Source organism: Hoplias malabaricus, chromosome 11, assembly GCF_029633855.1.
Source record: "Hoplias malabaricus isolate fHopMal1 chromosome 11, fHopMal1.hap1, whole genome shotgun sequence".
NCBI classification, from domain to species: Eukaryota; Metazoa; Chordata; class Actinopteri; order Characiformes; family Erythrinidae; genus Hoplias; species Hoplias malabaricus.
In genome coordinates, this window is record NC_089810.1 from 31,439,865 (window position 1) to 31,728,222 (window position 288,358).

The window sequence follows — 288,358 nt, forward strand, 5'->3', positions numbered from 1 at the left end:
TGCTATATGATGATGTGTTTTCCTCTTTATGCACTGAAGCTGGAAAGTTCCCTGAGTTTTTCCAGCAAGATGGTGCACCACCACATTATGGGTGTCAGGTCTGAGCATTCCTAGATGAACAGTTTCCTGAAAAGTAGATTGGTTGTCGTGGGCCAGTTGAATGGCCCCCAAGGTCTCCAGATCTGACCCCTTAGACTTTTATCTTTGTGGTCATCTGAAGGCAATAGTCTATGTGTGAAGATACTAGATGTGCAACACCTGAAACTAAGGATACTGGAAGCCTGTGCTAGCATTTCTCCTGCGGTGTTGCTATCAGTGTGTGAAAAGTGGGAGAAGAGGGTTGCATTGACAATCCAACACAATGGGCAGCACTTTGAACACATTTTGGAAGTGGTCAGAAACTTGTAAATAGCTCATGAAAGAATAAAGTTATGTTAAAACCAAGCACACCATTGTTTTCCTTGTGAAATTCCCAATTAGTTTGATGTGTCACGTGAGCCTCTTCCCATTGAAAAAATAAAAATGGGATCCAAAATTGCCAACTTCAAAATGGCCACCATGGTCACCACCCATCTAGAAAAGTTTGTAAATTTGTAAAAATACAAATATTTTGCAAAATGTGCTGAAAAGTCAAAATGCACAAAGAAAGGCTAATGTTAAACTAACAACAATTAGTTTTTTGATGGTTCATACCTCCTAAAATATGAAAAGTGGCCAGGCCATGCACTCTGCTGTCTGGTGTATTTGCCCACACAAATTTATGGTGGATGTTGTCCCTGTCAGGGGGAAAATGTTTGTCCTGCCCATCATGTGTAAACATCATCACAACCATAGACATTACAAACTCAAATCTCTCGGTCTCATTTGTTGCAATGTCACGCTTGTCATGACCCCAGCCTATGTCATGAATTTTGTTGCATATGCCAAATTTTTTCATTATTTCGCATTTCCAATTTTTTGGGAATGAAAATTTGGCTTTGGAGATTGTAATGGTTGTGCTTTTCTATGGAGAACCTACAAACTGTGTGTGCATAGACACAAACCTTTTTTTTCAGCAATGGGTGCACCATAAATTAGCAAAAAACAACTCATTAAAAAGAATGATTACACCTTGTATAGGCATATCTCACTCACACTGTAGAAAGAGAGCTCTAGAAGTGAGCATCCTTGCATTGTTTATGTACTCATGTATTTATTTTGATTCACACATTTATTTAACCTCAGTTCATCTTACCAGGCGATCAAGAACAGATTGTGTTGCGACATATCAGCTCCTCTGAGGGCTATTTTCTTCTTCAAGCGTGGATCGAATCAGAACATAACCCAACTGACAACAGTGCAGCATCCAAAACAATAGCATTATTGAATCAAGTAATGGAAAACAGACTCAGCACGTTCCTACTCAATGTGTGTGTTTATGTGCAAGGAATACTGGAAATGACAGTGGTTCCAGAAAAAGAACAATAAAATACCATACAATACTGGCCTTTCCAAAGTCCAATCACCAAACCTGCTCTGCTTCAGGTCCAGACATAAGTGGCAACAGGCAGTGACTCAGCGACAGGTCATCTGGCATGACCATTTGCTAGCACATTTGGTGGCGCCAAAGTGTCTCTCCAGGTTTATAGCCCTCTAGCCAACATTTGAAAGATAGGCTGTGATGAGCTTAGATTAATGTGCAGCTGCACCCAAATATCCAATGTCTTTTCAGGCTTCTCTGTGGGGATTTTACAAATCATGGATGCACAATATAAGTGAATGTACCTTATAGTATACTTGGAGACATGTGTTAGTGATAATAGGCTATGAACTGCTTGATTTTGCCCAGCCTGTTGGGGGTACTAAAGTGTCTTTTTTAGCCACAAAAAGCAGTAGGGTAATTCTTTAGTATCTTGAAAGGTGCGGCAAACCACACGTTGTACCCTGTACCTCAGCCTCAACGGCACAGTTGATGGTATCCAGCCTCACAAATATTAATTATGTCAAGCCTTGATAATGATAAAATTAGTTCTAGATTAAAAAAAAAAAGGTGAACTTATCTCATGTGCAGCTGCTCCAGAACACTGTAAATATTATACAAGCTGTAAATTACCTGAATTCATTAATTAGTAGGGGTGTCCGAAAATTTCTGGACAGTGCATCATGACACTCAGAATTAGGTCACTAGGATTGATAGATACAATGGCAGCAGTGGCAAATATGGCACTTTCTCTTTGCAATGCACCTAACAATTTCTGTTGATCGTTCAGGCAAATTTGACTTGGAACTGGGTCCGTTTTTGCCTTTTTCCACCAATAAGAGACCAGTCCAGTTCCCATTTGAAAACCTAATTTTGAAACTTTCAGTGACTTGGTTTGCACGGATTGTGTATTCATGGGCATGTGGTGCTAAAGAAGATCCAGGAATTAGACAGGGCCTCAAATAAAGTGTTATTGTTCAGTGTAGCTGGACGGGTTATTTTCCTTGATGATGTATAGGAAAACGTAGTGTCTATATGTTTTCCGTGGCTGGTGTCAGAGTGATTTGAGGAGCATTGGATGGCTCAGTACTCAGTTTGACAAAATGCAGACATCCATCACAAACTAGCCATCTGTAAAATCTCCACATCTGTAAAATCTACAGCATACGCAACATTTGTTTTAATCCAACTCACAACAGCAGCTCGTAAAATTATGCCCTGGCCTCTTCATAAACGAACATGTACCAGATACCAAAAAGCAAGTATAGTTGTGTCAAGTATGTACCATGCAATGGATAATCACCAGTAGCTTCCTTAGTGCCATCTAAAAGACTCCAATGTGGCAGGTGTGATGGGTGAATGCTGAGAAACTCATCTCCAGTTTAATTTGCCAGAGATTCCCAGAGATGAAAGGGAAAAACTCTTAGAGTGGCTTTTAAGAAGCTCATCAATCTTAGATGGTATCAGGCAGCCAGGCTGGCGACTCCACTGATAAGGCTCTCACCCTTGCACTCCACCCACAGTTCCAGTGTTTCCAGGACCATCAGGCATGACTTCCTTTGAGATAGGGAAAGTAAACAAATTTGGCAACTTCAATCTGCACCCACAGGGTGTGGAGTTGAGACCTGGCTTTGTGTAATCCTTGCATCAGCGTCTTCAGTGACGAAAAGCTCCTCTTTAATCTGTTTTAACAGATCAAAATCTGATACTAAAACACTGAAGTTGACACCCTTGACACAAACTAGCTGCAGTCTTTGAGCAGACACTTTGTTCTACTCATCACTCGAATGCACTTGTAAAATGTGCAACAAGTAATACTTTGAACCTCAAGTCACCATCAAGTCAACGTCTGGCTTCTGTGGAAAAATGGAAGTCGACTGTAGATATTCTCTTCAAATCTAGAGAAACTAATTTAAACTGTCCACCATGTTTTCAAATTTGTAACCAAAGTCTGTGCATTAAAGACCCGAGGCTGAGATCAGGCTGAGACAGACATGTCTCCATACTTGTGTAAACAAAAACCCTCCTCAGAGAGTCACAAACAACCATCTCTGTAGTGCAGGAACACAGCATATTTTTTTAACTGCAAACAACATTTATTTCCTTGTTTCCTCTTACCAGATAACAACTCTTCTGTCCACCTTAAAGCCCACTTTATACTTCTCCATCGACCCTATGCCATAGGCTATGTGTAGACGCACACCCTATACCATAACCTACAGCGAAATCTGGTGTGCACCTCTCCTGATATGTAACTACACGTCATGTCAACGCAAACTGGCACCTTGTGTAAACTTGTCTCTGTCCCAAACAATGACCTACTCCCTAAATATTGCACTTTAAGGATTTATAAAAGTAATTATACTGCACCACTACATTGTGTTCAATGTAGTGCAGAGGAAGGTGTTTGAGATTCAGCCCTAGTGTTCTAGGGGTGCAGTTGCAGAGTGACGCAGAAGTATAAATGGCCACAATGGCGTAGGGATCTTGCGTAGCCTACAGCATAGGTTAGGGATCTTATGTAGCCTACAGCGTAGGTTAGGGATCTTGCGTAGCCTAGAGCATAGGCTGTGCGTCGAGTCAACACAGAAGTATTCATTGGCTTTAAGAAGTACAGCAGTTACTGGCATTTACAAACATTTCATTCCAACATAAAAGATGCAGCAATGACATTCTGGCAACTACTGAACTTTCCAGTCCACCTTAAATGCAGCTGAAATTATTTTGGCCACACTCAAACTTTCCATTCCAACTTAAACAGTGTATTTAAAGTGAAATGGATAATTCCACCAGAGCAGCATTATAATCTGCTCCTTTTTAAACTGGAAAGAAAAGTTCTGCAGGTAAGGGGTGGCAGTTGTGTGATTTTAGATGGAATGACACCATTATACACAGCTGAATGATGTTTTAAATTCTGCTTTCCGTGGAGAATAAAAAATGAGGCAAAATTAGCACAATGTAAACTGGTGGTATTAGACAATGGAGACTGAAATGTAATTAAGAGAAGGAAAACAAGATTGAAAATGGGCTGATTTGCCCTGGAACACATGGGGGAAGGCAGAGCTAAACATCATACCGCCACCAGCCAGCATAGGCACAAGACCTGTTCTGGCTTCACATTTGAGAGACATCTCTGTGTTTTCTACAAACATTGGTTTTAAATTAATATGTACAAATGAAAAATGTTCTTTGTAGTTCAGTTCAGTTGCTTTATCATATTAATTATCTGTGAAATGTTGTTAATCTATGTTCAGTTCCTATGAAGAAATGAGGAGTATATCGGAAAGATAAGAACAACTCGCATCTCTTTCCAAATATTCACTAGATGAGCAGCTGATGCCAACATTTGACGTTATAAAACATTGTGTTACCGATCTGCCAACCCTTTGCTAATGTTTTACATTGGATATTGGAACATTCCTGTAGATATTTGATGGCATTCAGCCACCTAAACATGAATGAGGTATGGTACTGATTTAGGATGATTAGTTCTTGATTGCAAAATCCACTACAATTTATTCTAAAAGAATTAGATCATGCTCCCCTGCACTATAACCCAGTGTTAAGCTATACACCCCTCCAACCAGTGCTTAGCATTGAGCATGTACAAATGCCACAATGGAAAAAATTATGTTGGCTATTTATTCCCATCCTAGAAATATATTCTGTCAATATTATTGAAGAAATAAATCTCTAGGGACTTCCAAATTGCCTTTTATGGTCACTGTGGAAAGAGGATAAGCTTCGCTGCAATAGCTCTCATCACAGCCATATGTCGAGTGTGGGGCAAAACACATTTTCCTGGAACCATAGTGCTACATTTCACACAAAGCAGCAGCAGACAAAAGGATCAGGTGAAAAAAGTCAATAAATACATCCAATACAAACAGTCAAGTATTCAATACAGCACACCGTATTTTTCCATAAATTCTCAATAGATGGAGCACATTTTTTTGAGATCTGAATGCAAATGATCTCCACATAGTTAAATAGTTTTTATACTAGGTAAAGTTTCTTCTTAGAATCGTGTACCCAAGCACATTTGAGTTATGCAAAATTCTATGTTTTAAGTCATTTAAACTGGTTTGATGTGAAATTCATTAGAGAGAGATCTATACACAGTGATTTCTTAATAGGGTTGGGAAATTTAGCCAGTTCATGTACTTTAAAAAATGACAAGTGAGCCTACAGTTTCTGTACATTTAAATTGATTGGGAAGATAGTGGGAAAAAAGTTATTGGGTTTCTATTACTTGTAAATAATGTGCCATGGTCCTATCTGCCACAAATGCATATACATATGACTACATTTATAATGATTTATAAATGATTTAAATTTTTGTTTATTAATGGTTATTAGATATGTTTTTAATGAAATTCATTAATGAAAGTCATTAATAACCAGTTATAGTACATAGACAGAAAGGGCCACAGTGACCTGTTGTTTGCCAAATAGTGAACCCACATCCATCTACACTCTTAAAGCTTAGATCACTTCAAACGTAGCTGGTGATGTTGCTAAACACAGTCACTAATGGGAATGGCAAGCTTCAAATCAAAACACATCACGCATGTTTGTTGTTTCTTGGCACTGAACACATCTCAGTGTATTGGATCACACAGATCAGCAGAGCTTTATGTTACTTGTTGCACTGTCCAACTATTGCTGGATTCTTTCATCGGCCACCAATCCAAAGAGCGTTTGAACCTCTTCTGTAGACCACAGCATAATTTTATAAGCTGCTGTTGTGAGTTGGATAAAAGCAAATGTGATCTCTACTGTAGCTTGGAGATTTGATAGTTGCCTAGTTTGTGCTGAATGTCTAACCAATCAGCACCAGATTCCAGGAATCAAATTTGGCAAATGGAAAAGCACAAGAGACAAATAGAGCCACGTAGAGAAGTGTAGGTACCATGCAGTGGAAAAGCACATTAATATGCCTCCTTTGGCATCACTGAGTGATGAGATGACTTTTATTATAAAGTTATGCAGAAATTTTGAGATTTTAGTGACGTCCCCTTTAAGTACAGGGTTTTATTAATTAATGGCATCAGAGATGATAATTTATTTCAGCATGATTGGCAGTAAAACACATTCAATTTCACTCTTCAGTAGAGTTGAGGACAAAAACAAAGATAGACATAACTCTCTCTCTCTCTCTCTCTCTCTCTCTCTTTCTCTCTCTCTCTCTCTCTCTCTCTCTGTACAACGCTTACAGAGAGCAGTTTTTAGCAGCAATAACTATTTACAGTTATGTATTGTTCATTGGAGCAAACTGTATAGACATAATCCTAAGCAGATATTCCACACAAACCTCAACCGTGAGCACTGCACATATCTCCTGTACTGGATTTATGGTGCAAACCTGGCTTGCACATCTCTTATTTACTCTGAGCTGCACTCCATGTGTCTTTTTTCCTCTTAAGCATGAGCCAAGTTTGATGACTGTGAATTTGAATGTTGCTATTCAAACCTTTGTCTATATCTGTCTGGGTTAATGCAGTTATGCAACAAAAGATGAAGAATTGCACTCCACCTCCACTCCATCAGCCAGCGCTGCTTCCTGCAAATGCTGTAAAGGAAGCGTATAGGACCTTTTAAAATGTATACTTAGCATCATTGTCAATGCTGCCGCAACAAAGGTTTCTCCCTAACGATAAAAGCTGGCAAAATGATGGCAAAGAAATGCAATCAGACACACATTCTTGCCAGTGGAGACACAAGGATCCACATGTAACCAAAAAGAACAGCTGTCTGGGGGTGTTAAACCATTGGGTTCGGGGGTTTTGGCAGAGGAGTTAGGAGATAGTGTTCTGAACATTGCAAGCAGCTGTTGTCGACTTTGCGACGACTTTCCAGTTCATACAGCACATATTGGCAATAACTGAGCAGATGAAAACCAATTCACTTATATAACACTTTTAGATTTTTTTTTTTTTTTTTAAATATAGCCATAGGTTGCAGGTGACCCGACTTTTTGTATAGTAGCTGCCATTTTGAGTACCTACTCAATACTCAAACACAAATAAAAACTGTAAAGTTTAAATTTTTTTGTTGTTTTCAACACATTTTTTTTTCTTGGCATACATCGTAAGTTCTAAACATTGTGGTTTTATAACCTACACTGTGGCCTAAAGAGGGTGTAGATTGATATTTGGAATTCTTCTTTGGTTTTGCTGGGTCAAGGATATATTACTATATTACATAAATCATATTTTCAGACAAGGACAACTACTTTACTAAATTTTTAGCCAAATCAGAGAAATAATTTAGGTAGACAGTCACGATAAAACATTATCCTCCAAGATTCTGTTCCACTCTGAACACAGGGAAAGTGGGATCAGATCATTTACCGTATAGTGAGGGGGGAAAGGATTGTGTCTGTATTCTCTTACATATTAAAACAAAACAGAAGTGAAATAACATGATTCCTGAAGCTCATACATGACCTGTGCATCATAAGTCATAAGAGTAGAGAATTGCACTGGAGTCTAAAATGCTAGCAGTTTTCCATTAGATCCTATGACAAAAATGCTAAAATGACTAACAGAGGATAGCAGCCTTTTACTCCTCATTATGCAGCCTCCATGACACAAAGAGGCTTTGGGCTTAATACTTTCAGACTCTCGCCAGCGCAGTGAGAAGAGCTGTCTGTAAAAAAAAAAAAAAAAAAAAGTCCCATCTGTTTATATTAGGGTTGTACTGTGAAAGCAGAGGATCAGTACCCAATGTAGCACCCACATTAAAAAAATAAAATAAAAATCACAAACCCATGGATATATGAAACAAATGACTGCAGTTCCTCTAGCCTCTTCTAGAGGGAGGGCAAGTTCAGTATGGCACAGAGGGAGCCAAAAATGGCTCCAGCTCAAACAAGACCTGTAAATTGTGTACACAGTGTGAACCTAGACTTTAATAAACCCTAGGTAGCCTAACATGCAAGACTTCTAAGGGTGTCAGGAAAAGACAGACCCTTTGACCACCTCATTTAAACAAGCCCTCCGCCTATGATCTATTTTAAATGCTTGCTCTACACAGTTGAGCTTCAGTCTGAGCAGAGATTCCTCTGTCCACTGTCTGGCATATTGTCTAAATCCTCAGGTTAGCACATTGATTGATGTTCCCTTTTATGTTCATGCATTTAGCTATTACAGTCCAGCCGTGCTGCTTCTGACACTCATTTCTATCAAATGAAAGACAACAGTGGAAGTGGATTTTTTCAGAGACTGTCTGGTGGCTAATTCCTCTTTAAGAATGTTGGAGCAGACTGGGGAGGGCGCCAGAAAGGACATTTTGAGCTAATATAATAAGAATGAAGAATAAGGAAAGTTTTGAAGGCCTTTTCCGACGAGTAATTAGAATGGAGAATAAATGGCAGAAAAGTTAAATTGCATAAAACGTCCTTAAAAAAAGATTGCCACATGAATTATGGATTCCCTCTGAGGATGTTTTAAGGGAGATATCACTATCACTGCTTTGTCTCCAAGGATTCATCCAGAATGACTAATGACACTGATCTGTATTGTATCATAAAGAACAGGACACACCGTCTTGTGGAATGTTAAAAAAAATGCTGAACATTAGCTCATTCATTAATGGTTAGGACTCCTGTGAGACCACCACTGAGAATAAATAATGTAGATAATGCATCGTTCTCAGTTCTGCAGTTATACAGACATGGTGGTGACATGTAAATGGTCAGGACCCTCCCACGAGATCACCACAGAGTATGATTTGGGTGGTGGGTTATTCTCAGTGACACTGATGGGGTGGTACTGTGCTAGTGTGTGCTGTGCTTTTGCGAGCGGATCAGGCACAGCAGCGCTTCTAGTTTGTCATTCTATTAGACACACCTACCTTGTTGGTTCATCTTGTTGTTGTTGTATGATGGTCCTGACATTTGAAGTGTCAATGTCTAACCTATAATGCAGAGCAATAGATAGACTTGCAGCGCAACTACATGGTCAAGGAGGTCACTTTAGAGGTGAATTTAGAGTTTCACCCCTCCAGGGTGTGTTCCCGGCTCGAGCCCAGTAATTCTGGGAAGGCTCCAGACCCATCTAGACCCTGAACTGGATAAAAGGTTACAGACAATGAACAAATTAATGAACTTAGGGTGTCATTTAGTGGGGTAATGTCCAACCAATCAAACATTTATGCTATGATATGTCTGCTAATTTCTATGCCAACAAGCAGGAAGAAGAATATACTATAACTTCATATGATGTGAGATCTTTGGTTAGAAGATATTTTATTTAGCACAGCCCCTGAGATATTTTTAAAGATCTTCACACTCGCACACAAAAATGTTTTTAAAGACCCAGCCATGGAAATCTCTTTTCTGAACCCATCCTCATTTTTCAATGGGATCCATCCCCAAAAACACTTTCATGTTTAAGGCTGTAGATCTAGCACAAAGCTAAAAAAAAAAAAAAAAATCTACACTCTTATTAATTATTAAGCACCACCAAGTCGTGTGGAGTTCAAGAAAGGTCCACGCGAAGTTATGGTGAGTGTCTTCTCGACATTAGGATTCCATAGACAGAGTGAGGCTGCCAGGCTCTATAAGACAAACCTGGGGCAGAATCAATGGCTGCTCCTCATAGTGTGCGGTGAATCTCTAAACACCTCTCAGTTTCCAGGAGCCTATCTACGGGCCCCCATGATGACTTCATTATTATTTGGCCATGCCTGGAGGTAGTGACAGGACGAGGCCTCGGTCCCAGGGGTGTGTTTTTTTATTTTTTTATTTTTTTTTTTTTTCCTTCTTCCAACAGCCTCTGTCTTGCTTGGCTGATTCTTCCCAACAGAATGATGGATACACCTAGGACTGCTTCACATAACGCCTCACAATAGCAACACAGCAGACACACACACACACACACATTCTCCATACCTCACGCACTTTGTACTTGTCGTGCCGCACCCGGCCCGTGTAAGCGATTAGGTGTCACTTCAAGCCGATTGCTTTTTGAGCTCACCGTCTCCTCACTGTTCCCCTCCGGCCCCAAGGTAAACCCACTCTAAACCATGTTACTCAACCTTCTTCACCCAAAGCCAATAAATTATTGATCTGAACAGATAATACATTCCAAACAGATACAATTCAGATCATGTTGAAAAAACTGAAGAACAGATGTACCATTTCCTGGCTTTGGACCTACATTTTAAGACCAAAAACTTCACAAAGTACACAACTCAAGCTCTGATTGAACATGTGTACCCTTCGGTATGTTATCCTTTTCTTTGTCAATCCAGCTAACATAGCATTATTATTACCAGCTGTCATCTTTCATTCATTTTACATAACCAATTCATCCTGATTAGGGTTATAGTAGGTCCAAGTTGGGTGCAAGGCAGCCCAGACACAGCTGGAGAAGGCGCCAGTCCATCACAGTGCATCACACACTCACCCAGTCATTGACCAGAGATGAGGACAAAACACAGGAGCTCAGGACCCCACTTCCTGTCTCACCCTATTAGACATACCTACACTGTTGGTCCAGCATGTAAATGTAAAATCTGATACAATCTTCTAATACTTCATCATACTTGGCTGATTGATGGACCATTCTCAGTCCAGCAGTGACACTGAGGTAAATATAAACTTGAGCAGTACTGATGTGTCTGATCCGCTTGTACCAGCACATTATGCACTAACGAAGGCCTGAAGTCCATGTTGTCTTTAATAAGAAAGGAATCTGTTCATGCAAATCATTGACAAACTGTTGACTGAATTACGACTGAATAGACTGAATAGCAAAGCCATTAAAGGAACACTAGGTAAGATTTTTTTTTTGCTCTTGGGGCTCCCCCTAGTGTAATTCATATTTACAGCACTGTACTGAAATCAGTGGGGAGGGAGAGGGATGGTTTCCTACCCTCCTCCTAAAGTTACACAGTGCAGCTTATGCTGTTCTGAGCCCAGAGTAGCGATGACAGAGGTGCTAATCTCCCTATTACAGGTCCATGAAGCATTAGAGTGATTCTAAAGCTGCAGTTTTCAAATAAAAAAATTACATAGTGTTCCTTTAATAAAAGGCCCCAGTGTCAATACCCCATCCATATAGGCAACATGTCCCTTTTGGGGCCATATGTGTAAAACAGATGCAGATAGAGATAGAGAGTGGAACTGTGTTGCATTGTACTACAGACAAAAAAAAAATCTTCAGTAGTTAACCATCTGTGACGCATTTTTGGTTTCTTTGCTTAAGGAAGGTTCATTATATCCACAGAGATAAAGTCGTTTCATGGGGGACATTACAAAGCAATGGATAGGGGTAAGAGATATCATCTGGTGGTTGCATGGTGAAGAGATAAGGGGTGGGGTGGTGTGCGGGTCCTTTACCAAACATGCAGAGCACCCATGGGCTTTTTCAGGGTCTTAATTCAGGAGCCTGACACAATAGTCTGTTGTGTAGCACTAACGCACAGGAACAGGGGCACGCTTCACATGCAATTTTCCTGTTTCAGGGGTGATCAGAGGGATTGGGATTTTGTGCATCTCTCTACTCCAAGCAGTGGGAGAGCCTGGCCATCTGCTAGCCAATCAAATCTTGGTGTTATTACCTATAAAGCATGCAGTAGTAAAGTAGGACATCCTTCTCTCAGATAAACGAGACCCTAACATTGCCAGAATAAAGCAAAATCTTTCTTTCTCTCTCTCACACTCTGTCCATCTGCCTTTCTCTTCCTCTGTGTGTTATATAGAAGCAATTTAAAGAAATGGTAAAGAATAACGATGCCTGCAATTCACTCCTCATAAAAATACAAATGACCTGCCTGATCATATCCACTGGGCTAAAAAAAGCATTAATTAATGCTGATTTGTTCGGCATGGTGGCACAACAGGTAGTGTCACAGTCACTCAGCTCCAGGGTCCTAGAGTTGTGGGTTTGAGCCCAGCTCCGGGGGACCATCTGTGAGGCGTTTGGTTTGTTATCCCCGTGTCCATGTGGGTTTCCTCTGGGTACTCCGATTTCCTTTCACTCACCACACGTTTGTAGATGGATTGGCTACTCGAGTGTGTCTACAGGTGTGAGGGAATGTGCAGTGTTGTGCCAGTTCACATTTAAAATGAGCTAGTACTCAACATTCAGTTCATACTTATTTAAATTAACTAGTTCATTTTTTCCCCCTCAAAAACTAGGCTGCTATACTTTTTCAGTAGAAACCATTTCTACACATCCATTACACACCCAAAATCATTGCTACTCACAAAATAAATATATCATCATATACCATGCTCATTAACAATGGTGTATATGTTGAGATTGAGAATAAGTTTTAACACTTAAACAATGTATCATAGTATGCTGACAGCGACAACTATACTGTATATGAAAATTTTATTTAGACAGCAGCAGTTCAATACCACAACATGGATGTATTATAATGAATGGGGAAATCTGTACTTCCATTACTGTGACTCCAGCAAAAACTGTAATATAAACAAAGGTACCAGTATTCTGATAAGCTAAATGTATTCATTGAACACGTTCATACACAACACTGTGACTGTGTCTCGCCCCGTGAAGACTGGTGCCCCCTTCAGCGTGTGTTCCCACCTAGCGCTCAGTGAATCCACGTAGGCTCCGGACATAGCGACACTGAGCTGGATAAGCAGTTACAGACTGAGAAGAATAAGGCTAATTTATGCTTCTGCACTGGATCAGTGTGGAGTCTACACTGTAAAATTAACAAATGACCTACATCATTGCGAGCATTTATACTTGTGTGTTGATGTGTCTGTGGACCTCTGCAATTGCACCTCCAAAACACTAGAGCTGAATCTCAGATTTCTTACTCCATCCTATATAGTACACAATGTAGATCATAAAATAACAGTCTCTGCATTAAAAAAAGTGCATCATATGTTGGATAATAAGTCATGTCTCCTTTAATAACATGTGCTGCATTGTCTGGGTGTAGTAGTATTAATTTTATAATCCGTGAGGGGCATTATGTAGGCAGTAGAGTGCTGTTTGGCTGTTTGGTACAGAGTATATATATATATATATATATATATATATATATATATATTAATTTCTCCTCAACTTAAGTCCATGTTCTTCCAACTGTGGAACAATCACTGCTGCTGTTGTAGGCAGATGCTATAAGGCTATGGCACTGTGTACAGTCTAGGGTAGATGGCGGTACTTGCATTGTTTATGGCTTAGATTTGATGCAGACACTTAAATTAGACTTTAGAAGGAGCAACAAATTTGGACTTGTTACGCACCTTTTCAATCAGAGATATGGGATTACATTAGGAAAGGTATGTCAGGTGGCAGTAAAGTTAGACAGGTGGCTATAATAGATAACTAAACACTCATGCATCTTTAACATCCATCAATATTGTCGTGCTTTCACAGCAGAAGTTTCACACATATCCCCCTCCACAACATACTGCTCACTAGCAGCTCAACAAAGAGTCACATACAGTCCTAGTGTGTCTTATGTATGAATCTATTAATTGAATATATCTGAGGCAATATCTCTGGAGTAATGCTCACTAGGGGGTCTGTGTAGAAATGCTGTGGTTTGGTGGATGAATTTGATGTAATTTTCATTGTAAACAATCCTGAAATACATGCCCCTTTAGCTAACAAACTTCAAACAGATGAAAGAAATATACTAGCGAGTATTCTTAAGCTGTGGCGGCACGGTGGCGCAGCAGGTAGTGTCGCAGTCACACAGCTCCAGGGGCCTGGAGGTTGGGGGTTCGATTCCCGCTCCGGGTGACTGTCTGTGAGGAGTTGGTGTGTTCTCCCCGTGTCAGCGTGGGTTTCCTCCGGGTGCTCCGGTTTCCTCCCACAGTCCAAAAACACACGTTGCAGGTGGATTGGCGACTCGAAAGTGTCCGTAGGTATGAGTGTGTGAGTGAATGTGTGTGTGTCTGTGTTGCCCTGTGAAGGACTGGCGTCCCCTCCAGGGTGTATTCCCGCCTTGCGCCCAATGATTCCAGGTAGGCTCTGGACCCCCCGCGACCCTAAATTGGATAAGCGGTACAGATAATGGATGGATGGATGGATGGTATTCTTAAGCTTTTAAAGTTTGTAGGAGGCTCATGAGACTCAGGAGGAAGTATGAAAACTTTATACTTGTCAAAAAAATGACCAAAACATCTTGACCAATAAAAAAATCATTAGAAAAAAATTCAATCTAGCAAAGCAAGTTGTGAAGCCGTGCTCTGCAAAGTTGAATCAGCTTTGTCACAGTGGTAGGAAAGGAAAAGTGAGAGAGAGTGCAAGCAATCCTAGGCATGTACCAGTGGTTCTTATTAATCACTGAGATCAGGATCCACAAGAAGAGGTGAAGATCAATAGGCCCCAACACGTATAGGCGAGTGCAAAGCAGCAAATTCAATTAGCCAAGGCTAGCCTGTGTTACATTTGCCAGGCCATTTGGACTGGATGCTTCAATTTAACCTGGGAGAAGGCAGCAAGAAATGAAACACTTATAACTTAGAGATCTATTATTATGTCTTTGAAAGTCAACATTTATTTCCCCAGTAAAGTAATATGGCTAGTCTGGGGGCCTAATCTTTGATTATTCTGCTTCCAATTTGCTTTGCTCTGAGCCGAACCACTGAAAATGTCCATAGGGATGAAATCACTGGGGGGTCTAATTTCTCTCAGGTCTCTTACAGGCCCCTGCTGGAGTTGGGAGATACGAGTACAGTGCATTGGACTTGAAATCTCCTTAGTCTTAGCCTAGGGCTTAAATCATTAGTGCCAACAGCCCAACAGGGTGTAAAAAGAAGTCGACTGAGGCAGGACTGGCAGCCTAATGACTCCCTGACAAATAAGAGAGTGAAACTTTTAATACTCTGTACATCTGAGCTTAGGGAGGGGGGTAAACCTGCAGCTGAAACTATAATTTCTATTGCTATGATGGCATGCAGTGAAGCTCTGTTGAATTGTCCAGGGGATGTATTGGGCTATCATTCCAATTTCATAGCAACTGGGTTGCCTATGGCAATTTAGTGAGTCCCTGTGATCAATTGCTTTATAATGGACTGTAAACTTCCAAAAGGCAGCAGCACAGAGGAATCTAATACATTTGGCAGAATCACAAGGTCAGACGTATCATATGGTTAACCTATGTCCAATGGCCAGAGACACTCCATGTCCAGGAGGCACCAAATGTTTGCTCCAGAATATGTTCAGTTTTTCTGTCTGCTTTAATCTGTTTAGTGTACAATATAATCTGTTTCTTCTGATATTAAACAAATAATAATAATGAGGAATTTTCCCTTCATAGCCTAACATTTAGCAGTAGTAATGGTGACTTTAGGCTTATGTGCAACTGCTCCTGGAGCTGCCATTGCATGGGTGCACCTTAAAGTAACTAAATTAACTAATCTTAAGGCAGGTTGACCTCATCAGTCTCCAGCTGAATGATTAAAATTGTTTTATTACAACCAGTAAATACAGAGTAGTCTATAGGAAGGTTTTTAAAAAAGGCTACATTTGACGACCTTTGTGTCATAACGTCACATCTAAAGGCAAATGGTCAGCAAAACAAATTTCGGATTCTCTATGTTGTGACATTTGCGATCAGTACAGCACATTGGCAAATTCATCTGTGCTGGATTACTACTGACTGGAAGAGGATTAAGCAAACTTTCCTGACATTTAGTTGGAAAAGCTGAAGATGTTAAAGACAGGTTTCAGGACCAGTTTCCTATGAGTAGAGATATATGTGTGCCAGTTCTCTGTAGTATAATTTAAGTTGAAATATGCACTATATGGCCAAAAGCATTGGGACACCTACACATTACAGCTACAGGAGATTTTATGACATCCCATGCTGAATCCATTGGCATTTCTATGGAGTTGGTTCCCTCTTTGCAGTTATAACTGCAGGTTTGAAATACTACAGTTATTGAGACAGCAGAACGTTGCTGACATTTACATGCTGTGTGCCTCAGCACTTGATAAACCCTTTCTTTAATGGTACATGGACTGCCATTTTGTGGCTGAGTTGCTGTGGTTCCTAAATGTTTCCACTTTTTAATAATATGACTCATAGTCAATCATGGAATATCTAGGAGGGAAGGAAACTCTTACTTGTTGCAACTGTGGCATCCTACTACAACTGAATGAAACACAGGAAACCCATGAATGCAATGTTTGGTGGTCTGCCCCAATACTTTTGTCAATATAGAGTATATGGAACACAGCATATATGGAATATATGCGAAGGCTGGCATCGTCTCTTCCCGTGTTTTGTTGATTTCTTTATTGGGGATACACAAATAATTCCACATCCTTGAAAAAAGTTGCCATGTTCCCTCCAGGTAAAGGCCAAAAATCTACCACAGTATCTAGGGTTGTTGTTCAGGGATTTTGGCAATGGGCATTGACCAGACTGTAGTGGGGAAAATGGAGTTAAGCTATAAAGCAGAGCTCTGAATTCACCAATCATTATACATCCAGACCTTCACATATGGTCAAGAGCATTGAGGAATGTCTCAAAGACAGATTGCAAATACAACTGGCAGGAATTAGATTTCCTTGGCAGGTTGCTGGGCATACTCTCCATGACCAGGTGGAGCTTGGAATACAGCTGCCGCTCCTTTGCATTTAGAGGGTCCATTGAGGGTTTGCAGGCATCTAATAAGGGTACCCCCTGGAACCTTCCCATTATAAGGTATACCAGGCACAGCCAACTGTCAGGGGACCATGAAGTAGACTCAGGGCTTGCTGGAGGGATTATATCTCCAGGCTGGCCTGGGAAAGCCTAGGGATCTAGGGAGCTACAAGATGCTGTAGAGGACAAAGATGCCTGGGCTTCTTTGCTAGTCTTGTTGCGACTACCCAGAAATGGACTATGGAAAGATGATTTTTCACATTTTTCTATTTTTTTCTGCTCAATTTCTGTTTATTAATATTGAATTAGATATTTGATAAACAAGTACATTATTTTCTGAATGGTATTATATTTCATTACTGATATCTTTAATTTTTTCACCAAAAATTCAATTATCTTTTTTAAGAAAAATTTTGACAATCAACAAAACATGTTACTTGACCAAGTCTGTACACACTTTCACATTTGGAATGAAGCTGCAGCAACAGCTGCCTAAATTACTCTGTTTTTCCATGACATGTTTATGGAGGACTTTTGCAGTCCACGGGATTTTCAGTCAGTTTAATATCACAGGATTAAGGGAAGGAAGAAGTGTCCTGATGTATCTTGTTGCTGGCTGAGAAAAATTGCTATTGATTTTCAATGAGAGCGAGGTGTCCACCCACGCCTGGACCCATGGTGTCCCTGTCAGCGCTGTGATGGCCTGGCCCTTCCTGCTGACCTTGGTTATTGGTCCTGCCTCCTCCCTAGGTGGCCGACACCTCCATCACCTGTCAGATCTAGTGCTGAGAAAAAGTCTCGGAGCTACAGCACGGCTCTGTCTGACCTACTGCACTTAAAGGAACAAGCCACAGTCTTTGCCCCAGAGCACACTTTTCTGCCCTTTCTCACAGTTTCTAAGGGAGCTTGGTCATTTGTAAGTGCTTTGAGTCATTTGAGAGTGGCACCTTCAGAGATTTAGTAGACACTGAGGACCACTTTGAATGGAGAAGAAAAAAAAGTGGATATAGTAACTTTTGGCAAGGAGTTTAAAAGCTCAGCTTGTAAAGTCCCCATTCAAAAGCAGTGCAAATATAATGGGACCCTCTGTAGCAGCTGCAAATGAAATTTAGATCACTTTGGCCAATGACAGTCATAGGTAAGATGGGTATAAATCCCCAAGGACTGTCCTGTGAAGTAATGTTACTGCATTTTGTACTTTTAAAATCACTTGGAGTGGCATTGATCCATAATAAATTAATATCTGTTTCACAACAGTTTCTTGCAGTTGAATGCAATGAAATCATAACAGAAATGACCCAACATCTAGTGTAAATTCCCACAGGAGCAGTAGCTGCTATTAAAGCAATGTGTGGACAATGTCAATGGACTAGTCAGATAGTAACCTATGCTAATAATGAATACACAATAGTTTTTTTTATATAAATTTTTAAGAGTGATCTACATATTCAAAGTAATATTTAACAGCCATTGTGTTATTTGTTAATTTTGTAAAAAAAATTACACACATTTTTGTTGTTCTTTTTTTTCCAGAGGTGTTTTGTGTCTTCTTAAGAACTATCGGTTTCAGTGCTGGTTCAGTTGACACAGACAACCAGTTTTCATTCACTCAGGAGTTCACTCAAACACACCTTACTCTGAGGTTTTAGAATTGTAAGTCACTCTGGGTCAGCATCTGCCAAATGCCATGAATATAAAAGATTTATTTTTCCTGAGAAATTAAAAAGCTAACCAACTAGCCTGCTCACTTTGTAAACAGTGAATACAAAGAAACATATTAAGAGGAGCCCTTTTCACACACTGTTATTACAGCAATCTGAGGATATCCAGCCATCATTATGTCTGTTCCAAAGTGCACAAATCCAATTTTTCAAGCACTTTCTGGGTCATGTTGACCATTTGTAAGTGCTGTATGCCATTTTGGAATGAACTGCGATGCCGAAATGCACCTTAAAAATGAGAGAGGAATTTAATGTCCTTGAGTGGCTGGAAAGCACAATAATTTTAGTTTTAGCAAGAAATAAAATGGTAGAATTGTACAGTAGAGGTTGAGCAGGCTTCACGTCGTTTCTATGGGGTTTGCTGTTTTTTGTTTTTTGTTTTCCTCTTTCTTTCCCCTGATTATAACACAAAATATTCCCTATAACCTTCCATAGAACAGATGAACAGATTTGCAAAAAAGGAAAATTTATTTTCTGGAAACTAGTGCAACCAAGCTGCTGCTAAATTTTCTTTTTTATAAAGTGTCTTCACAAACAGCTCATAAATAATTTGTTAATATTATTTTTAATCTTGTATGAAATTATCTAATATAATTTTTATGTATAAAGAATTACTTTGGTTCTTAAAATCAATCCAGTTTATTGTCATCACAAATGTGTTGAGGGAGAAATGAAATGTAGTTTCTTCAAGACACTGCGCTAAAATAAGCTATATATTTTTAAGTGCTGACCTGATTCTCTCAGCGCCACAGCAAAACAAACCCCTGTAGGCGGGACTGTGACACCATTGGCTGCAGCCCTAAATGATGGAAAGGTAACCCTGGCTGCTAATTGGCTTAAATAAAAGTGACAAACAAGCACATTCTGGTCTGAACAGTCTCATCTCAATTGTACAAGAAAAAACGTGACTCCAAAACACAAAGCGGCTTTTAATGTCCAACTACAGGACAGTTGGTGACTAATCCCACTCCAACTTTGAATAAGACTCTCTGAAATGTGCATTTATGAGGAACACAGAAAGAAGTGTGACCGCTACGGTGGCCAGCAGAGTCAGATCACAAGAACATTTACAGAGCTTGCTACAGGAGGAGCAGGAAATGTGAAGTTGCCATCTAGAGGAAAGGGAGAATCGGACTAAAGATCAACCTCAAAAAAGCTGATACAAATCAGTAAAATAATGCTGTGATCGACCCCATGCTGATCTTTGAGATCAGATTGGGACACCTCTACTGGAAACTACTTTTAACAGCTCTAACTGAGTAGTTTTTATATATTTGAATTGTTTGGGAAATAGGTCTATTGTTAATTCCTGTATACTGTTAATTTTGTTTTCATATTCCTATTACCCATTAAAATTTGTCACTCAGTCAGCTAGTAAATTAAAATGATATAGTCCTCTGGATCTATATTAAAAGTGCCTAATTTCATGGGAGTTCCCATAATGTGTACAGTATTTCCACTGTTTTCCAGGTGAGTGCTAGTTTTTTAGCTTTTTTGTATCAATGCAGGAATTTTCTGCTAAAATTTCACACACATAAGCACAAATATAGCCGCACTCCAAAACACGCACACAGAGACACAAATTTGGATTTCTATGCAATACAGGGCAAATCACACAGTCATAGCACAAGCACAAACTCTGCATTCATCTGTTTTATTCTCTGTTCACACTGGGCAGAATCACATTGTGTGCTGCTCTATTGGCAAAGCAAAGGGCTTTGTTTATGCTGGAATTTCTCAGCAGGCCATGTCCACTCTAACCCTGCTCAGATGATAGATCTGCTCAGATCTCAGAAGGGGCTAGGTCTCCTTGCCTCTGCTAATAATTCATTCATTCTTCTCTATCATTCTGCCCCCTTAACCTCCACCCTTTTCTCAGCAAAGACATGCTAAAACGCTCCATATTTGCAATACTTTTTGTAGATAGATTAGATGAACTTTCATTTTTTTTTTTTTTTTGGTCTTTGTACATGAAAGTCACATTTCAGGAGTTCTGTGTGGTTTCAACTAACTTCTGTCTCTATATAAAAGCTTGAAATTAAATGAGCTTAAGGTCATAACTCGCAATGCCAGGTGTCAGCAAGATGGGTATACAACCCTTCAGTATCAGGTAATAATGCAGTGGAAATGCATTCTCTGAACTGATGGAGCACCAGTCAATACATCTACGATGAGCAGGAGACAGTTTTGTGTTCATTACATTAACTAATTTTCCTTTGGACTAATGCCATCAAGTCTGCACACAAATGTTCTAAAATCTAGCCTAAAGCTTCCCTCGAGTGGTTATCTCTGTTCTGATTGGTTGCCATGTGCTGTGCCCCATTCAAAAAGCAATCCAGACTGCAACATTACATATAACTTCCATTTAATTGGGTGGAGCACAACTGGTATAGGCTGAATGTGTGGCAGTATTCTGTTATGTTAATGGGAATGCATGCTTTGCATTGTACAGGCTCTGTAAGGACAACACATCCCCTTATAAGTTTTTATTTGACAGGTCAAAACTGGGTTATTCACATACTTTGTGAAGATTCCTTAACATTATCTGAGGTGTTTTTTTTTTTTTTTTTGGATTCTTTATTCTGAAAACAAAAATGTTCTATCTCCAAAGTCAAACTCCAACTCAGTTCTATAAATATCTTTGAGCCAATGAGCACTTCAATACAAAAAATATTAAATGTAATAAATATCAAATCTGTGTCGTAAACTTACGAATTTTAATTAAAACTTCTGATACATCTAAATAATCTGCTATGACACTAAGTTCATGTTTTAAAATAAATTGAGTAGATTGTTTCCCTTGTAAATCATTGTTTTTTATTTATTCATCTATTGCCAGATAAGACCTAATAAGAGGAAGTGACCAATGTAAGAGGACTCTGATATTGTACATTGCGAAAACAATTAGTGTCTTTCATTTCCATGTATGAAACAGACTTGTTCCATGTATCAGTTTTACTATATGTAATGTAAAATCTTTGAAACAGAATATCTCAAACCTGCACAGAACCCAGACAGAACATTGAATCTCCACGGGAATGAAATCTTTATGGCAGTAGTAAATTAGTACACACTCTTCAGTTCACCATGATGAAACATATCAGTATTGAATATATTAAGTGTATAAACAGTTCTGAGCTGAATAAAGAAAAGTATAGCACATGTACAGAGTAATGGAAATGCCATACAAACTATTGTTTGTGGTAAGACTAATAAGGCTTCCCCACAGCACCTCTGTTCTATCTTCAAACACTGTTAAACACATTTTCAGTGATTTCTAAAGGAGGAAAGTGGACCATTCTTCACAAACGGACTGAGTTCAGAGCTAGCAAAGCATGTAAAAAGCTTTTATGAGTTTTGCCAAAGAAAAACCCATTCAGCTGTACTAAAAAGAATGAAAGGCAACTCATAAGTGCTTCCCTTCAATGCAAAAAGTTCTGGAGCTTTGAGCTTCACACAGAATTGTGTGTTTTTTGAAAACAGACTCTAGTCATGAGTTTGGTACCCTATAATGAATGTTTTGCCTCCATGGCCTGGTGTTTAGGGAACTGCACTTGTAACCAAAAGGTTGCCAGTTCAATCCCCAGACCCGGCAGGTTATGACTGACGGGCCCTTGAGCAAGGCACCTAACCCCCAACTGCTTCCCGGATGCCGTGGCTAGGGCTGCCCACTGCACTGGGCATGTGTGTTCACTAGGGTCTGTGTAAATGTGAGTTTCACTACATGGATTGTGTTAAATGCAGAGAACACTCCTCTGTGTGTAAGAGCAGTGGCCAATAAAGTTATTCTGATTTAAACTGTATACTATGGAGGATATGCACATGATCAAGTCTGTCTCCAAGTGTTGGCTGGAGGGTTTTAAGGTTCCTCAGCATGGGACTGCCCTCTCTGTTGTGATGGAGTACCATCAACCTACATTCTGGAATGAGATGTTGTCTAAAGCGTATTATCCAACACATCTATCTGGCCTCACTATTATTTTATGGCACAATGTCATCAGTTTAAATCTTTATAATGAGAGTGTAATCTGTTTTTGAAGTTAATAATGAATAAAATAGTGTTTCTGTGAGTGACATACCCACTGTTTGGCCATTACATTTTTTTTCTCAGGTTGGGAGTCAGACCTGTCATAGTTGTTTTTCAAGGTATTGGGAATTTAGAGCTTTGAAAATTGATTCCACACAGTGCTATATTTAAGTTTTCACACACTGTAAGTATCAGATGTTCTGCTGTCAACATGTAGACAATCTATTTTCTATACAAATAATTTGAAAAATTTCCCCAAAAAACTCACACCCATATAGAAGTCCATGGGCAAAAGCCTGAGTGGAACAATTGTCCACCACTGGAACAGAATTGAAAATTGCCCTGGATAATCTTATCTGCCACAGATAAGGCCATAGATTTAAATGTGTCAAAGAGTGCTTAGCCAGAGAGGAGCACTACAGAGACTGTTAATGTCATTTTGACTGTGTTATAATTTGGTTATAGACATTATAATATTATAAATATATTTTTGTTTTTGTTTTTGAACAATATTCTGCATTTCATTATTTGTAAAAAAAATAAAATAAATAAAAGTCTACCATTTCAGAGAATGCCATTTTATTGCTTAGAGATCTGGGGCATGTATACCCCTCTAAAAGATGCTTGGCATTGAGCAGGGTGAATTTAGAATAAACTAAGGCTGCTCTAGGGAATCTCATGCTATATTTCAACGTTTTTCTATGGAGATTATACAAGATGTGTGTGTTTGTGTGTGTGAAAACTGTCTACCTGTATTTAACATATAATTTTACTATTACGATCACTGTGTATCTTGCAATTCACATGGACAAATATAACCCAAACCAAACAGTGTGAACAGGGTGCGGCACGGTCATTTTGGAAAAATCCATTCAATACCAGGATGAGAAAAACAGCCTAGAGCCCTATTCCTAATAAATATGAGCTCAGCAGCAATGATGCACAGAGTCAATTGTCTTTAACTTTGTAAGAGAGTTTTAGTGATGTCTACATATGCCACACTTTGTCTCACAAGGTTTTCTATATCAACGCTCTCAGGTCTAGTGTGATCTTTAAACACGTCACATCTTTGAACAATGTAGCACGTATGTCATTTTCACAGCTTCGTATGTGTAGCATCTATCCGGCATCCTTTGAGGAAATGTGCCACCAGACTTGAAAATTGGTCTTTAGTTTGTAATAGGAAGCAGGGGTTCTACCTGCAGCTGGACATTGCCCAGCCTCCCTCCTTTCCTTCACCTGCTGGACCCTTGAAAACTTCAAAGTAGCTTGGCTCTGCTGCAACATATTAGTCACACATGACAAAGTGGGTTTTACATTAAGATGGAGGTCAAGGGTGTCAGCTCAGACTCATTGGACCAGGTTTCCTTCTCTCCAGTAGCCGCACACCCTCACAGTTACTGGGTCTTAAATGATAACAGGCTTCCCAGATTGCTGGCAAACATTAGTATGCAGAAGCTATGAATAATTTTGGTTAACTGGCATGATTTGTGATATCCACTAAATGATCACAGGCAGGGATATTACTAGGGAAGTTTGCCACACCTTAACTCTGGAAGTAGCCTAGGAAGGCTTTACAGTTGATACCTGAACATTGATGTTTTACCCTTTTAGCGGATGTTTGACACTGGACAAGTTTTTTTTTTTTACAATGCAGCCCTTGAACTGACAGATGTGCTGGGGAAGGTGATGTGTAAGAACTGTGTATCACTGTTTATTGATTTTCCCAATTTTTTGCCAGTCACAAAATGTCAGTCTGGGATGTTAAGGACTAACACATGCTTCGTCCTATTGCAAAACCATCAAACAATCCAACACACTTGCGGGAAAACCTAACTGCCCAATTCTGTTGTCTTAACTAATAGAAATCCATGCTGGCTAGCATCAAGCTAAATAGCTCTTCTAAGGCATTTCTCATGGAACAACTTGTTGCATCTTTATTTATTTCAAGGATTGAAGCCAAGAACCAAATTGGAACTGTTGCTCTTTAGAGAGAGTGCTCTCCAGAACACCATGGCCTTTGCTGATATGTGGTAAATGTTCAAGCTCCATTCACATCACAACCTAAGGGGCAAGGTTGGTGCTTAGCTCTGTCTCTCCTCAGAAAACTATTAACAGATCTCCGCTCTGCAGTTGCTACAGTTCACTCCCCTGTGCTCTTGGGGAGTTTTCAAATGGACAGCTTGTGAGCTTGGTCAGTTGGCCGTGGCAGAGTATGGGCAGAGCCCATGCCAGAAACCACCTGTCTGCAGGCGACAGGGATGGGTATGATGTTACTTTCCACACTAAGAGCCAAGCAATTGAGAAAACCAAACTGCTTTAGAGTTCAAAAAATAGGAGAAGGAAAAAAATGAACAGAGGTGGATCTGCAAGCAATTTATGCAGAGTAGCATTCACCGCTCTTGTTTTTTTCCACATGAGCCAAATACCGCAGGCTCCAATAAAGGAACAGCAATGCGGTTTAATGAAGATCATAAATCTGTTATATGCTGCCAGATTTGAATGCCTTTTGGTATATGTCCTGCCTTTGCTCCCAACCAGGGCTGCCCCTTGTCTCCCACACTAGTTAAAGTTATGCATTTCCAGGCCTGCATCCCACCATGCCATGAGGTATTGGTGCCATTTTTTTTCCCCACAGTAGTCCCCCCAACCCCTGTATGTTTTGTAAGGGGAGGGGCAGATGGGTCTGATGGATTCCTTTCCTCCCGTCTCTTTCCTCATGTCGCCTGTCATCCCGCTGCCGTCTTGTTTTTTTTTCTTTTCTTGTTCCTGTTCTTTACCTCATTCAGAGAACCTCCCAGGAGGCCTCCAGTGATTGTGTCTGATTGTTGTTCTACACCACTCTGCAGAGGGCAGCACTTCATTAAGGACAAATTGCTAACACCTGGTGTGTGTTTATTAAGATAAAACCAAGCCCATTACTGCCCTTTCTTTCCTCTGGAAAGCCAGGAAAGAAAGAGAGAGACACCTGCGGCTATACCGCAACCCTGAGCCTCATAAAGACATGATACCAAATGAAAACCACCCAGCTACTGCTCCTGTTTTACAGGACACTGGGGCTTGTTATAGTATCGGAAATTTCCCTTCTCTTTTATGAGCCCTCTCAGGCTCAAGTATTTATACGCTGTTCATTTAGCCCCCTACCATAGAGCAAGTTTGCCAAACACATAATGTATCAGCTTCAGCACACTATATAATAGATGTTTACGAATGGTAACTTCCTTTGAGTCTAAGAAAACACACAGCCGCTCTCATTCAGCTCAGGAAATTGGTGTAATTGATAACTATGGCCTGACTACTTCATGACGAGCATAACAGTGAAAATAGCCTATTATGTCCATCATACTTTGCCGGCCTGTGTCAGTCCAGTAGAGATCGGCGAGAAAGAAAAACCGGCTACAGGTAATTATGCTCCTGATATAACAGGTCATTAAAATACCACAAACTGGGCAACCTACAGCTTTCCAACAGCCTGAGCTCTACTAACTAGCTCAAGATGAGGCTCCTGGCCCAACCTTAGCTTGACGTCTATATGAAGAATGTCAAGCACGAGGGTATGACGATGTTCATCTACTGATCAACCAGCAGGATCTTGTAGCCCGCTGGGACTTGGTGGCCAGATGAGCTGGCCGTAAGCAGATCCTGCCTTTGTCAGCACATCTGAAATATCCCTCTGTCAATTTTGAGATAGCAGGCCACATATCTTTCCTTTGACAAGTACCGCCACATAATCCACACTGTAATTAGAAAGTCGGATGTGAGGAGAATACCACCATTCTTTCCTACTGCCAGGAGAAAGGGCACCTAAAGCATCCAGACAACAAGTGAAGCAAGCTTGTAGAACATTTTCAGCCTGTATAGGGGCAGATGTCAGGACTTAATGGTGCATTTTCAAGATGGTACCTTTCCATCCTACTGTCCCTCATGGGCAAATGGCTAAAACTATCACCACACAAGACTGCCCACTACTTTAGTGTCAAACCCTAACTTTATTAGTGTCTTTTAGCCTCAAGTGCCATACTGATGTATTTGCACTTCACTTTCAACTAAAGCAACCAAAAGTTTAAGATCCATAGTATTTTAACCATATGCGAGGTGTGATTTTACTGACAGCACTGTCAACAGGGGCCAAGAGCATTGTAGGCCATGTCTAATTGAGAACACAGCTCATGCTGTCTACTTTAATGAATAGAACCAGTATGTTTAATTGAATTTGTGGTATGTACCATCTGCCTTTCATTTGCTTTGCTCAAGTAAGAGTCATTATGAAGCCCATATCAGAGCCAAAAATTCAAATTGCAACATTTCCGCATTTCCTGCAAGCAGTGTTTGTGTAGTTACCTAAATAAGTTACCCATTACACATTATTTATTACATCAGATACTGCAATGGCATTACTTTACATATGGCTTCCTATCAGCCAAAACCTTCAAATTACCTTCTAGATTCTACACTCAGTATCCATTCTTTCAGCTCCACTGACCCTATGTATAGATGCACTGTGTAGACCAGGGGTTGGCAACCCGCGGCTCCAGAGCCGCATGCGGCTCTTTGATCCCTATGATGTGGCTCAGCTTTTAAAAACAATTAATGAGTATTTAATTAAAATATATTTTATTTTGGTTTGTTCATTTTCAAAATGTAATTCTATGAAGATTATGGCAATTTTGTAACATCTGAAATATTTTAATATTTAATATTTAAAATATTTTTTCGCTTTTAATACACGTCAACTTAATACAACTTCCAATGTGCGACACCCGTCAGTGTGCGGTTTCTTGAACTTTTCGACAGCTGACTGCACGCCACCAGTAAAATAATGACGGCAAGCAAAGAGAGGACAGCATTTTTGTTTGCTGCCAGTGGATAATTAAAGTTCGGCGTTTTTTTTCCCATTACTACAAAGACTCAATTAGACATTGAGTATTTTACTTAACCATCAACCCAACGTCTTTTTTTCTGAGTTAAAAATATTTTGTTGCATGCAGAAATGTTATTTAATTTTCTCTGCAGTCATTCATTGATTTCATAAATGTAACACAGTACAGTTTGTTAATACATAGCACAAAGGTAAAAAACCCTGTTATGCGCAGTGTTATTTCATTTAAAATTTCAAAAGGGTTTTGTGGCTCCCAGTGTTTTCTTTACTGTGTGAAATGGGTCCAAATGGCTCTTTGAGTGGTAAAGGTTGCCGACCCCTGGTGTAGACATACAATTACATACTGTAATCACCCTTTGCTCTGCATACTTTTAGACCCCTGGCACTCTGTTCTTAAATGGTGAAGACCCCTACTGAAGAATGACTCACCACCCAAGTACTACCTACTCTGTGGTGGTCATGCAGGGTTCTTGACCTATTGAAGACCAGGGTGAACGTGGGCTACAATTTATGCAGAGCAACAGCAGGAATACATTGTGTAATTGTAGAACCACAGTGCATGTATGACCTGTGGAGCTGATCAAAAGAACAATGGAACCAAGGAGGTGGATGTAATGATATGTTTGATCTGTGTGAATCATTGGTAAAGTCCTTTATGTGCTTAAAATGTTGCCTGTCTATCTGTGATTTTTATTATTATATTATTATTATGGCTGCACTAGATGCCCCTCTTACTTCAGTTATAATTTTCATAGTTTGATTTTCAAAAGAATATCTACCCTGTGGCATCAGGGGGAAAGTAAAGTGATAATCTACCTACATCATCATAACAGCAGGGTAACAAAGAAGAATAAAGCAGGCACATGCAGCAGTTTAAACAGCTGTTAGCCTTAGCTAGCTTACCAAGCCATCTGTTTACAGTAACATTAGCTTCAAGAACTTTGTTGGTTTTACATATTCGGGTTCAGGAAATGAGCAAAATGAGTTTTAGAACGCCTGGATATTATAACATGCTAACCAAGTGCTATTATAACCAACCACCAGTGCTAGGCAGGTTTGGGCCTGGCCAGGGCTTGGATAGCAGACCTCCTTGGTCTGGGTGGTTCCTAGCGGTAGTGTTGCTGGGGTCCTACAGGAGGTGCTGTCTCAGTGCTGCCTGTGTATCCCAATGTCCAAGTACCATTGGTACATAGCACTGAATAAATGGGGTGGTTCCAGTGATTCCCTAATGCTATCAACAATATAAAAGCACTTTGTGTGTCTAGAAATGTAATCTCCCCCTATCAGAGAGAGACATATTGTTAGATTTGCTTATGTGTTTCTTGATACTATATTATATACTGTTATAATATGACACAGTTATGCCACATGGTTAACAATATGTATAGCAGCTTTAAATCTGGAATCTGCCCATAGATAAGAGTATGTAATTTTGTCAGATTAGTGGGACATCACAGAACATGGGCAGTGAGCCAGGGGAAAACCTTACACTATCCTAAGGACTGTTCTGAGGTCAGACCCAACACCCGCACTTATGGAGCCCTGTCCTGTGGTCAGTTTAGTGGTTGATGTAGTATGACTGAAGTGCAGAAGACTAGGATTTGATTCTCTACTTGTGTAAGCATGCCATATTATACCAGTAAGAGTCCTTGGGGAAGACTCCTAACTGTACTATCCCTTAGGTATTTACCATGATTAATCATAATTAAGAGCATCTGCCAAATGCCATTAGTATAAATGTTAGCATGCGTGTGATTTCAACTCAACCATTAAAGAGCAACAGGCTTTAGCCAAGACTTGGCTTAGCTCATTGTTAATGCGATGGTATCTTTTGATTTGCCTCTGGTTAGTTCTTAGTCAGATTGTTTACCTTATATTTCCACCCTATTTTGCCTTTCTCTGCCATACTGTAAGCAAAATGACTCTTGTGCCAAGAGTCTCTATGCCTGACATCAAGAGGTCAGCACTGTAATTTCCTTCTCCAGTTAACAACAGACCCAGGTGGCAAGGATATGTCAGAGAACAGGTTTCCAATTTCACAACACTATGGGCACGCAAGTTGGTTTTCTCTTCTGGAGTGCACTGACCACCACCTCATGCCTCTCTACCACAGATTTACACATACATAATGCCAGCAAATCATTGGGCAATAGAATATCAGCAAACAGCCTGCATTCACGATAAAAGATAATTTTACACTTTGATTTTCATTACATTACATAACGTTTATTGGTGCCTTAACATTATTGTGGTCATGCATTGATATATAATAATTTTTTTTGGATCACATACCCCACTACAACTCTTCCTGAAGATACTGAATGCCACTCAATAAGAATGTAGTTCCACATCTCCACAGACCATTGTGGGGGGGTGGCTATGTGATAACTTTTTTGACTAATTCACCTCACATCATGTAAAATTGCTCACTGCAATTCATTACCAATTCAAATCGCAGTGCATTTTCAAGTGTGAGTTCTGCATCGTGTCCTCTTTCACTGTGTATGCATGTGCTTCTTAATACCAGTATGTGATAGATGTGATCAGAACTCAGTTTGGGAGAGACAGCATGATGTATTGGATTTTGAAAAGTGGGTAGAATATGTCTCTTAATATACAATCATTCATTAATTCATTTTCTGTAACTGCTTATCCATTTCAGGGTGTGTCCAAAGCATACCTTGAACCACTTGGCACAAGGCAGGAGCACATAGTGCATGGGGCACCCATACATCGCTGGGCATTACACACTCACACATATATTTCTCAACAGAAATTACAGTAATTAAAGTGATCATCTACACCCTATAGTCAAAGCCTATGGGCATAGTGACATTGGGCTTATGTGCAATTCCAGAACATCCTTTTCTATATGTAATGATTTTTTTTATGGGGAGATTTCTGTGTGCACAGTTAGATTCCTGTGAAAGCCTTGTGTGCAGTAGTTGAGATCACTAAAAATTGCAATAAAATTTGAATAAGAAGGCAATGATATATTCCTTTCTCTAAATTCCATAATGCCTTGCTTTAGCTAATTCACTGTCTCCTGCAATGTACAAATGCTCACTGCAATTCATTACGTCCTAAAAATTACAATGAATCTTTGAGGTTGATTTCAGCATCTGGAGAATTCCTAATTTGTTCTCTTTCAGAGCAGCTTGTCAGTAGATCTAAGAAACAACAAGAACATCAACAGTTTTTTTCCTTTCCTGTGAGGCTCCTCTTGCCTCTAACAAGACCATGTAATTCGACATACTAATTTTCAAAGACAAACTAGTCAATACGGATGTGGATGTGTAATTTTCTCAAAACATGCAGGAAGTAGGCATCATTCTCTGGACTGCTTTAGTAAGCACTGCTGATGTTATGGTGTTCTATCGATCTACTACTTTGGTGAACAAACCACGTAGGATCATATCTAGGGCTAACATGCTTGGCTTTCTTTAAAGTGCATTTGTTAACTTTCAAATGCAGCCATATTTTTCCCAAGGTCAGGTCATCGTGTTTCAGTAAAGCCAGGTCAAAATGTGAATTCTTGAGCCTGTTTACCCTTACCAGTATTTCACATGCTGGGCTGACTTCTTTTCTCCACAATTCAACTCAAATCATTCACTGCATTGCAGAGATGTTTTTCAAGAGTCAGCCAAACCCAGGGTAAGATCCCCACTGGCTGAGGGGAAAATATGGATGCTCTTAACGGGCAGTAAAGTGTGGCTGATTGTGGTTTATGGAAAGGCCATTTGCTCTCAGAACTCTGTGGCTGGCAAGTTTATAAATTAGGTCTCAGACAGAGGATGCCTGCAAAGTATGGTTTGAGTGGTGGAGATAGTGTCAGGGGGTGGGGTGTTTGGGGGGTGTCTGAGGGCTTTCATCTGTGCCTGCTGGTTCTGAGGACATACCACAAAGCAAAAAAAAAAAAAAAAAAAAAACCCACACTCCATCCCCCTCTCTAGTAACTCTCTTGCAGTACTCCATTCCCCAAGCCTCCACAGCCCAACAGGACACACCTACTGAAATTGCAAAAGAAACACAGAAGAGCAGTCTCCAATTTGCTATGCATTTCTCCTGAGGCTGTCCCTCCACCACGGCCAAAAAAGACTGAACTCGAGCAAGGAGAAAAGGCGAAAATAATGGAAATTAAACTGGAGCAGGCGAGACTCGTACTGGCTTGGTTTCAAGAAGCAGAAACAACATAGTAGAGCTGAGTCTGAGGGCAAGACCAAAGACAAAGAGCAATTGTGTCATAAAGAACACATGGAATACTGTCACTGCACCAATTGTCCGTATCATCTGCTATGCCACTTTGGCTTTTTCCATGGATGAAGCTGGATCTGTCTTTGAGCTTGTCTAAGCACCCTGATCACAACATGCTACTAAATGAACTAAGTGTGCATTGTAGCTGGTTTCAGGTTCTGTGTTTGTAGTGTGGTACAACAGGACTTTTGCCAAAAGACAGACTCACTAATACACTCCCCCAGCACACCAGGAGTAAATATGTTGTGAGGAAGTAGCACATGCCTGCAGACCACATACCCAGTGCCTGCCATTTAAGCAATGGGGGGGGGCAAAGTTCATGTTCAAGCGATTACATCTGGAAGGCCTGGGCTATCAATTTTGGCACATCCCCAGCAAATTGGCCTGAAGATTCGAAAGCAATCAACAACAGGAGGCTCTTGTGCGCGTTGGTGAAGTGAAAATAGCCACTTTCTTTTAGAAGAGCAATGAACGACAAGGGTTATCAGTGGGCTTTTTCCACAGCCGTCACTTATGATGTCACCTCTGAGGTCTTTGGCTGGACCACTGACTCTTTGGGCTGACAAAAATGTAGCAATTTACAGCCCATCCCGGTCATTCCTCCTGGACCTCTTTGTCTTTGAAGTGACAATGTAAATGTAATGAGAGAAGTTCACAAAAAGAAACCAAAGTGGCTCTTATAACCCAGAGTTCATATGTTGGTATTTATTTGTTGCTCATCAGTGCCAAGTGCTTGTGGCCTTGCACTCTTGACATTCAATGACCAAGCAAGCTTACTAAAAGTCCACAAGTTCGGAGATTGGTCATATTTTCAGTCCTAGCCTAAATATCAAGAAAAATAATTGCATTAAAGTGCATGAAGGTTTTCATTAATTAAATCATAAGGAGGGGATTTATGAACACCCTTCTGGACACCTAAAGGAGGAAAAGGCCATTTTCTACACACATTACACATAAATGTACTTGATATACACCTGCAGGATTGTACAAAATTTATGCAATTTTGAAGACTATGAAACTAATGTTCACAAGTCCAGACAATTGTGAATTGTCGTATGATCTGTCCTCCTCTATACCACAATAAATTTTAGGAAGAGTTTGCATTAAGTTGGGCCTTGCTGAAGGCTGCATTAAAGGGCACTTTGAAGGCACCTATGAACTCCCCTTTGAACAGCAAAATGAGAATTGGGACCTTGTGGGCATGTGCAAATGAAAACTTGCAAGACTTGCAGGTCCCAAATTGACGACAGGGTCAAAGCCGTTTTATCTGGCTGCCGACTTATGCCACAAAGTAATACTGAAATTCCGAATGCTTTTGTAGAAGCTCCCTTGAAGACGGGCAACTAGTGAAGAAGGTTATCAGTGGGCAAGAGCCCTACTTTCTACACCCGTCACTTATGAAGTCACCCCTGTGGAATTCAGCTGCTCTTAGGGCAGGCAAGAAATGAGGCAATTTAATGCCCATCCTCTCTGTCCCTCCCAGGCCACTGTCTCGCTGAGCTGGCTTTAAAGTGGAGGAGGTGAGGTGGGTCAGCCTCCGACATGGAAAGGGAAATCTCAGTTGTCAGTCCGGGAAGCCACCTTGCCTCAGATCCTCCGGGAATGGCTGTAATAAGGGTGACAAGCACGATTCTGCACGCATACCAGCACCTCCAGCATGCAGAATCAAGGAAAGCCCTTTTCTAAAGGTGCATACCATTTAAACACACATATGGCAGTTTCAAAGGGGCCTGTCTTTAAAGGTGCCCTAAGCCCTACAGTCTTCAGAAATTCCAAGACATAGGCTGCGACATATGTTGGGAATGTCCTCAAGGATGCAAGGTTTGCATACATGCTATGCATATGCACAAGCTATATGCATAGACCTACATAGTGTCTTTTCAAACTTGTTACAAGCATAGTCTGATATTGAATTTTACTTAGAAGGCTGCTGCTGTGTCAGTGTTTGCCTTGCCAAAGGCTGCACTAAAGGGCACACAGAGGGCAATCTTGAGCACCACTTTATACATAAAAATAAAAAATGAGGCATGTGCAAATAAAGACTTGCAAAATATGTGAATCCCCCAGTTGGGACAGAGCCAAAGCTGTTTTATTGGCTGCTCACATTCACCAAAAAAATCTCCTAGAATTGTAAGGCCAACTTATGTATTTCTATGTGCCCAAAAGGAATGGCCCTCAGATAAAAAGCCAGGCTTTCTCTTAAGCCTTGAGGTAGGAGTCAAGCTGAGAAAAATGGCACACACTTTTTCAGATGCTTTTAAATTTTATAGTGGAGGGGAAATGTGGAAAGCCAATTAGAGACCAATAATACCAGAGCTGGACCCGACAAGAACAATAAGAACTGGGCCCATATGTGAATGTTTAAAACACATGAGACACAAGGCATTTGGTGGGGGGTGGGAGGTTTATTGTTGTTTGAAGGGGAAGTTATGGCACATTGAAAACGATGCCATGCATAAATCAGCTCTGTAAATACACAGTGCTCTGACCTTGCCCAAGAGTTTTGTGTAAACCAATACAAACTAAGGTGAGAACACCTCACTCAAATAAACAGTCGAGCCAGAGCATGGTAAGTTTAATTTAGAGCTGCTGGCTGTACTCATGGAAATGGAGAGGACGTCCTAGAGGACACGAATCTGCTACTTTTACACAAAGCAGCTTTTAAGGAACACAGTGGTGCACAGTACAGTACAATTTCAGGGGCCAGCTTTTCAAGTATTTCATTTCCAGTCAAAACAGACATTAGGTATAAATTCAGTCATGAAATCAATGTCTCCAGCAGTATGTTTAACAATATACTATGGTGTGTAATTACTAAATGTATTAAATATTTCCATTATTATATACAAATACTACAACATAAATAATTAAAATGTATATAGCATCATTCCAGAAGAGTTTACTGGACTAGAGTTTATAGTGAAGAGACTAGATTTGTAAGTGGGTTGCAGATGAAATTACATGGATTATGAAAAATGAGAATTGCAACTAAATTCTGTGACTGAACTTTGAAAAAGTATAGTTATTTTTTTAACTCCTTGGAGAAATTAAGACTCAGAATTTAACCCCTACATGGTAGTGAACACAAACACATCAATGAGCAGTTTTTGCTATCAGTTTTTGCTCTCGGTTTTTACATCTAAAGTAGCTTGGAGATTTTACAAATGACTAGTTTGTGCTGATGTCTGCAATTACCCTTCTCCAGGTACTGGGTGCTAGATTTGCCTAATTGAAAATTAAAAAGTAGAGTAGAGTACCATGCAGTGGAAAAGCACCATTGCATAAGGGTACTTCCGCCCAGGAATGGTGAGGGATAAAATCACTGTCTGTTCTCTCCTACCATACACAATTTTCCTGCTGGTATTACACCAGTGACCTTCAGTGTCCTCCCTGTGCTTAGCACACTTGTCTAAATTTAGGTTGCCCCATAATAATGGAGAAAATGTCCTCTTATGAGAATGCAAGCTTACATCGAGGAAGATGAGGAACACTGCTGAAAATATTACACCATATTAGTTATTGGGATTCTGTGTAGCTTTCTGATTTTTGCTTTTTTTTTTTTTATTCTTCCTGAGGTGGAAAAATGAACAGCTTGTACTTAATGAACATTTTGACTGGAAGTGAAATCAATGAAAGAATAGCGTCTGACTTTTGCACAGGACTTTACATGTTTAAGCCTTTTTAGTCATTAAATGAAAAGGAAAAGTGGACGAGATGTGGGTAATTACAGTCTCATTATCGTCATCAGTGACAACCAGTGCAATATTTGCACTGCCGAGTGACATTTTAAGATCAGATTTCCAGCAGAATGGGACAAATACCCTTCGAGAGTAAAAACATGCCGATTAAAGCAAACACGGGCATCTCGATTTGTTAGCAAGGCATCTGTGCTGTCCAAACAAATCGACATTTCCATCACCATGCCAGCTCCATCGCATGTAGGAGCACACAAACTATTACAGTCTCTCACACACACACACACACGCACGCATGCGCACACACAAACACATTCTCACATGCAAGGAAGGCCAAAGAAAACAATCTCTCCTCAGGCATGGATGGAGAGTGCTACAGTTCAGCTGAGTCCAATGCTGTGGTTTTTGTCCTCTGCCTTTGGTGTGTTGTGTAAGACATCCAAACACAACAGTGCACCGTGCACCTCACATTCTCCTCCAGACCCTGGGAGCTGGAAAAAAACCCTTCCAATGTGCCGAAAACCACTGAGTGGCAAGCTACTGCCTCTGTATTCCATTCCTTGCCTCTTACAAATGCATCAATTTACATATTCCATTAGTCCTGTCCAGGTACGCCACTCAAATGCCACGTGTCATGACATCAGTAATGACTCAGATCCATTTATATTTCTGTACTTTTCCAAGCATAGGGTTCATAGTCATGAATCAAAAAAAAAAAAAAAGAATAAAAGAGAGAGAACTAACAATATAAAAGGCCCCCGCTCAGACAGGGACAAAATAGCTTTGGCTGCAAATGTAATTATGCACAATTCTCTGAGTCATTAGCAGTGGAAACAAATGACATGGTTTTGTCTATAGACCCACTTGACCTGCGCAGTTTCCCTTGAATATCATGAAGCACCAAACAGGTTTAAGGTGATATAGAGCAGATATACACTGTAGATGCAGAGAACATGGAAATGTTAACAAATACGGAAGTCCAAGTTGACCAAAAATTGTCTCTTCAGATAATATGTCTAAACTCAAGCTCCACAGTTGTTTCAGGTCTGAAAATATCAGTTTTTTTTTTAGTTTTTTTTTTGTTCATTGTTTCACTGTGAGAACCCACCACTATGTAGCCCAGTGAGCTTTCAGTTCACTTGCTTATATTGCCTAACCACTTCCGCCAGCTTCTTTCTCTGTATATGCAGTATAGTATTAGTGTGTAATACACAATCGGAAAGCAGTCATTTTTTGCTTATGGACAGGCCAGCCCAGTAATGAATATTATTGGCATTTCTGCATCATCCGTTCTTAGTGAAAGCAAGCAGTTAATGAGATAAGTAATTAAACAAAAAAGAAGAACAACAATTAGGACTGGACATGGGTTTGTAGTCATGTATTAAAGAAAAATATGTATTTTTAATATTGGCCTCTGCTCTTAAATGGCCAGAACGCTGATGACTGCAAATGCAATTACATGCAATCCTCATTCTCATGATTCATTAGCAGCTGAAACAAACAACTCTAATTTGTCAAACCAAACAATTGTTGAATCTGCCCTGAATGTCATGAGGCAAAAGCTCTCTGAGTGAGTGTCATTTTTGGCAGGGCATACTGTAAAAGAGGAGCCATGAGTAATCCTTCTCAACAATGTGATGTATTTGTTAAGTTCCGGACGCATGAGGCTTACCCTTGACTGTCTGCTTCTCACTGTCGAAACTGAATGCTAGGCCGGGATAATCTGTTTTGTGTGTGTGTGTGTGTGTGTGAGTGTGAGTGTATAAGCACCCGTGCCTGTGTGTGTGTGTGTGTGTTTTAATTAAAGTTACGAGTGGACTGGGAAAAGCTTAATTTCGAGGAGGCAGGGTGAAAAATTGTCTCGTTTTTTCTTGTCTTCATTTTGGCACTGTTTCTTATCTCCCTTTAAGCTCGGCCACTGTGCAGGTTATCTCCCAAATTACTCGGCGAACTCATTTATTCTTCAATTGAATTAGGTTCTCTGGAGAAGGCCTCTGTCACTGTTCCTCTCCCTTTCGAACAAACGCAACGGCGGCCGGTCCCTTTCCACAGGCAGACGAGCGATTATGCAGCGACACGACTTCAATGCTTCAAATCACGCCTGCTGCAAACACACACATGCTCTGAAACAGCCACATTCAGCTCCTCGCAAACACACACCCGTTGTGCCGCGCTCTAGCTTAATTCGCTGCCAATTATTTCTATATTCTCTCGCAGACGCCTGCACACACGCCCACTATAAGCATGTACACACACACACACTTGCCCAAACTCATTATTGGCCAGGGTTTGAGGGAAATCAAACTACTATTTAAACTAATCATTTCAAACTTGTTGTGCCAAGGCTTTTGACAGAACTTTGCAAAGAGATTCAGTATCTATTCTGCATTTTATGAATATATTATAAATGTAATCATTTTGTATTTTTAGGTAAAAAAAAAAAAAAAAAACAGGACCAACCATTACACTATATGTATATAAATATAAATAAAAAATCAACAGAACCACCACAGAGCATGTAATTTCGGTGGTGGATCATTTTCAGTACTACAGTTACACTGACATTTAAGTTACTGAGTCTTGTGCTGGAACAAGTGGATCAGCCACAGCAGTTGCTGCTGGAGTTTATAAAGCCCTCAGTGTCACTGCAAGACTGAGTATTGTTCACCAAGGCAACACAAACATTGCAGTGATGGATGAGCTTTTGTCTCTGACGTTTACAAGGCGGGCCAACGAGGTCAATCAGGCCATCTCTATTTATGTATGTTGAGAATTAAAATATGTTACATTGATTGCAACATTTTTGCGGAAGGCAGCTTTGCAAGTTCTACTCTTAAAACTGATTTAGTCATGACAAAGTTGAGGGGTTAGTTTCTAAAGCGGCACAAGATCCTGCTTCCAAGAACAAGGGCAATGTTTGAAAAGACATTTTGCAGACATTTGGACTGTACACACACACACACACACAAAAGCCAAGGACAGCTGAACTGAAACAGCCTTCACAGATCAGCAACACAGTCGCTAAAAAAGAAGACCGGCAAATTCCCAGCAACTGGAGCGGCAAGCCAAAAGTGCTTTCATGGCAAAGTTAGCAGGGATATTACACTGATAAGTTCAGAGCCTGTGGAGACCATTGAGTTCTGAGCCAAGGTCACTGTACCCAAACGTGACAAATGTCCAGAAAAGGTCAACATCCGATTAGTTGAAGTTGTGTCTCTTGTAATGACGCAAGGCTATAGGTTGACTGCCCGCTAAGCTAGAGAGAGCAGAAGCCCCTCGTTTGGCACACGTCTGCTTGTTTTCCCTCTGCTCTCCTTCATCCTTCATTCTCTTGCTCACTCTCCCTCCCTCATATCCCCATCTGTTTTCAGTTTTCATGGCATGTGTGACAAACAGCGAAGAAATTCCACACTCAAGTCTTCTAAACTTTCTCTCTCTCTCTCTCTCTCTCTCTCTCTCTCTCTGCAACGTGGTTTGTGTCTTACATTTAATCATGATGGCTTTGCCAGGCCGCAAAACCCACTGGGGATTGAGAGAGAGGGGGGAAGTAGGAGCTCAAAGTGAGGGGCAAGCAGAAGGGGGACTAGGGAGAAATGGAGAAGGTGGGGGGGAACGTGAGGAAGAAAAGGAAGCATAGGGGGGCTTCTCTTAGACTTGGGACTGTAGCTATTATACCAGCAGTATGCTGAAAACAGCAAAACAGCAGCCAGCTTCAATTGTCACCACTGTGGCCAGAGATGGCCTCTGTCCATTCTGGTAGCCATTTGTTGACACATTGATGGCAGATGAGATTTTGCATAGAGTTGGGATTTCTGAGGCCAAACCTGGCTCCACTGGCCATTTCAAGTAAATAAACAATGACATTAACAAGTTCAACCTTTAAAGGGTGGCACGGTGGTCCAGCAGGTAGTGTCGCAGTCACACAGCTTCAGGGGCCTGGAGGTTGTGGGTTCGATTCCCGCTCCGGGTGACTGTCTGTGAGGACTTGGTGTGTTCTCCCCGTGTTCCGTGGGTTTCCTCCGGGTGCTCCGGTTTCCTCCCACAGTCCAAAATCACACATTGGTAGGTGGATTGGTGACTCAAAAGTGTCCGTAGGTATGAATGTGTGTGTGTTTCCCTGTGAAGGATGGGCGCATCCTCCAGGGTGTATTCCCACCTTGTGCCCAATAATTCCAATGATTCAACTTTGGAATTACAGCTTCAAAATCATTGTGATGCTTCACTGACCTGTAATAGGGAAAATAGAATCTCTGACATTGCCACTCTGGGCTCGGCACTGCAGAAAATGCACTATGTAACCTCTGAGGTGGGGGTAGGAAAATCCCCCTCCAAATCCCTATGAGAACTGACTACCCATTTTGTACAAATGTGTTGTACAAAGATGAACTTTTTCATGGGATGCCATGGACCAGTTGCATATTCAGCCAATAAGTTCAATGCTAAGTAATGTCCAGAGATGTACAAGGTCCCCACCTGTTCTCTATACTGAGAGCAACGTCTTCCCCATCAATATCTTTGGGATATTTTGATCCACACCTAATCTGCAACTGTGCTAAATTTTCTCACTGAAAACAGCTGCAAACCTATGACATTACTTCAGAGGCCCATGTAAAGGTATAGACACATTTGCCAGAGGGTATACACCAGAAAAAGATGTAATTTCCATTGAGCGACTGCTCTGTATTGTGTATATTCCAGCACACATTTGGTTAAGCAGTTCCCATAATTTTGCAACTTCAAAGACCGTGGGAAGGCCGCCTTATGCATTATACATACTCCCTACAATCGAATATCTGGAGCATGAGCATTTAATGTCCCACTCAAATCTTCCTCAGGTCTCCAAAATGGAGTGAATAAAGAACACAACAGGTGACAATATGGTAAAGACTTTGACCTGATCATAGACAGATGGGGATGAAGGTGTTGGGTGGGTGCTGGCTGGAAGATGATGAGGGAAAACTGAAGCTGAATATTGTTTCCAGAGATAAAGGAGCTCTATGTCACCTGCCAGGGCTATTGATGTTGGCTGCTGCTGCTGGATGTTTTATGAGAAATGTGCCAGCCTTTTAAAGGTCAGCTCAACAGGGGAAGCCTTCTTTAGGACCACCTAATTCCTCATTTCCATCCCAGAGATGTGTGGGGATTGCTGTTTTGTGAGGGGCAGGCTGTCCACATATGTGTTTGGCCTCTTGCAAATGTAGCCAAATATTAGATCATCACAGTTTCAGGGATTTGTTTCAAGTGAGGTATGGCTCTCCAACTATAAACATGTAACTTTTACATGGATGGCATTTTGATCACCACCATTAGATAGTATGCCAGCTGACATTTCATTACCCACTTAAGTGATGGGCTGCTGACAAAGCTCTTACAGTTGAGGTAAAATAAAAAATGCGGAAGCGGCTAAAGAAGACACCCAGTGGGAGTGTGCAAGAAACCCTCCATTACGGCCAAAATGGAGCAGGCATAGAAGAGAAAGCCCTGCTCATCTGCTCATTATAAGGCAGTAGACAGCTTGTTCTATGACTTGAGGTGAAGTTAAAGTAAGACCATCTTCACAGTAGATCTTGCGCAGAATTTTAATGGGAGAGAAAAATCAAGCAAGAAAGATAGAGGCACAGAAAAAGAGCCTGGATTTATAGACACCCAGCCCTGCCAAATTTGAAATGGGATTTCCTCCTATCGTTGGCGACGCAGCTCATAATTACGGTGTTCTGAAACAGCAGACACAAAACCTAATAAGACTTGATGAAAGCATTCCCCTCCCAGGGACTGTCAAGTGTAAACATTATCAAACTATTACAAGCCCTATTAGTATGCGTAATAGCGCCATGCCGTGCTACAATCGATTAAACTTCCGCGACTATGACCGAACGAGGCTCATCTCTTTGAACTGTGCCCAAAAATGGTGGTTGCCATTTGTGACTTTTCTGCAGGTAGCCGTGTGCAGTAATGCGAACTCTGCATGCGCTAATCTGAACGAAAGCAGATGGCTCAGAGGCCTGAGGTTTTCACACAGCTGTTCAGCCCTTTAGCGCGCACCTTCACAAATGCGGCACGGCGATATCCACACTACAGAGTTTTTACCACACCCGGAATGGAATCTGGATGCAACAAACTACGCAGGAGGTCCAAAGCAGCAGCATCCTACTGCAGAAACCACAGCTAAGTACAAGCAGCTGAGCTGAGTTACTCTAAAGGAATTAAAAAAATGTAAAGTGATAACCAAATAAAAGGGGGGAAAATACAGGCTCGCTGACACATTTAAAACATATAAACCGCATTTCCAACTCCAATTAATCACGTCCTGCACCCGCTTCCTGAGAAAATAAATCTGTCTCCATACATGGCTCGGCACCTTCACATGGTGACGTCATCCCTCACTGAAAATCCTCATCTAGTGTCGGCTTATTTAAACACAAGAGGCAATCGAAATGGGCAGATTGTTTTGGTTTGACTACTCGTTCCTTGCCACCTTGGGGAATGTAAATAAGGACTCCATAAGTCATAAGCAGCCTGAATTCCTTGTTTCTCCACTGTCAAGGGGAAAAAAGTCACTCCACAGCTGGAGGTGCTTGCTGACTGACACCAGAAGAGAATTAAGAGTTAGGAGAGTCTTGTTACACTACAGGTCTTCAGGAAATTGAGGAGAAAAGGCAGTCACCTGGCCTGAAATCACAACTTGGATTGGCACAAGGTCATTATTTTGACATGTGTTGTAATACCACAGCTTGATGCCAACCACATGCCAATCAATATCCAATGAAACAGAGCAAACAAACAAACAAATATATATGGCCAGAAGACACCTGGTTGCCTGATGTTTCTTCTGAAATCAAGGAAGCTGTTCTCTTCTGGGAAGTCTTTACACTAGGTGATGGAATTTGCTGTCAAGATTTGATTGCAGTTTTTATTTTATTTATTTATTTATATATTTATAAATGCCACTGATCATTGCACAAGTGTCGAAACAACCCACAAACAGTATTATTTCTTTATATAAAAACAATGATAAACATTGAAACTACATTAAACTAATGTAATACACTGTATTATGTCCCTTTTCTTCATAACAATGTAAAACGATGCTAGTAGTATACTGATGTCTTAGTTGTTTCTTGAAGTAATTGCATTCTGGTACCTGACCCTACTCAAACAGTTAAGGTGGAACTGGACGGTTCAAACAAAAATCTGTGGAATAAGAATCTAAATTCAAGAGGAGTAAAGAGTGGGTGATTATATATGATTGTGGAACATTACTGAAGATATATAATGCCATACTGGATTTTTGCAGCATTCTTCTGGTGTTCTTGGGCATTGTTCTTGAAGCACTGTTCTTGTTTGTGTTCTGATGATGTATCACACAAAACAGGGGTAGGTGTAGAAAGAAAAATAAATTACTGGCTTAAATATTTGATCTATTAAAATCTATGGCTTCACAATATGGTACTAAAAACTTTTGAGAAGCTGAGAATTTCTTAGCTGACAACATCATCCAAGCCATAATCGGCATCAGAATGAGCTAGCATACCTTCTGCCTCATCCCTTTCCCCACATAATGAAACTAATGCAATCCAGACACTGATGGCCAGCCTGATTCACTCCCCAGTTCAAATTAAGCCGCCTATCAGCATAAGTCTTTTCTTTAAATTATTTATTTTTTGCAGTAGAAATTGTGGAAAGGGCACATGATAACAGCGTGGAGGAGTAATAACTTCATTAAAGGAGACAGAGGTGGCCTAATCATGGTGCTCATTTAAGGGAACTAGCTTTTTGTGCTCAATTGTCGCAGATTGGAGAAATGTCACAATCATTGGCCGTTGTTGAAGGGACAGGGTTTATCTGTAATGTACTCAAGCCACTTTTGTTGTCCGAGAAGCTGATTTCACAGGGGCTTGGAGGCTTGGGAAGTAAAATTATGTTAGTACGGATGAATGTGGCCAATGTTTTTCCTGGCAAGTACATCTAGGAGCGGAATGTAGGTTTTTATATTTGTGTAATCAACCATAGTAAAGGCAATCCCTGTTGTGCGGCTAATATGATTATAAATGTTCGTATATTTGTAATCCCATGTTTCCGCCAAATCTTTGCATAACCTCAATGTTTATCCAGCGATTAAATTCCTCATAGGAATATTGGCCCACATCCTAATGTGGGGCTGTGGTATACTGTACCAAGATATGCATCATATTTACATATTATTATTATCTAATCCCAGTGATATTCCTAACCACCCACTGTACATGAATGATTTTATTATTATTATTATTGGAGCATTTTAAAGCCCCTAGAATTATGGAAAGCTACAGCTCTGAACATTCTTATTGGTCAGAAGTTTCCATCCGTCATTTCTTCTGAAATTAATGGTATGAATTTGTATTTTGCCTTAATTCCACTGCTATGCTGGAACATTGTTGTGAGGATTTGATAGCATTCAGATGATCACGTCTGGTATTGATGTTAGAGGTTAGTTATGATTCACAAACATTCCAGTTTATTCCATTTCATTCCAGCTCACCTCAGCTGTAATGGAAGTGTTACATGGACCTCCATCATTCCAAAGAGCACAGTTCCACAGCACTACATCCCAGTGAAACGAGTATTAGTCCCCTCTAACTGACTGAATAAGCTGCAGGTGGGTGTTTATGTTAAATTAGCTGGACTTCCTAATTAGAAGTGTATCTATAAGCTCATCTGTCAATGTTGATATTCAAAATCCAATTCCAATTCTCCAAGGCTTCAGAAGTATTAAGTTCACAGCTGAAACTTCCTCAGCACCACTATACAATACACCTGTCCGTCTGCAAGGCTAATCATAAGCAAATGATGTCTCTAATCCTCCGTTTCCAAGATGCTCTCCTCCACACCATCCATCAAGGAGCCGAGATTGCGTTGACCTCTTCGCATTTCAAAAAAGTTTCAATATCTGTATTTTACCCACTTTAAGCAGTCCGTGCCCAATGCAATACAGAGCGGCTCCTTTCAGCAGCACAATGGCTCGGCTGATTGATGGCGACTCCTGAAAGAACTGCCAGAACAAAACAGGACCCTCCATTTCAATTCCCCACAGGAGATGAATTTTGTCAGTTGTCAAAATGGAGGGTGGGGGGTGGGGGGTTAGGAGAGAGAGAGAATAAAAAAGAGGGGCTGATTTAGTCTCATAGAGTCTTTCATGCAGACAAGAGGAAGAGCGACCCTCAGATAATATATTAGAGACTAATGGTACAAATCAGTGCAATTACCTAGGTGATACCCCTCCAAAATCTTTCACGGCAATCCATCTTTAGTCGTGATTACATTCAGTCAAATTCAAAGGCCACATCATCAAAAGACTTGATAAGATTCTGCCGCTCTCTATGCAACTTGTTTAATAATGGGATCGGGGTTATTAATGTTAACTCCAGCCCAAAAGGGGGTTGTTTCTTCAAAAGTCAAAATTCATGAGTTCGCTGGCTAAATGGCTTCTCAATCCACCCCACCTTTTAAAAGCTTTACCTGTCAGTCCGGGTGGATTATTGCACACCATTGCCCTGATATGTCCAGCTCATTTATAGATGGAATGTCACATTCCTTCATTGGCCACTTCATGCAGAAACCCCAGTCATAAAGCTCCAAATAGATATGGAAATGGCTTTTTATTTCCATCCGAGTGCTAAATAAAAATGCACATAAATAACATTACATTAACAATAATACATTATAATGCAATTAGCCCTGTGCACACCCACCTTCCCATACTGTCATTCCCAGTGATGGGGGTAATGTTGTACGAAATAATGCATTATAGTGATACTATAAAGCCGTGTAGCACATTCGATTTCAAAGTCATGTAATCACATTACAAGTACTTGCTACCTTAATGAGAATTTAATTACTTGCACTTCTCTGGCTTTCATTTCTCACATTATGAACCTCGAGCAATGTTAATTTTGCATGATGCATTTAAGTGGACTTTCTTTCCCATCACTCAACATGATGCTAGCCAACATGCTAGCCAAGTGAGTTTGTGCAGTTAGGGCTGCCCTCGAAGTGTATTGATTTGATCATTGATGTGTTGGCAACAGAGAAAGCATGCACTAGCTCACACTCTCCGAAAAGAAAATGGTACCGTACATGTATATTTTAGTCACTAAAGATACAAAGACTGTACATGCACCTTTAAATGTACAGACATGCTTTGTTTTAAAGCCCAGATGTATTCTGAAACATAATTACACTATATTCTATAAAAATTGTACATTTATAAAGGTACAACAGTGGTTTTAGAGTCCCGTTGTGTTCTTTGAAGGTACATTACATTCTCTTCTCCAAAAGGAGAGGTGAATATTTGTAATCTGTCATTTTAGAACTGTGTGTATAAAATAAACTAAAATTAAGTCCTGGAAATGCAATGGGGTGTATAAAATCAACACATCTTTAAAAATACATTTACACTGTTTGTACCTTTATTGACCAAAAATGTATCTTTACCATACCTTTTTTCTCCTACGTATATTACCACAGTGACAAATTTTCTGAGTGTGTATACTTTTCTATGCTACATTTACAGCTTTATTTAGAGATAAGAAAATGAGCAAGAAAGAGTCAGTCAAACAGGCACCAAGCAGCTAAACCACTAAAGAAACCAGATCCAAAGATGAGGCTGCCACCTTTCACCTTTACTCTTGATGTTTACTCTGCCTTTGTGTTAACATTCCTTTCTCAAGAGCCAGATTGCTTAATGTTGCCAAAGTGGAGCGGTTAATGCATCACCATTATTGTAAAAAAAAATATCTATGTAAGTATGTTCATCCATAATGCACAACTTCACATCACGCCCTTCCACTATTTCAATCTCTTGGAATCAATTAGTGTACATCTCAACTATTAAAAAAGGTTGTAATTGAAGTACTCGGCTTCTTCATTTGGTGGGAGTTGTTTCATATAAGTTACCAATAATACTAAAGAAATAAGGATGACAACACAAGGGCCATAGCATCTAAAAGTATGGTCTTTAGTCTCTGTAGTATTGATGAATTTCACAGATCCATTTTAGCCATGTAAATGTACCTAAACAGTGCAATATTTGACACCGTTTATCTGTTTTAGCACCACTGACCATACAGCTGTTGCTCTGCATACCATGTTAGCCCCCATTTTACCCCAGTCCATTCCCCAGCATTCCCAATTCTGCAGTGAGACTAATACAGTGGAAGTTAGGGTGTGTTGTGTTGGTATGAGTGGATCACAACTTTTGACACATGTCATTGTATGGAAATCATACCCAAGGCAGCTGTAGAATGTTTAGTCAGTAAATGATGACACCAGCTTCTGCTATGTGTAATTGCTGTCTGTGTATTAGCTTCTGCACCTTAATATATAAGATATATCATCTTCTATATTCATAGCACCAAAGAAATGGGAACAATTTTGAGTTCTTTTTTGAGAGAAGCAGAGGTTCATTCCAATAGAATAGTTCAGGTTCTTTCACTGAGGCGGCCAAATGCAAATGATGTGCCACAGAAACGACAGCCTGGACGTATCGCCAATACCCAGGCTGCCACCTTTGCTTTGCAGAGTCAAATGGTTTGGCTAATAGCTCTGCTAGGGAAATATTTGAGGAAAGAATGTTAGAGAGTGAGGCTAAACATGGTGGATTTGTGCAGGTTTTTTGCTTGTTTGTTTGTTCTATTTATTTTATTTGTTTTCCTCCACATTTTTGCATAACACTGTTGGTTTGAATCAATTTCCTTCATGCTCACTTCCACAGACAAATCACACTTAATCCATCCACACCCAACTGGAATCCTGACTAAATGTATGAGATCTCAGCTCCAATCTCTTTGGAGATTGCTACGCACTCACCGCTGACACAGGTGTTCAACTGGGCACATGTTGCTTTGCCAAAAGAGAGGGATGCTCTGGTGCCTAATGCTTAGTGCCAAGTTTTGGTTAGAGGCTTATAAAGCAACACAGATCTGAAACCGTGAAACTGCAATCTCTAGAGTACTGAATGCAATATCTTTGGGATGAGTCAGAGTGGTGTTTGTCATCCTGAACTAATCATTCAACATGGTTGAATGTTCCAAGAACTAATCAAATCTAAATCATTCCTAGAAGAGTACAGGCCAATATGGCAACAAAAATGGGACAAACCCCCTTTAAAAAGCCTTGATTTCAGAAGAAATACTGGGAAACACATCATATAATGCTGTTCTTCATTGGGAGTTACAGCAAGGGTGGCCTCGGCACATAGATGTAAATGCGTCGAGACATGCAGAGTGTACTTTGAGCTCACAGAATTCATGCAGAGTTGTCTCCCATCTATTAGGAGTTGTAGTACCAGTGCTAGCATGTCAGCACATGTGTCAGCAGTAATCTAGTGCCAGCATTCTGCAAAAGTGCACACTGGCCCAGCCATCCAGAGCAAGTGTTTGTTGTGTATATGACTATAGAGACATTGCCAACAATAATAATAATAATAATAATAATCATAAAAAGAAATCTCTCAGCAACAAGGTCTTGGATCATACAATAGCATTTCATCATTCTTAATCCCCCAAAATCTTGACAAATGTTGTAGGTATTTCAGTATAATCTTTTAAGATAGCATGAATGGGGGTGAGACAGCGCTCTGAGATGAGCGAGAGAGATAAACAGAGAGTCAAAGTGAGAGAGAGAGAGAGAAAAAGGGAGAGACAGCCAAAACAAGACATCAAGCAGGTAGCATCAGCGTAACCTGATCCAAAGATGAGGTCCTGAGACCTCTCACCTCTAAACCTATTGTTTACCCAACCTAAGCCTCAAGAGTTATATTGTTCTGCTTTATTTATGGATCAGACCAACACAATCCAGACTCCGGATGTTAAGTCTTGCAAAAAAAAAAAAAGAAGACTTCCATGTAAATAGAGATATAATAGAGACCTTTCTACTCTGGGGCTTTGAAAGTAATACAGCTGTAGTGTCAACATTGGCCAATCAGTTTCCCTGTGTTGTTTCCATAACAGGTAAAAAAAAAAAAAGGAGGCCAACATGTCTTCATCAACTCTCTATAAGAAATACTTTCCCTCTCTAGAACTCTGGTGGAGTTCACTTAGCCCTGATCTGCGAGTAGGTAGCATCCACACTTTTGTGTTGCTATTCAGCGCACGCTTTGGCATACTCCATTTAGAGGTTGACTCTCTGGCTCATGTTTGAGTGACACGTCCTGGAAAATTGCAATCCTGGCCAAGGCTGTGATTGGACTGTGTCAAACTCAATGTGATCTTCATCCACAAAGTAAAAATTTCCTCTAAATGGCCAAAGCACCATGACTCAGGAAAGTGCCTTTGTTCATTAATACTAAAAAAAAAAAAAGACAGCACATTTTCAGTCACGATGTCATGCAGATACAGTGACGGAACACATGGAGTAATTACCTTCCATTAAATGGCAACCCATGTTCAAACACAGTTGGAATTAAAAGTCTAGAGATAGAATAATTGATAGCAGGGAGGAGAGCTCACATAATGTCTAAGGACTTCACTTTTCATTATGACACGTAGGGTTATAATATTATACACATTGTACATGTGAGGCAGAGTGGTGCTGCCAGTAGGGTCATTGCTACACTGCTCCAGGGTCCTGGATTCAATCCTCACCTTAGTTCAAAGTCTGTGATGAATTTTTGTGTTCTCCCTCTGTATGTGTGGGTTTCCTCCGTGCATTCTAGTTTCCTCCCACAACCCTAAACCTGGTTCATGGATTGGTTGTGTGAACCTGTGGTACCCTGTGGTGTGGTGTATATATGTATGTATGTATGTATGTATGTATGTATGTATGTATATATATATATATATACACAATGTGGCTTGGAGTAGAATTAGAGACAAATTCAATGCCTTACACATTCCCAACTCTGAAAAACAATGCTTTACCATAAGAGTCCTTGGGCAAGACTCCTAACATTGCATTGGCCTCTTTCTGTATTGTGACTAATTGTATACCATAAATGTTAATGAAATGTAAAAGTGCAGTATGTTCAGTGATGGTTATCTAGTGTTTGACAGGCCACCATTGTTGCTACTCCAGGCTCGACACTGCAGAAACTGCACTATGTATCTTATGGAGGAGGGTAGGAAACCACAACTATTCCTTCTTACTCCTGCTTGAATTCAGGACAGTACTGCAACTGTAGGGGGAGCCCAGGATCAACAGTACCAAATCTCACCTAGTGGTCCTGACAAGGACATTTACTGTGGCCATGTACACATTAGAATAGATTGAACAGAACATGAAAACAGCTAAGGAAGGGTCACTCACACTCTGCTGTCTGTTCTTCTGAAAGTGTAAGGATGCAGGGTTGGTGTGTTTACATTTTGCAGTGATCAGCTTGTAGCTGAGGGCTGTTGGGTGGTGCATGGTTGCTTGTAACTTAATCAATAGGCTGGAGCTGTTGACTCTGCAAGTGACAAGGAGAGGTTAGGGACTGTCAGCATTAATACAGCTCCCTTCAAACAGACACCAGAGAAGGGCCACTTGAAAATAAAAACTCGGATGGCCAATGCCTGGACATCAGCGGACTGTTTCATGTATGAAGTAGCATCATTCTCCTTTTGTTTGCAACATGGGCACATGCTGACAGATAAAAAGGTGCTACAAGGATGAATTGAGGCTTTGCACCTTTAACAGGAATCACACACATGGTCTACATCATGTTCCAGGGGTAATTTTCTGGTTAATATACATTACAGTCTCAAGGCCATGTCCAACATGCCATAACATAGTTCCCTGCCTTTCATTTACAGAGTCTGGAAAGGCAATAGAACCAAACCTTTAGGAAAAGGTTGTCTAGGCAGCACAGAAGGTTTCAGAAGTCTGCAGTAAAGTGTTTTGCACTCTGGCCACAAGACATGCATGAAAAAGCAATACTCAAGCTGGGTTTGTTTTATGTTGGGAGGCTTGGTAATGTTGTTTGACTGGTGAATTTATTCAGTGTCCATGCAATTTTTCAAAAAGTATTGAAATGTCCTGGTTTGTACACATTTTTTTTTTTTGGCTTGAGATCTACCTTTTCCAGGGAACAAATAATTGTGATCGTGACCTAACAGATCCTTAACCTACAGGCACATCACTATAACTTGAATTTATAGAAACCTGTAATTTTAGTGAGTTATTTTTTAAAGGCACCACATCTTTCATTAATATGTAAGTTGCTATCTCAATATTTCGAGATAGTATCTCATTATTTTTGAGATAATGAGTCAAAAGAATTAGTCAGTATCTCAGTATAATAACTAAAATATCTCAAACTAATGTCTTTCTATCTTAATATTGTGTCAGTCTATTTTAGTAAACCGTTATTGATTTAATCCTACTCATCAGTTTTTAGTCATTGTCAATTTAACCCAAGCTAGGTCTCCCAAACACTTGACACTACATAGTATGTAGACAGGTCAACACACTTGGAGGAGAATGCTAACTGCCCATCTCTGTTATGTTAAATAATATATGCACTGTGCTGAGATATGGGGGACCTAGCAAGTCTGTAGATAGATATTGCCATTCTGTTTGTCTTGAGTAGTACAGTTAATATCGACCTAAACGTTCTAATCCCAGTTCATAGTTGAATCAGGCACTTAAGTTAATTAAAATTTCTACCTTAGATTACAATGAAACCACTGGAGTGCTTGCAAATATCAATAACAAGATGGTGCTTGTCTGTTACCACTGTGGATTAGGTTCAAGCAGCTAAGGGAGATCTGAGGCAAATAGTAGAAGGATAATTGCTCTGAAATTGTCATCTACATTATCTGAAGTAAGTACTGTACAGCTGCATTTGCTTTCACTGTAGGTATTATGAATTTAAATGTGCTCTCAAATGTACGACATAGTCCTTTAAAAGTCCAGTTATTGGTATGAAAGTCTATATTTCATGCCCCTTCCCTGGAAGAAAGACACACTTTTGTTCATTTAATCATCTTCTGTAACCGCTTCATCCAATTCATGGTCATTCCTGGTCAAGGTTGCTGTGGCCAGAATCACTGGACTGTAAGAACATGCACACAGGACAGAGCAGTTCACAGTTCACATTTGTAATGTGATATAAAGAAAGTTTGAGAGTGTGTCAATACTTTCATAGGCAAAACAGCTCTGAGATTACACAGGTCTCAAGACAAATCCCAGATCTCAACCTCTGCAGAAGGTACAACTTTCATTTTCCAGCGACGACGGAAACACATTCCGCGCTTGGAAATTTCACCAAAGATAGCAGTTATTTTCGGGTGGACCTCATTGTTTTGAATGTAATATAGAATTTCATTTTACTGAGGGATAGCAGTAATCCGTCCTCCCAGAGGCACTGAGGAATTCTTATTACTCACGGCCAAGACTTAGCGGCTCAGTGGAGCGGCGCCAACAAGTGGCCCTACTGTACACAATCCTCTCCTGCAGCCACAAACCCAATCCGATATGGACACGGAACCTAGTGCACTTTGGTTGCTCCCTGTACTTGTGGTTTCTCATTTAATGCTGCTGGGAGTTTTTTTTTTCTCCCCTCCCCGAGCTCTAACTTTCATACCTATACAGAAGATTGTGGCTTGATGCCAAACACGGAGAGCATTCATGAGATGGAGTAGATCTCCTTTGTTGTAGTGCATCCTCAAAGGGCTGCTGCTTATTTAACCAGTCCTGTAGGACCAGCCTTAGTAAGGATGAGCAAAATGTGCTCCTCCTTCAAATAATAATGGTGATGGGCCTTTATAAAGTAATATCTTATACTTTATATATTCATTCATTCATTCATTATCTGTAACCGCTTATCCAATTCAGGGTCACGGTGGGTCCAGAGCCTACTTGGAATCATTGGGCGCAAGGCGGGAATACACCCTGGAGGGGGCGGCAGTCCTTCACAGGTCAACACAGACACACACACACACACATTCACTCACACACTCACACCTACGGACACTTTTTGAGTCGCCAATCCACCTACCAACGTGTGGTTTTGGACTGTGGGAGGAAACTGGAGCACCCGGAGGAAACCCACGCGGACACGGGGAGAACACACCAACTCCTCACAGACAGTCACCCGGAGCGGGAATCGAACCCACAAACTCCAGGTCCCTACCTTAAGTCTAAATGATGGTGAGAAGTAGGAGTAAGTTCATGACAAGTGAATAATAATATTTTGGACGTAACATACAGATCACAGCAACCCTGAAATGGATTAAGCCGCCAATCCATATCTGGGCGCACACACATTCACTCACAAATACAGACATTCATTCACATACACACTAATTCACTCACACCACGACAGTTATTACAGAAGCCAATTCACCTAACCTCAATGTTTGTTTATTTGTTTTTTTGTTGTTGTTGTTTTTTTTAACTGTGGGAGGAAACCGGAGACCCCCTGAGGAAACCCACTCAGACACTTGGTGAACATGGAAACTCCACCCAGATACTGGGACTTGAACCCAAGATTCACTGGAAAGTGAACATGCTAACCACCAAGCCGCCTCATGTTTAAGAGTGTACTCGATTAGCATGAATTAACCCAATGGTTTCCAAACTGCTGCAGCACCTGGGTGCATATGGCTATTGCAGAGGGGGTGCAGTGAGGTAATGATGAGATACCTAATGCATGTCAACTGTTATTATTTCACTATGTGATTTGTGTTTTTATTCAGTTTTCTTCCAAAAGGTGTTGCAGATTTGTATGAATTACAATGTTTAAAGTCCTGTGGAGTCTGGAAGCAAAATACATATACAAGTGTGTCAGAGTGTGGGTGGGGTGTATGATATTGGGTAGCCACTGAACTAACCTTTGCTCAGGAGAAAATCTGTACACTTGAGATTGAAAGAGCGGGTTGGAAAGTGGCCTGCTAAAACAGTCTGAGGAGTTTTGCATGTCTGCGTGGGTGTCCACTCTTTGGGTCTTAAGGTCGTGGTGCAATTAACCAGGCAGTATCCACCAGACCTGCACTTTGACATGACTAATCGGAAGATATGTGAATTGTAACCACATGGGTACGCTTGGCCTTTTTTCCTATTCAGTCTACTTGCTTTTCAAAGCTTGGGTTTGCTGTGTGGCTTTATGTACTTTTGGACATAAGAAAGAATAAGCATCACACACTCATGCACAAGTACCCTTATAAATGCATCCATTCTTTGTGTCTGAAAAAATAATCCACTGTGGGCTGTTTTGATGTTTTCAGTGCAAAGACATATAAGTGCTAAGGGTTTGAAAGGGTGTGGAGCCAGAAAGCACATAACTCACTACAAACCAATTTCTTGTACTGAATTTTTATCCTCAAAAATGGGTTTATTTCTGAAATAAAGGGAATTTCAGAAGGCATTCAGTCATAATTGCATGAGTGAGGCCAGTTACTGATGTTGGGCTGATCAATTGCTTATTGCACAAACTATCTCTGCACAAAACAACACATATATCCCTAGACTTCCTGATAGCAAGAAGACAAAGGACCAATTTGTCTACTGAGGGCAAATTATTAAAGTATTTTAATCCAGCATAGTATTAACATTCAACATTCATTCATTCACTGGGTGAAAGGTGGGAACACTCCCTAGAGAGGGAGACAGTCCTTTGCAGGGCAACACACACTCATGTCTAGGGACGTTTTTGAGTCACCAATCCACCTGTCAATGTGTGTTTTTGGGCCATTGGAGGAAACCGGAGCACCCGGAAGAAACACACTCTGACATGAGGAGAACACACCAAATTCCTCAGAGACAGTCACCCAGAGCGGGACACCAGTTTTCATCATATTCATTTTATTTTGGGCCTACACATTATCTCATATTTGTTGGTAATATTTGTATTAGTTGATTTTCGAGAATACAAGTCTCTGTGAAATTACCATCAGTTTGAGGAGATTAAAAACTAGTTCGATCTTGTACATAGTACAGTAGTCTGAGTGGCCCCATAGTGGACGAGCAGTGGGACAACAGCAACAGCTGACATTTTTAAGCTGTCTGGGTTTCCCAGAATGCAACATCTAGACCAGAGGTGTCAGGTTTCTCTGAGGAATTGGATCTTTAGTTCCCCTCCCTTGGTTGGCTGAGTCTAATTGAAGAATGTTATTGCCCAGCTGTGTATGTGCGCACTTGTGTTTGTGTGTGTGTGTCTGTTAGCATGTGTGTGTGCGAGCCATGCTTCACTACTTAATGGGAGGGCACACACCCTCTGATTGTGTTGTGCACACTCGCTCATTTTCATTTCCAAGATGTCAAGTAATTAATCCGAGGGACTTGATCCATTTGTTTGCTCATTTACAGAATCAAAGGCAGCCAGTAAATAAAGATACAAACCAAGGGGTGGCCTTCAGAAGATAGCACTAATAATGCTAACGGATACCACAAACGCAGGCCTTGTTAATTTCCTGCTTTGAAGACCATGGTTTGAAAGAAGCTGGAGGGATAAGCAGAATCAAAGCGGTTTATATAAATGTGAACGCAACCTTTTTATTTACTCGTCTTATTACAGCCATTGCAATTACTCCATTCAGAATTACCTCTCAATGATTTGTCAAATTGTGGCAAAGTGTTTTTATGGTTTTATATATATATATATATATATATATATTTATTTAAAAGGCTTTATCTTTTTTAATGGTGGGTTCAATTCTCGCTCCAGGTGACTGTCTGTGAGGAGTTGGTGTGTTCTCCCCATGTAAGCGTGGGTTTCCTCCGGGTGCTCCGGTTTCCTCCCACAGTCCAAAAACACACATTGGTAGGTGGATTCGGCGACTCAAAAGTGTCCGTAGGTGTGAGTGTGAATGAATGAGTGTGTGTGTGTCTTTGTTGCCCTGTGAAGGACTGGCGCCCCCTCCAGGGTGTATTCCCGCCTTGCGCCCAATGATTCCAGGTAAGCTCTGGACCCACTGTGACCCTGAATTGGATAAGTGGTTACAGATAATGAATGAATGAATGAATGAATCTTTTTCAATGATAAATTTTGGGTTTTTTAAAGAGGCATAATTTCTAAAATGAAAAATTCAATCATGCCCACATCTGCTGTAAACAAGCTTAGTCCCTTTCTTGGCTACACTGTAGAGCCATTTATCCCCATTCAAAGACATGTCTCCCTTCTGATGAAACATACTGAAGGATGAATGAACAGTTTGAAAACTATAATTATTACAAGATGTGGATTTTGGGAGGTGAGAAGATTTCATAGTATTTATAGGACTAATTGCTTTACAGCAGGGATAATTGATTACAATTCATTAATGTCCAGTTAGAGAATATATTGTCCAGCAAAATTCCAGAACATAACATATAACCTGTATTATGATCAGTGCCATAACCTGCATACTGAAGTAGCCTTGTAGTTATAGCAACATTTTATGTAGTTAAGAATGGAATAAAATCTCCTTTTTTAATTTCAAGAACAATTTACAAAAAAACAAAACAAAAAAAAACAATGACTTTTGTATCTGCAGTTGACTTACTGCTTTACACAACCAGCAATCTGACTGGTTCATGTTGCTGGAGGGCAGGACTTTATCCATTAACAGCAAGCTGATCCCAGCGCTCATCATAATGGAAAGATCTGATTGGTTGAGTAGCCACACGTGAGATATGAAGGAATGCATATGATTAGTCTGGTAATTTCCTGGAGTGCTAAGCCTGAATCGTAATGACTAGAAGAGTCACAAAATTTAAAACAAACACACTGTTCAAAATTAAACAGCTCTTAATTCTTTATCAGTTACAGGTCCAGGTCTGGATAGTACAACGTCTTGGATAGTACTCTGACATTGGGCCACCTATTCATGACCCCTGCCTTATGGACAAAAAAAAAAAAGACACATGCTTATGAATTGCATCTTCATACCGTGTGAAACTGATGGACTGTGATGCTGAGTCAAATTTTGAATTTGAAACTTGAATTTTGAAACTTGTTATATATTATGTCTTTTACAGCTCCATTAAAATCAGGCTGACCAATTAGGGTTCCGCTGTCATGTTTGCAAACCAAACCAAACAAATGAACAGGAAGTCAGTTTGTCTTGTTCGAAGCAGAACACAAAATTTTAAAGAAAGAGCAACACACTGATTAATAAAATGCAATGGTTAAAGGAAATATATTTTTTTTAATGAAAGAGAACACACAAAAGCAGAGCCTCAAACCTCACCAGTGACCTACAGAAACACTGCTGAACTGCCTGTGTTGTTCTGCACACTGGGATAAATTCAGCATATGTTGTTTAGTTGCAGTGCTTGCAGTAAAATGATCAATTCATTATCGCTCCTACTCAATGAATCCATATTTGCTTCCAGTGGTTTCCCATGATTTTGGCGTGTTGTGACTGGTCTGATATAAAGAATGTGCAAAAAATGTCCTTGGTGTGAATAGGCTTGGTTGCCATGACAGTGATTACTAGTACAATGTATTTGCGCATTGTTGCTGGTTTTCATAGCAGAGCACTGACAAAAACATGAAGATAATATACTATGTATTCTGTCAAACCTGTGGATAAGGGGTTACAATCCTGTGCTAGAAAACACAGTTAATAGTATATTAAACTCTATGCACTTTTTACATGTTGTTTACATGCTTTACTAGGGTGCATTATTGTCAAGAACGCAGATTACTTGATTAAACATTGATATATAGAATGCAGGGTTGCCACCTTTTCAACAGGCCAAAACCAGACACCCTTATTCTCCAAACACATTTAAAAACTCCACCTTTATATATAACAATTTTGGTAAATAAGCAAATATAATGATATAAGTATTTAATAATAATAATATATATGAAAAACAGGTTTATGTGTGGTAGGTTTATTTTTTAGTTAATAAAGCTTCTCTTGCTGTCCCTCTTTATTTATTATTTTGTTTAATTTGTATGTATTAACATGACTGATCTCACTGTAATCTGATTGGCTAGTTGATGATGATGGGTGGCATTTGATGATGTGACCAAGAAATGTCACCACTTTCTAGGTATTGAGAAACACCACTACTTCTAGGTATTGAGAAAGTAAACAGACACAAAAAAAAATAAAAAATAAAAAAAATAAAAAAAAGCAAATTACAGATTAAACAGAACAGCTGCTGGTGTTCTCGGAATAATCGCCTGACCCCAAAGCCCAGCCCTCAACATCTGAAAACTGTAGAAGCTGTATTAAAGAAAGAGGTTTGAAAGCATTTATTATTAAAGCTTGGTTTCCTATGTGACCGATATTTTTTAAAACAACATGGTTGTAGTCAACAGCCATTTTGTCTTTAAAATAAATTAAATTAGCTTCATCACCTTCACCATACTGTATATGTAATGTTTCATTATGCTGAAATATTTTACAGCCATTGAAATCTGAAACTGTCCCACACTGTACTACTTTAAACTGTTTAGAGTGGAAGCACTCACATTTGCAGCCATAACACGTGATGGCCAAAGCCACCCATTCTTCTTGATGACAAAACTGCAGCAGTTAATCAAGTAAACCATTAGCATTAAGAGAAGCATTAACACGAGGAGACGGCAGTTGTGTACATGATAAATTGCTGCTGTCATATTGTGTTGTAATGCCTAACGTACTTCAAAAGGCTGGGTAATCTCGACATAGAGGTTTTATTTGGATTTGTCGTAAACAGAATCACCAAAGAAAACAGTCTAATGAATGGAAAACTGTACGGAACAGTAAAAATATCAGGCTTAAGTGAAAAGAAAACAGCAAGCTGTTGAAAATGCTAATGCAGGGACTAATATTTGATAAGCTAAAATAAGCACTAAAAGCTAGTGATACTTTGAGTCATATTTTACCGTTTTAAGATAAGTAAACACACTTTGTGTTGAGATATATTTAAGGTGGAAGGACTGCTAAGGGTGGCTTTTTGGAGACTAGTAGGTTTTTGTAGGTTAGTAGGTTAGCGGTCAGGGCTTATTGACCCAGTAGTTGTACAGTGTATTAATGCATCCCTGTGGGGTTAGGTAATCCTAGTGAATAGGCTAGCAATGGATTCATAATGTTTGCAGAATCTAATTGTATATTGCATCCTATGTGTTATTGTAAGAACATCCTAACCAAAAAATACAAGCTAGTAAATGGAAATTATGTAGCTGCTACAGCCAGGCGTCTTTGGTTTCCAATACTTAACCTAACGTGAGTGCAAGTGAGAAGAGAATCAGCCAGCGGGATATAATTGTTTGTATGCACTGGGCAGTTGGGCCAAATAGGTTTGAGTGACATGTCATTTCATTAGGAATCCCTAGCGAATGGGAAGAAATGTGAGAGCAGCCGAAGTAAAGTCGGCTCTATTCTCTGGGCACATATAGTTTTCGTTTTATTCCGCTCACCCCAGCTCACGCTGTTCTTCTCTCGCTTGCAGCGGCCCTTCTTTCTCTCAGTTCATAAATGATCAAGGCACTCTCGTGGCTCCTTCATATCTCAGCCGTTTGCTTGTTATCGGCGTTCCTTTCCCAGCTTGTTTACACTAAATATCAGAGAAGTGGGGGATCTGTTGCAGGGATATTTTTTGCAAAAAGAAAAAGCCAGTGCCCCCAACGCTGAGGGGGAGAAAAGCATAAATATTGTACCGCTTTGTGCCAAACAAACGTGGGCCTCTTTTTAACATTTAATTGTGTCGGAACAAAGCACCATATGTACCGCACTGCCTGTGCCCGTGGGTGGGGATGCATAAACGTGACACAACAACAACAACAACCATTTTCTCATATAGTTATTAAGTTATATAATAACCCTTCACTGCTCTCTACTTTAACTGTGCTGCCACCCATCTTATAGACCGCTATACACTCACAGTTGACCTTCCCCTGCTGTGCCCACAAACAGTTTTTTCATAGCAACTGTTGTGAGGTTGAATAAGTGTCGGTAGATGCTGGTAGACCTCCTGTGGAACCTTCTATCCACCATTTCATAACATTACCATAGAACAGTGGCGGATGCTGGTCTTTCAAGGAGGGGAAGCTCAATTTCGGCCTACATCATAAAATGGGTCGGTTTATTTATACGTAAATTCTACCCTCCGTTCCTTTTCAAGAAAATGATCTGTGACCCTGTCGTACCAACAAGGCGTCTTTTCCAGGGACTTGACTAGTGTCCTCTCAATGGCCAGCAGAGCTAGGCTGCTTAAACGGCCTTGGCCCATGTGAAGTGTGTCCGCCTGTGAGTGCTTTGTGACGGTGGAGGGGCTCAGAAGCACCCGCTGGACAGAAACTGCGATAGAAGTCAGAAAGAGTGATAGAAGTCAGTCTCCAAACACAAGCAGCTACAAAAAACCCCACCAGAAATAGAAGCTTGATTTGTCACAAGTCGTTTTTAACAAAGAAAATGCCACTAAGAGGATTAAGAAAGTCTGGTTCAACTCAGAACAGAATGAAAATGTAATGCTTCCACGGATCTTTACACCAAAGGATCGCTGATTCGCTCATTTCGCTGTCAATCAAAAAGGGATTCCGCCTCAGACAGATCTTCCAATCATCATGCAGAAGCTGAGCGTCCGGGCCAGCCGAGGCCAGCCCACTGCCCCATAGACCCCCAGAGACGCTGAGCGTCCGATGGGCGGGACAAAGCCCAGCATTTATCCAATGACTCGTCTCGTTTTGCTGCTTTGCTATTGAACTCAGCGTCCACACCGTGAAGCTGTGGGAAAGACACGTCTTTACTAGTGATAAGAAGCTGATTCTGAACAAAAGTTGAGCGAATTGTAGTGCATATTTGTTCACTGACATGTACACACAACAGAATATATTTGATCACTTACTTTTGGAAATTTTAGGGGAAGATGAGCTTCCCTAAGAGCAATTGCCTCTGCCATAGAAGCTTAAAACACTCATCATGGGCATAGACTGGAGGCATACTCACTTTTGTGTGTACTGATCCATACATTGTTAAACTTTCATATTATTATATTTTTTAATTCCATGGAAAAAAAAAATGTTGGTCCTTGTTTCTGGTTGCTTCTTGTGCATATGAACATACCATCACTCTATGCTCCTTAGAAATAAACAATATGCTACTGTTCCTTAAATAATGCATTTTATAAATGACCTCCTTTCTGATTGGCTGTTTTGTATTACGCTTTGAACAAAAAAATTAAACACTCTCTGGGATAAGCTCCAAATAAAACATGACATGAAATAGGACTACTCCACCATCACCTTTCACCTGGAAAATCAGACGAAAGAAGGTGATGATGATCATGAAATGGTACATGAACTTAGCATACCATGCCCAATGACAAGAAGGATATAAAGCCCTATTATTGTGCTGTGGAGCAATGATGTTACTGAAGTGATGTTATTTTTTATCCAAAGTTATTTAGTTTTAATAATTCCTATTTGCTGTGTGTGAAGGCTGTATGGAACAGATTTACAAGCATGGATTATTTTGCTGTTTAACACAAGATTCCCCAGCTTTGAATTAACACCTGGAATGTTTATCTACATCTAGCTGTAAAACAAATGAGCACTGTACATGTAAATTCAACACTAGGGTTTGCTGTATATATTAGCGTCTTGCATTTCTGCAACATTTCTTTCACACCTCTGAATGTGCTGATGGAGCTGAGGTAGGGTGGTAAGTGGAAATGTAAAGCTATATGACACAACACTACCATGTGATGAGTTGAGTTAATTTCTTCTGTCCTCTTTTACAGAATTTATTGTAAATAGTGCACCAATCCAGGTCCTTATTTGGTCCTTACAGAATTTGAATGCATTGTAAATTTGGCAGGTTATTTTGAATGAATTAAGCCTTAGTCTTGTGATTGTATTGTGCATTAGTTTTTGTCTCATTTTAGTCAATATAATATATTGTTAGCTTAGTCTAGTTTAAGTCAATTAAAAATAGCTTATAAATAAATAAATACAATTCAATAATTTATTATATTTTTTTCTAAATTAGCAATGCTTAATTGTTGGTATTTTTGTTTCCATAATGGTTAATCAACTTATTTTTTTAAATAAATTAAAAGTAAAAATTCAGATGTTCAGATGACAACAGAAAAACTAAAATCCATCAAAATAAAAGTCCAAACATTTGTAGTTCTGTTAATTTAAGATCTCATTTTCAACACAGATATTCAGTTGGCACTGAAGAAAACACCATGCTCTTGGCAGCTTCAACTCACTACAGTCAATACCAAATATTAGCTAGAGGGGCATAAACCCCCCAGTATTGTGCTGTGGACTGTTAGAACTGCATTCTCCGGTTTGATATAGCACTGTCTGTTACCTTTGGGATGAACTGAAGTGATGTCTGTGATTTAGGACTAGCCTTCTAACATCAGAACCTGACTTTGCTAATGTTCTCTTGTTTAATGTCATCAACATGTCACAGAATCTTTCTATGTGTAAAGCCTTCACAATACAGCAGTTCCCTATTAATACCCTTGATTTTAGGAGAGACAAGTTATTGAGTAGTGTATAGAGGATAAGTGATAGACGTGACCGGAAATACTCAGAGGTTTTGTTATTGTACATCCGAGGAACATTGCTTGTTAAGCTGCAGTGACAAACTGGATGTCCTCTTTATCAGGCCACTCTAGAAATCCTTAGCCAACAAATATGACTAGTTACTCTGCTTTGTCTCCTGCTTCCACGTCTGCTACGGTGTCATTATGGCCTAATTTCCAGACGTGTTGTTTTCTGTCTGAAACGGTACATAAACGTCAACAAACTGGAGCTTTGGAGCTCGTCTCCAGGCAGACGTGACCCCCTCGGTATAAGCTTCTATTTAAAACTGGGAGGAAGCTGAGCACATCCACTGGCCTGTTTGCACAATGAGAAGCGGCAGAAATGAAATTCATAAGTAAGGTAGCTAACCGCATTCAGCCGGATCCTCAAAGGAAATCCAACGCTGCTGTATGGCCAAAATAAAAATAAATAAATAAATCGATAGATAGAAGAGGTGCTTTATTATTCTGAATCTTAGTCTGCATTTTAGCTTATGGCTACATCACATGCTACACTGTGACAAATAGCTTTCTGAAATGGAGGGTAATAAAAGGTGACCTCTACTCTTCTGTGATGGCTTTAAACTGGGTGTTGGGACATTTGCTATTAGCATCTGATGACATAGATCATGTAAACATTAGTGAGGTCAGGCACTAATATTGGACATTTAGATTATTAGAGAGAAGCTCAATCACTCCTGTGTTCATTTTGGCAGCTGATTTTGATTTAGTATTTGCCTTAGTCTTTTCACTGTGTGTATTAGTTTTACTGTAAGTTTCATCATTTAATTATTGTTACTTTTAGTTTAATCAACCTAGAAACAGTGTTAGTCTAGGTTTGGTCATTGAAAAAGTCAGCGTAATCACGTATTTTCAAAGGTTTTACTAATTTCAAAATATTATTTAGAACAACATTTCATAAATAGCTTAAAATTTGTTCTAATTAAAAGCACATTAAAATCAGAATGCTTGAACAAACGATTAACTGGAAGCCAGTTCCTATTCACTGTTCCACCCAGCTGTTCTCGTTGCCCTGACAACAGTAAAAAGACTGAGCATTTTCCTGTTTTTCAGATTTTTTTGTTTTTTTTGTGATTTTCAGATTCCATATCAGAAAAAATGGGTCGTATATAAAAAAAAAATCACAGATTTGTTTACTTTTTAGTAGCTGACAAAAAGTGCAAATTATTTTTGTCATATTTCTCATCGTCTAATGATTATTTTCCTACTATTTGTAAAAGAATGTTCATCAATGCATATTTCTCATGACAGTTCTCATTAATAAAATTATCACTCCAGAGAAGACCCCTCAGCTCCAATGTCTGGGAGGCATTTATACTCTAGCTGACACATGGCTTTAAGCATGACATTATACTCATATTCTCCTATTAAACTGACATTGAGTTTCTATGGTGCTTATGCAAGCTGTGTGCGCACAACTGAATGCTTTTATCCACAATGGGTGCATCTGGAAGAAGCTCAAATGTACAGAATATCAGTTTATGTAATTTACATGATAAGCATAAGATATTTTTTGCGTTCCTTGTTGTTCCTCTGTGCATTTCCACACCATCATCATTCTCAATGCACAATCTCATATCTCCATGTTTGCTGAACCCATTTGAGTTAGGCGGTCCTTCCTGGAGGCTACATTTTACCCAAGCACGAATACACCACCTGTTTGAGAAATTTAAAGCATTCTACTGTTCTCAAATTGGCCCACACCAATGGTTTCACAATGCTTTATTAAAAACAGAAGTAGATTTGATTCAACATTATATAACATTTGCACTGTTATCATCTGGATACAGGGCAAATTCGATTTAAAAACATTGCTTGTTTTTTGCATTTTAACTGTGTTAAAATTGATGAAATTGGGCTTAAAGCCGTCTCTGGCATCAATCAGCACAATGCAGTAGCGCCACATTATGTTATGTTCCACACCATATTGTCACGAAAAAGGCGACTGCAGCTGGTGTCCTCACAGCGGTCACTTCTGTAATGTTCATAAACACATTCGGAGTTCTCACGTCCTGCTGAGAGCAATAACAGTACGGTCGTGTCTGGGAGGGACGAGGTCTGATTCCGGATCGTTTAGGCTTATCACGCCTCAGTGTGCCTTCAAAGGCCAGTGACGGTACAAAGAGGCCTTTGAGTGGAGGGATGGAGACAGCTGCTGTGGAGGAACCCTGGCTCCAGAGTAATGAGGCCTGAACCGGACAGCTACTAACTGAGCCCTGATCTGTGGGCTATTCAGAGGTTTTTAAGGAGTTTGAACTGATCCTAAATGGATTCCCAAAGGTGTTAAATAGGTGTTGGTGCACATTGTGGTGCTTAATTACATCATATGGATGGAGTACTATGCGTTTCTTGCAAAGTTATCTGCCAGTGTAATGTATATTAATATAATATAATTAATATAATCACATATATAGTGCATCACATATAGAGTTTGCCCATGAGTAAAATCTAAAAACAGGTTTGGAACAAGTTTCGAACACAATTGTTTAATAACATAAAGACTGCATTTTATCACATTTAGTGTGTCAATAACTAAAATTAAATAGACGGATCTATAAAAACTTGATTACAAAAAATAGTGGGCAACATATTTATGTTGGTTAGTTGGTTTGTAGTTTTTTTTTTCCCCAAAGTAACCCAGATGAATGCTCTATCCCAGTGTCAATACAGATTAAAAAAAAAAAAAAAAGGAAGCCAGTCTAGATGTGTATCGTTAATATTTTCGCACTGTAATGAAAACACCTGTAACAATATGAATGGGTGTGTTGTGCTTTTAATTATTCCTTATTTCATTTCTTCTTATTATTATTATTATTTATAATAAAATAATAATTTTATAATAATTATATAAATATTATTTATAAAATTAGTTTTTGTTTAAGTATTGTGTATTTTATATATGTTTTCAAATAAACCAACTAATCAAAACAATAATCAACTGATTATTCCATTATTAAAAATAACTGTAAGACCAACCCTCCTTTTAATGCATGAATTCAGCCATTGTAAGGTGTATCCAGTGTGACCACACATTCAGCTGTGCACACATGGCTTATATAATCTCCACAGAACATCATGGAACAAATGCTTTGGAGCAGCCGCCCAAAAAAAATGAATCTTCGGTGAGAGTAGTATAAAGGCCCCTATTATTGAGCAGTCGAGGAGTGGAACGGCACTTTATATGGAGCAATGGTGCACTATCCAATACCTTTGGGATTACATGGAGTGGCTTTTATGATCCAGAACTAATCATCCAACATCACAACCCCACTAAGGCGCTCAAGACTAAATGCCATCAAATGCTTAGAGCAATGTTTGGCGTGGCACCAATGTCCACCCACTTTTGGTGATCACTGTGCAACCAGTTTGTGATTAAGTGCCTTGCTTAAAGGAAGTTAGTTTAGTTGTTGATGTTGAGGGAGGAGGAAGTGCTGTTCCTTGACTCCCTATACCCCCTTTTTTTGTTTTTCTGTCAGCAGATTGAACACTTTTGGTCTCCAGCCCACTGTTTTAGGCCCCCTGGTAGTGTCAAAGTGCAAGCGATTCCATTAAGTATTTAAAATGCAGTTTATGACCTGACATGGGCAAATGTCAAACACAGGCTATTTGGAGTGCAATTTTGAAATTTCACATCATTGCCTGATGTCTGTCTTGAATTTTGGAATGGAAGCCCAGTGCATTATTTACCAGACCCTCTGTGAGACCACATGGAAGAAAACTCCTGTACTGTCAGTAATTCAGGTAATAAAATACACTACTGTTTTGTAACCAGATATAATAACTCTGCCTATAAGTATGATTGACGCTGTTGTTTTTCATCCATGTGAGTGGGGATCTGCTCAAGGCAAACACATGTTGAGGCAAAGACAGTAAAAGCAGTCATTAGCGCCTTGACACTGAAAGCTTAAAGGTGCTGAGGGAGTTAGGAAAGCCCCTCCAAACAGTATACAGACATTATTTAAATCGCACCATGTTGCCAAAACACAGCCTTTCCCCAGCCTTTCTTTTCCAGTCAGTCTTTCTCATGCAGATTAAGTAATTGGCCTTTTGTTTCCAGAGACCACCTCTGTTGTTAACAAACCCCAGCTGAAAACAGATGGACATGTCCTAGCTTTAGGTATGGGAACAATATGAAAACAAAATGGGTTATAAACAGAAATGAAGAGGTAGGAACTTATGATTCTGTTGTTCACTTCTTTTATTAGGATCCACCATGTCAGTAATAACATTGCTATAACAAGGCTTCTATATACACTTCTTATCCAAAAGTCTGTTGACACTCCTTCATGACACTTATTACAAAAGCATCAACTAAAATATGATTAGGGAGCTCTGGATTGATGGCACATGAGCTTAAGGTCATAATGCTCCATGCCTAGAAGGCTATATATATTTAAAAAAACAAACAAACAAACAAACAAACAAACAAAAAAAACACAGCAATGGGTTGAGGAGCATTAAGACAGCGTTTTCAGGAGGGATGGAGCAAGAGTTAGAACGGCACTCACAATCCAGAACTAAGAAGTAAGAGAACTGAGACAAACGGTCATTCATCATTGAAATCTTTTAATGTTGTTTTTCTTTTTAAAGCAAATACATTTTACTTCACTGGGTCAACACATGTGAACAATATTTTTTTATTATTTTTTTTTCATAATCAACCTCGGCAAACATACATTCACACGGCTGCATGTAGACTAGATCATTCTTTTTGTGTTAATGTTGCAGTTATGTACAAAGTGTTGGATATGCATTGATGCCTGAACCCTACATGGGACCCACTGGCATATCCCAACTCATTGAAGTCAAGAAGAAAGTAGAATTATGGCAACAAGCTGTACAGCATCCAGCCGATATCAAGCCTCTGTTTGGACTTTTTCTTGAGATTCGCTTCAAACTTGAAAGGTGTGCAGGAATGGTGTTCCCTACTTCAGTTCGCCAAACGGAAACCCAGCTTAGGGTCTTCATGGTTACGTACAGTATTTACAATGGAATGTCAAGCTTTTGAAGTGGGCAGTTAGATGTTGGAATGGAGAGGCGAGATTGGTTACAGAATGGGAATCAATGACCACATTCCTAGTTTATCCCCATTTCAAACAAATACACAGATGAAAATGAATAAAAAAGACAGTTGCCACAGAAATGGCTGTTCACCATCTTTGGCAATAACGGCCAAAGAACACTCGACGTGGGACGTGAATGCGGCTTGATTAAACTCGTTTTGTGTCCCTCTTCTGACATTTAAAACCCATTATAAACCACTCGCTGCTTCAGGAACTTGTGCTTAACTGGGGTAAAAAAAAAAGAGAAAGACAGTGAAATGAACATAATTAATATGAACCCCTGTAGGTACCCGGGTCAGCGCCATGTGAATGACGGAAAGGGAGAAACATCTTAATTGTTAATTAACTGCTTTGGAACAAAAGCGCCATGATTTAGCACAAAGAAAAGCACGTCCCTCTATTCTCCCACCAGGATTATCCCTCAGCCTTGCCCATTCTAGTGCAGAAAACAAAGTGCTGAAGGTCGACTGAAGAGGTCAGTGGCGTGGTTTTCATTTTCCTCTTCTGTTGCAAGAAAGAGGCTTTTGAAATTATTTAGGTTGAAATCTCAAACTACAAGGCAAAAACTAATAGGATTCCCCTCATCGCCAGCCTGAATGTAAACATATAGGTATACAGTACTCCACAAAACCTGGACACCACCCATTTTTAATCTATTCCCACACAAATTTTTATTTGAATTTTACAGGAATAAATCTGTCACAACTGAATATATCATCAACCAGTTTCGGTTTCATTAACACTTGCGTTCTTTCTGGGAGGTTTCACTTGAGCTGTTGAAAAATATCTCCAAGGCAATTGCTCCACAACTCCTAAGTTCAGGCTTATGGCACTTTTCCAGTGCATGATGACTACTATACTCAACTCAGCTCTACTTGCTTTTTTGGCCCATGTTACCTGGTAGATTTTCCAGTACCTTGGCTCTCCCTCCAGAACATCACAGAACCCAATAGAAGCTATGGGCTTTGGAAATCACAACAACAGTGGTGTTACATTTACACCCTGTTTAATTGTTGTGTATTCACTTTTGGGTCCTCTGTGCATCAGTTCAGAGAGATCAGTAGCATTTCTTAGTTCCTTGTTGCATTGTCCAGCTCTTGCTGGAGTCTTATCTCAGCCACCAATCCAGGGAATATTTGAACCTCTTCAAAAGACCAATTTCAGAAACTGCCATTGTGAGTCTGATTAAAAAAAAAAAAGTGTCTACTGTAGCTTGGAGATTGTAGTTGGATTTCTGCATTGTGTCAGGATTGACGGTCCTCTCTAGCCAATCAATGTTCTTCAAGGTTTACACATCACATTTAGTCCCCACTTAGATCCATTGGAACAATGAATGAGCAGGGACTATAAATATGTACCAGGTACCAAATTGGGTAAAAGCAAAAAGCAGAGTAGAGCCAAGTGTAGTCAAGTAGTGTTGATGCTGTGTAAAATCATCATTAGAATCATTAGTTGTTTGCATTCCCTGCTTCTCAAGAAACACCAGACACATTCAGTCAAACCTGACAGCTCCACATTGAGATGTAGAAATTGCTTACATAAAAGGGCGTGGTCTCTGAGTTTGGCAGAGTACCTTGTATGTGTTGATCCTGCAACTTGAACTGATCTTGACTAAATACACTTTTAAAAACAAAGCATTCTTCATAGGGACACTGTTCGATAACCACATGTGCTTCCCTACAGAGAACCTCCACATAATGCCAAGGTTCTATATGAACTAAAGTGGAGTTTTAAGCAGTTTCACCTATATAGCATTATAGCATTTGTAAAAATTAACCTACATTATACACAGGTTTGAGACGACAAACATTTTCAGAGCATTCTGTACATTGTATAGACTTAAAAAAAATACCTTACATCTCACATACGTCATAGGCACTGCCATATTTTAGTTGCACCATTAAGCTAAAACAATATATTGAACTAACAAACAAACAAAAGAACAGTTGTTGTTATAACTGTGTGGTTGATTCATTGTATTTTTCTTAAGTTTTGCCCAAACAAGCATTATTACTTATTTATATTTTTTACTAATGTTTGCACAAATTTGCTCTTTTCCTGTCAGCGAAACCTTAAGTGGCAATCATTTGGGGCTCCATTATCTTACAAGAACCCATGGATTGTCTATGAGATTTCATATTTCAGAAGGCGAGTGGAGTTAAGCATTTCACTGACAGGCAGTGATCATTTCAAAAGCGTTCTTTGAGGGGGTTTTGGAGAGGAATGAATATGTTGTTTGAAACATTATTGTCTGTGGAAATAAAATTGCGTTAGCGAGTGGGCTCGCTGCCTGCCAATTCAGCAACAGCAAAATCCCAACGTCCCATCATGCTGGCAAACCTTCCAATGTGAAGAGCCAACATAAGAGAATTACAGAAAGGACCACAGCTCTGGCTAAATGCAAAAAAAAAAAGGAGTCCAAAACCTAAAAAAAAAAACAAAAAAAAAACAAAACACATACACAGAAATAAGGCTTACACATCTGTATCTTCTCCGTCAACCCAGGTATGAAGTGTGAGGTCCATTAATGAGCTTGATGACTCTCCAGCTTTTATTCTGTAGCGCCAGCAACAATTGGACAGGCACAAAATAGCACTGCGAACCACAGTAACTGGCAGCAGAGAGGGAGAGTGTGGTTAGGATAATCTTGTGGCACAAGGCCTGGTGGTTTTCTACCCATCTGTGGTGGTGGCAGTGTGTTGTGGAACAAGATGAGTTGATCTTTGCCTCTTTCTGATGATTTTTGCAATAACAAAACCAAAGTAATGGCAGACAAGAAGGATGGACATTCTTGAACAGTTTGATTTGCAGATAAGCAGTGTTTTGTTTCAGTATGCCACTTGGATATGTCCGTCCGAAGCATCTGAACAGGTCTCCATGTGGTCCAGGATGTATATGCAAGTGACAAAATATTACCATATTGAGCCATACAGTTAATATTTACAACGTCAAACATTTCCCCTTCTCTAGAGCATCAGTTACCTCACAGACCGTTTTTCCACATCATCCAAATGACTCAATCGAGTTTCAATCGAGAGACACTTCTAATTTACACAGGTTTGTATGTGCTGGGCTTTTTAAAACACTGGTCATCCTGTCAGCAAGGACGAGTGATGTGTTGAAGAATGAACTGGCCTTTCTCCATCAGTATTAGTGCCAGGACGAGCTTCATAGCCAGGAGGCCGGCCCTGTACATCGGTCTATGCCTTTTCTGCCTGAGTACAGTGTGCATATGGCTAAATCTGGAGCTCCGTCCCTCAGCTTTCAGCTCTGATCCAAGCAAACCTAAGCTTGGGGGAACTGACTGGAATCAATACTGTCACAGACATGCTTCGCAGATTAGTCAGGGACTTGTGTGCTTCTGTTTCTTTTTTTTTTTTATTATTATTATTATTTTTTTTTTTTTTTCATTTTACCTTCTTCCCTAACCTCCCTCTGTTTTAGCCCAGGTTCATTCCACATCAGGCCACATATACAGCATCTATCTTTAAGGCCCTGTCCACTCCGGCAGGCCCCCAGACTCTGGCTCCACGCCCTGTAGGCTGAGGAGGGAGAAAGATGTGGGCTGGACTATGAGATCAAACCTCTAGAACGAAACAGCTCTCTAATTTCACTCTGAAACAACTGACCACATTTCTCATAACTATCCACTTATATAAGAGGAGGTCTAATATATATTTATATATATTTCTTATAACCTCCACAGTTTCAGATAACCGACACCCCATTTATAAAACATATGCGAGATATTACAAAAAGAAAAAAAAGCAGTTGTGAAAGTAAACATATGGTAATGAGATAAAAAAAAACAGACAACAAAAACAAAGTATCATACATCCAGTGTAGGACTTTCACAAGATGAGACATACCCCCATCCTAAAACAATTACAAAGTCTCTTTTATACATTTAATACATTTATAATAACTTCAAAACAAAATGAGACCAAAAAAGGAATAATAATAATAATACACCATAAAATTTTCAAGCAACCAGCCTTTGTGGCTTTTAAGAGTCAATGGCAATTGGCGTCAGTCAATGATGGCGCCTCTTTTTCGCTGACGTAGCGCAGGTTAACCTAGTAGCATGTTGGGCTTCATTGTGACGTTGATGTGTTTTTTTACAAAGCCTGTTTTGTGTTTTATTTCTCTCTAATGTTCTTTTTGATGTGTTCTGATGGGGGCGGGTGGTGGGAGTGGGGGAGGTGGAGTGGACGGACAAACGAATGGATGGAGGGAAGTGTGAGGGAGGTAGGGAAGGGTCTTTCTAGCAGTGAAGGAAATGTGCTGTGATCTGTGATGGGGGGTGTGGTCAGATGCAGGAAGGAGCGCAAGATTTGTTGATTTCTTTTCTCGTGTTTGATTTGTTGTCGTCGCCGCTGTGGTGGCACATGACGTGCTACACGTACCACTCTTTCTTTGAAATGACGGAGCCGTCGGTCTGGGACACCATGTCGTCTGCGATCTCAGCCTCGGGCTCATACTGGAAAGCGAGAGTCCGTTCATCGTAGTCGCGGCTCTCACCCTCGTCCACCGTGAAGTAGGGCCGCTTCAGGTCCTCAGAGTTCCCGTCGAAATCTCGCTCTCTGGCCTCGAAGCTGCCAGGACCTCCCCCGATCTGGGCCGGCTTCTTCTCGTCGTCCGAGTCGTCGGGGTACTGCAGGCTCTTGGGCGCAGGCGGGTGAGCGGGCAGGCCGCCGGCCTTGCTGTAGCCATTGCCGAAAACGTGCTTCTTGGTGCTGTAGTCGCCCTTGAAGGTGCGCTGGCGGCGCCGCAGGAAGAAGAAGAGCAGGGCGGCTCCACCCACCAGTAGGGCCACGCCCCCAACTGCGCCTCCTATGGCGGCACCCGAGCTGTGTGGCTCCGGCGGGATCAAGGTGCCGTCTGGAGATGGGTGGATAGGGAATTCTGGGTAGGAAAAGACAATATGGAAGGGGAGAGTGTGTCAGTGCTCTGGTAGGGAAAGGAGGTGCATAAGTGCAGGTGCTCTTTTTTTGATGAGGGAAAAAAGGACATGGGGAAGGAGAAGCAAAGGAAAAAAGGTGCCCCCGCCCCCACCACATAATCCCCACCCACACACATTATCCTAAATTAGCCATGCAAATTAGACCCAGGAAACAATGTTTATATAGGAGTCAGAAAATATATTCTTGCCCCTACTATCCATAATTGGACAAAGCCCCACCCACAAATCCAATGCAACTCATGCAACCCAAAGGCATGAGAATTTATAATATTAATAATAGTATTAACAAAAATACAGACCCCACCCACATATAACACACCCATGCAAACTAGTGCATATTTTTCATATAGGATGTGTCCTCTAAGTTCCCCACAAAGTCTTAAAAGTCACTCATGCAACCCAGAGTCAACAGAAGTAACACAAGCTCTTTCTGAAATCATCCAAGCCCCACCCACATTAGCACAAAATTTATGCATGCAACAAAGAGCTCAAAGAGATTCTCTTTATATAGCAAAATAAACTCATGCACATTCATTCAAGAGACAGAAAAGACATCAAAATATAAGCAGAACAAACAACATTTCAACTTTTAAACCCAACACTCTCAACCTATAGGATCAAACCTAGCACCATCTGCTGATACGCAGCTTCTAAAGAACCGTCCCACTGACCAAAGCAAAGCAGCAGGTTTTACACTGTGACATCCATTAACGCAGCAGCACAGCAGCCGTGCCTCACACAGCGCTCAGCACCCGCGCCGCTCCTCGCATTTATCATTCTCCTCTCGATTATTCATCTATGCATTCTGGTATCAAAGTTAAATTTAACCTTGCAAAACTGATCGCAAAGCTCAGCCGTGCGAGTTAAACAGAAATCGCTCCCAGATTCACACCTGCGTTTGAAAATAGAACCCGGCGTTTCTGACAACTCGTAAACACACGAATGTTCTGTCATGAACCAGTGATCTGCATTGTGCTGCCAATGTAGAAAAACGGATCATCAAATGAGGCCACAATTTTATAACAAGACGACAAGTGAAGCACCGCCTATAAATAACATCACTTTCATTCTATTCCTAAGGCATGGCAAACATATACTCTCTTTCTAGTGTGAATTTTTAAATTAACATTTCTAAAGGCTGCTTTCTAGTGCAAATTTAAGATATATAGACATACACACACACACACACAAATACACAAAAGCAGAACATGCCATGTGAATACATATAACTGCTTCCTTTCTTTCACATAATTCAGTGAATTCAGCCACTAAAAGTGTGCCCAAACATTCAAGTATGCACATAGTTTACAGTATCCACAGAAAAACCATTGGCCAATAGAATTAGATCATTTGAAAAACACAACATCCAATGCCATACATCAGCTTCAGGGGTGTAACTTCCCACAACACTAAGCTACTTTGCAGTGGATCTGTTTTCCCTGGAATTGTCTTAAGAACAACACAGATAGCAAAAAAAAAAAAAAAGGACCTAATCTGTGCCACTTCTGGCACTTACGAATCGCTTATGTCACAGACAAGAATTGTGTGGCCAGGTGTGGGCCAAATGGCCTGAGCTGGGCTTGATTTGGGTTACAGCACTTATTCATTTTGATCCGTAACACACCAGACATCAGGCCCATATAAGGTGGATCTTTGGCTGAGTTGAGTCAAATCTGTCATTCTGTGACAGGGCCAGACATTCATTTCTATCTGGGAAATTGGACTGCCGTGTATGATCCAGAACTAGCCCAGATAGCAATGATGACTTGGCCTAAATTTGTCCCAAATATGGCATATCTGCAGCTCTACTATGGCCCATAATTGGTCTTCAATGACATAGTGAGAGAATTGACTCAGCTGACCTCAGTTCAGCCACAAGGCCACCTTATAGGTGCCAGATGTTAGGTGTGTTGTAGACTACTTCTAGGCCAAATCGGCAGTTAGCCCATATCTGGCCCACAAAACATTTACCTGACTTGTAACTGAGACATAAGTGCCAAAAGTGGCACAGATAATACCCAAATCTATCTGCTATCTGGGACTCATCCAACACCATTTTTCCAATGCTCTAATCAGATTCTCAAAGCAATGTTTACACATCTGTGTCCCAATTGCACAATGCACACTTAATACTAATTCTAACTTGTGTTTAAGTATGTAGTATATTGCATACATAGAACCAGTTGCACAGTGCATATAGAATCTGTTGATTTTTGAATATAGTAGTAATGGATTCTCTTGTACCACAGTACATGTCTGAAAATGTTGGCTATGCCCCTAAAAGTGCACTTCACAAATTATAAAACTAACACTACACAGTACACTGAATGTTACACAGAGGGGTATAAATTTGATACAGTATATAAATATTTTATTATAATGATAAACCATGCAACTTTTTCCTGACCTACACTGTGCACTATGTAGTTTGGAGGGAGATTTGAGTTTCATTCATTCATTCATTGTCTGTAACCGCTTATCCAGTTCAGGGTCACGGTGGGCCCAGAGCCTACCCAGAATCACTGGGCGCAAGGCGGGAACACAACCTGGAAGTGGTGCAAGTCACACACTCACACCTATGGACACTTTTGAGTCGCCAATCCACCTACCAATGTGTGTTTTTGGACAGTGGGAGGAAACTGGAGCACCCGGAGGAAACCCACGCAGACACAGGGAGAACACACCAAACCCCTCACAGACAGTCACCTGGAACAGGACTTAATTTGAGTTTCAGCTTTTGAAAAAAGAAAAAGATAAAGAAAAATGTGGCCGACTTTGTAGCTGCGACTTGGTATAATGTGGGTTGCCATAGCAACAGTTCATCACATGCTTTTAGTAAGAAACGTTGTACTATATTAATATTTTACGTTCCTGCCTGCCAAACTCACACTTTTAATGTTAGTATACACTGTATAGACATTATTATTAGTTTGTAGTGCAAAATTGGGACACAGCTCATATCTAAAGTCCATAGAAGAAATTGCATTTCTTACTGGAGCAATCTGGGAGCACTTACTAACTCTTGATTTCAAAGACTTTTGGCTATGTAGTGTACAAGGCCTCAACACAAAATCACAGGAGCATTTTGTGTGCCTGATATTTCTCTGGTTTTCCAACAGGACATTTGTTTTTCTCCAAAAAACTCCCCAAAACAAGTTGCACACATACAAAAGAAGGCCTATAAACCAGCCCAGCAGAAAATCACATTTGCCTTTAGTGAGACTCCCCTGTGGAAAGAATGAGGGAAGTCTACAAAACAGTGGGGATGCCGTCATTAAGGATTCAGCAGAGCACAGGCGGTTTGTGCCTTGAGGGCAGAAAAATGCTACACGTTGTCCACCAGCACCAAAATTCCAGCGCACCACTATATTAGCCAGTACATTGGTGAAATGGCATTCCTGGGGCCACTTTGTCACTTCTCCTGATTGGAGCCAGAGCCATTTGCATATGTTAATGGAACACGGCTGTGAATAGGTCAGCCCACATATCTGTACTGAGCTGCAAGGGTGCCTCATGTGACGGAGGCATTATTGAATACGGTGTGTAATGAGGCTGTCAGGGTGAACGGCTCTTGACATATTCCGGCCGTAACAGGCGGCTTAATGAGGTCCCTGTTCTGGATCTCTCCATGAGAAAGTCACCAGAACACTACTAGCGCGCTGATCCGCTAAGATATCTCTTGCTTGTGAAGCATCACGGTGTATATATATATAAATATAAACTGAAACACCTGGTTTTAGACCACAATCATTTATTAGTACGGTGTAGGGCCGCCTTTTGTGGCCAATACAGCGTCAATTCGTCTTGGGAATGACATATAAAAGTCCTGCACAGTGGTCAGAGGGAGTTTAAGCCATTCTTCTTGCAGGATAGTGGCCAGGTCACTACGTGATGCTGGTGGAGGAAAACGTTTCCTGACTCGCTCCTCCAAAACACCCCAAAGTGGCTCAATAATATTGGTAAATTCGTAGGCACAAATTTCCTTTCTGACACCTGTTTCAAGGATACTAACATGGAGTCCCCTTCTTTCTGCTCTATTAAGGCTAAACTTTAAATCATGACAGATTGCTGTGAGGATCTGATTCAGATTCATAAACATAAGTAAGATCAGGTACTGATGCCATATCACCCAGTCTCGGCTGCTCTACAGTACACCATTCCGTTTCTCGTGCTTATTTATGAATTCATGTTTCAGTTCTGAGTCTAAAAAGCTTTTTTTCTCTTTTTTCTTCATTAGAATAGGTCTCTTTAAACTTTTGGACACCGTGGATGTTCATGCCCACAAACCAAGAATCTTGTTACAAATGAGAGTGCCGTTTTTAATTAGCGGTTATGACAAGGACGCAAGATAGAGACTACAGAAAAAGATAACCATGACGCAGGGCTAATAATGGGCTTTGGTATGATTGCGTTTTTACTCTTAACTCTATTAAGCCATTATACCCAATTACAGTAGCTTTCTCATTAGTGAAATGATAAATGTTTGGCAAGAAAGGGTGGCTAGTGCTAACCAGCGCTAAGGGCCAGGGGAACAGTTAGCCTTTGGAAGTCCTGCCTAATTCCTTAAGCTTAATTACTGAAAGAGTCCATCTCTCAGTGGTCAGGCCAACTCAATCACAGGAGCATGGGCTTTGTTTATCATGGGTTTCTTGCTTGCCTCTTCCCACTATGAGGTGTGTGTGTGTGTGTGTTTGTGGAAAGGTTTTCTCAGGGCAGCGCTGCTGGCCAGTCTCTCAGATATCAGCTCTCAGGTTTTAATCTGGACCCTAATGGGATTAGAAGAGACTGAGGGGCTTCATTACCTACATGACTGAGAGAGCAGGCAGGGTCACCTTTAGAGAGAGAGAGGATGACTGAGACATTTAAAGGAAAGTAGCCTTCCTCGTTTAATCCTGTCTTCCTCCCTTCATTGCACCCCCTCCATCAGCATCTGTGCACTTTCTCTACATTCCTCTCTATCATTCTAATTGCTTTTTCCCCTTCTCACACTCTCACTCTCTTTGTGAGTATATGTGTGTGTCCGTGCTGTACTTGTGGCTACTGGCAGTGAATAAGAGACCCAGACCACACCTCAAATGTGTAAACCAAAAGCTATGAAAAGAACTTGAAAGCTCCTTTCAAAAAGAAGACGTGGCCGCCTCAATGTGCATTAAAAGAGATGAAGTGTCTCTATAAACTTAAACATGTAAGCAGATTTAAGAAAAGCTTCTGATCCGGATCAGTTAGCTAAGAGGCCAGAGATGAGAGGAGACAATCCGTAAAATACAGCATCTAAAGGTCACAAGTCTCCTTATATATCCTCCAATACACAAACGTGGACTTCACACTTCAACATAACATTACTATGTACAATAGAGGGCAGCGTTTCCACAAGTCAGCTTGCATAGAAAACATAGAAGAAATGCCAATCTGTTTTGAATTGTAGTTCTGAGAGTTTGGACAGAAGTAAAGTATTGAATGCAGTAAAGATAAAGGATCTGAACTAACAGCAAGCCAGACATTTGTTAACAAGTCTGGTACTGAATATTAAATCTGACCAATACTTTGTTCTTTCACGCTCTATTAATCTCATAGCTGTAGCAGTCCCAAATATGCATGTTATCCCTAAACTGCAAGAGTGAGTTACCTTTTTAGTAGGTATAGGGAATGTAGCTGATTCTGGGGATCTACTGTTCTCACAGCAAAACATACTCCTCACTGTTTGTGTTCAATCAGAAGCTCTACTACAGAAACTAATTAGCAGCTTGAGCTACTTAGATTTGTAGCACTTTCGGTCTACCTTAATTAATGTAACTGTAAGAGCACAGATATGTCAGTATTACGCAAATATGGACCAGGAATAGCTTAACATCCTCAGCCATTTTCATGCTTTTCAATATTCGGGGGGCTTCACAGCTGTCCAGATGCATCCAGATTCCTTTTCTCAGATATGGCTCAGTCAGAAATTCACAGAGAAAAACAGCCTGAGCCACACCAGACCCCCTTTTTTTTTTCTTTTTGTTTTTTAAAAGTCTGCAGTATGGAGCAATGTTTTACCTGTGGCCGATCTAGCTGCTTCCCCTCTTACACTCCCACAGTGCCTTGTGCTCTAAAATGACAGGTTAAATCTGTGAAGGGAGCTCTGTTTAACTGGCAGGGGGGGTTACCTCTTCTGGTCTCAAAGTCGAAAAGAAGCTACAGTACTTGTTCTGTGAGAGTTGCTTAGAAAAACAAGTCTACTTGGCAACGTGTCTGCATAGCAAAGGCATTACAGTGAAAATGCTAATTTCTACAGTAGCAGAAAAGCCAGTAGTGAATTTACTGATAGCGGTAGGAGTGCCTGCCATATCGCAGAATAAGGTTACATTTTCAGCTTAGAAATGGACACCAAGCTATTCTAGTAACACTGCATTGGACTACAGCTGGAGAAAGAGATCAGTCACACTTAATAATAGGAAATATCTGCTGAATTATATGATTTAATTACATAACAACATACAAATATACTCAGATATAAATGGGCCCATACGGAACGTCGGCAAAGTCTGAGTACACTGTACGACACCAATAGATTGAGGAAAAAAAATCACACATAACAGCCCATGTTTTTGAATATGAATTGTGATAAACCTCCCTCTCCCCAAATACATCTCTGTGCTTGTCCCAAAACGTATAAATCAGCTTTAATAATGCTTTGATAGACACTGCCACCCACTATTTCACAACCCTGAGCATACAAAGGAGGTCCTTGAAATTCACAGCGTCTGAATCAATCAGCGACAAGTGTCTACGTCAAGCAAGGCAGTTATTTTGAAGTCGTGGGCCTAAGAACGAGAGCTTCGGAACTTGTATGAACATGCTGTCGGACGTGAGATGGAACATCTCCTCACAGCTGAAATTAAAGTGAGGATTGAAAGATGGGCACAGAAACAAAACCCTCACAGCGGGGCTTCTAGCCACTCCTCTCATCAGAGACAGACAGAAGGGTGATTCTTTTCTAAGCATCTCACAAACGTTTGTTTTTGAGCTGTATTTTATTTTATTTTATTTTAATTCCGCATGCTGAGAACTGAAAGTGTGTCCCACCCTGCTTGGCTTGTCTTGACTTGACTAACCCATGAGTGTTGTACGGCAGCAATGTCATATTCTGTATATATATATTGGGTGAGAATCATATTCAGCCTTGGGTGTTAGTACTGGGAACAGGAACACTGCTGCATTCTTTCCCCCTGTGGAGTCTCGGAACATTTGCTCGGAAAATGGGCACTCCTGCTTTCCTAAGAAATGCGTGGGCCTGCTCACAACTGTGGTGGTTATGTCATGAGTTAATCATTTTAGCAAGACGCCGCTAATAAAACATTGGATCGGGTTTCTAATGAAGGCAGTGGATTGGAGATGGTGGTGGTGGGGGAGAGCTTAGCCCTTACCGTAGCTGAAAGAAGCAAAGCCAGGCAAGGGTAGGTAGGTAGGAGTTGGAGGGGGTGTATGGTGGGCTAGGGGGGAGTGTTCAACGCCTTGTCGCTAACGGCAACACCTGCCAGCAGGCAGATAAAGCACGGCTCAAAGCTCCTTGCCAGCTGCCCCCGGTGCCGTTCCGCAAAAACAAAAGATACCGCCTATTAACAAGCCTCTGGGAATATGCAGATAGGGAGGTTACCTTGAGTTGCGACAGCCGCGCAGGACCCATTGAGATTAATAGGTGGCAACACGCACTATAATTCAATCCCGTGGCATGATAGATTTATAATATGTGGCAGGCCGACTCGCAGCCTGTGTGTACGCCTGCCAAGATGCTTTCTGTTTTTACTAATCATTTTGTTTTATATTTTTTCTCCCACATTTAAAGTCAACTTTATGGTGCATGCATGATTTATTATTATTATTATTTTTTTAAAAAGAGCATAGCCTGCTCTCTCAAGAGCAGATCTAATACAGCGTATGTCTTTCGGCAGTGTATAATGTCAGGTCTAATATCTTCCTCACAAGTACTAACAATGAGATAAGGACGTGTGACTAATATCTTGCCTTACAGGAATAGCCTCAAACGGCACGTAGGACACATCTCAATCTATCACAGCCTGGCTTTTTTCCCCTCTTTTCCTAGCATTTTTATGACTTTGGCAAGATAAAGGCAATGGGTTAGAGCTTCTGAAAAGCTGCTTTGGCCAGAATGATGAGTGCTGTAGTGATAAATGTCAGTCAGTTCTGCTCATCGTAATGATTCCAAATGATTTCCTATGACCACATAATGCGTCCTGACCATAATAAACCCCTCCATCCTGTACCTTGAACTCTGCCACTGACAGCAATTAACATAAACTGCCTTTTATGTCAGCCAACAAAATAAAGCCTCTCTGCATCCGTCAGCTGTCATGATAGTGCCATTGGAGTCATAAATCCAAATATTGTGTTTCTCTTCTGTGTGTTGTTGGGTTTTATGACACTGTTTATTTCTTTGGGAAATACAAGGTAGTGTCATCTCTGGCTTTATCCACCATTAATAATAAGTGAACCATCATGAAGTAAATGCAAACATGATTTCAGGTGCATGTGACAGTGTGTGCCTGTTTGAAAGACATAGGCGCATAGCTTTAGTGTGGACTTAACCCTCTTTACCTGGGAGGCAAGCTCTGGAACATTTTCAACTGCTCCAAAACGTCCCGATTGTCCTGTGGTTGACAGTACATACTAAACTGAGGCCCCTTTCACACATGCAAGGTAACTCAAAAATTTACTTGACATTGCCTGGAGGAGATGTATGTGTGAACGCAGTTGTATTGGACATTAACCGGGACTCATCCTGTCGGCTCTATAGTACAAAGTCTGGAGGAACCTCATTCATCTGACAAGAAAAAAAGCAACTGTGTCTGGACCTGATTCTCCAAACTTTCTCCAGAGTTCATTTGTGAAAACAGTTTGAGCGTTGAAATCAGAACTGGTCAGCGATATGAAATTTTTCGCATAATAATAGTAATTATGCACATATCAAACCGTAACCAGGACTTAAATGATCAGAAAATTCTAACTGGAGCATCAATGTTTGATTCATTAGAAAATTGGAAAAAACCCTTGGCCCTATCATGAGACCCCAGGTAGTACTTTACCCTTCATGTGGTAGGGATTCCAAGAGACCATAACTGTCCTTGCTCACCTTGAGCCGGTAGGATGACCAGTTAAAGGCAATGCTCATGTTTTTAATAAAAAATAAAAATAAAAAAAACCTCAGAAGACATTTCCTCACTATTGCTACTCCATAGCCTGTTTGCATATTGGAAACAGGTCTAATGTGTTTAGAAAACCCTAGTGTCAGTAAATGGGTAAGAAAAAAAAAAAGTGGTTCAGTCCAATATGCTAGGCTTTCTCACTCAGTCTGCTTGCTGCAGAGAACCTGCATATGGAGGTGTTTAGACAGTGGAGAAAAACATAAAACATGAGGAAATTGCTTTCTTCTTGCTCTGCACATGGGTAATAGACTTATCTTTGTTGTTTCAGATTATTTAAGGTGGAACTGACTCTAAATGTATGAGAATAACTGCATGGAAGTAAACACAGACTGAAAGTGGTCCAAAACTAATTAACACAAGTCTCCAATGAGTTTCTGTGGTAATTCAAACAGTGAATAAAAACGTACTGGTGCGTTAAACAAGCTACAATCATTTATATCCTCTCAAACATACACTTCCACCTTAAAGACCCGGAGCTTCTGAACATAATCCAGAGAGAGCAGCAAAATATGCATATAATGCTTTGTTGAGCTCTGATGATTTATTGGCAGAAAAATAAGTGCTATGTTCACATATCTCAGGTGAAAGTAGCTCTTAAATTAGTGACTGGTCAGACCTAATAAGTGGGTGGAACTGGCAATGACTACAAATGAGGGGAAAGTTTAAGCCACTAATATTTACAAAAGCAGCAACATGATTATTGATTCTTAGCTGATCCTTCCAAGATGTAACCAGGCCCTATTAAAATGTAATTCTGGTTACTCCACTGGAATGCCTATGTTGCAACAGGCCCTCAAATTAAAGACTTGGGAGTATGTGACATGCCTCTGTCAGTATGAGTCCATGTCCATGTGACTTGTGTATGCATGTGTGTATATGTAATAACACTCTGTGGGTGACTGGTTTGAGGGTGAGGCTGGGTCGTAGGTAAGACCTCTGGGAGCAGAACTTGCCCGCACAGGCTGCGTAGTCACAAGCCAAACCTTACACATTCCTATCATCTAACGGCATCGCTCTGTAAAATCTCTGAACACTGCGGCACAGAGAGGCCTTCAGAAGAGGAGTAAAATACCTCGACAGAACCGAATGAAACAGAGAGACAAAACCCTCTCTCTGAAAAAAAAAAAAAGGCTCGGAAACAAAGAGAGTTAAAACACCTCTTGTGTTTGAGAGAGGGAGAAAAAAGACGAGAAGAAAAAATGACAGGAAGTGAAAAACGACATCACAAGAGTGCTAGAACAGGAACAAAGAGAGAAGCTGCATTCAATGATTCCAGAGAGAGAAAGGGAGAGAGATGCACACAGTCTCTCGTTCTCCGGGATTTGCCGGGGGTTCAGAAACTCACAGAAGTGCAATGCTGCCACAAAGAATAAAACCTAATCAGCAACTGCAACTTAGCGAGCGGCAGAGTGTCCTTCTCTACCAAAAGGCTCGCTTCTCTCTCCTTCTCTCTCTCTCTCTCTACCAACTTGCCTTTCTTCTTCTATCAGGATTTTACCGACTCTTTAAGCTGCTATCGCACAGTTTCCCTTGCCTCTACCTATGGCTTTAAGCTTCAAGTAAATAGGAGTAAAATGTCACTGCCACCACTACAACCTTTAGACCTGAAATGTGAATGGGAATTAGTGTGAAAAGCGGCGTGTGGTCTGCTCTGGGGGAGATATGTGCCAAACGATGGGGAAATCATGACATCAAGCACGGATGACATATTCCAAGCTTTGCCTGTTCTTGTGATGGTAGTGCAGTTCTCTCTCTCTCTCTCTCTCTCTCAAAGGTAAGGCTGGGATGAATTTTTAGCAGTCTGGCCTAATCGTATTTCTCTGGCCATGGCTAAAGATTTCTCCCGCTGATGGATGGCTGGAGTTGCTGGAAGTGGTAATGACACTCGCGTGCCACTCTTGCCGAACACAATGCAGGAAGAGTTTTTGCGTCTCTAAGCCGACACGCTTCAGAGCTTGAGCCAAATAATGAAAGAGCGGATACTTGGCCTGGCAGATGAGAAAGCTTCTCTGGGAAATACAAAGAAAGCTTGTGACTAGATGACGAGGGGAGATGGGAAGTGAGGAGAGGACAGAAGTTGAGACGAGAGGAGACAGGGTAGTAAAGAAATGAATAAAATAATCCAGAAAGAGAGACAGAGGTGATGAGAGAAGATGAGAGCAAGTGAGACAAGATGAGAGAAGAGTTGACATTAAATGAGAGGAGAGGAGAGGAAATGAGACACGATGTTGGAGAGGTAGGTGGGGGGAGGGGAAGGAAAAAAACAGAAAATAAAAGAAAAAAAACAATGTGATAGAATGGTGGATGCAGATAGTAGAAGAGAAGGAAATGTGAAGATAGGATGGGTGGTAAAGTAATGAGAGATGATGAGAGGAATGGAGACAAATTGAGGATGCTTTAGGTGGGGGAAACAAGCAAAGGGGAAGAAAGAAATAGAAAAAAAATAAGGAAAGACCAAATGTGAGAGAATAGAATAGCAGACGGTAGAAGAGAAGGAAAGTGTAGGAACAGACAGAATGAAAGCGGTATCTTGTTTACCCCCAGCTCTCTGCTTGTTTTGGGCTGCTTTCCTCTCGTCTGATGATTATTTTTCGTCCTGCCGTGCGTAATGAGTGAATCATCACTGCAGCACTGACCCTGGGTTACTGTCTGACCCAATTACACGCCCTCCCCGAAGCGGCTGCTTGCAGCAGGGACACGCGGTACCCGGGGACTGGAGGGTGGACTCCTGCTGAAATCATGGCCACTTCGCTGTTTGAACTGTGCTGACTGTATATACTGAACAATCACTGGATTAGGATCAACAACCTTGTATCTGCATTCACTGTACATTTCAACAGCTCCACTGACCACCAGTTCCTCTGGATACTTTATCATACCTATTGATTGACTAGTAAATCGACTAGTAGTCCATTGATGCATTATGCCATATACATTTTCTTGTCATTTAATCACAGGCATCATTCATTATACTTGTGTGGGATTCAGCAAGATGACAGCCCCCTGTGTTTCCTGTTGTGTACAGCAGTTTGTCACTGCAATGCACAAGTGGTCAAATCCACTTGGTGTCATCAGACTGTAGGGATGTGCATGGGAAAGTGGGAAGGCAAAGAAGGCTTGGCTTAGTTTGTTCATTCTAGTCCCATTACAACACATGCTACCTATCCACTAGCCCTTAATACATCTATTCCATTCAGTCCACCAGAGACCAGTGCTTGGCTTGCAAAAAGGCATTTGCAGGGAAGGCTGAGTTGTCTACACTCCCCTACCCATGGCTACTCTCTCCCTGCAGTGACCTCGTCCTGCTCTCGGTGGGATAAAAACAGACAAGCTGTCAGTGCGGCACGCTGCTCAGATCAGCTCCTTCTATGCTGCAATCCTTCTTTCTTTCTCTCTAGAGGCACTTCTCTCAGTCCAACAGAAGGAGAAATGAAGAGAGGAAGCTAGAAAGATAAATAAATGTGATCTGTAGTTTTAGATGCAGTATGTTCATTCATCCTGTCGATTTTAAATATTCTGAAAAAGCATGTGATTAATAACAAATAGGAGAGAGGAGGGGGTGGGGTTATGAATATACTAATACCCATGATAAGGTCTCATTTGGATAATGAGGCAGTAGCTTAGCAGGAGTCCGCTGTGTTCCTGAGGAACTCGCAAGCCTGGCTTCTCGTTTTATCAGCCTCTTGTGGCCCGAATCCTCACCCAGGAGTTTCGCCCACTAAGCCTTATGGAACACAGCTGTGTACACCACGGGAGTCCGCCCAGACCCCGGACCCCGTACTGTGCATCTTTGATGTAGGCAGTCTGCAGGGACCTGTAAGGTGCCATCTTCATGGAGAGAGAGTCTAATGATACATACAACTCTCACATGGCCTACAGAGGCATGAATAATGCAGCAGGCACTCAATGGTGAAGGGGAGGCTTATGGGTGGGCTGGATTTGGATGGCTTCAGCTCAATGTGCCACAGCAGTCAGATCGAGACTAGCGTCCGTATGACAGGCAAGACAAACACATCTCATGCGGCTGAGAGGAGCTCGTAGAGAGCTGACATTAAAATGTCTCATCAAGATGGCACAGCTTGTGAGAGAGGAAGAGGAGGAGGGATGGGCAGTTTCTATGGTTTCTTCTAAGTTCATGTTACTCATTCGCCATTTTATCAGAAACGCCTGCTTTCTTGCTCCACCCTCTTTGCTGGAGGACGTCATCTGTTGCCTTGCATAATCAGGACTAGCCATCTTTTAGTTTCTAGTGACTATGTAGCCACTCTTGGGTGGATTAGAGGTTTAACCAGTCATAGCTGAATAAAAAAAAAAAAAAAACGTTAAATCGTCATAGGTCTGATGTACACCTAGTGTAGAGTGCATTTCCAGTGCATTGTATCTACACAGCTCAACTCAACTATTTGAAGCCTGCGGTTTCCATTAGAGACATGGTTTTGTGACATCACTAACTCCATTTCACGGGGGAGCTGTGCTAGTGGAAAAGCGAGTTGAGCCGTGTTGAGCCGATCCCATGCAGTGTCATTTGATTTTTGGTACCTGGAACCTTATTCATTGTCCAACACCATGTGTTATTATTGTTGTTTTTTGGGACTGAAAAACAGCTCCACACATAACCTCAAAAAAGATCTGTGTATTTGATTAATTATTATTTGCACTAATCTGGTCACGCTGGATTATTTTGTCAGCCAAGGAGCATTTGACCCTCTTCAAAGGACCACTGAATAATTTTATGAGCTGCCATTAGGTGTCAGTACATATGCTATAGCTTCTTAAGCTTGGAGGTCTTACAAAAGGCTAGATCAACACTCTGCAAAGTTTACAGGTCATAAAGTTTAGCAGGTAATAAAAACGTATCCTGTTCCAGATAACAGGTAGCAAATTTGCATGAAGGAACAGAACAAAGCAGAGTAGAGTTAAGTAGAGTGGTGTAGGTACTATGTAGTGGAAAAGGTACACTTGGACCACTATAGGGACACAAGGCTTAAGGTAGTTCAAGGTAGGTGGTTCAAATGAAGTGGATGCTAGGTGCATTTCTTGTAACTGTTGACAGTATTACAGTATAGTAAGGCAGAATTTGTAGTCATGGTAACTCTGAAGTTGATTAGCAATTGACAAGTTGTTAAGATCCATATTGGAACAAAAGTATCCAGTCCCTGCGCACACCTTCCCTGCTTTGCATGCCGTCACAGCTTTGCAAGAGTGACGACCGAAACTCAGCGGAAGTAATGAATACATTAAAAGTGCTAATGTTTTATGCAAATGAAAAATCACTTCCTATTATGGAAACTCTTTTCTGCCCCCCCCCCCCCCCCCCCCCCCACACACACACACCTCTCCCTTTCTTCTCCACTACCCATCTCTTCTCCACCTGAGCTCCACTGTCTATCTCTATCTCTCTCTCTCTCTCTCTCTCTCTCTCTCTCTCTCTCTTTCTGTCTATCTTTCTCTCTGTGTCTATCTCTCTCTCTCTCTCTTTCATCAGGTCTGAAAAGAAAGGATATGTGACAAGAGAGTGAGCCCAGACAGGGTTTGGACTCAGATGCTTACATAAATGCCAGTAAACAGCATCTCTCTCTCTCTCTCTCCCTTTCTTTCTCTCTCTCTCACTCTCTCTCTCTCATTCTCTCATTCCCTTTTCCCCTCGTGGGCTATTTTTGGCTCCCATTTTATTCTATCGCTTCAAATGAATCCCAATATCAGATTCACTCAGGCATTCTTTCCAGTCACACAGATTCCTTTATTTATTTATATTTTTCATCCGTGATGCTATGTTTTATTCATCTCATTTTCACCTTGTGGTTGACATTTTCCCCCTTCTTCCTCTTTCTTTCTAACTCTCTCTCTCTTTCTCTCTCTCTCAACTTCATTTTCTCACAGCGAAGCGAGCAATTGCTTGTTCAGGAGAGCGTGAACAGATGTCTGCCACGCTAGCCGGCCAGGCGGCTCAGCCTCTCTCTCACTCTCTCTCTCTCTCTCTCTCTCACACACACACACACACACACACACACACACACACAGACACACAGTGTCTTTCTCCTTCTTTCTTGCTAAATTGAGGGGAGTGAAGTCACTCCTGCCACGTTAAGCCATTGTGCGTGAGCCCCTGTCGTAATGGATGACATCACACGCACTCTCTCTTACACACACACACACACACACACACACACACACACAAATACTCTAAGCAGTCCTGTCACACAGACAGCTGTGCAAGCCAGGGCCGCTAACTCTGCTAACAGTTGTACTGGCCTTGTCTGCACAAGGCTGCCACACTGACTGTGTTGCATCCTCTCACTGATCAAACTCGGAGACGGTGCCGTGTGCACAGAGCCGAGGCTGTGTGCTGGGAACCGTGGAATATCTGTGAGCCGTGTTACACCACCTCCTGACCGCCAGACCACTTCATTAAAACGTAAGGGTCTAAAAATGCCCTGCAGTATCTACGCTGTAAAAAGAACCCCCAAAATCATACTTCCTGTGGTAACAAGCAATTTAACCAGGTTTATTCAAAGCCAGTATATACTCTGCAAGAAATTGGTTGAAACAATGGGTATCAAGGCCATTTTTTATGCATAAGATTAGATTTTGTTCTGAATCTGTATAAACACAGCTCTCTATTTCTATAAGAGTCATTGGGCAAGACTCTTAATGCTCAACCACACCTGTAACATGACTATTTAATGATATATTACTTTGGATAGGTGTGTCAGACAAATCCAGTCAAAATTTTATTCATGTACATGAAACGGTACAAAAGAAAATGCTTCTTTAAATGAAGAAAACAACATTTACATCAGTCGAAACCGTAAATATACTTCATATCCACATGTCATTGTGACTACAATTGGCCTGTTTGCGCTGCTGAAGCTCCAACCCCCTGAAACTCAGGTACCGAAAAGGTGGGGAGCTCTGATGAGAGAAAATTCTAACCTGGAGGAACAGGGCAGCCTTGCCCTTAAGAATGGGAATGACAGGTGCGACAGGTGAAGCTGTCTTCAAAAGTGATATCTGAACAAAGGGAACACAGGAGTCAATTCTGTCACAGCAATGCAAATCGAGCTGTCTGGACTAATACAAATCGTTTGGGGAGGTCAAATAGAAAAATGTTTCAAGGTTCTTAATGGTGGTGTTAATATCATACACAAAGGTGAAGTTATAAAAGGAGGCAAAGAGCTTCAAGTGTGGTCCTCATTCCAACTTTAAGCCATTTCATAACTCCATTTTTGTGTTTAAAGCAATAGTCAAAATTACTATTTTGTCAGATTACATTTCAAATAACCACCAGGTGGGTATTTTGCAAAGCAGGAGTTCTGTTAGCTCAATACCTTAAGGAGAAGCAAACCCTCTTTACCACACTGGGCTTAAATGAGCTGCTTTGTGAAATGCCCCATTGTGCAGTTTGGTTAAGGGTAATGATATGAAACATTAACTGTGGAAGAAACGATATTATAAACAATATGACATTACAGTTGGCAGTGTGGAACTATTCTGAGCACAGTACAGCACAGTGCCTCTTTCTCAGGGTGCTAATGATATAATTGCGGGAGGATCTAACAAAATCCTTTTCATTTTGTTACTCATGACCAATGAATCCTACAGATCCAATGTTTTTCCCACACGCAAATGAAGCGTGCGGTTTGGAGAAACGAAAGGAACCCAGTCGATAAATCTCACCCTTCATCTTTTTAATTACAGCTCTTCTTGGACTAGCTGATGAAGGAATCCACTTCAAGGGTTAACCACGTTTTCTACAACTTTTCCCCAAACAACCACAGATCCAATACGTCACCCTCCGCTTGGAAAACCCACTCCGTGGCACAATTCCCAAAAGCGTGGGGGGAGAATGAATGAAAAAGTCAAACGTGGCTGCACGTATGTGTGCTGTAATTGTGTCTATTCTTTAAGCCAGCCTCCCTGATCCCATAGTAATTAGCTGATTAAACTGTTCAGCTGGACTTGGGTCAAACAGTTCCCAAGGGGCCGTTTCACAGAAGAGGCAATTTATTAAAGGCACACAGAGAACACCGGAGAGAACATGCCTGCAAGATGCTGTAGACCAAAGTGGGACCCTATCCTCCTTTCATCTTCTCCTCTTCTCTCCTTCCTTCTCCCCTCCTATTTTGTCCCCATTTTTTTCTCCTCTCCTGCCTTGAAACATCTCTGCTTCACATTCCCCTTCCTTCTCTCATTTAATCTCCAGTTTCTACTATTCAGTTCATTCTCTATACTTCTATTTCTTCCTCATCGTCACACTCCACACATCTCCTCGTTGTTCTACAGTCCTCTCCTCTGCGCTCTCTTTTTGCCCAATCCTCTATTTAGTCCCTTACTTCTCAAAGAGTCTTCAGCATAGACCTACTAATGGTGCGGCTTGGCACGGCTGTACACATTTGTCAGCCCTGGTTCCATTAGCACAGCTCCCCCACAAAATGTAGCTGGTGAATGCAGAAATCCCCATCTCTAATGGGAACTGCAAGCATTGAAAACCACAACAATGGCAGCGCCATTTATTTGTAGTGTATTCGTATGGTGGTGGTGTTGTTTGGTACTGAACACAACACCATGCCCCGGTTATTATAGATCAGCTGAGTTTTATTGTTCCTTGTTGCGCATCGGCCTCTCGCTACAGATTTTTATTGGCCACCAATCCAAGGAGAGTTTGAACCTCTTCACAAAAGCTGCTGTTGTGAGTCAGATAAAAACAAAAGTGATCACTGCTGTAAACTGGAGATTTTACAGATGGCTAATTTGAGCTTGATGTCTGAATTTTATGGTGATTTGCAAGTCTTTCTAGTTTATCTAGGGTTTACATGTCATGATTGGTCCTCACTCTGCTCTCTTGGAACCATACCGACTAAATGCATGGACTAAAATAAGGTTTCCCTGTAATAGGTACAAGATATGCATAGTGGAAAAGCAAAAAAAAAAAAAAAAATGCATAAGCAACATGTGTGTGATTAATCCACAGGTCATAGTGATGTACAGTTGAACGGTCAGTACAAGGATTTTTTAAAATGTGGACTGTAGCGAGAAAAGCAAGAGAAGAGCTGTGTTAGCAAACACACTCCTCCTCATGGAGCAGGAAGGTGCATGCCCTCAAGATGAACTCAGAACAGGTTCGGGTTACACCTTAAATACATGCTCCCAGATGCTCTACCTTCCACGCTCTCTGTGCCCTGTCAGTTCCAGAACGAGCCGTGCTTATCAAAGCATGTGAAAAGCAGGGCGTTTGATATGAAAGCTACCACGCAGCATCAGGCCTGGTGTCAAAGCTGCACAGCTAATGGAGAATAATGAGACAAGTGTGTGAACTCTGTCTGGGAAGGACTGCTTGGCAGATTTTTAATTAAGAGGTTCTCAGGTAGGTTGAAGCCTTTGTTTTGGGGGCTCCCCTTTGTGGAAGCCTGACCACTGTAATGGACATTTGACAGATCAGTGCCTCCTCCTCTGTATCGATCCCAGACTATGGATTTGCATTCTCTCTTGCAAGCTTTAACCACATTTGACAGTGTGCTTGGAAATAAAGCCAGATGTTAAGTAGTGTGTTAGTCTGGGTCATGGCAGGTTGTTCTATATGTTCAGGGTCGGAGTCACAGAGCGAGACAGCAGACGTAGAGGTCATTTAAGATTCCCCCTACGTCCTGGACTACAGCATCAGTCCACTCTTTGTGGAGTATTTTCCACCCCTTTGTTCAGGACAGCTCATTTGGCATTCCTGGCCTCTTTTATTGAAAGTATAATATGGCTGGCAGTGAGGCTTAAAAATCTGACAAGTCTCAGCCAGGTCTGTCCAATGCTGTTTGGGGGAACAAAGATGCCGTTTGAAGTTAATGAAGCATAAGCACGCGTCTCTACCTGCGTTGGGCCAGGGACGGTGTCAATGTGCTTCACCACGACAGCGATAGACATGAGAGGGATGGAAAGAGCATGGAAAGAATTGTGTGGAGCAAGGGAGATTTGAGAGAAAAAAAAGTAATAAATTGAAATAGAATACAAGAATGCATCACAGACTTTTGAAACTGTGTCGTCATTTTGCAGTCATAAGGAATCTGCGACTGGGTCAGTGTTAATTTCACTACGATGAAACATATTCAGTGACAACCTATTTTTCCACAACAAAATTTAGATGAGTACTAAACATAATCATTTGAAAAAGAGAACTGTCATGAAATGTTTTCTGCTTTTTCTCAACGGATAAAAACTAAATGATAACGTGAAATCACAAGGAAATTAAAACAGGAAAATGCTCAGTCTGTTTATTGCTGTCAGGGCAAATACACTCGTGAAGACAAATCCAAACCCAAATGATTATTTCTTTGAACTTTTGGGAGTCATATAAACTGCTGGTGATTCATAGATTTGAAACTCCTGGAGTTGACTCAGTCTTGGTTTTATCTTAAAAATGTTATGTTAAATAAATGTAAATAAATCTATCTGAAGAAAAAAAAAACACTGGCAATTTTCCTTCCATAACCTTGAATGTTAGCATGATTTGAAATGTAATATACATTTTAAATTATTGTTTATGAACATTAGTAATAACTGTGGCCTGTGGCCGATGGCAACTGTTAAAATAACAAAACTAACAAACAAAACAAACAAACAAAAAACACAATTCATTTTCTCATATTGAAATGCTGCCTAGACCTAGAGTTCTTAATATGAACAGGATGCTGGCTACGGAATGATGCATAACATTGGAGGTCTACTGGCTGCAGCTGTTGGGAGAGTTAAGTTTCATCATTGCATTGAGTAACCCTGCAACTCCAGCTTCACAATGTTATCATGGTTCCCACACAGAAGGGCAGCTGCTACCCTGACTGGAGTCTGGCCGCCCTGGGTCCTTCTCGTGCCTACTGCACACAATGCCTTTTTTTATTTACCTCTCGGTGTGAGGAGGGGCAGGTAGGTACGCCAAGCTTGGAGACGCTTTTTATGCTGACAGTTTGCAAGTAGCTCAGGGCAGGGTTTTGTATCCACCCCTGCATCAGCCAGCTTCGACAAGTATAGCACTTCCCCAAACTTCATTCATTTGTCACTGTTACCATGGGAACATGCTGCTCCTGTGGGAATCTTTGCGATGTGAAAGTGTGTGTGTGCAGGAGGGAAAACTTGTTGAATTAAGGCAGTCTATATTATAAGTGTCACCTTATAAAATAGATGTGACCAGGGGTGAATTTGGGTCATAGACAGTTTGGACCACTGCACACACATACACACCTATTCCAGTGTCTGCTCACTCCTCTGTACTGTATATCTGGGACTTCCAGTGGGCTGAGAATACTGTTTGTTCCTTACAGAATTGGTCCCCACCCATATAAATCAAACATGACTGACATTCTGACATATCAATCTCTCTGCCCACTTCTTGACGACTTCAACCAAACATTAAATGGTTAAATTATACTTTTTTAATCTTAATAATTGTGGTTTAAAAACCCCACATACAGTGCCTTACTGGATCAACCAAGTTAGAAACAGTCTCCCAGACTCAGCTCCGCCTGCCCAGCACATAACATGTGTTTGTTTTGTGCCTCTTAAAAAGGGACCTCAGTGGCATCTTTGTAGCAAACATATTTCCACAAGAACAATAATACAATATATATAGAGTTATGATTACTGATTACCTGTAGAATACAAAAAACCCTCTTAATCATGTTCATTTACATCTTGTTTTGTTTGCATTTCATTTAAATGAGTATAAATATAGTAATGTTAATTCATATTGTTCAATTTAAAACATGGTGAAATGGTTTATGCATCAGCACTTTTTTTTCCTAAAACATTTTAACAATACTGTGATAATAATGATAATTTTGATATTAAATTTTCATACAAAAGGAATGTTCCTTGTGTGAGGCTGTGATAGCATGCCCCTTGCTGGAGTTATCTGTCCTGCTCTAGCTATGAAGAATTAGCCTGAAATAGGCCATATGTGTTTATTCATGGCAAGACCCACTTCTGCCATGGAGAGTGGCAGATGGAAGAGCCTCATTAACATCTCATTTCGTCATGCCGGTCCTGTCATTGAGCTGTGGCCACTAGACTCCTGTCACAGACACAAACCATGAGGTCTTACCAGGCATGTATAGCCTTCACAGCAAACAGATTCGACCATATGTCTAACTGTAGAACAAAATACACATAGATACAATGTCTCAATACCTATTTATCAATTATTCCTTTCCACCGATTATCCCTTTTTCACTAATTATCCATTTCCCACTCATAAACCTAATTTGGAAGCGTCCGGCGTGTTTCCACCAACTTAAGCTGAGACGATGATGGATCCAGCTGGAAGCAAAGCATAGTAGACCCCCAGAGCCTCAAAAACTGGTGGGAAATGTGGAGGGAGTTAGCACTACGTTTCCATAAACTCTGAATGGAACTGGTTTAAAAACCAGAGTTCCTATGGTGGAAAAGGGCCAAATGGGACATGTTACTAACTTGTGATTCCAGATATAAACAAAGCTTTAAAAGTTAGACAAGCCTGGGCATCTCGTTTTTTGAAGAGGTTCCAATTATGGAAGATAAACAGACCCCTTAAAATTCAAAGACTTCACTACAGCTTACGGTAGTTACCAAAAAAATATTTACAAGCTACTGAATAATGTCATAAGAGCACTGTGGTTCAAGAGGTCAAGATACAAAGTGGATTTTGGATATGAAAATTAAAGGATGCATGCTCAGGTCAGCATGTCCAACAAATCTGGCATACGAAGCCTTCCTGTTCACTCTGGATCTGCATAGCGTACTAAAATAAAGAAAGCTTGAGCTGACCAATGATGAGAGAAGCAATAGCTCAGTGATCTCTCCACGGAACGATCCATCACAGAGTGGATACTGCCATAGCTGGAGTTACACAAACTCAGCGGGACTAGTCCATGTACACTGTGAAAAAGAAGCCAGGGAGAAAAGAAGTAGTGCTGGGATCACGCTGCATCAATGACCTTCAGCCAGCAACACAAAAAAAATAATTTGGAGGTGCCTCCTCCTGACTTTGTTTCAGATCCTAGCAGCATTAAAACAGCATAAGGTCCCAGTTTACAAAATCAATAGCTACCCATGAAATCTGCTTACTTATCAAATTGACAGCATGTTAACACAGAACCAAACGACACCCCCACAGACTGCCCACCCCACCCCCCTCCCAACAACAAACAACTGCTGAATACACTTCCAGCATTCACTGACAATTTCCTCACTCGCCATCTTTCCAATGGCTGCCTTTCAAACCTCCATTAACACCCTGCTAATGTTGGCTATGCATGCCATCAGGACCTGACAATGTACCAGACGACATCACTGTAGTCCTAGGGAAAATTTTAGCTTACAGTCAGCTGCCACACACAAATAAGCCAATTCCGCGAGCATAGAACAACAGAGGACATGCAAAGCGATGCAATTTTCGAGAACATCCCTAGACCAACAATGAAGCAAAGAAACCGAGAAAGACGACACAGGCATCATCAGAGCAAAACTCAAGCAATCTCTACACAATTGATTTAGCATTTCTAGACCTAGATTAGGGCTGCACAATGTGGAAAATATACTCGAATTATGATTATAGCACTCTGTATTGTCATGTGCCTTGGATTATATTAGGCATGCAGTGGTGAATCTATAATGTAACATGTTTAAAAGTAGGGCGGTTCAATCATAGTTCTAAGAATATATATATATGTATTTTTTTTTGTATATATATATATATATATATATATATATATATATATATATATATATATATATATATATATATATATATATATATATATATATATAGTATTTAAGCAAAGAAAACTGTAAATGTGGATGAAAATTAACATAGACAGGCATTTTAGGCAACAAAGAGAATGTTTTTAGCTGTCCTTCATGGTGTGTTTTGAAATGCTCCAAAATGGCTTGGAATAGAATCTTTTTATATTGCCTTCCACTGAAGGATAAGAAGGTTTTTCCCTTCTGCTATAAAGTTACTATTTTGGAGATAAATGGTTTTTTCTTTGGACGGTGACAACCAAAATCACATTTTTTGGTGTTGGGTGAGTTACAGAGGATGTCACTTTTTATTATCAACCTTTATTAAGTTATCCCTAGAGTTAACTGATACAACATTGAAAGCTGAGGATACTAACTCTTGTACATTGATTTTCCACATGTCTTCAGATTTCCTCATACTTGCACTGTTTTTAGTGTGTATACTTCCTTCATATTTTTTTCCATGATGAAATAAACTGAATACCAATATACTGACCCTGGCATCTTTAACACTTAACCATGCACATCCTTAAAATGCCTTCATTTTCATCAAAACAGACCTCTCCAACAGGAACCATGACTGGCCAGGGTGGTTATGGATTACCTTTCTGTGATACTGAGTTTGCAAACACTATTGACACTGATGTATATTAACAAAGGATATACAGTGCAGCCCTACACAAGTGCCCATAACACTTTCAGTACTGGTCTGATTTTCATTGTGTTCCTTTATACAATAAACACTAAAACATAGCAGGATTTAGGGGCAGAGATGCTGCTCTAGTTTTGCTCTGCTCATCTGAAGCTTTTATTTTTTCTTTTTAGGATTAAGGGGGAGATGTTCCCCTGCATTGGAAAAATTAGCTGAGAGGAATGTGAATGGAGAAACCCAGTGATGGATACAAAGTACTCCCACAGGGATGTGAATTTATACATGAGGATAGATGACAAGATATTTTATTCTGTCACTAACAGTCTGTAAGTGTTTGTGTGTGTTTATATGTATATGTGTGTACAGTTGTGTGTTTCGGTACTGAAATTTGGAATGACTGTTTGCAACAATATGAAACACTGTTGCCACAGTATATGTCACTACATTTATTATAAGAATGCAACAGTAGATTAGCAGGTGGTCCACAAATGTTTGGCCATACTGTGTGATCCAATCTGACAATGTCATTGAACATGACAAGTAGTTACTATAAACTAAGACTTCAAACTGAGCAACATAATATATTATTGTTAATTCCTTTTGTTTTGTGTAGTTTATCATAATCATTCAAATTATTGGCTGAGCTCAGACTAAAGAATTACTTGTGTATGGGTGAAAAACATAAAAACCTCATCGGGTTATTTATGATGTCCAGTAATGCAAAATAATTCAATCATTTTATTTTCAACTATTTGATTTCCATTAGTAGTAGCGGCTGTATGCTCCAATCAATGGGTGCATATATCATACATATCACATTATGTACTATATACCTATTTTCTAATTCGGATTCTTGTTACAGCGGATGCTGGAAGAGAAGTGTATCTTTCCACTTTGGCGCAGCTATTGTTAGTTTTCAGCTCTGAGATTTATACACAATGAGCACTGCCTGTGTGTATGTGTGTGTGTGTGTGAGCGCACTTGGTGAAGCAGAGCCAGCAGGTGGGCAGACCTCCTGCCTGTCCACATAATTCACCTGTACTACTGCAACATGCTAGCATCAGCATGAGAGGTAGATATGAGTGTGTGTATGTGTGTGTGTGTCAGCAAAAGTGTTTAGAATGTGTGTGGCTGCTTACATGTGCGTTCAAGCTTGATTGAGCATGTTATAATATGTTAGGCTAAGCCTAAGAGCATTCCATTTTTATCTCCCTCTCCTTTAGCGGGATATTAATATGCAGCATGAGGCCAATCAGGAAAATAAAGACTCTGTTATTTGAAATAACTCTAATAGCTTAGTATTATGCCTCCAGTCACTTTTCAGCCACTTACATTTCTTCAGCCATGATTGCTTGAGTGCGGGTAGAATTCCTTCTCAATTCACACACACACACACACACACACACACACACACACACGTACACAGATCTCCACCTACCTGTCACATTAACCTCCACCAGGCCAGAGCGTGTGCCGATGCTGTTGGTGGCGTCACACACGTATGTGCCTCCTAGCTCATATGTCACAGGACCCTTAAAGAAAAGCGTGTTGTTTTTGATCTCCACGTTCTTGGGCAGTGATCCATTCAACCTGAGAGAGAGAGACAGAGATTTTAGGAGTTTATCTCCAGGCACTGAGTTCATACCCAACACCTCAGATAAGGTACACGCTTGGCAAAAAAAGTGTCCTATATACCCTTTCACAAGATTATATCTTTCACAAATTTGGACCCTTTCTGATATTAACCTTTCTGGCTAAGTGTGTATAAAACAATGGAATACATTTATATTATTTGCTTGTTACTAAACAAGTATGTGAACATAAGAATATGAGATATCTACTGATAATTTCTGCTGCATGCTATTTTGTATGGGGTAGTGTTGCTATTGATTGTGGTTGTGTGAGTTGTCTGTAGAGTGTTTTTGTTGTTATTATTGATTGTATGTAACAATTTTGAACTGTTTTATGATTTTAGGTTGCCTTTTTAAGAGGTGGCCAGGGACTACACATGAAAATTAGCCTTTTTGTCTAACTCTGGCTTATTTACATAACTTCTCTGTTCATTAATGAGCATTGTCCCTGTCAAATAAATAAATAAAGAAAGACAGATTATAGAACAGCTACTCTGTGGGAGCAAGAACTCTCGCTTGTGGCCGAAATCCAACCATGAGCAACAAAACACACAGCAGTCGCATCACAACAGACACTTTCATATGAGCTGCATCAGTATCTTTAGGAAAATGGCTAACAAAGGTATGAGCAGGGGAGCTCTGCAGGTCTTTACAGGCCCACAGAGCCTGGGGACACTAAGTGGGGGATGCAGAAACAGCTGATAGAGTGTGAGTTAAAAGGATGGGAGGGTAGAGGGTGAGACAGCAAAACAATAGAAAAGGTTACAGTCTAGCTGTAAGAGCTCTACTTGTCTTATTCTGAAGCATGAAAAACAGTCTACTGTGCAAAGCTGATATTTCAAATATGCACACAGTTTGTACAATCTCCTGATTCAAAATAATGGAAGGAAATGGAATACACTTGAGCAGCTGTACACAGGCCTAAGGTCACCATTCTCGGTACCAAGTGTTGACTACATGGGTGTCAACTTCCATGTATTGGACTTTAGGGCAACTTAACATAAGGGCTGCCTGCAACCAGAGAGGGGCAGCAGTGGCGCTTCCCTAAAGTAGACTAAACCAAAGACTCCAACTCCCAGAATGCCTCTGGGTAATTGCAAAATTAGATTCAGCTGGAGATAGCTATTTAAACCTGTGAGACCTACAAAGAAAATGCTGTACCTTTGTAGGGTGACTGGTAAAAAAAAAAAATAATAATAATAATAATAAAAAAAAACGCTCTAAACTAAAGTTAAAGAGTATAGTAAATTAAAAAAAAACCCATTTGTTTGATAATGCTATTTGTTTGTTGTTTCTTGTTTTATTCCCCGTCACTAAGAACGATCCTCCCCGGTGGTCATCCTACTGTCTTTAGTGGCTGAGGTTGGTGGTTAAAACCTCAACTTTACCAAGTGCTCCCACTCACCAAGCACTCATACTTTTTATGATTATATATCATCTTTCAGCATATTTCTTGACAGACTACTTGAATCCCTCACTTTCAAAATAAATACTAGAAGGCCAGATAGTGCCAGAAAGTTGCTACCATGTAAAAGTATTGTAGTCAAGCAAACTTTAGTATGAAACAACTGTAACCAAATGTTCAGAGAATCCAGTTTGTTCCTTAAGGAAAGAGGTTGAGGTGGTGGCTCAAAATGTGATGGAAACCACATAATAAAATAAGTCTGGTTTTGAAAGAGATGTGTTGATTTCCCTGCTTTCACCTGCCTGTGGGGAATCTCAGGAGAGCTTCCCGAGCAGCAGCTGATCAGGTGAGAAACACAGGATATACCCCATGCTAAGCTCACACTCAGAGCTTGACCACACAGCCATGTCAAAATATGAGAATTGTGTTGTCTGCTGCTTGGTTCGGTCACAGTTCAGTGGACCACCATGTCTAGACCTGCCTGGATCTCTAACTCCCCCAAGCCTGAGGAGGGGGTAATACTTTCTGGCATTCCAGAGACAGATGCTACATCCTCCCCAGGCTGTCCTTATCCTACCCATCAATAACAACGTTTGCTGAGGGCCTGGATTTCTTTGCGGGCATCTCGATCTATCTAGCCCAGCACTGACCTTGTCCACACCTTGTATTTTCACCCAGTTGTCTGCCAGCCTAGACGGTCTATGAGAGAAAGCTTTCAACCTAAGCCTGGAAGGTTAGGTGAGAATGCTAGGCTTGCAATCTGATTGAAGAAGAAAAAGACTCCCTGACTTGTGCACTTGCCCTAAGGGAATCCCTGGCTCTATTTTAAAGGGCATTCTGGTTGTCGTATGTTTTGAGGGAAGTTCCTGCAGGCTGTCCCTCAAAAAATTTAACTGAGAATACAAAACTGTAGACTTTAGGCTGTAACAGTATTCAGAGATGAATCTAGATATTCCTTCACAACCTTAAGCCAGAAACTACCCCTTCAACTACACAAGATGCATTGCTTCTTACCATATCTGGCACTGATTATCTGTGCATGCTGATTGCAAATGGTTCCAGTAAGCTGCAATATCTTAAAACAAAAGTACCCTGCAAGAAAAATTTCCTATGATAACAGAATATAGCCAGGAGTATCTTACTAACAGTTCGTTCTGACTCCACACTTGCAAGTGTGGGACCTTTTGATTCCATACAAAATAGGACAAGTTTTAGACTACTCCTAATACAGAAAGAGTGCTACATATTAGTTATGTGGTGAGGGGGAGAAGAAAAAAAAAATAATATAGATTAGCAAGCATGATGTGCTCCCTGGTCCAAACTATCCTCCACCACAGACTCTCGTAATCATTAGTCATGTCCTACTGGATAAACAAAGCCTGGCCTTTGGAAGCACTCCCCTCTCCTGTTCTCAACGCAGAAGCAGGCAGTATGCCGTGGCGGCCCACAAGAACACCTCACTGTTAAAAGCTACGGAATGCATCATTTATCAGAGCCGTGAGAGGATAGAAGCGGTAGTAACGAGCACTGAGCCAAAATTAGGCCGGGCTGCAGAGGGCCCAGCAAAGAGGTCTCTTTAGGTTCAGTCACAGGGGTTTGACACAACAACCTTCAGCCTCTCTGTCCCAAATGGGGCCCATACATCATTTATAAGGAGTGAAGGATCTTTTATGAAAGTGATTCATCCTTAGTAATAACTCACCTTCCATAAGTTCTTTGACAAAGTGCGAAGAATTTGACTTCATATGGTCAGATGTGTTAATGTCTGTTTCATCTTTCATTATGACCTTATAGTGCATTAGGAGGTGTGCAAGGAAGGGAATTAGCAGGTTATAAAGCTAATACATTAAAAAAAAGAATCACTGATCTGGTAATGAGACCAAGAATGAGAAGTTCTTAAGGTGGAAACATACAGAAATTGAAATTTCAAACCAATTGAATTATTTAAGAAGCTGTCATTTACAGAGCATTTTTTGACTAACCAAACTTGTTGAAAGGCCATAAATGTAAGATTTTATCATGGCTGAACAATGAGCGGCAACATTGCTTGAATTCAGCATGTAGATGTGTTTAACATGGGCAGTGAGAACACAAGGAAATGAAAATTAATTATTGAAAGACATTGGTATGAGTTTGTTTGGCTTGAGTAATGATCTGGATCTAGATGTTTACAAAGTATGACTTTGATAGCAAGTTTTACAAGGGTGTACCAGAGCAGTAATCTGGCACTGAAAGGTTAACACGTTGTCCTTTCACATATGCTCTTATTTTGAGATCATGTCTGGTCCCATAGCACTAATAGGTAATAGTCTCAGGAACCTGTTCCATTTCACTGGGCAGATGGTCGCCTATAGAATGACATACAGTTCAATAATGCTGCAGATGTAGGTGAATATAATTATGCAGCATAGTGTGCTTCGAGGAATTAAACCTCACTTTGTAACAGTTCGTAAGCTGTAGGTTCATTCATTGTTTGAAGAAGTATTTGGTAGCATTTATATCTTCAAAATCATGGTGATGCTCCACTGACCTGTAATAGGGAGACTAGAGCCTCTGTCAATGCTACTCAAGGCTCACAAACCACACTTTGGTACTTCAAAAGAAGTGTAGGAAGCCACACCTCCTCCCCAACCCCCTTGATTTCAGGACAGTGCTGTAAAAGTCTACAGCACTCAACAAATGTACAACAAATGTAGGGAAGCCCAGGACCAAAAATTCCAAATCTTACTTAGTGTTCCTTTAAATTACTGATGTATTGTGGACTTTTAGAGAAGAAGGCACTGATATTTGTAGATCGTTGCATACGTCTAATGCTCAGATATTCAGAAGTCAACAGCCAGGTGATAAATAGTGTATCAAAGTGAAAGAATGACTGAATGAACACAAATCACCATGATTCACCACTGTTTGTCCATTTGCTTCTAATATGAAGGCGTCTCAAATGAGTCCATTGTGTGTCCTAAGTGCACATATGTGTGGGTCGTGGCTGTGTGTTTAGGCCTGAGCGCATGCATGCAAAAAAACTCACGTGTTTGCGTGTTCTCGCACTCACGTGAGGCCAAATATGTTGTATTGCACATGCATGTTTGCTCACGTGGGCTTGCATGTACTCATGAATGCTCTCGTGTCCACGTGCGTGTGGGCCTGGCTGCCTGTGTGTGAACGCTGAGCGTACATGGCAGTGCTCTCCAGCAGGCCGCTGATGACCTCCAGAAAGCAGCTCCGGGGAACCTTCACAACACATTTAGCGATAGCAGCGCACTGTAGCCGTGGCCGTCCCCTCCGATCTGTCAGAGCCACTGCACTGTCTCTCCCTATCACTGTCTCACTTCTCCTATATGTCTCTCTCTCTCTCTCTCTTTCTCTCTCTCTCTCTGTATGCATATAGTGTGTATTGTCCAGTGACACTATTCATTTGAATGTGTGCCTATATATACAGTGTAGGTAACCCAAAGACAATGCCATTTAATTTGTATTTGAAAGAGAGAACTATGGAAAATAGGAAACATGTGAAAATTATGAAAATAACTTCTGTAGAGAAGTTAGGCTATTTCTGCATTACCATGGAATGCAAAAATTGCACGTGATTCTCTTCACTTCACTCTTCTGGTTTCATCAACCTCTTTCCTCCCTTCACCACATTTCCGTGTCTGCCTTTCATTCTCCCTCTGCATCTCTCTCTCTCTCTCTCTCTCTCTCTCTCTCTCTCTCTCTCTCTCTCTCTCTCTCTCTCTCTCATGACTGCTACCATGATGCAGTTCTTAAAAAAAAAAAAAAAAAAAAAAAACCAGCTTCCTCTCATCCCCCCATAGAATGGACTATTGTTTTTGTGGCCCATTGCTACCTAATCCAGCCAAGTGTGCGCCTGTTCTCCCTCTCACTTATTAAAACCTAACCCAGTCCACGGAGTCACAGCACCCTGGGCGCTAGCAGCCATTAATCCACCCCCACTCAAGCCCAGTGACACATTTTCCCTTCCCTGTTCTCTCCCAGCAATTACAGGACAAATTGCCACATTTATCTCTCAATTTCACTGCATAATTCCCCCATTTTTAACAGCACCTTGCCACCAATCCCCTCCATTGTGGCCTTGCTGTTGGCCTGCCTGGTTTTTTTGGTATTTATGTACAGGAGGAATTAACTATAGGACAAATAATGGCTTGCCAATTCCCATGCTAAATCCTTAATGAGGAGAGCACATGAGAATTTATTACACTACCAGGAAAACCAAGCTCTTCGGGTCTTGCATTATTTTTATGTCTGTCTTTCAACTGTGAGAAAACAACAGCCCTATGGGTTTGAACGAATGTGAAACCTCTATTGAGAAAATGACACAGGCAAGTTACAAGTTACTAGGACATTGGTAACCTTTACAAAAAGTACATGGGTGGAATTGAATCAGATGTACCCAGTTTTATTAACCAACACATAAATTAATATATCATTTTCTGGCTGATTTCCAAGGTTTAAGGAACATGATTTCATGTCTAAAACATGACCTATTAAAATACCATACATTTTAAAACGTTGTCATTTGTATGTTGAGGGCACTTCATCATTATTTGTAGTTATTCTACATTCACCAAATGAGCCCCCATCCAGTGGTGGCGCTGTTTCACTACATACACCCGAAGTCTCAGTTATTTACCCCAAAAAGTGCTAAAAGTTTTCTTGTTTCTGTAATAGAATTACACAAAACACTGCTTTTCTAACTTTCTGGACTCTGCGATTAAATTTTCAGCTTAGGTTTAGTGTTAGGTATAGGCAAAGTTTTAATTAATTTTTTTTCTTTTTTCTTTACTAAGGGTTGCCAGATTATCATGTCTTTCATGGTCTTTTAGGGCGTTTTCACACCTGAAAGTCTGTACCAAGGTTTGTGTTTTTGTTACACTGTATATATTTGATCCAGTAAGTTTTGTTTTCACACTGCAGTTTAACGAGCAAACTAAAGAACTCTGCAGGATATACACACGTCCTGTCGTCATCGCATACATGGACTGCATCTCCCCACACTTGATTTTGATTGGTTTGTAGGAAAAAAAACTGTCTTTGAAAGGAAAACTGTCATTCTCATTAGTGGACACACCGCTTTTCCGGATGGCATCACTCGCCTTTATATATTGCTGCCACAGTTTCTTTATCTTTAAGTGGCATTGTTTGCCTGTGCTGTCATCTCCTCTCTCTCTCATCCTCTCAGAAAATAAGGCAAACATTTCAGCAGTTTTTTTTCACAAAGTCTGAAAGTCTGGACCAAACAAGGTAGGTGTGAAAACGTCCTTAGTAAAATGTTTTCCACAAGACACCAGGTTGGGTTGAGAGTAATTTCACATTATAAGCCATAATTATAGCTAGTAAAGTATACATATATATTAGTCTACTTGAACTGCAGTAAAACCTAAAACTTCTGCTTACATTTACAAACTAAAAATGTTTATAAAAAAATATAAACTTGTACTTGGAGGCCACTTTGACTGGAAATGCTACTTAATATAGTTGTCTTTGATTTTCACAGAATACCAATAGTAAACCTGTGGAAATATCTGGGTCCTTTCTCCCTGTGTAAATATTTGCATTGTGCACTGTGCCATCTGTAAAAACAGCAACATGAGGCAGCATTTACAGCATTCGTTTGTTAGTCAAAGCAACAGTGATTCTATCTAAAGGGAGCTATGGCTCACATTGCTTCTCACAGCTACAAACCTCTGATCTGTAATGCTGATTTAACCTCCCTTTCTCTCTCTCTCTCTCCCCCAGCACAGGCTCCTTATTACTTTTTTTTTTCTTCTACCTCCTCCTGTTTGATCTTGTGCTTATCGCCCGGCATCTTTGGAGGGCCACTGCTTCACTGTGAGTCTAACGAACCCTATTGTAGACCACTATGGGTCTTATCTCAGTTCCATGTAAACAACCTGAGATTGCTGCGGAGATCCAGCAAAACAGAGGAAATGATATCACACATCAGCAATCTTATTAGGCCTCGGTCCTTTTTTTATCCTTGGTTCTTCTTTTGAAAGGCGTGATATGTTTGCTGGGTCATCAACTGGTGTGGGTGCGAATCACTATATTGCTGCCGTATTACTTTTAATGGACATGCACCAAGTGGTCTTTTCACTTTTTTTCAAAATCAAACACACAGCATATGCTCCTTCAGCAAAAACATAACATAAACAAATAGTCTTTAAAAGGTTCTAGCCGAAATTAAAGGAGCCATAGGAATTAAACCAGGGGGTAAACCAAGAAAGAGCTCTCTTCAATTTTCTCCTTTAAATAATGAGACCAGATTGGAGACTTTAGTTGAAGTCTCCTGCTGCTCAGATATTTCTCCTGAGAAAAAGAACAAAGAGCCCTGGAACTCTTCTGGAGTTTCAGTGGAGACCTCAGTAAATGTTCACACTGGGCTCAGATGTGCTGAGATAATTCCGCTAATGTATATCGACAGCTGGGTTTAGGACAGAATTCCGCTATTTCTCACCTTTAATTTTTAATGCTGTAAATAACTACTATCATTTTGATCTGGGTCAGAAATATCACCTGAAAAATTGTAGACACCTTAAATTCAGAACAGTAACATTAGGAACATAAGGAAACTAAAAGTCAGACTCACAGTTTCCACTGGTAGACAGTGACAGCTGGGTTTGCATCAGCAATGCAGGTGAGTTTCACATCCTGTCGGTTGAGGTACCAGTTGCCATCGAAACCTTCAATATTTACCTCAGGTTCATCTGTAAAGAAACAGAAAAATATAACAATTAAATAAAATATAAAAATTTGCACCATTTCAACACTTACACATGGCTGTTTGGTTGCTTTTTATTGGTCAGCTTGATTATTGGGTTAAATTATTCCAAATACAAGCATAGTATGACATCATTCTTGATGATGTAAGTCATAATATATTTTCCACTTCACACGCTTGCAGTATAAAAACGGTACAACCCAGCTATAAAACACATCAATAGCTTTAAACTTAGAATAAACATTTTCTAAGTGCAACTGCTTTGAGTAAATACTGTGCTCAGTTAAAGAGGACCCAAGTGGCTAAGCCTTATCACACACCTCCATCAGCAGAGAGCGAAGGATGCACATGCTTCATCAGTGTTATTTTTTTATTTTTGGAATTGCCAGGCTTGCAGCCTTATCAAGAGCATAAATGTATTCAGAGGACAAAGGTAAAGGCCTCTAATGAACATGGCAGGGTATGTGTGTGATGTCAAGATGATGTTTTTGAAAAAAGAAAACAGACAAGAAAGAATAACATTTGTGTCAAAATCCCTGTTCTGACCATAAAAAAACATTATATGCAACCAGTTAAAACTATATATACACTCACTCACATTTACATATTCATGTGACCTTCCACATCTAACAACAGAATGGTAGGCTCTCTTCTCTCAGCGATACAAAACTGCTCTCCACATAAAAACATACGACTCACAATAAGATTGTCCGCCATGGGACTGAATGGGTGAATGGGAGGATTTCCTATATGACACCTCCACTATAAGTGCTCAACATAAACACCAACCAAAATACTAACAGCTGAGACTGAACAATGCTGGCCTCTTCCTGCAGCTGTGTGCTAACAGTAGAGTGTCCTGCAAGGACTGTATGGATGTTGAAATTGTTCCCTTGGGGCCACAGGCAACGGATATCCCCATTTTTGTCAGGTAGGACATGGAGGATGTCCTGCATTTACTGAAGCTGGTCAGTTATATATACAGATTAAAATACAAGAATCTTGCTTACACTGGACATTGAGGATGACACTGTCCGTGAATCGCTCAGCGCGGTACGTGACGATGCAAGTGAGCTTCTGCCGGTGGGTTTCACGGCTAGGGACCACTACGTAGTTGCTGCGGACTGTAACCGTCCCGTTGGGGTTGCGGGTTTCTTGGAAGGTGGCCTCTCCCTTCAGCTTGGTGTCCCACTTGATGACACTGGGAGGTTTGCCGTTGGCCGACTGGCAGGTGGCCACTGTCATCTTCCTCTTCTGACCCCGGGCGATGATGGTGGGCGTGGTGAGGCTCATCTGGGTGACAGGGCGAGCTGTGGGGGGAAACAAAATGGAGGAAAAGAAAGAAGCAATTAATTTTTTACATTCTGATCATTTTCCATAAATAAAAAATGCCTCATCCAGCCCATTTTGAAACTTTTTTTTTTTTTTTGTAAATGATCTCACAAAACAGCACTTTTTGAGTTTATTTTCCATATATGCATATAATTAATTGAATAAGTTTAAAACCATAATGCACTGCATCAAAAATACAGATAGTTTTTTAATAAAAATCCATGATACACTCTGCAAAACAATAACTTTCTAGAAATGAGAATTTTGTACTGGCACACTAGCACTGAAAGCGCTAATTTATGTAGTGTAAGGGTGTAGTGTAAAAGAAATACTCAGCTAAGCTTCAATAACATAATAAAAAAGCCAGTGAAAAGTGTTTTTATTACTCATATAAAGCCAATATCTGCGCAACTCCACCTTGCCTATGACTTTGCCTCAAGCTGTGATCCCTGACATTTAAAATGAACACATCCAATTGGAGTGGCTGAGAAAAACAGGGGGGGGGGGGAGAATAACAAGAGAAAAAATAAACTGTTTTATGGCCATACGAGTCAAGCAAATCCCCCCCACACCATCTTGTTCAAAGTAAACACATCAATCAAAAAAAAAAAAAAAAAAAGCTCAAACACAAGCAAAAGCCACTTGTCTTTCCAAATGCCCAAAGACATCCAATCTAAATTCTTTGTGGGCTGCCAATTAGCAGTAAACTCGCCCTGGCATCAAAGCTGAGATGTGCTCCTGCATGAGTGTGAGGCGCTAGGCACTGATAGCGGTTCAGTTAGGGATTGTGCCATCAGTTGATAGGACATGAAGAGGCCTCTCTGAGCTGGTTATCTTCATTCAGGTTCCCTGGCACTTTATAGAGCCTCTGTTTCCTCAAAGAGGGAGTAAGAGCGCATGAGAGAGAGAGAATGGACTGGGAACTGACGAGTGGAGCTGGCAGACAGAGGCTACTTCAGCCAAGTGCTTCCTTTTGCCTGATTTAATGAACAACACACCAACACACTTCATTTCTAATTACATTCCCAATCACACTCAGTGCGCAACCTTTTCACAAGCCACTGTAACTCAATGTCTCTCTCTCTGTCTCTCTGTATACTGCAAAATACACTCAGCGTAGTGATGGGCGATATGACCGCAAATCAATATCACAATTAATTAAACCGTTTTACCTCAGTTATTGATAATGAACAGTTATTTTGTTGTTGTCTTTTTGCCCTCATGTTCCACTGACATGTTTTGTACTGTACATATGCTCAAGAATTAAATCTGGGATATTTTTCTAATGTTGGAGCTGCCCAAGTTGCTCCGCCCTTCTCTGTGTTTAGGTTCTTCTCCATGTTGCTTCCATGTGACTGATTGGCTGGGGCAGACTCATGTGACTACAAGTGAAAGAGTGTGGTTTTAAGGAGACAGTACATGAACAGAATTAAAAAATAAATCACAGAAATTGATATATGGAAAATTGCGCCTATTAGAAGTTCTCAGTATCGATTTTGATTAATTTTCAATTAATTGCCCATCCCTAAAACAGCATATCTTCTGAAATCAGTGGCGTAACCTGGCAGTGTGTCCACCTATCTCTACTCATATGTAAAGGCTTTATACTGGAATGTTGCTGTGAGGATTTGATGGAATTTAGTCAGTAACGCTTTAGACACAGTAAAAAGTTATGTTTAATTATTAGTTTGAATCATCACAAAAGCCACTACATCTCCAAATAGCAGCTCGTTTTACAACCTAGCATATTTTTCCTTTGGTCTTAGTGGACCTGGAATACATTCTCTCACTCACAACAACATTGCTCACATCTGCATAATGTTTACTAAATAACTGATTGATTTCTGACTAAGTCTATATCCATATTTTATCTTATTTTATAACAAACAATGAAATCAATGGAAAATGGAAAGTCATATTAGTCATTAAACCACTGTTTAACCTAAAATACAAAAATAAAATACTATGAATTATGGTTAGGGTTAGAATGAATTATGATTTCCATTAATATTATTGGCTACCACATTTTATAAGCCCCCTAAAATTGGTATTATCACTTAGCCAGTCCCTAGCAGTGACAGGTCTCATGCTATTCACATATGTACAAATCTAATGCTGAAAGTTACATTTACATTTACATTTATGCATTTGGCAGACGCTTTTATCCAAAGCGACTTACAAAAGAGGATCTAACACACATAACACACATGAGGAACTACAGCACAAATTATACAAAATACCTTACATAGTAAAAACCTTACAAAATCAGCCATGTTTTTTTTCTTCAATTTTCAGCACATCCATTTGTTTATTAATGAAATGGAAGCATGGAGGCTCTGTATTAATGTATGAGAAATTGTGTGTGTGTGTGTGCGTGCATGCGAATGCATTTCATGCACCTCCCAGCCAAAGAGGTCACGGCTAGGTGAAGAGGCTTCCTATGTTCCAGCGCAAGGCGATCAATACACCTCAGGCACGGTAAACTTGTGAACTAAGCACATTACAAATAAACCCCTGAACCAGTCAAGGACATACAGGACTTTTCCCTTTCAAGAGCCTCTAAATCATGAATAAAATAAAGCCCAAAATAGCATCAATTTATGGTTTAATGAGAGCTAAGGAGCCAAAGGACTGCGATTGATCACAGCATGCTTCAACACCAGGGTTTGTGTGTGTGTGTGTTTGTGTGTGTGTGTGTGTGTATATATATATATATATATATTAGGGGTGGGACTTAAAAGCGTTAATTTCTATTAATTAATTATGGGGAAAATAACGAAATAAAAACATTAACGTATTTTAATTGCACTTTGCATCATGGAAAGTTTCTCAGTGCATGAGTTCCAGGCCTACAAATTATGATGATGCACAATGTGATGAACATGATGGAGATGACGGAAGAGACTACGCTGGTCCAGATGGAAGTACAAACAAAAATGTTGTTATTTGCACTTTATGCAGGAAGGAGTTTATTACAGGAGCACTTCCACCGTTCGTTACCACCTCAACGCAAAACATGTTGGGGCTAGTGCGCAGGTCAGTAATGTTAAAAGTAGTAATGCAAACAGTGTCGCCAGTCAACACTCGACCACATGTCGGGGTTCACATTCAGAAACAAAATGTCAAAGTCCACGTCAGACAAATTGACCAATTCATTGGTAGTAGACTGGTGGGAAAATAAACAAGATTTTGAATTTAAGCTTATATTGGTTGATTCACTCATCAACCAAACTTAAATCAATATTTCTCATGCTAAATATTGAAATGTAATTAAAATGTAATTAATTTCAATTAATTAATTACAAAGCTTCTAATTAATTTGATAATCTTTTTTAATCAAGTCCCACCCCTAATATATATCACAAATTTGGAATGCAATGGCCTGGAAAAGCTGAACGTAGCCCTAAGGTCAGAGTACCCAATGCCAACAAGTTAGTTAGTGCTAGTACTAATGCTAGAGCGGCTACCACTGGGCTGTGGAACAATGGAACTATGTTCCATGGAATTTTGGAGTTACATCCAATATCTTCGGGATGAGCTGGAGAGGATTATCTGACAAAAAACAAACATCAGTACCTGACTTCACTGATGAACTTCTTGTTCAATGCCATCAAATCCACATAAGTAAAATGTAGGCTAATAGCTGTTACTGCAGCAAAGGGGAACAAACACCCTAAAAATGGGGTCAGCAGATTTTCAAAAATTTTTTGGCCTAAGCTTTGACTATTTAAAGTTTCTACCACTGGTGGTTATCTGCCAGCAGTTGTGATCTATGTTCAGATTACACATGAAATCAAATGGGTCATACAGGTTTCTGTTGAAAAACTAGTGAACTACTGAAGAAATAAGGGCATATCCACTAAGTAATGAACCATGCTATTGTGCAACCTGATGATATAATTTACCAATAAACATAGACTAAAATTTTAATATACATATATTATTATTATTATTATATATATATTATTATTATTTTTTTTTTTTTAAAGCAATAATTGTGCAGTAGTATATAAACATGTCCCTAGTCCAACGAAACTATAGAAGCTGTCCTTTTTTTATAAGTCTTCATGAATAAAATTTACAATACCGCACACCACAGAATTGCTTTATTCATTCACACGGCATCTTTTAGAGGAAAATAGTTATGTAAAAGTAGGCTGGACAATATGACCAAAATGTATATCATAATGTATTTCTTAATTTTGGTCGATACGATATGCATCCAATATCGATATGAACTGTATAAAATCCACTGAAAAACAAACAAGAAAAATGACATCACCAACAATATAAACCTGTTGGCTTTGTCATATTAATATGTTTAAATAAAATTTTCAAGTGAATGCACTGACGTGATGACGGTACCCTGTAATGAACGACAGTGTGTGACAGATGTAGCAAACAATGCTTATTAAAATATTGAAAATGTCTTTAAAAATCATATCATTGGTACTGAAACATTTTATATTGCAATATATATTGATATTAGACTATTGTGCAGCCCTATGTAAAAGTGAACTGATACCAATTTTGAAACTTAAACCAACAAATTCCATAAACCAGCTTCAGGAAAAGGAATGAAATACAATTAAAGTGTAGCAGAATATGGATAAAGGCAATAAACTAATATATACTGACAGATTACATTCTAATCAAAGCACCACTCTCTAAATACTGATCCAATTCAAATATTACACTGAAGCAACGCAGTCTAATGTTACACTTCACTGTGACACATAATCCTTATGATAGCACTGTTTGCACATTCATGATTTTCAAATTTCACTTTTTAATTAAGCAAGTAAAAATATCCATGAAGGTTCTATTAACTTGGCAACTCTGAACATGAACGTTTAGTGTGTTATTAAATATACTTAAAGTGTCTAATGAATAACAAAGCTGTGTAAATAATGATTAAGCAGTATTTTCAGCAGCACATATTGAGAGTCTTTGTGTAATGCAATCAGATAAAGACTGCAAGCCTCTTTGTGTTAAAACACTTGGTGCCTACAATCTTTGACAAGTAGCTTATGTAATTATGTGATATAGCCTATAGAAACGTTTACACCAGTCAGCTTTAACTGCAGTGCTGCTGGAGTTTTTAAATACTGTGCCCACTCACTGTCCACTTTCTTAGACTCAACTAACATGTTGGTCCACCTAGCTGATGTAAAGACAGAGACAGTAGCTTATCTGTTGCTGCACAGTTTGTGTTGGTCATTATTTAGCCCTTAATCAGTGGTCATATTTGGTGGATTTTCTTTAGTTGGTGAAGCATTCACGATACTGACGCTGACATGTTAGTGACGTGTTGATTAAGCACAGCTATGTCGCTGCTGGACTGAGAATAATCCACCAACCAAACATATCAAATACTGTGAGGGTCATGATTATTACAGAACAGGATGAATGGTACTAACAACTGTGTGCAACTGTAAAATGATAACATGCTTTAGTATAGTCAGTGGAGCTGATACAACGGACAAAATGTGTGAAAAAAAAACAATAGTGTAATTTTAAAACACCTACATAATTGTTGCATTGCACTTGACACAAACCTAAATGAACATGTAGTATGGTTTATTCTTACAATTTTTATATTCTTGCTGGTATAATCCTGCACAGTTGTTTATGTATGATGATGTGTAGGAGTCATGTAGCCTTAGGAAAAAATGCCTACAGTAATAGGTTGTTAGTAATGGACTGTTGTTTTAAAGATTAAATCAAACTAGGCCTACATTATTCCTATTGGAAGAAAAAAGAATAATAAGAAGAGATATTATAATAAAAAATTTAATCCGCTACATAATTTGCCTCCAGTTTAGATAGTGAAATCACAGGCACTATGTCCAGAGATAAAAACATATCCACTTACAGAACAAGTGCTGGACAAAACTCCAAATATTGATCCAATTCAAATCCCACATGGACAACACTATTCTGATTCATTGTTGGTGTTATCTGAGACCAGATTTAACTTCTGCTTCCTTGTTGAAGTACTGGGCATAAATAACCACATTCAAACATATGGATTTGTCTACTATAGTATTATTATTTTTTATCTTATTCTTCTAATTATGATACCACATATTTATATGGTCAAAACATTGTATACACTTGCTTTCCAGAGTTTTATTCTGAAGGATATTCATAAGAAGCTTGTCCCCACTTGGGTGCAATTACAGCTTCACCAATTTTGATAAGAGTTTGATAAGTTCTTTTACCAGGACTGATCAAACGTATTTCTTATTTATTTCCACAAACTATCATTACTCTACTGAGTTCTGGACAGTGATTTTACCATAGACTGTGAGGTTGACGGTGTTCTCCCTGTTTCCAGCAGGAAAGGTGGTGTACTCGCAGATGTAGGCTGCTTCATCAGAAAGGCGCAGATTGTTAAAGACGATGGTGGTGTCTTCAAGAGAGGGGGTCCTCTGGCGCACGGCGGGGTGCTTGAAGCTGACGCGGTCTTTAAAGAAAGGCAGCACAGACACACCCAGAGCTGGGTTGGCGATGGCCACATTCTGTTTGGTGCCATTGAAAAACTTCTGCCAAGTGACCTGTGAGATCTTCACCGGAGGCTTGCTGTTGATGAAGAGGCAGCGGAGCTCCACCGTGGATCCCACAAAGCCAGACTTGGCAGTGTCCATCTGTACAGACTGTCCATTGCCCACTGCAGGGGGGGAAAGAGAGAGAGACAGCAGGTAAGTAATTATGCATATTAGAAATATGATGGAAAAAATTAAAGACTGATGAATGGCCCGTTATTTCATATTTGAAAACAGAAAATCACAAGGACGTAAAAATAGGACAATATTAGGTGTGAGTGCTCTCTGGGAGTCAACTCCTTTTCACTATTTGTGCTTTTGGTGAAGAGAAGTTGACTCCCAAAGTATCATTTCTTCGAGTCTCTGGGAGTATCAACTGCTGGTGAACGCCTGACAGAGTTGAGACGCTTGGAGTTGATTCAGTCTCTGTTTTGCCAGAGCCATTTGCGGCACATACTGAATGTAGATTAAATGCAAAATGTATTTTAAAAAAGTGGTCATATTGCTTCCAAATATTTGGATGTTAACATATTTTTAAATGTAACAAAACTTTAAACCTATTGTTTATGAAATCATGTAATATATAGTAAAATATTTTTTTATAAATATAGAACTGAATACTAGACTAACATATATATGTCTGAAGAGATATGCAGAGCCAAAGTTCCTAAAAAAGGAAGTAAAAGAGTCGGTATGATGCAGTGGAAAGGCACCATAACAGAGCTTGTTAACAACCGAAGAGGTGACAGCCATGAGATCAGGTTTTATTTTAAGCAAGGAAAAAAAAATGGCATTCAGAATAAGACTGTTGTTGCTTGTAGATGCATGCCTGGTGAGGAAGCCTTGAAGGCAGCCCACCCACTCACCCACCACCCCCTAAAACCCCCTTCCCAGAACAACCTTCCTCTCCCCCAAAATCTAGACCTTGCCAACCTTAATTACTTTTCACTCGCAAACAGTTCTGTGGCAGCCTGGAGCACCTATTAAAAGAAAGTGAGCTGCTTTTTTCTGTGTAAGTGTGCCCACCATAAGAGCACTCACACAGCACTACATTAGAAAAGGAAGGCAGTTAGTGAATGACTGGGGCCCAGTCGTGGTTAGCAGAGACTGAGGGAGTTGGGAGACATTAGGTATTCAAATTCAGAAGGTATGATTGCTCTTTTGCTTTATATTACAGTTGCGTATTTATTCAAATTATTTAAACAAGAATTAAATTTACATTTTGTTTACATACCTTATCTGCAGGGGCTTACAAGGGGTTTTCATTACAGACTATATTCCATGTGTTTCTCTGCTTATGTCCTTATACCCGCTCTTCAGCCTACTTTTTTAATTATCAGGGCCACCAAAAGAGAGAGGTGGGTCAATCTCAATGCTGCAGTGACACTGACATGGTGTGCTGATGTGTTGCTATGTAACAAGTGGATCAGACACTGCAGTCCAGCTTGAGCTTTTAAACAGTGTCACAGTGAGCAGAGTGAAATGGGGATAAGAAAGTATGCAGAGAAACAGGTAGGCTACAAAATGCTCATTGAAGCTGATAAAATGGACAGTGTGTGCAGAAACAAGGTATGTGTTCCTAATCCAGCGATTGTTCAGTGTATTAAATATTCCTTATCACAAGTTAGTACATTTTTGTAAACCTAATATCACCACATCCTTCTTCATTGCATCACTGTATACAAGGCCTAAGCTCTGCACAAGTCTGCAGGGGGGCTAGACACCAACAGGCGGATGCCTTATGATACATCAACAGGCAGCATTTCTTTACAGATAACCCTGAATGTAAGACTCCCCTCCACATACAGACAGCCATTGTCCCTCCTCCTGCTGAGCGCTTTTGGCCTTTTGTCTCATCAATGGCCTTCACCCTTTGCCAGCCTTCAATGTGTCAACACACGCCCCACTCCCCCTACTCTCTGTCTTTCTTTCTTTCATTCCCTTTCTTCCTCAGCCCTCCCACTTTCTTAACTCCCCTTCCGTTTACTCTCATCACTCCTCCTCCCTTCCTCCTCCCCCTCTACATTTTACAGTTCCTTTCATCCCATTGTTTTCATTTACCAATCATTCCCTCTGTCCCTGTGAGAGGTCAGAGTCTTAAACCTTGCCTTAAGTCCAACAAACTAGAGCTGAATGACAGGGACATACGTTTATTTGGGGACATTTGTGGGGACAAAGACAGTCAGATGTACGTAAATCTCATATCTTTGCCAGTCAGTATATACACAGTGAAGCCCTGAGGCATGTGTGTGTGTGTGTGAAGCTGTGGACAGATGTGCCTCCAGTGGGATCCTGGCTCCTGTTGTCTTTAACAGATCTGGGTTATCTTAAGAGGCCCAGGACAGATTTATCTCCCCCTGACTGCACCATGCCTTCAGGTGTTGTCCGACTGGACTGCCTTCCCGCACAGATACATTAAATACACACACTCACACACACACAAACACACACACAAACACACACACACACACACACAACTCGTTCTGTCTAATGACTAAAGAGCTAATTATCTAATTCATAAAGGCCCTATGTCAGAGGAAGTAACTTTCGCACTAATTCATGGCACTCATAAAAGCCAGACATGCTCAGAACTGCCCTTTATATGAGCACACATATCACTGCTGTCGTAGCTAAACCTCATAGCTCTAATCTATCTTGTAATGGCGATCATAAAGCAAAATGAAAATACTTTAATGAATGTTAATTAAGATGAGAACATTTTCCCAGTTCCCCTCATGGACCTGGGAACTGTGCGGATATGCATGCACCTTTAAATTTATATAAATGATCTTAGAGTCTTGTTGTGCCCTTTACACATTAATTCCAGGTGAAAAAAAATCATACTTGTACAGTTTTTAGAAAAGAAATATATTAGCAATTAATTACCCTAACTAGTCATTTGTCCCCTAACTGAAGGTTGTGTAGATGTAGCCTTGAGGGTACAACCTCAGTATTTTTAGTACAATTTTTCCCTATGAGATTTTTTTCCCCCAGCTTACTCACTCACTTATGTTTTGCAGGCTGATGTTTCACCACAAGGGGGCACTACTCTCACTCATGTAGCTTTTTCAAAGACCTTTGCATCAATAAAAACAAATCATGTCTTTGCTTATAATACTAAGACTAATATTGAAGCCTTCAATCAATGCTAGTCATTCTGTAAAATCACATTTTCATATTTTCACGAGAATATCATCTAAATGTAGCCTACTGATATTACTCACTCTGATACCCAGAGGACAACATAAAATCTAACATCTCAGGATCCCTTGCTCTACAGAGATCAGTTTCTCTATATTCTGCTGGTGCTAGATTGGACCTGTAAAATGTATTGAGACTTTTTTTTGTAACATTCATCATATATTGTTCACACAAAGTAAAACGGAGCTGTCATTTTTTAAATAGAGCACAAAAAAAGTTCAGGTTTTGACAGCAAGAAATGAAACATTCAACACACTGCGTCTGTTGAGATAAAGACTCCCATTTCGGTATTCATGCTCAGGAACAGGGTAGATCGGATCAACTTCCCCCTACTGTGTTTGCTTACATTTCACCATTTAAAAAAAAAAAAAAAGCAAAGAAACTGGTTAAGAATCAGGCCTTCAGGGGAACTTCAATCATATCGGTCTCAAGCAGGGTTTAAATGATGAGCTTTGAGTCATAGTCGTGTCAGAGAGGATCCAAAAAAAAAAAAAAAAAGAACCGGATTCATGAAATGGCTGGAGAGAGTGAATAAAACTGACTTTACAGAGCTTGAAAAATGAAAATGAACCTGCTATCCTGGCTGGCAGGGGTGAAACTCGCCCTTCACTCAGGAGAATAAGCGTGGGGTGGATGTGGGTAAAGGATTTTTAGGAAAAGATAAAAGAAAGAATAAAAAAGGAGGACTAAAGGACATTTGTACGCATCCCACAAGGCGGAAAGCTACTCCACTCCTCTGTAAATTCACGGCTCCGGCCTTGAGCAGAGAAGAATAAACAAGTTATTTCCCTTTCGTCCTTTCTCTCCCTTTCTCCCTGCTGAGTTTCTGGACCCCCCATTTGGCAGAAAGCAAGGACTGATGTTCCTATGCCTTGTGCGATGCCCACTAAACCTCTGTGGGGAGGGGGGGATTCGCCCTTTTTGAGTGAAGCCAAGCCAGCATGTCACCACTCATTTGCAGAGGACAAGACATGTTCCAGCTGGATTCAAGTAAGATTACCTTGTACTGAGCCAGTGTAAGGACTGTCTTCTTCTACTGACGTCCTTAAGTCAAGAACACTAATAAAAGCAGTTGGGTCAACCTAAGTATTGAGGTGCTCCATGATGATTGTGGTGTTCTCTTTTATTGTCCTAGCAACAACTAAATTCAGCACCATGACGACTCTTGACATTAATGTTACCCTTGCTTAACTAATGTGAGATTTTAAGACCAGTGGACACTCTCAGCACCCACAGAATTGAACAAAGTACAACACTTCCTTGTTCCACCTTAAATGATGCAGCAGGTACATAGTGGTGGAATGAGACACTGGCAAATAAAAAGCAGACTTTTACCTCAATGCAGTGTTGCTGTCATTTTTCAGTAAAATTCTTGCATTTTCTGTAACATGAACAACAATAATTGGGTACTTGATCCAAACTCCTCATGATTTATAAGCTGAAATGGTTTTGAGCGACCTAAACAATGCAAATCACAGGCTTTAGGAGAACATATGATAATGCTCCCTGTGTATAAAATCACTTTCTGCCCTCCATCTTGTGTAGTTGCTTGAAAAAAGAGTAATTTGACATGTCCCTTAATTAGGGGTTAACATTTGGAGAAGTAGAAGAAAGGAGTGGTGTCTTTTATTTTTTAATAAATTTTTTTTTTCCATGAGACAAAGCTGGCCCATCATCTCTCATTTCTCTGGAATGAGGTATTTTCGAACTTGGTTCAGGCTGCTGTTAGCAGCTGTGAATGCTGGGTGACAGGTTGATTGACTAATTGAGTTTGACAGTGAGGGAGCCTGAACGCCTTCCTCAGGGAACACCTGTGTCCTTGTCTAACTCAGGCCATGCTGCTATTTCAGCCTGAAATGGCTGGCATTAGGCACCGTGACGGAACGGGACGCCTCACAGGTATCTGGTGAAGAGGCAACAAAGCTCATAATTTTCCATCAAGAGGAGAACTGCCTAAAATGTTTAGGGAACAACAATTAGGTAAGACACTGTTTTGAAGCTTACATGACATACCAAAGGTGGGATAGGTATATATTTTCCTACTTCTGCCTCCCTGCTTCAGACATCATGGGCACTGTAACAAATCAAATGTGGGTCCCTCAGGTGCCACAAACCAATGGAGGTGTATTTACACATCTGTAGACCCCCAGTTTGAGTGCCAAAAGGAACCAAATTCCCTTGCACTCTAGGCTTCAGAAGCCTTCCTCAGCTCAGAACTTGGGAGACTGTAATTAGACTCTCCACAATGGAGCTAAACAGAGATATTTTCTTAGAAAATAAAAATTAAAGCTCTGGCAGGAAGTCCATGCCCTTGAGCAAGATTCCTAATGGTTTAATCTGTAAACTTGTGAGTTGTGCATAACCAGAAACATCAGTCAAATGCTGTAAATGGAAATACAGACAACAACAAAAAAAAAATAAGTGAAAACCTAAAATGAAACTAAAACTAAAAACAGGACCTTATCTAGACAGGGAGATAGTGATAAAAATGATGCATGAAACTAGAAATTGTAATCTTGGAAACTTGAACTATTAAAAATGAGAGAAGTAACAGACCGTGGTACATTGCAAGCAAATACTGAATGTGGATTTTCATACACAATTTCATTAAAAATCACTCATAATATAGCAGATTCTGTTCACACAAGACCACCCAGTTGTATTACAGTAGCTAATTTTTAAAAAGTGTTTTAATTCTGATTCTCACTTGCCCTTGCCCACTTTCACTGACCACTCGGTATTGCATAGCACCCACACCACAGGTGGCGCCTCAGAGTACGAGGGGAGGTGGGGACAAGAAGCAGAGCATTTTTCGCCAACATACACAAACATACACTGAATCGACTTCTTTGGTGATCTGTACATCATGACAGTTTCCTACGGACCATCTAGGTTTGTATTTCCTAACAATGTATTACAAGATGTTTTTGACTTTTTAAACATGGTGCAGATGTGTTTATTTTGGTTTACACTTAAAACTGCTTTGTTCAACATTTCTTTTCACCATTTCTATGGAAGCTGCATCCTGGGCAAATTCTGATTCTGAAATGGACATCAGTGTTGATTCATTCCCTCGCCCCTCAGAAAGCCCATGTAACACCCTTCACTTCAGTTCATACACAAACGGAACAGCCCTTAAGATGTGTCAAGAATTCCCCCGAGGGTGAGTGGCGAGGTGTACTGGGAGAGGGCAAGTTAAAACCAGAACTGAAACACAGTGTTGATCTCAGATAATGAAACAGTCTTACCAGCAATCTGACTCTGACTTGTTTTCCCCATTAGCACCTTTTCGGTTTCATTACCATTTTGTGTAATAGGCTAAAAGTGAACAGGGCTTAAGTAACTAGTGTTAAAAATCTGTCAAACATCTGGTAGCCTAAGGATAGTCACACTGAATATTAAGTAGGACTACACAGTGGGTAAGAAGTTCATTGTGAGGTTTATAGTTCCAAGAAACGGGTTAGGAGTTCATGCGGGGGTTGATCATCATGAAGGTAATTCCAAATCAGGGTCTGCTGAAGATCAAGAGAGATGTGATGGTAGACTACACATTAAAATCTCAGCACAGCTGACCTCTCCTCTTTGCCTCTGGGGCTGCTTACTCTCACGCTGACCTCCGGACGCCCACACGGTCTTATTCGCATCCCTAAGCATGTTGTTCTTCTGTGATGGCCATTTGCATCCTGAACTCTCCACTGAGGGTCATTTGCTAGGCAGTATGTATATGGCTTCTCCAGACCATCGTGGCTTTTCATAGTGTGGAGTACCCTTGAATGGCATATGAGTAAGTACTAACTAAAGCCCAGCATTATGAACATCTTGTCGGGGGGCATTAGCTGTGAGCTCCCCTCTCCATGTAATTACCACATAGGCGGTTAATGACAAATTCATTTCATCGGCATGGCCTGTGTTTGTTTCCCCAGCGCTGCCCCTGGGCGAAGCCAACAAACCTTGAACATGTCGAGCGCCGGGCCTTTGATTGCCCACAATCCTCAACATCTGCCACAGAGAGGGCTGCTAAGAGCACGCTCTACAAGTCTCTTAAATCTGATGGAATATGATGTTTTTTGGGTTGTAGCAAAGATGTGCACCACTATTTTGCTACCCGATGGTCTACAATAATAAAACTGTCTTTGTTCAGCTGCCTCTGCTAGTGTTTAAGGATCTCAGAAAATAGTCTCTGTCTTCCCAAGGCCATTTTCATCCATGCAAGACAATCAATGTTCCACAAAAAAAGCTGTGTTCAAGCTTCTCATAGCAGACTTTGCAAACCAATGAGGGGCTCCTTATAGTAAATCTAGATGCTGGGAGAAAACATTCCAAATTGACACAATGCCTCACTGTAGCAGGCACACAAGTCACATTGATAAAAACTATTAATTTTCTAACAAAACCAACAGCCAGCAGTAAACGCCATTACTTTGTGCTAGCAATGTGCCCACTGTGGCTTATTAGCAGTGTTTCTAAAGCATGTGTAGAAAGTCTGTTATTGTGTATTCGCAGAATCCATTCTGAGAATAACTGGGTTTTGGGGAAGTAGGAGAGATGGAGAGTGCAAAATAAATAGCTATCCAGTTGAGAGAGAAAAAAATAAAGACAGATGGAGAGGTATCCTGTGTTAGATAATGCTTGCTTTACCATGGATTGGGTTCCTACCGGGGCTCATTCAAATACATACGTAAAGCACGTGGAACTGACTGCACTCGGCACACCCTGGATGCCACTTTTCTTCTCTCTCAAACACTCCAAACAGAGCCACCATTCTCCGGGAGCTGCAGCCGAAAGCAGCATCTCAGGGGGGCTGAAAGGGTACAACAGAGGGTCCTCTTCAGGGCTACAGCGAAAGAGGTGGCGCTCTGCCCACCTCATTAGAGGACCACAGAATGGCCTGTTTGGATACTCCAGAAAATACTAAAGGGCTGGGCAAGGGTAATCTAATAGCAGCGCAAGCAGTCCTTCAGAGCTGCGGAAACGAGGGAAGATTTTTCTCCAGCCATTGAGCTAAATATGTTTATGGTCCTGAGAGGGCAGACATGCTGCCCAACAGTCTATCCACTGTGATGTGGACTGAGTTTGTTCAAGTGGAGTATCATGTCACAGCACTGTATCAAATTAGTAGGAGAAATGGAGGCAGAAAAAACGAAGGCGCAGACATGAACACAATCGATTGGGAGACGGTAATGAGTCCTATACTGGACTGCCCACGCGGACATTCTCTCCGGCTTCTGGGCAAGCTTGTGTGAGTGTGTGTGTGTGTGTGTGTGGGAGAACATCCACTGATGACCAAACTCTGGAGCTTTGAAAGCAAGCAACTACGGCCCACAAGCTTTTGATTGTAGCCTCACTAGCTGTTATTTTCGCCATGGTAAAGATGGCTCGTGGCTAGCAACTTTGGATTCTGTTAGTGGCAAATTCATAATCCAATAAATGATACAGCTAAAACTAATGAGTTCCCATGAGGTCATTCTCCATTAAGAAAGTCTGGGTTTATTTTCTAAACCAGACTCAATGGAAATGACCAGGGTGACAGACCAGACTTCTCATTTTAGTTTATTTATGGCAGGCCTGTCACAATTCTGAAAAATATAATCGACAACTAATTGCTGATACTTTGTTAATAAAAACTATGATGAAACAAAATCATTGATAATATATTTTTTATAACAAAAACTAGAAGATAACTAAATTTAACATTTAAATAATAATGAAAAATTGTACTCTTTTCAATGCATAAAAACTAAAAGAAAAATGTACTGTTGTGGGGGGCAAGGAGAGTGGCCAGGAGGAATAGTGATGAGGAGTCGGTTCCCAAAGAATCGATTGTTGGTCAATGATATATAGAGCTGAATCTCTTGCAGTCGACTCAGTCTAAACTTGGAGTAAAACTAAATCAAAATGATCTGCCAAAATTAACACTGATTTTTGTATTAAACACACAGTTTACACCCCCCACCCACCAAAAAAAAAAAAATGTCATGATATGAAATGAGATGTTCTGAAGCAGCTTCACATGAATATCTGATATTATAGGTATACATATATATATATATATACCAGATGCACATTTATAAAATGTAGATTAGATAAAGTTTAAATTTAATGTAACATTTATTTGCATAACATGGCAAATAGGCACCAGATTGAGATTTAAAAAGCTGTTTATCTGAGAAATGTTTATTTGCTGAAAAACAAACAAAAGAAACAACAAATAACGCCCAACTATATAAAAAAAACTTTCTTATTTGTTTTATATTATATATATTTTATGTATTTCCTGTGATTATATATAAATTTATTTACTTACTGAGAAGGCGTTACTTTAAATATATATAATTATCTTAGGTGCCTTAAGACAGTACTAATTCATATATATATTATATATTCATATATATATATATATATATATATTATGCCCAATGATTCCAGCTAGGCTCCTGACCCACCACGACCCTGAACTGGATAAGTGGTTACAGTCAATGAATGAATGAATAAAAAAAAGAAATACAAAAAATGCTGCATTGATACCGATACCAATAATGTTTGAAAAAGCAATTATCTGCTAATACTGATACAATACCGATATCATCGTGCATCGCTAGTCTAAAGGCCTTCTAAAATTGAAGAAGCTGTTACTGCAGTGAACTGGGACACACTATCCATTTACACCTAGGTTTAGGTGGTAATACTATTTCTTTTTGATTCAATGACTTCCAAACTACAGTTTAGGTGATCTATCCTTGAAAGACACTGCTTCCAACTGGACCCTGAAATGGTGGTCATGACCACCTGTCAGGTCAGGATTATCAAACCTCTCTACCACTCACAGGTGTAAGTTATTGCACCATGGGTTTACAGCCAGAATCCTGCATCACTAACTAGGAGTTATTACGGTTTTGTTGTGATGGCCGAAACCTACGGCGTCTCCCTCCGCAAATATTTACATTCAGTAGTAAGCCACGCAGCAGATGGCCAGCACCGCTGCTTCCCTCCACTGCCCTCTCGCTCCACGTTCCCCAGCAGCTTCCCAGCGCTCCACCTTGAATTTCTCAGCATTCGTTATCCAGGAAGACCATCAACAGCCATCTGCTTGGAGTCGGGCTCGTGCCTGAGGAGGTTACGAGCGCTGAACTCCCGGCCGTGCTTTTCTCCCAGCGCTCACGAAGCGCAGTGGCTCAGATGAATAAATAGTATAACACTCTCGCTTCGGGGTATAGCATTATCAGTCTCACTCGCAATAGGAACACATGCTCCTGACCTAAAAGGAGGTGCAGGAACACGCAGCCATATGCTGACTCCCTCTCTGGATGCATACGGATGTGACCCCAATCGCTCCCGAGCCTCTGCACATGAGCCCACGCAGCTACCCTGAGCATGATTAGAAGGCGTTTGGGAAATGTCAAAGGGGAAGCATGTTTGTGGCTGAGAGTCTATTGCTCTCTCTCTCTTTCTCTCTCCCGCTCTCTACTCTCTTTAATACCTGTCTCTTTCTCTCTAATCCTCTCCCTCTTCAATCTGTTCACTCACCTTCTTATTTCTCACTGTCTTCCCTCACTTTATTCCTCATACCCATATCTGTCTCCTGCTCTCCTCGCTCGTCTTTTTTTCTCTCCCTCTTCCTCTCTTTAGTCATTCGTCACCCTCTTCTCTTCCCTTTTATCCCTTTTCCCTAGTTGCCTACTTTCTTCTCATCACTTCTTCCTCACAGTCTCAGCTTTCTCTCTTCACTTTCTCATTTCGCCTATCCTCTCCTCCTCGCTCAATCGCTCCATGTTTACTCGCTTTAATCCCTCCCTTTCTCCCTCATCCTCTTCTACCTGTTCTTTCTCAACCTCTCTCTCCCACTCTCTTACTGCATACACTTCCTCCCCATTCTCATTCTCATTCTTCGCTCTCCCTGTCTCCCTCTCTTTCTCTCTCTCTCGCTCTCTCTCTCTATACTCACCTCTGTCTCTAACAATCTCTTCTCTCCCTCTTTATCCCTTCTTTGTAGTCCCCTACTTTTTATTCTTATCACATCTTCCCCTCAGTTTCAGCGCTCTCTCTATATATATCTGTCTCTCTGTCTCCCTCTCTCTCTCTCCACATTTTCTTCGTTTTGTTCAGTCTGTCATCCATTGTGCATGTTGTGATAGGTGGCGTGCAGCAATAAGGCCAGTGATATAAAAGGCCCAAACACTGCGTCCTCGCTTGGCGTAATCATCTCATTAAAGTGCCATCCTCCACTCTTTAGCATGGAAAAAGGTGACAGAACTTTGAAAGGTTTTTTTTTTTTTCATTTTTAAAAGGCAAATCAGCTCTCTATGGCCACCCTCCGTATGTGACCTTGGTTGAAAAACCCAGAACAAGAGAGAAAGAAAGATTAATAAAACGACTGACAGTTTCTGTGACACCAAAGGCCCCCAAACCTGAAGCCCTGTGAGGTCAACAGAGCATAACCACAATAAACAAAGCGAGTTCAGGCACATGAGACAACCACCCACCCTCCACACTCGCACAGAGTACATAAACAAGGGCTGCATCAGAGTTTCGGTTACACTGAGAAAAGAACAAACACGAGTCTGTCACTACCTGCCAATGACATCATCCCAGATACCAGATAAGGAAAAAAAAAGTAACCCGCCAGAGGGGCGTTTAAGTGGGGGGTATGAATAGTTTTTGTCAATGATTACACAAGGCAATGACACTGTACAGAAGCCTGTTATTTGCCGAGCAACGGCAGACAGAAACTGGACACAGGTGATCGAAAGGACAGCAGAGCAGTGGCCTGTCGGTCTGCCTTATTCAAACATGTGCAAACAGAGATGAAGAAGGCTTTATCCGGAACCGTATTCCACTAAATAATTGATGTGCATATTCTCTGGACAGCTGTCGACCCAGTGAGAACGTGTGGGCGTGTTTATGTTTGTATAAATGTGGGGTAGGGGTGAGTGTGTTTGTGGAAGGAGGGGTTGTGTGGACTAGAATAACAGTAGCTTGCTAAGTAAACATCTCAACAATGATCTAACAGGCTTCAATGACTTAACAGGCCTTGGATTATGGGTGGGGATAATATTGCAACCTATCTATCCCTATAGTGATCAATGGCTCCACAATAGGTGGTAAATTATAGGTTTTATGAGTCCTGGAACAATGAATAACCACACGTATAATGTAAAAACACATTTAGGTCAGTTACACAGTGTGTAAACAACAGCAACCAACACTAAGTAACTGTAGAAGCAGTTGCCACACAATGTAATTGGCAGAGTGCCGTATTCACGGTGCTGATATTTGTGATAACAACAGCTATTTTTTGTTTTCACAATCTCTATAGTAATTCCAAACAGCGGTTGTTAAGTAAGGACTCGATGTTCTCTGCATCTATCACTATGGCTATAACTACAGTTACATTCAGTACAAACAATTACAAAGAAGACAAAACAGTTCACTTCTATAAGATAATATTTAAGCTGCAGCTGGTTAAGGCAGAAGAAAGTGACAGCAGGTCTGTCTGCATCAGATTCTGAACCTGTTGATATTTGAGCTGTGATGTAGGATCTAAAAAATGGGGATGAAACCGGTTTCTTATTTGCAAGCTTATTTGCATTTGCAAAAACGTTCTGGTGCCTTCATGGTAAAACTAAAATGGCGCATCAGTTACATTGTGCTGTCTTTCGTCCACATCAAATTGTGCATCAGTTACATTATGGTGCCTCCAGTCCAACTGAGATGGCACATCAGGTATATACTGGTGTGTCTATTCCACATTAAATGATACATCATTTACATACTGGTGCAGCTGGTCCACCTTAAATAGTGCATCAATTCCATTTTACTGTCCCTGGTCCACCTTAAATGACGCATCAGTTACAATATGGTGCTTCTGGTCCACACTAAATAGTCCATCAGTTACATTCAAGAACCTCTGTTCCACTTTAAATAGTGCATCCATTGCATTCTGGTGCCTCTGGTCCTAATGAAATAATGCATCAGATATATTCTGGTGTCTCTGGTCCACCTTAAGTGGTACATCTGAGCTCTGGTCCACGGTGAACCAATAATTAAATACACTGGGAAAATTAGAGTTGGAGCATAAAATCTCAGATCACGGCCTGTTCCACAGAAACACACCCGCGAGCTTGTGTCAATGAGAGCTGTTAGTTTCTCAGTAATACAGTCATGTCCTCTAGCGCCGAATCTATAACAGCAGTTAGACATCTTAATGCACAAAATAACTAATCAATAAATAAACACAAGGGCAGGGCCATTACTGAGGGGTCTTAAGTAATGGATTACTAGCCCGGGACCACCGCTGTCCCCAGGAGAGGGAGAGGAAGGGTCAGGGTGTGTGTGAATGTGTTTGCGTGGGAGTAAGTAAGTGAGAGAGAGAGAGAGAGAGAGAGAAAGGGGGAGGGGGAGGGAGACCACAATGTTTAGAAGTGACACTGAGACAGAGAAAGAAATACATTAATAAAGAAAGAAAGAAAGAAATGAGTGAGAGAGGGAGCATATAAATAAATAAAGTATCATTGCGAGACAATGAGGTCGAGAGAAATAGAGAAAGAGAGCAAGGAAGAAAGAAAGAAAACGAAGAGAGATACCAATAACACAGAGTGAGGGATATAGAAAAGAAGCGACAGGGAGACAGTGAATTAGAGAGAGAGAGAGAGAGAGAGAGAGAGAGAGAGAGAGAGAGAGAGAGATCTAGACAGTCAAAGGGGGTTAGTTACTCCTCTGCTGAGCAGATTACAGCATTGTAGCAAAACACATTAGATGAATACACCCTTCATAAATACCTCTCCAATCACATTCAGTGAAATACAGGGAACATTATAAACCACAGCACTGAGCTTGTTTACAAAAGCTCCGAAAATAGCGCTTATGTACAACTACTGCGAATATAAGGAACTCATTAGGCTTGGCTCGACGTGCTCTCCAGCTCTGGTGTCAGAGAACATCGTGGGCTTCTCTTCTCCAATACGATAATACAGTGTGAATGTTTTGGAACAATATGTGCTACGGCCAAAAAGCCCATAATTTAATACATCTGTGTGTGTGTGTGGGGGTGAGTGTGGAGAGAAAAGGTTGGGATGTTCTTCTGCGGAGCTCAGAAAAAGCTCAGGGCTCAGCAAAGCCAGCATTGAAAAGCAATAGTGTGTCCAAAAAAAAAATTAAAATAGAAAGTGGGGTGGGGGGTTAGACCAAGGACAGCCATGCAAATCCGGCCTTGGCACTCATCTGCTCTCACCGCCAAAATTCCAGATAAAGCCCGGAGAACCCGTAATCCGAAGCTGTGTTCACATGGGAAAAAATGCAGGCCTCGCTACTGATAAGGAAACTGATACAAATAGGTGAGTCCAAACGGATAAATGGAGGAATCTGGCATTCAGATTTATATTATAGGAAAATTAATCACAATCCTCAAAACCCAATCACACCAGAGTGACCAGGTATTTTTTTTTTTTGCATTTATACTGTGTAAATGCAATTATGCTTCTAAATAATTAACTACTTACATACATAATTATATTAAGCAGCATTGCCAATCCAAGTAATAGCTCCCAATTTCTGAGGCTTAATTCATTATTTATGTAGTGAATTATACAATGAATTACATATGGGCTTCATTTGCATTCCATAACAGGCTTGAGTCTGCACTTTGGCTTTACATTTGTTTCAATGTCAGATGGCATTTTTTTTTAATCCTTACTTTCCTCCCAAATTTACATAGTGCAGTTTCTGTAGTGTTAAGCCTGCAGCATTCCTGTTCTCCCTATTACAGGTCAGTGAAGCATCACAACGGTTTGAAGCTGTAATTATAAAGTAGAAATACTATTTTTTTAATGATCTCAGGTCACTAATAATAAATCAAAAGGGTCCTATGTATCATTGGAACTGTGATTTGGAATACAACTTGTGTAAAATGGTGGGGTTTGGAGACGCTTTGCCACACACGCTGCATTTATTGATTTTGACACTGGGATGGACGTCAAATGAAGTTTGAAAGTGAGTGGAATAAAAAAAAAAACATAAGGACACATTGTGTCATTGATGAGAATCATGGAATAATGCCCCCTGTGGAGCAGTTCCTCACGTGAGTGAGTAAGTGTATGAGCGAGAAGCTAGTTCCATGATGTGTTTTGCATTTATTTTTGGTCTCTGAAGACCACTGAGGAGAGAAGGGGAGCCTTAGTTGAACAAGACATGCATTTTTCAAACCCGATGGGACAGGGACAAATGTAAGACAGATTAAATGAAAAAAATAAATGAAGCAAATCATGAAAATCGTCTGCTGACATCAAAGAGCATGGCTAATTTTAGTGAAGGAGAAGCGATAAGACTACGGTAGCAGTGTGTTGGCACAATAGGGAACAAGAAGTGTCTGTGCCGGTTTCGGGTGGGTGTACTTGCCCGTGGTGGCGAGGCATACCGCAGATTTATTAACGTTGTCCGAGTGGGAATTCGCATGGCAGCTGGAGTGGGCAGTGGGACTAGAGTCCTGTCTGAGCGCAATTAACACATAACTCTCAGCGTGTGACCTGCAAAAGCGCTCACCAGGGACTCGCACAGGAAAGACACGCTGCAACTACCAATCCCGCTACTACACTGTGTTTATTTTCAGCAGGCTCGACTAGACACAATACATCTTCATTAAGAGAGAGAACATTCTGCTCCCTGGGATCCTGCTCTGCTATTCGGGCAGCAACTGCTGATTACTTCTATAATCTATTCATCTATCAGTTATCGGATTAATCGAGTAATCAAGCTATTGTGCCTTCTACTCACATGGGTCTTCTACAAACTCGTTTTTCTGCAACTAATGAACCTTCCTATAATCAATTACGCTTTGATTAATCAGATTATTGAAGATATGCTACATGTTAAAGCAACATTATGTAGTATATGTACCTTAAAATTTCAGATTTAAAATCATTGTGATGTTTCTCTGAGATGTAATAGGGAGAATAGAGTCTCTGTTGTTGCTATTCGAGGCTCAGTACTGCAGAAACAGCACTATGTAACTTTTGGAAGGGGGTAGGGAAGAGAAAAAATAGATTTAGAACAGTGCTGTAAAAATGAATTACACACTGCAACTGTAGAGTACAGGAGCACACATACGAAATCATACCTTATGTTGCTTACAGTTATTTGATCACTCTATTAATTGAAGCCATCACACTCCAACTGTGCAGTTGTTTTAATGTTTGTGACCACTGCATGGACATTTTGTAATAGCCAATGTTAGTAACTCCCATGTCCTGGTATTTTTTAGGCTCTGGCATTCCCAGTTCAGCTCAGGAAAGGATCAGCTAAGTTGACAGAACTATAAAAGCTATAGAAAAGTGGCACTCCTGCACCAGCCCTGAAAAACTCCAAGTTATATATTTACCATGCGTGACACATAGAGGCATCAACAGCGTGAGACGCAGAGCCACAGAGCCACAGCAAAATCGACACTAAACTCAGCCTGAAGTATGAGCACACACATGGAGCATTATTCAGCCACAGCACTTCCATTTCAAAATGAAGTGAGAGGGAAATGCTACGCTCTGAAGAAGAAAAATGACGCCGGCCGCCCGCAAGTACTCACACATTCATATAACTCTGCAATTTCCCAGACAGCCTGCTCTTTAGGACACTCTTCTCTTTTGAATTTTGGTTGGGGATTGGAGGAAGCTGCATAAAAACAAGGGGTGAATCCACTTAAGGTGCCTTCAGTCACAAAGATGGAGGTGGGCACGGCGTTATTCACACCTATTAGCACTTTTGAGGGCACTTCAATTACAGTCTAAATAAAAAAAAGGGGTATGGAAGAACCTTGGGATGCACACGCTAAGGTCACTATACCCAATACCAATGTGTTTCAGCCTGGACTGAAGCTTAGTATAAGACAAGACAATCAGGAGACTGGATATTTATAAACATTACTCTTAAAGGACACCTTTAGATTACAGTGATGCTTCACTAACTTATGATGGGGAGATTACAGTATCTGTCACTTCTATTCTGGGCTCAGCACTGCAGAAACTGCACTTTGTAACATTTGGAGGAGGGTAGGGAACCGTCCGAATATTCCCTTGTTCTCCCTCTCCCTCTTTCCCACCCCCTCCCCTTGATTTAAGGTCAGTACTGTAAAAATAAATTACACTCTGCAACTGCAGCACCAAATGCCAATATTTACATAGTGTTCCTTAACAGGTCCAGTAAAAAAAATACATCCTTCTTAATTCCAAAGTACTGGTAGAGTCTGATGCTGGAAAATAGTCCTGTAATTATAAGTTATGGCTGTTTTTGGTCCTTAATCCCACACAAACCTTATAAGAGGACCTCAGGGAAAGAAGAAAATATAAGAAAATGCAACGTTGTCTTTTAAATGCTAACCACACTGAATGCAAATTTTCATACAAGGAATGTACTCTTTATTAAGCAAATCCTAGGTTTATATGCCACTTTTAAACTGCACAAAATGCCTGTCACAGGGTCCCTGCTGGTTTTGGAACTCAGCAGATATGGTGATTAACAGCTATTAACACCACTGACAATAGAAATCCATACTGTTGTGTCATCAATAATGGTTTTGCAGTTAGGGATGAGCTGATGTACTTTTTTTTCTGTTCATATTGATTCCAATAGAGAGACTCAGTATATCTGCCAGTACTGAATGTCAGCCCCATGTTCCTGTTCAGTTTAATATCTATTTGCATAGGCTTCTGCCCTTGTTAATGCACAATGATTGCGCATTTGTTGAATTTGCAGCTGCAGGGAACATACAACACAGAAAATGTGGTTAGTGCCAAAATTATGGCACTATTTTCTTCGTGTCTAAAATGTTGAACTTGAAATTTGGAAGTAAAATTAGATTTACTTGATTAGAAATCTGACTGTGTATAAAATCAACATAACGTACTTTACCAGGCATGCCCAAACTTTTGCACACAACTGTAGGGCAAGCAGGGAGTGGGTTTCTTGTGTTTCTAGGCAGAGTTTTGAGTGAGAGACTGGCGGGCTGTACCATTTTCTTCACTATGACCATGATGGATCTTTCCAGGGGGATTTGGGGAGCGTTCCATGTTCCACACACAACCATCGGAATGCTCACCACAGGCTCGGATACACGTTCAGTCACTAATGCATATGCTTCCCAGCTGGGTACAAAGGCTTCGGCTCCCCCTCCTCTACAGTTAACCACACTCACACACACACACACTCACACACACAGACACACACACACCATATACACACACTTACACAAACCACACCACAGTGTGCCCCTCACTCCAACTTCACTCTTTCCCATACAGAGACACACATGATTGCCCTGTAGTAAGCCCCCTGACTCCAGCCCCTCTCCTTCCACACCCACACATCATCCCACAGCCATGCACCCACATACACAAATACATGCACACACACACACACACACACACAGTTCCATTGTCCATTCACTACCTTCCTCATAATGGATGCAAAGCAACAACTAAAATGCATCTAAACTCACTCAGATCCAATTCCTCCCTCTTTTGCACATAATTCCATAAAAGCAGCAACGTGACTTCAGATTTAATCAAAGAGACGTCCCGGTCGGGCGGCGGCTCATCTTACCCGGCCGTGCACACTGTTATTGCAGGTCGCACTTCAAAGACTGGAGGAAACTCAATACAAAAGCACTCCATCAGCCTTAATGCACGTCCCATTGTCAATAACCCTCCACGCCAACCGACGGCACAGTCTGCGGTGCCAGGAGATACACATCTGACATTTTTCATCATTTGGTTAAAAATAAATAAATAAATAAAATAAATCTCCAGTACTGTTAAGAAAAAATATGCAGTAGCACTTCAGGGAAAAGATAATCATGCAGAATAATTACACATGGATGGAGTGTTCAAAAGCTTCGCTAAGTGTTAAAGACATCAGAGATCCACAGATATGGGTTTTATATTCATATTCCATTCTCTCAGCTCCTCTGACCATGCAAGAGCACTTTGTAGTTTCTACAATTGCAGACTGTAGTCCACATGAGTTGGTACGAGTAGATCAGACACAGCAGTGCTTCTCAAGCTTATAAACACTGATTTCACTCATCAGTATCTGTGGAGATCCTGACTATTGAAGGAAAGGGTAAAAGGAGGCAAGCAAAAAAAAAGGGGCAAGCAAATTATGCTGAGCAACTAATGGATTACCGTCTGTAATTGAAGAACTACAAAGTAATCCTGTATTGTCAGTGGAGCTGAGAGAATGTACAAACAAGTGTAAAAACAAGACATGATTATAATGTTGTTGCTGATCAGTATATATTATTTGATTTAAATATAATACAAAATGTGGAAATAATCACTAATGCAGCTGAGGAAACAAATCAATGCATTATAAAGCCTCCATTGTCAACATCATCTGCATTGAATTTTTTTTTTAATTTAGATTTTATAACAATAAATACATTAATTAAATTAAATTATAAAAAGTCTATAATTTCCTGCCTGAAAATTCAGAGTGATGCATCATGATGTGCCACTTAGGAGCTGCTCTGCCTCAATTCATGATGTCTTAATAATAAAGTGCACAGCTGACCTGTATGCACCAGAGGTGGTTTCAGTTCCTGTTGCTCATAACAACTCTTGAGTCTACCAGTGAATGCTGACAAGACATTTTGGATTAAGGGCTAGCTAAAGACACAGCTGAATGTAAGTCTTGACCCAGCTGGGCCTAGGGACAGGAAGGTAAGTAGGCACCGGGAGTTCCTGAACACTCCATCTTGCCACTGGCCCAATGGTAATTGCTCTGCATGTCTGGGAATAACCCAGTGGGTGGGCTGAGAGCAAGAGGATGCTGGTGGAAAGACAGGGGAAAGGAGCTTGCGGGATTACATCCTGGTGTTGAAAATTTGACATACGGCAGGTCCATAGCAGCCCTTCCTGTCCAGAGAGTACTTAGGAAGCAGAAGTGTTTTGTTATGACGAATATACGAACTCGACTAAAGACAACATGTTTTATGATCCTTTAAACTTGAGGCACACAAGGAGAGAGAAGAGGAAATGAAGGGGAGGATTTAAAAAAGAGAGAAATAATTAAATAAATAAACCTTAGAAGAGCCAGCTCAGATAACGTTCGGGAGCTGAGTTGAAAGAGTGAACCATGTCTGCGGATAATTGCAGAGTTCAAGGCAATTTCTCTGCAGTCACGTTGTACTTTGACTGCGGGGCTAACGGGCTTCGCCATTAACGGCCATCAAGGCTGCACTGTAATTAGCCCCTGGTTTCAAACATATTCTGTAGTTAAACTTCACAGTGCGTCAATCTGCCTGGCTCGCTAGGATGAATGCTAACTATCCGACGTATCTGCCCCGGCTGCTCTTAGTGCACGGCAAAATGATTCTGTAAGAATAGAATGCTTTTTGACTGATAGCCTTTGATGAGAAAGGGGGAAGCTAAATATATAAATAAGTGCGGCTGACAAATCATGATAGTGTATTACTATTGATCAGAGAGCGCCAGCCGAGAAGGGAGAAAGGAGTCGCAGGGAGATTCAACAGCTCTATTAGCTCGGATTGAAATTACTGTCGCTCAGTGAGCTTTCCTTGGCCGAAGAGAGACGCTTATCCTCATTCCCTCTGCCCCAAAATGGTAAAGGCCATCTGCTAGGATGGCAGCAATCTGAAGGAAAATGGATAGAAAATGATTCTCAGAAAGGGAATGAAGAGGAGAGAAATATTTCCTTGACAACAGTGACATAAACATTTCTTTTTGTCTTTTAAACAAAAGCTTTGTGACTCACAAACTTGTGGGATTTTTTTGTAAACTGATTACATGGCTCAGAAGTGAAACTACAGATATAGTAAATGACAGGTATACGTTTCCATTTCCATGGTTTAAGCTTTTGTTGCTGCGTCTCATTGTTCCCTTCACCCCTCTACTTTTACAATACTTCCGAAATGGTTGCTTGGGTGTGCCTTTCAAGGGGACATATAAGATTCCTTCACATCTCATAAAGGGGTTCTTTGAAGAACCCCCTTTTTTCATGCTAAAAATTCTGATATGTGTGGTTGTCAAATTCTGTGTATATAAACACAGAGCCTTCTCTAAACACAGCATGAAGAATCAGCAGATTCATCTGACAGAGACATTCCTGGGAAACTCTTGCTGAGTGTGGGTGAGTGTTATCCTGCAGTAAAATGGCAATTGGAAGCCCTACCATGAAAGGCAGCACATGTGGCTGCAGGATGTCCTGCAGGAAGCGTGAAAGTGTTTGTGATAAAGAACTAAATCAAACAAACAAACAAAAACTTATTTTAAAAGGTCCTGTAGGGAACTAAATATGGTTATCCTATGACACCTTTATTGAAGAGCATATGTGTCTATCCCCATTCTGTCCAAACTGTCCTGTTTTTCTCCTATGATTGGTACCCAGTCTGCACTACCCCATACATATCTCTGTCTCTCTTCCTCAGCCCCTTTCCTTGGAGTCTGCTGTCTGGCTCTGGACTGTTCATGGTTTGACAGGATTGACAAGCTGATTAAAAGCTTTATGGTCAAGGAAGTAGGACAGCTATTGAACAAAAACCTGTCTCCCCTCTCAGAAAGCCAACCAGCTAGCCTCCCGTTGGGTGCGACCACTGTCTGGGCTTGATCAATGTCCCCATTAAACTCTTGTACCTGCTTTTCTCTGTCAACAGCAGAATAAGCAGGACTTCTCAAAGAGCAACTGGGTCTATTCACTTTCAATATACCTTATCCTGTTGCCTGATTATGTAATGGTGAGTAAAATAATACAGTGGCATTTTTGGTCATCTTAACATCTAAAATGATCAGAAGGGACAATGGTACAGGATGGATATTAAAGAAGGGGGCCGTGGTCAGGCAGCCACCAATTCCAGACCATAACTTCCTGAGAAATGACCAGTTACTCCAAGCTGCATGCAGTTTCCCAGTATATAGCCAAACCACAAACTGCCCTCAAGTGTTTTTTCCTAAATTTGAGCAATTTAAGGCCAGTGCAGACTAAGAATCACAATCACTTGGGTTGTCAATAGTGAAACCAGCACCACAGTGATGTTTGAGGAGCCTAGAGATGTAGCCTCGGTCACAACTCTTATGTTCTTGCAAGGGAGAGTAGTAGATTTACCGGAAAAATTGCATAGGTGCTCAGTACCCAAAGGGCAAACTAGAGCAACGCTGATCAGAACAAGTTACAACCTGCCTGTCATGTGTTTTACACTGACTGATTAAAAGTTCAAGGTGCCAGAGAACACTTTCCAAAACACAGAAGGGTGTACAGTTCCAGCAAATGTTAGAGAAAACTGTGCTTATAATTTAATGTAAATGTGAACACTGAATTGATTTGAAGCAACAGTGAATAGAAAACCGAGAAGTCTTTCTGAAGATGTGTCTGCCAAAGGGATTAGGGTTCATCAGAGGCAAATTCTGCAGTTCGGGCCTTGGAGCCCATCAACTTGTGAGCACTGCACTGTTGACTTGGCTCACACTTTAATGGTTCTAATGCTGTTTTGCAGTCTGGGGTTGGATTTCTCTGAGGGGATCAGGAAAACTGTCACTGGGACCGTTCGCTCATGCTCTCTGAAATCTATGAGGGTTCAGCTAAGCCCAAAACGGACATCTCAATCCTGCCTCTGGGCCTTTGATTACTGTGGAGCTATACTTCGAAGCCTCAGAGATTAACAGAGCAAGCACAACTTCTCTCTCTACCATCAGACAAAAAGTCAAGCCATTCCATCTAAGTATACTACTGAAATTTATCCACTCCCTTATCTTAATTCAGTCCTCTAAGAATTGCGACATTATATCATAAAGGTTTCACTCCACAGTGTGACCTTGGGAATGAGTTTTGAATTGCACTGAATTGAGCAGTGTCTAGGTACGTCGACAGGTAGTGAGCATGTCCTGATCTGCCCAGGAGTCTCAACTCACTGAATACAGCCTGTTTTGCAAGTTTGTAGATCTACTCTTAGATCCGCCCACAAAAGGAGTAGCCCAACCTGTTTGGCCTGGTATGATTCACTGTAGTTACACAGCGGGTCTATTGTACTACCGTTACTTCCACAAAAATGTTGACCTTGGCATGGGCTAAGATTGCCGTTGGCTTTTTTTGCCATATAGTGGTATTATCAGGATCATCTAAAAAGTCTGAAAGGCTCATATATATATCACTTATTATCTTCTTATTATCTTCTTTCCCAACAATGAGCAATGGAAACTGGGTGCATAGTGAAAAAGGAGGGAAGAATTGCTCATCAAAATTCACATGATGAAAGTTCAAACTGAAACATTGAATACTGAAATGATTAAAGCAAAGAATGTGAACCAAGTTGAAGGCAATAGAGCGACATAACTTCACATAAAATCCCATTAACCAGAGTCTTATATTGTTTGCAAAGTGCCCCTGATTTCATAGCGCATTTCCAATAAGGCTACGTCTTTTAAGCTGCTGCAAATCCATCCCACAATTCTTGGCAATGTTTAGCAAAAAAGGGGGCTCTTTGCTGAATATGAAAGCATATTAAACTGGTATCGTTTTTCTGACACTGACTCAAAAATTGTGACTCTTACTGTGAAGTTAACAGCAGGGTGCCTTGCAAGAACCATCATTACTTTGTGTACCATCTTATTAAGAGAGAAAAAGGAGAAAAAAATGACAAGCTCCAGGCATACAACACTGGCTCAAGCAACAGTGGTATGTGAGATTGAAGCAACTGACACATTCCTGCAAAAGGGTTCTCACATAGGTGACAGGTAAAAGGCAATTGCACAGCCTCTAGTGACATGTCAATCCACAGCTTGGTCGCTAATGATGTTATATCCAAGCACATCATTAAGTTAGTAAGAGAGATGCAAAGGGCAAAAGGGGGCACTCTAGATAGGAATCTTCATTGCCTTTACTCCAGATTTGATGCCCAGGACTCTGAGCTGGTTTGTACAAGCAGTTGCAGCGATCTTTGGACAGTCATTAGCTAGCCATTATTGCTGCTTCCACAATCAAATCAAGTAAAGGCTGAAGTGGGCTCCTTGGACACCACGTTGCTATGGAGTTGCGTACGTTCGATTAGCAGGCCATGCTCGCGGAGGCTCATTTGGAGACATTTGCATAGCAGATGGATCTCTGAATTTAATGAGCCATCCTTCTAGTGCCACTATAAGCGCACTCAGGATGGTAATCTTGTGGTGGAGAGAGGCGTCACTCTCAATACACCACAGCTAAACACGACTAGAATTAACATCAGCACCACAGGTTTGAGCTTCACACCACATTAAAGGTGATGGCGCAGCTGTCCAAACACAGTCTCCAACTGAAAAAAAGCAATGTCACTATAATAGGTCTAATTCCACTATTTATCTGGATAAGGGAACAGGTGAGAAAGGGAAGCCTGGCAGTGCTTTATCTTTCAGAGGCCAAATTTGTCCACCTATGGTCACTAGAGAGTATCTTGGCACAGCCTGTGTCCACAAAAAGACATCTTAAGGCATGCTCACGCTTGGATTAAAATGAACCCTGGTGGGAATGCTCTGTTAATTTCATCAGATCTCAATTCTTAATTGCAGAATGAATGTTCATAGTAAATAGGTTTTTGGACATCCAGTATTTCTTTTAAATTTAAAGGTACTAAGAGTAAGGTTATGGGTCCCCTCTTTGCTTCTGTAACAGTTCTATAACACTCCATCACTGCGCTGTTCTTCTGGCCCACACTTGGCGCTGAGCATGATTATATATTATATAAGTCATGTGCGGTTGCTCCAGCATGTCCATTTCATGCACATCTCAGCATCTGTAACTAATATTTTTTTTTTCTGTTTTGGTTTAAGTCAAAGAAACTTAACTAAAATATAGATGTGTGGTCCATTATTCTTCAGTGCAATCTAATATTATGTTTAGATATAGTATATTAAAAAAAAGTCTTTTTTTAATATACAAGTGTTTTTTTTTTTCATTTGCTTTATTAAGTCTACTGAGAGTTTCTCACAGTGTCATGAAAAAACAACTTTTAAACAGTTCTGCATTTATATATTTGGACTGAGGTTCTAGTCTGTTTACTTGAGTGTTATTGCAGTTTCTCTTGCATAAAGCTTTTATGAGCTCTTCTCCTGCACAAGTGAACTGAAAATATGTTCTGCAGCCCTCCTGCGCAAAACACTCTTGAATAAAACGAGGTAAATGATGAATGCAGGTTACAATGATAATTAAGACTCGCTTTCAAATAAATTTGCATCCGTGTTCCATGTCTTTAGTTCCCGTAAACACATTTCAACACTGATCAAAGGTAATGCTTCATGGAGCTGTGGGTAAACTCACATTGTCGCAATTAATAACCTGGTTATGTTCTCAAAACAGACAGCTCTTTCAGAAATTTCAATGGAAGTGTTTGTTTTCATATTAGGAAGCAAGCACAGTGAATTTGTTATTGTTATCCTGTGCCTTTAAAACAAAAAAAAAAAGAAACATTCAAGCACCAAAACAAAAGGAAGCTTCTAAATATTTATGAGTGTTTCCAAGCCATGCACAGGATTCACTCAACTGCAAGCAAGTGAACCTTGTAGTGACCTACTTAAAAGAATGCCAGATGACATGGCCATCGAGTGTTTTTCCATCTCTAAACCTAGTGGGGCAGAAAAGGCATGATGCATCCCATTTTATTCAGCACTACTTAGCAGCCCCTGCATGGGATAGGGAGGCTGAGGGATGAGAAGAGGGCTTGACTAGGGCAAAAAATCTGTAGGATGTTTGATTAAGTGTGAGAAGGGTGGAGCCAGCCTCCTTCTTCTGCCCTCTGTGATACTGCAGTTATTAAAGCAATAAAGGAAATATACTCTGTTTTAATCAGTCAAGACCTGTATGATGTCCTGAGACTACTTTTAACCCTTTTCCACTAACATGGAACAGGATCATTTCCCTTTTACGAACCATTCTGAGTGTTTCCAGAAAAGTTAGTTCCCATCTGGAACTAAACATGGTAAGTTTTTTCAGAGTGAACCATGATGAGATCTGTGGGTGTGTCAAGTTAAAGAAACTCCAGAAAGAGCACAGAGCTTCAAATAAAATGTTATGGCACAGTGGACACTGGACACAAATTAGTGTGTGTTATATAAATTAACAAAAGAAAGTAAAACAGAAAAGTGCTTTGTCTGTATGTTTTCTGGGGCAGGGTTAGCCCCACGAGGTGTGGTGGCTATATTTCTGCACTGTTCAAAAGCTCTGTAGGACATCTCAGAACTCAGAACAATATTTCCACACATCTCAGTAAGATCTGAACTTGCTGTAAACAGTGGATTAACCATGACTCCTTCTTGACTCTATCCATTTACCTATGGCTCTGGATCTGAGCAACCATATAATGTTTCTTTTTGTCGATGAAATATCCTTTATCCCCATCAAAACTTGTCTAAAATGTGGGTCGATTTGCTGGAGAGTTCCAAGGTTCCAAGAATATTGAACAGATCTAGTTCAAGAACCAGAGTTCTTACACAGGAGCTACAAAGATTGTGGCTAAACATAATCCAAGACCAAGTAAATATACCATAGCAAAAGTTGCTTTTGAAATGAGGGGTATGTCAATGTACAGCTCAACACACTTGTAGGAGAACATACCTGCTTTGGCCTGAGCAATGACAGTCATCAAAACTTTGGAAGGCAAACATGCCTTAATAGATCAACTCCCTTCTTCTAAGTACAGGTTGGCCAGCGAACTATGGCAAGATCTGCAGCCTAGATGTCGTTTGCACAGTGTTCTAGCCAAGCTGACAAATCTAAAGTGACATGGTTTATTCTGCAGGAGCCCCCCCACCCCTGAGGGCAGATGGCAGCTGTTCCTTTAACCAGAGAGAGTGTCTATAGGTGACACTTTGGCAAGCACATCTGAGACACCAATCAGAAAGAGTTATAGGCTTGCAGGTGTGCCAGGAAATGTCAATTTGAGTGTAAGCAACAGCACACAGGAGCGTCATCTAACGTGCAGGTACATGACTTATCGTCGACGTTTCTGAGCCCAGCCAACAGACACACAGCACGTGTTCCTTCGCTCGTACACACAGTTCACAGTAATTGCCCCACAAAAGACTCACCAAAAGCACAAGCTATATTCTGAGGAGAGTCACAAGCCGAACAACTGGCCAGAAAGTGCCAGCCCTTATGAGCTGGCCGTAGTCCTTTCAGCTCAAAATGACCCTTAGAAAAACCCATTTCAGTTTGAAGAGGGCATTGCAGACACCATTCTAGTCTGTTAACCCCTTGAACTTCAAAGGTCTGTGTGTGGGGGTCTGGTAGCAGTCAATTTAATAATAGTTATGAAGAAGTATATTCAGGGGTTATTGAAAATTAAGCCTTGTGATTATAAATATTTTACATTAATCTCTTACGAATTATTGGGATTTATAGGGTATCTGACAATTGCGTTGTAATTTGCTGAACAGTTATGACTAACGTTGTGTCAGAGTGGCTGAGTTCATATTAGTTTCATAACCATTGATGAATAATTTACAGTTTATGCAAATGAGCCCCGTTGGACAAATTCTATGTTTTGTTGAATATTGAAATAAAAGGAGAACACAGTTCTGCTCATTTTAATGCATAAAAAATTAAATGAAAGGACATGTGGCATGTGAACATTTATGGCACCCTCGTTAGTGCTGCTTGACTATACTATAGATCCCCAATCTTAAATGACGTTATAAAAGGAGAGCAGACGCTTTGCTTCACAATCTTGTTTAATGACTCCCAGACCCTTCTACACAAGGTCTGGACCATACCTCTCAAAGTCTGTGGTGTAATAGAGGCCCAGAGCAGGCAACGAAAAACCTCACTCAATTGCAGGGTCACTCCAGGGCTGTAGCAACAGTGGATCAATGCGTCCATTGTGCTGCTATTATGTTTTTTACAGGCCGCCCCACAGTCTTGAAGGACCGCCCAAACAGACTATGCAATTGGCTGCCAAAACCCCAGAGGGATTGTCACACTCCATTCTGGACAGGTCCCAGCAATCCCATCCAAACACACATGCACACACCAATCATGTACTCTGACATGAACTCAAACCTTCAGGGAATATAACAAAAAAAAAGAAGAAGAAAAAATAAACCTTATTCTGCAGAAAGCACTCAATTTCTCTGCAGATTGAATCAAATCGGACTCCAGAACTCTCCCCTCTTTCCCACCACACACCCTCCCAAAAATTAAATGTTGAGGAAATTAGAGAAATAATTGAGCAATCTCAGCTGTGGTCAGCCTTGGTGTCTCGCCAGCAATAGCTATAAAAGCAGCTGGCCGAAGAAAAATGTCAGGTCCTGTTGTAATTATTTCTCATACTGTGAATCCTTCGATCCAGTCAAGAGCAAAATAAATAAATAAATAATTTAAAAAAATAACAGCTCCTTAAATTAAAGCTCTTGTCTAGAGTCACATCAGTCTTTTAGCAAACTGCACATTCGATTTTTGGGCCACAAAAACATGTAGTGCATCTAAAAAATGACCTGCAAAGGTGGTTATCTGTATCATTTTGATGCATTTTCTGTGCTATGCTAGATGGATAAATGCAGCAGTGACACAATACACTGTTTGTTGTATATTTGTCTGTATCGTGACTTTATTTGCAGAACTGATATTACAGAAGGCTATAATAAACAAATGAGCCCTCTATCCACTCATACACATCCATATACATATACTGTGCAAAAGTCAGAGATCACCAGTTCATGTGTTCTATCTCTTAATCTTGTAATGGAAAACACTAATGAAGACGATTATAAAACAAACTAGGAATTTGTAGAACTGCTGTTCAAAAAAGAAATTAAAAATATTCAGAAAATAGGATTCCTAAAAGTCATACAAGTCCAAAGGTTTTTCTTTTTTCTTCCCCCTTGTTCAAATGCACTTTCCATGATGAGATAATGCAGAGTGAGTCAGACTAGGCCAGGCATCATTTGCATTGACAAGCACATGGGGCGCTGGAGTCACATCTGACATTCCTTTCACTCCCTAACACACACACACACACACACTCCAGCTGACCTTCAAGCCATGGCCAGCCCCTGGAGTGAGGATGAGAGAGTAAAAAGATGTGAGGATGATATGTAATGTACTTAATAAACATGCACAGCATGAAAGTCCACTCATTACATGATTCTCCATGGATGTTAGAAACACGAGAGCCTGTCAAGGGGGTGTGAAGCACCATCATATATTTACAGTACGTTTATATTTTATTGATTGGATGTGAAGAATTCGTTTTTTTGCATTTTACAAAGTTCACGTACACAGTTCCACCTTCCCTTAAGTACAATATTTAAAAAAATATATCAATTACTGCATCTGTATTAAACAAATGTTATTTGCTCCTACAGAGGCTTTAGGACTGAGATATTATGGTTTGGAACCCCTAAGGGGACATGGGGCTTGTTTTTAAGGCGTAACCTCAACATAATATATTGACACAACAAAATAATCTATCAAGGCCATGAGATAATATATTATCTTGTGACTACAATATAGAATATAGTGACCTCAATTTATAGTCTCATGGTCACAATATATAATTTTATGACCTCCAATATACTATTGTGTAGCCACACTTTATTAAAAAAACACTATATAATAATTATATAATAATAATGCTAGGAAATTAAATATCATGGGCAATGCTGCAGAGTCAGGTTCACTTGACATGAGAATGTTTTCAATGGTAGTGTGGTGTATCTGGGTTAATGCATGCTGGGTACTGTGATGAAAGGACACTGTCAGAAGAAAACACATGAGGATTTACAGTTGTGCCAAACTGTTTATTGCCATAGGCTCAAAAATATCAAGACCTTCCTGCCCATATCGCCCAGCTGTACATGCCACAGAAATGTCATAACAGCTCGGCCACCCAGTCCCGGTGGGATGTGGATGTGCTAACCCCATGCTGGATTCTCAGCCAAAGAACCACATGTAAAAGCTCTAAAGGCTTTGCTTTGCATTCACATCTCTTGGAAGCAATTTTGGTTTGCCATGTGGTACAATAACTGCATGCATGTAATATTTCACAATGTGGGAACTTGATACACAAAGAGTGTAAAGAAAAATGACCCCAAGGGTCCTTGACAGAGCCCCTGTCGATGCACACTCTGTACTGTATATACTTTACACCCAAACATATACAGCCTTGTCAGGTGACTGTTTGAATAATAGTCAAGGGGAAAAAGCCACACTACTGAATCAGTAGTGGAATTCTGAAGTGCATAAATAAAGAGGCTGAATATAACAACTTCACTGTGATGATGCTGCGTTGGTGCAAGGCGTGAGGCTCTGAATGACTGAACCCCAAGACCATTGTGTGTATGAGCTCAGGTATCAAATTTTGCTAATGTGGCACACTGAAAGCTGATACATGGCAGCATTTCAAAAAAATTCCCCACACAATAAGCCAGCAGCAGCCGTCAGGCTATCTTCTCACCTTTAGAAATGTGAAAGTGGTGTGCTCTATAAAGCGCACGTGTGTGTATGCAGAGGGTTCGTTATCGACAGCTCTGCTTCTGTGTGCACTGCATGACATCCAGCTCCTGCTTACTTTACCTTAACATGACACTGGGAGCGTAAGAAAGAGAAAGAGATGGGGAGCAAGGAAATGAGAGCAAGAAAGAGTGAAGAGTAGAGAGTAGCAGCTGCAAAGCCACAGCAAAACGGAGGCAGGGCAAATGGTGAGCTTGTTTAAAAAAATAAAAAATAAAACAACACCGTAATGTGGGCACAGTGAAGCGTACAGTGCATCAAATTTTCATCTCAGAAGCGGCTGCAGGACTGCATTAGCGGACACGGAGCAGCAGAAAAATATCCTTGAGGGATGGCCAAGTGAAAACGTGTGCTTTATTTATAGAACGTGATGGCTATGGCCTGGGATGATTTAATTAGCTTAATTAAAAAGGGAGAATGTGCAGTCACACAAATGCACAAGGCCGAACTAATGCTCAAACACATTGCAGGGCAGACCCACCAATCTCTTCTGCTGAACCCCGCCCCACATTCATAAACAGAACAACTCAAGGTCCAGGTTTGACAAGGATGCCCCCTTTCTCCTCTTTTATTTCCTGAACAAATGATGGCCTCAGTTCTAATCCTGAACCATTAATAGGATGACTATGTTCTAATTAACTGTGCACATTTCATCCAGATGATGACATTCCTGGGATTTATTTCCCTAGGAAAAATTTCGGGGTCAGTTGTATTCATTTTTTATCCATCTAGCACACAAGAAAATATTAAAAAACCGATAACATCTGATAATACTCACAGAAAGGTAAAACTGCTCACAAAATAATATTGGTGTAACATCTCCATTCCATTACCTGTGTAAACAACACCTGTGTTTACACTTGTATATTAATTTTCTTTCCAGTTCAGTCTTTATATATTTCTGGATATAATGACATGAGCTAAAAAAGAAAAACATAAACAGGTTAGATCAAGAAACAGTGCTGAAACTGAGCCAGAACCTGAACTGGAAGACCCTGTTCTACAGCATGTGCTAAGTGAAATAAAAGGTGACGGAACAGTGACCTTGACGTGGGCACAACAGCAAAACAGCCAGGCGACTTGTGTTTCCCCAAACACAGCTAGGCTCCACCTCCCCGGTTTAAACCCACACGGTGTCCAGTTCGATATGCGGTGAGACCAAACTAAAAGGACGGGGGGGAAAAAAAGCATTTGAAATGTCAACCTGCTTCCCAGCAGAGTCGAATCTGACCCATAATGCTGAGGCTCAAGCAGGGGTTAGCTACATGGGGTGAGAGTCTGGAACACTAACAAGAGCACTTTGAGCCTAACACTGCGGGCTGAGACTGGAAGAATGAGCCCCAACAAACGCAACATGCTAGCCAACAGCAGCGCTAACCTTGCACCATCCCCATGTTCCAGGTCTTACGTATAAATAGATGTTTTGAGCAGCACTGTGTGAAAATTGCAACTTAGCACTTGCCGACTGTACTGTCTTTTGCTTGGCCTACCCCATTCTGTTGACTCTTCTCAAAAAACAGTAAAAGCAGGTGGTTAGGTAATTATAGTGTTTTAAAATGTCTACTAATCCTGTTTGGCTCTTTTGTGTCTTATGGGGAAAGCCCTTTACTTTTCCACCTCCATGGGCTTGGGATACAGCCCGGCTCTGAAGCACACCTGGACCTGGAGCTCGAGCCTCTGGGCCCCAGACCCTGATCTGCAGCCAATGGAATGGAAGATGAAGGGGGAACAGCCAGAGAGTCACAGAATCTCTATAAAAAGCAGTCCAGAAGGTTTTGAGCGGAAACTACTGAATGTGTCCCCCGAGTGAAGGCAGCTTGTATTGTTGAGGAACCATCAAACTGAGGGCTGACAAGAACTTCCTAGAACATTAACCTTGTAACCTTTAGAAGCTGTAGTTTTTGTCAGTGATAACAAAAAACATGGTTCAGTGGTGGTTATTGCTTGTGCCTCACTGCAACTAGTGTAGCACTTCTGTTGTAAGTCAGGACTACTCTAGACTCATTTAAATAAAGACTCCCTTTACATATACAAAGGTCCTGCCCCTGGTCTACAACTGTCTATTTATGTGGGTTTGAGCTAGTCAGGAGTATTGGCTAATCAAAAACTGTTCCTAGGTGTGAGTGTACGAGTGAATGTGTGAGAGTGTGTCGCCCTGCGAAAGACTGGCACCCCCTCCAAGGAGTGTGTCCAGTGATTCCAGGTAGGCTCTAACCGTGACCTTGACCCTGAACTGGATAAGCAGTTACGGACAATGAATGAATGAACTACTATTATTATTTTTAAAGCAAATCATCCACTAGAGGGCGCAGCTCAGAGTCTAAAGTTTCTGACAACAACAACAAACCTGGTGACATGTGGATGGAGAATGTTTTTCAATTCTTCTCAATGATCATGATTCCCAGGGCTGCTCTGCAAGATGTCCACCAACCCCCCCTAGACCTGCCCACAGCCATGGGAACTCACAGACTGTGTCTGTAAATGATCAATGGCGGAACTGCTCTCACAATTTCCAGTGGTATGTCTGTGCTTAATCCACATCCACAAGCTTTCAGAAAACATGCCAAATGCGAAGCAAACGAATACAGTAGGGGCTGAAGGCATCATCTTTATTTGTATATGTTCTTAACGTTGAGCATAAATGAGCTTTAAACTGTCAATAACTAGAAGAGCAGATATGATCTGAGATATTGTTTCCTGAATGATTCTGGACACTGAAACAAACAGACAGCATTTCTATTCAAGCTTTAACATAATGCAACATACTGCAGTTTAATGCAGTTTATTTAGCTATTTTAATATAGTGTAACAAAGTGAAATTTCAACTTCTGAGGAGTCATCAGCAGGTTGCTCTCGTAGATACGTTCTTCACATAGACCTGTTATATTAGTTAATTTGTGGTAATTAGTGGATAACAAACCACAAGATATATCACTGAAATAAAATCTTTGTGTTAAAAAGGCTTTTTGAGAGAAGCGGTTGGGCATAACTGTAAGTAAATAAGAAAGAAAACAGTATAAACAGACTTCTCTAATCTCCCCCTCTGCATTGTGAATGAATTTCACAAGAAAATGAGAACACGGTGTTGGTTGACGTTAGCATCTGCATCAAGGACATCCTTGCTGTGAGGACAGCGGATGTATGTGTGTGCGTAAAGGCTGGACCAAAGCCCAGGCAAAGTTCCTTCACTCTCCATCATTGTGATGAGGGGAAGGAGGGAGACATGACTGAGATCCAAGTGAAGGGAGGCGAGTAGAACAATGCACAGAGGGGCTAGTTGATGCGGGGAACAGTGGCTTGTTGATGGCAGCCGGCCGGCATGGAGGAGGGATGTAGTGTGGGAGATGTGGTTTATGTATCTCTATCAGAGGCAGTGCATTCACAGTGTGTAAAGGATGTTGTGTCTGATTTAGACAACTGCTGTTATGGTGGATGTACATTGATTGTGCATTATACAACTTTGGTCCTTGATCTTAAAGAAAGTCTTAAATATGACTCTCCCACTGCTCTATTTACATCAGTGTGACAAACATGACAAAAGCCTTGTTATTAGTGAAAATGTCTAGAAAAAAACTAACTTAGACCACTACTTAAAAGCAAAAGTTGTGTAAAAGCATTAAATGCAGTAAAGTTAGCCACTAGACCTGCATGTTTCTAGATTAACTGGGAATAACATTTCATTCACATTTCATTGTCTGTAACCACGTTTCCAGTTCAGGTTTGCTGTGGGTCTGGAGCCTACCTGGAATCATTGGGCGCAAGGCAACTGGGAATAATATTTTATCAAATTATTCAAAAAAGTTGATTTATAAAAAAAAAAAAAAAGTACACACATGAACACTGACATTGAAATCACCATTTTTAAATCGTCTAAAATAAATCTTACATATACTTCCGAATAGAAACAAAGGAACAAATGAATGCACCTGCTTTTGTTGCGCTTCTTTCCTTGATAGACTTTATTAAAAATGCAGTGATGGAAGAATTATTTTCACTTGCCATTTTCAAACAACTGAATTGTTAGGTTATATTTTGTTGAATAAAATGACAACATGTCAATGTAACTCTGCAATATTATGCAACGGTTACCAAAAAAAAGGACAATCCAAAGCTGGTTGGATTGAGGCCAGAGCCCTAGACAAAATTTTCACTGGTGGTGTATAAGAAGATAAAAAAAAAAAAACACCACAGCACAGGAAATCTAACTTTACTGTCCTCCAGAGCTTCTCCAGAAAGCACTGACAGCCCAATCAACAGGTTTCAAAATGGTCTCCTCCGCATTTGCAGACAGCCGTTGAGTGCACGTCTCCAAATCACAGACACAAAGTCAGACACACATGGGCCTTGCAAAACCAGCCCACGCCAGCATTAAGTCACCTTAGCACCAGCTAAACCGCTTCCCCCAGTTTTTAACGTTCCCACCCTGAGATCCAACGGACTTTGCCCGCGGCCTGTTGCCAAACTTTTCCTTGTTGTTCTATGGTTTTCTTTCTCAGTGTGTCTGTAAAACAGGAGTGGCCACTTCCCCACAGTGTTTCTTCATCGCTAGAGCTCCCTGTAATTTCTATGTGTCGCGAACACCGCAACATCACCAATATGAGAGGCCTCTAACCTCAAGGGAACCAAGGGCAGCTCAGAAGCTTTCTCTCTTTCCTTCTCTCTCACATGCCATTCTGGGAAAAAAAATATATACATATATACATATATTATCATTTCTGTATGATTCAGTCCTTAGAGAGGGCTTTGATGTGGAATGTTCTGTTGTAGAAAAACTCAGAGATGCTAATAATAGTTCACAGTGGTTTTGATAGGAACCAGATATCCAATGAGGTTTAATGCCTCGTAAAATTTTATCATAGAAACTTACTACACAAAATGTCTACAAATATGCTGGCTTAATGCCTGAGACTTTGTCTAATGATGGTTTACACTCTTAGCCCATTTCCACCAAAGGAACTCTGGGTTCTCAGGTTCTGTTCCTGATTCTTGGAATTTTGGTGCTCTCCAGCAAACCATCCCACTCCAATGTGCTATAAGAGTTTATTTAAGGCTCTGTGCTCTTTCTGGAGTGTCTTAGCTCCGTCTATCCATGGACGCCATCACTGTTCTCACTAAAGGGAATGATATTCTTAGCTTGGAACTGACTTTTCTGGTTTGGGAACTAGTTAATTTAGGAATAGATTTAAAAGATCTTTCAAATTCAACTTCAAGTTCACTTGCAGTTAATATATATTTAATGGAATGATACTTGAAGATATAGTGAGTATCTATAGTAGATAGCCAAATAAAGTGTTACCAAAACTTTTTCATGACAAGGCAAAAAAGGTTAATGGGATGCCATTTTGAGGCAAAAAAAAAAAAAAAAAAGGAAATACTCCATGAAATATATTCCATGTATTACCACACCTTTCTGTATATAGACTTTGAAGACATGTGGGTTCATTGCTTGTTTTGGATGGTTTTCCACAACCACAACTTTATCCCTGGTTCATTTAACAAAGCATAAGCATTTAATTACACTGGGCATTTGTAAAATAGGTGGAAATCCCTTTTCAGGAAATGTTTTTAATGTAAGTTAATGTATAAAGCCATTACATTCCAATTCTAATTGTCCGTCCATAATGCAATCCCCATACAATGTGGCAGTGAGTATTTTGAAAAGAAAATTTCAAAAACAGGACACATGCTTGGTATGCCCTTACGTCTGCTTTGTGTTTGTGTGTCTATATCAAAGTCTCAGTACTGTCATTGCTGTCTACCTTTGTATTCCATGTCTATACTGCAGAAAATAGGAAAATGAGCACAAGTGGTTAGGTAACATCTGCATCAAGGACATCCATGCTGTGAGGACTCCAAAGGATGTATTCATTCGTGTGTGCTTGTGAGAGTGTGTGTGTGGGTAAGTCAGTAAATGCAGGAACATTCTGATGTCAGTTCACCGATAAGGGAGTGCTACCGAAGTGAAAAACAAAGACAAAACCTTCGTCCTTTACATGGGATTCTCTTAAATCCCTTCTCTTTTCTGCCCTCTGCTTTATCACATGCAGATGGCCATGTTGTAGCTGCTGGCTCGAGGCCCGTTAAAGCCAATGCTACCTGCCTCCCTCTCCCCTGCAAGCTCATTAGAAAGCAGAAGGGAAGGTCTGGGAGCTCCACATGAATCCTAGCCCTCAGAAACAGCAGGAAGATTACAGGACACCACCTGCACAATAGCACTATTCATCAACAGCTCATCGAAAGATGAGTGTATTGGCTTCCGGTTAAGCCTTGGTCAGAGGAATTCAAGGCAAAACAAGGCAAGAAGAGACTTGTCCTTCCTGTCGCGACAGACGTGAGGACAAGGCCAGAGAAGCCAGAGAAAGCGATAGCAGCGAGGTCATACGATAAGGGTCCTTTGTTATTATTTATTCAAAGACTCCAACAAGACTAAACAAGAGCTGCAGGGGACGGAGGAGGTGGACAGCTTCCGTCTCTTAAGGAAATAACTCACGTAACTTTATCTTCTCATTTGGTATTGGTGAATAACCCCACGTCCCCCATATGGCATTGAGTAGGAACAACATGTGCTGTGTCTTAAGTAAGTTTCTAACAACCTGTTTGTGGACATTTCGACAATATACCGGAAATATCTCGCTAACCAGGGTTTTTTTTTTTTTTTTTTTCCACATCACGCTTTAATGTGTGTCACTATGTGTTAAATATGTGTGCTGGGCTCTTAGGGGTTTTTTTCCTGGTAATTTCCCTCCCTCCATTTGACCCCAACTCTTCTGACAATTTGCAAATAAGTTCTAATGACATTAGAGATGTTACAAATGACACAACAGGGCGGCTTAATGGGGTCTAGTGTCGGCCATTACTGCTCATTTGAATCCGCATGTTTGAAGAAAAAAAAATCAAAAAAAAAAAAACAAAAACAAGAAAATATCACCTAAGTATCTCTCTCTCTCTCTCTCTCTCTCGCACACACCCACTAAAAAAAAATAATTACAATTTGTGGGCCATGCGCCCAGATCCATCAGAGCAATCCATTGCCACACTAAAATGCAAATGACCCATTTTCTTAATGTCAGCCGCTTCACGCATCAGGTAAAAACATTTCACATGTTCCAAACAGCAGAGTCTGCAGCAGACTGTTCAGGTAAATAAATAATATTACCTAAAATACAGAAATAAATATATAAATACAAATTACTTCATATAGAGCTACTCTTCAGTAATATAACAAGAAATGTGCTTTCTCTTTTTCAAAAACCATCAGCTCCCATGGCTCACGTTGTTAATTTCACCACAGTTCACTCACCCTCCATTTCTTGAAACTACAGACTCTTTTCATCCTCTGTACAGTCTAAAAACATGAACAACAGAATGTCCTTTGAGGGGAAAAAAATAATTTCCACAAAACTCCGCAAAGCCGCATGACTCAACGCATTCATGTCTAATAGGCATTCTTGTTTTATTCAAAAGTCAAGAGATGTATTCAATATAACCATGTGATGCTTGTGTTTGATCAGAAATGAAGCCTAAATGACCATATTGTTGTAGTAAAATATCATGCTGGGAGGTAACATTAAATATTAAATATATTAAAAATAAAAAGTGCTTTCTTAGTAAATCATCAATCAATCTGCTGCAGTCCACTCAACTGTAACACTAAGAAAGCAATAAATATACAGTCGATAGACTTTTCTTTTAGGACAACATTTTTAATTGGACAGTCACTGTCCATGACTGTCATATTCATTTATACATTAGATTAACATAGCTACTGTATATCCATCACCTATCTTTAGTTCTGGTCAAACGTTGTTTTCATCCTTTCTTAGAGTCGTTTGTCTTTTCTGAGGGGCAATCTTATATTTGCAATTTACCCATGTTAAATTCGGCTAGCCCAGCGCAGAAGAAGCTAGTGATTAGACCACCATGTCTAATCTAAATTATATCATGCGGTTTTCTAATGCGCAGCAGCCTCAGGAGCATGCATGTAGCTTAGAAGGAACATTGCTCGCATCCCATAATCACAAAATGTTTACTCATATATCCAGAGGATGAGATTTGCAAGAGTGTCCACAAAGGCAAGGACATGAAAGCAAATAAAAAGGCTTTCCCATGGATTTCCTATACATCCCTGACTCGGAAATAGGACGGGGCGGCTCGTGCAGGTCAAAGCTGCTGCCTCCACCTCACCCAGCCCGATGAGAACCTTTCCTTTCCTCAGCAGTGGAAAATCACTCTCTGAATGAATGACAATAAAGCAGGCATCAACAGGATCTCTATGCCGTCAACACAAATTAGAGTTTAATGACCACAGAGCTGCCCATTCACTATTGTTTCTCCCTGTAGATCTGGGCCATCTGCAGCACCTCTGTAATGTTTACCATTTTGGCCTAAACAGCCCCATTTCCCATGACCACCCTCTTTTCTCTCTCTCTCTCTCTCTCTCTCTCTCTCTCTCTCTCTCTCTCTGCTGACGCCAAACATGTCCCCATTGTCTTTGCTCTGCAGATCACACAACCCTCTGCCCCCATCTTTAGGCCTTGCCCCTGGCCTCTTTCACACGCCGGACATTTCAGGACGGCTCAGTGAGTCGACACCCATGCCTCCCTTAATTACACACAGCCAGTATTTCCCAGCATCTCCTGTAGCCAACCAGCAGGCAGGGAGATGAGGGCGTTGTTCCCCTGATTAAACCATCTCAGATTCTGGAGGGCAGCTTTCACCTCAGGTTACATCAAGGAGGACTAAACAGGGCAGGAAGATTATTAACCATTGGAGATTATTAACCTATAGTTAATACTCTTGTTAAATAACACCAGTGCTGATGTCCAGAGACCAAATTCAATTTAGGATATACAAATACAGTAAACCAGCATTAGCATATGTTCCACTCACCTTAATGCATCACCAAATGTCCATTTGACATACCAAAACATAATAATAACAACAAAAAGTGTACAGATACCAATATAATGAAATATATGGTGCTTTTCCACTGCATGCAATCTACATGTCTCTACTAGACTCAGCACGGCTTTTTTGCTTTTCCACTGGCTAAATCAGGTACCTAGGTACTAAATGGTGATGCCAGAGAGACATGTCTATCGCCACAAAATGAAGAGCTCATTCAAATTCAGCACAAACTCACTGCTTGTAAAATCTACAAGTTACAGTTACTGTAGATTTCATATTTATTTTCAGATTCACAACCTTGAGGTGTTTTGTAGAGTTTTGATATGTTCCTTGAGCTGATGGCCAACAAAAATTTCTAGTGAAAGCTAAAGGTGTAACAAATAAAACTAATATGTGAGAACTGGGGCGCAGAGACGGATTCAGTCCCAAAAACAAAAACAGCACACAAATACATTATGAGTAAACAGCCTAAATTTACAGGCTCCATTTCGCGGGGGAGCCTTGGCAGTTGAAATGCGAAGAGCTTTAAGTGTGCTGAGCCGAGCCGCGTCGAGTCTTGTAGAGCCGGACCCTTGCAGTGGAAAAGCATTATATATATTGCTCCATGCTGTGGGAGAAAAAAGAAAAAAACTCTTCATCAAACAGACTCCATAAACACCAGACTTTGTATAATGATGTCACAATGGGTTTTTGCCTTCTGCCTCGCACAATGGGCGTGGCCAGAAATCAGCACTGTAAACAGTCAGCCATTTTAGTTCAGCAGTTTCATATTAGTAGATTTTTTGTATCGTAGCAGCATCAGCGAAAATGGGGAGATCTCTGAGAAGAGTTTTGTTGGCTCTACTTTTATTCTTACTATCAGCTGTGTTGTATTATGTAATACAGACACCAAAGTTGTATAATATCACCAGTATGAAATCACAACAGTCAGCGCTGCCTTCATGTTGCCTTCAAGATAGACGCGAGAGCAGCGGTATTGGTTGCGGATGCAAATTCATGTGTCAAAATTCCCCAAATGAATTATTCAAATGAATGAGCCAAATCTCATTGATATGAATTTAAATTTTCAGGTGAACATACGTGGACAAAAACCCAGTGTGACCGTGGCTTATAGCTGTGTGGACATTTTGTGGTGAGTGTCGTGCCCAAATCAGGAGCTCTAAGAGTCTAAGCAGGTTATTACTTTGAGAAGCATGAATGACGTGTTCAGAAACTACTAAGGGATAATATTTACAGTACAACTAATGATGCAGCCTTTGGGAGACAAGGTGAAGTAAGTGTAGGAGTTGAAACAGGAAAGGTGAGGGAGTAGGGGAGGGATGGAGGAGTTCAGGGTGGAAGCAAATGAGATGAGATTAGGCCACAGAGCCTATTATTTTCACCTATCCTGTCTAGCAGCAGTCGTGGTGTAATCCGGAACACCCCCACTGATCTCAGAGAGGACCATGGCCCCAGAGTGACAGTGTGAAAGAGAGAGTCCCTATAGAAACTATCACCTGTCATCTGTTCCTCCACCTCTACCACAGCATCTCCCTCTCACCCCCAGCCCCCCTTCTTCATTATGCTACCTATCCATTATACAGTATTACACAAGCCGGCTGGCGGCCAGCTTAACCCTGCCACAGCTAACACTTCTGAATATCCTACACACAACACAGCAGGATAATGAAGTGCTTGTTTGGACAGTGGAGTGTTACGTTGCCATGGGATTAGGTGTAAAAAGCAAGCAAAGGTTTCTGCTTTTTCTTTTTTTACCTTGTCTTTTGACAAAAATTGAACGTAATTACTGTGTTTTTTTTTCCATTGTCCAATACGGTAAACAAAAAGGAACATAAAGAAAACAGAAGAGCAGAATGACGGCGACAGGCAGGCATTGGATATGCTGACCACGTGTCTTAGCTGTGGTAGGAGAGAAAGATCAGGGAGAGAAAGTGTGTGTGTGTGTGTGGGTCTGTGCAGGTCTAGGATTCCAGCTCTCTGCAGCAACACTGCAGCACAAGGCTCAAGGGAAAGCTCCCTCACAGCCAGCTGCACAACAAAGCGACATCCCTCCACCGCTGCACACATTACACAAGCTCGCAGAAAGAGCAGACGATGGAAAAGGCATCGTACAGATGTGCATTCTGACTCATTTTGGTTTTCACTTGTTTGCAAAAACAAGGGCTTAGAGAGTGCTTTGATGAAATGATGCATTGGAGAGAAACTTGTCGAGTCATGGGAAGCGAATGGACTGATTGTTTTTCAAACATACCACACATTTATCAGCATCAACATTCCATACACACACTCAGAAGAAACATGAGAGGTTACTGTTTGTTTTGATGGTGATTTTATATTGTACTTATCACCACCGTTGCATTGTGAACACTGGGCCACCTCACATCAAAACAACTACATCACTATATTGCCTCCCTGGCTTTGTAGCACACAACGTAACAACTAGAAACAATGACTGATGAAGGGTCCAAAGACAGCCTGTACTATGTTGTCATATTACAAGCTTCAGCAGTTCATCGACTTAGACACCGACAAGATTAGAATGAGAAGGTGAAAAAAGCCAGCTCGATTGCTTTTACTGCTGTAACAATAGGGCAGATGAAGGATATCTCCTTCCACCCTATATAGTGCATAATGTAGGTCATAAAATAATGGTTTATGTTAAATTATGAGTATGTCTAATTATTAAAATCGTTTAGATTTGGATATGATTTTACGTTGTTGTAGAACTAGTGCCCTGTCTGGGTGTATCTGTGAAGTTCAGTACATAGGGAGCATGGTGTTATTCGGAACAGCCTAGTAATGTGAATGTAGTCAAAAGTGGTCTAGGAAAAATCATAGTTTGCCTCATTCTGCTCTCCATGAGTAAGTATGTTAACTTCTACATGATCATGTTAGTTCTTTATCCTCTAAAGCAGTGGTCCTCAAAATGTAATCAGCAAGTAGTGGTATGCTAGGTGACCTCGTAAAAATTACTACTTAATTAAAAAATTAAATTAAAAAAATGTATTAATAACTGAAAAACTGGAACTGAAAAATGTTCATGTGTAAACGACGTAATATTTCACTGTTAGTTTGAGTAAATGTAGTTTGTGTTAAAAATAACTAAGTACTTGCTTCCTTCTGTTTACCACTCACCAGTGTAGCCCTCCCTTTCCAGGTTTGGGGAATCATAGTATCTCCTCCTCAAAAGCCAAAGACTTTGTGTGTGTGTGTGTGGCGGGGGACCTTTGATCAATTCAGTCCAACAGCATGAAAAAGGCAGTTTTTGTCGCACAGGTGAGGATGAAAGGAGCATTCGGCTTGGCGAGGAAGGAGGTATTTTGGCTTTCATAAGCTGCAGGGGTGTCTCATTGATGTGCCCAGGTGTGTCATCTGCACTATTTGCATATACGAGTCCCATTCCACGCTCTGAGTGGATACGCTCCATGGTATTCCTGCTGTGTGGGTGGACACTGGTGGAGAACATGGATTGAGGATGGCAAATGGATGAAATGGGCTTTGAGTTTTCTTGACACAGAGAGAGAGAGCAGTGAGGCATAAATGGAGAGAAAGAAAGGGATCATAATGTAGACAGAAAGATAGACAAAAAAAGGAAAAACATTGGATTGATAGAGACAGAACAAAAGAGAGAGAGAGAGAGAGAGAGAGAGAGAGAGAGAGAGAGAGAGAGAGAGAGAGAGATGAAGAGATATATCCCATGACATGACAGCTCCCTATAGTAACCAAGCAGTTGTGTTTATCTTTACTGTCCATTGTCCGTGTCTTCCTTAGGCCCACGGAGGAGGCCTGTTGAATGACAGCTGGCCTCTCTCTAGCACTTATTCTGCCTGTCTCTCTTGAGAGTGCATGGACCGGCAAGCTACAGTCCAGTCTCCCTGGAGTGCGACTCACTCACGCGCTAAGATAGTGCAACTTTCCCATGGTGCCTTCCTATTGTCATCCTATTGGACTCACTTCAAAGGCCCAGCAGGAGTCCTTTACACCGCTACAGAGGCCAGAGTGGATATATGGAGCAATAAAATGTCATTAGGTTGAAGGCAGAATGTAATAAGGGTGCACTAGAATTAAAAGGTTAAAAGGTATTTCTGATGGAAATGAGGAAGGAAATGCCCTACAAAGGAAGCCCACTGCAGTCCCCTAGGTAGTGCTGGGCGATATGAGCGATTCAATATCAATATCACGATTATTTGTACATTTTACCTCGATTACGACTAATGAACGATTATTTTTGCTTTTGTACTTTAGACCCTCATTGTTCAGTGACAAGGCTTATACTGTAAATATGCTCCAGTATTAAATATTCTAATGTTGCTGGGAGCTTGTTCCTCTCGTTTTCTGAGCACTGTTTATATTTGGTATGTGATTCTGCTTTGGTTGCTGAAATATTTTTTTTTTTCTCAGCATTTACATTTGACTTCATTTCGTTCAGTTTCCTCTTAATTGTAGTCAAAACACAGCACGTCCAAACCACAGACACTGCGCTTTTCTTTGGTACAAGCTGCTTGAATTGCTTGGTCAGCCTTGGCGTTTAGGGTTCTTCTATGTGGCAGATAGCATGGTTTTAAAGGGATAGTACATGAACACACAGAACAAAAAATATTTATATAATCAACATAGACAAGATTATGTCAAATATAAGTTCTGAATGACAATTTCAATTAATTTTCAGTTAATTGCCCAGCCCTACCCCCAGACATTTCATCATGTGCTCCACAAACACACAAAGCTAGGAATGACTGTATAGGAATCACAACTAAGATACAGACATTACTAATATCTTTCTTCAGTTCTACAGCTCCCAGCACTTTTGCTGACAAGTTTGCAAATCCATATCTGGATGACTAGCCTTAAGTTTCACTCCAAAAAGTCATTTTGTAGGACCAAGGGATGGAAGGCCAAGACATGCACTAAAATATCTCACATTTAAACTTTGGCTGAGGATAACAGGCCTTATTTTTATTCTCCTGATGGATCTCAAACTAGAAAGAGATTGGACATCAAAGATAAGCTGTGTTAGCTCCTATTCAAATTCCATTACAGCAAGTTTCTCTTCTCTCCCTTCCATTCCAGGATCAGCAAGAAAATATCCACATTCTCTAATTTGATTTAGAACAAAGAAAGCTTGGCTTAAGGGAAACCAAAAGAAGGGTTTACGCAGTGTCTGTTAGAGCCCCAAGTCTCCAGCAACATCTATAGTATGTCATGAGAATATAAAGACTAATGACTGTGGAAAACACACACCAACCTTTGGGACAGAGGCACGGAGTAAAACAAGCAAAACGCATACATTACCATCAAATCCAAGAGGACCAATTTTCCAGTCAGAATAATAAACCAGACTAACAATATAAATAGCAGAATGGCAATATTCTTCTGGCCATTTAAACCAAAGTCGCACCCTATAATAAAAGTCCTTTTTTATCCCTTCTTTTTCCTCTTTCTTCTCTTTTTCTTTGTCCAAACTGGTATAAAGACACAGAAACCAGACCCAGACTTGCCTTGATGGGGTAGTCTAATATTACAATAAAACCCAGAGCCCAAGAGAACAAAGAATGACAAATTCACCATATGACCTTTATCAGACGTTAACTAATGAGCACGCTCCGCAACACAACATGGTGCACACTCTTTTAAAGAGCAAATATTTATAATACTGACATCACTTCCGTACTCCAGAGACATGGAACATGAACAAATAATAAGAATAAAGATATGAAATGAATATATAATAGAATAAAGATTTTTTTCTCACAACATTTGACTGGAGGAGGGCAGAGTGTTGTTGTTGTTGTTGTTTGAACCATGTACCTCAATACACTTTACTGAGCACACCATGGATGAATTTAGAGACTGAAGTGAATTTGTGGTGTAAGTTTATATGCATGGCTTTCTAGTACTACTGGGAAGCTTAATGTCTCCAAATGACCACTATATTAAAACTACCACCCTTTCTTAAGAAATCTGAGAAAGATGAGGATTCACTGGTTTTTTAAATAGTAAACAAATTGGCTGTATTTTCTCTTGTAGGTATCACAATTGCTGGTTAGGAAAACAACATTTTAAAGACACAGTAAGCTGTTAATATATAGTGTACATTTCTATGTATCTTGCTTATGCCCGCTAAGTAGCATTACCCATTGATGTCACAAACTTCACTAGCATACCATCATGACTCATTTCCCCCGCAACATACCACACTAGCTCTGACAGGTCTGCTGTCTGAAACAAAATGTCTGTCTGCACTTCCTGTCTATGCCGTGTAGACGGAGTTGGTACGTGGAGGGGGCTTTGCTAGGCCCCTAGGAGTGCTGTCAGGGCCTGAGAGGCTGCCCACCCTGCATGTCACACTCGCTTAGCATCCACACCTCCCCTGTCGGAGGGAATACTTCTCTCCCGGCCTCCCCACCAAGGACAGGAATCTGCACATGGACCTGCCGGATGATAGATGATGTTATACTAGCGAGATTGCATTAGGGAGCAAAGCGGGGCACTTCAAGACAAGCCGTGATGGATAGGATTCCGAAAGAGTGGCATCTTCCCTGCGCATGTGATAAAGATGTGTGCCAAAGACAGTGGGGCAAAGATAACGTTCAAACAAGCAAGCAGGGCCACAGGAGAGTCTAACCTGCCAATGCTCCAGCACTGGAAGTAATTACTACTTAATGTGTAATTAGTTATGTAGCATGTCTGCAAGTAAGTTGAATAATTACTCAGCAATGTGAATTATGGTAATGCATGCATGTATGCAACTTTAATATAATCATCTGGCTCAACATGAATCCGCATCATTTACAGGCATTATGACTCCATAATCCTCCAGAATAACAGTTGCCTGCTGCTGTGGAGCCGCCATGTTGGAAAAGTGGAAGTGAGTCACTCCCCGGGACGAAAGAGAAAGACATCTCAGCCCTGTGGGCGACAGAGGAAATGCCATCACCCTACACCCCGCATGGCGCCTTCTTGCATGGAATGGCGCCCAAAGCTAATGGGGCGCATCAGTAACTCCGTCCGTTACCATCCCCATCCTCAAGTAAGCCCACAGACATGTTGCAGGGACCCCCAAGCTGCATCTGAAACCAGTACAAGAGATTACAGAAATAGATGGAAACGTAGCAGAGTATGACTGCCATGCTCAGCTGAGCTGTCGGATTATAGGCATAATGAGAATCATTTGTAGGGCGCTGCCTTCATGGATGCGCTACGTGGAACACACTCATGTTTTCATTACCGCTTAATACGAAGCTGCCTGTATTCACTCAGCACGCCACCCAAGCACTTCATTCAACAGGCCAAATACCCATCTTTAGCTTCATATTCAATGGTACTGAAAACAGAACATGAAACGCTCATGGTGCATTCCACAAGGAATGAGGCAGCACCTCAAGAATCCTTGAGACTTGCTACTGGGGTATGGAAAATAAGTGGAGAAAAGCATATGAAATTGTAAGTGAAGTGAGACTTTGACCTTGGCAAAAATACACCATGTCACATCTTATCGCGTCAGAGCAGGCGAAACCAGAACATTTTTCTCCTTGATGCAGAAAGCCGAAAGGAACATGCTATCTCCAGAGATACGACCACATTTTAATCTGTGCCCAATGTGGCACACTTGGAGCTTTCAAAAACTGCAAGAGCAATAATCTAGTGGCAACAAGAGGTGTAATATTTTAAGGTCAGAGAATCTCCCTTGTTAGCTTGAGGTTGATCATTTTGTCCTCAGGGGTTTTTCAGTGTGCAACCCTCATTGAATCATTAATGGGGCTTTTTTGACTGCATGGTTCCTGCACTACTCGACAGTACTCAACACTAATCTCTTTTGGATACCTGGTATAATACCACAGCTCCCATTCTGAAATGTCCCCTTCACTAACAGGAACAATGGGCAGTGGGAACTTCAGCGACAATGAGGGGTCATTTTAAGCATTGTTTGTTTGTTGTATATTTGTGTTTTGGTGTTTTTTTTTTTTGGGACAAAACACACCTTAGCCATTCATCAATTCAGAGAGTTCAATATAGATTATTTCATTCCTTGCTGCACCAACTAGCTCTTGTTGGATTCTTTCTTCAGCCACTAATCCAAATAACGTTTGAACTTTTTCAAAAGACTGCTGTCAAATGCAAACCTAAGTTGGAAGAGTTGACAAATGGCTTGATTCTCTCTGGCTAGTCAGCACTTTGTAAGGTTTACAAGTCATGTTTTAGTCAAACTTGCTTGGAATCACGTGAGCAGTTACTAAAAAGTACCTAAACCTAAAAATTAGGCGTAATTTACCAAAAGAACTGGCAAACAATCCAAGTACGATCAAGAAGAGAAGTGTAGACACCATACCGCCGAAAGGTGCCATATGTGTATCCAGTTAGTGTCACGCAATAAAGCTTCTCTTAAGGCAAGTGTCAATTAGCACCCAAACCAAATGCCAAGGGAGCTTAACCACACCTAACCACCTCTCAGATAAGACTTCTCAGAAAAAAAAGGGGAGTGGTGTGGGTCCTTTTGCCATATGACTGGCTTCCAGGGAAGTGGTAGAAGTGAAGAAGAGTCAATGACATAAAGCTATAACAACAGGAATACAATAGACCAAGTGGAAAGTATGATCCTGAGATTTAAATAAGTGGAATCACCTCTGCTTTCCGGAAGAAGAGGTATACGGGGTTTGGATGGAGTCATTTATGCTAGCCTGTCTAAACACCAGGGAAGTGGCTCACAGATGGGCACAAAGATCATTAACCTTTTTGCTTACTTAAGGGGAATGTGCTTCTGTCATCAGTGGCATCCATTTGTTTCTTTTCCATCACTCCATTTCTCTTTTTCATCCACCCTACACCCTTTCTCTGTTCCTCTGTCACTGAACATTACAGCACTGCAATCGTGCCAGCGAGTGAAAAAAAAGGGAAAAAAAGAGGGGTTTAGGCACTGGAGTATAGTAATGAATTCTGACAGCTTCTTCCCAGGGATGAAAATATTAAATCTTTCCTTTTTTGGTGCAGGGGAGGAGAGGAGGGGGGTCTTTCTTTCTCACTCTCATTCCCACCCCCCCCATCTTCATCTCCCTCTCCACTGATAGCTCATAAAGAAGAAGGAATGTCTGTGTCTAGGATATTCCTTGCCAGAGAAATCAATCAGGTTGGCTGCAGCTGCAGAACCAAGTCCTGGAGTATTTGTGCGAAGAGGAGAGGAGGATGGGTCTTTGGGAAAGAGATAGGGAAAGGACATGGGAGGGAGAAGAGAGATGCTCAGTGAGCGTGCCTTCTGTACTTACTCGTGCACATAACGGGGTCAACACGTGACCCCCCTCCAGCAGCGAGAGTGCATACAGCACATCCCTTGTGTGGCGCTCAGGGCCCAAGCACTCAGCAGCAACAGAGCAGACCCTTCCCACTGACTTGCTGCACTGAGACTGCGCAAGCCGAGTATGGCATGATGCCAGCTATGCTACGTATGCGTCCACACAGTGCTGCAGACGATCTGTGAGAATGACCTTTGCTAGGGGAAATCAGGCAAAAATGCACCGAACTAAAGAAAACAGTACAGGCTAGTCAAGTACTACTAGTACTCAGTTGGGGTCCACACAAAGAGTGAACTACTGCCCTTTGCATTTTTAACTATACACAAAAAAAACAGGCCTTGTGTAGCTGAGAGCTCCCAATGTTTATTAAAATAAATCTCTTTATGACAACGATTGCCAAAAGAGCTGCTTGGCCTCTGCACGATCTCCAGCTTGAACTTTCTTTAGGAGCATGTTCCCTACCTCTTGATTCCACAGCAACCCCCCACCTACTTCCACTTTAATCATCCCTTCTGTATCGAAGGGCCTTGAATCAGATGCATGCAATCAACACCCAACAGCCTGTGTCTGGGTGATCTACGGCTGGTCGTCCCTCACTGCACCATCTCCTTGTAAATATCACTCGTAAATCTGTAATCCATGTCAGGTGCGGGAAAGAAAATGACCGCGTCAGGCATGCAATAAATTAATTTGCTCCATAAACAAGCGAGGAAAGCCCCGCTGCTCCAGTGGCCATCCCAGAGTTTGGAATGACCAGACGTTACAAGGAATGGAGTAGATACAAAAAGTTATTTTCATGGACCTAGGGATGGCTCTAGCCTTCAGAAACACATTCAAATTACACACTCTGAAGACAAGGCTTGCCAAATCCTGGCAAGAATGTTCAAAATAAAGCTATGAGCCTTCAAGGGTGGGAACTGAGACAAAACCATGGCTGCTTCTTTTTTTCTTTTTTTTTTTGTAGAACAGAATCAAAAGGACACCTCAATCGCAGACAAATTGTGTCGTAAAAATAAGACACGGTGAATAAGACAAAGCCCCTGGGATTTCTTACGACATTTTCCCAATCAAGACAAAGCAAATTAAGTGGATTGAGATGAAGCACGCGAAGAAAAAAAATTCACCATTTTCCCAGCCCACACTAATCCTCATGTCCCTTATTTGCTAGGAAGAGAGAGTTTCAGATCCACTGTGTGCAGATCTCCACTGATGTCATTATCTCAACTTGAGAGCACAGAAAGAAAAAAAATTTAAATGAGCACGTCTGCAATTGCATTTAACGCACATTGGTGCCACCAACCAGGCTTGAAATGCTTTTAATTCAAGCACAAAGAGTTGTTTAATGCCACTTTATCTGTGTTGCCGTCCTGTTTGTGTAGGTTTTTTTTTTTTTTTTACCCCATTCAAACAAATTCCTCACCTGTCAGATTAGCAGAGATGCGAATGGCAAACCTCACAACGTACCTTAGAAATAAACAGTGTGGTGGCAGAGGGGATACGGCTGTTTTTTTTTTTTCCCACTCCTTCCCCAGAGACTGTATGAACAAAGCTTTGCTCTACCTCTGACAAAGATGGAGGGTGAGAGAAAGGAATGAAGAGGAAGACAGAGAAAAAGCAAGCTAGCCAGACCTGTGACTGAATATAAAATTAGTTGCTGGCCCAGTAACTGACAGTAAACTCCTTCTCTACCCCACTGAGGGGTCATAACTTAAACACAGACAGCCCCTATTTTTAAAACCGCAGGGATGATACAACTTCCTCTGCTAATTCATACGACTGTATTTTATTTCCAGCCCTGGGAGCTGGTCTCTAACAGGTTACAAAACAAGCTCAAACACTGAAACTCCAGATGCGAGTCAATGTGCGTTGTGCATTTATGGAAGCTGATGAGTCGAATAGAATAATGTCTTTGGAGAAGAACAGGGCAATGGAAGTACATCCAACATTACTTTTCTGTTATGCCTCGTGGATTGTTTAAGGGTTGTACCAGACTCCATAGTAGGCCACATTCGTCTGATTTTCTGCACCCTTGCTCTGGGATTCAGGGTTCTGCTGATAACTTATGGTTAAAAGCTTGCATTCAGAAGAACAATGTTGTTCATCTATAAATCGTTGCATCTGCTGCACACATATTGTCCATCATTTTTCAGCAGATTTTTTTTTTTTTTCATTTTTCATCATTTTTCAAAGCAAAAGCTCATCAATACAACACTTTGTCATAAATTTAGGCCTGCGTGCCTACCCCAGCTCAAGCACTGTGATCTGACGTATCTATGTGGTAAGTACAGGCAGTCAGGGACAGTGCAGGGGGGTGCTGAAGTGATGAATTTCCAGACTGGATGTGTGGAAAGCAGTTATGAATGTCAGGCCTCCCCTGACGCCTATTCACTGATGATCAATTTCCCACCCGGCAGCCCCTGGTCTGCCCTCACCTATCAGCATCAATCCTGCCCGAGCAAATACAGTGAGTACCCTAATGCATCTCCATCTAACTCCCACGAGAGCTTAAAAAACCCAGAGCGAGAGACAGACAGAGAGACAGAAAGAACGAGACAGAGAGAGGTCTCTTGAAGTATATAAACAAACAGAGCAAGCCAATTTGGACATGGAAAGGAACATTTCTCTCAATAGAAGGATTATCCTGAGGCTAGAACACTACTACTTCTCATTTTGAGACAATGATGGATGTCTTAGATCAACTTCAGCTGTAAAAATCATTCATATTTGACTCAGTTCATCTTGTAAATGCTTCTAACATGAGTAAGCTACTACCCCCAGCCCTCAATAAGCGTGCACACACACACACATTACACATGTGCACACACATTCAGCCATGAGCAGGCACACTCGCAAGCACTTATCAAATCAAAATCAGAGGAACACAAAGTCAGTGAGTACACTCTTGGGGGGGACTGGATAATTGCAACAAAATCTCAATGTGGCCTCCACTCAAATCGCAATCAGGAGTTTAGGAACTAGCAATACTTTCCCCTTACTAGTTTATCTTAAAGCCATTTAGCATGGCAAGATAGTGTCAAACCTCTTCCAGTAAAGTATTTTTTTTTAAGTGTATAAGCACGGGATACATCTCTGCAACAGTGACTAAAAAGGAAGTGGGTAAACGTATTCACTATTAGTAATGGCCTGCGGTAACACCTGTCTGGATGCAGTCCACTCACTTCCTATAATCCAGTTCAGACGCCTGCCTGATTAATCCCAGAGAGAGGGAACCTTAATCTCCAACCCTTCCCGTAATACACTGCCACCCCTCCTACCCCTCACCCCCGCTCCCACCTCACCACAAACCCTGAGTAGAAACATCTGCCATGGGTCATTTAAAACACACAAGAATCAACAGTCAGCCCTGCCGATTCTGACAGCAGCCTGCGTACTAAAGGCCGGAGTCTGGCCAAGCCAAAAGATCAGGAGACGACCCAATTTACCAAAGCTCAAGAGGACGTCCTCGTCTGCGCTTCTGCCTCACCCGCAGAGGAGGATCAAACGGCTGTGTGCTCCCTGCAGAAAAAGAACTGACAGCCCTGCCTTGTTTCCTCTGACAGGCGTCTGCACGTACCTGCTCTGTTAGTGCACGGAGAAGAGAGAGCGATGGGCTGTCTGGTGCCAAGCCATCTTTGCCTGATAGAACTGGCATGAAAAGGAGGGAGCTTTGACAAGCACCGGAGGAGGCCAGCAGCCAGCCTAGGAATCGTGTGCATATATGGCCTGAGCCATTCTCCATTAGATGGCAAACGTTTGAGTGTAGGAAGCGGCAGGGATTTGACAGGTTTTGTGAGCAATAGATTGAAGGCCGCATATTGACACACAGGAGAAAGAAACGGCGAGATCAGCAGGGCCTCCAGTTACCGGAGCTTCTGCACACTGCAAAACAGGAGCATCAAAAAGTGTATGTCTCTTGAAAGGTGACAAAACGTTCAAGATTCTGTACGCTACGACGCTACGAAGCATGTGTGCTTGCACACTAATGTCAGCTGCGTCTCACCGTGCCGAGCTGACACGAATCTGTCTTCCAAAACAAAGCACCGGCACTTAATTTTCCAACTCCTGACATTCCGCCAGCCAGAGTTCGATTCCAGGAAGATGCCAATCATTAATAGTGCAAACACTCCCACATTCGCAAAAATAAATATTGCAGACCTAGCAGAGGTACAGTTTGAAAACCTGTTACAAGGGAGAAGCTTGACATGCATGAGAAGCACATGAGTCAGAGGAGATGGCCCAGAATAGCTGAACGCTGATTCCAGCTTGAACGGTTGGTGCACTCCAAGCACAAGGCGCTCGCCTCTGCTTCATGAATCCATCCGCAGTGCGCTGTTAATTGGGAGTGTTGTGTAACACCTCCATGCACTACAGCCTGGCGCTGGCAGGAGAAACAAAATGGTCTGAGAGAAATGCAAAGGCAGCACTATGTAGCTAAGGCCCTGATTCACCCTCAGTTCTAAGGCAATGCAACCCCACTTTGGTAAGTAGATAAAGCATAAATGTGAGTGTAAGTGTGCAGGTATCTGAGCACTAAAACGAAATAATTGGGGATGCCCTGCATGACATTGCTGCTCAAGCAGTTAAAGCTTGAACTAGTTGGATGTTCCAGCTGTTTTCACTGTGCTGCTGTTTAAACAGCTAAGTGTTTCATACCCTGCTTGCTGCTTGATGAAACTGAATGAATTTCGTCCTCCCCTGCACAGAAATAATGACTGTAGATTAGCCACAACTGAGCTGAATGCAGTACAAAAGCCTGATGTGATCAGCTTGACACCTTTACTTTCGGTTATGAAACCGGCTAGCTATAGCTGTGTCTGTGTGTTGCAAAACTAGGCTTTAAGCATGGCAGTTTCCTACAAACTGTTTTTTTATTAGTACGCCACCTCATTAAAACTACACTGGTGTCATCAAACAGAAAGCCATCCAAAGGCTACTCAGTGCCTTAATAAGTCATCCCTGCTTTGCCTCGCCATCTGAACAGCTCTGGTTTTGATTTTCCCAAAATGATGGATTATGCACACTATGGAGCCCTGCCAGGAGCCCGTAGTGGGCGTGAGCCTCCCTCTGCGATGCTGAATGAGCACAGTGAGAGAATGTGGCCAACACCAAGAGCTGTGTAGTGGTCATATCAATCGTGCTAATCAGCAGCCATACATGGGAGCGTGCCCGTACCCATACCTCCCACCCCCCACCGTCTTGTGGCGTAAGGTGCAAACCTAATGCTGGGTAATCAATATTCAATTACACAATGCCACCAAGCAAAGAAAAAAGATTCATACAGCGTAGACAGCGAGGCATGCAGCTCAGGCAATTAGCGAAATCCAAAGGTTGGATTTTGCCTTCCAGCTCTGTTCTTGTATGAAAAAAAAATATTTCTTTTTTCTTTTTCTTTTGCTCTAGACACGGGCCTTTAATTTCAATAGGTAGTTAACCTTTACTACATGCCGCTATTCCCAAAGAACCATGCACGGAGGAATGAAATCTCCACCACACGGCGGATAATGATGATTGTAATCAAAGTGAATCAGCGTGTATAGATGAGGTCTACCCCTGCCACATCCTATCACTCATGCTTTGGTTCTCACTTAATTTAGTCGATTACACAAAGGGAGTAGCTGCAAAAATAAATAAATAAATAATTACAAAAATGTATAAAATAAATGGCATATTTAATTAGTAAAGGAAAACCAAGAAATTCCTCTGTCATACGGCAAAGGCCTGCTAATTAATATCATTCCCATCTGAGAGCATGCGTTCTTCATAAATTGACAAGTCAAGATGGTGATTAGTCCGGTGTCACATTTAGCAGCTGCTCAAATTACACCCAGGCCATAAGCAAGGATGCCGTTTTTCTGTCAAGACCATTTGGCTAATAGATATAATATTAACAAATTCAGATTATTAACTTACATACAATTTCCTGAAGAAATGTACAGAAATAGAGTGTGCTAATGTATCTTTTTATTAGCAAACAAGATGTTTTAGCATCTAGATGCATTGTACTTAGCAAAGCAAGACTTAACACAGCAAATTTAGCTTCTGATATCCTCAAGATACGAATATGCACCAGTTAATAGTTATTTTTTGTGCTGAAGGTGACGTATTAAAAACAAAGCTTCTTTATTTACTTATTGATTTAAATCAAAGGGGTGTGGCCTGCTGTTCATCTCATGTCTTGAAATGGAGTTTGCATGTTGCTTATTGAGAATGTTTATAATGCTTGTCTCATTTTACACTATGAGAGCCGGGCAACATACCACATTCCCAAAAACTCTCAACATCAAACTTCTATATTATTTTACTACCACAAAATCCGTCCATGTATGCGTCCCGACTACTACCAGCAGGAGGTGTGTACGCACACTGAGGATAAGCCGGTCGTCCCCGTGAAGGCGTGGCCTTGCCCACGTCCATGGAGGGGCACGTCCTGTGACACAGTTCTACTGGCCCTATGACTGCCGCCTACTCCCCACACGCCTGACCCCTCTACCCCTGCTGGTCAGCGCGCTGCAAATCCGAAAAGCCTCCCAGCATCTCCATGGCGACAGGCCCCGACTGAACAGATGGCCTTGGTGTGCTGAGCAGCAATTAAAGAGGGAGAGAGTGTGTAGAGAGACAGAGAGAGAGAGAGAGAGAGAGAGAGAGAGAGAGAGGGAGGGGAGAAAGTGGGTCAGGATCAGGGGGAGTGGAGCAGTGAACGCAAGCCTCAGGGCCACAACACACACACAAACACACACACACATTCATGCACACTCACACGTCTGTTGCCACACGCATAAACACGCCTCGCTGGCTTCTAACTCTCTATCCACCAATAACCAGATGCTCCGCCCCCAAGCACACCCCTCTCTCCATCAGGCTCAGAGTTGACCACTTAGATAAAATAAAATAAATCTATAAAAATAACAGTAAAGGACCACTACCAATGCACCCAACCCCAAACAACCACAGAATCTATCGATACAACCCAAAGTCAAAGGAAAGAACCCCTACTGCCCTGCTACCTCCAGCTAATAGGGTCCAGGAGGGATTGCTTCCGCAAGTCAGGCATCCTGGAACAGATTGAATCCCGATCTTTTCTTTTCCAAGCCCCCTGCACGCTTAACTCACAGCAGCCCTACACAACCCAACCCCCCCTACCTTAATCATGTGGGCCAAATCCAATTGCTGTGTACCATGCTATTATTCCCACCCCGGCCTCCAGCAGATTACCGTCACATTCTTGCACAGCCCTTCACCACTTGTTCCTCTGAACCCCCGTTCCACAGCACAGTAACAAGACATTTAACAACAGTGCTGTTTACCTTAATACAGTAATAGAAGCCAGCATGGGCTCTAATCATTGGGAAGATCTAATCAAATAAACAAATTAAAAACAAACACTCGCAAAAATAAAGAACACTGGAAATGGCCTTCAGACACATTCCGTGTAAAAAGGCTGGAATAGTTGGAAAAATAAAAGGAATTTTTAAATTCTCCACTTAATCCATGTTAATTGTTTGGCAATGGTATATACACACAAAAGCCATAAATAAATAATTGTTAACTAAATTACTAGAATTATTATCAGCAGTGGTAGCCTTACACAAAAGTTACAGTTAACTGTTAGTATTGCATCTAATTTGGTGTTTTAATGACTGCTCCTGCATTCTGAAACCATTCATTAATAGAGAACTGCATTTGGACCCACATTCTGGAACATCTGGCAGCAGCTGTCTGTTTCTGGACGTGGTTTTAATGGGGAACAGTCAGTGGGTTTTAAGGCCTGGGAGCCTACAGGGCAAATGCTCCAATGAAACAAGGGGGAAATGGGGGGACGATAGAGAGAGAGAGTAAGAAAAGAACACCTAACGAGCCGGAAAAAATTGAATGAACTTTTTTATTTGCACAGCTCTTTTCAGCCAGCCTGTGGTCCCTAGGTGCTCGGAAATGGAGCTCCAGCCAACAACACAATCTCCGAGAGAACTGGAGTCAACCTTATAGTACAGCCCCCATTCACAGCTACATCACTTCCAAACCACTCAGGCCTCCGGCCCCCCATCAAGGCACTGTGTAAATCAGCCCTGGTTCCACTGCTTAGGACAGTCGCCCGAGCACACATATGCCAAGCAAATCATTTTTCCATGAGTTAGGGGAAAAAAGGAAGCTCCACGCTCCGAGTCGCGGAACTGAGCACCTCTCAAGTTGGCAGCATGAACAGGGACAAATCCAGCGGCTCTGTATTTTCCTTTAAGAGAATTCCTGTCACTGGGGAGAAGTAGAGACATATGAAATGCATTTCTGTTTCTTTGTTTTATTATTGCTTTGGTTAGCCCCTTCCAGCGGCGAGCTTTTCAACTCAATTCCTAACGGAGAAACCAGAGCGATTTACTGCAGCAAAAACCATTCATGAGCCTGGCGAACCAGTGAGAGAGAGAGAGAGAGAGAGAGAGAGAGAGAGAGAATTAACCACTCGGATCCTGGAGTTCAATTTGGAGCTTGTTCCCTTTGCGCCAAAACGCAAGCCAGAAACCCTCCTCCAGAGCGCAGACTTTTGGTTGGAAAAACTTTGCCTGTTATTCAACCAAACTTCTGCTAGCCTAGCAGGAGTGTAGGAGTGTGAGGTCAAGGTTATGTTGGCGTAGCATGGTGCTGCACTCTTTTCTAGTTAAGCGCACACCGGTGTGTGGGATTATTTTTCTGGATGAGTAAGTACCCCTCCCGCTCGCCATCCAGATATAACTCTTGGCAGCCTATGGCACACCGGAGACTTGGCTCTTCCTGCTAATAGACCCCCATCAATTTTCCTCAACAGTGTTTAAGCTCCTTCTAGCTCCCTCACTGGTTAATGCCTTAACCGAGCCAAACCCTGCCAGCTCCATGCCAGGGTCTAACCTTCCATGTAACTGTGTTGGCATGGGGTATGTGGTTAGGCAGTTGGGGTCTTCAAGGACTGTCACCTCTAAGTCACCTAGCTGACTAATCAGACGCAGAGATTTGGTCCAGTAAGACTCCATCAGTTGACTAATATAATGTATGCTAGCGACGTGTCTGGATGAAACACGTCTGTGAAAATGCATGTTCTAATATTGTCTCGGATGGTAAACTGGTAGCTGTTTTACACAGCAATGCTTATTATAGCTATAGTCATATTGACAGCTCATAAAAATATTATCCAAGATAATATTCCTTCCCATAAATACTGTACTAAGATTCCACCAAGCTTTAAACCACTTGGAAACCTTTACTTTTTTAAGAGCTAAATTTTCAATAGAAAATTTGTGAAAATGGTTATCTGGAGAACAATTACAGTGAATGTGATGCTAATAAAAATGTGGTTCATTTTCAATCTGACAGAACAGAGGTTTACATTTATTATAGCCATAAAAGACCCATTTCCTCCATTCTAAAGATGAATCCAGTCAGAGGTCGGAATGTGTAACTGCGTATTACTTAGATACGTATAACATTAAGATGTACCACTTAAGTGTGTGAGCTGCTGTCATGGGAATTTGTAGCTTGCCATGTGTATCATATTTAATAATATTCTAAGTTAACAAAAAGAAAATGTCTATACTTTAAGATATTTGCAACTGTAATTTATTGCAATCTGTTTATCAGCCTTTAGAGCTGTTGAAAACTGAGCCTTTGGTTAAATAAGAAAAAAGAGCAGCAGCTCTAGAAAATAGACTAAGTACAAGGAAATAGAGTAATCTACATTAAGTATAGGTGGCAGGGGGGATGGGATCTGCATGAAGTATAGGGGGCAGCAAGAGTGAGAGGGTGGGGACAGCTCTTAGTAAGTTAAGTGCTGGGGGATGGTGAGAGGAGTACTTATGGCTTTGGCTTCCCCTTGGGGATAGGGACCGTGCCTGAGAGCTGAACCCTGCTAGTCAATCCTAGGGCTATGTGGACATAATGCATCTAAAGAGCTATAAGCCCAACATCAGCTTTGTGTCCCATGCGCGTACACACACACACACACACACACACACACACTGACATGTCTTTTCACGAGCGCTTGGTTTAAGAGCCTCTAAATAAGCAGAAGTCGAGCAAACATTTGGACGAATTGAGGCCGTGCTCTCTCAATTACCTTCGCGATACTGATCCTCCGAGCCTTCATTTCCCCTTTCTCCTCTGCCACCGAAGCGTACATCATATGACCTGCTGGATCATATTGCAGAGCTTTTGAAAGTCACAGTGAATGGTTGCTATAGATAAAGACGCAACCGTTAGTGGCATAAGGCTCTATTGTGATAGGAAAAGAGCCACACCCTAATCGCAGAGAGTGATTTAAGATCTCAGCCACAGGTAGTCGCTAGCAGCTCCACCAGTTTATCCACTATTCCTATGTGAAATATGAATACAGTACCTGTCAAAAGTTTGGTCACACCTTCTCATAAATCACTGGTGGAATAGGGGTGCTGTGTACCAGCCCCTACCTCTGCACAACCCAAGTTAATCTCAAACACAGTAAGAATGCGAGCAGTTCTACAAATGAACTCTTGACGAGGCCACTGCTGTTCATTGAAAACCATTCCAGGTGACAACCTCATGAAGCTGACTGAGAAAACGGCAACAGCATGTCATCAAAGCAAAAGGTGGCTACTTTGAAGAATCTAAAATATAAAACATATTCTGGTTTTCTTGACACTTTTCTGTTTACTACAAAATCCCATATGTATTCCTTCATAGTTTTTATGTCTCCCGTATTCATTTACAATGTAGAAAATAATAAAAAGCAGAGAAAAACCATTGAATGAGCAGATGTCCACAATTTGACTGTTACTGTACATTCACAGTACGTGGAAAATGGCCCAAAACAAAGGAAACCCTCCCTAAGTGGGCGTGTCCAAAAATTTAACTGGTACCGGATATGCACACACTGAGTGTGAAAACAGAGTTATGTGCAATCCTTTCTTTGCTTTAATCAAATCCAAGGTCTCCTCCTTCACACTGTGCTTCCAGACTGAAGATAAAGGCCACCTCAAGTCAAATGAAATGCCACAGCAAACTTTCAAATGGCTTCTATTGTGACATAAATGTAAAACTCAACACAGCTGGAGGACAGCAGCAACTACTGCTAGAGAGAGTTCTGTTTTAAGCATACACCAATCAGCCATGACATTAAATCACCCCCAAGTTTCTACACTCCACTGACCATATAGGAGCACACTGTAGATCTACAATTGCACATAATTACCCCAATTTCTTCAATGGTCAGGCCCCCTACAGGACAACCACAGAGCAGATATGATTTAGGTCGTGGATCATTCTCAGCGCCTCAGTGACACGACATGTTGGTGGGGTCTTAAGGCCGATTTGTGCTTCTCTGCTGACTTAAAGCAGAGCCTACTCCATAGTCTGCTCAAGTGCCCTATGCTTTTGTGAGTGTTAATACTTGTACTTTGGTGTCTGCATTGCTCTACGATTACATCAACAAAACACTAGGGCTGAATCTGAAATATCTGTGTAGTATTTATTTAGGGCTAGACGATATGGCCAAAATTTGTTTATTTGTTTGATACAATATATTTTCAATGTATGAACAATATAAAAGCCTAAGAAAAACTGCAAAGAACAAACATGAAACATGCCATCACTGCCACATATAAATCTCTTGGCTTTGTCAATGTCAATATGTTTAAGTTAAATTTAAAATGGAGTGCAATGAGCTGACAGCAGCACACTGTAAAGTATGTCAGTCAGTGAGTGATGTGCTGGTAAAGGTAGATCAGACACAGCATCGGCTGCTGAAGTTTTTAAACCCTCAGCTTACCAACCCTCAGTCTAAAAATATCCACCCAAACAGCATCCTGTGGGCACAGAAAGCAAGAACATAATTTACTAAATACCTCCCAGAACTGTACACGCCCTCTATGTGAATAGCTTATTAAGTTAAAATACTAAAACCACGCATTGCTGAAGAGACGAAGGAGAGGACAGTACATTGAGGTATTGATCTGACAAGGTTTCAGTGTTCTTACTTTCCTTGGAGCCATCTTAGCGCTCAGGCAGAAATGCTTCTCCTTACCTTTCCACCCACTCCCTCGTTTCTTCTCCCTCTCCTTCTCTTTCCCGGGAAGATGAAGCAATGAGGGGAAATCTATAATTCTGACTCACTTCATCCTGTTTCTCCCTTCACTCTAGCCATCAAACACCCCTCATCATGTACAAAACATGAGAAAATCATCTCCTTGGCAGAAAAAAAATAAGAATAAATAAATAAATACATAAAGTAAAATAAATGCACACACGTACATAGAGACAGCACCAGGTGGGTGGTTTGGAAGGTGTGTGGATGCACGTTAAGGCCAGCTCCATCTTTCTCTGTACAAGGCAGCAACGCTGGGCCGCTCAGCCAAGCCTGAAACTAAAGAATCAATAGCCGACTGCATTAGTTACTTTGGCATTAGCCTCTACTGGGCCACAGAGGGATCAATGCCAAACTGTAGGCTGTCTCTCTTTCTGTTTCTCTCTCTCTCCTTTTAGTCGCTCTAGACTGGATCTGTTTACCTACCTGATCTCTCATCCATGGGGCAATCTAATCTCAGAGTCCGCTTCCAGCTTGAAATGCTAACGCGGAGAGAAAGGCCTCCATTTGAACCTACATCCCACAGCGGGTTCCAAAATAATGTCACACTTTCCATCTCAACCTGAGTTTACATCTCAATCTTCAGACACTTCATGCTTTGTGAATCCGAAAGTGTAGGTAGATATGCACACTTTCTGATTTAATAAAGGGACACTAGGGAATATTTTTACCATAAATCACAGCTTCAAAATCTTTCTAATGCTTCGCTGACCTGTAATATGGATAACAGAGATTCTGTCTTTGCTACTCCAAGCTCAACACTGCAGAAACTGCGCTATGTCATTTTTAAACAGGGTAGGAAGCCACCACTCCACACCTTTCCCTCAATTTCAGGACAGTGCTCTATAAAAGTGAATTACACTGCAGCTGTAGCAGGAGCCAAGGGGTGAGGGAAAAATAATAATAATTAAATAAATACTAAATAAATAAAAACAATTACAAACACCAAATGTTACCGAGTGTTCCTTTAAAGGCAAGAAAAAGCCCCTTCTGAGAGAAAGGTATCTCTGCAGGCCATAGGCATTCTAAACCTATCCCTAACCCTAAAATATTAATACCCACCTACTTACTGTGTATGTCCCTCACACATGCTGGTCTCTGGCCTTCAGAGATATGCAGTATTTACTTGTGGCCTTCTGGTGATGTATCTTGAAGGTGGGAGGAGCTAATTTAGGGTGAATACTTGAAGGGGGCCTACTTCCCTGCTATCTGGCTAATGCAAAATGAATCTACATAGCTTACCAAACTGCTGGGAAACTGAATATCACATCTATATTTATTAGCTTCAACACCAGGGCTTCTTTATCGCTGTAGGAGTGTTCTCAGTAGTTGTGTGATGGATTTGTTTAAAGCATGCTGGGTATTGTAGTGAGAGAACACTGACTGATGAAAACACAAGAAGAATACAAATTCAGGAGCTCTGTCAAGTTGATGTGGCTGAATGTAGCAATGCAGCTGTACAGAATATTTAACAACATGACACGCGGTTTTAAAAGATTTAAAAGATTTTCGCCAGAGTAGCCCCTTAAACACTAAAAATCAAGGACCAAGGAGAGTTTGAAACTGAAACTCCTTGACACAAACGATACTAGTCCACATTCTATTCAATCATAGTTTTGATCATATCTTCATACGCTGGCACTGCTCTACTTGAGTGACTTAAAATACGGAGAGATGCCTCTGTATGCAGATCCTAAATAACATCTTTTTATGTCTCTGAAACAGATAGCCATGAATAAAAAGTGCACGGCATATGTAGTTCTTCTTCAGGTCCAGGCAAAACTTCCCAGGTGGCTATCGATGAAGCTGCTTGAGAGAATGCCAAGAGTTGGTAAAGCTGCATCCAGGCAAACTGAGGTCTAAAAGGGAAGAATTTGTCTTTTTTGGTAACTCTTTCTTGGCCCATTGCTGCCAATTTGTTACAAACTGCTTCAACACGCTCAGAGGAGAAGACTAACTGACAGTTCTGACATTTTTACTTACAGACTCCTTTACTTAAGGTAAGACCAGTGTTTCCTCTAGGGTGTTTTTTTTTAGCAGTGGCAGCATTTAGCGAAAGTGCTTTTCAACTGTAAAATCTATCAAACTTAAAGTTCAAGCTCCTTTACTCTACCTTCTCTGTTCCATTTTCTTCTTGTATCCATTGTTCATAAAATTCTGAACCAGCAGCAGCAGCCATTTTGCAGCATTGCAACTCAACACTGAACTCAGGCATCTTTTAGCTAACAAAACATTAATAGACAGCTCAACATGCTTGGAGGAGAACACTAACTGTCCAGATTTGCACACTTCTCAATTGCAATTCTGATTCATAAACAGTAAATCCTTCAGCCCTAACACACACTGCTGCCATGGAGGATAAGGAAACCTGTGTTTGTGTTTTCTAAGCAGCCCCCCACCCCCCTCCATTTCCCTCCCTCACTCGCCCCCTCCTCGTGTCTCTAGCAGCGAGCTGCTGCTTTGAAGCGAGGTCCGTGCGACCAGAGAGAGAGCAGTGCAGAATATTAACTGAGTAGCCACCATCACTCATTAAAAAGGGAAACATTTCATGCAACAGAACCTCTTTTGTCCACTCTCTCTCTTTTTCTCCCTCCCTCTTTCAAATGCCCATTCATCTCAATAGATTTATGAGAGTCAGATAAAAGAGAGAGAGAGAGAGAGAGAGAGAGAGGTAGAATGCGATGATCGTAGTATTAGGATGATACGCATGCCTCCAGATGTTCATGGCAACAACAGTGTGCATCATCTCTGTGTGTTCTCCCACTTCTTTCTCACTCTCTCTGTCTCTCACTCTCTCTCTTTGACACACACACAGGCAATGCAGTCCTTCAGGAGAACAGAGTGAATGGAATGGCAGCTACATTCACCCATTTTCTCCTCCTTATTCCCCTGACAAGCTTTCGCCCAGACTAGTAATCACTAGGCCAAGTCTCTTTAATGGAAACACATCAGCCCAGCAGTCTTAAAAGTAAATTGACTTGTTTCAGGCTGAAGGGCTGGGAGGGGAGAGTGTGTTTGGGCATTTATATGTGTGTGTGTGAGTGTGTGAGCTGTGATTAAATCTGCTTTATTCCAAAAGCCTAGGCACAGGCTTTAAAAGAGAAGCCAAGCCGTTCAAAAGCAGGCTGCATGTTATTGATAAAATGTTTATATCCAATAGGGCATCTGTAAGGTAGCTGGTGTCAGACATTATTAGCTAATATTGATAGTCTGAGGTTTAATTTACATAAATGTAAGGTCATCTAATGTGATTCTGATCTGTCTGAATTATTTGAATCATGTCAGAAAAGCATTAGGAGCCTTGATTTTGGACTTCAATTGTTACAGATTGATTGTCTGAGTCAAACTCCTGCTATAACTATATCAAACACTCAAAATACAGACATATCTATAGCTGATAAACAAACAAATAAATAAATAAATTGTTTATAAACAGTATGTTGTATTTTGACCTACTATTTGTATATGGGTGATTTTTGTCCAAAGTAATCTATAGGTTAGGGTTTGGCAGTTAATTGAAAATGAATCGAAATCTTGTCTATATCGATCATTTTTATTTGGTCCCCAGCTAAATGCCGAGGGCGACCAAGCGACTCGAGCAGCTCGTACCAAAGAAAAACACAGCTTCTGTGGTTTGGACGTGCTGTGTTTTGACATTAATTAAGATGACGCTGAACAAAAACAAGTCAAATGTAAACGCTGAGAAAAAACAGTCTCAGCGAGCAAAGCACAATCACACACCAAATATAAACAGTGCTCAGAAAACAAGAGGAACAAGAGGAACAAGCTCCCAGCGACATTAGAAAAAATACCCCATATTTAATACTGGAGCGTATTTACTGTACAAGCCTCATCACTGAACTTTGAGAATCAAAAATACAAAAACAAGAGGACCGTTCATTAATTGTAGTCGAGGTAAAATGTACAATCAATCGTGATATTGATTTGTGCTCATATCGCCCAGCACGACTGTAGGTTATCATCTCGAACTATGATTGGTCAAGCAGTATTTTTGGTGAAGGAGCTCAATTGCATATGGATAATAACTTGGATATCAGTACTGGAAAGACCAATAATGCAACTAGGCCTGTCACAATAAATATATTATCGACTTATCATACAGTACATGGGTAGTACTTCAATCATTTTTGTTGAACTCAATTTTGTCTATTGTGTTTACTGGCATGTTTGTTTACATAAGAATGAATGTCAACCATATTGTAGCCACTTGCTCAGTTTTGTTTTGTGGTTCTCTCTGCTCTTACTATTCTGGAGCCATTATGTTGATTTGTTTCAAAACACAGTTTCATTTATTTGTTTTATTTAGGATATTTAAATACATATATTTTTATTTCCAATTCCAGTGTTTGAATATTCGAATAACTAGGTTTGCGAGTAAATACTTTGCTCTTTAAAGGAGATCAACTATATCATGTTATCATTATATAATGGCAGAAAATGGACCTAAAAACAATAATATAGTTTATTGAAATTAGTTCTGTGACAAAATATTCACCACACAAAATCACTCCTCTGAGAGGCCTAGTAAGCGATATATTATTCTCCCATATTTCAAACCTTATTCCAGCTCTCTGACTAATGGCTAGTACCCTCAGATCTTTTCCTGGCTGGAGCTCCACTGGCCAGCACCTTCACTGATTCATCTGCAGTAGACAGATCATCTTAACCTTCCTGGAATAAACCCTAATGTGGAAGCTCAAAATGAGCCATGACGAGCCAATGGCTGAGCCTTAGGAGGTTTCTGATTAGAGATGAAACATAGAAATATTCATTCATAATATCAGAGACCAAATTCAGCAGTTATTTTTATCTCAGTATTGTTAAAACGAAAATAAAAAGCACACATCAGATATAATATAATATTTATATTATAACTGTATACAACTGTAAGGTTTTACACTACATATTTGAACCTTTCTGTGAGGATTTGATTGTGTTCAGCCACATGTACATTACAATGTCCAGATAATGTCGTTAAAGGTTTAGTTCTGGAACATAAACACCACTCCAACGCATCCGAGTGGTCTTCAATGGGTTATAATTCATAGCACTATAGTGTCGAGCTTTATACCCCACTGGTCTTACCTTTATACCTTTTCCTACCATCATCCTAAGTTACATAGTGCTGTTTCCGCAATGCTGAACCCAGAGCAGCAATGTCAGAGGGTCTGTTCTACCTATTACAAGTCAGTGGAGCACAGCAGTGATTTTGATGCTCTAATTGCAAAATAAAAATACAAACTAGTGTTCCTTTAAAGAAGCAATCCTTCATGTAGTGAGACAGTGATTATACTGATACCTAGTGGACTGGATGTATCAGATATTCTCATATAAATGTATGTGAAGGGCCCACTCTGGTTCATGCCAGGACTACAATGTAACTTGATATTTTATCTTCATTGCACATTAGGGAAAACATAAAAATAACATATATTCAGTTGTTAAAATGTTGTTTTCTACTTGTTCTTGGTATAAAAATGCCATGATTTCTCATTTATTAAGGAAACATGTTGTAAAGGCCTATTTTTCTGGATAGGTCAGAACAATGCAATTGCGTGGCCTTGCTGTGACAGTAAACACTGAATTTACATTGTGAGCAAACGTTAGCCATCCAGCTGCCTGGGACTGCGATGTGCTGGCCTAGATTAGTCACTGGTTAGCCACGGGCGGTCAGGCACCCCATAATGTCAGATCTGGTGAAGGCAATGTGTTTGAGCAAACTTACAACTGGCTGCGGAGAGGAGTAAAGAGACTGCGAGAGAGGAAGACAACAGAGGGATGGGAGGGGAGGAAGCAAACAAGACACAGATCGAGGGAGTGAGATAAATGAGGAGAGAGAGGAGCAAAGAGAGCAGAGTGAGAGAGCCACGCCGACAGAAAGAGCGAGCGAATGTTGTGTACGAAGGGATTATTTACAAAAGCCTGAGAGGATTCCATTTAAATGATGAATCCTAATGAGATGGAGGGGTCCGGCCGACTACACGGCAGCGAGGGAGCCACCCGGAGACAGGAGGAAAAAAAGAAAAGCAAGCGAGAGACAAAAAAAAAGAAGAGAGGAAAGAAAGAGGAGCCATACTATAGCTGAAGTCTCTCGTCAGAGAGTGTGAGTGAAGGGTGAGCGGGGCTTAAGCGTCTAATCTCTAAATCGAGACGAGAATCGGTAAATCAGATTAATACCAAATCAGAACAGCACAAGCAAGATTGGATCCCCTTCATTGATTTCCTTTGGCTTTAGTCGGCTGATTCGGGCAGTGTGACTCGAAACAGAACAGGATTTCAAGGGTCTGAAGCAGAAAATTGCAGCTGTGGTTTGCAGATAAAAAATAAAAATGTACACCCCACTTCTGAGCTTCTGCCAATATATATATATATATATATATATATATATATATATATATATATATATATATATATATATATATATATAGTGTATGTGTGTGTGTGTGTTGATGTGTGTGTGTGTGTGTGCATTTCTAAGGGGTCTTCAAAGAAGGCCTGGTATGTGGGTGGGTGTAGATCACTATATTGCCTTTTCAATGTGCTCCACATACATACACACAAACAATATGTCATCTGTTTATCTTGCTTACAATATAGGCTCCAGCGACACAGATATCTCAAAAGGCAAAAAAATTCCACTGTGTGCTATATGCGTCCAGGTGTTCCAGATGTGATTTTACGGGAGCTCAGACACCGGGGTGTAGAGCAGTGGAAATGAAGCATGAAGTGCTGGAAAACCTTTTTTCTTTTAATATTGATTATTTTTTATAAATAATTATAAAAATACCAGCATTAGAACATGTATGTTTTACATCTAGACTTTGGTGTGTGTTTGTTTGTTTAAGAGAAATGCCAGGCCAATTTCCAGAAAACACATTTCTCAGGACAATGTTATCGTGGAATGTCAGGACAGAAAACATGTCATGGTTTTTCGAAACATGTTATTCCTAATATTCATTTCTTCATTCATTGTCTGTAACTGCTTATGCAGTTCAGAGTCGTGGTGGGTCCAGAGCCTACATGGAATCAGTGGGTGCAAGGAACACACCCAGGAGGAGGCGCCAGTCCTTCACAGGGCGACACACACATACACATTCACACATTCACTCACACCTATGGATACATTTTGAGTCACCACCTAACAGCGTGTGTCTTTTGGACTGTGGGAGGAAACCCACGCAGACACAGGGAGAACACACCAAACTCCTCACAGACATTTACCCGGACCCACAATCTCCGGGTCCCTGGAGCTATGTGACTGTGACACCTACCTGATGTGCCACCATGCCACCCCTTATTCCTAATATGATGTTTTTATGAGGTTTAGCTTAGGGTTAGGTGTAGTGTTAATTAGTTAATCATTATGTCAATGAAACATCCTGACATATATAGTGGAACACACAGATGTGTGTGTGCGCAAGAGAGTGTTTGTAATTAGAAATTAACTCTAGTCTCAAAACTGCCCCTACCTTTGACCTCATCAACCCAAAATAAAAGAAAATTTACAGCTCTTGCACACCCTTACCCACACAGACACACTCATTATGCTTAGACATTCAGTGCAAGCATAACTGCTTCCACAACTGGGCCATAATGAGAGGAGACTGGCTCGGAAACGCCTTCATCACCTTCAGGGCGACTCCATGCTTCCGAAATCTCTAATTTCAGCATCATTACGCACTCCGTGGCCCTGAGCAAAGACCCTTACAACCGGCAAGTGGAGAGTAAAAGTGTGGGTTCATTTAGGGCTCACTCACACTTCACTGCAGTTTGTGCACTCACTGTGCAGAGGAGAACACTCCACCCTGTCACACTTTCTCTATTATTTACGTGCGAGGGCTCATCAATATGTTTTATTCATGGCGGAGACTCTATACTAGCCGCTCTGCAGCAACGGGAGGGCTAAGTGTACTCTTTGGGCTCAACCCTAAACCTGTTAGCCTTAGGAAGGGAATACTGACCTTTGGAGTGTTTTGTGTTATATATTATTTATTTATTTTTACATTTCTTAAGTTTATAAACCACCAGGGGCATTATGAATTAAATTATTATTTTTCAAGTCTTAAACAAGAATGTCTGGGCAATTTGGAAACCACATGAAAAGCAAAACAAAAAATTAATTGGGCTGGCAACTGACTTCTCTGCCCTGTTAAATGTTCTTTTATTAGAGCTTGCTAGTAATGAAATTAAAAAAAAATACAGAAAGGCGAGCACCAAGTTCAAGAAAACAGCAACAGCATTTTAGCATTTCTCTATAGCCACTGGCCTTAATCCTCAAGGAGAAACTGGTGCTAAATTGGGCGTCGCTTCTCCTCACCCTGCCTGGAAGCGCTTGTCCATCCGTGTCCTCAGTAAGACCTCGTACCCGGTCGCACCAAGGGGAGCCTGATCAAGCAGCCATTTGCATTCCGACTGTATCCATCCACACCCAATATCTGCATAATCACTTTTTCGCACCAAAAAGACCCCCTGCTTTGTGTCACTGTCTGGAAAACAGAGCTCAGATCCTTTAGAACAGGAAAAAAAAATCATAATAGGCTGAAACAAACAGCAAAGTACAGCCTCCTAGCTGACTGTCGCCTCTCGGGGTTAAAATAACACACCAGGTTTGGCTGATGAGCTGAGCAGCTTTTTCATTCTGGCTTGTGGACTCACACCTGTTCCTGATCACAACTTCATGCTCTTTGCGCTTCATCTGACCATTTGCTTGCAGAACAAGAACACATGTTTTGTCCTGTCATTAAGCCAACACAAAAAATCCAGACTCATTCTGAATCACAAACGGCTTTTATTTGAGCTATAAAACAAAAACCGGGCAAAGAATTTTCCACCTAAAGTAGCTTTTGGTTCATGAGAAGCAGGGCGTTCAACTGATTTCTACTACTGAATGTTTAATGTTTTTCCAGGGAGGATAAAAGCATATATTTCTAAATAAATGAACTAATAGCTCAATTAATAAATATAAAAGCAAAGAGTTGATTAAGTCAACATTCAAAACCTTCCATGTTCCTTGTTTTTTGGTCTCTGACTATTGCAAGTACTATAGGTTTCATACCAATTAGAGTTTTTTAAAACATATAGGAAACCTGGAACTGCACGATACATTCTACAGGGATCCATCTAGGATTCAGCTGGAGACATTGGATGCTTGGAAACGAGTTCCCCCTGCAGTCAAGGCAGAATGGTTGGTTAGAAGGGTGAAGGCCTTACCAAAAAAAAGCGCTAAGTGTCTGGAGCCAACCACCAAGCCCATGTAAATATTGCACTCTGGACTGAGTGGGTGACTAATTGCAATTCATTCTCAGCCTGTAGTTTACAGGCAGCTCTGCAGCTCGTCATTCACACCGCGAGCTAGTGAACCAAGCAGAGGGTGTCTGAATGCAAGATTCATTTGTTAAGTTTGCACGCTGCCAAGTTATTACTTGGATTACATTTCCTGAGCTAGACAAATTCCCATTCTGAATAATTGCATTTTCGTGGTTGATGCTCATCCATCATTGAGAGTGTTCATTCTCCCCCCAAATGTTTAATCCAACTAAGATGCGGATTTGGGCCCTGGAAATCTCCTTAACCTGCTGCTGAAGCTAATATCTGCACGGTGAGGACCCCCAAAGAGCCTCTGGTTATGTGCAGACAATTAAAGAGTTACATGGAGCATGATGAGTGAGGAGAAAGAACACAATCACCTGCTTCTCTTAGAAAGAACAGAGCACAGAGAAGGCCAGAACGAAATGTCGCCTCATTTGTGCACTCCCAGATTTGACAGGAGTGATAGAACCAAACCGCTTATGTGTCAACAGGCTTACATAATCTGGCATTGGGGAAAATACTAATAATAAATAAATAAAACCACATGGTGGACATATTTTACAGATGGAGGGAGGTTTACACTGAGTCCAAACTGCAGATGATTCTGATTAGTTTTTCATTATTGGCACCTCATAAACTGCGTTTATATCTAAGGCTGAAATGGTTGAATAACCGCGATTCTCAAATAGCATATGAGTTAATTCAATGTGGCAAATAAAGATGCACTTTAAATGCAAGGGTTGTCTATTTATGTACAGGCTGATATCTAAAATTTCTTTTAATTTTCAAGTAAAACTTATAACCTACCAGCTTCCAAAATTACACAATGCAGATTCTGCATTGCTGAGCCTGGAATAGTAGGTACCCTATTTTCCCTATCACACGTCAGTTATATGGTGCTGTAATTGTAAGCTAAAAATCTTACTTAATTTTGCTTTAAACCAGTCAAATTGGTCAGAAAAAATTAATAAATATACAAATTAAAAATTCCTCAGATAATTTACCATAACTTGTCACCCATTCATCCATTATAAGCAGGCTAATGTGCATTCATTCACCATCCAATAAGCATAGAAACGGATTCAGGCATGAGTAAGGCTGTCAATGCTTTGAATCATGTATTTTTTGGCTCATATAAGTGCTAATAGACAGCCTATTGGCAAATAATGTACCCACAATTACTGAAATAGCTCCTAGATTTAAACCTGAAATATGCTAAGTGGATTAAACCATATCATACATTACAAAAACACAGTGTGTAACATATAGGGGAAAAAATAGAAGTATAAAATCATAAAAGCTGGGGATTAATGACACTTTTATCCATTAAGCAGAATTAGACAACGTGAGAATTTTCTGGAATAATATAGTGTTATAAAATTCAATCTACTGCAATATAATATTTCAGAAAGGAGTCGCTGTCGGACTGGGTGGGTACAGTTTGGGTAATTTGATTAAGCTTTCCTGATGTCAGTTTGCTTTTCTTTGTTGTTGCTGGTTAGCTAGAAACATGATCGAGATGATTCCTAAAAACTTGAACTTCATCTGGTTTTAATAGCCGTATTTTGTACGCACTGCAGGCCAAACTCACATGTTCCTAAACTTCCATTTCTGTTTGAAAGTTTGTGGAAAAGACAGGAATAAACACAGAAACACAAAAGTTACTGCTGAGCCAACAGACTTCACGTGAGCTAGGGGCTTTAAAGTCAACACAATAGCTTTTGGCATTGGTGAGTTTGAACTGCCATTTCATTTCTATAGTTTGCTACTGCATTTCAGCAGGAATTATAGTGTATAAATGTTGCATACACAATGTGACGTCTATGTCAGCAGTTGGTATATTTTAAAGGCAATCTTCACAGTTTCAATCCAACACACTTTGGATTGAGAAAAATCTCAATCAGAGAATGTCACCTCACCATTTTCTATCTCTCTGGTCTGTTTGCACACCAGAAAAAGGTCCAGTGTTTGTACCTAATCATGGCTTAGAAAATTGAAAAAATAATAAGTTCCTCGGGCCGAACTGACTCAGGAACTCAAGTCATCACCAAGAAATGGCAGCTTGAGGGGTTTGGAAGGTGGTAAGACCTCTGATCATTGAAAAGCATAAAAAGAGATGGGGATGTTGCGCTATTCCTGCTCTATAGATGGGTAAAACTGACTTGTTTTTTTATTTTTCATATGCATTATTTAAGGAGGAACTGACACAAAATTCTGGAGACTTTGTATGAATGTAAACACTGAAAATGCTACAAAACTAAACAGCTTAATTTGCAAATGAGTTTCTGTGGTAATTAAAACAATTTTGTACAAGCTTTTGAATGTAAAGCTAGCATAGATTCTAAAATGATAATCATATTTCAAAGGCCAGATAAACAACACCGGAAAAAGGATTACAAACATATGAATAACATTCATAACTTATGTCTGAGCTGTCAGTGTGAATCGAGTCTTATTTTCACTGGCGAGTGCAGTTTGTGATCTCAGCTATTCCTGACCTTGCATTCATCCTGCCGAGGTGGGAGGTGTATTGAGTGCTCTGCCGCTGCTTTGGCACAGCTGGCTTGGTCTGAAGCACTGCCGCGGACGGCTCGTGTTAATAGCTTTCCACGCTGTTAATTTCAAAAATGGCCAGGCCAGACCTCACAGATCATTTGTGCTTGATGAAGAAAGCCACACTCCTCTGCCATCAATCCAGCTCTCTGCCAGTGTCCAACTCATTCGAGCCTATAAATCACATCTAAGGTGTCGGATGCACGTGTTAAATGGTGCTTTTTCTCTTGGAAAAATACGAAATCTAGATGCAATACTGGTGTCAAACTGTTGCCAAGACACTGTTAAAAACATTGCTACTTGTGGGTTTATGGTGCATTCATGTACTGAAGATTGGCTGCCTACAGAGTACGAAGAATTGCAGGAAAGTCACAACAGCATCCCTGCTGAATGTCTGTCAAACCTATTCTTCTATGTGTATATGAAATAATATAAGATATCTATATAAGAAATACAGATGGGGAACATTCATCCAGTTCATCCAAAAGGTAACAGATGGACCTCTATTTTTCCAGAGAACACAACTGCACTGCTCCACAGGGATTTTCATACTTCTAGCCCATGCTCATGTGCAGCTGCCCCTGAGAGTTCCAATGTGTTGGTTAATACCTTTCTATGGAGATTATGCAAGATGTGTACACAATGAAATAGCAGTATCAAAAAATAGAGCCAATAATGTGGTTGAATTCACACGTAAATGTATGTCCCCAAAGCAGTGGACATCTGATGATACTGGCCATTATTGGCAACCCAAAATGTTATACCAGCAAAAATATTCAGGCTTGATAACATTAATTTATCTACTCTAACTATTCTTCTGGTTGTCTAAAATGTACAGAAACCTACACTTTTGCAAGAGAGTGACATGAAATAATCGATATTATAACACCAAAACAAAACTCCTAGGCCTACAGTATCAATAATATTTATGTCTGAGCTCCTGTGGATTTTATACATTTAAAAAGTGCAATAGATAAAAACCAAATATCATATCTGCAAATAACTATTAGATAACTATATGTATAAAACATGAAGCAAAATGTGGCCTCATCTAAGATGACATTAACATCCACCCTTAACTTCTAAAAATAATCACCCGTTAGTCTCTAAATTAAAGATATGACCAAAAGGCCCTTTAGTCTAAGGTCAGCCACAGATTTGTTGTTGCAAATTATAAACTCTATAACACAAGCAGATGAGTAGGTGTGAAATCAGTCAATGCTAGGCCCACCGAGCCTTCCTGAGATGAAACACAACAAAGGCCTCAAACATATGCCTAAAATCCCACATGCGCTACACAACAGAGGCGTTAAACACAAAAGAGATGAATAATATAATGTTTGGCTACTCAAACAATCAGCAAAAAGTAAAGCATTCATAATGTGCTTGGTGAATTGATCCATTTATCGATCCAAAGGCAAAAGGCCAGTGTTAAATGAGCACAGCCCTCGACGAATGGCATCAACTTGACTTTTTAATGTACCCCAAGCTCACACTCAGCAGGGACTATTAAATGCATTAGTTATAAAAGGAGTCTCAGTGAATGATATCTACAAATGTAATGCTCCTCATACGCAGGCCTCAGGGACCTCTGCCCTTCACAGCTGATGGTTCATCTCCTTCCATTGTGCCTCATTCAACTCACAAGCCCTTCCAGAAATGAATCAGGTACGTGAGGGAAACCATTAAAACTGGGCAATGCTAAGGTCAATCAACACTGGACGTGAGAATCACTGAGCTGTACAAATGAAGGCTGAATAAAAATGGGCTATTTCATTTTTTATAAACTCCATTGCCATTTATGCATTTTTATTACTGTTATACAGGTTGAGTATCTGCCAAAAGAGCAGCCACTTTTTTCAAGTGATGACTGACTGGAAAGCACTGTGGGTCAGAATTAGAAAATGATGACAGAAAAATATTGGACAGAACTGATGGCATTATAGGGATGCACAATGATACAGGAATCATATCGTTACTGGCAGATATATGCTAAATACTTATTGATATTGCTAGCAGATTTGATTTCTGCAATGCAGAGGACATGAATTGCCGAACTGGGGAAAAAAATTTTATGTTCCACACATCCACACAAAAATAACACAAAATACAAACCGAAAGTTCAGTGTGTATCTGTATACATGTTTAATGTTGAGTATAAATGAGTCTTTAGTTTCCATTCATCCAGCTTCTCTAGAGATCGGACATTTGCCAACAGTAGGCAGGGAATGCTGCGTAGCTTCGTTAGCCTCACTCAGATAACTGTCCACATTCCCCGTATCTGTTCACATGAATGCCTTTTGTCCATGACTTTTGGTCTATGAAGATCTGTGATTGGCCGCAGGCCTCTGGGTCCAAAAATGGCAGAATGTAAGCCTTTATAGTTTTTTTTATTAATAATAATTTCAGTAAATTCAAAGGTGCAACTATATCGTTTGTTAAATTTGTTATTATCCTAAGGGATAAAGAAAATGACATTTTTATTTAAAATAGGAAGAAAATACATAAAAAATAATAACATTTGAAAAATTGGGAGTTTAGTAATATATACAACAGATTTCATCGGGCCCTAAACCGGTGACTGATTTCCTTATTCCGAATATGCCCTTTCATACGCAAACACACACACCCACACACACACACTGCCAGCCTGGCTTTGATTCTAGGGGTCACAACAGGTTGTATATCACTTAGCGCTTCAAAGGAGCTTGACTTTAATAGGGTCGGCCCTATGACCCAGAGGGGAATGGCAGAATTCCTGTGTTTGCACATAAAGAAGAGTAAACATGACCACACAATAGCAAGGTTTTCTCAGCCACCCCAGGAAAGAACACATTTTCCTAACACTGCAGAAAAAAAAGCATTTTCTCAATTTGCTGTTTATACTATGCATGCTCTCAAGGCTATAGCACTCATCACAGGAACTTAAGGAGTGATGCCAAAACTCTCAAATTAAAAACGCCACTCAGACGTGGCATGCTGGAAATTTAAAGGGACGCTCCTTTCCCTCGCGCTGATTGAACGGCTTCAAAGGACATCAAAACGTGACATCTTCGGCTAGAAAACTAATCCTGGTCTCCAGCATGAGCCAAAGGATCATCTCCACACAAATCAGACAAGACCTTCTGATCAAAGAAAGAGCCCTCAATGTTGGCTCACATGCTTTGCAAACAGGGGCCCTGGTGGTCAATTACCAGCTCCATCCATTCCGCAATTTAATATCCAGGTTAAAAATGGGAACAAAGCCTCAGAAGGCAACGTGGTTATTAGAGATAATGAGCAGCATCAGTACTTTCTTATGGAAAGCAATGGTCCAAAGCTTTCTTGTGATCAAGATGGAGCAAATGCAAACAGAAGCAAGGGATTTGGACTGTTGTGTAGAGAAACAGTCCCTGTGGATAAAGGGCTCTGGATATTGGTAGATCCCACACTTGTGAGCTACCTTCTATGTTATTAATGGGGAAAAAAGCATGGCAAAAATCCCAAAGTGAAAAAAGCTCTGTTAACACTCTATTTATTCTATCAAGGCCTCCCAGTTTCACTCATATTTCCTGCACTAACGAAGGCTTCTCTGAATCCATGAGTCTCTTTCAAGTCTAGCATTATAAACAGTCAAAGTGGTTAGTGTCAAAATGTGTGGCCTAGACTCATCGCCTTTATGGAAACACCTTTTGGGCATTCTGCCACAAGGCCTTCACAGGATTAACTTGACCAGTTCCAACACACACAAACAGATAAACCTTGTGAGGGTATTTCACCTTGAAACGTCTCACTTCAGTGAAGTGATACACGCTGTAAAATTTAACGGGAAAATATTCAAGATGGTACTCAAAAAACTCCTAGAAAAGGAGGAAAAGCATTATTTCTACAACCGCTATAGAAACCTAGAGAGAGTGTGATTGATGTCCTCCGCTGACAGGCCAAGAATCTGAGGTAACAAGAATCTTCCACATGCACACATCTGTTTGGCCTCTCATAGGGCTAACTGTAAAGCTTAAAATCACCCCCAGTGGCAAAATTGATTTCATTACCACCCATTTCATCTATTGCAATTTGTCTGCTGAATTATACTGAACCAGGAACTTCATTTATGTCTCCCTTAGCCTTTTAGACTGACAAGAACAACACCACACACACTAATTTAGGGCACCTTTCCACTTCATGGCACCTACTCTTTTCGACCTGGCTTTACTCAACTACTTTGCTTTTCCATTAGGCCATTGGTTCTGGCCAGAGAGCTTTGCCAGTTTAGACATACAGCACAAACTAGTTTAAACATTTGTAAAATATCCAAGGTAGAGTAGAGATCACACTGGTTTTTGTCCAACACACAACAGCAGCCATTAAAATTATGCTATTGTCCAAAGATTCATTAGATTGGTGGCAGACAAAAGAAGCAATAAGTAATGAAAAAATATACTGATCTGTCTCAACAGATGCATGGCTAAGCTGTGTTCAGTCCCAAAAACCAGCACCAGCAACAACTTGCAAATGAGGAACCAAATACAGTTGTGGTTTTCCAAGCTCACAATTCCCGTTAGTGATGGTGTTTTGTGATGTCACCAGCTACATTTCTGGGGGAAGTTGTGGTAATGAAAAACATGCCAGGTACAGCCAATAATGTTGAGTAGAGTAGATACCATGCCGTGGTTAAGTGGGAAGTGAAAGACAACAGGGCCTAATGGAAACCTTAAAACACTGGAGTGTATCACTCAACACAGAACATGTAAACTCTCAAACAGACACTAACGTCTTCATAAACTCTGAGTGTATTGATTACTCTTCCCTGGCCCCCACCCATTTCGGATATCATTGATGGATAAGTACATCCCTGGAAATCCGCTCACCTAATTATAGTAAGCCCAGTGTAAAAGGTCCTGTTACATGGGTTCAATCTTGGGAAGACTTGACATGAAACTGCTCACACAGAATGACTGATATCCATCTGTCTCCATGCACCAGCAACAGAAACCGATTCCAGCCATGTTTCCCAATACCAGTTTCTGGCAGTGAGTGACTGCTAGTAAAACAAGAACCAGCATGTTCTCATAATTCATCAAGTTTCTTTAATCTCCCGCATTGTAAAAACTGCTTAGTCTGCTTAACAGCCACATAGGGCTTTTGAAAAAATTAAACCAGGGCTGTTTTATCAGTTGTGACATGCATGTGTGCATGCAGGCTCTTCTTTTCTCCCCTTTTGAGCGATTCCCGTGTTTCGCAAAGAGAAGAAAAGACCAGATGCCGCCAAATACCACATCTCCAGCTGCTAATTGCAAGCGATGGTTTTAACAAACATACTGCAGACAAAGAAGGTTGAGTTCAAAATGTGCTGAGCATATCGCCTGGATTGCACACTAACCTCACTATACTGGGTTCCACAATGGAGAGCAACAATGGGTTTGTGTACTCAGAGACCAGCCTGCATGGATCTCAGGGATATGGCCCTTTGTGCAAGCTCACAGCCTCACCCAGTTCTGCCTTTGTGGGGATTTGCATTTCTATGGCTTGCAATCACAAGTCATAGCTTGCAAACAAATTGCCCATAATTTGAATGTCTTGAACTAATCTTGAAAGAACAAGACTGTAGCTCTGTACAGAAATGGAGACCTTGTGAAACATTCATAACATTCCCAAAATTAAAAAAATCCAATAAATTGAATGTGCATTTCCAGTGAAACCTTCCAAAGGATGGCTCTATATTTGTGTATGTAATAAACTATTAATGCACTAAAATTGTTCTTTAAGTGTTCAGGGTTCCACACAGAATTAGATCTAGTTCTTGAAGGACCATTTTAGGAAGTGATATAAGGTTCTATACCAAATGAAATAATTACACGGATGATTAGTTAAGTTATTGTATCTGATTTTGCATAAGAAGGCCACTTCTAAAGTCCATCTACAATAAAGATCCAGTGCCAAATTTAAGAACACAGAACCTGGACATCCAATCCCTGAAGCATTGAGGAACATTTTTAATATTATTAATACTGGAGAAGCCACACTAAACTATACCAGAATGGAATCAACTTCCAGCCTTTCATGTGTGTTTACAAGCATGAAATCAAGAGGCCAAGGTCAAGAAAAGGTGATGAGAAAAATCAATGGAGGTGAAAAATGAGCATAAGTCTAGCCCGTTAAGCGGGATGAGCGCGCCATCACGTAGACATTCTCCCGTTTGACCTCGTGCAGCTGTCTAGGCCAGCCAGGCTCATTAGACTGAGCCGCTGGGGGCAGGTCCGCTCAAGCCTAGGGAGCGAGGCTTCACATCACTCTGTTTGTTTACAACATTAGAGGTCGGCAGGGTGGTATTGATTGGGAAATGTACTTTCAAACAGCAGTTTATTAAAAGACGACCAGTAGTGGGCCCAGCGGGGGGAGCGAGAGGGCTGTTAAAGTCTCGAAGGAAAGGAACTGCGGGGTGGCAATCGTCTATAGTCAGGTGCAACTAGTTTCTATTGCAGTTAGTCATGTGGTTACTTGCCTTGGTGATTTATCAGTTTCACAAAAAGCCAGCGCTGGAAGAAGCCGGATGGTTCCTTATATGCTTAGCTGTCCACAGTCACTTTTTTTGGCTGTCACCTGAATTGGGCAATGCACTGATGTTTTATCAGTATCATGATATATTTCGCCATGTCCTTTTAAGCATCCATATTTCAATACAATATAAAGACCACTCATTAAGAAGAGAGCAACATTGTATTTTAGCACAGATATGATGCCCAATAATAAATGACACATATTGTTTATCTGAAAGTATCTCAAACAGATACTGCATTCATATCTTAGAGAACTTCCTGAAAACTGCATCTATAATGAAGACATCACCCCTGCCCCAAGGCTTTATTTCAAATTCTTGAACATCTGTTTTTATTTTGCCTGTATGAGCATCACCTTTTTGGTACTGTCCAGAGCTTTAAGACCATATTTGGGCGACCACCTCTCTGCACTTTCAAAAAGCCAGTAGTGCATTTTAATCTAGCGCCACATCGCGTGCGCCACCTGCCGGCAGTGCGAGGAAATAAAAGTCATTCACGGAGACTTAGTTAAATTCATTTGGCAGAATTTGAATATGTCTCAAGTCTGGTTCAGCAGGGACATGGGACTAATTGTGGCATCCTGAATGCGAATACGTGCACAGATACATTTCACCAGCAGTTACGCGTCTCCCACTGTCTCTGGGTTTGGAATACTGACTGACACACTGACACCGCGATGGAATGGTAGAAGTGAGGGACGGATATACTTACTTGACGCATTCATAACGAGCAGCAGGAGTATCCAAATACTCGCCAACATCGCCATACTTTATGCCTTTGTGTGTGTGTGTGTGTGTGTGTGCACCAAAATATCCGATCCGAGATCCCGGGGAAAATCTCCTGGAAGAATCAATTCAGAGGGATTCGCTGAGACATGCAAACTTCAGTCTAAAAAAAAATCCAGCTTTGAAGAAATAGGTAGCGAAAGGAGAAGAGTTTTAGGAAATATCGTGTGTAGACTCGCTTGTTTCCAACGACTCCGAGTAAGCGCGGCTGAGTTGAGTTTTTGTGGATGACCAGGTAACGTTCACTCCGTCTCGAACAAACACAGAAACCCCTCCGAACAAACACAAAAGCACACACAGTGAGCTCAGTGGACGGCTACTTGTGTCCAGAAGTGGCGAGGCGGTCGGACGGCTAGTGAGCAGTAAGGGAAATGTAACGCTACAGGAGTTCAGGTGGAAAGATCCAGTCTTTCAGGAGCGGGCGATGAAGCCCTGGTACTGCATCCAGTGAGCAAGCAGGCTGTCGGGCGGGCGGGCAGCGCTTTTCTGCCCCTCCTCCGAGTGGAAGTGGCGGGAGGAGCTCACAGCTTAAACTTCCCACCAACCCCCAAAAAAAACCCCGCTTCCAGTTCGCCTTGAAAACTGCAGTATCCCGCAATGTTCCACCGAGTCTCTGTTCTCTGTTCGGTCCGCCGCTGAAATGTTCGCAGTGTTCTCTATTGATTTGCCCTCACTCGACGCGGTGGCCCTCAGACTTGGGAATGAAGCTAGTTTTTTTTATTTTGTTTGCCTGAGTTTTGCAGGGGGATTTTCTATTGAAAAGAAACAGCCCCAAAAGGTGCGCTTCTCCCACTGTGGGGAAGATCCTGGGCAAGTGTTGAACAGTTACAGCGTGTGTGTGTGTGTGTGTGTGTGAGAGAGAGAGAGAGAGAGAGAGAGATGAGAATCGGATGACGTGAGATTAAGGAGGAGTTTTTGCGGGTACACTGTATTCTCTGGTCCGTTGTAGCGCTTCAGCTCTCTGAGGTGAACAGGAAACCAAATACGCCAGTTCGGTCCACTAATGTTTTTTAGCAACTAATAGTTATAATATTTTCTAGAAACTAAAACAGATCTTCATCACGGTGTGATGTCATAATCCAACCAGGTGCAAGAGAAATAATGTAAACAAGCTAAGCTAAACTACACCTTCAGTTTATGTATGATACTTATCTAGTAATAATGTATTAAATACGTGTTTTATCCTCATGTTGTTTTATACACATGGCAAGAAAGTTTCTATTTTCTTAAAGAAGTTCTCCAAAATAAATAAATAGTCAAAGCTGTCGTTTTACTATACAGAAACACGTTTAAAAATGATCAATCACAACAGGTTTCCCAGGTTTCTCACCCTGAATCAGTTGAGCATTAAAATGAGCCACTGCCTAGACTTAAGATCTCTTAACGTAATAAAGGTCTATCCATTCTAGTATGACAATGAAACACAAGCCACGGTGTCTCCCAGATCCTTAGTCCTGGACGCTCCACCTCCATCTGCACTGCAGTCTTGTGTTTGCTGTACTCCTTAGTCATGTCAGCTGATCAACAGCTTTTTGAGCTGAATCAGATGGGTTAAGCTCATAACTGTGAGATTGGGTTAACGCGGTGATACTGGGGTGGTACTGTCAAGTGTATTCAGTACCTTTATTTTGGAAACAATATTGCACCATATTCTGTCATTTTAGGTTGCATTAATTTCATGCAGACGTCTTGGCTTTGTGCTATTATACATTTTACTATTATTATTATTATTATTATTATTATTATTATTATTATTTTCTGACATGAAGCATGAGTTTGGGACATGAGGTTTTGGTGATCCATGATTGCACTGGTGATGAGGAGAAAGCCAAACACCTCCCTCTGCTGGTAACCATTACATTGGGTGACCATTCATTGAGCTTGGGGAGGTATTTTGAATGTTGTTGGTGGTTGCCTTTTGTAGATGTAACAGTTGATAATCCATTTCTATAGCAGTGCTTGTTATCGTGATTCATATTTGGCATTTTCGTGATTCATGCTTTAAAAAACAACAACATATCAAGCATGAAACAACCAACAGATTTAGGTAAGTATTAGATTTTGAAGCTGTTCAACAACCTCCCTCTTCAGTATTCCCTAGGGCAGTGAAACGTATAGCTTGTAGGTAGAAATTGGTCCAATATAGGTTCTGATCCAAGCTGTTGGAAAAGAAAATATCCTATACATAAAATGAAATCTTGTGGATTATGACTGCATCAAAATATCCTTAACCTGGGAAAATAAAAGGTTGAAAGGCTACTGTCTCTTATTCTATTATAAAGCATAATAGAGCATTAATTGATCTTACAACAATGTGTACGACTGAGAACAGATCACATGAACAAATTTCCAGCAAGACTGAATAGATCTGTATGGGATATCAAGGATGCACCTGCCCCCTGCCCTTTTATATGTTTAACTGTTTGTATTTTTTTGTCCAGTTGTTTCAAAATTGGACTGGCCTTGAAGTGGCCTGTGACTGAAAATGAATTTGACAGCTTTGCTATAGAGCTTCACCCAAAAAAGGAAATGAAAATAAGAAAATCAGAGATAAGAACACATGAATATTGGTGTTTACTGAATTGTAATTTATTGTCATAAGATAATACAGCAGATATTGATATAGCTAATTAGCTAACATAAGCTTAGTTCTTTATAGTCCATTCATTTACCTGTGTGAACAAAATGTGCAGGCATGGAAAATGATAATCTGGCTTGCTTGCAGATATAGAGCAGGTTTGATTACAAGTAGTCATACTCCATTAGCTCTGGCTAGCATTAATAAACCACACCCATGTTTACTTATGTCTTTGCTGTAGAGGAGGGGGGGGGCTATTAGCCATATTTGCAGTGGTAAATTTGGCAGCTCAGCTGTTACATTGATGACATAATGTCTTTGAAAAAATATCCAAATGTTACTATATTTTAACTAGTCAATTTAAGGCATGTCCTAATCATTAACAATAATAAATTATACATCAGCTTTCACAAAGTCCAAAACACTGTGCAATTACAAATCAATGGCCTAAAAGACACAAGTCTGTATAACAATATTATTGATGGCATGGTACATTATTAGTTGGCAGCTGGATTAGATTGCTTAGGTATAGTGTGTAATATTTCTTCTCTGTCCAATAAAAAGAACGTGTCTCCAAACTAAATTTTTTACTCAGGAGAACGAAAGAGCCTTCTTAACTTTCAGTGGCTGTCACATGTATAATATTTCATTCTAAGTAATTTTGGAGCATTTCTATTGGTTCATTCATCATGAGATATATGTTTTACTTTGGAAAGCTATAGTATGGCACTGGACCACCATATTTGCTTATTTAACATGCCAAACATCTTGGCATGGATTTGTAGAGGTTTCTAATGGTGTTCTGTGATAGTCCATTCCATGCAGCTTGAATATCTTTGCTGCCCAATTGCAAAACATGTACCTCCCAAAAACCCTAAAGGAGAAGGAAGTTGGTGTAAAAAGATTTTATTTCATGTGACATTGGAGAATTTCTATTGGTCCATTCATCATGAAATTTTCACACAATATAAAGGACAGCTGTTGTGTTCAAATGAATTAGTAAACTAAAAATCAACAAAAAAAAAAGGAGATACATGTTTTTAATTGGAGAGCGACGATATGCTTGAATATGCAGATTTTTTCGTAGGCGTAGAATGTAGCAGATCCAATAGCATCCCATAACAAACTGTTCATCTTGGCGCTGATCATGGTGCCTCCACACATGGATTCATTAGTCATCTTTGCCAAGACAAAAGCAAGACTCATCACAGAAGATGACCCACTGCCATTCTGAGTGACTCCATGACAGTTTGATACAACACCATTGAAGTCTTTGGTGATGTTGACATGGTGTTAAGGGCAGATATCCTAATGGTCTGTGTGCATGTATTCCTACATCATGCAGCCATCTGCCAATAGAGCTGGTATTTAATAGACGACGTATGGCGGGCATCACTGCTTGCTGAATGTCCACAACAGTGGCTGTAGGGTAACTCTACATGTGCTGGTCAATCCATCAGTTCTCCCTCTCCCCTTCTGTGGATCATGTCTCCCCTTCATGTGTTCTCCCAGATCTTCCATGTCAATGTTGCCTGCCTTCTTCTACCCACTGCTGCCAACAGCATGCTATGGTAATATCTGCACGACCGGTGTGGCACCAAATATGTCAGAAAGACCATCCTGCTTCATGGACCCCTATGACTCAACCCCTCTGGAACACTTCCAACTGCTGAATTTGATTTTGAACTCTTCTATGATGTCTTTTTCACTTGCATAAGATGCTAGCAACACAACAGCATGAGGCAAAATGTATAACATGCGCAACGGGACAACAAGTCAAGTACACAGCTAACGTGCGTACGTCACGTTCACAACCGAGCAAGAGACTTGAACCAATCACGTGTTTCACAATGTCAAACCTATCCACCAATTTTAATTTCTGTAGGTTGATTCCTTCTGTGAGGGCGGCACAGTGGTACAGCAGGTAGTGTTGCAGTCACACAGCTCCAGGGACTTGGAGATTGTGGGTTTGAGTCCCGCTCTGGGTGACTGTCTGTGAGGAGTTTGGTGTGTTCTCCCTGTGTCCATCTGGGTTTCCTCAGGGTGATCTGGTTCCCTCCCACAGTCCAAAATCACACGTTGGTAGGTGGATTGGCAACTCAAAAGTGTGGGAATGAATGTGTGAGTGTGTGTCACTCTGCGAAGGACTGGCGCCCCCTCCAGGATGTGTTCCCCCCTTGTGCCAAGTGATTCCGTGTAGGCTCCGGCCCCACCGCAACCCTGAATTGGATAAGCGGCTTCAGACAATGAATGAATGAATGAAAGGATTCCTTCTATCTGCAACAATTTGTTATTTGACAATAAGTGTATAAGTAATGATTGAATTTGATTACTTTAAAATGCACTACATAGAAAAGCATGACATGAAACATGATGGTTTTGATCAGCTGCACATGAGCAAGAGGTTTGTAAATCCCTAGGCTGGGATAGTGTAAATCCCTAGGCTGGGCTGTGTAGCAGTGGGCATATCACCACCTGACCTCAAAATAGAGGAGCTGTTTTTGGTGCCAATCCTGTAGTCTCATTTTTGTAAGGCCTGCAAACTTTCTATTATGACTGCTTCCTTGGAGGTTGTTGTCAGTTTGTATGTCATTGTGCTGAAGCACGATGTCGACTTGCTGACAAAAAGGTTCAAATAACTTGGTTGACAGCGGCCATGATGGTGTCCCTGAAGCCACACTTGGGGAGTTGACACAATGATTTGTTTTTTATTCAAAACGAAGCACAAAGGAAAGCAGCATGATTGGTGCCACTGGGACGCCATTGCTGGATCTCCCGAAGCAAAAATCCTGCAGACATATCCCGATCTGCCCTCAGACTCCAGAGTAGGGAGATGGTACAAACAAAATCCCAGCAAATGTGAAAAAGTGAACTTTGCGGCCATACAAAGAGGCTCTGTTCTGGCCCCTGCACTGACCTCCACACAATCTGCAGAATACCCCGGAGTCACCTGAGGGACAGCTCGGAGCACTTTATTGCCACTCCAACATAGACACTCCAGACACACAAAGTTATATAAGCCCAAACTCAAAGGTAGGAAAGAAAGAAGAAGGAGACACTCCTGAAGCTTGCCCAAGGCATGATACCTCATCTCTTCAAGTAATCATTTCATGCTTACATACACACACGTGCAGGAGCATACACACACACACACACACACACACACACACACACACACACGGGTACGGGCATACACACACCTCAGAGCTGCACAGAGGTAGGAAAATCAGTTCATCAAAATCTTAATTCTTGAAATACATATGCAAATATATCCGAACTGCTGACATATGAAAGCGTGTGCGTGTTTACTGTATACACAAGAATTTAGAGGTGGATGAAATAGAGTCAAATTTATATTACTGTGTTTTATCCACTCTTTAAATTATAATTATAACAATATAAATATGATATCAATATTCCAGGATTACTTTGGTCGGGTACTGATGTTAGATGATTAGTTCTGGATCACAAAAACACCACCAACACATCAACATACAGCTCGAATGTTGCTTCATGATTCCAGACAATGCCATTTCATTGCTCCACAGCCCAGTAATAATTTTCACTGAATACATTGTTAGCCCCTGTTCACCCTGTTCTTAAATAGTCAAGACCCCTACAGGACCATGACATAGTGCTGCAGTGACACTGATGTGGTGGTGGTATGTTAGTGTGTCTTGTGCTGGTACAGACACAGCGGATCAGACACAGCTGTGCGCCTAGAGTTTTTAAACATTGTGTCCACTCACTGTCCACTCTGTTAGTTGTCCTCTAGTGCTTCATCAGTGGTAACAGGATGCTATCGGCTGGATGTTTTTTGTTAGTGGACTTTTATGAATCCAGAAACAATATTGAGGGGTAGCACTGCTGTGTCTGATCCACTTGTACCAGCACAACACACACTAACGAATCACCACCACATCAGATATCACTGCAGTGTTGAGAATAATCCATCACCAGTGCAGGTGCTAGCAAGTAAAACTGCAAAGTGCTCCTGTGTGGTCAGTAGAGCTGATAAAATGGACAGCGAGAGTAAGTACAAGGTAGGAGTTCCTAATAAAGTGACCGTGAGTGTACATGCTGTGCATTTGAAACGGAACATGCACTTTGAGAGCTGAATTCACTGATTGTGAGGAGTGTCTACAGACACTGACATAGTGAACATCTATCTATATCTGTCCACTTGTCTGAACCTGGGCACAATCAGCTGAGACTAATGCACACAAGCTCTCCCACCTTACGAGGATTAACACTAATTACCCTGTGAATGAGACTGCCTCAAGTTGTGATTGATTTAAAGATTTAATGGCTGGCCTGAGTAAATTATATACTCCCTCAAAACCCTGCAGCGGATGGACCAGTGATTTGACAAAACACACAGAATGGAATAAAGTGCAAATTAGTCCGGACAGATGTTTCAAGGTCTCCACCATGAGTCACATGTCCATGCTTTTGTTGTCTGCTCAATTCTTCTGGACATGTATTGATTACGGAACCGTCAAATGTGTAACCATGCTCACTTCTGAAGTGTGTGATAAGCATTTGGGAGTGCTCTTCCTCTTTGCTTGATGTGGATATCAGCATTGATTGGAGTTTACCATTGGATCAATATATAATCTCAAGGATTTAGAGCTAACCTTGATTCAGCTTCAGGGTGCAATATTTAGAATATAGCAGATGGGGCAACTGTCTAGGCATTTGACAACATGAGTTTGATCTCCAGGGACGCTGTCCAAGGCAACATACCTTGCCTAACTCTCTCTGACTGGGTAGGATGGCCCTCCATTTTATGGCATCATTCCTCATTATTATTAGTCGATGGAGACATCTTTTAGCTAGTGTAACAGAATTGAGCAGTGTGTGTTCTCCTCGAAGATCAGTGAGCTGTCCAGTGATGTTAGGTCAACAGCAATTTGGAAAGAAGCAATCCCCAAGGGTGGGTGCGTGGGTGATGACCACTCATCCAGCGGGTATTGGCAATGGCTTCAAATGTGGTGAGAAGAAAATAGTTAAAATAAATAAATAACAAATATGGCAGATGGTTCTTGGGTACAGGTCATAATTAAAACGATAAGGACATATTGTGCTGCATGTGTTCTATTGGGCAAAGTCCACACTAGCGCATGGTCATATATTAAAGACATATGTTTTGGCACGCTTCTGAGGGCGAAAGATCTGCGAGCCAAGACGCATGTGGCATTGTTTACAACTGTATTACAGCAGACGCTGTGGATTACTATAATAGTTTGTGTACTAATTTAATCTCTTAGCTCCTTCCTGCATATATTTTATTGCTTTCCCACCTGGGAGTTACACTCTGCATACTCTTTGCATTATAATGAAGTGCTCAGTATCTGTTGTGAGTGTGTGTGTGTGTGTGTGTGTAAATGAGTAGTGAGTGCTAGCTTCAATGTGCGCACATGTTTCGCTCTATGGTTAAGCACTTATTTGCAGAAAGAAAAAAATGTGTAAAAACATCTAAACTGTGAGAGGCCCGGAGACAAATAGAGTCCCATCGCGCTCTCGTGGGACAGCGTGTCTGACACGAACGTGCAAAGCCACGCAACTCAACAACACATGCCGCATGGTCCTGATAACAGCTAGCATCCATGGATGCTATTTATTCCTCGCGCGGGTCTTGCTTTATTGCTTTGCTGACAGAATAATCAAATCCTCCATTACAAGAGACTTGCAGCCATCTCGGTAAGTACCCCGGTGAGCCCACCAGTTTTGCGTCCTGCCTCCGCCTGTTTACGCTTTAAAATGAAAACGCTCACGCGTGGAAATTGTTTGCTCAGTGCTTTGCACGTGTGCGATTACTGTGATTTCCTTCCTTTCTCTTGCTTTTGTCAATTAGGGCTTCAGCATGATTTGTAAATAGTGCCGCTTCTTCAAGCCCCATTTGTTTTTTGTTTTTCATATTTTGACAAGTAAATGTGCTATCTTTCTATCCATCAGTCCTCACGTTAATATATTGTGATTTTTTCTTAAGGGGAATGAGGGCTCTTCTACAGCAGTTTTGCTCTTCTGTGAAATCCAGGTAGCTTAGCCTTACAAAAGAAAATTATTTATGTACCTAAATTTAATTTTAAGTAAATTTAATTAAAGCGTATTTCTTAAGTATACTTTATTATACTAATATCAATGTACTAGCAGTATACTTGTAATTGTACAATTTATACTTTTCTTGGGACAAAATTGGCCTATTTTAATGTTTATAAAATCATAATTTTAGTAGTTTTGTTTTATTTTGAAACACAACTGAATTAAAAGTAAACTAGTATACATGTATACCTCTATCCAATGTATAATTGTAATGGATTGTAATAAGAATGAAACATATTACAAAACTTTAATATCATAGTGAAAAATTTTATATTTTCCTAAAAGGCCATTCATAAATTTTGTAGGAAGAGGTGTGAATATCTGGCAATGCCAATAAAAAAACAGCCATAGAATTTTCCCTAAACCTAACACTAAACCTAAACTTAAACCTAATTCTAAAGTTAAGCTGAAGATTTAACTGCAGGATCTAGAACATTAGAAAAGTCGTGTTTGTTTTTTAAATGTTCATACTTAACAGAAAACCCCAGCTCTTTGTTGGGTAAATAACAAAGAATTTGAGTGCATGTAGTGAAACATCACTGGATGGAGGCTCACTTAGTGAACATACAGTAACAACAAGATATGATTAAGTGCAGTGTCTTCAATCTACAAATGACAACATTTTAGTAGTTATGGTTTTAGTTGTTTAATTACACTTTTTTAAACATTACATGTATTTGATGTGCCAAATAAGCTAAATGTTTATCTGTTTCTATGTTAAGTAGTAGCACTCTGTACAGTTCCACACATTTACTGTTTAGACAGTTATTCTACCCCAAACTATAAGCCAAATAAACGTATTTATAAGACAAGAATACATATTTATATTTTTTAACGTGTATCTCAATCAAATGATCAAGTACAAGTATACTCCAAACATACTTAGAAATTTTGTATATTTGTCGGTATAAGACAATATGCTTAAGTATAATTCTATTGAATATATCACTGATAAGGCTGGCACGTTGGTGCAGCAGGTAGTGTTGCAGTCACAAAGCTCCAGGGACCTGGAGATTGTGGGTTCTAGTCCCACTCTGGGTGACTGTCTGTGAGGAGCTTCGTGTGTTCTCCCCGTGTCCGTGTGGGTTTTCTCCAGGTGCTCCGGTTTCCTCCTACAGTCCAAAATACACACGTTGATAGGTGGGTTGGCGACTCAAAAAGGTGTGTGTGGATGGGTGGGTTTGTGTGTGTTGCCCTGTGAAGGACTGGTGCCCCCTCCAGGCTGTGATTCCCCCCCTCCCACCCAGTGATTCCAGGTGGGCTCCGGACCCACCGCAACCCTCAACTGGACAAGCGGTTACAGACAATGAATGAATATCCCTGATAAGCACAAAAATAAGCTGTATAAATAATGCTTGTCATTTTTAGTTTTAAAAACGTATATTAATAACACACTTGAATAATTGTCTTTGTTGTAAGGGTACACAAGGTAAAGGATGCATATTTCATAGAATTAGTAACCTTGTGTGTTTTTAAAAACTATTCAATTTTACTTATATAGTGAGACATCACAAAAGTCCTTTGACCATCAGGTTCCAGCTTCCTTTGAGCAACCAAGGTCAGCAGTGGCAAGGAAAATCTCCCTCAGAGCAAGAGGAAGCAACCTTGACAGAAACCAAGACTTCTGGTCAAATTCACTTTATTGTCTCTTAATATCTGCTAGACTTTTTTTTTTTTTTTGCTAGTTCTACTGTTCAAATTTGCCAGGCTAGAGCTAGAAGTTGTTTGCAGAAGGAGTTTGTGCTGGTTCAGCTGAAATAAAAGTTAGCAAATTAGAGTGCGAAGTTGTTCTCCAGTTCAGAAATTTCACCAGTGTTAATTAATGTTGACTGCTGGGGCTCCACAATGTTTATTTCACCTGTGCACTGAACTTGTACAAAGGTTTAACAAGAATAAATGAGTTTGACTTGCAAGGAAGCTTACAAAGTCCAGCTAAAATGAGCAGACAAAGTTTAATTGTTTAGCAGACATGCTGTATATTCTAGAATACAGATTTAAATACAGAAAGAAATATTAATACAAATTAACAAGCAAATAAGCTGGTCACTAGCAAAAACCAGCATGTGCTTTGTTTTGGAGATTGACCAAGCTGAGTGAGCAGTTAAATCTGCACCAGATCAGCAAATGATCAGGATAAGCCAGCTTAGATCAGCATGAAATTCAAGCTTGTCTAAGCTGGATTTTTTTTCTGCAGGGTTAAATCACAGTTACAGGTGACAGGCTGCAATATGTCAGACTATTTTATGTGTTGCATGCCTACCACTAGCATATTTCAAATTTTTTATATTTATCAGGGGGTGGGAAGGCAGGTGGCCTCTCTTCAAGTTTTTACACAAGTGTTGTAACATGAAACAGTATAAAAATGTAATATCATGATTATAATTATTATAATCTTTTTTTAATGTGCTGAAAAGTTCCTAAAGTAATTAAAGAAACTGAAATAATTTAGCTATTTTATATTGAACACACAGAGAATTAGCAGCACTATGTACTCATTTAGTAAAGTTAAAAAAGACCTAAATGTGCAATAAATTCTGCCTTTTTTTCTGTTTGCCATGTGTAAACTGAAAGTCATCTGAGATTAAAACAGTAATCATTTGTTTTAAGATTTGTTTAACAGGTAATCAGTAATCATACATTTTAACCCCAAATTCTGTTATTTTTGTGGGAATATTTGCTGTATATAAACATTTGAGGTCATTTTGTAAGAGGCATATTTATTTTAAACAGGTTCTAGAGCACAAAGGATATTACCTTTGAATGTAACTTTAAAAAACTTAATGTGGACCTTGATGTTTATGTTGGTGGCACAACGTTACAGAGCTCTGTTTAAGTTAGAAAAAACTTAAACACAATGTAAGGTGAGGAAAAATAACTTGAAAATAATATTAGTGAAATGTAAGGTGGAACAAATTGCTACATCATTTAAAGTGGAATGGGTTGCGAGTGTGTAATTTTGCCTTCTTTTCTGCATGTGACGTCTTGTCTCTGCATGTATTTACAAGAGAATCTGCATTAGTTACAGCCCATTAATTCACTCCTCAGTCTTCACTAACTCTAGTGTGGTGCCCAAACTCACCTCCCCATCCTGATTTCATTCCTTAAGGACCCTCAACACTAGTGATGGCCAGGTGAAGCATTGAAGCTTTCCATCTAATTGGTTAAAAAAAGGTTCATTTATTGAGGATTCTTGTGAACATAAACCACCCTGCTGGTCAAAACCTTTCAGCTGGTTTCACAAACCATTTCAGCTATTGGTGATGGTCTCTTGGCAGTCTTGCAACAGTGTCAGCATTGGGATAATCACTGCCAAGGATAATTTCAGTATAAAAATAATTAGATTTTTTGTGGTTCATTCATTCATTCATTCAACTACCCATCTAATCTGTTTTTGATGTGTGGACAATTGTAATAAGGGTAAAAAAAACTTCTCAGTATGATTTTATTCAATATTTAAATAAATCCAGTAGGATATGAGAGAACTGTTGTAGTTCTTTCCATAGATGGGGGCGTGATTGTACTTATGAATGCTGGGATGATGGTGACTTAATTCATTTTTATTAAGGAACAATATTTTTTTCCACTGTGCTTCAGCTCAGTCAGTTTCCCTTTTTTGGAAGTAACCTTTCCAGCTTTGGAGAAAACTCAAATTTCACAGGGATCCACTGTGTTTCATATATGTTTGTAAATTACACCAACACTCAAACCTCTTCCTGAACCAGCAAGTGACGTCACTCACCTTTAAAGATGCACTCCATGCAAGACTTACTGGATTTCTCGACACACTCTCCAAAGCCTAGGGACAGTACAACCCATCACTACTCAAAACAAGGTAAGGGTAGGTGAAATCAGTATGAGAAGGTGAGACTGGGCATCACAACATTACACTGTCACATGGCCATGTTTCCTCTTACACAAAAAAAGAAAAAACAAACATTACGTTTGGCACAGACACTTGGAAACTGTTCCAAAGTTTATTTAAGGCTGTAATTTTCATGGGTTATATACAGTGGAACGGTAATACTAGCCATCAGGAATATTAACCGGTGACCCTTTCATATCAAGTTGGAACATTCAGTGATTAACTACTTAAATCAGACGGTGATGTGGGATGATTAGTTCTTGATCATTTACACCGCTCCACTACTCCAGAGAACACATTTCGACTGCATTGTTACCCAGTGCTGGGGTGCTTCTGGTACATGTCTGGTACTGTGTTTGTATGAACCTGTAATCCTCCTGCATGTTTTTCTAGGATTATACCAGCCCTGTCTAAACACAAAATCAGTTCAGACATTCAAACTCTGAACATGAGCCGGCTAGACATGAATGAATGAGGGAGATGGAAGTGAAGGTCATGAGAAGGTGAGCAATGCATAAAAAATCTACTCTGAATAAATGCACAAGTAGACACAAAGTCTCCCATACTCACGATTTAACCATCAATGTTAGGACAAATCCTGCACCATCTGCCAGCATGAGGTCTTTGCCATCTGCAATGCATTTGCCTCCTGTCCCTCACAACTACCTTTCTAGGCACCGCTGTCCCTGGCTAGAGTTTGGCAGGGATTGGGGTGGGGGTGGATGGGGGGAGTAGTATTGCTGTCAGGTCATCTCTCTGTCAGACACCTGCGATTAGAGCCGAGATGAGCGCGCACGTGTCACTGTCAGCTTCGTCCTGACAGCCAATGCATCAGTGGCTTCACACACACACCTGTCACCACCTCCACAGCAGTCCCTGCACCTTCACTCTTCGCTCTGGTACCCTACAGCAGAGCTTTTCAATCCTGGCCCTGCATAGATCAGGGGCCTGTTATTTCAGTTCAGGAGTCTTGTTAATTACCCGATAAGTAAATCAAGGTGGAGTCTGTCCCAAACAGCACCAATGGAGTGAAAATGGAGGACTGAGCAAGGAGAATGCTCCTGTTACTTATATATAAGTAGTAATTTAGTACATATTAATGGTTTCCAAATATGTTCATGACTATTTCAGCACAATTTAATTAAGCTGAATATTTTAACTATAGTGAGCATCTACCAATATTTGGGCATCCATATTTTAGCTTCCTATAACTTGTAACCCTTATAGTTGTTTTACTGTGAAGGGTAGAGGTAGTTCTTCTGAATGGACCACTTCTGAATTTACTGCAACAACTAGGGCAGGAGAACACAGGAGTACAACTGCATTGGGAGGTTTGCTCATGCTGCAGCACCATAATTTGAAATATTAATTCTCTTTAGGGTTACACTGCCTCAGTTTCCAAGCACAGGCTCTTTGCTGTTTGGTCATTTTTTTTACTTTATTTTTTTTAAAGACTTCACGAGAAAAAACAACCCATGGCTTGTGCAAGAGCCAATTTAGAGAAGCTCAGTAACTAAAGTGTTTACTAGCAGCATGGCATTGGCAAAATCTCTGTCACAGGGCCAGATAAACAGTGTTATTTTTTCTTTTTCCCCCTCTTCTTCTTTTTTTTCTATTGCTAAAAGAAGTCACTTCATACCTTTCAGAAGCAGAGCCTCTCGGGGCAACATCCTCTCATTATGGTGGCAATTACATTTTTGGTCAAAGAGGGAACCCGCTGCGTTTCAGCGCTGCTCATTGTAACCACACTTTAGCGGCACATGGCTCTTTTGGAAAAAAACGGAATGAACAAATTTTGCTCTTATCAAAATATTTGCCAGGGCACAGAGGGAGTTATCCTCGCATCTGTACAGGGAGGAGAAAAATTAATTCTGGTCTCTGCCTCAGCTTAAAAGCATAACCATGTTCTTCCTGCAGACTCACTGAAAGCCATTAAATAATCACACTCAAAAAGGAGTATATAAACCAAACTAAAATGTCTGATATTTCAGTATATTTGCTGTCATCAGAATGTCAAACTGAAGTGGACTGCACACTCACACTTGAACTCCTTATCTATTTCAGGATGTTGGTAATGCTCCATACATTGTATCTCTTATCCGCCATGTTCATCATACAAACAAGCATCATATTGTATATTGGTTCTCTATACACTTTTTTTCTCATTAATCGTTCCTGCCACTCGGGGCAAGTTCAATATACTGCAACTACAGCTTATACAACAGTTCACATAACATACAGTACCAGTCAAATGTTTGGATACACCCACTCAGAGAAGGTTTATTTTGTTTTGGGCCACTTTCCACATGATGTGAATGTAAAATACAAGTGAGAAATTTGGAAAAATTCAAAGTTTTTTTTATTATTATTATTATTTTCTACATTGTAAATGAATATGAAATACATTAAAACTATGAAGGAACACATATGGAAAACAGAATGTTTTATACTTTAGATTCTTCAAAGTAGCCACCTTTTGCTTTGATGACAGCTTTGCACACTCTCACTGTTCTCTCAGTCAGCTTCATGAGGTTGTCACCTGGAATATTTTAAGTGAACAGCTGTGGCCTCGTCAAGAGTTAATTTGTAGAACTGCTCGACTTCTTAATGTGTTTGAGACCATAACTTGTGTTGTGCAGAGTTAGGGGCTGGTACACAGTTCTATACAGTGAATAGCCCTATTCCACCACTAATGAGCAGGTGTGTCCAAACCTTTGACTGGTACTGTATATAATCTCCATAGAATAGACAGTTTGAAATTTGGTGCTTTAATGTAGATTCCAGTACAGGATTTTAAAATGGCCGGCTGGTATGCCACTATAACTGCAGCTGCTAATGCACCTGACTAGCCAGGTGTAGAGTCATATCAGCAAAAGGTAAAGCAGCATGTTCACACATGGAATATCACTACTTACTGTAATAGTTGTATTTTTTATCATTCTAATACTATGGGAGTTTGGTGGGATTCCATTTTGAGTTTTGATTCCTTCCAAAGCCTTTCCTAAAGTGTTCCCTGATATTCTAACAATATTTGGCTTCATGATCATTAGTTAATGTAGCACAGAGGGAGCAGTATCTCTGGTGTTGCTGCTGTGCAACTCCAAGGTTCGGGGTCCTGGGCCCATGCCTTGGATTACTATCTGTGAGAGTTCCCCTCGTTTCTGCCTGTTTTTCTTTTGGCTGCTTCAGTTTCCTCCCACAATCCTGAGAAATAGATTGGTAGGTGGGGTGGCTGTGAAATTGTCCACAGGTGTGAGTGTTTGAGTGACTGGGTGACTGTATTGCCCTGTGATGGACAGGAACCCTGTCTAAAATGGTGCCCTATAGGCTGAAGTAGAGGTCAGCACAGGGCTGATGTATTAATCCTGCTTCTGCCCTATTCCAGCTACAGTTTGTCTGTCTGCTCCCGCCTGCAGAGTTGATGTTTCGGCCTGCTCCTGCCCACAGTCCTGCATACTTCACAACAAATGTTACACAGAGATGCGGGCATATGTGCATGGGTGCACACTAACTAATACACACACATACACACAAACACACAGGCTACACAAACATGCACATGCACTCTACGTGTACCCACCACACACATACAAACAGACACACACATACACACACGCAGACACAGACACAGATTAGAGACAGAGTGACTCTGACCAAATACAGGCTCCGCCATTACTGCAGCAAAGTAATGATGCACAATTCATGTGGTTTTCAGGAGGTTGGTTGCTTCCCAAATATTTACAATGAGCTTATTACTTTCTTTTTAATTATTTAGCCATTTTCTTTTATCAAGATTATGCAAAGGTTTTTATTTATTTATTTTTGCATGATTATTATATATAGTTTATATTCTGCATGTTTTTAATGGTTGGTATTCCAAGGCACCAATGCAGGGCACTGCAAATTAGTCCTGCACCATGAGATATTGTGACAGGAACTCTAGGCTGAAGTCCTGCTAAAGTAAAGACCTATAGGTCCAAAGACTTTGAGAGTGCTTGGTTTTAGTGCTTCTGTATAACACAGACTCATATGACGTGCAAGCTCTGTTGCATATGACAGGTCATAGTTGTTTTCTCATAGCTGATTTGCATATGTACACTGGCTTATTTCAGATCAAAGCCCAGTACAGCTTAATCATGGGTTACATGTCCAAAAGTCTTTATGTACCACCTGTAATTAGCAAATTCCATTCCAAAGAACTGAATGGTGATGCTAAATACCTCTCTAACTGACAATTAACATAGAGCACAGGTATTTTACATTTAAGTGCAGCTACTCCAGACCATCCTGTTTAATTTCCAGCCTTCTCTTTGTGAATTATATATATTGTATGTGCTGTTAAATATCTGTGTTCACAACAGCAGCACATTAATATAGCTAAAATCATTCATGTTGTTTTCACAAAGTTTTGGGTTTCTGAGATATGTTAAAAAGCTTTAGACATTTGGATTGGGAAGTTTAGAAATGATAGGTGGACTCTGATTTATGCACAGCACTGTAGGAAGCACCTTTCTTCCCAATAATTTTGATGTATTGCACAGACGTCAATTCTTCTTTATTTATTTATTTGGTTACTTATTTATTTCTTTAACACCCTCACAATAGTCGGCTGCTAGCACACAACCACAGACACACAGACGCTCACTTATTTAATATAGAAAATGCAGAAAAGAAAATGAAACTAGTTGTAGTCAGAATCTTGTTATTTTCTGTGCTTAAAGCCTGCCTAGATGTCTTTATGAGGCTGAACCATTAAAAGGGCAGAATGGCCAAATTGAAACTCAGTCTTCGCCGCTCTAGACTTTAGCCTGAGGCAAACTTTCATTTCCGACTTTCAAAGGGATACATCATTAAAAATTCTTTACAGAGGAAAAAAAATGGCTTTCTGTTGGCATCCATTAGCTTCTATTTACATTTCATAATTTATTTATTACTGGCGTGGTCTATTACCATAATTTTATTTTCGAGATGAGTACGTGTGGGGTGGTGGGGTGGCGTGGGGGGTCTTTATGAGCAATCTGCCTCTGCATTTGAGATTCAGGGAAAAGCCTGGAGAGAAAGAGAAAAAAGAAAGAAAGAAAGAGAGAGAGATACTGAAAGAGAGAGAGGGAGAGAGCTCTGTTAAGTGAATAAGACAACACAACTCCTCACTGCTCTGTAAGCTAGAGTAGATCAGACAGCATGCCACATTCTCTCTCTCTTCCAAGTAACGCAACAAGCTTCACACCCAGTGACTAACACAGATAGTGAGACTGTGGGAGATGCTGTTTCATCCTGCCTTTTCTTAGGAAATAATTGTTTATTTTAAAAGCTAAATAGGGATTCTGCTCAATGTGGAAGAAAACACACTAAAGGAAAGAAAATAGGCCTGTCACTCAAAGTCTGCAAAGTTTCTCATTTATACCTATCATTCTGATGAGTTATACCAATAATTCTTCTGTGTTACACCAATAGTTCTCCCTAGTTATACCAGTAAAGTTCTTGAATAATGTGAGAAATACTTCTCTTCAGTTATAACTGACATTATGAGGTGTTCCTAGGCTGTAGCTTAAAGATTACAGAAGTGTGCTTTAAGAGGGAAACATCACTGTTTTGATCCCCTGGACAAATAGGAAAAATATGGAGGAAGGGGTAAGGATTAGCACATCATTTTACCTAAGACCTACTCCCTAAATAGTGTACTTTAAAGGTTTCTAAAAGTAATTCTACTACAACAGCACATTGTGTACTACGTAGCGTAGAGGAAGATGTTTGAGATCTAGTGGTGGGGCATTGCAGAGCAATGCAGAACCAATGCAAAAATATAACCGCTCACAATGGTGTAGGGCTCTTGCATAGCCTACGAGTAAACACAGGAGTATGAATTGCCCTTTAACATTCAGAGCACATGTGCCCTTAAGCAAAACACCTAACGTCCAGCAACTCCCCTGGTGCTGAGATGGCTGCCTGATGTGTGTGTGTATCTATGTTCACTGGCATGCATGTGTTAAATGTAGAATTCACATTTAAATGTGGAATGTTTTGTTCAAGAAATTACCCATTATTTAAAAAGAAAAAAAATCAAGAGGGCATATGAAAATCTTATAGGTTCAGTTCATGTCACCATAAGTTTTGGTACCTGGAGCACACACCGAGCCACGAAGTGTAAAACACGACCACCCTGTCAGTTTTTGTGGGCTGTCAAAGTTAGAAATCATAACATAAAATGAGCCATTTGCTACACTTCAGATGACCAATGTTGATAACATGTAAAACAGATAAAGAAAGCAGTAAAGCAAGAATGAGAAAGAAGTATAAAACCAGATCTTCTGCTGCTTTCTAGTTCTGTTTGTGGTTCATTAATTTTTAAAGTAGCATGCATTGAAAGCTACCACTCTGAACAGGCCTTTTTAGACAGGGCATTTTGTGGTATTTTGGTCAAAACCACAGAGCTGTGTTGATTTGTCGAAAATTAAGATAATATGTCAATGTTATGGTCACATTTGAGAATAGAAAGCATTTTAAATTGAGATTAACTACAGAGACTAATTGTGTTAACTGCAATTATATATTTTCATATTTTTTCCCTTTTAAATTAAATTAGCTAAATAATCCAAGTTCTTTAAAATCCAAGACATTTTAAACTGGGTTCATTCTACTATAGGTCACAGCACAGTTGAGACTACATTCTCGCAGAAGGCCTTGCTGATTTTCTGTTGAGTTGAATCAGGTGTGTTTAAAGAGGAGAGATGCTCAAACTGCAGTGTTTTGGTTCACAGTGCACATTTAAAGCTTTTCTGGAAGATTATAACTGCAAATATAAAGAAAAGCTTTGTTGCTGTAGTATAAGGTAGGAAAATGTGTGACAAAATATTTTTTTTTTTTGAGCTGAGTTTGATAAAGTATCATGTTCTATGCTAATTTGCTAACATGTCTTTGCTTTGACAGTATTCAACTGTGCTACTTAAAAGCTCCTGTAAACTTAAAATATCATGCCATTAATATTGTTTCCATATTTAAATAAAGAATTCGGTCCATATTAGTTACATTTACCTTGTAATTACCTATGTAATAAACTAAATGCCAAAATCTGACTCTTTAGCAGTGTTTAGCTGCTAGCATCAAGTTCTTAAGCTGCTTTCCAGTGCAAAACAGGCATAACATTTAAGATTTAATCTAAAAAATAAATTAGAGAGAGGATAACTCTTTTCTTTTTTTTTTTTTTTTTTTTTTTTTAGATGCGTGTAAGTATACAGGGGTTAGTAGTAGAGTGACCCCAGGGAAAAGAGGGTAAGCTCATACAGCATACAGCAGCTTCTAGATACTAATAGATTAATAGATTCTCTATTAATCCAGTAACACTATTAAGAAGCTCCCCGCTGTACATTTCCTTTATGTATGAACGAAATGAGTAGCTGTGGTGTAAGCTGGCTTTGTATGGTCTGTGTAGTATACATATTAGCGCTCGTGTAGCCCAGTCCTGAATGCTTAATGCTAATGGCTAACTATACACCATGCACCCTCCAGGCCTGGAGCTTCCTAATTCACTGGTCTAAAGGAGAAGTTAGTGCGATCCAGTGTTACATACTGTTAAACATATTTGAAACATCAGTGGGATACCAGTGGGGTTTACCTTGATAGGGCATATGCTTAAACTGCTACACCATTTGGGAGACCACAGACATGCAGTTTTCTAAGAAAAGAACTGGCATTAGTTTAGTAATTCAGTGATCAACTTTTTTGTTTATTTATTTTATATTTTATATTTCCTTATTTGTGAGAGCTAACTTAATATTAACAAGGGTGCCATCTTTTAACAAATTTTAGCCACAATGCTTTTACAAAATTCTAACTCTATTTGTTAAATCATAACATTATGAAAATTGATCACAACATTTTGATTTAAGTTAAAAAGCTAAAAGATTCATACAGTACTACTTTTACATGGTTTATTTGAGAACTATAGTAATTATATATAATTTACTCATTTATTTGAACTATTGCCACTTTTTCTTTTAATGATTTTATTCGTTAATTTTGACATTACTCTGTAAATATTAATTATTATATATTAATAATTATTTTTTAAATAATTTGTATTTTATTACATGAGATTATTGTGTGTTGTGCTGTCTTGTTTAGAAGGAAGTGATCCTTCATTACAGATTTTTCTCCGTCTGTAACAAATGATATTAATTCAGAAGTCCATTTTGAGGATATTATAGATAAATGAATGTAGAAAAATGAAATATATAGATTGCTATTAAGGAGAACATTGCAATGCAACACACTCTATTGGCCTATAAGCTTAATTGTGGGCAGTGGTAGATGGTAAACCTTAGCACTTTTTATATCTGCATATTTTGGGGCATATGTTTACATCTATTTAATTGACAAGAAGGGTATACCACAACAGCTGCCAAGTGACATTACCTTGCTATGTATGTTGTCACATACAATATAGACCTCTATATATGATATAGCTGTAATTACTGATTTAGAATTTACAAAGCATATATCACTTATTATGTAACATGTTAATGAATATTTTAATAAAAGTATTACCAAGGATGTAAACATGGGTTGGTGCGGTAACCAGATTGCAGTCATGAAAGAATAGCAAAAGATTATTAACAGTTTTGAATATATAAAAAAATATGTAATTCTAATATCATTGCAAGAAATGAGCATGAATGTACAATAGGAATCAATAGTAGGAGTATTACATTATACAAATACATTTAAGGTAGAAGTTATTATATCAGCTTATGGCAGAGCCATTATATTCTTTCAAGACTGCCTGAGTTGGGTGTCACTTGTTCTGCCCTTGACTGGTTCACTTCTTACCCAAGCGATCGCAAACAATTTGTCACACTCTCTGGACATAGTTCTACCATTTACACTGTCAATCTAGGGGTCCCTCAAGGCTCAATGGTTGGAACATTGTTATTCATTACTTACATTCTCCCCCTTGGACAGATCATATGCTGTTTTAATCTCGATTTTCATTGTCATGCGGATGACACACAGATTTATCTTCGGACCAATTCCATCAGTAATTCACTTCTTGCCAATATTGAGCTCTGCCTCTCAGAAATCAGAAATTGGATGACACACAATACGCTAATGCAACTCTCTCCTTGCTTGCATTAGTTCTTCATTACTCCTAAAAACTTTAGATGGTTCAGATTTCTGCTATAGATCTCCTCACTTACATCACATCCTATCATCACATGAAACCTGCTCTCCAAATCCTCCACTGGCCTCTGGTCAAATACCACATTTAGTATAAATTATTTCTGCTTTCAATGAAATGATAGCTTTCGTTAAGGTAGCTCTTTCTTACCTATCTCACTTTCTTCAACTTTACACACACAAGCACCCACTCAGATGTTCTTCATCTGGACTGTTCACCATTCCCACTTCCAAACTCCAGTTTTGTTGACCAGCCTGTTTTCCAGATTGCTCCATGCCTCTGGAACTTTGTACCACCACAAATTTAACAGTCAAACTCTCTTTTCAAATCAACATTAAAATGCATTTACTCTTGCAGCTTATTGCAGCCTGTGCCATTTACTTTGTTCTTATACATGTATTGTGTAATTTGTTCCTGTTCCAGGCTGTTCCTGGTAAAATATATTGCCATAATTTAATATCATAAATATAATCCAAATTAATTTTTGGGAAATAATACCTATTTTCTATTCTGCATTGTTCAGGCATTTGCTCATCTTTCCATGCTCATTGATAACTTTATTACTGAGCATAAAAAAGTGTCTTACAAATATTCACTGGTCCATAAATAAACTCAGAAACCTGGGATTTACAGTAGGTATCAAAGCTGAAATAATTGTGAAGCTGAAATCTATAAAAAGGCTGTTTGAATAAATTGTTGAGTTATTCTTAATTACTGAATTATTTAATAATTATTTTGAATCATCTCATACAGCTGATTACAGTACAGGAATTATTAGATATAGATATTCTCATGGAGGGATCAGATAAATTGACAGTACTGGCAGTAAAACATATCCTTGCCAGTAAATATAATATTGCACAGGTTGCGCAAAATATAATTAATTTTGCAATCAGTTTGTCACAGAGTTCTGTCATGTTCCTGAAGATGGAAGTTTGAAATTTCACAATGACTTGGTCATTGATCTCTTTCTCCCCAGTCTCTCCTGCTATCGACATTGAGTTAATGAATTTCTGCCTTTCTCATTTTTTTTCACATTTTCATCTGCCAGGTTATTTATTTAAATTATGAAAAAGTGAGCTAGCATTTCATTTTCAAAGGAGGAAAAGAGAATTCTGTAGCCATTTTATATTCAAATAGACTTGTTCTCAGCTTAGATACAGCCATACATCATCTATTTTTGATATGTTTTAACATGTGTTTGTGTGTAATTCACTGTTAGAGCCATTTTTGCTTAAAAACAATGGTCACAGTTAATGTTCATATTTTAAGCAAATAATTCCACCTAGTGCAGGTTCTAGATACTACTGGCATTAGCATATGTTAACAGAAAAGTGCTTGGTATTTTTGTGTATAAACAACAGTAAATAATCCGTGAATAGAAGGTACAGTTTAATGGATTTTTATGAAGTAATTATCTCTTTTTTTGAGTAATTACTAAAAACAGCACCTGAATTTAGCAGTATATTGTGTGTGTGTGTGTCTGTGTGTGTGCACATGCATGCATGTGTGTGTGTATAATTATACTAACTAAGCCATATACACAACCCCGAAATCTGTATAACACTGTGTCATTATTTTTGCAGGAAATAAACGTCTTCTAGTTTCAACTCCCTTTGTTCAGTGTCTCAGATAATTGCTGTGCCATGTTGAAAAGCGTTATCAATTAATTATCGAGCAGACATTTTTTTACTCTTAGGATGTATTACACTGCTTTCTTTGGCTTACTTTAGTGGTTATCTCAAGACATTAACCAAGATAAAGGGTGATATGAAAAGAATATAATTATTGAGAACCGTGTCTCATCCTTGTGATCAACCGGTGACTCTCAGCAGATTCAATGACAGGATTTTGGGGCTAATTCTCTCAAGATAATCATTGATGTACGTATGATTGATGTTCTTTCTGATTCTTAGAGCAGGAAACCTGCCATTTCCTTAAGAAGGAACAGCTTCTTTAGAGCTTGATGAAAATCCTCTTACCTCAAGTGTGCCAATCAACTCTGAGTGGCTTAGAGTTCATTTTTTTATTCTTTAGTATAACACCTGAAGCTATGAGGCTAGCATTGATGTCATGCTGGGAATGATGCTGCATCTGTTAAATGAGGTGATACAGTTGCTGTTTTTTTATTGCCCCTTTTCCAATATGTTAGATGTAGAATGTAAACAGTTTAAAATTGTGGTGCACGCTTCCCAGTCTGTACGATCCAAATAGAAGCTAAGAATAAATATGACCTGTTTTTTCCCGCTTCTCTAAATGCTTCTCCACTGGGCACAAGACAGGAACACACCCTGGAGGGGGCGCCAGTCCTTCGCAGGGTGTCTCACACACACACACTTATGGACACTTTTGAGCCAACAATCCACCTACCAACATTTGTTTTTGAACGATGGGAGGAAACTGGAGCACCTGAAGGAAACCTATGCAGACTTGAGAGAAGAACTCCTCACAGTCACCTGGAGCAGTGTTCGAACCCATAATACCAGGACCTTGGAGCTATGTGACAGCGACACTATCTGCTGCACAACTCTTATCCCTAAGTTTTTTTTTTTTTGTTTTTTTTTTTTTTAAACCAATTTATTAAACACTGCAATTTTCACTCATCAGTGAATCCCCACCCTCTTCCCAACGCTCCATGAGGCCATGTCTTGGCCCACCACTTTCTGGGATGGTGTTAGACTCAGAAAATGGTGTTTCCCTGCACATATTGGAACCCTGTGAAAAATAAACATTTTGTATTTCTCCTTTTGATTCAAACAAGTCAAAATTGAAAAGTGATGTCACAATTGCATATATTTTGGGAGATATGTCTAAAAACCAGATTCTTTGCTGTTCCACTTGTTAAAAATATCATGACTGCCCCTTCATTTCCCCTATGCCATTAAAAATGAATAAAACAACAACAACAACAAACAAATATTCCCATAGAGGGATTATGAATTGTTGCTTTTCTCTTCTACTTCCTCCCCCTGAGGGTGTAGAGGGAAGCTTTAAATTTTGGCTTTATATCTCCTGCTCTCTAAAATACTGTTCCGAATAATTTAATTGTGGACTATTACAAATGTAGGTACATTACAATTTATGGTCAAATATTTGAGAACACGCTAATCCGAAATGTTTTCTGAAATAAGGGGAATTAATAGTAAACAACTCCTCATTTGCTGCACTAACAAACCTTTTGAATATGCTTTGCAATAACTGTTGGATCATTTTAGATTTGAATCGCAAAAGCTTCTCCAACTGATATTAAATGTATTGAATGCTGCTCAAGAGAACCTGTTTTTAGATTAAGCAAAACAAGCAATCTTTGTCCAACCCCCATTTCCTACTTCCTGCAACATGTATTTGTTTGCCAAAAAGCAACTGAGGCACATTCGTCGCCATGCGGACTGGGTGCATCATTTCATTCTCTTGAATCTATTGGCCACATTTCCACATACACAGTAGGCATAAACCAACCTTAAAGGAAACATTACTGAATAGCTTAATGTGACAGAAGGGAATGCAAACTGCCCAGATCAGTCATATTTGTATCATATATGTTCTATAGTACAGATGCTGGAACAATGTTTTAACTTTTTGACATAGGTAGTTTAAATCAAGTCAGATGTCCATACTAGCTGGAGAGATATAGGCAGAATTGGTGCATCATAACTAACCAGAGAGTGAAGTCAGTTGTGCTCTCCAGGACTCCTGGCCTCAACTGATTTTGTGGTTTAAATGGCCATGTAGGAACAATAATAGCAGTCATTTTATTAAATTTTTGAGAAATAGATTTAAATTCTGCCCTGTGAAGGACTGGCGCCCCCTCCAGGGTGTATTCCCACCTTGCATCCAATGATTCCAGGTAGGCTCTGGACCCACTGTGACCCTGAACCGGATAAGCACTTACAGATAATGAATGAATTATTTGAATTCTGCTTTATTGAATATATTCTTTACAAAGGTTTCATCTCTTATTTTAGCCTGGCTGTATTTTATTACACATAATTTATTGAACATACAGAGCAACATCTTTTTTTGGTTTTTATTATTTCTTTTGGTCCATTTATCATGAAGTGCTCACCCAAATATATAGAAGAACTGATACTTTCAGATCATATCGAGAAATGAAAGATGGGAAAGTTTTGTTCCAGCAGCAGCGATTATAAGACATATACCATATTGAACAGATTAAATATAAATGTCCTTTTGGCTGCACTACACTGTTATTTCCTGTGCATTTTGTCTCAAGTGTGGTCCTTGTGGTCCTCTGTGCCAAATCTTGTCAGCAGTTCTAAATCTGAGAGCAGTTGAGTCTCACTGGGTTTGGATAAATATTTTAGAAGTCTCAACGCTCTGGTAATAACAAAACCCTTTTTTCTGAATTTATAGACAGATTGAGAGGTGTATGGGAAGATTAATATTTTATCTATCTATCTATCTATCTATCTATCTATCTATCTATCTATCTATCTAGCTATCTATCATATATAGCATTCTTTTCCTGGTATATTTAAAAAGATAAGACTCATTTGATTCTAACTTTAGCCACCTTTAGAAGCTTCTACTTGCTGTACCTTTTAACATGCATGTCTGCCCATTTGTTTTTCACTGATCAAACAGCTGTATTCAGAAGGGAAGTCAGTCAACATAACGCAGGTCCACCTGAGACCTGTGCCTCGTGGAGGGCTGGGAATGTTGACAGCATTGCAACAGGGACTACAGTACTTTAAAAACCCTTTCCTACCACACACACACACATACACACACACACAGGAGCTTCTTCTAGTGGAAGAACAAAAGTAAATGATAAGAACAGCCCATAAATCACCCATCGCTCTCCCTTGGCTTGCCACTTTCTCAAGGAACAGGAAAGCAACACTGAAATAGATTAGCACTCAGAATTAGTGATGAAAACAATTAGCACCATGAGTGTTGGAGGATGGTAGGGTTCTATAATGAATTCACCAGCTTTCCTACCCTCGATTTGAACTATGCTGTGTTCCATGCCACAAACCCTCACATACTATAAGTCCTAATTATTTTTGACACACCTTATATATATATATATAGTAGTAGTAGTAGTTGAGTAGTAGGCTGTAGAGCAGTACAACAGATATCTGGCATGTTTGAATTAGATGTTTGAATCTGGCATGGGGTGAATTAGATTGGTTACCCTGAGTAAATCATCAAAATATGTACCTGACCTCCATGATGTTTGTGGCTGAATACAATCAAATGTTTACAGGCATGTTCCAGGATTAGATTAAAGCTATCCCAGAAGAGTTGAAGTGGTAATTGCAGCAAAAATGGGGAGCAAGTTCTAACAAACCTATGTGTTCAGAATAAATGTTAAGTAGAGATGGGTAGGTGACCACATTTTTAACATATAGATTCTGATTTTTTATTTTTTTTTTTTATCAAAATGCTTTAAAAAAAAAAGTGAGAATCGATGGGGCAAAGTATGACCTACACAAAATGTATAGGCACATGAAGGTAAGGGAAAACAACAACAACAACAACAACAACAACAAAGGAACAAACAGACAAACAATGATGCATGGCACATAGCCATTACACAAAAACAGCAGCTTGAAAACAACAACTCATTGTGTGACTGTAGTGGACTATGTTAGACATATATTTTTCTGCTTTTAGTGATCTGACACTGACCCCTGTTTTTTCCCCAGAGAGAGCACGCTATTGAACGAGTTTTGAGCGCATGACAAGGTCTCTCCCCTTTTCTTTCTGCCAAATACGTTGAACTGTCATTGATCCCCAAGTCCATTTATTTGCTCACTCTCACAACCAATCCCCCCACTCCGTACTCTTTCATGCCCAAACCACACACTATGTGACAGCTAATGGTTACCCCTCTGAGGTGAGCCACAGAGAGAAGACGGTGCCGAGAAGAGTGCACATCAAAGGCTCATCTCTCCGACTGTTGTAAATAAATATGCCCTGAATGAATAGCTTCGACTTTCCGAGGGGAGAACACGGAAGGCTTAAATTCAGTTTAAATTGAGCATGGAGAAAGTTGTTTGAGAACGATGTTTCCTTTCTGTTTCGTTTCTCTTTCTGTTCTTTCAAAGTGATAAAGTTTGTCATGCTTGTATATAACTTATTTCCAGATGTGTGGTAAGACAGGTCATCCATTATGCCAGGGGTATTTAATTCAAATGAAGGTCCAAAAAATTCTCAGTTGGAGAATTTCTTAAGCCAAGGTCTGTAATATCACAATGTCTATCATGTATTATGATCAGTGCCTTATACTGTGTACTAAAGTAGCTTAGAAGTTGAGTATTTTATGTAGTTAACAACTGCCTGTCAAATCTAATTATAATTACAATAACAATTCTATATATTTCAACAATAAATGTTAGTTCACGTAGAATTGGATGAATCATAAATGACAAATATGACAAAAAAAAAAAAATATTCTTTTGGATCTTGAGTCACAATTTTCATCAAAATACAAAGATCTGATTGACTGAGTAGCATGTGACATGCGATTGTTCTTTACGCTATAATGACTAGACATATTATATTAATTAAAATAGACACAATTTTTTATCAGTTATAGGATGTGACAATCTATGGATTCTTATTCTTACCCCAGTCTGCCTATAAGTGACCCCTGCACGGTCCTATCCAGTCTTCATTACTGATGTTCTATTGAGGTCCTATTCACATTAACATTTATGCCATTTGAGATTTACAGTTTGTAGTCATGTTGCAATTGTAGGCTCTTTAATTGTTAGGAGTCTAGCCCAAGGACTCTCATTGGAAGGCTAGTGTATTTGCCCAAGCTGTGATGTGTGGAGGGTAGTGGTTTTACCCAATAGGCCACTTCAACTTACATGTTATTATTTCACTTTTGGCTTTGCCCATTTAGAGTCAGCACACTCAACTTGGCACAAGTATTACATCTGACACCCTTTTTGACACAACCCTCTTATTGCACCCTGGCTTTGAACCCACATTAATAGCACCACTGACCAGGACAACCCCAAGCATCTGGGCAGTGGACACAGGCAGCAGTGACTTCATAGTAATTGTACTATAAGCTGTAAAACACTGTGTAGTAATGCTCCCGGTCATAGCCAAATTACCCATGCCATGCAGGTTATAAGCCTTCAAATCCAGACCATGAGTCCACATTCTGGTAAAGGATGTTGTAATCCCAGACAGGTATGAAATTAAGCAACAGTCTCATTCTTGTCCCCACTCCCTTGGCCTATCAGCTCTCTCCATTTGAATGTTCATGTGGAGGACTTGCTACGTTAAGGGATGTCCCAAAGCAATTGCAGAAGAGTGGGTGTTAACTATGAAACCTTCTGTCAGTGAGTGAGCTTCAGTGCAGACTTAATAACAACACTCTTAGCAGGATGGAACAAATGGCAGACAAATATTAGTTATTCCTTTCTATTTAGTCATATTATTTTTATTTTGTCCATTTTAACACTTGTCCATTTTTCACCTTGCTCTTCAATGGTCAGGACCAGCACAGGGCAGGTATGATTTTGGGTGATAAATAATTCTCAGCACTGATGTGGTAGGGATGTGTTAGTTTGTGTTGTGCTGGTGCGAGTGGATCAGACACAGAAGGGCTGCTAGAGTTTTTAAAGCTCTCAGTGTCACTGCTGGACTGAGAACAGTCCCAAAAATGTCCAGTCAACAGTATACTGTATCCACTGATGGACTAGAGGACGACCAACACAAAGTGGGCAGCATCAGATGAGGTACTGTCTCTGACTCTATGTCTACAAGGTGGACCAATAGGGGAAGGTGTGTCTAGTGAGTGGACACTGTTTTGAGCAGCACTGTTGTGTCTCATAAACTCAAACCAGCAAAACACACACTAACTCACCACCACCACATTATTGTCACCGTAGTGCTGAGAATGATACACCACCCAAATCATACCTGCTCTCTGGTGGTTTTGTGGGGTTCAAAACCATCAAAGAACAGTGTGAAAGGGAGCTAAGAATGTAGTTAGAGAAACATATAGACTACAGTGTGTAACTGTAGAGCTACAAAGTGCTCTTATACGGTCAGTGGAGCTGATAAAATGGACAATGAGTGTAGATACAAGTTAGATGTTCCTAATCCAGTTATAAAACTGGGACACAGCCTTAGATATCTCCCAACATATATTACTTTGAACAGAGAGTATGTAATCAATAAAGGCACAAATTCTGTATCTTCCTTAAAGTTTTATGGAACTTAGACTCCCTGAGGGTATTCTCATTTGCATGTCTTTTTGTGTCCTGTCTCTGAGCCTCTGTTTATCATTTTCTTCTCAGCGGCTGGCTGTTTGTGTAGGTCCACCGGGAAGCTCCCTTGTGTTAAAATTACATGCATCAGAGTGACATGGGAGCTGTGCATAATGACAGCCATCCCGACGTTTGCTGAGGCATGGTTTAAGTCGACGGAGCACTTTGGGGTAATTTCTGTCCCCTCCTCCTCTCCCCCCACTCTATCTCTTCCCTTCTGCTCTTACTGTCCCTCAGAATGCTGCTGCTTAGTGAAGTCTATGGTAGTCAAAGTGCTGAGGCAAGGGGGTGCTGTCGGGCACACTCTCTATCTGAGGATCTTTAATTTAAGACCCAAGCTTCAAAGGGCCCTCTGAGAGCAATGAGAGAGCTTTCGAGTGACCGCTGGACTGCCTGCATTTGAAGGGGTGTGTGGGAGTGGGGTGGGGTGATGCTGGTGCCGCGGCGGTTTGTTGCTGACACACAGTTCATCTGACCAAGAGGCTGAGCATTTGTGTGCTTGTTTTCATTCACTTTCAGCACCAGAAATGGCCCCTGTTTTTGGAAAGTAAGAGAAAATCATAGCTGACCAGCAATAACCCAATGTGGTGGCTCCTCACAAATTCCTTAAGGCTAGGAATAGTTGCAATGGCAGCTAAGGTGACTTGTTCAATGGGTACGTTAAGAGTTAGCCAGCTAGACAATTGGCACATTGCATTGTACACATTAGTAAGGAAACTTGACATTTTCATGTAAAGTTGAAGAATGTTATTTTTCATAAAGCATTCTCTATATCTATATATTGTGCATTATTTGTGTATGGTCATGTCCAGGAGCTCATAATTAAAGTCTTTTTTTTAAGTTTTTTTTTGTCTTTATAGTGACTGTAAAATCCAGCTTTACCATAAAATCATATATAATTTGGCAGTTTTTTTCACTCTCTCATAATTTGAGTTGGCCTTCAGATAATTTATTTTAGGTGCAAGAGATCCAAAATAAAGAGTCTGTGAAGTTAACAGTAGCCAAACTGACCAGCTGCTCACTCTACATGGCTCAGGCTGCTCCGGTTATCCCTCCAGGGCTGTGGCCAAAATTAATCAGTGTCCTATTCACCATATAGTTTACTACAAAGTGAGTAACATAGGGACTATAGTAGACCTATTTGGAACATGCCTTATGGTTGTATGATGAAACTCCCTAAAAAGAGGAAGGATTGTACGTAACAAAACTTAATGAGAGAGAAAATAGTTCCTCTCTTACCCTTTTGCTGGTTTGTTGCCCCACCGCCCCCAGTGAACAAACTGCCCATGGCTCTGACTTTGTAGAGTTTTTGAAAAACAAGAACCAGTGTCTTTCATCATAACAGGCATTCAAGATACAGCCCACGCATAAAGGCACCAAAGCCTTTTCCATACAAATTGCTGTACCAAAACTAAACACGCATTTAAACCTGTTGTTAAAAACCCAAACTCTGTTTCTTCTTGGATAACAATTTAGGACACTTCTATATTACACAGGAGTCACCACTGGGTATCACACTAAACTTTCATTAAGGCTTGTTTTTTTGGTAAACACAACACACTCAGAGGAGAACACTAACCTCCCATTGTAGGTACTTTAGCTAGATGTCTTCCTCTAACTAATTCCAGATGATTTTGTTTAAAATAAGTGCATTCATAGACAGAGCAGACACAATGAGCTCCAACAGAACAGATTTAGTATTTTATTCATGTAGGAACATTGTTTAACCTTGTCTCATATTTGTCGAAGACATGGCGTCATACATGTTTATAAAACAGCACAGACTGGCCATTACAGAACAAGGTTCTGTGTGTTCTCATTTAGATTTACTGTTGATGACATATTTGGGGGTGGTCACATATAAAAAGGGGGCAACCTCTTTCTTAATTTTATCCATACCACTTTTTCTTGCCACTTGGAATTGTTATTTTAAGTTGTAGTGGTTAATATCGTCCAATGCGAAACCTTGCATAGAGGAACCTTCAAGAGCCTGCTATTTCATAAGATCAAAAAAGAGCAATGCTTTAGCGGCAATATCAGAAAAGTGCTGCTGGATTTTAAAATACTACAATTTAGGGGAGTCATATGCCTTCAAAAACATTCGACAATCATATATTATCAGTCATTCCTACCTCTCTGTGATATAAAGCTCTATTCATCAGTTCATTTAGCAGTTTTTGAACCAAACATCCAGTTCTGCCTTAAATTTTGCAGTAGCCAGAGACTCTAGAATGTAATTGCTTCACCATTTAAGGTGGAACTACAAATATTAGCAATATTGTATGCTTGTTATAAAGTAAATGGACATAATATACTGGAACTACATTAAACTAAAGTTAAACATTAAACTAAAGTAAAGCATCCATAGCGCATTTGAAGTGTACCCCTGAAAGATCTCCATTTTAAGGGGGTTTCTAGTCCTACCCCTTGGCCATAGCGATTTTCCAAAACAAAATTTGAGACACCCTTCAAACTGAGGGGTATGACTAAACGGTAGGGCAAAGGGGTGAAATTGGATTCACTCAAACACCCTTCTCTGGAAAAACTCCTGTAAGAGCACCTTTTGTGTTGGTTCTGGTTTGTGCACTGACAATGTATAAAAGTATGTTTGTGTGTGTGTTTCTTGATGGTTGCAGAGAACATTTAAAGAAGCTCAGAGGTTATCTCTTTTTTACTTTCAAAAATGCCTATGAAACATTCTAGGATTTAAAATAACAATGCAAGGTTGTAGGTGTCAGATGTTGACTGTACATTTGATTTTTTTCCGCCCTAAACTACAATGGTCTTTTTCTTGCTACACTGCCACAGGCTTTATCTCCAGATTTTATTGAATGATGCTTATATATATTCTATATTTTTGAAACAACCCTTGAATTCCTTCTTCCTACTGTGACCTTTACTGAAACAATCTGTTCATAAACCAGGTGTTATTTATGTTTTGTTTTTTTTTTTGTTTTTTTTTTTTTATCATGGCATATACGATTATATGGATAAATCTGCTGCTTTCATTTATAAAAAAATTAAATAAAATCCCCAGCAAATCTGCAGCGTCTGATACATTAACAGCACCATACACACACTGAAATGTTTTTCTTTGAAATTCATTGAAAATTAAGAAGGTTATTATTTTGGAGATTTTTCATTGGACTGTCAGTATACTACATGTCTGTATGGCCTTTGAAGTGCATGTAGGTTGATTTCTGCCGAGGACAAATGTGTCACGGTTGGAGGGAGACAAGGAGGCGTACGTACGTGCAAGGAGATCCTTATTTAACAAAGAACAAAACAAAACTATAACAAAAAAACACAAGCAAACTAGATAACTCAACAGGTCTAGACAAGGACAGATAGGAAACAGCTGTGAACTGGGGTAGATTTGGGTAAACTAAGAGACAAAAACAGAAACCAACATCTACACACACAAGGCCAGATAAGGGAACACTGCAAACAAAAGGGTATAAATACACAGGAAAAACAAGGAACCGATATCATTGCTGCCAAATTTATGTTATAAAATCTGTGCCTATATAATTATATCCTCTTCAAGATTTTTTGTTTACAACTCTAAACATTGGTTTTACTGTCCTTCAGCAATATAATTTTTTAACAGTAGATATAAATAAAAGCTTCATTACACTGTCTTTGTACCTTTTAAGCAGACATTTCTGGCATAAAATAAATTCATGAGTGATTATTGGTTTGAAATATTGAAAAAATCAGAGCATTGACCCTATGCTGATAATGTTTTAAAAATCAATTATTTGCCTGTACGAATATAATTCTGGGGGCAGCACGGTGGCACAGCAGGTAGTGTCACAGTCACACAGTTCCAGGGACCTGGTGTTTGTGTTCTCCCCGTGTCCACGTGGGTATCCTCTGGATGCTCCTGTTTCTTCCCATGGTCCAAAAACATACATTGATAGGTGGATTGGCCATGTGTTAGAGAATGGGTGTGTGTGTGTCACCCTGTGAAGGACTGGGAGTGTTCCTAAATTGCGCCCAGTGATTCCGGGTAGGCTTCAGACCCACCGCGACCCTAAACTGGATAAGCAGTTAAAGACAATGAATGAATGAATGAATGAATAGTTTTCTGATATGGTGCATCACTAATGACTATAACAAAAAGTATAACATTATGGTCCAGACTACAAGTGTAAACACATATCCTGGTGTGTACAAAATTGTGGGATAAGTTGGACATGATGATTGGTTGGTAGGCTTAATCACACATCTGAGAGAACCCACTCAGCCCATTCTCCTTGTCCTTGCCCTACCCCAAAAAAGAAAAAAGACAGAAAAAAGGGAGCTTTGCCCTGGTCTGTGCTCTTTGAGGTTAGGAACCCCTGCCATTGAGTAGTATTTCCAAACCTTTCTTGTAGTGATTTCTCTCCTTTTGGTGCAGCTGATCCAAATAATCTTCTCCTGAACAACTCCACTAACGTGAAATGTAGCGGTTAACACAAGGAAAGCACTGAATTGTACAGGGCAGAGTGTGCCTCAAAGACCACAACTGGGAAACACTGCTCTAGAGAACATTGCTTTTTCTATAGTATCTCTGCAGAGACCTCTTTTTGGTGCCTTTTTATTTTTGTATGTGCAGCAGCTCATGGGCTTTTTTTGACAAAAAAGAGATGAATCAATCCTCCACCCTTGAGAAAACTGTTGAAAAAGCTGTGATTTTCCGACAGCTTGCTTTGTGCTGTAACATTGATCATTCCTAGAGTCGATGCCAAATGCTCTGTGATACAGATTTCATAGAAAACCAATAAAAGTCAGGATTGTTATGTAATTGTGCGATTATTTGTTGTTTTGTAATAATGTAGATTTTTTTTTTTTTATGGTTGACATTATTTAAAAGAATGTAGATGTGCTGAATACAGGAAAAAAACACTCAGGTGGAAGGGGTTGGGAGGGACAGGCAACATCGATACCTCCCAATCTATCAGCTTTATTTCAATCCAGACAGAGTGAGGGATAAAAGAATGGAGCTGAATGCAGCAGCTTTTATCTGAGCCAGCCAGAAGTTGCCTTCGTGACAAACTCTCGTCTTTCACTTCTCATAGAAGAAAATTCTCCTCCTCAATCAGTGGCAAGAATCAATCTTTTTTTTTTTCTTTCTTTCTTTTTTTTCCTTGTAATGCTAATGGAAAATAAATATTTGGATTTCAGTTAGATATTCACCCCAGCTGCCCTGCAGGGGTCTACCAATCCTGGCATCATGGCCTCATATTTTGAGGCGCCATGAAAACATCAGAATGAAGTATCCAAATGAAATCTCATTCCGACTGTTCTTGTAGATAAGAGCAAATCGGACCGGAACAGATCAAAATGCGTGGTGAGGAATAAAAAACAGAGCATTGGAGTTTCCTCTAGTTTTATAAATTAGCATCTTTTCAAATACTGAGCAACAGCAAAGCAACCTTCATTTTGTTTCCAAGGCTGAGGCTCAAGTCCAAGCTTGAGATACACAAACAAAGCTCTCTGTGACTTTAAATAATGGCTTCTGAGCACGGCATGAGGTTATCTGGCATCACCTAAAGCGTCTGCCTTGTGTAGATATTAAGGAATGCCTTGATTCCCTTTTTTATTTTATTTATTTCTTTTACTTGTGAGTAGAAAATAGAGAAAAAATACCCAGAAAGTTTATATATATATATATATATATATATATATATATATATATATATATATATATATATATATATATATATATATATATATATAATATTTATAGGCACAGTATCTGTCTCTGCCGATAAGGAACCGCTGAGATGACATTGATTTAGGTCTTCCCTCCCAACCCCAATCCACCACCCCCCTCCCTGCCCATCAGCGTGTAGGATTTGCTGATGTAGCCTAGTACAGCCGTCATATCTGCTGCCACGCCAACATTTTTACATACTCTTTCCAGATCTCTATCAGCAAGCAAGCCTCAGGCGACTTTAAAAAAGCCCACATTGTTATCTCCTCTTCACAAAGCTATAGCTAGCACAGAAATCAAGAAAGCAGTTATCAGTTTGAATGTAAGTGTAGGTGAGTTGCTTAAAGATGCTGGGGTTTAGCTGGAGAAGGAGATAAAGATCACCTAAAGAGGCAAACAAGAAGCAAAAACCTATGTTGTAGTATTTCAATTGCGTCCAGTAATTGTGTAAATCATCAGTAAATGATGATTCAACATTCATTTTAATTAGAAAAACCACTTATGAACTCATTAGCCAATTCATTGAAAACATAACATTGTATACTCTGGCCACAATATTAGAAACTTCTGATTTGTTTCTCTTTTCCTGTGGGTCATGTAAAGTCTACCATGGGCTGCTTCTTACAGGCAGCTTTATTGGAAGTGCCTACCCTGTGGTCTAATGTATTTCTGACTGGCAAGACTACTAGAAATTTGTATCTTGTACATTCCATTCTCAGGTCACTTTATTAAACACCTGTACCTTATATGTCCAGTTCACTTCCAGTGGCCAATATATTACAAACTGGTAATCGTTGGCCACACCTGAACACATCTATAACATACACTGAGCACATCGGCTCACATCATCATTTATAACTTATAACAGTAGCCACATGCAATAACCCAATTTTGTTAATGTATGAAGGTTGACATAAGCTTTATGATTTTGTTAATATTAGCAAATGATAATAAAAATGAATGAATTAATTAATTAGGGCGTTTTTCTGAAACAAGCAAATCATTTTCTTCAAACCTCTGTATTTTCCTTTGGTAAACTCACTTTAACACTAATTCCTTTCACATGAAAACCGCAACAACATTAGAGTATTAAAATATGTCAAGTCTTGCTGGTGTAGCATGTAGTATGTACCCATAGAGCAGGGCTTATCTCTAGTAGCCAATGGCTGAGTAGATCCCACCTTCTCGTCAAAAGAGGGCAAGAACTCAGTTTTGGAACTGAAAATGAGACTGAGAGAAGCATAAATGAGAAGTGCAATGAACAGCGCAAATTAGAAATTAACAATAAAATATGAAAGTATTCTGTTTACGAACCTTTTCGGTTATGGATTCTGCATTTTGGTTCTCAAAACATTGGGACCTATTTTAACGCCATACAACATATCCTATACTAGGAATGAATAAGTTATAAAAACATTAATTAAGTTCCTCCAACAAATGTAGTTTGTATAAAGTATTCTACTGTTACTAAGCAACCACAATTTCATGAGTTTATATATATATATATATATATATATATATATATATATATATATATATATATATATATATATAATTTTTTTTGTCTTGTAATAATTAATATGTAATAGCAATATTTAATGCAGAAGCCACCGACTTCTTTGTCCATCTTTACTCACCAGTTGCCATTGCCTTTAATGTTTTGTCTGCCAGCCACTCCATGCAGTCTCCAGTGTTCTGGAACACTTGTTTTTTTGTTTTTTTTTTTTCCTCAAACTAAGTTTAAATATTAATGTTATTTCAGAATCAGACTTTTAAAATATGTGAGACATTTAAGCATGCTGATCCATTCAGTGACAGCAGTTCACTAATATACTGCATTTGTGGGAACCCTAGCTTCCTGCCTTGCACCCAATTTTTCAGTGTAGAATGCTGACTCACATTAGGTTTAAAGCTAAAAATATATACAGGCATGCAACAGTACAGATTGCATATCATAAGTGCATTTCTGTGTATAAATAACAATGTTATGCTAATAATTAATCACTGTATAGTTTATAATTATGCAGTATTAACATCCAAAAGCTTACAGAAAGAGAATGTAATAACATAAAAAGCTAATATTAGTGTCAGTAGTGTATGAAGCATCACTGTCAGTTGGGTGATTTATGGTGAGCTCGCTTGAACATCTTAATACACACATCCGTACATTGAAGACAAGTATGAATATTTCATGAGTGATTTTTCAGCTGGCAATTACTAACATCATGTGAAATACTTATCGCCTTTTATTGACTTCCATCGGTCTGATGACCCTGACAGTTGGCATGGCAGCAGACGTACAAGACATCTCTCCGGGGGGCAGCTGAAGTGTGGCACTCTGTGGAGGACATGACATTTTGATTCAGTTATCTGTAAAAAGGAGGGGTGGGGGGTAGAGAAAGAAGAAGAAAATAGAAATCTCAGCTCTATCAAACAAGCTTTCAAAAGCCATTTCAGGCAAGAACATTGTCATTTTTTGGTAGCGAGGAGCTCAATAAACAGTGGCAGGTGCTTGGTGCGTGGGTCGAGGAGTTAATCATAGCCAGACACTAGCCAGATGAGCGCTGTCAATATGGACAACGGTGATAGAAAGAGATTGGACATGTGATTGCGGCTGGCATTCCAGACACTTTGTGCAAAAAAAGTTTAATGGCTAGACCAAGCTTACACCTGCGCAAAACAATAAATGGCTTTCACATTCCTTGTATCTATGCATATTAGTGTATCTCATACCAATGTATACTTTTTGTGTTAAAGGCAGAGACTACAGTGTATATGCTTAAACTAAGAGCCATATGAGGTCTCTTCTTACCCGTATCTTCACTACAAATGGATTGAAGAGGTCTAACGTCATTTTCCATCTTTTTTCACTATGTCATACTGTCAACACATGATATAAAGCGGTTTCCTGCAGGGATGTGGGCATATTGGCAGGATGTAACATCCACTACAACTGCATTTTGCATTGGTACCTACTACATCAGGTATACAAAATACATTTGAATATGTTGCGAAAAGAGCATGTGTAAGAAAAGCCAATTTATTAGTTGTACAACTTTTTTTTTAATATTTTAGTTTAATGTTGAATTGTAATTTAAAAATTATACGGTTCTTTTGTCACTTATGCAATAACCCTTTCATAGTATTAAAAATGACCATTTTCATTTTTAATGGTAGATGGGGTGAAGCACGAGATTGCTTGTGGACGTAGGAATAAAACTGCATGTCCCAGAGTGCATTGTGTTAACTACAGTGAGGCCAGACATGGTGCTCTACTCTGAAAGTAAACAAATAGATTATTTCATAGAGTTAACAGTTCTATTTGAGGATGCAGTAGATGAAGCATTCAAAAGAAAGAAGCTGAAGTACTCAACTTGGTGGCTGAGGTGAGGGAATGCAGGTGGTAGGCACATGTAAGACCAGTCGAGAGGATTTGTAGCCAAATCACCCACATCCCTGCTTGTGTAGTTCGGCATCAGCGCAGCTGTGAAGCCTTAGTCACCAGGGAGGCCAGTGTACAAACCGGATTCCAAAAAAGTTGGAACACTAAATAAATTGTGAATAAAAACAGAATGCAATGATGTGGAGATGGCAAATGTCAATATTTTATTCGTAATAGAACATAGATGACAGATCAAAAGTTTAATCTGAGTAAATGTAACATTTTAAAGGAAAAATATGTTGATTCAAAATTTCACAGTGTCAACAAATCCCCAAAAAAGTTGGGACAAGAAGCAATAAGTGGCTGAAAAAAGGAAATTGAGCATCTAACGAACAGCTGGAAGACCAATTAACACTAATTAGGTCAATTGACAACATGATTGGGTATAAAAAGAGCTTCTCAGAGTGTCAGTGTCTCTCTGAAGCCAAGATGGTAAGAGGATCACCAATTCCACCATTGTTACGCAGAAAGATAGTGCAACAATACCAGAATGGTGTTACCCAGCGTAAAATAGTAAAGGCTTTTAAGTTATCATCATCAACCGTGCATAACATCATCAAAAGATTCAGAGAATCTGGAACAATTGCTGTGCGTAAGGGTCAAGGCCGTAAAACTCTACTGGATGCTCGTGATCTCTGGGCCCTTAAACGTCACTGCACCTCAAACAGGAATGCCAATGTCAAGGAAATAACAGAATGGGCTCAGGAATACTTCCAGAAAGCATTGTCAGTGAACACAATCCACCGTGCCATCCGCCGTTGCCAGCTGAAACTCTACAGTGCAAAGAGGAAGCCATTTCTAAGCAAGCTCCACAAGCTCAGACGTTTGCACTGGGCCAGGGGTCTTTTAAAATGGAGTGCGGCAAAATGGAAGACTGTTCTGTGGTCAGATGAGTCACGATTTGAAGTTTTTTATGGAACACTGGGACGCCATGTCATCCGGACCAAAGAGGACAAGGATAACCCAAGTTGTTATGAACGCTCTGTTCAGAATCCTGCATCACTGATGGTATGGGGTTGCATGAGTGCTTGTGGCATGGGCAGCTTGCATGTCTGGAAAGGCACCATTAATGCAGAGAACTATGTTCAGGTTCTAGAACAACATATGCTCCCATCTAAACGTCATCTCTTTCAGGGAAGGCATTTTTCAACAAGATAATACCAGACCACATTCTGCAGCAATCACAACATCATGGCTACGTAGGAGAAGGATCCGGGTACTGAAATGGCCAGCCTGCAGTCCAGATCTTTCACCTATAGAGAACATTTGGTGCATCATAAAGAGAAAGGTGCGGCAAAGAAGGCCCAAGACGATTGAACAGTTAGAGGCCTGTATTAGACATGAATGGGAGAGCATTCCTATTTCTAAACTTGAGAAACTGGTCTCCTCTGTCCCCAGACGTCTGAGGACGTTGAATGTTGTAAGAAGAAGGGGGAATTCCACACAGTGGTAAAAAATCGCCTTGTCCCAACTTTTTTGGGATTTGTTGATGATACATTCTCTCAGTTTAAACTTTTGATCTGTGATTTGTGTTCTATTCTGAATATGACATTAGATGTTTGCATCTCCACATCATTGAATTCAGTTTTTTTTTCACAATTTGTTTAGTGTCCCAACTTTTTTGGAATCTGGTTTGTAGATGTATGGTTGTTGATTGTAGAGGGTAAGGTAGGACTGCAACGCTGGCTTGGAGGGGTGTTCACTGTTGAGCCTTCTGGAGGTGTTGTGGGCTTAATTCAACTGAAAGACCAAGGATAGGAGGTGCCTGCTTGATGATCCCTTTGAAGAGCTAGTGATACAGTGGCTGGTTTGGGTACTCCTGGGCTGGGCTCAATTAGTAACTATAGTTGTTAAGGATAGCCGGTTGTTGACTTAGTGTTGAGGTGTAGGATTCAACAGGAATTTTGGTGGCTGCAGGTAGGAAGAGAGGTTGGTGGGCCCTATGTGATTGGCATAGGATATTTTACATCTTATCTTGTATATAATTGTTAACATCAATATCCCCATATTTAAATCTAAACCAAAATTCATACATACTTTTGGATAATATACTGTTCCCAAGAACAGAATAATTCAATTCACATGCTGTTGCAGTGTTTTTTTCCTGAGGAAACTCAAAATGAATGCAGTGAGCATTAAATTCCACTCATTTGCCATTTTGAAGCTACTTGTTTTTAGTTGCGGGTTTTTTATTTATGTATTTATTTTTAAATGACAATGGTCAGATACAATAATACATCAAACAAAAATATTTTACAGCTTTGTGGTACACATAATAATTGGATCTTGGAGTTTGGTAGCTTTACAGTTCTGAAAATCCAGTCTGAATTTTTCCAGTCAGGAGCTTCGTCTTTATCTTTAAAAGACTATTGCATGATTTCACAAGCTGCTGTTGTGAGTCATATAAAAACTATTTTACAAATGGCTACTTTGTGCTGGATGTCTGTATTTGGTCCTATTTGCCAAATCTCTCTGATCAATCAGTGCTCTGCGTTTACACATCATAGTTTAGTTCCTTCTCAACTTGCTTGGAACCACAAGTGAGCAGGGATTTAAAAAGTATCCAGTTTCAGGTACCTGGTACCAAATTTGCCCAATGGAAAAGCATAACTCAGAGTAGAGCCTAGTCAAGTAGAGTAGGTACCATGCAGTTGAAAAGCACTAGTATGGAACATTGTAAGTTTCAGTGCAGTTTATAACTAATCCTTCACAACAGGTACCGGGCCTAATAAATATGTGGCTGATTGCAATCAGATTCCCAAAGGAAAGTTTCAACATGTTGCATAATACCTTCACAGCGTAGAGGCTGTTACTGCAGCAAAGGAGAGTTAAACTACCTATTAACTGCCTATTGTTTTCCAAGGAAAAATTTGCATGAACAGTTATTTGGAAAATCCTGGCCATTTATTACACCTCTGAACCAGGGCTGTAGAGAAGGTAATGTGTGTGTTTGCTGTAGCTGTGTTTGGTCCTGACTGGGCACACTATCAGGAGGTAAGCAGCCACACCGTTCACCACTCTGAGCACAGATAACAGCGGCAAAGTGCATAAAGAAGGGCTAAGCCTCACCACCCAACTTCTTTAATCAGCCTCACACACCAGCTGAGCAAAGACTGGGGAGAAATAGAAGAAGAATAGAAACATGCCTCTGATAATGGGCCTTACATCGGAGACAGAGAGGCAGAAGAGACCTGTGATTCCTTGCAATCCGCTCGGAAAAGAAAAGAGAAAAGCTCATTTTCCTTATCTCCAGCCAGAAAGGCAGGAAATCGATACTGTGCATATGTTGGGCTCTTTTTATTTTCCCCTCCCTGCCTCAAACCCTTCTAAATGAATTGAAATCTTCAATTTCGGCTTTATGTATTCCGCACACTGTGCAAAATTCCATATGCGTACATGTGGCCTCTGTTTCAGTTTCCCTTTTTCTGTGAAACGATCAGAGCTTTTTCACTCTCTTTCTCTTTGCCCATCTGTGAAGGAGCTGCCAGTTAATTGCACAGATGGCTGATAGAGGGGCCTTCTCTGGTCCAGAAGTCTGCCGCCTGGAATCTGGACCTTCTTTCCCAGTAAAACCCGCTCCAACTCTCTCTGTACATGAGGGTTAAAAACAAGTGCTGAAGTCAACAATCCACTACAAGAATCCCAGCTGACCAAAATTCCAATTACAGGGTCACTCACACCAAACCTTCTTCCATTGTCATGGATAAGGGTATTAGCATACTTAAATTGATCTCATTGTTGATGTCCTTGTATTATTCCAGTCTTTACACATTTATTTTCCCAGACTTGGAATACGGATTACACTTTTCAGGCTTTTCAGGTTTTAAAAATTGTGGATTTGAATTGTTTCTATTTATAATGAAAGTAACTGGAGATCCAATGTTTTTTAACATCACAAAAATGATCCCACACACCGAATACATGTGCTATAGGAGTTTTGTGAAGAACTGGACTCAAGGTTGCTTTTCACACTCCTGAAGAAATGTGTAAATTTCAGGCTTGACGGACAGACTACCATGATGCAGATACACTGGTGCACTACTTTTTTGAAAACTGCTTTGCTGTGATACCAGGTAGCAGAGGTCTGCACAGGACCTCCCACGCACTCCCAGTAGACTTCATCCTGCTCCCACCAAATGTCATCAGCATCGGTCCCACCTGCAATATAGACATTTCAGTCCACTCCCACCCACAGTCCCACAAACTTCACCAAATATCAACTCCTTCTGAAATAATATAGTACAGCTTCCCTAACACAAATATGCAAGAAGCATACTGACTCAATGTGACGTTCATGTGACTGGATGCTTCACAAATATTTAGAAGTTAGATAATGTTTGTAAATCTATTGATTCTTTACATACTTTCTCTTAGGTTAATTATGCATGGTACTTATTGTGTGATTATTATTTTTAGACAGAGTTTTTAATAATTTGCTAGCTTTTCTGCATGTGTTCTGCAGTTATGGGATTGATTAACTGCTCGCTCCACCACAGGACACTCAAATTTAGTCCCACACCACAAGATATAGTGAAGAGACTTGCAAGTACCACAGGAATGCAGGTCTAAATGCTACATTTAGAGATACAAAGTCATTACACAACTTTCTGAAAGCCTTTTCCCTGATTTTTGAGACACTTTTTCAACAATTGTAGAATTATTGTATTGTAAAATTATAGTAATTTGTAGGCAAACTCTATGATTTATAATATGAGTTTAAGTACACCCATCGCGGACAAAGCAGTTGAAATCTGTTCAATCGCCATAGGAAAGCACCGATAAATGGTATCCCAAAGTTTACTACGCTCAATGCCAAGTCCTAGCGTGAGGGTTATTTTCCCCCATTACTAGGCTGTGGAGCAGGGAACTGCTTTGTATCGAGTGATTGGTACCGGAAGAATTTTTTTGTGATCAAGAACCAACCTTCCAACTTTAGAACCTCACTTCAGTAATTTTCTCATGGCTGAATGCAAATAAACATCAAATATTAAGCATTCCCAAATAGTGGTGTAAATTAGGGCAAACACCCTGATACCTTTTATTTGAAGGTGGGGTTTGGATATGCAGATGTCCAGTAATGTGGGTGAAATAATGGGAAGCCTAGCTTTATTCATTCGTCCTGAACTGAACTCTCTAGTGTAACAAAATGGATGACAAAAAGCACAAACAAATAAAAACCTACTTGACTTCTATACAGAGAAGGGCACTTCTAATAAGATGTAGATTAAGTGCTGTTCATGCTGTGAGAACTAGTTTTCTATGCATTATTCATTATAACCCTAGTGCAAGAGTGTTTAATCCTCCCATCGCTGATTGCAGTTTAGTGAATCTCATTTTAGGAAATCATGAAATAAACACTTACACCGTGGGCTTAAAGGGAGATTCTGCCAGTTGTATCAGAAACTTTGCATAATTCAGCAATTAAGATGTAGATAAATGAGGTTAAATTGGCACTGAAATGCACACAGAAAACTGTACAATTTGAAATCTTTAGGAGTATGCCACCTGATGCCTGAGGCATATCTTTAATGATAGTCTTGAAGATTTTGGCCTTAAATTAATAACTTTGGTAGACTTGTTAATCCAGAATTTTAATCATATCATGTGTATAATGTTAGATGTCTGGAATGTCATAAATGCTGTCTATTGAGGTACTACTCTGTCTGAATTGAATTGAATGCTGAGGTTCCTCCATTTGGCCACATATAAAGGCCTCACTTTCATAATAATCCAAATGACCCTAAAAATGAACAGACAGCATCACTCGTCTGTAAAAATGTTCTCTGGGTGAATTTGTTTACATCTCATCCACTGAGTTATGCATCAATGTTGAAAAGCAGATGAACATTTATTGGGATTTCCCATTTAATAGTTCCAGTCTTGCTACACAGTTAGAGGCAATATCTTATTGACTCCAGATGTAAGTAGAGTAGCAAAACTGTGCTCAAGTAAAAGGACCAATAATTTAAAATACTCAAGTAGACAAGTAGTACATTTTATCAGATCTGTGTCACTTGATAAAATATCTAGTAAGAAAAATATTAAAGTAGTCAGTTACTTCATAGGATCTTGTTTAATAGTCATATTAAAGCTGCAGATTCTCAGCCTGATACTATATATAAATGCTTAATAAAATTCTAAATTTGCAAAATAATAACGCCTTTACAACACAAAACACTCCTGGGCCACTCTTTTAAAGTTTCTCCCAGGCTGTGGGCAGTGGAAGGCATGGGTTAATATTAGTGATATTTGTCTTCATTTGAGGAAAGGAATGCAAAAGCTCCACACCTTCAGTAAACCACCTTCAGGGAAAACTTAAGCAGAATATGAAGCAAAAATCACACTGGTCTACACTGCGAGTGACTGATGAACCTGTGAATTGCCTGTTACAGTGCTATGAGATGTTTAGAGAAAATATTGAAGACTGCAGTGTTAATTTGACTTTTCTTTTTCCATGTTCATTTACTGCTACTCATTATCTTTGTAAACAACCACCAGGAATTCAGTTCATCTGTGTTCCACCTTCAGCAGAAACAACTCTGCGTATGTGTGTCATCTCTGCAGTGACCCCTGCATAATGTAATGGGAGAAATGAGTAAAATAAATTCCTTGCCTTACAGCTGTGCTCGAGTAAGAGTATAAATATCCTCTTGTAAAAAGTTACTAGATGTAGTGAAATAAATATGGCATATTACCACCCACCTCCTTGAGTGAATGGCAAAATGAATCCGAACCTGCTGTATGCCAGACAGATTTGGAAAGTTCGAGCGCGTGTTGTAGTCAGTGGACAAGCTCCATAACACTCAACCTCCAGATGGTCTTTTTGCAACTTAAGTTTGCGGCTGACAACAGTCTGCATAATGATTTGGCTGCACTCGCTGCCTCTCAGACCAGCAGCATGGGGATAGGACTAGATTGAGGTGGCAGTCAATTAATTCCACAAGACAACCAGATGCTTCTGTTTATTTGGTGTCATAAACGCGCGTTAGATAATAAGTCTGCAGTTCAAAACTGTGTGTAAAGTCCTCTTTTAGAAAGTCAACATGTTGAGACCATTTTCTGTTTCCATGGAAAAAAATGGATAGGTATTTAATCAGAGATAGTATCAGTGTATGCTGTAATGGTTTTTCTGTCGGCACCCAGGATCCAATCAGAAGGTCCATCATATTCAGTAATAGTCCTTATAAAGCAAATTATAAAATGTCATTATAGGATGCAAGTTTGATTCTGGGCCCACACTCATCTGAGCTCTGCTTATATTGCTGTAAAACTTTAAGGCAATAGTGGAAAAAATAGACCTCAACTGGTAGCTGATTATAATTGGGACCATTGACCTTGTTCAGAACATTTTCTTTTGCAGTATTTGTGCCATAATGATCATGTTGGGATTTTGCATCCATTGTTCATCCACAGTTCTTGTTCTTTGTAATTGTAGGCCTTCTCAGTACTATATTTGTCCATTCAAACTTGGCTCAATTGAAATTGCCTCTCTCTCTCTCTCTCTCTCTCTCTCTCTCTCTCTCTCTCTCTCTCTCTCTCTCTCTCTCTCTCTCTCTCTTTGTCTGATACTTTTCTTGTCTAATATCCATCTTATAACCAACCAGCTGCAATGGATTATACACTGTTCAAGACATAAATGGACGTAAATTCATTTGGACCATGTTGTTTTATTTTTTTTTTCCCTTCACCTTTCTGCCTGCAGCTGCTCCCCAGCAATTGCTCCAACACCCACGGCATGTCACGCCAAAGCTCACTCCTGTAATAAACATGTCATCTGGGGTAAACTCAGCCTCTCGCTACAGAGCACCCATTAATTTACATAGCCAGGCCAATTAACTGCTCGATTCTTTCCTGAGCTTTGCAGGCAAACACTGATTGTTGCTTCTTCAGCTATGAAAAATTGGATTTGATGGCCCAAGTTTCACACATTCCCTTCCCTTCCCCAGGTGAAGCTGCAAGCAAATAGTGGTGCACATTTTGCGTGTCATTATTCTGTTACAGCTAATTATCCAGGCCGATCAGGCATGGGTTTTTTTGAATTTGCAATATCAATTTATCAGCACATTACAAATCCCCGCCACTTTCGGAAGTGCCCCGTCTCTTTAATTGATGAGCCGTACTTTGCTGTCTGTCAAATGGTTAAGCAGATGTGCCAGTAAATGAGCTTCCGCACCACTGTCATTGGACACGCGTACAGCTCGTTTTCTCTGGCTCATGAGCCGCTCGCATGTCTGCTGACAACGTCCCCGACAAGCAGACAGCCATCTCCCAAAAGGCTTTCGTCTCCCTTGCTTTTGGGCTGAAGAGTTAATTGATTAGCAGCAGGTTTTCCCACCAACAGGTATCCCCCCCTTACATGGCATCCTCTGTTTTTTTTAGTTCACAAACAGATGCTTGTGAGCTTCAAGATAATGTTTAGCAAGTTAATCCTCACATCAGAGACATAGCAACTTTTTACAGGAGAAGGGAAAAGCATTCTTACCTTTGCTGGAAGATTATGTAAAAGTATTTTATTTCAACTTGGATGAGCAATATGGCTCTAAGATAATATCATTATTTAGCTATTATTTAGTTTTGTTTTTTTTAATAAAAGCTGCATGTTGCAGCCCTCAAATTCAAAATGAGTGAATATTTCTGAAAAAAAAAAGTTAATCCGTTTGAACATTAAATATCTTGTCTTTGAAGTGTATTTAATTGAATATAGTTTGAAAAGTATTTGCAACTCACCGTATTCTGTTTTTATTTATGTTTTACCCAACGTCCCAACTTCAGTGGAATTGGGTTGTAACAAAACAAATATGACAATTTTATTTTTTATTTTTCCTAAGTAACTGTTTCATGCATTCAGTATAAGTTATTCAGTTTAATGTATCTGTTCTGTCTCAATTCCCATCCAATGTGCAACCCCTGTCACCTGTCAAGTCTTGTGTTTCTACTCCTGTCCTGTTCCGTGTCCAGTCTCTTGTTTCCGGTCCTGTCAAGTCCCCAGCTATTATTATTATTATTATTATTATTATTATTATTATTATTATTATTATACAGCTGATATTTTGTATCCAAAACAGCTCCACATGAATTAAGTCACCCACACCTTTTTGGAGCAAACTCCTCCACTTAAGACGAAAGATACAATATGCCAAATGTAATATGCCAAATGTAAATATGAACTGCGATTTACTTTAAAAGACAGAAGAAAGGAAAACAAAAATGACAAATTTGAGATTTACATCAACATTATGAGTATTAAGGCCCCATCCACACGTACCCGTTTCCCTTTGGTATGTTTTGGCCTCAAGTTCAAATGGATGTGCTGGTTTAGATCACTGAAAATAAAAGTTTTCAAAAATGCTCTACAAGATGCAAATATTTGAAAATGCCTTTGTCACTTAAAAAAACCTGGTGTGGATGAGAAAAATGAAGGTTTTTGAAAATTCTGATGTTACACAGCATGCCTGTCTATGGCTAAAATGCCAATAGCTCCTCACTCCCTATATAGTGAATTACATAAATCATAAAGCTACAATGTACACATCGAGATATCACTAGATTTCAGATTCCCAAATATGAATAAATATAAATGATATTGTATTCAAAATATACAGTGCAATATTAAGATCTAGGTTAAATAATTTCATGACTTGCATAGGGCATCACTTAGGGAGTATACAGTGATTACAGATTAAATCCCTGTGCTTCTCCCATGCTTCGTGGGTGCTTGGATGTATCAGTTTAAGAGGTACTATAGCCTCCTACTGGACTGGCATGATAAAGCAGTCACTGTCGTATTCATCTGAACGAGGATATTTTCAAAAATACAGGAAGAAATAAAGAAAAATAAACTGATCTGTTTAGCTGGGACCTAATACTGTGACAATGGGGATGTAACACATTAGATGCCATTTCCTTTGCCTGCTTTTTCTTGTTAATTACAGATATTACTATTATTGTTATGGTTATTATTATTTATATTTATATTATAATTCCTAATCACATCTAACAATCATCCAGATTTTATCTGGGTAAACATGCATGGCTATTGCCAATAAACTGTCCCTGTGTGCTTCTGCTGATACGCTTGGCTGGTAGACACTGACTGCTGTTGACACATGTTGACACATGGCGTGATCCTGAGATGATTATCTCACACTTGCTGTCTTAGGGCCATCTGCAAAATAAACCCTTCCTCTGGATCTAAATCATAATTCTATATTAGATATTCTGTGTATTTTTAATATAATGACAGCAATGAAACAGTTCCATACTGTGTCAGCAATTAAATAATTCAATAAAACCACTGCTTTAATTTACAATTCGCTGTTAAATTAATATTATGTCAGCCTGTGGGTGTACACTCAACCTTGAAGCCTCGGATGGTCTGGCGACCTTAATACAGCAGCATTAAGCCATGGCTCTCAACAGGGGTCAGCATGAAAGAAGATTGTGAAAATGGACTGTAAAATTAGACCCAGATTCATAGCAGTAACGAATGCAGCAGGCTTGACACTACACTTCATTATGGCTTTGATATAACCATGTCTAGAGCAGCTTCATCACCGCAGCAGCCCATAGCACATAGTCCTCAGCCAACTGTGATAGTAAATACAGAGTCGGAAATACCCTACTTTCAGAGAATTAGACTCCAAGTAGGGCCTTGTGCTTTGTGTGCCTCAACAAAAACAGCACAGGCTATTAGGGCTAATGAACACTAAAGATTACATTTCTGGATTTCATCTCCCCGATACAAAGTTGTAGACAATGATCATTAGGCTCTAACCAAAGTGTGCAAAGAATCGCTGTTTGGCTTTTATTACCTAGTGTGATGAATGTAGCAAAGCAATTTTGGAGTGGAAGATGAAAGTAATGGAAAGCAATACAGCTTGAGACATTGTATTAATGTCTAGAAATGAATGGGACTGAAGGATCATTCTGGGCTCTGTCATGTACAAAAGAGGGCGGCTGTCTTCTTTTTTCTTTTTTCCTCTTGTCTGGACAAGAGTTTCAACTCCCAGAATCCTCCACACATCCCATATGACTCAGTAATGACGTCAAAAATTGCAGGTTGCCTGCAGTCCTGTCACAAGGTTAAAGCCTGAGCCATGGTTCTCTCTAATGACCCCCTTCGCCAAGCTCAGCTTCCGGGTGTTGCACCGAAGCTGTCCGTCCATACACAAATACGGTCTTAACCTTTTGCTTCTGGATTTAAATGAGCTCTCATTAAAGAGGCTGGGATAAAAATGCCAGCCCCTTTTAAGCAAAGCATGTGAACTGGATATTGATCGTGGCATGTACTTTTGGACCAGAGCAAAGGCTTTCTGAGTGTGATGCAGTGCTTGGGAATCAGATTCTGCTTACCAATAAAGTAAAAATCTTCAGCCCAAAATGTCCATAATGTTTGCAGTCAACACAGGGACACAAGTAGGACTTCTGTGTCGTCTCATGATATTATCAACAGGCTTTGCCAATGTTTTTGTAGCGTTTTATTATACCTCCATAATTACAACTTAAGCATTCAGCAAGCTGTGAATGCGAACACTTCCTCTTCATAAAGCTATAGAACATGAGTGTGCAAATTCAGGTTTTTACTGTGTCTAAGCCATAAAATATAGTAGGAGGTTAGACAGGCCTTAGCCTACATAGCATGTATCGGGTCAATTTACCTTATTCATAATTCTTAAAGTTATTCATAATTTACATGTATGATTTCTATATACATTGTTTATCAACAGGCCTTTTTTTGACTTAGTTTGTTGACATATTCTACACTTTCTAAGCTCCACTGCCCATATTTGTGCACACTATAGCTCTTCAATTACCATGTATGGCATGAATAATAGTAATATTTTATAGGAACTGCACTATATACTGTCAGGCTTTACAATACACCAGGGGTGCACAACGCCAGTCCTGGAGGGCCGGTATCCAGCAAAGTTTGGTGATTGCTCTGCTAAAACACACCCCTTAAACCTCGCAATTAACAGATGAGTTGACTCAGGTATGTGTGAGCAGAGGTATACCCAAAATTTGCTGGATACCGGCCCTCCAGGACTGGAGTTGGGCATCCCTGCAATAGACCATATGGACAAAAGTATTAGGACTGACCACCTAATCATGGAATTCAACTGTTTCATTCAGTCCTGTTGCCACAGGTGGTTGAAATCAAGAACTAATACTATTACACCTAATAGAATGCTACCATTGTAACAAGTCAGATTGTGAAAAATCTTCCCTCCTAGATACTCCATTATCAACTGTGAGTGGTATTATTGGAAGTGAAAATGTTTAGGAACCACTGCAACTCAGTCACAAAGTGGCACGCCATGTAAAGTTACAGAGAAAGGGTCGTCAAATGTGTGAAAGTCATAAACAGGCCACAGACTAAATTAAATGCTCCTGTAGGTGTAAAGTGTAGGTGTATGAATAGTTTTTTTTTTCAGTATGATGTATTTTGTTAAAGGGAAAACAATGATAATATTACTTTGATTAAACTTCATGCCAATAATTTGGAATTATGAAGAAATTTTTGAGCAAGGGACCACACCTGAAACTCCTACACATTATAAGCTCTTTCAATGCTCTATGTGTCTGAAGCTCTTTATCCTGCATGATCCATGTGTGAAGTTCATTATTCATTCATTATCTGTAACCGCTTATCCAATTCAGGGTCGCGGTGGGTCCAGAGCCTACCTGGAATCATTGGGCGCAAGGCGAGAATACACCCCGGAGGGGGCGCCAGTCCTTCACAGGGCAACACAGACACACACAGTCACACATTCACTCACTGAAGTTCATTATGCCTTCTGAAAATGGCTGGATATGAATTATTCTCATATAAACATACCCCTATAGATCAGACAACAGAAAGACACAGAGTTCTTTCATAGTTTAAACTGAAAGACGTAAGTACAAAACCCCTCAGACAGACAAATGAGCAGTGCAATTTGTGTGCTCTACTTCTGTTTATGAATTAAGCCCATGGCATAAATAATTGATCAGGAAAAGGATATTCTGAGATTGTTTTTGTGTTTTCTTGTATGAATATTTCACAGGCCTTTTGAATGTATTATGCTGCATTATGTAATATTGTGAGGAAATGTGGTTTAGCTACATTTTCTAAAACGTGCCTTATGTTCAGGTGCTGGTCATAAAATTAGAATATCATAAAAAAGCTTATTTATTTCTGTAATTCCATTCAAAATGTGAAACTTGTATATTATAATATTATACTATACCTTCATTACACACAGACTGATTTATTTCAAGTGTTTACTTCTTTCAATTTGATTATTATAACTTACAAATAATGAAAACCCCAAATTCAGTATCTCAGAAAATTTGAATATTGTGAAAAGGTTCAATATTGAAGACACCTGGTGCCACGCTCTAATCAGCTAATTAACTCTAAATACCTGCAAAGGCCTTTACATAGTCTCTCAGTCTACTTCTGTAGGCTACACAATCAAGGGGAAGACGGCTGACTTTTGGACAGTTGTTCAAAAGACAACCTTTGACACCTTATACAAGCAGGGCAAGACACAAAAGGTCATTGCTAAAGAGGCTGGCTGTTCACAGAGCTCTGTGTCCAAGCACATTAATAGAGAGGCAAAGGGAAGGAAAATATGTGGTAGAAAAACGTGTACAAGCAATAGGGATTACCACACTCTGGAGAGGACTGTGAAACAAAACCCATTCAAAAATGTGGGGGAGATTCACAAAGACTGGACTGCAGCTGGAGTCAGTGCTTCAAGAACCACCATGCACAGATGTATGCAAGACATGGGTTTCAGCTGTCGCGTTCCTTGTGTCAAGCCACTCTTGAACAAAATACAGCATCAGAAGTGTCTTGTTTGGGTTAAAGAAAAAAAGGACTGGACAGCTGCTGAGTGGTCCAAAGTTATGTTCTCTGATGAACGTAAATTTTGCATTTCCTATGGAAATCAAGGTCCCAGAGTCTGGAGGAAGAGAGAAGATGCACAGAATCCACATTGCTTGAGGTCCAGTGTAAAGTTTCTACAGTCAGTGATGGTTTGGGGTGCCATGTCATCTGCTGGTGTTGGTCCACTGTGTTTTCTGAGGTCCAGGGTCAGCGCAGCCGTCTCCCAGGAAGTTTTAGAGCACTTGCTTCCTGCTGCTGACCAACTTTATGGAGATGCAGATTTCATTTTCCAACAGGACTTGGCACCTGCACACAGTGCCAAAGCTACCAGTACCTGGTTTAAGAACCATGGTATCCCTTTTCTTAATTGGCTAGCAAACTCCCCTGACCTTAACCCCATAGAACATACATGGAGTCTTGTGAAGAGGAAGATGCAATACGCCAGACCCAACAATGCGGAAAAGCTGAAGGCCACTATCAGAGCAACCTGGGCTCTCATAACACCTGAGCATTGCCACAGACTGATCGACTCCATGCCACGTCACATTGCTGCAGTAATTCAGGCAAAATGACCACAGATAAGTATTGAGTGTTGTACATATTCATACATTTCATGTTCATACTTTTCAGTTGGCCAGCATTTCTAAAAATCCTTTTTTGTATTGGTCTTTAGTAATATTCTAATTTTCTGAGATTTTGAATCTGGGGTTTGGGGTTTTCATTAGTTGTCAGTTAATCATCAAATTAAAAGAACTAAACACTTGAAATATATCAGTCTGTGTGTAATGAATGAGAATAATATACAAGTTTCACTTTTTGAATGGAATTACTGAAATAAATCAACTTTTTCATAATATTCTAATTTTGTGACCAGCACCTGTATGTTTAGTCCTGAGGCAACTGTCACGCATGAAGCTCCCCATCTGGGAATTTAAACTGATTTAATACTACATGATGTCTTGTTCTGGGAATGAAAGAAGGAAGCATGAATCTTTCAGGCCTCAGCGGAAGCCTTCTCCCATGTCAGGAGTGAGGAGCTTGTTTCATTGTTGGTTGAGTTCCCTTGTGAAGGGCCCATAATGGCGAATGTGAGTAGACTGTAGGTGTAAACACTTCTGCTCAAGGCTGCAGGGTGCCTTGGCACTCACCTGGACCAAAGGCTCTACCTCTTCTTCTGAGTCTGCTTCTAGTTTGTGTCAGTCTTTCTCTCAGTGGATGTCTCTCACCGTCATTTCAGTCCAAAACGCTCACTCTCTCGAATGTACACTCCACTTTCTCTCCACACTCCTTTCTTTGTGTAATGATTTTCTTAGCAGCAGATGGAGGCTGCTTTCCTCACTGCATCATGCCCAAATCAGAGCAATCTGTCAGAGTAAGGGAGTGGAATAGATGTGAAGTCATCCAAAGGCTAGAGGCATTTCCAGGCACTTTCAGGAAGAGAACAAATTTCCCTTCAAACTTTCCCCAACATTCTCCTGACACTTGCAGTTTTCAAATCCTCTTCCAGAAATGTCTTTTGATTTTTAATATAGTTGTGATAAACAGTTGGTACCAGACAATCCAGTTTTCTTAGCTTTGCATTTGCAGAGTCTACCAATCTTTACCCTGGTGATAATTTAAATCTCATCCAATGGTTTTCAATATCCCAATGGTTAAACTTAAACAGCAGTTCCCATACTCTGGTGCAATCTAAATCTGGCAATTCGAAGCTCTGGGCTTATCTAGAACAGTACTTCCCAGCCATTGTGGTTTCCAATTATTTGACCAATGGCTTTCATCATCTAGGTAAGTGGTTCTGATGTGTACATAAGTGGTTCCCAGATTTTAAGTCCATAATTGGTCCCCAACAGTTTTTGATGTCCTCAACAGTTTTCGATGAACCTCAAAAAGCAGTCCCTATTCAATCTAAATCTGCCTTTCCCAAACTATGGGATTATCTAGACCAGTGGTCCTCAGCCTTTAGAGCTGTGGTTCCCAACAAACAGGTCTTTAAACAAGTAGTCCCCTGCTTTCTGATCTGAAATTGGTCCTCAAATTTTAGAGCAGATATTTCCACCATTTCAACAAATGGTTCCCAACTTCTAGCCCACTGGTTCCAAATTTCTGGACCAGTTGTCCTCAATCTACACACCAGTGATTAACAACTTAATTTTGATGATTTTCAATTTGTAGAGTAGTAGTACCCATGATTATCCTTCTTAAGCAGTGGCTTCAATTTCTATAGGTTTCCAACATTTAGGTACCCAGCTCTTTTATTTTTTAGAGCAGAGCTTCCCAACTTACAACAAGTGGTTCCCAATATCTAGACTAGTGGCTCTCAATCTACACACCAGTAATTACCCTCTTTTAAAGTGTTAGTTTCCAACATCTATATAAATGCTTCCCAACCTCTAGAGCCAAGGTCCTCAAAATATATAAACCAGTGATTCTCAGACTATAGATAAGGCTTCTCAACTTTCAGACAAGTAGTTCTCACTTTTGTAGAGTGTTAGTGGCTGTAATCTCAACTGATATTTCTTAGCTGATACTTTGGACCAGGTGTTTTGGGAACTCAGAAAACCCTAAGGATGCATTTATGCCTAGTTTATTTACATTTGCTGAAGATTTAAATTTGGGTTTCAGGACATATATTTAATTTTTTTATTATTCTGGTTTCACAATGCAGTAATTTATCAATTTAAACACATGTATAATATGGCAAATATGTGCATAGGATATTAGCATGCTTCCTTCCTTCTCTCTCTCTCCCTCTCTCTCTCTCTCTCTCTCTCTCTCTATAAATATATATACTTATACTCAACTTTCTTGCTATAAACCACCTTGCTATTATTCCACCTACATGACTTGCATCATATTAAAAAAAAATGAATGAATGGTTTTCTTGATTGAATGATTTGTCAATTTGAATTTAACCAATGAAGTCACAGATGCTTGTCCAAATATAGGTTATGCGATCCATGTGCCAAAATCAATATTGCTTCATTATTGTTTTTTATTGCTTGTCTGCTGTTATTAGCATGATATGAGGTCCTGTAAAGAGACAAAAGTTGAAACAAGCTATGTACAACACAGTGCTTCTAGAAGAAGAGACAAGCATATTATGCTTAATTCCATCATATGCTGTGGATCATGCTCCACTTGGAAATTAATCAAACCCTACAGTATGTATTAGATGGTACAGTTTTATTGTTCCTAGATATCCCAGGACAGCTGCACTTGAACAAACCTGGACCTCAATATTTTTGGTTGGATGCAAACAAATCTTCGTAGCAATATGTCATGAAAAGCCTTCAAACAGGAGTATAAGATGTTACTATAGCAAAGAGGGACATGCTATATATTTTGGAATAGATATTGTGCTTATGTTCCGCATGTTAGGTTCTGTACCTATTAAGACTCGTGATATGTTGATACTCTTTTTTGAGATTATCAACTGTAGGTTTCCACATGTTCTTTGACAGTGGAAATATCCTCCTCATTCACTTTATGGAAATAATGTGAGACACGCCCCCTTTTTGTGACTGATGGCTTCTGAATTTGAGCTCATCTACACATCAGTAAACAGCAAGTATGCAGCTCGTCTTCTCCAGTGCAACTTGTCAGCCTCTTCATCTGAACACAGTGACTGGACCACAGTGCTCTATATGTGTGGATATATTAGTGTCCGGCAGCAGATCAGTGAGAGGGGAGATTCCTGTCGCAGTGATTTATTCCACATGTACAGAGAGAGAGAGAGAGCTGCATGGATGGAAGAGGGTAAAAAAAAAAATAACCCAAAAGCCTTGTCAGTGCCATCAGCAGCACCTCAGGTCACGTCAAAGCAGTGAGGTGGAAAATGCAGAGACAGTTGTTTACAAATGCGGCCGTCTGTTTGCCCATTGCAACGGATGGGAATTAAAAGGCAATTTGGGGCGAGCGGGGCTGCTGTAAATATGGGGAGTGGGCGTCCGCACAGTAAATATTGGACAGAGAGATGAGGGCAATGCCCGCTGTACCCATTCACTGCAGAAGTACTGTCTCCTGTCAGTCAGCCTTGTCAGGTTTAATCAGGCTGAGTTTAGGCCAGTGTTGCCAGGTCTGCAGTTTGCACTCTATATTGGGCTTGTTTTGAATCAAGGTTGCAGATTTAATAGAAAAATGTCATATGCCTTTCTTGAACACCTCTTTTCAAATGACATGTTTATTTGGTTCTCTAAAAGAAATGTGAACATGTCCTTAGCAACATTCTGAGGTTTAAAAAACCCACACATGCACACACATCTGGGGGTTTGCACTGGCCATGTTTTAATTATAATATCAATTATATTTTCCTAAAATATGCTTAATTCTGCAATTGTACCTTAAACAATGTACTGTAAACCTGGTTCTTTAAAATATACAATTAATTTAACTCAATATTTTCTTCAGAGATATCTTTCTCTGATCTGACATATTTTTAAATATAAGTTCCATAAATATCAAGCTCCAAACTTTAAATCTGCCAGGTAAAAACAAAAAAAAAAACTTTTAAGTAATAACAGTTTTCTACAGTGTATTGGATGTGTAATTATTCCTACGGAGTCCTGCTGAGTCATATTACAACAAATTATACAAAGCAAACAAAAGCTGAGGAGACAACAGCATTAAGGGGAAATTCACCAGAAATACAAATGCAGTGATAGAGGTACACACATGGTGACGGAATGCAAATACACAACAGCATTAACAGATACGCTGCATTTAAGAAATGCTGCATTGACTGGGGAGCTACGTATCAGGATTTGGCAACCCAGTTCTCAGCAACCTGGTAGCAAACATGCACTGGCAAATATAAACTTTTAGAAGTTCACAGAAATATTCAGAATCAGCAAGTGTATGACTTTTCTTTGTCTTGTAGATGGATGTTAGGAGAAGTCACCGTTAGAACGCAATGGTTCATGAGCTTTGTGTTGTGTCACATGTGCTGGTCTGTGGCTATTTCCACTACATTGTTTTGAAGCAGCTGGAGGAGGTGAAGGAGGAGTAGCTGTAGGCTTTTGTAATACTTGCACGTCCTTCAGTGGCATATACGAAAACATTTGCTGATGAGTCTGAGATTTTGTGAGTCATCTCTAACCTCAGACAGATAACACCCTCTATTTTTTCATTGGCCTTTTGACCCCCTGTTTGGAAGAAGCAGTTTCTGAGTATGTTTTACCGCTACTGTGAGCAAAACCAATTTCCAGAGCCTTCACAATGGAAGGAAGTCTTACAGGCTCATACAGAAACAAAAACGAACATTAACAACCCTACTCCAGGAAAATACTACAGAAGGAAATATAGAAATACATACAGAATAGTAATTTTATTCATGCAATTTGACCTGAATTTTAATCAACCCCCTACAATGTGTATCAATTTCTTATGTTTGTAAATACACTCTAAAACTTATTAACATGTCGTAAATTTGGGAGACGGTCAATTATGAATGTGGTGACATTCAAGAAATTAAAATATGTTTAAAACAGGAGATAAGTTACTGCTCAGATTGAAGCTCCACTAAAGTTATGATCCAGACACAGCCAGAAGAGGAAAAAGTTATGTATTTACACAAATATCCATGCACAAAAATATCATACTACAGCAACTGCAAATTCAAGCATCTGAAATTGAAACTCGTTTTGTAATTTGAATCAAATCTTTGGGAATCAACTTCTCTTCACTATCTCTGTTTACTTTGACTTTTATTCCACCACTCTTGCTGTGAACAGAAACTCAGGAAAATGACTTTGGAACTAGACTCTGAAACTTTTGATATTTCAGAGTAAAATATGCCCCATGTTGCAGGACTGTGAGGACAAAAGAGATTTTTAAGACTGAGAATGGGACAATGCATAAAGGAAAACCCTCATTGTTCTCCAGAATCCTCCAGCATACCAGCAGACACTGCAAAGGCTATGTTTTACCATGTCTAAAATGATTTCAGAATGTGGTTCTAGAGTTGTCTATCTGAGAAAAAGAACTGATACAACAGGGAGCAGTGGGAAAGTGTGAAAAATTGAGTCACACTGACCATAACCTTAGAAAAGCTGAGCGTTTTCCTGTTTTATTTAGCTCTGCCATGTAGGCAGTAGGTACAGACCAGGAGAAGCATCAATCATTATTTAAAAAAACAAACAAACAAACAAACAAAAAAAATTGCTATTTTTTTGCTTTTTCATTTTTATTGATATCCTAAATGTTCTACCGCACCTAATGGTTAATCTTTATGGGATATTTAGGCCTTTTTCATTCCAAAGCACATTTTCAATATTCACAAACTCTGTGTTTGAAAAATACACTATTGTGTATTAACACCTAAATCTACAAGTGAATTCCCACAACCTTCAATCCCTCTGACAGTACTGCATTAGGAAGTTCACTGTTTTGGAAGGATTATGGTTAAAAACTCTCCATTACTGCATCTACCAAGAAAAACAGAGGTTAAATATCAACAACATACAGAAATGCCACTAAAATCTCTGGGCTTGGCTTAACTTGACACAACTGAGATTGACATAAATTGGAAAGGTGTGGTGTGGTGTGAAAAATCCACAATCATTATTTATGTAAATTAATAACTTTTTTGTTGATGTTTTTTTCCTCTACTGTAACAATTTCTTTGGCACTGGATTTAAAAAAAGCTGAAAATAGAACTTCACCGCATCAACCACAGGTGGTGAGGTTAATTTAAATTAGCCCTGAAAAATGAGAGAATGCAGTGGGTTTGGTACTACAATGAGAGAGAGAGAGAGAGAGAGAGAGAGAGAGAGAGAGAGGAGACAAAATGGTTATTATGCTAATTTTTGATTGCATTGGGAGCATTACCCTCAAATACTGATAACAAGAAAATTATGACCAGGAAATAGGCTCAGTTATTGCCAAATGCGATGTGAAAATTTAAGAGAGCCCTTTCAGGAAAAGTCAGAAAATAAAAACTTAAGTCAATAGAAAAAAAAAAAAAAATACTAAAGTGTTCCAGAAAACAGTGTCAATCCGATACCATTCCCACTCAGAGAGCGTCTGAGCTATCTGAGAGTGGCAGGCAGATTGGAAGGAGAACCAGGGTGGCGCCATGTAATTGTTTTCCAGGAGGAGTGGAAGGAGGGGAAAAAGAGTCCTGCTGTCAAAAGAGATTTGTGCGAGTGTACAAAGGAGGCGATTTGAAATCAAAAAGAAAGTAAGAGCACAATAAAGGGCTAGTGAATCTGTTCAAACCTGCTTTATGGCACTTAACTCGGCAGGTTCATGGAAATCAACATTTCAACATTTTCTTCAATGGTCAGGACCACCACAGAGCAGGTATGATGTGGGTGGTGGATAATTCTCAGCGCTGCAGTGACACTGATGTGGCGGTGATATGTTTGTGTGTGTTGCACTTTTAGGAGTGGATCAGACACAGCAGTGCTCCCCAAGTTTTTAAACACTGTCCACTCTGTTAGACACATCTACTTGTTGGTCCAATTTGTAGATGTAAATTCAGAAATAGAAGCTCATCTGTTGCTGCACAGCTTGTGGTGTTCATCCTCTATTCCTTCATTGGTGGACAAAGTATTCTGTCGGCTGGATGTTTTTGATTGGGGGTTATTCTCAGTTCAGCAGTGAACCTACAGGCTTTAAACACCCTAGCAGTACACAAAAAAAAAATCATTCTTGTTCATCCTGAATGTACACCATCTCCCTGGAATGGATACCCCTGCTTAACAACACAATGCTAGGGGGGTATTTACATTTCTAGCTAGCCCTTGGCATTGATCATGGTGGTTTTAAGCTCATGCATAGCTGCTGATCTCATGACATGGTTATCCATGGAAATGAATGTGCAAACTGGGTGCACTTTAAGGTGTCTTATAAATGTTTGGATGCTTTTACATTTGATACAGTTATTAATGTCATAGACAAAATGGCTAAGACATATTACCTGACTGAACGTAACACAGAAGCAAATTACCAACAGGATGTTTGGTAATGAGCTATAGACAGAATGCAAGAGGAAAGGAAAGCTCCCTATGCAGCATCAGGAGTGTCAGAGTGACTTATTTTTCACCAAAAATAGACTGTACTGATAGGAGGTGAAGATGTGTTCCTGCCTTAGGTCAGAGAGAGCGAGAGAGAGAGAGATGTCAAGCATTTCTCATAACCCTGAAAGACAGCACACATGCAGCAAGACATGCAGTCTTAGCCTGGGCGACTCTCGGCAAGCATATGGTTTCTGGGTTCATTCATAGTATAAGCTGACAGCTTATTGATTACATGCAATTCTATGTTGCCCATACACACTGGGAGTCTTGCCCAGGGACCCTTGGTATAGTGCAGTGTGGACCCTTTTTGTCTCTTTGTTTATATTGGGTTTTTCACTCAAAAATTGGCATCAGCATGGCTTGTAATCGCTCCGTGCCACACCATATCCGTGTGAAAAAACACCAGAATGGTTACCCTCTATATATACAGTACTGTGCATACATATACAGTGTAGATTAACATGAAAAGTATTTAACTAAAATGTTTGCTGAAGCGTATTCCAAAGATGATTCGAATGAAGGGAAGCCAAAAATAGAAACTGTAACTGGTGAAACTGGTATTATATGTCGCAGATAGCAGTTATATCAAAAATGTGGTGGTAATTAAACAATAAGGGTTTTGTAAGGTTTTGTTAAAAGGTGGTATTTGTAAAAAAAAATAAAAAATAAATAAAAAAAAAAGATTGTACAGAGCATCAAGCTTCTGAAGAGCACTTTTGCCCACCAGCCTAACCAGTGTAACTGTAATCAAACTGTCGGAGTATAGTCATCTGCACCAAAGAAAGTTTTGGAGCATGAGTGAAGGAGTAAAGATTTCTGTGTAGTCTTCCAAGTTTAGTCTTGAATAAGATTGAAATTATAATGAACTGTCTAAACAAATACCTAAATATTAGAAAATTGTAACCTGTTCCAAGATGTAAATTATGTCAATTACTTTGAAATTTCTGCAGTTATAAGATTAATCACATGTAAACAGCATACTCCAATTTCTGAGATTGGAGTAAAATCTAGAAATGCAATGAAGAAATCAGTTTAAGAGAGCTGCATTTTAGCTCAGTAATGGAATTTCTCAGCACATCTATGCTTGTACCCTCTTTTCTTGGTGTACACTAGCACAAAAATATAACCAGATGACTCGTCTACGACACATTTTGAAGTTCTCTCACCATTCAGTATCTGAAAATTAATTTAGTACAATTAAGTCCTTACTGCAAACATGTCCCCATTTGCGTCCAAAAACAGGCTACTATGTAAAAAAAATGTTTGTCTCCGTCTCAGCAGCAGCATAGAGAAGTCTGTGAAAAGGACAGTTTTTTAAGTCATGAAAACAGAAGATCCATATTTGCAAGTAGCTGGTTCATGTTTACAAAAAACAGCAGTACGAATTTAAGATCTTAACATCTTTCTGAGATGTTATTGGCTGTTGCAAACCAGAATCAGAGTACTGATGGACTCTTGTAAACTGAGTTTTTTCTTCATCTGATATCCCAAGTGCATCGAAATGCATTGATCAGATTACTCACAAAGTCTGATTTTGATATGATGTTAGCAGATTATTAAGTGCATATACACACACAATGTAAAATCAATGATACAACTGTGGTTTTAAAAACCCTGAAGATGAAAGGGGGTGTATAAAACACAATTTAAAAATTTACAATCAATACACTATATGGTACAATTATTTTCCATACATAAAATGATCAAGTGGCATTTTTTCTGAGAGTGTGAGTGTGTCCTTACAACAGAATTGTGATCTCAGCAACCGAACTTTACTGAAAATCTAAGACCCTTGAGGGGAGATGGCCACTGGCCACTGGTAAGCAATGTAGGACAAGTGAGTCAGTGCCAGAACCCAAAGCCTGTAGGCAGTGGCAGAGAAGCTGGGTTATAAATTAATTACATTTGGGTGCAAACAAGGGAAAGGAGAAGGCATCAAAGGCATCAAAAAGCCAAAGACATCAGCTCAAGACTGACTGGGATCAGGCAGAGGAAATGGAAATGAATGTGTGAAATGAGCGAGTCGTGAACTCGGAAGCATCTCCATCCACACTGTGGGATGCAGGAGATCGCAAACATTAATCTTGAGCCATGCGCTGTGAATGGGATGGCAATCAGTCGATTGAATCCAAAGTAATCAATGCCTATAGACGTGATCATGACCTCGTCCCGTTGGTTTCAGAGCACAATGGGAGTTTAATTGCATCACACAATCATTTGCTTAATTTCAACCGGCACTTTTAGTCTTTAATATAGACTTCCTGCGCATCTGCTTTGGAGCCAGCAAAATAAATAAAGAAAAATAATAAATAAGTGAAATCGAAGGCAAAGACTTTTTCCTCTTTTTTAAATTATATATTAATATTTTTTATTTTTCTCCCATTTTTATTTTTGTTTTATTTTCTGTGTCACTCTGGAGCCAAAAATATATTCATAAATTAAATGTATACAGCCCACAAACAGCTGTGGCAATTTAACCCCAACCCCCTCTTAAAAAAATAAAAATAAATAACACTTCCTCCACATCCAAGAGTAAGCGAGATATAAATAAAGCAGAGGGAGAAGGTGCGGGAGTGGGGGGTTGTTGCAGAGTTAGCTGTGCTTGTTTGGGTGTGTATGTGGGCCACTGTGAGGTTCTTTGAGGTGGATGGAGAGAATGAGAGGGAAGGGAGGGGTGTAGGAGTGGAGGGATAGAGTGGTGTGTTGGGGGTGTGTTCCAGAGAGAGAAAGGACATTGGTAGGAATGGAGGAAAGGCCTCTCTTCAACTCCCCCACCTCCCTCTGTCCCTTGCTCCGTCCACCCCCAGCAGCAGAAAACACAAATGTGCCAGCCCACTCTGTCCACTCTGCCACATCTCATTAGCATCTTCTCGGCCTTCAGCGACCACTCGGCTGGAAAAAGTGAAAATCCAGCGCAACCAACATCACTGTGGCACTGTCTGTCTCTTTGTCTCTCTCTCTCTCTCTCTCTATCTATTTCTCTGGCTCTTAGCTATTTTATTCACTCCACTCTTTTGTTTACATATGTTCATCCAATAGCATCTCTCTCTCTCTCTCTCTCTCTCTCTCTCTCTTCTCTTAGCAGATTCTTCATCTCTTCTAGTTTTCTTGTTTACATTCATTCTTTCAAAAGAAACTCTCTCTCTCTTTCCATCTCTCCCCATCCCTCTCTGTCTCATGACATCTTTCTCTTTTGCCTTACAGGTCCACCTTCAGCAGAATTTGTTTTATATTTACATTCATGGGTGGCACAGTGGCACAGCGGGTATTGTCGCAGTCACACAGCTCCAGGGACCTGGAGGTTGTGGGTTCTATTCCTGCTCAGACTGTCTGTGAGGACTTGGTGTGTTCTCCCTGTGGGTTTCCTCAGGGTGCTCCAGTTTCCTCCCACAGTCCAAAAAAACACGTTGGTAATGAATAGATAATGTAATGAAGATAATGAATGAATGAGTGAATTTACATTCGTAATTTTAGCACTCTTCCCTTCTGTTTTACATTTGTATCCATATTTCCATCAGACACTGTTTATCTTTCTGAATCTCTCTCACTGTCTTTTCTTAATTGTCTTTCTATCTGATCTCTCTCTCTCTCTCTCTCTCTCTCTCTCTCTCTCTCTCTCTCTCTCTCTCTTTGCAGCTTTGGAAATATAAAGCGCCAATCTCCTGATATCTGTTGTTTAAGGTCAGCAGGTGTGGATTAGAGAGAGAGCTCAAATCCAAGCTCTATCTCTGTGTTCACACCTCGGCTGTGGAGGGAGGCAGAGGAGGAGTAAGCCTCAGAGAACACTTCACCTCTTACAGAATACTCAGTCCTCTAGAATTCACAGTTGTCCTGTGCTTTCTTGAAAGTGATAGTGTTGAATGGCTGAATGAACAAATGCATTTCCTTTGTGACCAAAAGGAAACAAAAATCATGTAGTAGTCATGCTGGTCTTGCTGATTGCCCTGTGGTGTGGTTTGTGCTGCAAGTTAACCCTGTGCTGGCATATAAAACTGTAACGATGGGGGATATTTTAAACTATGTTACTGACTGGTTGGGCAGATGGGCATCTGCTGATTGTTCTGAGGAAGGGATTGTGTTTGTAAGGTAACCTTTACATAAACATAAACTTATTTTCTTCTCATTTTCAGCTCCACTGACCAAACAGAAACACTTTGGAGCTCTAAAGTTACAGACTGTAGTATATTTGTTTCTCTGATTACTTTCTTATCCCCTTTCACCTTGCTCTTCAATATTAAAGACCACTACAGGAGAGGCATCATCTGGGTGTGGATCATACTCAGAGCTGCAGCGACACTGACACGGTGGTGTTGTGTTAGTGTGTGTTGCACTGGTTCCAGTGGATCAGACACAGCAGTGCTATTGGAGTTTTCAACACTCTGTCCACTCTGTTAGACACGTCCAGCTTGTTGAGGTAAATTCAGAGACCGTAGCTCATCTGTTGCAGCACAGTTTGTGTTGGTCATGCGTCAGTCCTTCATCAGTGGACACAGGATGCTGTTGTCTCTAATCCACTCGTAACACACTACAGTGTCAATGTCATTGCAGCGCTGAGAATGGGCCACCATCCAAATTATACCTGCTCTGTAAGGGTAAAAGCAGACAAGAAAGTATCCAGAGAAACAGGTGGACTAGAGACTGTAACTGTAGAAATACAAAGTGCTCATGTGTGGTCAGTGGAGCTGATATGTACAGTGAATATAGATACAAGGTAGGTGTTCCTAATCCAGTGATTATTCAGTGTATTACAGACACTCGCAGCTTGTTTAATCTCTACCATTTATAGATTGAAATTCACCATTCCCTATGCCATGAGTGGGTGTGAGGGGTATAATGCCATGCAGGCACAGGGCTCTAGATCAACAGCTCTGTGTTTTTACTTTAGCCTCATAGCTAAAGTAAGTAAGTTTGACTAGTTATAGACCTAACTACTGCACGTTGTTTTCTCCTGCACAGTAATCATAGCAGTTTGATCTACACTCACCTCACTGCTTGTACACACTCTATCATTAGAACAGGAACGATGGCATGCGTTATAAAAATGCAAATGTCTGGCTCCTGGGGAAGAATGGCTCAAGTCGATATGGCCATGTGAAAGCTGAGGCTCACAGGTCTTGCTGGCAGACACTCGGCTTTGTAGTGACAAGTGATTTGTTTCTTTTAGACATCGAGGGAATGTGAAAACAAGAGTGCGCCGATGAGACAGTGCACAATTTTCTGCCATTAGCAGAAAGGAGGTTATGGTATGGCAGTGAGATGCCTCTATGTCAGATTTATAACAACAGTACATATTTTCTAATCCTATGTAGTGTAGCAGTGGGGCACAATAATGTTGTGAGTGCAGTTGTGTGCAGAACTGTTTGATATTTAAAAGGAAAATATACATGTAATTAATCTATTAGATGTACACATGTTTTAAAGCATTTTGTGTATGGAATGTATAATATTAATAAAAAATTCAAACATTCTCCCACGCTTTTGTAATTTTATGGTAACTGTTGCATAGTGTGAGAATTACAGGTTGTCATTTTATTAAAATATAAAAATAATAACTAACACATTATCAATCACGTTGTTTTACACATTTTTTTCTTGATGAAATTCAATGAAGAATAAATTATTTTCACTTGCCATTTTAAATATATAAGGAGTCTGTGAGGAGTTTGTTGTATTCTCCCAGTGTCTGCGTGGGTTTCCTCCGGGTGACTGTCTGTGAGGAGTTTGGTGTGTTCTCCCTGTGTCTGCGTGGGTTTCCTCCGGGTGACTGTCTGTGAGGAGTTCGGTGTGTTCTCCCTGTGTCAGTGTGGGTTTCCTCCTGGTTCTCCGGTTTCCTCCCACAGTCCAAAAACACACGTTGGTTGGTGGATTGGTGACTCAAAAGTGTCCGTGAGTGTGAGTGTGTTTGTTGCCCTGTGAAGGACTGGCGCCCCCTCCAGGGTGTATTCCCACCTTGTGCCCAATGATTCCAGTCTGGACCCACCGTGACCCTGAACTGGATAAGGGATACAGTTAATGAATGAATGAATGAACACAGCTTGTGCACCTGATATCTATAGAATTTCTCAAAAATTTTTCAGAATAAAATATTTTTACATTGACTTCCACTGAAAGTTAAGAAGGCTCTTTCCTTCTCCTGTAAAGTTACAATTTTGGGAAACACATTTTTTTTATATATGGCCTATTCTAAATTAATTCAATTTCATTTGTTTGTAGACATCTTGCCCAGTTGGGGCTATTTTACAGTGTCCCTGTTAGTGACACAGGAATTCAACAGTGCACACACAACTTGTATAACACACACTGGGGTATGTTCCAACACCGTTTGGGCACCAAATCCGGGAAAGTTGTGAGAGTCCACCAGGACAGCATGAATATGATGAGCCCTTTTCTCCTCTCTGGCATAAATAAGTCTTCGGTACTTTTTACCCGTTGTTGGTTCACTGTTTGTCCTACTCTGTCCCACTTTTGGTAGGTACTACCTATTGCATAACAGGAAAACACTACAAGACCATTGCAATGTGACCCTTAGCAGACTGGTTCAGATCCTTATGCTTGCCCATTTTTCCTGCTTCCAACATCAACTTCAAAAACTGACTGTTCACTCACTACCTAAGCAATCCACATCCCCAGCCCAAGGTGCCATTGTAGCAGAATAAATTCACCAGTCTGTAATATTAATCTCGAGGCTTTTACTCCCCATCAGCATGTGATTCTGGTATAAAATAAAAGGGGTTAAAGTTACCCGTCTTTTCCCAATCAGAACCAGATGTATTTTCTGCACAAAGCCTCCATAAGCATATATATTAAAAATGGAAAATGGAATAAATTCCAGAAAATCTGTCACCCAGATGGGGAGAAATTAGCATTACCGTAGTCATTTACACAATGTGTTCAGATTGGATTTGGTGTCATTTGCTAAGAAATGAGGATGGGGTTTTCATTTTACCCTGAGGGGGTCATTTTTATCTTTACTAAATTTAAGCAAAGGCATTCAATGTCTATTGTATAATAATTATTTGGGGCATGCGTGTGCACCATTACGCCATCGCTACTGAATATCAGAAGTCAAAGTATGTTAATAATACCTATCATTCCCTCACGGCTCCACTGCCACTGGATAGTAATGATGTAATTACGATCTGTGGCGGAATATTACTTACACCAATTTTCTGATGTGAAATGATTGACGGCTGGAGAATGGACCGCTGTGGAGCTGTAAGATGTCAGTGATCATAATCACGCCCCATTCTGGATGCTGACAATGGTGCCAATGACACCCCTGATATAAAACATCTCATATTCCACTTGAGCAATTAGCAATCATATTCCATTGTTCATGGATTTGAAGTCAAGCCCTGTCAAAGCAAGGAGGTAAAGAACATGAAAGAGGGAGACAGAGAAGAAAGAGGGAGAGAGACATCCACTCAGTGCAGCCTTCACCTTTTCCTGTAATATTCCTGGCAGTAAATGGCAGATAAAAAGGGCAAGTTACATTCATGAGTTCCCAGGGTGACTTGCAATTTAAACCTTCCTACAGAAGTAGTGGCCTGTAGCGTTAGGAGTCTTTCCCAAAAATTCTTAGAGGTATTGCATGGTGTTCCTACATGAGCTGGAAATAAAACCTAAAAAGTTTGCTGTGTGGAAAAGGGAGAGAAATGGAAAGAGACAGAGGGAGAGAGAAGGAAAGATGGAGGAAGATAAACCTAAGGCCATCCATGGATCCAAGTTCCAAGTTAAACCATGGGTTTCAGTCATGTTTTTTTTTTTTTTTTTATGGATGCCATTGAGTGTCTGGTTTCTGAATGCCACTCTAATGTAAACAGGTGGGAAAGATGGATAAATTTATCTCATATAGGGAGTTTCACAACACTCAGATGCTTAGAAGCCCACTGTGTCAGGAGGTAAAAGATCCCATGATCCCATGTTGAAAAAGGGTTATTCATTGTTAGCCATATTGGCATTTTCATCATAGGTTCTAATGGATAAAGCATGTTAGCCTCTGATGCATTTCTCTGCTCGAGGCTGAATCCCTGTGAATTATACATATGCAGATCATATACAATTTTCAATCTAGTCATATTCAAGCTTTCACTTGTGGGTTTTTTTTTTTTTTTTTTTTTTTCTTTGTAAGACACAAGCAACATATTCATTTACCCCCTGTTTACATGGTAAATGATTTGATCATTGTAATTTTCTTATCTGTGATGTGCACTATGTTGTGAACATGGCATTTTTTGTGTTGGAGCCCGAGCTCCTCTGCTGATGGACACAGATTAACAGATTATTTTTGTATTATTGTATTTTAACATCTAATTGAGAACTAGAAGTTTTGAAAGAAATCAAAATTAAAACTATGATGTTTAAATGGTCGAGTTACATGTCTGAGTAATGAATACACATTATGGTGGCTACTACACACAGTGATGTCACCTACAACCCATGGAAAGCTACAACTGGTAATGCACCTGAATGTCTAAGAGTAGTGCAATACCAGAAAGAAAAAAGAAAGAGAAGGAAGAAGATAAAGGGATAAAGGGAGAAAGAAAGAGGGGATGGGAGGGTTATCCATGTGGTACAGTTCAGGTTTAGTAGTAAAGCTCTACATTCACAACAGACATTATCACAAAGCAACAGATATGGAAGCCGAGGGCCACATTCTTTTCCATACATTAACCACAGATGCATGGATAATAGCTTTACATAACTCTTCTTTCGCCCTCTAAAACAGAATCCATGAGACGCACCGATTTGCATTATCAGCCATTCAAAACCCAACTCCATTAAGGTTTTGGAATGTGAAGCGGGCTGAGAATATGATTAATACTGTCAATACGCTGGATAAGAAAATGTATTTTTTCGTATATCTGTATTTACATGCAGCAGCCAAGATAACGCTTCACTCCAGTGGTGAAAAACACCTCAGCAGCTTAAATAACAACAGCTCCAAGTGGGTAATATTTTAATATTCTTGCAACAGTCCAAGAGTATTGAAATAATAATATGCATTTTGAATGCATACAAGATCATTTCTGGAGGAAATTCTTACTGCATCTGCAAGTTATTCATTTTTCCATCTGATAAAAAAAAAAAAAAAAGCAGAACTCTTATCCTAAATTATTAAACAGCAATTCACATTGAATACTCAGCAACGGTAAATAGTCTCACCATCCAGTATTCAATGCATCCACCCTGTAAGAATGACATTTTTTGCTTCTTCAGACACAGGTAATCCCTAAAGCCTGGCCCACAGTAAAGGAAAATCAGGCCGATTTTGAGGCCAATTTAGTCCTCCCAACATTTGCAAGAGATCTCCCGATTTTAGGGTGATCGTAAATTATTATATTTCCAGATTATCCTTTAGTTTGTGGAGTCTATAATACAATCTTTACTCCTCTGATTTTCTCCATTGCAATTATGAAAAATTCAATATTAATGACTCTGAATCTAGTAGTGTGGGGTGGATGCAGATTCTTGGGTGTAAAACGCCATGTTAACATGATGTCTAAAAGAAGTTAAACCAATGAGATTCAACCTGGGATTATTTTACCACCATCCATCGTGTTTGTTTACATCTAGACTGTGTTTGAAATGACCAGAGGCACTATTTTGAGTGAGGAAGGTGCAGAGTCATGTCTGTATTCAAAGCTTGTTTAAAATGATGCCTGTTTTTACTCCAATATCTTCAAAGTTGTAATTATTCTGGCAAGGGAGTGATAGTGTACAGGTGCCCTGGCAATGTGCTAAAATATTGAATACACTAATGTGACTGGATTACAAACACCTTTATTTCAAATTACTGCCTTGTGAGGCAACAAGAGCACAAAGAAAGTGTTTGAGAAACTCCTGCATGCTCTCAGGATGTAACATTTTGAGAAAAGCTCCCGAGAGGTTTTGAGGAGCTGTTTGTTGGTGTGTGTAGTCGGAAAGTGTTGTGGTGCATTCAGGGCAGATCATGTAGCACAGGGATTTTGAGAGCTAACAACATTCAAGCATGGACAAATTTGTGAAAAATGTCTTTGTGTGGGGTATATCAAGTCTTCAACATCAGTTAGGATTTTTTAAATAAATCAGGCATAACATGATCAGCAAAAAAATATCTGGATTTGTGGTGGTCAGTTCACAAGCAGTAGACTCTTTGTTTAATTTACAATATTTCGTATCCTTTTTGTGTTTAATTCTATTTCTCAGTAACAATGTCTAAACAGTTACACTTGCTTTCAGACCCATAGTGTAGAGTTATCCCCTCACAGTGGAAGGGTGAGAGTCTCCTTTTGAGACACTCAGTTCACATCTATAAAGAAGTGTTGTTTATCTGATGGTGGTCTATCAAGTCTTGTGAATTACATTTTCACTATCAATTTAAAATGTCTTTGTGCTGGAAACATCCTCGGAAACAACCCAGCTTCATGTTTTTTTTTTTTCTTCTATTATGCAGGTAGACCATATTTTATATCTAATCTCTTCAAAATATGTTGTGAAAACTGAATAGCTTGTATTGAATGACCATTTTAGCTCATATATAGTAAAGAGTGTTCCATACAACTGCGTTATGGCATCCACTAAGAGCTTTGTAGAGCAGAGACATGCAGAGACACTTGATTTTTGTTTTATATTTTTGTGTATAGTGTGTTTAGTTGGATTAGTCCCACTTCTCACCATTCAAAATTTGTGTATTGTTAAGCACTGGTTGTGGCAATCTCTTATTTCTTAAAGGCGTAGTTCACAATTGTGATCAAAAAACACTTTTTTTAAAACTCCAGATGATGGTTCCTCACTAGCTCTCAAATCTGAAAATGGATGAAAAAACTAACTGGCTTGCTCTAGTTTCTTCTCACTCTGATCATGGCAGAGGCATCTGGAGTTGTTTTAGACAATGGACAGAACTCCAACAGTTAAAAAAAAAAAAAAAACGAAATGAGGATTGCTCTATTCCTGCTCCATATTTGGTAACTGCATTACTGTAAGTGCCTCAAAACTAAACAGTTCGAGTTTCTGTGTTAATTCAAACAGTGAATAAAACCTACACAAATGAAACTTCAGCAACGTACAAACAGAAGTCATTATTTTCCCTCCTTAAAAGATGCAGAGCTTAGAGCTGTGTTTCCCCACAATCGTAGAGGTTCCCTTTAAAGAAGAAACTAATAATATTTCTTCTCAAATGCTATGTTGTCCTTTCCTTCTACAACGTTTCCTCTACAATATATTCGTAGTGTCTGGATGAGTAGAGGTTCAGTCCAAAGCCAATTTAGACTTCACGGATCTATAGATGTCTTTCCCCACACTCACAGTCTGCTGCTCTTGACGAGTCCCAGTAGTCTTGAGTAAATGATGCGTAGATTGAGTGCAGGCCTGCTGTAGACTTGAGGAGAGACTGTGTAATTGGTTGTGTGCAATTTATGCCAGGGGAGAAGGCCACAGATCCTGCCAAGTCACGTCAGGTCATTTGCTTTGCTACAAAGACAAGGATTTATCACTTCATGTTTGCAACAAGCTTGCTTTCCCGGTGGACTGAATGACTTCATTGTTATGGCTCTGACCTGCCAGGTAGTATACCACCTTAACATTGAGTGACTGTCTTGAGTTTAGAAATGCCTAGGGGTGGGCAACATGATTATACAATAGATACCGCTTAATGTCCCTTACAGAAAAAGTAAGACTTAAATTTATTACATTATCATGACTAAATTGGCCCATGATTTATGTTATAAATATAAGTACACAAACGGTTTACATTTTTATTTTGTGCTGCAATTATATTAAATGTAAATTAGTATACAAGTATATGTTCTACTTATTGGAATATATCTCAGTAATAATTATAATTTAAATTAAGCCTGTTGAAATACTCTCAAACCATTCCCAACCATGGTGAAAAGTACATATTCCTAAATTGTGTGTGAAATAGACCTAAAAACCTTGCAAACCTGTGTGAAAAAGCAGGATTAAAATTTTACTCTAAAATTAACATGGAGGTTTAACCACAGAATCCAGAAAGTTAGCATAGCAGTATGTTGAGTTTGTGTAATGCCGTCTTCATTGCTCTTCTTTGGCTACATGTAGTTAGAGTTTATGTAGTGAAATGGTGCTATCTGTGAACTGATGCTCAAATGTAATAACTACAAAATTTGCTGAAGTGTCCTTAGTGTACAAATGACCACATTTTAGTAGGTATGTCATTTATTCATATTTCAGATGAGAAGTGATGTCGCTTAAAATTAGGAAGAATATTATCAGTTACAGACAAGGAATGAATGAATGAAGGAATATCACTGGCCACATTTACATGCAGCCTGATAATCCATTAATAATCCAACTATAGCTCAATCGGAATAAATACATCCATGTATACACCTGAATCAGAATAGAGTAGTCTGTTTTGGGTCGTTCTGATTACATTTTCTATCCAATGAATTAGGTGGGTAATCCTTTAAATAATCTGTTAAATAGAAGAATAATAGCCATGTAAACACCTGTATTGGATTACACATCCAATCGGAAAGCTTACGTACATTCTGTGCATGCACACATTATTACCAGACAACTTGCATAAAATCATAAAAGACTGCCGTGTCATATGGAAATTCTGCTTCCACTCAAGGGGTTTTGAGGCGAAATGAAGTTTTATAACTCCAGTGGAGGAAAACTTTATTTTAAGGAAACAGAAATATTCCAACCGCAACCCTGAATTGGAGAAGTGGAAAAGAAGAACATGATGATGATGATGATGATGATAAGAAATACTCCACCGCTCACTGCCTGAACACGTGCAAGAGAACTCCCTCTCTTTCTCTCTCTCTCTTTCCCTCTTTCTTTCTCTCTCTCTCTCTCTGACAGTAAACTCTAGTAACTCTAATGGTATTCTAATCACTTTACTCGCTCGGATTATTCGCTCAGTAGCAGGCATGAGTGGAGTGTACATGTGAACACCTTAATTTGAACCAATAATCAGAATGAATTTAAATGAAATGATCTTTCCATGTAAGCATAGCCACTGATAAGTATATAAAACGTAAATTAAAAGGATACTTGCTTATTTTTTAGTTTAAAAGCAGTATACAATTAGCACACTTGAATAAACTTTTTAATCCTTTTGTAAAGGATTAAAAATAAATAATTGCATATTACCTGCATAAACTGCGAAGCAACAAGCTTCTAATGTATTTACAACCATCACCCAGATCACACTTCAAGTTCGATCTTAAACTGGAGACACAAAGCTGTCTAAAACTCTATATGTGTGAAACATGTTAAACTTTTTTGTCACATCCAAAGACAGATTCTACTGAGAGGGCAAAGACTGAATGACCACAGATGTGCATGCACGTTTAAAAACAGTAGACATGGTCTTAATACGTTTATTAATATTATTTTTCTCTCTCTCTCTCCTGTATGATGATATTGTACCATATTGTCCATATGTCTAGTTTTATTTTTTTTTTCTTTCTATTATGATGAAGGCTTGGAGCCTGTTTTAAAGTCAGCCTGGCTCCCACACTCAGCCTCTAAAAGCAGGAGACGAGTGCAGTAAATATCGGTACACAGGAGGAGAATTTACGGCTTGACGCCAGGGGTGGGCAGATGAGCGATGTGTAATTTACCTGTCCTTATCTTCCTGCCGAGCAAACGCCAAACTGAGAGAGGTGTTTACAGATACAATCTGTCGTCTGATCACAGAAATCAAGCATGGCTCTGCTAGACTCTAACAAATAAGTAGAGAGATTTGGCTGATTGAAATACACTGTATGCCCAAAAGTTTGCAGACACATCTTCTAGTCAGTGACTCCCAGGACAACTACAAGGGCATCATGCTCAATACCAAGCATTGGCTAGAAAAGTATAATGCCCCACTGCAATGGCCTGTAGAGGAGATAAATACGTACTATGGAGGGTTTGTGTAATCATATCTTCACAGCAATGTTGTAATACCAATTATAAAGCATTCTTAGAAGAGACTACAGCAAAATGTGGACAATCTCATTAAAGACAGCCTTGATTTCAGAAGAAACATTGACCAAGTGGAGATTTGGCCATGTAGTGTATGATTCAGCATTTGCACGTGATGTGTTGTTTTTTATCGATGGGACTTGAGCTGTTTCTTGGGCATATTTCCACATCAACCATTCCTTATCAATCATGTGGCATCAGGCGCTCGGTGGGCTTGACAAGAGTGGAATGAGAGTGATTCTTCATTTGGTTGCCTGACCTGAGGCCAGTCAAGGAGGGAGGCTTCCATTTGTTTTTTGCGCTTTGGAGATTTATGAGGGGATGGAAATAAGGTTACTTGTGTTCATCCCGATGAGCACTGTACACAAAGCAACAAATCATAATTCAGCCAGCCCCCCGGTAACACAGCCCCCTGCAGATTAACACCATACATAGTCTATTATTAGGCTAATGCATGGGCATTGAGTGCTGAGGTTATGCAGTAGATTTTACAGAATTTAGAGTGCTTAATGTGCTTGTAGAACCTTTCATTTCATCTGGTAATGCCTGGACACTGATGGCTAATATTACAGTGCTCATTGTATGGTATCTACAGTGAAAAAAGATGTTGAGAAATTGGATATTGAGCACCTCAAAATGCATTCAGTTTGTTGTACAATATATATATATATCTATATATTTATATAATTTCAAGCCCCATAAATGATTCATCCATCATTAATGTGAGACTGGTTCAACTGAAAACATTTCAAAGAAGTTTAATATTTTTCAGAAGATACAAAATTTATGAATTGTTGAATTAATCTCTGGACATATGCACTCTTTCCAAGTTTGGTGTGTACAACATGGTCCCTAAAAAGCATGTTTACCACTGTTACCTTACTCCTCCTTTTAACAACTGACACATTTTAGAAGATTAAAGGCATCAATATATTATGCCATTAATTCATTTACTTATTTATTGCCATTGTTTTCTTATACATGCCTTTTCCTTATACATAGATTTTTGAAATATTTATGCTGAAACATGGATTACATCTCCTAACACTCACTCTCCCTAAAATTTTTACTCAGTAAATTAGAGATTCTAATTCAAGTATTATAAAAAACTTTGATTGTCATAAATATTGTCATAAAGCAAAAAGATGTATTTTTTCTGAGCAGTTTGTTTTGCATAATACGATATACATATTTATTTATTTTCAAAAATAATCAAGAAAATACTAGCATTCAACGTGATTAATCATGATCAATCAAAGAATGACTTTGGGATTCTGGATGATAATATTATTTACTTAATTTACACCACTAATTTTGATATATTAATTTGTACCTCATAATACATAAAATGCTCCAGCTTTAAAATTTATATCGATAAACTGCTACAAGGTTGCCCAATATGTTTGATCAATAAGTAAATCACACCATGCACTTGTCACACATGTCTACTGCACCTAATTTAAATAATGTTAATCAGCCTTTTCGCACTTGAAAATGTCCAAATATCAACCCACGCTCACTGATGATTACTTGGAAGCCCAACTGACAATTGGAAATGAAAAATTCTTGAGAATTGATCCAAAACAGTGAAATGAAAGAAATGAAAAAGGCAACACATTCTTATTCCCCAACTCATCAAATTGGTCACTTGGTCAAAAGCCTCCTGTGTCACATATTAATGCAGTGGGTGCACTATTGCGTCATATTTGGTTAATGAAACTAAATTGTCACGCCTACATCTCAGCACTCCAATTCCCAGAATGCACCCGTCAGTCACATGACTACCCACCGGTCTCCCTCGCCAGAATTCTAATTACACACACCTGTTTGTCTCCCTATTTAAACCCATTTCAGTGAACTGTTCTCTGCCGAGTATTGCTTTGGTTCATCCCAGTATACAACGCGTTCTCTTGTAATCTGTCTGACGATTTCTTGTTGCCTACTTCCTGCCTGTTTTCCCGGTTTACGTCTCCTGCCTTGTCCCTTTTGGTACTGTTTGTATTCTTTGGTTTTTGAACTCTGCCTGTTTTTTGACTACGGTTTTTGCCCATCCTCTGAGGTGCTGTTTGCTCCTGTTTTGAACTTTGCCTGCCTTGTGATTACTCTTTTGTATAACGTCATTAAAAGAACTATTTACTGTGTTCCGCGACTGTCAGCTTTCTGTTCTGTCCTGACATAAATGGACTGAGCTGGTCTAAAGTATGACGTGCACATTAGATCATGCTTCATTTAAATAATGTGAATCAGCATTTTCCTAAAGGAAAATAATCTGTATAAGTATTGGCACACACTTACTGATGATTACAGAAGCTGGTTTGATTAATGAAATCAAACAAATGAAATAAAAGGGGAAAAATACCCAATCCTTGCTTTCAATAATTATTTTTAAGGTTAGATCACCATGACCTAGTTAATTAAGCCACTTGCAGGCAACTGAGTAGAACTGACCAGTCACCAGTTTCTACTCTCTCTGAACTTTTTTTTTTGTGCATATACAGGAAAATATAGAAGAAAAATCAAGTATGGGATAAAATTTTGTTGAATGTAGTTCTCTTGTGAACTGTGGAACTTGAACACTACATGCTGTATGCCCACACAATACAACACAAGTGGCCTCAAACACCCACGAGAAACAAACTCGGAGCAACATAAGTGACTTGTCGCCTGCTAGTGTGAAAGCAGGGTAGTCTCTCCTTCATTGAATTGAACCCAATGTCAGGACGTAAATGAGATTTTACTTACCTGAATTTATGGTGATTTAATTTACTGTGGGCTCCTGAGTGGCACTGTCTTGAAAGAGTTGGTTCTATCAGCGGTGTTTGTGTTGTGGCGCAACAGGTAGTATTGCTGTACAGAGCACCTAGGTTCAATTCCCGCCTTGTGTCCTCGTGACTTCATTCCTCAAGTGTCTGCAAGTAATTGAGTGAGTGTTTGATGCCCTGCAATAGACTGCCACTTGGTCCAGTGTGTGACCCTGCCTTGCATTCAACAATCTAAGTAAGCTCCAGACCTAATGTGACCCTTATCAGGATAAAGCTGTGACAGAAATAGATGAATGATTATATTAGCAGATTGAATATATTATCTCTGAAATATACTGATAATGCAGTGGCCGAGCCTTCATTAGTCAAACAAATGACCCCAATAACGAGATGAATGACCACTCATCAGACAAGAAAAAAAACACCTATATATTTATTTTTTGTTTGTTTGTATTTGTTTCCAGAGTTGAAGCTGCTAATCCACATGGGGGTAAATCGCTTTCTACCTCCCACCGTCTCTATCTAGACAGAAAAAAATGATGCCTAGACATATCCCCTGGAGCAGTTAATTCCAGCCCTAAACCATCAGCAAAGGGACATTTTATCTGAGGATACCAGGTGTGGTATAAAGTGTAATGTAACGTATGAGATAAAGTGACTATAGCTTCACAGGTGAAGGGACACATGATAGGGCCTTTGATATTTGAAGGAACCTTTGCAAGAAAGCCCCTTGACTATGATTTAAACATCAGAAAGGAGGAGGAATTCTGCCACTGACAGATTAATAAACATCCCTACAGACTGAAATGTTGGTCTCCATTTGGGGAGTTTGTTATTACGGTGCAGTTCTTAATGGAACATTAGAGTTGGTGAAAAGCGCCAATATGGTGTCGGTTGCATATTTGCTGCAGTGAAACCTTCAGTAATGTACTCTATGCTGGGGATTTGAACCATGAGCTGGAGTCTGTATTTCCACACTATCATCCACCTTTAATGGTGATGTTCATGCAATAAAATTAAGAGAATGTTTTCTCACCATTTGCTAGATTTGCACTCTGGAAAAGGTCTGGTGTTTGTACACAGCCCTGGCTCAGTAAATGAGAAACAAATTAAGGGTGAATCCCATTTCACGCCTTATTCCTAGCAGTTAGCCCTAACCTTCTCTTTTGCCTAGGGTTAGGAGTGTTTTATTTCTTGTTGGGAAAGACGTTTAGGGCCAAGGTGTAGGGCTATATACCACTTGAAACTAAGATTTTTCAGGGGCGCACTTCAAACGAAGGGCTATGCATGCCTTGTGAATCACCAGCAAGATGGCAGCACAAGTGACCAAAGAAATCCACAAATGTCAGTATTTTCTCCTTTAAAAAACTGTGGTAACAGGTGTATTATCTTAAATATAGTTTCAATATCGTGGGAGCCAAAACATAAAGACCATTTTTGTACTGTGTTTAAATATAAATAGTTCACAAACCTTTTTCATAAGAAGTGTATATTTGTATCTATTGCTGCTTAGCATAGTATTAAGATGCCAGAAGTGATACTTGTATTATTTATGTAGATACAAATGTCTTTGAGCAGCATTTGTTTATGTTCAGAAAATAGGTGCACCATCACCTTAAGAGCTAAGGCGCTCTGGTGCTAGGGCTGAAAAACGACTTTAAGCAGTTCAGTGTGAGCGTCAGGAGGATACTGGAAGCAAAATGTTTTCTCACCATGTTTAGCGTTAAGGTTTGCGTTTCATACTATATTTGGAACAAACTAACCATGTTTTAAAAGTTTTTTTTATTTTTTGCATCACTTGTACTGTCTGGAGTAAGCAACCGTTGTTTGTTCATCCTTAACCGGAGTTGCTTTAGACGCCAGAACGTTGTTTAGTTCACATAAATATATTATGACCTTTACTTCATGACAAGCATAAGGTATATAGTACACTGGATTTTCCAGTTCCACCTTAAATGATGAAGCAATTACACTATAGCGCCTGTGGCTACTGCAAAATTTAAGGTGAAACTGAAAGTTACAAACAAAAAATCACCAAATAAGCAGTCGAATTCAGCTTCACATCACATGGAGCTATTAGTGTGTAGGATTATTTAAGGCATATGATACTGACTGGGCAGCAGAGTACCACTGAAGTGCTGCTCTTTCTTAGTATACGGATGGTGTGTCAGGCTAGTGAATTGTTTTCCCATTTCATAGCGGGAGACTTTAAACACTACACCCTGTAACTCATTTCTAAAGGGGCAATATAACACTCAAAAACAAGGGGGAGGGGGTAAATTAAATGTTTTCACTCTGTCTCTATCTGAATTGACTCAGGAAATCTTCCCCTCAGTCACCCACTCAATGTTGAAAAGCATGAAAAGAGATTTGTTCTATTCCTGTTCCATAAATCCCAGAAAGTGAGCATATATAGGTCCACTGGCATAAAAAGGCTGGCACACCACTGAGTGTAGACCACTGCTGGTCCACCATCGGACCACTCAGATAACTGTCCTGTACAGGATATAACTCATTTTTAATCTCCACAAACAGATTTTACATTCACAGAGACTTTTATTCTGGAAAACAAACTAATACAAATATTACCAACAACTATGAGAGCTATAATAATGAGTATAAACCTGATATAAAATGATTAAATGCTAAAAATGTTGACACTGTGCTGGATTAAAATTATTTACTAATCTTATTTATAAAGAATAAAAAAAGAACCTAATGAAGGAAAAAAATGTAAATTGGACTGTAAATGGAAAAGTGCTAATATGTGGCATTTTGTCTATAATTCTGTTTAATCACCAGTGGTCTGCCCAGAAAACGCTGTGCAAAACTAACGGACGTCCAACTTTGCCCTCAGTGGGACAACAGTGGTCCGCCATCTCCTTGCAATCAGGGATGGCTAACATTGGTTTATTTTTTGCTGTTAATTACATTACTTAAGGAGAATCTAACTCCAAATTCAGGAGACCATAGTTAAAGTTGCATGAAAGTAATTGCATACAAAAATTCTACAAAACTAAATAATTACAAATGAGTTTCTATGGTAATCCAAACAGTGAATGAAGTCTTATAGACAAGTTAAACTTCAGCCAATAACAAATTACTTCTGGATGCTTACTCAAACATTCCATTCCAACTTGATTGAGCGCTTCGGAATTAACACAAATTGGGGTGTTGGTGGGGGTCTGTTTAGAAAAGAAATCTTGGTGATTTTGTTTTTTAACATTGAAATATAACTTGGGCAGTGGGAACCTAGTACATAGTGCATTAGAAACTCCCGTAGTGGGTGGAAATGTGGTCTCTCCTTATCTGTAAGATCATTTTCTGTTGCTATATTCACAAGTGCATTCTTATTCATGGAAATTGCAAATGGTGACTCACCAATGAAATGTCTTATTAGTGCAGTCTTAAGATTAATCTGGGACCTAAGAAACAGCCCCTAATGCTTTCTCCATGTCTCTGATCTATTTATTTTTATATTCCTTAAATCTCTAGATTCATATCTCTAGGCCTTCTTGTTGCTGTTTTGTGTGTCACACTGGTCTAACGGACAAAATATTAAAAAAAAAATGGTGATAATAGTGTGGTTAGAAATAGGCTACACTTGAATTAAAATAGTGGGACTATACTTAATTTTATTAACAATAGAGATGCCAAGCATGGGGTCACTGATCCCTTAGAACAATCATTAGAGCAATCCTCAAAACAACCTTTTGTATTGGGCATAGTGTACTCATGTGGCTGCTCTACAGTGTACTGCTTTATTCAGTGCTTTTCTAAGAAGATTATATAACTCTGTGTTTGTGACTGAGCACCTGTGACAGCAATGGGTACACCTTAGTGTAGCAGTATTCCTTTTGGGTATTTAGTTAGATTTGGCCACTGCTGTGGACAGAGTGGGCTGAATACCATCAAAATCCTAACAGAAATGTTCCAAACACTAGTTTAAAGGCATCCATTTAGATCAAATAAGCAGGTTACTGCAGAAAAGTGTAAAAATAAAATAAAATTCTTCTCAATACCTGATTTCAGAAGGAATGTTGAAAGCTTTTGGCCATATGGTTGAGGTGTGTGTGTGTGTGTGTGCGTGCGTGTGTGTGTGTGTGTGCACGCCAGTACCACGCTCTCCCTCTGATAATTTATTTACTTGTATGTTTATTTGCTCCATGGGTTCTCCTCCTGCAGTTGTTTGTTCTCTTTGAGTTGAGGTTGTAGGCTCTGTTGTCATGGTACCATCTTTTCTCTTTCACTGCTCTTCCATGTTCACTCTTCACTCTACCTCTCTGTAGGTCTCTCTCCACCTCCTTATTTCTATACTGTTCTCTCAGCTACATGAGCAGTTTGTAATTCTACAATTACAGACTGTAGTCTACATGTTGCTCTGTATACTTTGCTTGCCTCCCTTCACCATGTAGTTCAATGGTCAGGACCCTCACACCACAGGTATCGTTAGGGTGGCGGATCATACTCAATGCTGCAGAGACACTGACATTGAATGGGTCTGTGTTAATGTGTGCTGGGCTGGTAAAAGTGGATCAGACACAGCAGTACTGCTTGCACTCACTGTCCATTGTGTCAGACACACCTACCGTGTTTGTTCACCTTGTAGATGTAAAGTCAGTAGCTGATCTGTTGCTGCGCAGTTTGTGTTGGTCGTCCTCGAGTCCTTCATTAGTGGACACGAGACATGGACAATATGGCTGGACATTTTAAGTTGGTGGCCCCTTCTCAGTTCAGCAGTGACACTGAGTGTTTTAACAATTCCAGCAGGCACTGCTGTGGCTGATCCACAGTATATCCTCCATTATCCTGTAATAAAGCATAGTCATATATTTGTAGCTTCAAGATACACAACAATTTAAATAAGTCACAAAATTGGGTAACACATACAGAATGTCTTAACAAAAAATATTGATCATACATAGACTACAAAACTAAATACAACTCACAGCAAACACACAACTCAAACATGCTGCAAAGCAAACACAGGAGAAGAACCTAACCGCACACAAACTATAAAAGACAAGATGGCAGGTCACTGTACAGACAGAAGTCAATGTGTGTAGGTGTTAAAGCAATAACACTTAAACCTTTTCCTATGGGCCTTCCTTATTGTGACCTGATCTGTAGCTCATGGCTTCAGATAATCTCTCAGCAGAGCTGACCCACACGTGGTCAGAAACAGATCAGAAGAAAAGTAAACAGACAGAGCATACATTTATTCTACTACTTAGGGGGAATCCCATTTCACTCTACTAAGGCCTAACCTTCTGTTCTGTCTAGGGGTAGGTGTGTCACAGTTCTTATTCTTATATTTCCCTTCAAACTGAGATTTTTCAGGGGCACACTTTAAACAAAGGGCTATAAATGTGCTGTGAATCAATGGCAAGATGGTGTTGCAAGTGATCCGTAAAGCCACAAATGTCAGTATTTTCTCCTTTATAAATTTCAACAATCATTGTAGTATCTTTGTTTACAGTTTCAACGTAATTATGACCCTTCATAACAAGCAGAAAATAGTTTACTGTTCACTTTATTGATCCCAGAGGTACATTTGTGTGTGAGAGCAGCACAGTACAGAAAAGACTGGGGCCAACCTACAGGTGTTACATATTAGGAAAAAAAAATACAGTAAAGAATAAAATTAAGATTACAGTAAATTACATAAATGTTGTGCAAAGACATTAAAGAGATTAAGAAATATATTGAGTTAGTAGCGAAAATATTATGCAGGTGGCAATGCAGAGGTGTGTACACTGGACAGTTTAAGGATCAAATAAGCTGTTTTCATTCATTCATTCATTATCTGTAACTGCTTATCCAGTTCAGGGTCACAGTGGGTCCAGAGCCTACCTGGAATCATTGGGCGCAAGGCGGAAACACACCCTGGAGGGGGCGCCAATCCTTCACAGGGCAACACACACACTCACATATTCACTCACACACTCACACCTACGGACTATTTCAAGTTGCCAATCCACCTACCAACAAGTGTTTTTGGACTATAGGAGGAAACCGGAGTACCTAGAGGAAACCCACACGGACACAGGGAGAACACACCACACTCCCAACAGACAGTCACATGGAGGAAACCCACGCAGACACAGGGAGAACACAACACACTCCTCATAGACAGTCACCCAGAGGAAACCCACGCGGACACAGGGAGAACACGCCACACCCCACACAGACAGTCACCCGGAGCAGGAATCGAACCCACAACTTCCAGGTCCAATAATCTGTTAATCTGTAATCTGTTAAGGTATGAAAATAAAATAAACAGTGATGATAATTGTAAATAAAGTGACTGTGCACGATAAGCTGGCCCATATGTCCATTTTACCTCTACTACTAAGGAAAAAAATATGTCGTAAGAGCATGAATAATAATGTACCTCATAAAACATTGCAGGGTGTATTAAGAATTGAGTGTCTGTGCAAATTCATGGGTAAGATATCTGTGTATCGTGGTAAGTAGAAAAAGTTCCATTAATTTCTAAAGTAATGACCAGCACAGTGGAGATGTGTTATACAGTGAGATCGCTATAGGAAGAAATGAGCCTGAGTTATCTACTGAGGCTCAGAATTTCCAGTTCCACCTTAAATGGTGAAGCACTTATATTCTAGTGCCTGCAGTTACTGCAGTATTTAAGGTGGAAATTGAAGTTTTGAAAGAAAGCAGTTGATTTCACCTTCATATCACAGAGAGATAATCTTGGGTGATAATATAGGATACGTGAACACTTTCGAAGGCATTAATGACAACTCGTGTGTGATATCACCGCAGATTGGCAGCAGAGCACTTTGTGGGTGGAGATTTTAACCACAAAAACATTTAACTCTTTGAGGTAGGGGTAAAATCAAGAAATGAGATTCAACCTTTGACTCCAGGTGTTCAGTTTGTGTTTGTGCGAGGGAGAGAGAGCTAATTTTCCCCCAAAATAAATAATAGTAATAACAAAATAATAAATTAAATGTATTTACACTGAGGAGAAACTGACTTGAAATAACGGGAGTTGAGTTTTTGGAGAAATCAGCTTTGGACAAATTTTCTTCTGACTACTTTTCATGCCCTATTTTCTTTCAGCCTGTAGAGCTGTGAAAGAACAATGCTGAATGAAGGGGTCTCTAAGGTCCAGTACATGGGCAAAACAAAGAGACAAATAGCTGCCTAGAGCTCTGGACCACCAGCACCGCTCTGCTGGCACTTTATGATCCTCTCGTGTTTATAGGCTATAAAGTTAAGCATCAGTCACTGGTGCAAAAATAAAGGACAGGTAGTGGGACATGTCCTCTGCAGTTTTTGAACTTAAGTGAGAAGTTATAAAAAAGTTACAAAATAAAACTCTGCACACTGTCACAATGTAAAACTATAATAATTTACATGATATGTCCAAAGGTTTTTGGATACCAGCTTGTCCCAACCCCCCTGAAATGGAGTGTATTAATAGGGAGTCCCCCATGTTGCAGTAACTGTACACTAGATGTTGGAGCAGGATTTGATATAAGCTAAGTGTACTTTAGTGCATTTGGGTGCAGATGTTGGATGGTCAGGTTTGGGCCACAAATGCCATTCTGGTTTATTCCAAAGATACTGTATATAGCTCCATCACTCCAGAGAACATAGTTCCACTGCTCCACAACCCAGTGCTGCATTAGCCATGGTGAAGCATTTATAGTTGATGTTTAGTTTCTTTCTGATGTTTATTCAGATCAGAATGCTCCTGATTGAATGTTGTTAATGCTCACATTCGTGATGTGTTATTAGTTATTATTATAATTAGTATTAACTATATAATTATTATATAGTACGTGTGAGATTCTAAGGTTACATTATGTGAAATGGCTCTGCAAAGCAATCTTTGAGCAAATGCAACCAAATAGTGCATTACAAAGTCCGTTTCCAGAAATGTAGGGACAGATTTTAAAATGCAGTAAATTAATCTGTGATTTTTAATTCTCTAGAATTATTAACTGACAAATGAACAAAGAAAATATTTCCAGTATTTTCACCAAACAGTTTGACTGTGTTTAATTAAATATATTATAATTTAGGTTCTGACGACTTGGGGAAAAAAAAAGTTTCCAATTGACTAAATATTGTAATTTAAACGAAATGTAATGCACATTGGCAAACCATGTCTTTATCTCAACATTTTTATGATATTATTATAAGAATATAAGGATTATGAAAAATAATAAAACCCCTATCTAGATATTTTCACTTGTTTTAAGTGATTTCATCCAGACAGTGTGTCTTCTGTTGGCAGCTTTATTTGTAATTTTGCACCTGACTGAACAAATGAAGTGCCTATTAATGGGCTGATTTAAAACGTATTAGAGTAGACACACTACTGTCATATACTCAGGCGTGTTTGTCTGACAGAGTGGATCTGTCTGCATATCTCTACAATTTCAGATGACAGTTATGTTCAGTGGCTCTTATATTTATATTCTTATTTAAATGATGTCTTTTTTTACCACTACAAACGTAGCAAACAATATTTATGAAAGAAGATATTGTTTCTAATTTCTAATTCTATTATTTTCTAACTTTTTCTATGTGTAAATGCAGCTGGCATAAGACAATAAATCAAGAGTATTGTAATCCCCGAATGAGCCAGCTGTATGCTCCAGAGTGTGTCCCCAAAATAGGAGTGGCCAGATTTTAAACAAGTTTAGTACAGCATATTTGACCACTGGCCATTTGCATAACAACTGATAATGGCTGATTGCTTCTTTAACAAATGTACACTTGCCTATCTGTGTATTGTCCTGTCTATTCTTCTCTGAAGTGTTTACTGTCATGGCTGTCACTGTTATATGATGTATTCACTGTATGTGCTTCCTTACGATCTGCATCGTGTGCATGCATGTCTTCAATCATCTATCCATATGTTGTTTGTCCAGTCCAAAAACCATGGAGGACCATTAGTCATTGTTCAGTTTTGAGTCTACTGTACTATAGCCAGAGATTTGAGAGCCCATTGTTACCTTTATCCAAATATGTTTACATATTTTTACTGAAAAAAATACTTGAGGACATTTTACAGAGGCTGCACATGGGTGTTGCAGTTAAGGTAGGTGTGAGTGACAGGGTGTGTGGTGCCCTGTGATGGACTGGTGTCCTTTCAATGGTGTGTTCTTACCTTGTGCCAAATAATTCAAGGTAGGCCTGGACACATCATAACACTAATGAATGAATGAACAAATGTGTGAAAAAATTAATTGGATACTTACATTTACTAGGGGTACATTTTAGATTTACTCATGTATGAATTTGGGCAGAAACTGTAACTATACCAATACAGTTGAGCTTCAAACCTCATGCCATGTGGTCAGAAGAAGCTTGTTTCATGGCTTTGAAATGGTGCTCCCCATTGAGAACAGCAGGGCACTCTGAGCTCCATCCCTAGCTTGTGCAAATTAGCCTCACAGCCATGATTTTAATGGTAAAATGAAACATATTAATATTTAACAGATAGCCATATGGCAGTTCGAAAATAATACCTGCCACACAATTCATCATCCTATTAACCATGCTCCAGCCAATAAATCCTAGCCAGCTGTGTTATGCAGTCTTAGTTGGTGTGGAATTAATTTTAAGTGACCAGTCCCTTCAGTCCCACCACCCACATGTCTCAGTCTGAGACCCATTACCAAGAACCATTGCAAAATATAAGGGTGAGGCTCTATTAAATATTCATATGATAGCAGGTGCTTAAATGCATGTATTAATCCATTGACAGTGAGTAGGAGCTGGGTGGAAAAAAGTCAGTGTCATATTTTTTTTTTGCTTCTTTCATGTCAAATGTGCTTGGTGGATGATAACTCTGCAGTCTTAATTCACATTTTTATTTTTTTTTTTCTTTTGTGGTCCCTCTAGGGTTTGAGTAGCCATACTAGGTCAGGGGTAAGAAGAGTAGCTTGAACCCACCAAAAATTAAAATAATTGTTACTTTGATATAATGTCTTGGAACTAAAACTCAGCTGAATGTGAAATTCACATTAGATCGACAACAGCAGTGGTTCCCAGACGTTTTCCTTCAGTGTCCCCATTCTGAAGTTAATAATACTTTTTGCTTCTACCACTGAAATGTGTCGTAAACATTGCGATTCGTATGAAACTGCAAATTCTTTTTGAAAAATAAATAAATATATGAATAAATGTTCAATTTGTGTTATCAAAATTATTACAAAGGACATGCATTATATTGTATTAATTTGCCTTGCTGCACCTCCCACTTTAGGAACTACACAATGGGTGGTGTTTGTTTTATCAAAGGCTGTTGAAATTTTTTAAAAGGATCTCATGAACATGGCCAAAAAAAGATCAGATTACTTTCTGACAGTTTTTTGTGAGGATGCTACTAGAGTATCCAGGGCTATTTCTAGTTCCAGGAGCTTTTAATGTTGGAAATGTTAACGTAAATTAAAAGCCCCAAAAAAACAATTAAAACTCTTATTTTTATTCATTAATAAACTGAAACCAGTAAAATGTATACCGTGTAAGTGTAAAAGAAATACATATTGCACTTTCTTTAAGTGCAGGTTTAACTAAACACAACTAAGTATCTAAATCAAATGTGCATATAAAAACAACACAAGCATTTTAAACAAAGCAGTATGCCACAAACAAATGTAGTGTGCCATGCTCCCTACATAATGCACAGCACAAATAATGCATGCTTAAATATTACACCCGGATCTTAACACTAGAATTAACAAATTTGACAGGGAAATGTGAACCTTATAGCTGACTAACAATTATTTATGACATACAACACCGTGTAGAAACAGTTATATTATGACTGACACTGTGCCCTACTGAGAGTGTAGGAAGACACTTAAGATTCAGCCTCTGCTTTATCTTCAGACAAGGAGAACTACTTTATTCAGCTTTAAGTCAAACCAGAGAAATTATTTTGGCAGATAGTCACGATAAAACATCATCCTCCAAAAATGTGTTCCACTCTCAGAGCACAGGGACAGCTAAATCTGCAACCCAGTAAACACTGGGTGAAAATGAGTCAAAATAATACATGGTTTATGCTTGTATTTTCTTACACACAATAACAAAACACATGCGAAATGACACTATTACTGAAGCTTGTATATGATCTGTGTATGAATGACTCACACAGAAATGTATTGGAATCATGCTAACAGTTTATTTTTAGATCCTGTGAATAAAATGCTAATGTGGCTAACCGAGTATAACAATCTTTTTCTCCTCATTGTGCAACACTGTGGGATCCTTTACCTCCCTGACACAAAGTGGCAGTGGGCTTCTGAGTGTTGAAAGACTCTCCTCATGCTCTAGGGACAGGAGCTGTGTAATAAATATATCCATCACATCTGTTTACATTAGTGCTGCACTCTGAAACCAGACTATATATATATATATATATATATATATATATATATATATATATATATATATATATATATATATATATATATATATTGTTTGCGTGCTCCCTGGTGGTCTATTTTTTAGAGTTGTAAGCATCTATGTGTTTTTGAAAAGTGCTATTTAAATACACGTTAGTATTATTTTTTTGGATGTATATTCGGTGCAAACTGACAGCTTGTTTGAGAGCAAAACACATACATTTTGCTCCTAGGTACCCACACTGTTTGTGAAAAGAACAGAGGCCTTTGGTAATTTAAATATGTATGGATTTACAGAGGCATAACAATATTCTATTCTAGTAAGCTTAGCTTGTTTATTCACGCCATTCAACTGTTGTTGAGGGTTCATCATAAAAAGTGAAACCTCATTAGAGTCAGGGCAAAAAAGGGTCTCTTTCTCTCTCTCTCTCTCTGTTTCACAGCTACTGTAATGTGCACTCCTTGTTTACATGAATTTAGCAATGCACAAGATACTTCTACTTCCATGGAAAAAACTATTGTCAACAAATTGTTATTCTCTAGAGCAACTGTCCATGAACCTAAGACCACCAAATCCAGGGTCAAATGTTCAACACCCACCCCTGTGGACACACTATTGCGATATTTTATGATGGAGCACCATTCAGTTTTTAAAAGGTTTGAGTGATTTACCACACCTCATCTGTGTTGATGTGGCTGAAAACTATCAAATCCTCATGTTCTGTTAACCAGTGTAAGGTGTTCATGGCAGAGTAGAGGCTGCTGCTTCATAAAACACTGATTTGTTTATATATATATATATATATATATATATATATATATATATATATATATATATGGATAGGTGAGATATATTATACAGTGAAAAAATGGGTAGGGGGTCTTCAGAAAATAAAAAGATTTAAGACAATTAAATTTATAAAACAAGTAAGACAATTAGCATTAACATTACCTGGCAACACAACAGCAATGTCAGAGAAACACTAGGTAGTGTTTTTCACTTGAAATAACAATTTCAAAATGATTGTAAAACTTTATTTACCTGCAATAGGGAGAATTTATGCCCAGTGTCAGCTACTGCAGCTACTTTTGGAGGAGGGTAGGAAGGCATGAATATATAAAATATATTGTAATATTTACAATTAAAAATTAGAAGGATATATGTAGGATTTTTTTTGTGTGTGGTCCAAGTCTTAAATGCAAAAGACATCATGCCACTGATGGAACAGCTTTGTTTGCCAGTTTTCTTCATTCCACCTTAAATTGTGCTGCAGGTGCCAGTATGTGTACATGCCGCACCACTTAAGGTGGAATGGGAACGCTGAATTTTTATGTTCTATAAGGAGTGAGGTTTTTTTTTCTCAATTGTGTAGGTGCTGGTGACCACCGGTGATGGACTTATAAGTTAATTCATTCATTCATCATCTGTAACTGCTTATCCAGTTCAGGGTCACAGTGGGTCCAGAGCCTACCTGGAATCATTGGGCGCAAGGCGGGAATACACCCTGGAGGGGCACCAGTCCTTCACAGGGCAACACGGGCACACATTCACACCTACGGAAACTTTTGAGTCAGACATGGGGAGAACACATCAACTCCTCACAGACAGTCACCCGGAGCAGGAATCGAACCCACAACCTCCAGGTCCCTGGAGCTGTCTGACTGCGACACTACCTGCTGCGCCTTCGGCACTGAATGTTTTTACTCATTTATTTATTTTTGCCCTATTAATCCACAGAAGAATAAACGCAAACCACACCACAGTCACCGTAGAGCACCTTGGAGCCAAGGCCGACCCAACTACTGAAAAATTTATATGCCTCAATACTTTTATGAGCTTACATAGTGTTCTTGACTTATAGGGCATATGGAGAAGACGACAGTTCTATTGCTGCCTTGATATTAGCTAATCATATAGTTCTGTTAAAAGCATAAGTTCCAACCTATGATGTAATTTTCCGTTATAATATATAACTTCTCTCATAGTATCATATAAACTAGCACTGTACAGGCTCCTCACTTCGTTCTCCTTCATTCTGTATTTCACATCCTGTGCTCAATCTGAGCAGCCTATTAGGCATCCACACATCCCTAATCCCACCTGTAATTCGAGCCATGCATTTCATCCTGTGAATGTTGTAGGTGAAGTAGCACAGAGTAGTTGTCCCCCTACAGAATCACTGAGACACTTCTTGGCTGCAAAGCCTCAAGGTGGAATGAGGTGAGTTAAGATCATTAAGACTTTTCCTTGCTGGTGAAGAGGATGGAAATTTCCAATTTGATGCTGTCATTGCTATCTGAGTCTCTTGTCATATTCCTCCCTCAAACCCTCCCTCTGATCGTTAAGCTTTTGTGACAAACGCTTTGCGGAAGCTTGCTTGTTTACCGTTTTCGTCATTTATCAGAGAAAGCCGACAAACAGGACAGACCAGGGATAAACACTCTCACACATACACATACACATACATACACAGACAGGCCTGCTCTCCCTCACACACTGCTGAGCCTCTTATCTTTGCACTGTTAGTCTGGGGTGGTTTTAAAAGTTGCAGATGCTCATCTTTCCTGAGGCTAACTTCTAAAATCTGCAGAAACTGTACTTTTTTTGTCATAAGGCGATTCATGAGTCTTTTAGTGATGGGAGAAAGTGTTCTTTGGCTTGAAAGAACTGCTAGCACTGTCAGGTTGTCCCAGGTATAACAGCAGCCAGTTACTAGACCGTTCTCTTACTGCAAGTTATATGTGGCATAGTCATGTAATGGCTTATTTTATATGGAAATTGACTTGTAACTCACTCAGTAATGCACTTACTCACTGTTAACTAACCTCTCTACAAGGGGCACTCTTCAGATGCCTGCTTGGAAACTGGGGCTTCCCTACATCCACACAGATTTAATTGTCCACCATATGGGTGTGGCCTCTACTAAACCTGTCAGCTATTTGGGAAATAGATTCTCGGTGCTGGAATAAAGAGCAGTGTCACCTACGTTTTAATTGAACCACAGGACAAATGCTTACCCAGTTGTTAAACTATTTATTTATATTTGTAGTAGTATTATATATTATTTGTATTTAATTAGGATTGGATTGTTGTTCAATATACAAAAACTGAACAGATCTGATGAGGTGTATGGCTAACCACATCAGTAAAGAGTGTTTGTAGGATATGTTTGAGTTAATCAGTTTTACTACCACAATAACAACCAATGCACTGCAATAACCACACAATGATAATCATATTATTTTCACAATCCATAAGAGAGTTTCAGAGACCGCAGTGGTGTTTAACACGCTGTATTACCCATTACCAATGAGGCCTAATCTGTTTGTATTTTGTTGCCAAACAATTAAATATATGCCTCATCAGATTTCCATAAACTGTATCTAGGGGAAGATGTTCTTTTTTTAAATGAGGGGGTAAAAAAACTACAGGATATCCAAAATCTCATTGCAACCATGAAGCCGTAACCCAAGTGCAGGGAAACAAAAGTCAACATACATAAATAAAAGAGCACAGTGCACAAACAAAATAATAAAAAACAACTTGCAACTTGAGACCCATTAAAGCTGTATCCACAGCTGAGCTGAGCTGAAATGGTTGATCATATGAAGATGTGGACCTTAAAGGGGATGTCTGTGATTGTCTGTGTGGGGAAACACAGGTCTCTCTTGACTGTTCACATTCAGAGGCCCCTCTGCTTTTAAGGTGGAACAGTGTGTTTGATGGAAAAAAATGAATGTTGTTTGTATGTGGATGAAGATTTAACTAAGTTTTTATTAACTGTTTGAATTACCACTGAAACTCATTTGTATTTGAAACTCATTTTTGAGTTATTTAGTTTAGTTTCAGTTCGCAGTATTTCAGTTAGCCATTTCCCAAATTTGGAGAAATTTTTACCTTAAGTAATTTGAAATAGGAAATAAATCAAAATTACCCAAATGTGGAGCAGGAATAGAGCAATATCCTCATCTCGGATGGTGCTTTTTAAAGTTTGGAGGTATTTGCGTTGTCTTAGAAACTCCAGAGGACTTTTCTCTGCCGTGAGCACAGTGGGAGAGAGACATTGAATTTAAATAATGTTTTAAATAGCAATTCCAACCGTGAGGCCACCATACCCCTAAACATAGCCACCACATCTACTCCTCCCTAACCCAGCATCTGTTTCTTCCTGATCTTCCATATGGCTAACATAGCAGTACCAGACAGACAATTAACCAGCACTAGAGCGTTGTTAGTGCCATAAAACGAGAACCAGTCAGATCACCCAGCTAAGAGCACTGCACAAACAAATGGAACAGTCTCTATCTCAGAACAGAAGAGGCAGCCCTCCCCAACACCTGGATTGAGGAGAACCCAATGTTTGTTCATGGCTATTGCCCTATGCACAATCCTCCACAGGTCAGCTGTCTGTTTATCAATCAGACACTTAAACAGAACCCACCAGCAGCCTTTGTGGGAGGAGTCTGTAGGAGACAGATGAACTGAAGGTATAAAATGTTAAAGCTTCCAGCATCGACCTGTGAGACCCACCTGTCCAACCTTATGTGTAGCCATAAGGAACTAGTGTTTATCAAACCCCACTCCTCCGGCTTGCCTTAACAGTGTTTAACGCAAGCTCTCTATGGGACAGCAGTCTCTGAGCTGCCTGAAGATGGAAAGCCATGGTCCTGGACCTAATATCCACCAGAACATGTCCTCTTTCATGGATTGACAGGTACAGGACAGACAATCAAACTCACTGCTGGCCAGACCAGAAGACGTTCACAAGAATTCTCTACACTTCCTGAACCAGACCTGCAGGAGGCTGCAAGATGTTGAATCTGTGCCACAGGGAGGAGGTGACCAAGATATTAGCAACTGGGGTAGCAACCTTTCCATATAGACACTTTGGTGAACACATTCTCCACTGCATACTCCCAGTTCTGTTTCTGAAAGTTATCTGTGCCTAAGACCACACCTCAAGGAGGCAGGTGTGGCTGCCCCCCTACCTGTCCCTGCCCTACTCATAGAGTCCCAGTTGACTCTGGCTGACAATGCCTTTACATACAACCGAAGAGTTTCAGATAAAACCTGAACATCCTAACTGAGCCAGGAGACTGTCCTGCATTGACCGACCTGCAGAGTCAGCAGAGAGTCTAGCTCAGCTCTGGATTCAGAGTTAAGTTTGGGGAGCAGCTCAGTCCAAGTCACAAGTGTCTACAGTGTAGAGAACAAAGTAGAAATCCACTGCATGTTTGTACATCCCTGTGACATCAGTAGACACTCGTCCATCAGGAAGATGGAGACAGGTTACACAGGTTTTGCTTGTGTTGTGCTACTGAATGTTCTAAATTGAAGAAAAAGGTCAGAGCATCCATATCTGCATGTGTGATGAAGCGGGACATTCACCTTTTCATTCAGGTAGGTGCTCAACTCCTTCTTCTGCTGCAGATTCTCCAGCATGGTTGTGTCATGTCCCCCAGCCAGTCCAAGCTCTAGAGAGTATATCGCCGTCTCAAGAGCCTGGATGGTCTGTCTTGTCCTCAAACTGTTGTCAGCAGTGTACTGTTGACAAAAAACAGCCTTGTCTGTGCCTTGCCAACCTCCCACCTCTGTCCTTTCCACTGATGCCAAAAACACTTAAAACGTGCTGTAAAAACATTATCCTGTAACAACTTTACATTAAAATGGCAATAATCACACACCCATTGTTAGCACACTGTCTCAGAACAGTATGCAAAGTGTTAAAGAAACCCACACGCTCATGCCCC

The 288,358-nt window shown here is 40.0% G+C and overlaps 1 protein-coding gene across 1 annotated transcript; it reads right to left on the bottom strand.

Moving 5' to 3' along the window:
* Window positions 1–66,242: 66,242 nt before the first annotated feature.
* Window positions 66,243–194,300, bottom strand: nectin1b (nectin cell adhesion molecule 1b). Its single transcript, XM_066684977.1, has 6 exons — window positions 193,423–194,300; window positions 113,107–113,478; window positions 106,484–106,783; window positions 105,342–105,459; window positions 97,140–97,291; window positions 66,243–72,030 (listed from the first exon to the last, which is right to left on the bottom strand). Exons 1-6 carry the CDS (start codon window positions 193,475–193,477, stop codon window positions 71,522–71,524), a joined length of 1,506 nt encoding a protein of 501 aa, XP_066541074.1. The 5' UTR covers window positions 193,478–194,300; the 3' UTR covers window positions 66,243–71,521.
* Between the last annotated feature and the right edge of the window lie 94,058 nt (window positions 194,301–288,358).

Excerpts from the sequence above, each read along its gene's own strand:
- nectin1b (XM_066684977.1), bottom strand. The coding sequence starts at position 193,477 with ATGGCGATGTTGGCGAGTATTTGGATACTCCTGCTGCTCGTTATGAAT. Across the intron at positions 97,292-105,341 it reads ACTGTCTACCAGTGGAAACT|GTTGAATGGATCACTGCCCA; the intron begins GTGAGTCTGACT and ends TCTCTCTCTCAG. Across the intron at positions 72,031-97,139 it reads GGTGGAGGTTAATGTGACAG|AATTCCCTATCCACCCATCT; the intron begins GTAGGTGGAGAT and ends TTTCCTACCCAG.